Consider the following 274,674-nt stretch of genomic DNA (forward strand, 5'->3'; position numbering starts at 1 on the left):
ATAATGAGAGGTTTAAAGAGTTGTATTGTCCAATAGGGACAAAACGGAAGTCAAAAATATGAGGCATGTATGGAATTTTTAACTTTCTAGTTGCCACACCAAAAAAGTAAGAAGAAATAGGTGGAATTAACTTTAATAGTATATCTTATTCAATCCAAATAACCAAAACACCGTAATCGACATGTAGCAAATACAAAACTTTTTTAATGAGATATTTTACTTTTTCACACTAACTCTTCAAAATCCAGTGCATTTTAGTCCTACAGCACATCTCAGGTCAGATGAGCTACATTTCAAAGACTCAGTAAGAGCCACACGTGGCTACTGGTAAGCATATTGGACAGAGCAGCTCTAGTTGACTAATTACAACTGATAATAATAATTATATAAACTGTTGTGATTCTTTTTATTACCCTGGTTACCAGGAAACCCAAGGCTAAATTTGGTGCTCAATTACAGAGATTTTCTCATCCAGAGTGCCTCTAACATTTATTTCTCTTCCTTCTAAACGGATTTGAAACTCTTTGTTTTGTGTGTCCTTTTAGGGGAATAATTTAATATTAATACAACCATAAGGATAATTGCCTTCTATTGTTAATAATAATAATAATTTATCAATCACTCACCGTGGACCAGGCAGGGGGCCATATGATTTACATGTGTCACACAGCAAGGCAATGCTACAGCTGAGACCAGAGCTGAGGTCTGATTCTAAAGCCCTCATTCTCCACCATTTAACTCTTATGATGCTCACAGTAATGACCACGGCACTTTGCGCCACGAACCGTGCATATACTCCATCTTCTAATCCTCAGAAGAAACTTGTGGGGCAGTTATGTTGTTCCCATTGTACAGGTGAGAATCGAGGCTCAGCAGTCCGGTTCACTAGTTGAGGTACAGCTAATAAATACCAGAGCCAGCATATAAACTCAGGTTCTAAGTCCATTTACTTTCTAAATGTTCTCTGCTTCAATTATGTAAAGCCACAATGTTTAAGGGATCAAGTCCCTTTCGGAGCTCAACACATCACAAAGTTATTCATGCAATAGCTATATTTTGAGCTCATTTCATGAGCCAGTCACTGTCTCCCTCCCTGACCCCAATGCTGGGCATTCACAAATGGAAGATCTCTAACCTTACAGAGTTTGTCATGGAAGAGATGCAAAGTGAAGAAAACTGTCACAATTGAAAATTCTCTGGTGGATTCTGCATGGCAAGTGCTAAGCAAATATTTGCAAATAAACACATCTAGCTAAGGCTAAATGAGTAAAATAATAAATTAGTAAAAATAGTTCAAAGCACTTAGAGTGGACGCATGACTGTGTCACCGCTGACTGCCACCCACCCAGTTCTCCTAAAATGCCCTGGATGTCCTCCAGAGTCTTTATGCGTGTTCCCACAAGCTGTCCAAAAGGCAAAATGCCCACGAGAGGAGATAGCCCACACCCTGTCTCAGCATAAACTGATACCCAGCGCCACCAGCTAAATTGCTTTGGTGGCTGGTAGGGTTCAAGGGACGAGAACTCACAGTTGCTTTCTTTAACATCTGGCAGGGGCTTGTAAGTGCAGTTCATCAAGTCTGACACATACAGGCCGTCAGCAAACACACCAGCAAAAGGTACTCTTGTCTTGTTTGGTGCTGTCATTTTCACTTTCTCCCCAGCATCTGGGCTTGACACAGACTTTGCTAGGAAATTAACGTATGAGACTCGTTGCCATTTAAAATCATTATACTTTCCCCCGGGCAGCATCTTTTAGCCCAGGTTCTTAATGCGCTCTTCCATGACCACACAAGCAGGAACGCAGAGCAATGATTTACTAAAGATCATTGCTCAGGAACCAGTGGGGTGCTGTTGGTACTCCAATGCCCTAGTCCCCATTCTGAGATTATATCTAATTCTATAAATATCACTGTTTTAAGCCTACCCTTTAAATGACATCTTATTTTTCATGCTATTGTGTCAAGTATCCCTCCAAAGCCACTAATTTTGAAGGCATTCCTTCCCATGAGATATTGGCATGAGTGAGTCATGGTTTTCATCGGACCGTTATATGTTTTCTGTTCGCCTAAGTAGAAACAGTTGCTATTCAGGCCATTTGGGCTGCAAGGAACAGAAGCCAGCTCTAATTAACTCAGGAAAATGGGACTTATCATAAGGACGCAAGAGACATGGAAATGGAAGCTGAGATGGCAGGCAGGCCTGTGGGCTGACGCAAGTCTTCTCACAGGCTTCGCTGCCTCCTGCACTCCCGTGGCTGGTCTTGCCTGGCCAGCTTCCTCTGAGCCGGGATGTGAAGGTGTGGGAGGTGTTTCCAGGTTTTGTTTCTTGATATGAGTCCTAGTAGATCGGTTCACTCTGTGAAAATGAATCGAACTGTGCTCTTATGATCTGTGCGGTGTTATGTATGCATGTTTTTTTTCAACAAACAATTTTACATAAAGAACACTGTGTAGCTTCAGTACTGCTAGGCGGGCTGGAGAACCAGGCTGGGAACAAAGTCTGCTGCAGAACTGGTTGGCCCAGCATGGCTGGTAGGACTCTACTGCTTGACAGTAGACCCCCTGAAGCTTGCAGGACCCTTCCACTAGTCCCTGCGCCTCCCCCCATCACCCCCCAACACACCGCTGTCCCCTGGGAAGACTCCCCGCCACCTCGCCTCCTGATCCTAAGGTTGCCATGGGTGCATCTGATGAATGTAGCAGAGGACACAGTCTTGGGGCCATTGTCTGGAATTTTCAACTCCTGTAGTGAGAAACCACACAGAGACTCAAAGAGCAGGAAAGAGTCAGACACTGGATGGGTAACGAGAAGGCAAGTGTCTTCTACCACATGTGCGCAGGATTTCATTCTGGTGCAGACACTGATTCAGATGACTCCGGGAAACTTCAGCCCTGGTGCCAGATGTGTGGAACGACTTATAAAAGATGTTTTAGGAGATGTTTTGGTGCTAGAGAAGGTCCACAGACAGGTCACCAGGTAGGGGGTCTCTGAGCACAGAAGCAGGGGTGTCCTGGAATCAGGTTGTAGAGAGAACCCTATTGGCCCAGTTGGAGGGTCTGTTAATAGCCTTTTTTAAAAATAAACTTTTATTTCTTTTAGAATAGCTTTAAGCTTACAGAACGGTTGCGAAGATAGTACAGTGAGTTCCCATAACCGCCACACCCAGGTTCCCCTCTAAGGAACATCTTCCCTTGTATGTGACATTTGTCCCAAGTAATGAATCAACACCGATGCATTTCATTAACTAAAGCCCACACTTTATTTGGATTTCTGAATGCCCTTTTTCTGTTCCAGAGTCCCATCCTGGACACCATATTACATTTAGTCATCACATCTTCTTAGGTACCTCTTGGCTGGAATAACTCCTCAGACTTAATTGTTTTTGTTTCGTTTTAAAAAATATTGGTACTGACGTATAGTTGGTACACAGTATTTTGTATTTCAGGTGTACAGCATAGTGAGTCACAGTTTTTAAAGGTTATAAGATTTTCCTTGTTCTTGATGACAGTTTTGAGGAGTAGTGATCAGGTATTTTGCAGAAAGTCCAAAACTGGGTTTTGTCTGATGGTTTTCTCATGGTTAGACGAAGGTTATGGGTTTTGCGGAAGACAACCACAGAGGTGAACAGGACAGCAAGGGTCCTTATCACTGTCGACGTTGGCCTTGATCACTGGCTGACTGGGGCTTGTCAGGTTTCTCCACTGGGAAGTTTCTCCTCCCGCCTTCCATCCATAGATGTGGGATGGAAGCCCACATCTAAGGTGAGGGGTGTTACGCTCCCCCACTTGAGTTGGGGGTGTGTGTATCTAGCTAAGTTATTTGGAATTCTTGAGCAAGGAAAATTGATCATTTTTTTTATCATCTTCTAGCAGGTAGAAAGTTTTGTATCACAAATAACCAACCAATAACAAAGTTTTGATTTTTTAAAAATTAGTTATGTAGCTGGTATTTATTTTAAAAATAGCCCATGAATCCAGAGAAGACCAGAGTTGACTGTTCTCCTGTGGTACTTTGAATCCGGATCTTACAATGCTAAACTCAGACATAGCTCTACAACTGTTCATTAGATGTCAAGGGAGGGAAAACATGTATTTAGCAAATACTGAAGACAGGTTTCAATTATATCAACATCTTAGATGTTTCACACATTTTGATGGTTGGCTTTTATGGAAAGTTTTTAGTTTGTAGACTTTTAATTGTGGCAAGATGAACACAATCCTTACCAGATTTAACACTGCTAGGGAGAAATGAATGTAAGAGACAACTCTGCGGGGTGGGGTGGGGGTGGGGGTTAGGCTACTGTTTTTAAATGTATAGGCTTGTAGTGTACGTATCTTCCCAGCCTCCAGTCTATTTGATACCTGCGCTTTTTGCTGTGCTACAAAAAATAAACAAACAAACAAAAATGCTATGCAGGGGCCACTGTCATTACAAAATTCTGTTATTATTTTTACATATTGTGAAATTGCATGCAAAAGGTTACTAACTTATCTATTTCTGAATAAATTTCAGTTTTTTTTTTACTTGAAACTATGCTCTTCTTGAAATATATTCAAACCAGATTCAATCATATCATAAACATATCGTATCTGGATTTTTCTCTGCAATGTTCCTGAGTAATGAGAACAAGCATTTTAAACCTGGGGAGCATAGCTCTGCAGACCCCGACTGAGGGACAGGGGCCTAGGGTCTGAGGATAGGAGGTTCAGAGGTGGGAAACGGGGAAGCAAAGCTACAGTTATGAAGATTTTAACCTATAAATCTGAGGGCCAAGGAAATAGGAACTAAAATTGCAGTCAAGGGAATGGACTAAAAACCAAGCTTCAGTACGGATCAAGCCACCAGGGCCCAAGCCTCAGACAGTGGATGTGCACGGAAGCTTCTTTCTTTTCTAGGCTTCACGTGAGCTCCCGGTGGCCCTGAACTTGACTGTGATGCCCGGTGAGACAAATACCCTATTCTTGGGTTAAAAACTTGACTTTTACTCTTTCAATCTCTAACCCCTCGCCATTGCAGGCAACTACGGATAACAGAAGGCATCCCCTGGACACAACAGAATAAGCATGAATTCTCGGAGTCTAGTTGGCATCCTAGACATGAGAGAATTCTTAAGAAAGATTGAAAAGAAGGTTAATACAGTCTTCTGGCCGTTTTCCAGTCCCGAAATTGTAAAACCAACACAGCTGAATTTGAAAACAAGAGCTCCCATTCTTTCACACACTACGATCTCTGGACACTAACCTTTGATATTTCGGACTTGGCTGGAAATTACTGAATTGTGAGGCCTACTCACGTTACTTGGAACAAGAACGTGTTTTGGAAATAATGTTTGCAAATACCTTTAGGGTAGCACATGGAGTTGTCAGGCTATTAAGATGTGCTTATTGTGCATTTAATGAGTGGCAGTTTGACATGAGTCTGACTCCACTGGTTTCAAAAGAGGCTTCGTGGTATTCTCACTCTGGAAAAACAGACTCCTAGTACTCAATTACAATAGTGAAGGAAGTCGGGAGATGGTGGTAGCTGAATGGGTATTTGGAAACTATTAGGTAGGTTAAAGGGCATGTTTAAGCGTAAGCTTTCATATACCTGAGTGTCCCAGTAAACGTCTGAATCTGGACTGTTAGAAGTAACAGCATCTCTAGGTCCACACAAGGATTTAACAGACATGTATGACTGGCTCTCACACACGTGACGCTATCATATGCACAACTGGCTATTAGAATTTGAAATAGGTTTTGAACACAAACAAGGCCTAGATGATGGGTAATGCGGAAGTCAACTTTATATTGCCCAGTAAACCTCAAATGTCACCTCGGCTAGTTTTCTTGGCAGAAGCATTGTAAGAGGTCTAGCCCTTATAGACCCTTCAGGCCCACTGTCACCACCTGACTCCATGGGACAATGAAGCACCCTCATGGGAAGGGGGAGGGTGGCAAAGCCTTTTGGTTCAAGAAGTACAACATGGATCAAGGTATATTTTCTGATCTAAAGTAATATGAGCACTTGGAGAATAGGGCTATCAAAAGTCCCTCCCTCTTCCTCATTCTAAGTCAGCAGAGACTTGAAGACTTTCACACGCATTATCAGTTCAGTGACATTGTTTTCCTAGGCTGTCTACTGTCTCAAACTCCAGTGGTTCATCCACACCCAATGGGAAAATGTAGCAGCTGGAAGCACTGAAAAGCTGAAGCACAGAAACTGGATGTGATTTACGGCTTGAGCAAATTGTATCGTAAAACAGCTGTACATCTTAATGAACTGATGACAGGTCATGGCTTTAGGATATGTCTTCCTGAACTGGTTAGCATCACGATCCTAGGTCGATGGAAACTACAGCTGTACAATCCATTTGGCAAACTGGGTAGCTACGAGCCAAGCCTCATGCTGGTAGGATAGGAAGGTGTCGTAAGCAGGGAACACCAAGCAGAGGAGGATGAAGACTCTGTTTCGAGAATATAAGACCGGAAGTTAATGAAATGGAAGATAAATGTTTAAATCACAAGACATTTGGGGTATTAATAACTGATATGAATAAGTGGTAATGCATCCAGGAAAGGGTTTCCAGGATGGCAACGGGATAAGAAACTAAGTTAGATGGGACTTCCCTGGTGGTTCAGTGGTTAAGACTCTGCGCTTCCAATGCAGGGTGCACGGGTTGGATGCCTGGTCAGGGAACTAAGATCCCTCATGCCTTGTGGCACGGCCAAAAAAAAAAAAAAAGAAGAAAAAGAAAAGAAAGAAACTAAGAGAAAAAATGATCAAAAGAGTGAGGCTTCTTCTGAAAACCAGAAGACTCTGAGTGCACAGGGAGTGTGCATATTGGGGGGAGTGGGATGTGACTGCTGTTTTCAACTATTTGAAGGCGTATGTGGAAAAGTCTTACTCTGCGTTCCTGAGGCCAACGCTAGATAGAATCTATGGCAGATGGAGGGGTACTCCTGAAACATTCCATTTGCTTCCCATCTTCTCCAACCCCTGCAGTTAGGTAGGACCATGTGACTAGCTCTGGCCAATGGGGTTTGGAGGGAAGTGACAGGTATCCCTTCTGGACAAGGCAGAGAAGAAATGTGGGCTGTTTATCACAGCAGCACAGCCTATCATGTCCTCACAGATATAGGAATTACATGGCAGCAGGTTTTGAGACCAAATGAAGCTTAAACTATTAGAACTGTTTAACGGGTTCTTTACTAATTATGTTGCCTTGTTCTACAAGTGTTCAATGAGAGGCTGAATTTGGAACATGGAGTAGAAATTCTTGACCTGGGTGAGTAGATTTGATTACTTCTGGGGAAAAAAAAAAAAGGCAGGTTAGGGCCTTACCTTTAACTATACATAAAAATAAATAACTTTAAAATTTAGAAATCTTGAAACTATATACATATATATTACTTTCAAAATTGCAAAGAATTTTCTAAATGTAATGTTAAAATTTATAACTCATATAATGTCATTATAAAACCAAAGTGCAAACAGCTGGGAAAAATATTTACCCCAGTTATGGCAAAATATCAATATCCTTACTGCATGCGTGGCTTTACCAAGTAACTAAGAAAAGTACATGATTCCAACAGATACATTGACAAGAGACAGGTGCAAAAGCTACATGAAGCCATAGTAATCTCATGAAAAAAAAACGCAAACATCACCGACAAGCCATTTTTACTCTATTGTCAAAAAAACTGAAAACAACTGATACACAGTATTGGTGAAGCCCACAGTAAAATAAGCACTCCTCTTTCACAAAGCTGGTAGAAGCAAACGTTGCTACAGTCTTTCTGGATGGACATTTATAATAAATATTCACTTCTGACTGGGTTGTATTGGGTCGGCCTAAAAGTTCGTTTGGGTTTTTCCGTAAGATGTTACGGAACGAACTGTATGGCCACCCCAATAATTCCAGTTCTAGGAGTTTATATAGAAGAATCAAAAGCTGTACAGCATGATGTATATATAAGCATTATTTATGATACTGAAAAATTGATACAAACATCCAACAGTCAGAGGATAGTAAATAAATTATAGCACATCCATGACATGAAATACTATGGGGTCATTAAAAGCCACACGTGGAAATTATATTTAATGACATGGAAAATGGTTCATGAAGTAATGTCAAGTGAAGAAGGCATATACTGTACTACATAGATATATTTTGTACGTATTTTGTACGTATCTGTCTGTCTGTCTATCTACACATTTGACCTAGCGGCACCACCTGACAGAGGGGATCTCACCCTCCACTTTTTTCCCCGGCTTCCTGGACCGAATCTCTCTCCACTCCCCTCCCTGTGGGTCACATCTTCCCAGCCTCCTTTGCTGGTTCCTTGGCATCCCCTAAATGGCAAATGTTGCAGTGCTACAGGTCTCTGACCTTGGATGCTTCCTGGTTTACACCCACTTTCCAGATGATTCCATCTACTTGCACAGGTTTAAACAGCGTCTCTGCGTTGATGTATCTGCATTCACATCTCCAGCTCAGACAGGTCCTGGTCTCCTATCAGACTCATGCCTGTCAACGTGCCTACAGGACATCTTCTCTTGGATGTTTAATAAACTTCACATACCCAAAATTGAACCCCTAATTTCAACTGCATCCTTAAAAAAAAATCAGACACAGCTAAGCCAACACAAGCTTGCTCTACCTGTAATCTCTCCCTTTTGGGGACATGGCAGACCCATTCTTCCAGAGGTTTGAGCCAAAAGATTGGAGTTCATTGTTAACGCCTCTATTTCCCTCAAACCCCACTTCCAATCTTTTCACAAAATCTTCCAGGTCTACCTGCAAGATAATATCCATCATCGAACTCCTTCTCAGCACCTCCACTGGTACAACTCTGGTCTCAGCTGCCAGCACCTCCCAGCTGGATCTGTTGCAACATCTGCTCTCCCTGGCTCCCCTTGTGTCCTTTCAACGCAACCCAGCAGCACAAGGATCACTCTTCTCCTCAAAACCCTCAAGCCTTCCCATCTCACTTGGAGCACAAATCAGAGTCCTACAATGGCCTGACCTCTGCCCACTCTCTCTGACCATCTCGCCCACACTCTCCCACCTGCTCACCGAGCTCCAGCCACTCTGGCCTCCTTGTCATGCTTCGAGTAGCCAAACATGGTCCTGCCTCAGGGCCTTTGCCCTTGCTGCTCCCTCATTGCAACACTCTCCAGGTATCTGCAAGGCCTGCTCCGGTCTCTGTCCAAATGTAACCTTCTCGGTGAGGTTTTACCTGATTTCCTGATATTGCATAGCAACATCCGATGCCTCTCACCTAGCTTCATGTTCCTGTGCAGCAAAAATCTCTACCTGGCACATTGCACATTTACCTGCCCTTTGTTTACTGTCTTTTTTCCTCCACTGGAATGTATGCTCCATGAGATTAGAGACATTGCTGTATTCCCAGTGCCTAGAACAGTGCCTGGCATATAAGGAGCAGTCCAATAATTGTTGCATACATTTTAAAAAGGCAACAAATGGTATAAAGAACCCTTACCTGGAGTTCAGGCCACCTTGTAGCCACAAACAAGTCATGTGGAATTTGGTACTGAGAATGAGGGTAGCTGCCCTGCCTATTCCATGGGCCCACTGCGAAGCACCAATAAACATGCAAGACACTAAGACATCAAAGGCGCGAGGCTGGAAGTATAAAGTCAACAGCAGGAGGCGTGTGCTTTGTCCTGGGAAAGGGACAAATGGATTCCTTTCCTCATTTTTCATTCTTAAGAGCAGTACGGTTGCACAGCTCTCCTGCTGTGCGTTGCTCCAGTCTCCAAAGGGGCCCTGACGGGATGCAGTGGGCCACGGGTTTCCAGCAGGAAATCCCCTTGTTTGGTGGCTTCCTTAGAAGTCTTAAGTCATTGGGACAGCGGAGGCAATACAGCGGAGGCAATCTCCAGAATGGTTCCAAATAATGACAGAAAGCTCACGATTATTCCCTTTGTGTAGTAAACATCCCTGTGGGTCAGGCAGTTTACATGCATTATGTCAAATCCTTACAACAATGCACGTGCTCCTGAGGCCAGATCTGAGCACAAAAGCTCAGGCTAAGCCTTAAGCCCTGCTCCCACCCCGCCTTTTTAAATTTTTTATTTTATATCGGAGTATAGTTAATTAGCAATGCTGTGTTACTCTCAGGTGTACAGCAAAGTGATTCAGTTATTTCGGAGTATAGTTAATTAACAGTGCTGTGTTAATCTCAGGTGTACAGCAAAGTGATTCAGTTATACATGTATCTATTCTTTTTCAAATTCTTCTCCCATTTAGGTTATTACAGAATAGTGAGCAGAGTTCCCTGTGCGACACAGTAGGTCCTTGTCGGTTATGTATTTTAAATAGAGCAGTGGGTGCATGTCAATCCCAAACTCCCAATCTATCCCTCCCCCCATCCTTCCTCCCAGTAACCATAATTTCATTCTCTAAGTCTGTGAGCCTGTTTCTGTTTTGTAAATAAGTTCATTTGTATCATTTATTTTTAGATTCCATGTATGAGCAATATCATATGATATTTGTCTTTGTCTGACTTACTTCACTAAGTGTGATAATCTGAGGTCCATCCATGTTGCTGCAAATGGCATTATTGCATTCTTTTTAGAGGCTGAGTAATATTCCATTGTGTATATGGACCGCATCTTCAGTCCTGCTCCCTTCTGACCACCTTCTGTGCCTCCCTACGCTTAGTCCTTGTCATCACGATTCCTTACGTTATAATGTCCTTGTCAGCTAGTTACAAACAAGTTTAAAAATATAGACTTTGATAGACTTTACCCTTACTCTATAGGCTTAAACTCTATAGAAAAGAAAAATTTGACTTTGTTTAGATTACACCTGAGAAACACCCAATTATTCATTCACTCATTGATTCAACACGTTTTCAGAGCCCCTACTGTGTGCGAGCACCACACCAGGCACTGGGGATACAGCAGCTAACAAAACAGAAAACAATTCTGCCTTCACTCAGCTACCTTCTATGATGAAGACAACAGCATAATAAACAAGCACATATAGGGAACGTCAGAAGGTGGTAAGGGCGGAACCAGAACCGGGAAGGGGGATGAGATGTGCAGGGTGGGAGTCAAGACCACGGTCTTCAATTGAGTGGTGTCCCTCGGCCTCACTGAGGTCTGAGTGGAGGAAGATCTTGAAGGAGAGAGGGCGGCGGCCACATGGTGTGTCTGGCAGGAGATTCCAGGTGTGGGGACCAGGCAGCACGGAGTCCCGGGGGAGGAGCGTGCTTGGCGTATTTAGAAAGGTGAGTGGGACGGTAGGGACTTGGGGTTCTACTCGGAGAGCAACGGAGGTGTTGGATTGTTCTGAACGCAGACGTTAAGTTTTAAAACATATTTACATTTTAAAAGGATCGCCCTGACTTCTGTTTTGGGAACTAGGGTGGAACTGAGGGGCCAGTTAGATCATGACAATAGCCCAGATGGAGAAAGAGCTTCGCTAGGATCGGGGCAGAAGCAGTTATTCCGATGTAATAACAAATAGAATTAGCAAACAGGTAAGTTAGGAAACTGCTCTCTATAAAGCAGACTTTTCAATGCAAACAAAAGCATGGTAAGTTCCTTTAACTTACCATGTAGGTTTCAATTCACAGAAACTTAACCTGTGCACGTCATTCAGCGCACATTTTTATGTAAGCAAGGGAGACCCATCGTTGTCTTAAGAAGGTTATTGCTAAGGGGTGGGTGCGAGTGGGTGGAGGACGGATGGACTGAGAGTTTGGGGTTAGCAGATGTAAACTATTGGATAGAGAATGGATAAACAAGGTCCTACTGTATAGCACAGGGAACTAGATTCAATATCCTGATAAATTATAATGGAAAATAATGTATATATACGTATAAGTGAATAACTTTGCTGTCCACCTGAAGCTAATGCAACATCGTAAATCAACTACACTTCAAGAAAATAAATTTCTGAAAAAAGGTTATTATCAATCAGTGTAAAACAAACGGGTTTCTCATCCTTGCCTAAAACCCAGCAAGAGTAATGCAAACTTTCTTTTCTAGTTAAATTTTCAACAGGGAAATGTCCCTAGGAAGTCACAATAAACAGAACTGTGGGAAAACATGTCAAAGGTTCCTGCCAGAGTTAAACACATGCACCCCCGAGGAAAGGAGCTAGTGTCTGTTGAATGTCTCAGAAGTTCAAGGAATTTGCCTTCAAAGTTCTTTCGGACAAAGACGCCTCTGAGCTCACATTCTTTTCTACGGGGTATAATGATGCTTTACAAGAAGGGGAGCCCATTTAGAAGCAGAATAAATGCAGGGCTTCTTGGGGACAGAGAGACATTGGCGACAAAAGAGAGTTTGCAGCACACAGGGAGCTGCTCTGGGGAGAGGCGGGCACGCGCGGAGCGCACCGCAGACGGGCACGTCTCGTTTAACCTATTACTCATCCTGAACAACCCTTGGGACCATCAGACCTTAGGACAGTGGCGATGCCACGTGGAAATACGCAGCATATATCACGCGAGCTGATTTCTCTTTAATTTAGTAAGTCCGTATCATCAACCAAGTTGGAACACAGTGGATGTGTTAATGGCAAGAGTCTGGGCTTTCTGTTCTCCTGAGGCTTTTTTCTGCTCAATAAAGTATTTGAGGTATTACCACTATTTTTCTCTTTCTGGTCAGTCGTATAAAATGTCCTCCTTTCTTGTAAAACATCAGGATTGGCAGGACCTCAGCGATCAGACCTGTCCCTATTCCTAGCTATACTCGTGGAGAAGCGATACCCAGGAGGGCGTAAGCCCCTTGCCCAATATCACAGATCTGGCAAAGGGTGGGGCAGGGACTGGGAGCCAGGTTCACTGGTGTGACAGCTCCAGCTCTTCAGCCAATAACTTCAGCAGGGCTGTTGTTCAAAACAAAACAGAACCAAAAGAAGAGAGAAAAATCCACAGAGAAAACTAACTGAAAATGTATGGCTGACTCTTAATTATGATCTGAAAACTGCATTCACCCCTTTAATATATATGTATTGATGCCTACAACGTGGCAGGCAGGCTGCTAACGTGGGAGTGAATCATGAAGAAGGCAACCACAATCCCTGTTCCCAGGAGCTTTGCAGTTGAGTGAGGAAGACAGACGATGAAACATGCAATTAAAATGAAGAGCAGCGGTGACCCTGTAGGGGAAGCACGGTGCACTACAAGAGTAAGACAGAGACGTTTTTAAAAATAAATTTATTTATTTATTTATTTACTTATTTTATTTGTTTTTGGCTGCGTTGGGTCTTTGTTGCTGCACGCGGGCTTTCTCTAGTTGCGGCGAGCGGGGGCTACTCTTCGTTGCGGTGCGCGGGCTTCTCATTGCAGTGGCTTCTCTTGTTGCAGAGCACGGGCTCTAGGCGCGTGGGCTTCAGTAGTTGTGGCTCATGGGCTCTAGAGAGCAGGCTCAGTAGCTGTGGCGCACGGGCTTAGTTGCTCCGCAGTAGGTGGGATCTTCCCAGACCAGGGTTCGAACCCGTGTCCCCTGCATTGGCAGGCGGATTCTTAACCACTGCGCCACCAGGGAAGCCCAAGATAGAGAAATTTCAATAGCGTGTGTGAACTAACGCAGCACTGTAAATCATCTATACTTTAATAAAATTTTTTAAGAAGTTAAATCTAAATAGTCTGTGTGGGGTGAACTGTAAGGTGATGGATGGTAACTAGACTTTGGTGGTGATCACTGTGTAGTGTACACAGATGTCAAATTATAATGTTGTACACCTGAAACTTACATAATAAAAATGTGTGTGTGTGCATGTAAGAGAGAGAGAGAGGTGCATTGTGTGTGTGTGTGAAAGAGAGAGAGAGAGGTGCATTGTGTGTGTGTGTGGAAAAGAGAGAGAGGTGTATTGTGTGTGAAAGAGAGAGAGAGGTGCATGGTGTGTGTGTGTGAGAGGTGCAGTATGTGTGTGTGTGAGAGAGAGAGAGGTGCAGTGTGTGTGTGTGTGTGTGTGAGAGAGAGGTGCATTGTGTGTGTGTGTGAAAAAGAGAGAGAGGTGTATTGTGTGTGTGAGAGAGAGGTGCAGTGTGTGTGCGTGTGTGAGAGAGAGAGAGAGGTGCAGTGTGTGTGTGTGTGTGAGAGAGAGAGAGAGGTGCAGTGTGTGTGCGTGTGTGAGAGAGAGAGGTGCAGTGTGTGTGTGTGTGTGTGAGAGAGAGAGGTGCAGTGTGTGTGCGTGTGTGAGAGAGAGAGGTGCAGTGTGTGTGTGTGTGAGAGAGAGAGAGAGGTGCAGTGTGTGTGAGAGAGAGAGAGGTGCAGTGTGTGTGTGTGTGAGAGAGAGAGAGAGAGGTGCAGTGTGTGTGAGAGAGAGAGAGGTGCAGTGTGTGTGTGTGTGAGAGAGAGAGAGGTGCAGTGTGTGTGTGTGTGAGAGAGAGAGAGAGAGGTGCAGTGTGTGTGAGAGAGAGAGGTGCAGTGTGTGTGTGTGTGAGAGAGAGAGGTGCAGTGTGTGTGCGTGTGTGAGAGAGAGAGGTGCATTGCGTGTGTGTGTGAGAGAGAGAGGTGCAGTGTGTGTGTGTGTGAGAGAGAGAGAGAGGTGCAGTGTGTGTGTGTGTGAAAAAGAGAGAGAGGTATATTGTGTGTGTGTGAAAGAGAGGGAGAGGTGCATAGTGTGTGTTTGTGTGAGGGGCAATGTGTGTGTGCATGTGCGTGTGTGAGAGGTGCAGTGTGTGTGTGTGAGAGGGGCAGTGTGTGAGTGTGCGCGTGTGCGCACATGCGTGTGCGTGTGTGCGTGCGTGTTGGCGTGGCAGGGGGAGGGGAGCCTCGCCGCGAGCGGGCCCCACTCTCCCGTCCGTCTTGCTGTCCTGCGCCGCATCTGCCCACCGGCCCGAGCGAGGATGCTGCCGCCACCCTTGACCCCTCTTGCTCCTGACCCCTCTCACCCGTCCGCCATCACTTTCTGGCCGTCTGATGCTTGTAATTCCCGAGGCTGTCTCCCCTCTCCATTCTTAACACCGGCCCGTTCATCTCGGCCCGACTACTGGCCGAGTCTCGCAACTCTCCTCCCGGGATTCAGTCTTGCTTTCTTCAATTCTCTTCCTCTGCAGATGGATCTGCCTAAAGTGCAACTCTGCCCACGTGAGCCCTCTGCTTAAAAACCCGTCATGGCTCCCCACTGGCTAAGCATAAAGTCCGAGTTTATTAACACAGCCCCGAAGCCTCCCTGAGTCGGCCCAGTCTCTACTTCTCCAACGTCCTCCCTTGCCTCCAGCTGTCCCTCACTGCATACGCCAACCGTTCATACTTCCCATGAGGGCAGCAGGCTCTTTAAGGCATCTGTGTTGTCACTCATGTGTCTCTGCTGCGACTGCCACCCCCTGCCACACGCCCTCCCCCCTTGCTGAGGGTCCTCCTCTCTGACTCCATTCAGGTATCCGACCTCAGGGAAGCTTCCCTGGTGCCCCTCCCGTCACCCCGCGAGCTACCTGCTGCTTCTCCGTGTTCACCTGGTACCCTGGGCACATCCTAAAAGTCACATGTCCCACGTTAAATTATAATCATGTGTCTATGGCTGTTTCCCTCCCCAGCATCTGACAAGGATGGCCTCGCTCAGCTGTGCAAGCTTAGCACCTTGCACAGGCCTGATCCACGGCAAGACGTCAATGCATGTTTGTTTAATGAAAGAATGGTGATTGCAGATCTTACATGTGGCTAATTCTCAACCCAGCAATCAAAAGTTATTATATGTGGAAGTGAAATGACGGGGCTTTGCTTTTCCCTGAAAACGAATAACTGATTCAAGCTTCCTGAAGATTACTGATTTTGGCAAGACAGGTAATAATAATATCTAAACTTGTCTGTATTTTCAAAATACAATGGTCCACACTGTTTTGTTGCCAAAGAAATATAAAATCATTATATACTCTGGTGAATTATTTTAAGTGTTACAAAATACCACAACACTAGTCCTGAGTCATAGCCTAACTTGTTTCTAGAATAGTCTGAGGAGGAGGAGACCAGCACCTGGGCAGGGTTCCGTGGGTGGCACGGCCTGGTGATGTCACCATTCAAAATAGCAGATTACCAAAATGGCATGCGTTTACCTTCAAATACCTATGCTTTCTCCTAAAAGACGGACCTATCTTCAAAATTAGTTACTATTCTGTAAACACTGATGGGAAATTTAAGGAGGTCTTTGGAAGAAGAGAAGCCTCAGTAGGTGTTGGGAGGGAAAAGAGAGGTTAGCCAGATTTTATAAATGATTACCAAAGACAGCAAACTACCTATGCATAATCTAGAATGTTTATAAATGAAAATTGACTGTACTTCTCTAACTACATAGAATCTGAACTCTGAACTTCAAATTACAAACTACACAATCACTATGACAGAGTTTGTAGCCTTTTTTTTGGTGGGGGGGGGGGACAAGGAAAGCATTTTGTCATGAAAACCACCAGCCCATCCCTACCAATGCAAACATATACCCCCCTTTTCTTAATATAGCACACACGCTTTAGTTTTAGCACAGCGAGTGTTTGCAGGATTTTTTTTTCCAGTTGTGTTTATTTATAATATGGGTGTGGAGTAAAATATCACATCACAACACCTTATATACTTCCACGCAAGCCATCCTTTTCTGCCCAGAGCTATTTCTACAGTCCTCCTCAACCTCAAATTTAAAAAGTGTATCCTGTCAAATTGTGATAAATTGTTACCTGCATGGCAAAGAACTTGCTAACTAGAAGTAACTTCAGTCTTCTCAAAGTACATCCTTTAAGTAACAAATTGAATCTACACTTTGTACTTCTGTAACCTTGAAAAAAAAAACGGTGAGGAGGGGGCTCAGCTAAACAGCTGGATTATCCCCAAGAAGGCTTGAACACCTTTTTTTTTTTTTTTTGCGGTACGCGGGCCTCTCACTGCCGTGGCCTCTCCCGTTGCGGAGCACAGGCTCCGGACGCGCAGGCTCAGCGGCCATGGCTCACGGGCCCAGCCGCTCCGCGGCATGTGGGATCTTCCCGGACCGGGGCACAAACCCGTGTCCCCTGCATCGGCAGGCGGACTCCCAACCACCGCGCCACCAGGGAAGCCCCTCAAAAAACATTTTAAAATGAAATTTTGCTCTTAACTTAAAAAAAATGAAACGGTATAGTTTGGTGCAGAACTCATCTAAAATTAGGTCTTTGGTGAAAAATCTTTCTGCCCATAACACTAAGGCTGTGTGTTTATGTGTTTGTGTGCACTTGCCTGTGTGTGGTACTTCATGGTCGGAAAATGGTAACTTGGGCTCAAACATTTTTTTTAAAATTTAAAAAGAGGCCTTTGGTAAATTTCTTCAACAAACCCTAAAATATAAATGTTTGTTGGAATGCTTTTAAGAAATTGTACGCATAGTAAATAATCAGTTTTTTAATAAATGCAAAACTTCAAAAAGTATACAAAATATAATCAAGCAAAATGAATCTGACCTTTCATATCTAGAATAAAAGCAGTTAAAGATGTTTTGTGAAACCTTAATATGTGTTCTTTTTCAATTACTGCTTATCTTGTGCTCTTTTGAATCTAACTGATTTCTAGATCTTCCCTTGCTGTTTTGTTTCCACCTACCTAGGATTTTGCTGTGTGGTGAGATGGTCCTTTTGTTTTAAGGAAAGGGGGTAAAAACCCAGGTAAATATATGTGTTGTAGTAACAGTACGTGAGATGAGTGAGTGAAGAGATATTTTCAGTATAATTTTAGCTATAATGAGCTTATCTGTTAGTTACTTGGCCAAGATCATTAAATTACAAAAATAAATATTTTATGTTATTTTGTTAGTATATTTCTTTCAAACAAAATACACAAATAACTAAGGGGCAAAGATGGAGGGCTTATGGACATGCCATTGTAGGTATAATGACAGCATAATTAGAAACTTTACTTATATTCCTAACGAATAGAATAGACCGTGATTGACCCATAAGTGTGCCTTTCCAGTTTACTTAGTCCTATATCTGTGAATCAACATCCTTCCTGAAATTAAGGAAATTAAATTAACTTAATAATAATGTAATTGGCCAGAAGACCATCATTAGAAGCAACTGTAAAAGTATCTCTTAAGGGCTTCCCTGGTGGCACAGTGGTTGAGGGTCCACCTGCCGATGCAGGGGACACGGGTTTGAGCCCCCGTCTGGGAGGATCCCACGTGCCGCGGAGCGACTGGGCCCGTGAGCCATGGCCGCTGAGCCTGCGCGTCCGGAGCCTGTGCTCCGCAACGGGAGAGGCCGCAACAGTGAGAGGCCCGCGTACCACACACACACAAAAAAAGTGTATCTCTTAGATTTAACTCATCATTTTCACAATCCGGCAAACAAAATTAAATCTGTACTTATTTATCCCATAACTATTAGGCAATAACTATCCTACACATTAAGGTAAAAAAGTGGGAATAATATGAAATTTTAAGATGTCTAGATTCCTAAGAAGAATGTAAATGAAGCTTTGAGGTAGTTCTAACATGTGACATAGATTCCTCTCTCTTATTGACTAGAAAAAAAAATTGGTGATGAAAGGGGAAGTGGTTTTGTTAAAGACATGAACAAAAAATTAAAATATCCTGTTATTTGATCTATAACATTCATATATTAGAAATACTGATAAATATTGTCACCTTCCCCCTGGATATTGGTATGTTGACCCAGGTATAAGAAATCTTTGATCTGTTGGTTTTACAGAGTAAGACATGGTTTGAACATAGACCAGTCAAAATTCTTCCTTTGCTTTGGGAAATTCATTTGTGAGACATCTGATAGATTACATATAGTTTTAATAGTTGCTCAAATGCATACTTAAGGTCACAGAAAATTCTGACATTCCCAACATATTGATAGTTATATTGACCCAAACAGGCAAAGTGGTCAATAGCAAATAGTTTATGGCAGTAATGCCTCCAATCTCTTTAATCAGGAGTATAGAAGCAGTTCTCCAGTGGTATTTTCTATGTATCTTCAGAGAATTTGCTGCCCTCAATTCTCTTACTGAAATGGGGGGAAGCCAAATCATTGTCAATTGTATTCTAAAGTCTCTTTTATTTATGACCAAAACCTTCCCTTTAATAACACGGTGCGGGGCGGGGTGGGGGGGAGACGTGTTAAAATAGAGGTTGTAAAACCAAAATCTACAAAGAAACAGAAGCCTGTATTGAGCACACATAAGAAGAAAATCTTGACAGAACTACTGTTAAAAAGCCACATGGAAAAGTAGCCCAGTGAAGACAATAGCAGTGTAAATGATATCTCAATAAACAATCCACAAGAGGAACAGCTCAAGCTATGATGATAAAAGAATGATAGAACAAACAAGCAAGGGTGTTAGGCGAGCAGAACAAAGCGATCGCTCATAAATGGCTTCCAGGAAAGCAAACGGGAGATTTTATAAAGAAACAGGAAAAGGGAAAATAAACTGGTATAATTTGCTGCACCTTCTAATTCTAATGAAAATGTCTTTCAGTTTTGCTGCAGAGAAGAGGCATAACAGAAGGAGAGTTGGAAGCTGAGGATATAAATTACAACTGGGAAAAAAGGATTTCGTAAGGATGGGGTAGCCTCTGGGTCCACTCCTCAGAAATCCTCTTTTAATTGGCTGGGGGCAAAGTGATGCTTACTAATACAACATGACAAATAAGTAGAGATGGATTAGATCGCGAAACCAAACGAAGGAGCAAAGGGAAAGAAAAGTGAGGGTCGACACCTACCCAGCGAACTAACTGTTTTCAGGTTGATGTCATTTTTCAACTTCAGGAGCTGATTATAAAGCAGTGAGCTCAATGGCTACAAGCTTGGTCCATTTCAGCGATACAATTTCATGGCTTTTCTAATAGAATTGCTACCAAAATCCTTGGTGGCAGGTTTCAGACATTCAACCCAGAGTACCCTGATTCTCTCAGTCATGAGACCCACTGCTCAGCCCAGCTTCGCTCATACCCGCAACACCCAGCTCCAACGATGGCCCTTAAGGAGCTCTGGTTGGGTTCCCGTTCCTCTGCCTAAAAGACGATTTCTTCCATCCTCATGCCCTCAATCCACCATCTCTACCGTTCTTCCTTGACCAGATTTCAGCAAGAGAGCTGGAATCTAGCAACGGCTCTGTAAGTCTCGCCCGACCACCCTACCCTCCACCAATTCCGGGTTCAATACCTCCTGGGGACGCCTGTAACCCCCATGCTCCCCCATCATGGGCTTTATCACAGAGGCGTGTAACTGCCTCTGTCTCCGTCTGTATCCCTCACTTACCTGTAAGCTTGGGGTGGGCAATGACCATGCTTGCCTATTTACCATTTCTGTTTCATCCCAAGGCCCAAGACATTGGTACACCATCCATACACATCTGTTGCATGATTACATGAAAACATAACCAATATTTTATTGCCTTGCATTAAAATCTTTACTTTTCTAATGACTTTTGATTTCTAATGTAAAGTACTGGGTTGGTCAAAAAGTTCGTTCGGTTTTAAGTAAAAACAAGGGACACATTTTTTCGTTTTCACCAAGAGCTTCATTGAACAATGTATTCATTAGCTGAATGAACTTTTTGGCCAGCCCAATAGTTATAATGTAAATATAAATATGGCTTTCAAAAGGCAAAATTTCCCAAGATTAATTAATTTTTTTTTTTAGTTGGAAGTTGGCATGTTTACGTATTCCAACGTAATCAATTCTTTCCTTACGTGACTGAACCAAGGAAGAGAGCTGTCCTAACCAGTGAAGCCCCAGAGGGGTCAAGGAAGAGCTCCTATGGCTTTCTTGGGTGACGTCCCATGGGAAGACACCAAAGGTACAGAGACGGTTTGGGAGCTGGGAGATAGGTCTTGACATCCCTCTAGTGGGGTGACACCTTCTAGTGAGGCGTCTAGATGAAGGTACAGATTTCAGCCTATCGGCCAGTGTTCCTTATACAAAACGATTTTTGTATTTTCTTGAAAGGGGGAGAAAATGTGAAAGGTGAAGAAAAGTATGAAAGAGACTCATACCTAATGTGGGTTTTTTTCTGTTTTTTCTTTCTTACTATCAGATAACTATGCATAAAAGTAATAGTTGGTTCTCCCTTGCCTCCATGATTTTCATGTGTGTGTGTGTGTGTGTGTGTGTGTGTGTGTGTGTGTTGGCTGGGAAGACAATTAAAATCTTTTGTTTACAATTTAAAAAAAACACAACAACCCAGAACCTCTACTATTAAGGATTCTGCGTTCTTTCTTATTGACGATTATTTCAGATCCAGGGCGAAGCTGGTGCCTAGGTAGATTTCAGGAGAACGTTTCCCTAAGGGGTGATAGGTAGAAACCATTCACTAATTCTGATTATTCAGTTTATTCATGATGATGGCATTAAGAATTAGGCTGCTAAACGCCTTACTGAGGATTTAGAAGGCAACAGGTGATTGCTCAGAAGAAGTCAGGGCAAGCTATTCATGATGAGCAATGGGCAGTAGCAGAGGGAGAACAGATTTTGGGATCAGATAAAACTGTAACCTAGACTAGCTCCTTCGTCTCTCTGAGATTCATTCTACTCATCTCTAAAATTGTGGTAATATTTTAGCGGGCGTTGTGAGCTCTAGAGATATGGCATGAACATACAGCGTGCTTGGCAGCCACACAATAAATGGTAGCCATTATTTCCAATTTCAGTCTGAGGATTTAGCAGGTAGACCAGAAGCCTGCTACAGGTACAATACATATCTGTTTCCCAATAAGTCATTTCACAAAGGTGCTCATGCTGGCCTTATGCAAAAACAGAAACATGAAGTGAAATTACAGCATGTTAAGTTTCTGTATCTGAAAATTCTGGATGGATAGATCACTTTCCACTCTAAGACTGGTTTCTAGGGGCATGTCACAAGGCCCCGGCATTGGCTCAGCTCTACTCAGTGCTTTTATCAGTGACTCGGAAGTGGAACAACATTGGAAGGTATAGGTAATAGTTTTACAAACCAGTCAGAATATAAAAGTTTGCAACAGACTATTAAGAAGAAATCTAGCAGATATAATGTCAAGGGCTTCCCTGGTGGTGCAGTGGTTAAGAATCCGCCTGCCAATGCAGAGAACACGGGTTCGAGCCCTGGTCCGGGAAGATCCCACATGCCACAGAGCAACTAAGCCCATGTGCCACAACTACTGAGCCTGCAGCCTGCAACTACTGAAGCCCGTGTGTCTAGCCCGTGCTCCACAACAAGAGAAGCCACTGCAATGAGAAGCCCACCTGCCGCAACTACAGAAAGCCACCGCGTGGCGACAAAGACCCAACGCCGCCAAAAATAAAAAAAAAAAAAGAAAGAATGTCAAGTCTCTGCTAATCAGGAAAATCAAATTTAAATAATAATAAGAAAAAGTACATGTGTGTGTATATTAAGAAACACAACAATCAAATATAACATGTGATCATTGATTGGCTCTAAAAATTAGGAACAACTGTAGAAATCATTTTGAGGACAATTATGGACATCAGAATATAGATAGGGTATTAAGTAACAGGGAATTACTTTTAGTTTTCAAAAGTATGTTGGAAGGGTATTATGGTTATATAAAAGAATATCCTTATTTTCTGGGGTAAAATGTCAAAATATGTGTGTGTATATATATATGTACATAAAATACGTACACACATATAAATTGTTCATATATATATATATATACACACACACACATACATTACAACATTTCAGTGTTATATATTGCTAACAATTTTAAAGTAAAATAATATTCACATATGTGTGTGTATAACGAAGACAACGAAAAATTCTCAGAACTGAAGGACATGGCTTTGTATGTTGAAATGGCCCACTCGAAACACAAACCCATGTGAATGGACATTTTAACAAAGTATTCAAATACTGGGGATAAAGAAAATATTCTACAAATTACCAGAGAGAAAACACAGGCTACATGGGAAGCATAAAGAATGAGAATGATATCAAATATCTCAACAGCAACACTGGGAACTAGAAAACAATTCTGGGGAAAGATGAACGTTTTACCCAGACAAATTGTCAATTAGGTGCAAAAGTAGAGTTAAGACATTTTCAGACGGGGAAGATATTAAAAGATTTATTTGCGTCAACTGATTTTCAATGAGGGAGCCAAGTCCATTCAATTAGGAAGAACAGTCTCTTCAACAAATGGTGCTGGGGCAGGTGGATATCCACACGCAGAAAGATGAAGTTGGACTCCTACCTCACCCAATACATGAAAATTAACTCGAAATGTACGAACAAGCTAAATAGAAGCCCTAAAGCCATAAACCTTTTAGAAGACAACATAAGGGTAAATCTTCATGACCTTGAATTTGACAAAGAATTCTTAGATATGACACTAAAAGCACAAGCAACATAAGAAAAATAGATAAATTGGACTTATTCAACATTAAAAACTGTTGTGCATCAAAGGACATAATCAACAGTAAAAAGCAACCCACAGAATGAGAGAAAATATTTGCAAATCGTATCTCTGATAGAGGTCTAGGATCCAGAATATATAAAGAGCTTTTACGTCTCAACAACAGGAAGACAGCCTAATTTTTAAAATGGGCACAGAATCTGAATAGACATTTCTCCAAAGAAGATACACAAATGACTCACAAGTACAGGAAATGATGCTCTACATCATTAGTCATGAAAGAAATGCAGATCAAAACTGCAATGAAATACTACTTCACACCCATTAAGATATCTATACTTTAATAAAATGGAAAATAACAAGTGTGAGTAAGGATATGGAGAAACTGGAACTATTGTTCATTGCTGGTAGGAATATAAAATGGCTCAACGGCCACAGAAAACAGTTGTCAGTTCCTCAAAATGTTAAATATAGAATTACCATGTCTTGGGCTTCCCTGGTGGCACAGTGGTTAAGAATCCACCTGCCAATGCAGAGGACACGGGTTCGAGCCCTGCTCCAGGAAGATCCCACATGCCGCGGAGCAACTAAGCCCGTGCGCCACAACTACTGAGCCTGTGCTGTAGAGCCCGTGAGCCACAACTACTGAGCCCGAGTGCCACAACTACTGAAGCCTGTGTGCCTAGAGCCTGGGTTCCACAACAAGAGAAGCCACCGCAATGAGAAGCCCATGCGCCGCAATGAAGAGTAGCCCCCGCTCGCTGCAACTAGAGAAAGCCCGCACGTAGCAACGAAGACCCAATGCAGCCAGAAAATAAAAATAAATTAATTAATTAAAAAAAAAAAAGAATTACCACATGCCTCAGCAATTCCACTCTTAGATATGTTCCCTAAAGAATTGACAACAGGTACTCAAATACTTGTACACAAATGTTCATAGCAGCACTGTTAACAACAGTCAAAATATGGAAGCAACCCAAGTGTTCATCAGTGGATAAATGAATAAACATTGTGGCCTATACACACAATGGAATATTATTCAGTCATAAAAAGGAATGAAGTATTGATATAGGCTACTACATGGTTGAACCTGGCAAACTTTGTGCTGAGTGGTTGCCCCAGGCTGGAGGAGGGGAAAATGGGAAGTAACTGCTAAATAGGTATGGTATTTAATTTGGGAGCAATGAAAATGTCTTGCAACTAGATAGAGGGCGTGGTTATACAACATTAGGAATGTACTAAATGATTACGAACTGCTCACTTTAAGATGATTAATTTTGTTATGTGAATTTAACCTCATTTTTTAAAAAGTTCCATGTATCTTTTCTAAGGATGATACCAGAAGATTTGCTCCAGCAAAATGAGGAAGTAATACAGTTTTTAAAAAGAGGAAGATGTGGGACTCAAGAAACAGAGGATCAAATATCAAAGAGGCAGAGGGACCTGCTGGATGACAGCAGATGGAGATCACAGGACAACTGTGCAGCAGGCCTGTCGCCCATCCACCCAGCCCAGGTTGGAGCAGGGTAGAAGGTTCCAGAGGAGAGACTGCTAAGAAAATTGCTAGACTGCCTAATGGATTTGGACATACATAAAAGATCTGCAAAACTGGTAGAGAATTTGGAGTGGAGTTTGTGGAAGTAGATAAAATGCTTTCAAAATTGGCAATTATTAATTCTAGGGGAAAATGTAAAAGTATGCTACATGACTCAGTTATAAATAGCATTTCACAGTCATTAAAAATATGAGCATTGAATATTTACATAACTAAAGGAAAAGGATGTGTGTGTGCGTGTGTGTGTGTGTGTGTGTGTGTGTGTGATGTGATGTGATGTTGACAGGTGCACTAAAGAGAATTAAATCCTAATATTCCAGAGTGGGAAGGCAATAGATAATGATTAAAACTGAATAAAATCAAGAAGTACCAGGACCAGAATGTTGTTTAGAGATTTGAAGGTAAATAAAAATAGAATCGGGCTTCCCTGGTGGCGCAGTGGTTGAGAGTCCACCTGCCGATGCAGGGGTTCGTGCCCCGGTCCGGGAAGATCCCACATGCCGCAGAGCGGCTGGGCCCGCGAGCCATGGCCGCTGAGCCTGCGCGTCCGGAGCCTGTGCTCCGCAACGGGAGAGGCCACAGCAGTGAGAGGCCCGCGAACCGCAGAATCAGTTTAAGGAGTTCAGAGTGGCGGCCTCTGGGGAGGGAAGCGCAGGCACTTCACAGAACTTTTTGACTCTCTGAACTACGCGCAGGTTGATTTAAAAAGCTAAATTAAGTCAAAAGAATTTTAGAATGCCAAAATCGACGGGAGGGGTACTTACTAAGTTATGATAGTGCTGTGCGGGCTTGGGTTATGGGCTGGGGAGAATAGAGAGGATTTCATCTTTTTTTTTTTTTTTAAGAATAATGTTAAAATGATGAAATGTTCAGTTGTTAATTCCAAGTTGTGGGAAAGTTGGTAAATTGCTTCAGTATTTGTTCAATCTGCCTTTTTCCATATAGTTCCATTTCTTAAATGAACACAATATGATGAACTGTATGGTCAGTTACACAGGTGAGGAGGGGAGAGCCAGCTTCAGGGCAGTTTACACGCAGGATAGATGAGCTGCTAGTTTAAAATGAAGGGTCTTTTAACAAATGACTGTTTGCAGAATTAATAGGAATAAGGCATCCCGATCAAGGAATGCATAATAATGGACCCACAGGGCTCTGTCTTAGTTCTCTGGACCACACCTAGAGGGTACGGTAGGGTCCTTTCTAAGTGGCTCTGTCTTAGTTCTCTGAACCACACCTAGAGGGTACAGTAGGGTCCTTCCTAAAGTGTCACATTTTCTTGGGATGCTGCTGGGGGACACGGGAAGTCCTACAGCACCAGCGATGCTGGGTCTGGGAACATGGGTGCTGGCTGCAGAAATGTGGAGGACCGTCACCTAGAAGAGGGAGTGAGTGATGACCAGCCCAGCACAAGAGTCACTGAAATCATTTGTTGATCGCCTTTAGGAGTAGGGTGCTGTGACTGATTAAGTATCCACTTTCCTAAATCCGGTTTTGTATACTTGTTTTCTACTTTTGTAGGAAAGACGAACTACCAGTAATCAATTCAAAAGAGCAATTTCCAAGGTCCGACCTCCAGGGAATTCAGTTCTGGTCTTCTCCACTTATCAGCACTTTAACTGACTATGACAATCGCTGACAACAACTTAATGCTGGTCCAGCAGCATAAATTGTTACTTTCAGTTTTTTGTTTATGTAAGCACAAAAGCATACACTGTTTTTGTTCTTGTTGCTTATTTCACAGATCTATATAATCTACTATTTTAAGTTAAAGGAGGTCTTAGTGATGGGCAGTAAAAATATAAACTCAGTACAATGTATAATACACCTTTTTCTTACAAAGGTAGCTATCTACTTACACACACATACACATATATGTCATATGGGTCAAACTACTAAATGGAATAGAATTTTTAGAAACTGGAATTTTTTTGATTATTAAGCACATTAGCTAGTTTTAGAGTACTAATTTTACTGTACTCATATTAATTTATCGAAGCCTAAACTTCAGAAGAGTGGAGGATAAATGCCAAACTGATCTAAACAAAAAGGTTTCTGCTTTATTCCTTATTCTGCAAATAAGGAAAGAGAGAACTGAAGAGAAAAATAGGAAGTCATTCCCCCCCCACCCACCCATGACTATGAAGCAACCCACAGTTCTGAAAATCATCTCTGAAAATCACCTTCTGAAAAGGTCATCTCACCTGTAGTTCTACATAACATGAAGCATACACAGAGCACATGAATACTCCTAGTTAAGAACATATAAATCCCCTTTTTACCTAGGATCAATATACCCTACAATAAGCTACTTCTTGTCTTTTAAATGAGTCAATAAAAAAAATAAATTGTTTTGCATGGCTTTCTAGGAACACAGCTACGGCATAAAACAAGGTAAATCTGTAGAAGGAAGATGACAAAGCCACACTGGGCATGTTAAGGGGGCTCCGAACTTCTCTGCTCAGAAATACAGGTATTAGACGCTCTTCGACCATCTCTTCTTAACCTAGCCTGTCCCAGTCTCTTCACATGCCCTCAGCAAAAAGATGTTAAAACAGGGAAACGCAGGGGCCTGCCCTCCTCCGAAACATCTCCTACCCCGGCCAGTTTCGAAATTCCAGGTTCAGTGTCTGGAGCACCAGGGTTATGCATCACCACTCGTGGAAAGTGAAAATTCCACCCCTCCTCTTCCACACAGATTGTCAACCGCGCCACCCCCAAACTCCAGGACCGGGCGGGCCACGCGCCAGAAAACCGCAGCCCAGCATCGAGGCGAAGAGGTTCCCTACCTTTGCTCCCCGCCTGCGCATCCTTCCCCCGGACGGGTCCTGGCTCCCGCCGCCCGGGCCCTGGCCGCGAGGCCGCCGCCGCCCGGTGACTTTGCCGGAATGCAGGCAGCTGCCGCCTTGGCCAGCATCTCCAGTTTTCCTATCCGAGGCAGAAATCATCCACGGGAATTGGCCACGTGCCCTCACCAGCTCCCGCCCCTGCCTTGGAATTCTTCTCTCCCTTGCAGCCCGAGCCTGCAGCCTCGGAAGAGAATGAACCCATCTGCTGGTGGAGTCACTGAGGATAAAAACCTGCGACAGGTTTGGTGACCTGGGGATTCCCTCCTGGGGGCGCAGGCGCTCAACCTCCGCGGCAGAAAAGGCTGGGGTCTGCTGCCCCCTGCCGGCCGCTATCGGTATCCGCTTCTATTTAACTGGCTCCTAAGTTCTCCGCCAAGCCTAGCGCTTCAAAGGCATGGCTGAAAATAAAGGTTGTTTGCGCTTCTGCGGGTTAGTGAAGTCTTAACTGCGTCAGAGCTATTGCTTTGAGGCGCTGGGATCGCCCAAGGCGAGGCAGTTTCAGCGTTGCTGGAAACTCCAAGCTCTTGCATGAAGCCCACTTTCCACATTAAGCATGTAACATAATCTACTTTATCTCCTACAGTTTGCCCATCTCTACAAAGGAGCAAGCCTCTGCAGAATGAGGCTTCTTTGTGAAAAGTTTTCTTAGGAGAAGAAAGCGGTGGATGTCCTGATTCTTTGCCTGTTGTTGACTGCATGGAAAGCTGATGCCCTTAAAGGCGTTTATGGATGAACAATCAATAAAGAGAGAGACCAAAAAGGGGAGGTTTCACTCAATTTCATCTACTTGAGCACCAACACACCCTCTGCAGGTTTGGGGACATACAATGGGCAATACAATGTCCTGGTGTTTAACCTCTGCTTGGTGACGTTCATCCTAAAAACAGAAAGCGAGCAGAACTCTGCACAATTCAGCGGCAAGCTCGATGCAAGACACTGAAATGTGCAAACCCAGGCAGAGAGCCCCTGGACAGCGGTCCAAGGATGAGCATCCCGCTCGTGCCCGTCCAGGCAGCACACTTCAGGCTCTGGACTCTGGTTTGAATTTTGCTCTTTCTACCAGTGCTTGCCCTTGCCTCATTGTTGGGGCTTCCAGGGTGATAACAGTTTTGCAATTGCAGTAGGTGCTCACTAAATACTCATTCTGAGTGCTGCAGTTGATGACTATGGCAATGATAGGAAGCTGAAGGGCCTGACCCTGGCATTGGATGCCCCGTCAATCCCTGCCCCATCCGGCCTCATAATTGTGTGACGCTTGGCCAGTTGTGGAACCTCTCCTCCTTTCTCACATCAGTAAAATGTGAATGATGATAACAGTAGCTCCCCCTTAGGGTCATGAGGAGGAGTACGTAAAGTCCTAAGGACAGGGCCTCATACGCAGCCATTTCCAATCAAGTGTAGCTGATATTTTTGTTGTTGTCGCTATTCCTTCTCCCCAGAAGAAATCTGCAAGGCAGTAGTTAAAAGCCGTCACTTGGGACTCAGATACTTGGGATCTTTTCCATTGGCATAACTTTGGGCAGGCGAGTCCCAATTTCCTGATATATAAGATGGTAATCATAATGGAGACAAAGCTGCTGGTTATATAGCATGATACGGAGTTTTACTGTATTTCACTCATCATGCTGTTTGTGCCCGGCACAGAGTGGACAAGCCTGCAAAATATGGTAGTTGGAAGTCAAAAACTGCCCCTGAGCTAATAATGTCTTTACCTTATTTCACTTTTCCACTCATTTGCTTATCAGCAGGTTCTTAGTGAACCTCCCGCCCACGTCTGAACCCTGTGATTCCTTCCGACGAAGGTGTGCAGTCGGCAGCTCTTTGTTTCAGGCAGAGTGTCTCTCCTGCAGTGTCCGACAAGCAGTAATTTCCAAAGAAGGGTCCCCCAGGACTTTCCATGGGATTCCTGCTAATTTTGGCCTGGGTAGGTGGAAAGGCATCTTGAGGAACTAAATGCAGTAACCCTTTAGCTTCCATAGTTATTCAGATGGTGGAACTTGGTTTTGTAAAGTAGGTCAAATAAGACTGAACAATGTTTATAATAATCCATCACTCCTTGGGCGACGGGGGAGGATTCTGAAAGGAACTGAGGTAGAGAACCCGGCAGGAGGCTTGCAGTGAGGTATAGCTTGGCTAACCCTTGCCTATGTAGCCTTTTAGAACTCTATCCATCCAACTCATTGAACTGGAATCTCAACTTAGCAGATATCTTTCTCCCTTTGGCCACTCTCAGGGGACTCAGGAAACCAGGTGGGAATGATTCAGAAGAGGGTTTTGTAAAATCCAGGGGATTACTTTCTGCTGCCATAGAAGTCAAATGACCCTAGAAAAGGAAAACCTCCTCTTCTCCACAAATGGCAGCCTTTTCTTTCTCAAGGAGCCTGGAGCTCCCTGAGTCTGTGGTACACTCTGCCTTCAGTGGCACGTCATGCTCTTTAAGTTAAAATCCACAAAATTAATTGCATATTTAATAAGCAATCAACCCTCTCCCCGCAGCCCCCAGTCATCTGGCCCCAATCTGATTTTCCACTTTTTAAAAATAAATTTATTTTTGGCTGCATTGGGTCTTCGTTGCTGCATGAGGGCTTTCTCTAGTTGTGGCGAGCAGGGGCTACTCTTCCTTGCGGTGTCTTCTCTTGTTGCGGAGCACGGGCTCTAGGTGTGCGGGCTTCAGTAGTTGTGGCTCACGGGCTTCACTAGTTGTGGCACACTGGCTCAGTAGTTGTGGCTCACGGGCTCTAGAGCGCAGGCTCAGTAGTTGTGGTGCACAAGCTTAGCTGCTCTGTGGCATGTGGGATCTTCCCAGACCAGGGCTTGAACCCTTGTCCTCTGCATTGGTAGGTGGATTCTTAACCACTGCGCCACCAGGGAAGCCCCTAATTTTCCACTTTTCTCTCTCCTCCCCCAAAGCTCCTCACTTTGCTTCTTTTTTTTTTTCATTTATTTATTTTATTTATTTATTTTTGGCTGCACTGGGTCTTTGTTGCTGCACGCGGGCTTTCTCTAGTTGTGGTGAGTGGGGGCTACTCTTTGTTGAGGTGCGTAGGCTTCTCATTGCGGTGGCTTCTCTTGTTGCGGAGCATGGGCTCTAGGCGCGTGGGCTTCAGTAGTTGTGGCTCGCGGGCTCTAGAGTGCAGGCTCAGTAGTTGTGGCCCATGGGCTTAGCTGCTCCACGGCATGTGGGATCTTCCCGGACCAGGGCTCGAACCCGTGTCCCCTGCATTGGCAGGCGGATTCTTAACCACTGAGCCACCAGGGAAGCCCCTCCTCACCTGCTTCTTTTGGTCCAGTCAGGGGTTGCAAACTCAGATGTCTCCAAGTGCCAGGCAGGTGAACTGAATTCTTGGTGACAAAGCCAAATATGATATTCTTAAAACACAGTCATTAGCAAACGGAATCACTGTCACTCAGCACTGTGACTTCTGCCAAGCATACAAAGCCAAGTTCACTGTCCCTCTCTCCTCTGAGCTCCCGCCACTCTCTCCACTCGGATTTAGCCAGAGCAGCCCAGGCATTCAATACATAGCCAGGTGGGGCCAGTGTCCCTCCAACCATCAGAGACAGGCGATGTTTCCAGGAGGGGTGAAGGTGCTGGAAGCCAAATAATTGGCCTGTGCACTGGGATTGGGCGCCCACGAGAACTTGATCAAACCAGGTCCCAGCTCATCCTCCTGAGAGGCTGGAGGGGCCGCCAGGCTCCAGGGTCCAGACCGCACCTCTGGGCAGCCAGCCCCTGGTGTTCCGTCCCATCCCTCTGTGAATCTGCTCGGGTGCTGGTTCTAGACTGCCCTACTTCCTCCGTCTCCAGTATCCCAACCCGCCCCCGGCCATGCTCTGAAGATGAACACACCTTCTGCTCTGGGGAGGAAACAGACCCTGAAGGAAACTCCCTCGGCTTCCTGCCTGGGGGACAGCAAGCTTCCCGCTGCTGGATCAGGGCTCTCCTCCCTCTGGCGCTTGCCTCCGGGCCCCTCCCCCGCCGCCCCTGCCATCTATCAGCAGGTGCTTTGCAGCTGTGCCCTCTCTTCTCCCTCCATGCTGCTGACCCCCTTGCTGCTACGGTCAAGGAACATTTTCAGTCTTTATCTTTGTACAGTGACGTTTTGGTTGAGTAGAAAGGGAGCTCAGACAGGCTGATGAACAGAGTTCAGGTGTCCCCCAACGGATGCTCTGTCTGGGTTGGACACTGCTACGAAGTTGGGAGAACCCTCCACCTCCCCTCACTGACCTGGGTACAGAGGATGCTGACACTCTAATGCCTGTCGAAGCACGGGGATATAAAGGGGTGAACGACTTGTGGGAAACCACCCAGACTTCCTGAGACAAAACGTACAGTTAAGGGGAAAAGGCCCTTACACACAGAGGTCTACCCAACACCATGACGTCAGGTGGGACGGACTACTGGTTTGAGACAGAATATGGGGCTAATTCGAGAAATCCATTCCGACCCTGACGCCACTGTGCAAAAAGCACACTTCTGTATGCTTTGTGGAAGAAGGATTGCGTGACTATGACAATTCAAGATTGCAACAGTTTGGACCCCCAAGCAACTTCGTGTTGTTATAGCCCTGATTGAACATAATGGGGAGGATATGCTCCCACTTAACAAAAGCTGCCCTTTCTGAGTACAAGGACAGATTGGAGCTTATTGGGTGAGGGGGCCACCCAGAGTAAACAAGTCCCTTTACCTAGCAAAGACACAGTGATGTCGGAGAGTTCTGACACCACTAGCAGAGGTGGTGGAGGAAGACGAATCTCTGGCTTGACCTTCAGCAGAAGCTGACGTGCTTGAAGCTGCTTGGGCAAACTCCAAGGATTTGATCTGTGCTAAGGTAGGAGAAGGAAGAGGTTTTTAGGGAAGCACTGTTGAGAAGCTATAGAAAAGGCTGAATTAGGGAACACATGTGAATAGATCGAGATACAGAGAAATGACTAAAGCTTAAGTGGCAGGGCTCCACCCTTCCACGGGCCCCGTGGCAGACGGTGTTTTCCACGATGGCAGCAACAGGACCGCCCATCACACATGATCTTCCCACAGTGTGAGGTCACACTCCTCCCACTGAAAGGTGGGGTCTATGTGTCCTCCCTGGAGGTCTGAGCAAGCCTGTGATTATGGTGGGGGTGATGCTTGTGACTTTCCAGGCTTGGTCATAAAGGAGATAGGAACCCAGCTGCTACACTTCCAGAAAGCCCAGGATCCACGAAGAGGCCACAGGTGCTCTAGCCCACATGCGACCTGAGGTCCCAGCGACAGGCAGTATCCACCCTGAGACACGTGAGTGAGGAACCCTTCGAGATGATCCCAGACCCAGTCACCATCTGAACTCGACCTCCCAGGGACCCCGAGTGAGAGAGCCGCCTGGCTGAGCCCAGTCAACCTCCAGAATCTTGTGAGATGATGAAATGATTATTCTTATTTTAAGTCACCGTGTTCTGCGGTGATTCATTCCACAGCAAGAGACACTTCAACAGCCCTTCTGAGGCTCTGGAAGGGTCTTAGTGAAACAGAGCAGGACCCTATGGTCTATGCCCCCCATGTGCTCCGCCTGCCTTTTGTCTGTGGGAAAACTTTAGCCAAAGAATAAGTTTAATCAGAGGAATGAGAAAATGCAGAAACAAAGGAAAACAGTCAAAGGAGACCAAATAATAATAGTTTAGTCATTGAGCAGAGTCAAGGACCTCAGTTCCTCCTCAAGGGCTACAGATAATATTCTGAGCCACATCCTGTGAGCTGTCTTGTAGATACTGAAACCCACCAGGTGGAAGAAGTTAACTACATGATGACCAGACTGTAGCTGTGACATAAGCTGCCACAGTTCCGAAAACTGGCCTCAAGGAAATGGGAACAAACCGACCCTGGAACTGAAGATTAACTGTACTTAAAACAATCAAGATGACGCTGATCAGACCACCTGATGATTCATTTCAAGATGACGTCAGAGCTACTGTGCTGTTTCTGCAGGTGGCCCCCTCCTTCTGCCTATAAAAGCTCTTGCCCACCAATTGTCGGTGGGGGGCTGGGGTGAGGGCGGCAGAGTTGGCCTTTGGACAGGCACCTGCCCTTCCCCCTGGTTGCAAGCATCCAAAACAAAGCAGACTTTCCTTTCCACTAACCTGGCCTCCTTACTGGCTCTGGAGCGGCCAGCAGCCAGACGCCACTTTCGGGTACACTAGCAATGTATTCATGTGGTCGTATGCTTTTGTAAAATTTGCAAAATAAAATATTTTAGACAAAATTGGCTAAAACCTCTGTTTCTTTCCACACTGACCTTCCCTCCATCTCTTTAGGTTAAACGGCACTGGAGTGGGCGTGGGCATTTTGGGGATTCAGCTAAAGGTGAATTGAGTTTGGGTTCGGTGGGATGCATTTATGGGGCATGGATTCATTCCCGTGTGAGTTACTGCTGGCCGTCCCAGTGCAAAATGGCTTCCAGAACATTCCTAATATCCACCGTGCTGACTGACCTGACAGGAATGGGCAGGACCATGGACTGAATCAGGATAATGTGATGCGATATGTGGATGTGAAATGTACCAAGCTAGAAGAGAGTCTTGGGAAGTATTCCAAATCTTACAGCTCATACATAATAGTAGTTTGATGGAAGCTTCCCTAAGTTTGACAACAGTCCTTACAAGCTGTCTTTCATGATCAATAATAAGATATGAAGCTGAAAGTTTTTAAATCTACCAATGAGAAAATGGTAGAGAAAGAATGAATTATTTTTCTCTTCTCACATAGAACATGACGTTACAAAATCATTGTTATGTGGAGATTCAATCAAAAAACACACAGCCAGATATGTTGGGGCAAAAGTATTACAGAGGTGGGTCAGGAATTTGTTGAATAAAATATGCTCTTTTCCTGGGTTTCATATATATTTGGTGGGAGTGGTGGGCAGAGTAGACTTTGTGAGGAGCCTGGGCCATTGAGATTTGGCTGAGCAAGGTGTTGTGACCTCATTTGTTCTCACCTGCTGGGACACACAGGTACATCTCACTTGAATTCTCAGAAGCATTTGGGCACTGCTGACCACTCCCACCTTCAAAAAAAGTCTCACTTTCCTTGGCTTCTTTGAACTCCTACTGGCAGTCCCCTCCAGCTAACTGTTCGTCACCTCAAAAGACTTCCCTTGAACACTCCCTCACATGCTATGCAAAAATAAACTCAAAATGGCTTAAAGACTTAAATAGAAGACATGACACCATAAAACTCCTAGAGGAGAAAATTGGCAAAACTTTCTCCGACATAAGTCGTAGCAATGTTTTCTTAGGTCAGTCTTCCAAGGCAAAAGAAATAAACTCAAAATAAACAAATGGGACCTAATTAAACCTAAACCTAATTAAATGTAAAAGCGTTTGCATAGCAAAGGAAACCATAAGCAAAATGAAAAGACAACCTACAGACTGGGAGAAAATATTTGCAAACGATGCGACTGACAAGGGCTTAATTTCCAAAATATACAAGCAGCTTATAAAACTCAATAACAAAAAAACAACCAACCCAATCAAAAATGGGCAGAAGACCTAAATAGACAAAGACCTAAATAGACCAAATAAGACACACAGATGGCCAATAGGCACATGAAAAGATGCTCAACATAGATAATTATTAGGGGAATGCAAATCAAAACTACAATGAGAGGGCGAGACCTTCAAGATGGCAGAGGAGTAAGACGTGGAGATCACCTTCCTCTCCCCAAATACATCAGAAATACATCTACATGTGGAACAACTCCTACAGAACACCTACTGAACGCTGGCAGAAAACCTTAGACTTCCCGAAAGCCGTGGGGCTGACAGGGTCTTGGTGCTCCAGCCAGGTGTCAGGCCTGTGCCTCTGAAGTGGGAGAGCCAAGTTAGGACATCGGTCCACCAGAGACCTCCCGGCTCCACATAATATCAAATGGCAAAAGCTCTCCCAGAGATCTCCATCTCAACGCTAAGACCCAGCTCCACTCAACGACCAGCAAGCTACAGTGCTGGACACCCTATGCCAAACAACTAGCAAGACAGGAACACAACCCCACCCATTAGCAGAGGGGCTGCCTAAAATCATAATAAGGTCACAGACACCCCAAAATCCACCACTGGACATGGTCCAGCCCACCAGAAAGACAAGATCCAGCCTCATCCACCAGAACACAGGCACCAGTCCCCTCCACCAGGAAGCCTACACAACCCACTGAACCAACCTTAGCCACTGGGGGCAGACACCAAAAACAACGGGAACTACGAACCTGCAGCCTGCAAAAAGGAGACCTCAAACACAGTAAGATAAGCAAAATAAGATGACAGAGAAACACACAGCAGATGAAGGAGCAAGGTAAAAACCCACCAGACCAAACAAATGCAGAGGAAATAGGCAGCCTACCTGAAAAAGAATTCAGAGTAATGATAGTAAAGATGATCCAAAATCTTGGAAATAGAATGGAGAAAATACAAGAAACGTTTAACAAGGACCTAGAAGAACTAAAGAGCAAACAAACAATGATGAACAACACAATAAATGAAATTTTAAATCTCTAGAAGGAATCAATAGCAGAATAACTGAGAAGAAGGACACATAAGTGACCTGGAAGATAAAATACTGGAAATAACTACTGCAGAGCAGAATAAAGGAAAAAGAATGAAAAGAATTGAGGACAGTCTCAGAGACCTCTGGGACAACATTAAACTCACCAACATTTGAATTATAGGGGTCCCAGAAGAAGAAGAGAAAAAGAAAAGGACTGAGAAAATATTAGAAGTGATTGTAGTTGAAAATGTCCCTAATATGGGAAAGGAAATAGTCAATCAAGTCCAGGAAGCACAGAGAGTTCCATACAGGATAAATCTAAGGAGAAACATGACAAGACACATATTAATCAAACTATCAAAAATTAAGTACAAAGAAAAAATATTAAAAGCAGCAAGGGAAAAACAACAAATAACATACAAAGGAATCCCCATAATGTTAACAGCTGATCTTTCAGCAGAAACTCTGCAAGCCAGAAGAGAATAACAGGACATATTTAAAGTGATGAAAGGGAAAAACCTACAACCAAGAGTACTCTACCCAGCAAGGATCTGATTCAAATTCGACAGAGAAATGAAAACCTTTATAGACAAGCAAAAGCTAAGAGAATTCAGCACCACCAAACCAGTTTTACAACAAATGCTAAAGGAACTTCTCTAGGCAGGAAACACAAGAGAAGGAAAAGACCTACAATAACAAACCCAGAACAATTAAGAAAATGGTAATAGGAACATACATATCGATAACTATCTTAAGTGTAAATGGATTAAATGCTCCAACCAAAAGACACAGACTGGCTGAATGGATACAAAAACACGACCCGTATATATGCTGTCTACAAGAGACCCACTTCAGATCTAGGGACACATACAGACAGAAAGTGAGGGGATGGAAAAAGATATTCCATGCAAATGGAAGTCAAAAGAAAGCTGGAGTAGCAATTCTCATATCAGACAAAATAGACTTTAAAATAAAGACTGTTACAAGAGACAAAGAAGGACGCTACATAATGATCAAGGGATCAATCCAAGGAGAAGATATAACAATTGTAAATATTTATACACCCAACACAAGAGCACCTCAATACATAAGGCGAATGCTAACAGCCATAAAAGGGAATCGACAGTAACAGAATAATAGTAGGGAACTTTAACATCCCACTTTCACCAACGGACAGATCATTCAAAATGAAAATAAATAAGGAAACGCAAGCTTTAAATGATACATTAAACAAGATGGACTTAATTGATGTTTATAGGACATTCCATGCAAAAACAACAGAATACACTTTCTTCTCAAGTGTTCATGGAACATTCTCCAGGAGAGATCATATCTTGGGTCACAAATCAAGCCTTGGTGAATTTAAGAAAATTGAAATCATATCAAGTATCTTTTTGGACCACAGGCTATGAGACTAGATATCAATTACAGGAAAAAATCTGTAAAAAATACAAACACATGGAGGTAAACAATACACTACTTAATAACCAAGAGATCACTGAAGAAATCAAAGAGGAAATCAAAAAATACCTAGAAACAAATGACAATGAAAACACAATGACCCAAAACCTATGGGATGCAGCAAAAGCAGTTCTAACAGGGAAGTTTATAGCAATACAATCCTACCTCAAGAAACAAGAAACATCTCAAATAAACAACCTAACCTTACACCTAAAGCAATTAGAGAAAGAAGAACAAAAAACCCCCAAAGTTAGCAGAAGGAAAGAAATTATAAAGATCAGATCAGAAATAAATGAAAAAGAAATGAAGGAAAGGATAGCAAAGATCAATAAAACTGAAAGCTGGTTCTTTGAGAAGATAAACAAAATTGATAAACCATTAGCCAGACATATCAAGAAAAAAAGGGAGAAGACTCAAATCAATAGAATTAGAAATGAAAAAGGAGAAGTAACAACTGACACTGCAGAAATACACAGGATCATGAGAGATTACTACAGCAACTATATGCCAATAAAACGGACAACCTGGAAGAAATGGACAAATTCTTAGAAAAGCACATTGAGTTACTTGTAGTGAGGTGGATGGACCTAGAGTCTGTCATACAGAGTGAAGTAAGTCAGAAAGAGAAAAACAAATACCCTATGCTAATACATATATATGGAATCTAAAAATAAAAAAAATTGAAGAACCTAGGGGCAGGACAGGAATAAAGACACAGATGTGGAGAATGGACTTGAGGACACGGGGAAGGGGAAGGGTAAGCTGGGAGGAAGTGAGAGAGTGGCATGGACATATATACACTACCAAATGTAAAACAGATAGCTAGTGGGAAGCAGCCACATAGCACAGGGAGATCAGCTCGGTGCTTTGTGATGACCCAGAGGGGTGGGAGGGAGACGCAAGAGGGAGGAGATATGGGGATATATGTATATGTATAGCTGATTCACTTTGTTATAAAGCAGAAACTAACACACCCTTGTAAAGCAATTATACTCCAATGAAGATGTTAAAAAAAAACTACAATGAGGTGTCACCTCACACCGGTCAGAATGGCCATCATCAAAAAGTCTACAAACAATAAATCCTGGAGAGGGTGTGGAGAAAAGGGAACCCTCGTACACTGTTGGCGAGAATGTAAATTGGTAAAGCCACTATGGAGAACAGTATGGAGTTTCCTTAAAAAACTAAAGATAGATCCACCAATCCCAGTCTTGGGCATATATCCAGAGAAAACTATACTTCGAAAAGATACATGCATCCCAGTGTTCACTGCAGCAGTATTTACAATAGCCAAGATGTGGAAGCAACCTAAACGTCCATTGACTAAGGAATGGATAAAGAAGATGTAATATATGTGTGTGTGTGTGTATATATATATATAATATTTTATATCTATATATAAAAGGCATAAAAAATGATGAAATAATGCCATCTGCAGCAACATGGATGGGCCTAGAGATTTATCATACTAAGTGAAGTAAGTCAGAATAAGAAAGACAAATATCATATGATACCACTTGCATGTGGAATCTAAAATATGATACAAATGAACTTATTTACAAAATAGAAACAGACTCACACACAGAAAACAAACTTATGGTTACCAAAGGGGAAAGGGGGAGAGGAATAAATTAGGAGTTTAGGACTAACAGATAAACACTACTATATATAAAACAGATAAACAACAAGGTCATACTGTATAGCACAGGGAACTATATTCAATATTTTGTGGGACTTCCCTGGCGGTCCAGTGGTTAAGACTGCGCTTCCAATGCAGGGGCCGTGAGTTCAATCCCTGGTCGGGGAGCTAAGATCTCACATGCTGTGCGGCAAGGCCAAAAAAATAAAATAAATTTTAAAAAACCTTAAAAAAAAGTCTTGTAATAAATTATAATGGAAAAGAATATGAAGAATATATATATATATTATATATATAATTGAATCACTTTGCTGTACACCAGAAACTAACACAACACTGAGAGAAAAGAAGAAGAAAAAAAGACTTCCCTTGTTCCATCTCAGGTCTTCTTTTCTCCTCTCAGGGTGACCTCATCCACGTCCCTTGTTTCAGCGTTATGTACCTGATTCTACATCTCCAGCCCAAACCTCTTCCCTGGGCCCTAGACCAGGAATCGGCAAGCATTTCCTGCAAAAAGCCAGGTAGTAAATATTTTATGGGCTTGCTGGCCAACATACAACCTCAGTCACATCTACTCAACTGCTCATTTTCATGCACATGCAGCCGTAGCCAGCAGTAAATGAACAGGCCAGGCTGTGTGCCAATATAAGTTTATTTACAAAACCAGGAGGCTGCCTGATGGGCTACAGTTTGCCAACGCCTGCTCTAGACCCAAATATCCAATTGCCTTCTGGGCACCTGGGGACTTTCACAAGTTCCCAAACATAACATGTCTCCAAGCAAACTCATCTTACTCTTTCCTCCTCAATGAAGATACCGCTCTCTATCATATACCCAAGACATAAATGCCGGCCCCAGCCTTGATTTCACTCACCAGATTCAGTCACAAAATCCTGTCAACTCTCCTTTCTAACCATCTCCCTAATCCAGTCCTGTTTTCTGTCCCCATTGCCTCCTTTCAGACACCTCTCATCTCTCACCTCCTTCCTCCAGGCTTCTTATGATCCCCTCACCACACTTCAGGCAGAAGGATGAGGCCACTCTTCCATTTTAAAACCCTTCAAGGGTCCCTGCCGTTCTCGCCGCAGTGTCGATGGGATTCGGTCTCTTCTCCATCATTTCCGATTTCAGCCTGAACGACTTTCAGTCGCCTGGATGGAACCCTCGCCTCTGCGATTTCGCACATTCATTCTTTCTGCTCAGAACACACTTCTCCTGCTTCTCACCCCTCCTGCCTGTCACCTAGGGTCGATGTCACTTCCCCGGGAAGCGTGGCCTCACTTCCCCGGGAAGCGTGGCCTCACTCCTCCAGCCGAGGGCGTGTCCCTCCGCTCCGGGACGGCCTGGCCGGGCTGCCTCACAGGCCGACTGGCGGACGCGCACCGCCCCCACCCGGTCACGTGGGAAACTCGCGGAGGGCGGGGAGTCTCCTCTCGTCCGCTCGGCGCTCAGCGCAGCGCTAGACGCGCTGAAGGCACGGAAGAGGCGTCTACTGAAGGATGGTGCCCAGGCTAGTGCGCACCTTCCTTGAAACTCTGCCCGTCCCTCGCCCCGCCAACCCCATGCTTCCCTCGGGGACCTTCGGCCGCCTCCGCCGCCGGAGGCGGGTCTGGCAGCGGATAAACAGGCGACGAGGAAGGGGTCGTTTCTTGGGGTCCAGGTGTGATGCGGCGGCCTCTGTTGGCCGGTGTCTTACCTGCGTGCAGAGGTGGTGGGTCTCCCCGAGCACCCGGGAGGCACGGGCAGGCCTGGGCTCCTCCAGCCTCTGGATTTCAGGTCGACGTGTAGGAGCGGCTGGTAAGCCGGTGGCGTCAATCAAGCCTGAAGAACTGCCCGGGCTGGGGAGGGGGGCGTGGAGGCGGGGGAGAGGGCCTCTCCCGTCCCACTCACACTACTCGTGAGCTCCCAGAAATCAGCCAGAGGTTGGCTTAGGCTCCCCGATCTAGAAATTCTGTAACTTTGGACTCTCCCTGGGCAAGTTTCTGAGCGGAAAGAAGAAAGGTACACCACCTTCACATGAATGAGAACACGGTTCCTAGATGATACGCCCTAATAAACTCACACAGCGAAAGCAATCTGCAAATTGGCATTGAGGGCAAAGATAAACTTGCTATGAACCTTTGCAATGATGAAGGCTTACTTTGAGCCCTTAATAGATGAATTAATTTTGTGCTGTTTTTTTTTTGAAATGACATGGTCTTTGCGGGGAAGATTCAGAGACGTTCATGATAAAGAAATGACTTGCTGTAGAGTAGAAATTAACAACATTGTAAATTAACTATATTTCAATAAAGTAAATTTTTTTTAAATTTTTAAAAAGAAACGAGCTGCCTTAGAATGACAGTTCCCAGATGGCAGAGCCTGGGCTGAGAAGAGCTAGGGCTGCAGGAAGGTGGAAAGTCAGTGGGGGAAAGGTGACAGGTGCCGACATCAGGCCAGCAACGCGAGGTCCACGCAATCTCACCTGGGAAGATGTCACATGGCCACAGTTTCCACCTCACCTGCAGGGTGGGTGCAAGTGAGACCAAAGGGGCTTCTACCCCACTCCCCTGGTGAGCTTGGCCTTACCTTGTGTTCAAGGTGCTTGCAAGGAATTCACCACTTCAATGCCAGGAGAGGAGGAAGTAGCTAATTCTTCCCTTCCTGTGGGAACCTGAGTCCTGAGTGGATCTTGGTTGCAGGCCCCATGCTGGGAAGAGCCTCTCGCTTATTTTGGTGTCCTTATCCCCTCCCCCCGCCCCCACAAACACCCACTACAAGTGCAGCAGCAGACTCCACGCATCTCAGGTGCAAAAGTTTCCTGCAGTTCCTTTAGGAGGAGGCTGGGGGAAGGTAGAGATTGTGAGTTGTACCTTTTCTCTAATCCCAGAAGAATCTAACACCTACTATTTGGTCAATAAATATTTAATGAATTGAACTCAAGGAGAATACACATCTCAGAATTTATTCAACCTGCTAACACTATACCGAGATGATCTTTTTCTTTATCTCTTTCCTCAGCTTCTGCCATTCTTTCAAATAGAAAATGACTTATATTGAATTAATTGTCTTTACAGCCTTGGGCAAAACCACTGTGTTCTCGTGATGCTGATGTATTGAGAAGGTGGTGAAGAATACACAGTCAGAAGGCCATTGGAGGGCAACCTCATTCACAAAATAACATTTGTAGGGGCTTCCCTGGTGGCGCAGTGGTTAAGAATCCGCCTGCCAATGCAGGGGACATGGATTCGATCTTCCCCTGGTCTGGGAAGATCCCACATGCCGTGGAACAGCTAAGCCCGTGCGCCACAACTAGTGAACCTGCGCTCTAGAGCCGCGAGCCACAACTCCTGAGCCCGCATGCTGCAACTACTGAAGCCCGCGTTCCTAGAGCCTGTACTCCGCAACAAGAGAAGCCACTGCAATGAGAAGCCCACGCACCACAAGGAAGAGTAGCCCCGCCTGGCTGCAGCTAGAGAAAGCCTGCACGCAGCGACAAAGACCCAATGCGGCCAAAAATAAACAAAATAACATTTGTAGAACCAAATATATTCTAGAAGCTTCCAAGAGGAAAGGGGGCAAAATGCATACCACTACCATCCATATCAAAAAAACAAAACAAAACAGGAAAAGGACGTTTATGCAGACGTAGCATTTCTGATAGCATTGTTCCTGAGGTGCCTTATCCATGCGGCGGTACTGAAGTATTTTAAGTGGAAGTAAACGTGTAGTGGCAACATCATGTATTACCTGTTTTCTCCCCCAAAGTATTTTCTGAAACACACCAACATAATTCCCCTAAGAGACATTTCAGATACGTTAAGACAAAAAGTCTTCCCGAGACTGATTTCTCAACTTGCTTCCACCTTGTGTCCCATTGAATAAACTGGGCCACTAGGTGAGAGGGAGGAGAGAAAGCTGGGACATCGTGGAAAAACAGGAAATGTGCCAGGTCCTCCCAGCCCCTCATGATGGTGCTACCATCTTGTTCTCCAGCACATTCTGTTCTTGTGAATTCTGCACACAGTACTTCAACCCCAGGCAATTCTGCAGGAGGGTCCATCCAAGACGATTGGTGCCCACCTCTATGTTTAGCTGGTTAATTTATAGAAAGGAATTTCATAGCATGGAGAGAGGAGTGTTTTGAGTTCTTCTTTCACAATTAAAATAGAGCCAATTCCTGAATATTATTGAACACTCATGTAAGAGTTTTAAAGCATGTACTACCTGGTCATTCTAGCCTTAAGCCAGGGCAAAGTACAGAATCAACACTTAAAATCAAGACATTCTTTAAACTTAATTTTCCCACTCTTGCTTTATTTCATGAGGATGAGACTATAATGCACTGTGAATTCATTGGGGGAAAAGATCGACATTTTATAACATCATCTAGAATCATGGAAACCATATGAGTCCATTGGACATAAAGTTTGATAATAATGAAATATTGTAACTTACGTAGTGATTTCTACACTGGTACAATGTGGAGATGTTAATAGTGATGCTCTAGCTTAAGTCTGTAATCTGAGGCCAAATAGATTTTGTCCAATGGCTTCATCCCTTGTGAGCTAAGTGACCTTGGGAAAGTTAAACCTTCTCAGCCTGAGTCACCTCATCTGAAGTGGGGATGATAATAATATTGCCTGTTTGGAAGGTTGGATGAAACTATGCAGAAGGTCTGGCATAGGAAAGTCCTCAGCAAATGTTAGCTATTGTTGTAATTTTTTTTTCACCCAAAAGAAAGAGAGTGAAATAAGAGGGAAGGAAAGAAGAGTAAGTGGGAACGATGATGGGCTGGGGGCAAGGAGGGAAGCAGGAGGCAGTGTGGGGCAGCCGAGGGGGCGGGCAGCCTCCACCGCTTCCCAGCATCTATTGCAGACTCCGCTCTCAAACATTTTGTAAGATCCTCCTGTCAAGGTAATGTTTGAACACTTCAGAGCACAGTGGCAATGGGCCTCCAAGAGAATAATTAACTCGTGTGATTATCTTGTTTGTGGTGCATTTCCTCTCATGTAAGTCAATAACATCTTGGGATTGGGACACACTGTTTTCCGGACACTGCTGGTCAGTTCCAAAATGGTACATATGGAGGTGGTCCTTCTACTTCTTTTATTTCTGAAATCAGGTAAGACATGGAGATTTTTTCCACTTTAATCAATATATTTTTTCCTAGCAATGTATTAAAAATAGATCCATGATGGTTTCATGTGCAACTTGTTGAATTTAGCTTTTGACTCGTGAGATTCCCAGGTCACGATCTAAGAATGAGGAAATCTTCAAGAAATGTTTTGTTTCCCTCATGGGAATACTGGAGACAAGTGGGCAGAGAAAATGATGCATGACGTTCTCAGTCTAAAAGATGGAGCCCACGTGATGGTTATTTTAGTTAGAAAAAAAAATAGCCCAGATAGCTAACAACCCCAAAAGTTGTTAGTCTCTTTGCCTGGTTCTTAGTTTGGTTAACGTAGACCATTTTTGTTAAGGTGTCGTATTTTTCTGACTTTCAAATGTAAACAATGAAATATCTCTGACCATATTCTTTGACCAGTCTGTGGTTGTGTTGACCTGTTCTCTGTTTGTTATGACTTAAGGAAGGCTTTCCATACATATAAGTTTGCTTCTTATGCCTGGAGAAATCACAGGCATCGATCTGCAGGATGATGTCCGTACAATAATTCAACAAATCTCCACTGAGTACCTGAGGTAGGCCGGGCACATTTTTATTCATACATGCATATGTGTGTGTCCTTTACTAAGTCCAGCTTATTTAGCTGATACCATAGGTATTGTAGTAGATTTATACCCATTTTATAGATGAGGAAATCTGTCCTTAGGAAAATCACGTTATTTGCCTATTGACCAAACTCCCAGAAACCAGGACTTTAGCCTGGCCTTTCTGAGAAGGAATCTGATGCGTCTTCCCACTTTTTCAACTTTGCTTAAACTTTTGTTAAAATATTCTAAGCATGTCTTTGTAGTTCTTTTTTTTTTGACAGCTTTATTGAGATATAATTCACATACTATACAATTCATCCATTTAAAGCATGCAGTCCAAAGGTTTTCAGTATTCAGAGTTATGCACCTATCACAGTACCTTTTAGAACATTTCTATTACCCCCGCAAATAAACTCCACACCGCTTAGCTGTCACCTCCAACCCCTCTTCTCCCCCCTCCCTAACCTCCATCCCCGCCCAGCCCCTGGCGATCACTAATCTACTTTCTGCCTCTGATTTGCCTGTTTTGGACATTTCGTTTTCTTTTTTTTTTTTTTTTTAACATCTTTATTGGAGTATAATTGCTTTACAGTGGTGTGTTCGTTTCTGCTTTATAACAAAGTGAATCAGTTATACATATACATATGTTCCCATATCTCCTCCCTCCTGCATCTCCCTCCCTCCCACCCTCCCTATCTCACCCCTCCAGGTGGTCACAAAGCACCGAGCTCATCTCCCTGTGCTATGCGGCTGCCTCCCACTAGCTATCTATCTTACGCTTGGTAGTGTATATATGTCCACTGGACATTTCTTATAAGCGGAATCATACATTATGTTAGTTGTTCTTCATATAAACAATGTATAGATACTTGATATTCAATTTATAAGCAGCCAGATAAAATTTTACGAGCTGTACTTTAAATCAGAGTCGAATGCATTTGAATTTAGTGGCGCCATCTAAAGAAATATCAAAGAAGAAACAGCAGAAAGTTGCATAAAGAGGTCTTCATGGGAAATGTTTGTGGGGAGTGGCGCAGGGGTGCACACTCTATTTTATTATTTTTTATTTTTTTGGGCACACTCTATTTTAGTCTATGGGAAGCGGGACCTGGAACTCTGGATACAGTGGGACACACCCAAATGTTAGAACAGACTTCTCTGCGGCAGGATTAACATACGTCTTCACCAACCTAGGGGAAAAAAGACTTGCATAAGCTCTTTTTGAAAGGAAGGCATTTACTCTGTCTTTCCGTGGAGGTGTTCATCTTTCCAGTGCACTGAAATGACCAGGGGGAGGAACAGAGATCTCCTTTTGCAGCTGTTCTCAGTGACAGGTGGGAACGCAGTTTGCATTTCACAAACCGCAAAGCCTTTTCTTTCAAACGCACAAGCACGGGTGTACATATACACACTACCATGATTTTAAACAAATACAAACCCACATTATTAATAAAATATACTTGTTTTGGTACCAGTATACATCTACATTCAGCATAGAATATAAAAATACTTTTGTTACTAAAACAATTTGTCTAATATTTCTTGGTCAATAAATAAAGTGTATTACACCACATTGTCACATGTTCCCTGGAATTAAAGAAAGAAATTATTGGGGGAAAACTTTTCAAAGTAAAAAGAATAAAATTTATTCTCTTTTGGGATACTTCTTTGGTGTATCAGCTCCTAAGGTGGGTCTCAGCAGCTATATGCTATGGAACATACTAACATAACATAATTAAAGGGTGATAAAAATGGAAATTTTCTTGTTTTGATATCATTTACACCCCGGCCTGCTCTACTTTCTAAGAACTCTTCAAAAGATCTAATTTCAGTCTTTATAGGATATACTTTATAGAGTTCTTGTGTTTGTTTTTAAAGTCACATCCTGATCTATAGAATTTACCAAAGCACAACTCTTCCTGGAAATGAGAGCACCAATTGAGAGAAAAATACAGGATGACGACCTGGGTATGGGTCTAAAATATCTATTTCTCTATAATCTCTTGACACATGTATCAAGTGCTTTTTTGGTGTATTAAACAACATCAGTCAACTTCCTATTTAAGGATGGAACCATCCATCCTTCCAGTTTGGAGAATCTCAGGTCGAGGAAGGAAAAGCAGAGGCAGGGAGAGGGTGGGCTCTGCAAACAGCTTTGTCTTAATCTAGGAAAGTGCATCACACCCTTGTGGCGTGTGTGTTTTCAGGTGTTAAGGGATGGCCCTTCTGAGAATGAGGATGTGACCCTTTATGACCCTTCCTACTAGATAATTTTCATCAGTACCCAAACATGCTCTAGAATGTCTCATCTTCAAAAACTCCTGAGAGGACCTAGAGCTGATCACACTAAGTAAGTCAGACAAATATCCTATGGTATACCTTATATGTGGAATCTAAAAAAATGATACAAATGAACTTATTTACAAAACAGAAATAGACTTAAAGACATAGAAAACAAACTTCTGGTTACCAAAGGGGAAAGAGGGGGGAGGGATAAATTAGGAGGTTGGGAGTAACAAATACACACTACTATATATAAAATAGATAACCAACAAGGACCTACTGTATAGCACAGGGAACTCTACTCAATATCTTGTAATAACCTATAATGGAAGAGAATCTAAAAAAGAATATATATGTATAATTGAATCACTTTGCTCTACACCTGAAAGTAACACAACATTGTACATCAACTATATTTCAATAAAAATTTTTTAAAAACTTCTGAGATTTCATATGGCCTCTAGGAAATGCTCCTTTCACAGCCAGATTTCTGCAAAGACTTGTCTTCCCTGCTGTTCCCACCGCCTCTCTTGATCACTCTTCAACACGCTCACCCTGGCTTTGATCTCCACCCCTCCCCTCAAAGTGGTCAAAGTTGCCAGGTTGCCTAATCCCATTTAGGCAAACTTTAGGAAACTTGGCTGTCTCCATGAAATTAACCTCTTTTAGCCCCTCACCCTATGAAAACGGCTGGTGTTCCATCCCAAAAGGGTAGAGGCTGAGTCTCCAGGCTTGGAGTAGAGCTGCCACAGCTGTCTCAGGCGCCACGTGTCTCAGGGGTACTCTTTGTAGCCTCGCGGTGGGAACATGGCTGAGGCACCCCTGGCCACCCTCTGCAGTAGCAAGGGGGCAGAGCGACCTTCAAACAGACTCTTTGCCTCAGATTTTATGTCCGAGGAAAATCAAGGCCATTGTTTGTCCCAGGCTCTGCTGTTGTTTCCTCAGAAATGCCAGAAAGCTGTCATCATCTTGGCAAAAATGATTTCTCTTTAATAAATAGTGAGGTGTCACTCTAGTAAGTCCAGTATAAAAATGACCATGTATGGTGGTCAAGATTTAGTCCAGCTCTTATTTATTCTCGACATCATCAACTCACCAAAGTTTTTGTATCTTGTGGCGGAGCCATTCAGAGTGTGCTTGTCCCATCAGTTTAAGCGACAGTGCCACAACTAAAGTTTGCACTGTAGGAAATCGAATAGTGGCCTCCAGTTTCTACTTATACCCAAGGATGGACAAATCAACATCAAAAGTTGCCCTTGGTTGTCTCTTACTGTTCCATCATGATATGCAATTACTAGCAAACAGATCAAATTTTTTCTTATTTAACGTTTCATACCCATTAACGTAGTAACACGGAAGTTGATAAATAGTTCCAATCTATTAACCTAACAATCCAGTTGACCTTTTAACGTAGTGCCATCTATTCATGGAACTGTTTTCCTAATTAAACATTTTTATTCACAGCCGCCCATTCTGCTTCCAATGGAGCAGCCAGTTTTACTTCGTTGATGGAAAGTGAATAGTTTACAAATTCATGAGAATTAAACAATGGTGTTGATGCATTTACCAGTTGTGCCACTTTTATCTTCCAATTGTAGGTCTCGGAGACCCCCTGGATGACTATGTAAATACCCAGGGAGCTTCCCTGTTTAGTCTGACGCGGAAGCAGCTGGTGACAGGAAGCATAGACGAATGTGCAACAAACTGTGAGGAGGAAAGAGATTTCATTTGCAGGTATTTTCTTGGTCACTGCGCCTACGCAGAAATCCTGCTGCTTGAGACGCTATTATGTTGATCACGAGAAATTTGCTCAGGGATTTATCAGCGAAAATAGGATTTAAGAGGAAAGAGGAATTTCATGGGATTGGAGTTTGGAATCTGTATTTGCTCTCTGTATCTGAAACCATACGGTTTCTTGTTAATTAGTGACCCCTTTAGAAAAATGCCCCCAAAGGAAGTTATTTATTTTTACACATGACATCTGCAGCTATTGTTCTGAGCTCTAGTTTCTAACATTATCGTCGATAAATATTTATTGAGGATCATGTGACTAGAAGTGTCCTAGACCCTAAGGAGCCGCAAAGCATTGATACAGTGATCGGTACATGGGGAGATATATATATATATATATATATATATATATATATATATATCAGTATATATGATAGATTTTTGTGGATACAAAAGCCAGTGCTTGCCCTTTTGAATTTATGGTGTAGTCACAGAAACTGGATAAAATATAAAAATTTTAAAAAAAAACAGCCAATGCGAGACATTGATAAGTGACGTAATCAATACGTGCTCTCTGAAGATTCAGAGGAAACAACAATCCTAAGAGTTGAGATGACCAGGGAAGGCCTGGGGAGGAGGTGGGAACTGAGCTGGGCTTTGAAGGGTGAGATCTTGGTAAATACTGACCATGCGGGAGGGATTCTAGGCAGAGGGCAGCGCGGCTGGGCACCTGTGAGAGGGACGATGAAAGGACCAAGTCAGCTGAAGCAAAGGTTCACACAGGAGATGGGGCAGGAAAGGAAGCCATGGACGGCTTTGATGCCAGACTCAGCATCCATGCAGGACTGAGGTACAGTGCAGGGAGGTGTGAGGGGAAGGGAGTAGAATGCAGAGACGGGGTCAAGGGGAAGTTACAGGAGTCCACGTGGGCCCTCTCAGGAGTGGGTTTAAAGCACTCTGTTGCTTCTTTCCAGCACAAAGCAAATATTCTGGTACTTCATTAAGAAAACTAGTGAAGAAAGAATAAAGCAGTTGAAACAGAGGGGGGGAAAAGCGCGAAAATTTGCAGGGGGAGAAGGTAAAGGTAGAAGAAAACAAGAGTAGCTACCATGTTGCTGCATCCTTTGACGATACTTCCTCGGTACAGTGCCAGGTTGAATTGGAAGTAACAAATTCTGAGCTCCTTGATTCACCAAGAGAGTTATCGTTAGTCTCTTCCTTATGAATAAACCTTTGCTTTCCTTAAATAAAGGAAAAGAGTTGTGTTTTCTGGTTCTCTTCTGCAGGGCATTCCAGTATCACAGTAAAGAACAACAATGTGTGATAATGGCTGAAAACAGCAAGTTTTCCCCAGTCCTTAGGATGAGGGATGTCGTTTTATTTGAGAAGAGAAGTATGTACAACGTTTTCTTCCTTCTCCCCATTCCCCTCCCCCTTCCCTCCCCCAGCCCGTTTAATGTCTGTAATTTATCAGACCAGCGAATGGAGGCGCTATGGTGTAGTGAAATTGAATTTGGAGTCAGAAGATTTGGCCACTAACCCATTACGTCAACCTGTATATATGACTTTACCTTTTAAGTTTCATTTCTCTTGGTTTAAAAACGAAGGGATTGGATTTACAAAATCACTTCCACCTCTATGACCCTGAAAATAAGATACTGAAGATTTTATTTTATTTTTAAGGAGAAGAGGGAGAGTCTACAAGTTTCTTATGATCTTGGTGTTTTGTTCTGCAGGGACCACAGTCCTTGGTCTGAAACCTGGAGAAATAGCAAAACTGAGGTGTTTTCAATCTGCAGTAACATTTAAATAGAGAAAATATCCTTATTTTCACTCTTACATGTTCCACTTTTTTTCAGGCATGGTCTGTATTTCCCTTAGACTTTGAAAATGTGCAGAAGTTGCAGTTCCTTTTCCATAGTTTCCTTGAAAACTCTAGATCTTTCGTTGTCTAGGATCACGGGTGGCCTAGATTCCTACGGAAGTTGCATGTCTTCTGAGATGTGTAAAAGTTCATTAAGTCTGTACGAAGATTTAAGTGACTAATGATGCTTTCAAAACTATTTCCTATTCTCTGTTGCTGGCGAGGTAGTAAGACTATTTTGATAACAATTTTGCTTTCCAAATATTCTGTATCAGAGGTGTTGAACTCAACCAGAAACATCCTATCTCACTGATTCTTGACAATGGCTTACAACATTCTAGTTTCCCCACAAAACTCTAAATAAGATTTTGAGAAGTGTTTTTTTAGGTTAGGATTCTATCTACACATTGGTTCATCTTCTTAGGTTTAATTACCTGTGCGTCTGCTATACACACTTCCAGCCCACTGTTTAGCTCTAATCCTTGAGTCTAAAGTGCAGATTCAATCTGAAGTTTATCCGTTGACGTTACTAGTTCTTACAATCCCACTGTTCGTCAGATTTTTAAAAAGGCTGGTGGGATACTCTCTGCAAAATGCTAACATTTAAACATGCCCTTTGTAAATTGTTAACCAGAGGATCATGGGGGTGACCTCTAGGCTTAGTTTGGATAGTTGAAGAGTTGCCTGTTTTCAAGGTGATGGAAAGGAGCAAAAGGTTATATAAACTCTGGCGGGTACATACAAATAAAAGAGAGGTCAAAAGTCAGTCATTTTTTGGTGCTTGTTTCTTTACTGTGGAATATTGACCCACTGTTAAATTACCTGCCAGGGTTTTTCTGGGAATGGTCAGTGTCAAATTAGTTACATCTCTACTTTTGCCACCATGGCCACTGCTGCCCCTTGGGTCTGAGCCGCCATCATCACTGGCTGTACCACCGCAGCGGCTGATCTGTAACTTCCCTGCTTCAAACCTTTAGTGCCCTAGAAGACAGTCGAAATACCCACCAATTGCTGCAGGGCCCTGTATTATTTAAGCCTACCTCATGTGCGGGGCTTACATCTGCCCCCGCTCCAGCAGGGCAAGCACACACCTCTTCACCCTGGACCCTCCTCTGTTCTTCCAGCTCCTTCTCATCTCCCAGATTTCAGCTCAAGCATCACCTCCTTTGAAAAGTCTCCCCTGACCCTTGGCCTCCAAAGTACCTTGAGTTTACCTTTTTGATAAGTGTAATATATCTACTATAATAATATATCTCAATGAAGATATAGCTGTCATCTTTATATAGAGCGTTGGGTTTAAAGCAGTAGCTGCTGTAGGTGTGTTAGAAGTCCTTTCCCCAGATAATTGATTGATTAATTTAAAAACTTGGCTAAAGTGGGGAATCGTAAAAGATGACACAAATATACCTTAAATATTTTATATTTTCACCGAAAACAGAAGCTTACATTGGCACCTTTTGATGTAAAGCAGAGGCTTTTTTTCTTTGAACCTGGGGCCACCAACAGGAGTTATCTGGTACATTTCTTGCATAAACCACACTCTAGTGACTTGTCTACGATAAGTAGTGTCCTTCTCTTCAAACTCATATCAACTATATGAATGGATTGCTCTCAGTGGATATGATGACAATTTTTAAAACTATTCAACTCGAGTCCTGCTACCTGCAGGACAGGCCAATAAATCAAGAGATGATTTGCTGGGACAAGGAATAGAGACTTTATTCAGAAAGGCAGCCAACCAAGAAGATGGTGGACTAGTGTCCCAAAGAACCATCTTCCCTGATTAGAATTCAAGCTTCTTTTATACTAAAAGGGGAGGTTGGGCTGAGGTTGGTTGCTGCAGACTTCTTGGTGTAGGAATCCTTTGCTCTTGCAGCTGGCCACATAAGTCCTGTCACAATGTTCCTATAAACCTCCAACGAGATAAGTGTTATTCTCTGTTCTGCAACCTTTGGTCTCTATATGAATGGGAAAGTGTTCTACCTTTAGAGGTCAGAGCCTTGAGAATGGGCTATCCTATGTATTTCAGGTTATAGGCAACATTCTTAACTTGTAGCAAAAGCAACAGAATACAAAAGTGAAAGACACAGATCCAATATGGAATCAGATTTGTTCTTCCCTACTACACCACGGGTTCCATTTCTCTTTTTTTTGCCTGTTCCATCCGCACTACTCTTTCCTGCTGAGAGTTTGTAATGGAACAAGAGGCAACAAAGCATCGTGCAGAGATGCGTGTTGACCTTATTCCAGCCTTACAGATTTGTTGCAGGGATTATGATGAATAAATGTAAGGAAGCTGGCACTGAGCCCTGCACTTGGCACGTACTCAATCAACAATAGCTATTGTTTGGGATTGACATATGTACACTCACATGTATAAAATAGATAACTAATAAGAACCTGCTGTATAAAAAGATAAATAAAATAAAATTCAAAAAAAAATACTATTCAACTCTTTCAAATCCTTGAAACCATTCAACTTAATTTTTTTAAAAAGCTCCATTTTTCCCCCCATTCATTTCTCAGTTTAGATCATCTGTAATCAAATAGAGCTGTATAAAAAGTTTTGGAAATAAAAGCAACTGATTCTTGGTAAGCATATAACCAAACTGGTAGGAACACAGTGGGTGGGCACACCCGAAAGTGGCCTGCCAGCCGCAGATGCCCACCCTGCCACAAGTGGGCCACAGGTGGGCACCTGGCAGCGTGTTTAAAGGCAGGATGGGGCCCACTGGGCAACCGGTGCATTGGTTAAGTGGAGGCTGGTTGCGAGCATCTTCTGTAAACATTGAAAGTAGACCACAGTCATATCACCTGTTTGACACTTTTTTCATATTTAAAATACTACTGGGACCTTCCAAAAGTAGAAGTGGCTTGGATCTCTTTCAACCTCTGAAAACCTGCTGCCCACCTTGTGAAGAAGCCCCCATCCCCTTTCCCATCCACTTTCTCATGATGCTATTTATTTTCTCTGTTACATGTGTCACCACAAGGTTGTCTATTTCACAATCTGTGTTCTTGATGACTTTCTGTAACCGGCCCCCATGACTCCACTGGAATGTAAGCTCCACGAGGGCAGGGCCTGTGCGGTTCCTACTCTTGGTGTTTCCAGCATCCCCAGCACCCAGCATCTGCCCGGCACAGGGAGGGGCGGTAGTTTTGAGTAAAGGAAGCAATGCCCCACGTGGCTTAGTTAACTGTAACTCTTAGATGTAAAAGACTGTCTTTTTAGATAGCGGGCAATGGCGTCCTTTCTCTCAATGTGTTCAAGTACTGCAGGGCTTCTTCATGATTCTTCTTGTTGTGAAAGGGTTTGACCACTGTTTGGACTTCCTTCCAGTGTACCTTTCAGAGTGCAAGACTGGAACTGGGAAGAATTACAGGGGGACCATGGCCAAAACAAAGAGTGGTGTCGCCTGTCAAAAATGGAGTGACAATTCTCCACACGTACCCAAGTAAGACTTTCTCTTTCGTCTCCGTGTTCACCTCTTATACTCAGAGTGATTCCATTATTTCTGACTCAAACCAGATCATGTGACTAGCAGGTATGGGGAGAAACTTCTTGATGCTGGGGCAGAACCATTCGATTATTTATGGAATAAAAGCAGACAATGGCTGCTTTCCATTCATTCTTGCATATATGCTTTTCTGGAAGACTGAGAACAATACAAAAGAACTATAAAACCATGAATTCTAGGCTGAATCTGAGAAAAGACCAAAGATGACTATGCTTAGAAGTGAATTAGTCTAAATCAAATATACCATGTGTTCACCTCAACATTGTGAAAAACAGATTATCTTGCAACTTGCCTATTATTTATTTTAGTGTCATCCTTTTGGGGCTTTGCCCAATATGGTATTAGGTGGATTAAGTTCTCATTAACAATGCTTATCAAGTGGGAATTTAGTGTCTATGACCCTTCCCCCTCACCTACCCAAACAAATTGCCTTTATGCATCCCTATGAGATGGGCAGGTCTCATATTTCCAGCACATTAAGGCTTATTGAGGTTAAAATGATTAAACCAAATGGCCAAATCATGGAATGTCAAGGGCCTTAGAGATAATATAGGCCGTCTTTACCCCAGCAGATGAGGAAACTGAGATCCTGGGAGGACCAAATCTACCAAACACAGGTACATAGAAGAACCAGAAACAAGAGCTACCATTTCAGATTTCAAGTCTTAGGTTTTTGGGTTTTTTTGTTTGTTTTTTTTTTAATTTTCGGCTGCATCGGGTCTTAGTCAAGGCACGCGGGATCCTTGTTGAGGCATGCGGGATCTTTCGTTGAGGTGCACGGGCTTCTCTCTGGTTGTGGCATGTGGGTTTTTTCTCTTCTCTAGTTGTGGCGGGCAGGCTCCAGGGCTCTGTAGTTGTGGCGCACAGGCTTATTTGCCCCACAGCATGTGGGATCTTAGTTCCCTAACCAGGGATCGAACCTGCATCCACTGCATTGCAAGGCAGATTCTTTACCACTGGATCACCAGGGGAGTCCCAAGTCACAGGTTTTTAATCTAATTTCTTAGGTTTTTAATCTAATTTCTTATCGCTATATAGCAACTCATCTCTGAAAATGAGCTTCACTCCATCCTCCCAGTCTCCCATTAATTCTGGATGCATCTCAGAGAGGATGTAGAATTTGGCATCAGACAGATCTGACTTTAAACCCTTGAGATACTACTTACGAACTGCTCAAGCTTAGGCAAGATTTGATTTGTTTCACATGGCTCTGCCTCAGTTTTCTCATCTGTAAAATGGGGATAATAACACCTTCCTGAGAGGGATTTTTATTAAGACTACATTAGAGAATGCATAGAGAAATTTTAGTGTAATACCTCGTGCAGAGTTCACACAGATAAAAGGGTGTTAACTTCTATTACTTTTACAGAGAGAAGGGCAACTGACAAAAGCAGGTGTTGGGAATGCATCGTGAATTTGGCAGGCTTTTGAGGGCTTTGTATTTCTGCTGTGCATAAAGACACTTTGGCTCTACTTCCAGGACTTGGCTGTCCACATAGTAATAATAGTAATATTAGCTACTCTACTGAAGCAGGCTATCAGCAGAGATACTGAGAACTGGGTGACACGAACGCTCTAGCACATAGCCGAAATGCATTTGGATGACACCACCTCGCATCACAGACGGGAAAGAGAGGGTGTCTTATCCTGCCTTGCTGATGACATGCTGATCTTAAAAATATAGTCAAAGTGGTTCTTTTTCATCCTCCACAGCTTTTCACCTGAAAAGTATCCTTTAGCGGGATTGGATGAGAACTACTGCAGGAACCCAGACAATGATAAGAAGGGACCTTGGTGTTACACCACAGATCCAGGCACGAGATTTGACTACTGCGACATTCCTCAATGTGAAGGTCAGGGATGGCTCTAGAAAATGCTTTCCTATCTGCCCTTCGTCTGTGGAGTAATTTGCTGTAAATCAATCTTCTACAGGGATATTAATAATCAATCAGTGCTGTGTTTGACAGAATCAAGTAACACATGACCTCTTGGAAAGGCCCAATTTTGCACATTTTCCGTGATTGATCTAAATTATTTTTATTAAAATGTACTTCAACAGGGACTAATATAAAACTAGATATAAACTCTAGATGCAAACTTCTTATGCTTAAAGCTCTGACACAGTATAAAGCCAAAAACATATTTGCAATTAAATCATTAAAATAAAATCACAAAATCAATACAATTCAAATACACAATATTAATTTAACACGGTAGACTTTGTTGTTTCATTGAAACCAAGCAATGAACCAGTTTTTAAGTCAGGATTCTATCGTTTTAATGGACCAATCAATTTAATAGTGCACCTCAAAAGTCAATGCTAAAGATTTAAAACATCCTATTGAAAAATCTTCGTTTCACATTTCCTGCTCTATTTATTGGTGCAATGGGGGAATGAACAAGGGTGAGATATGTGTAACCACATGGATAGTGTATGTACCACGTGAAGCCTCACTTCCCCATCACTTTTTCTATTTCAACCATGGGGATCCTTTACCTGTACACTCTGTTATGCGGTCATTTGGCCCTTCACTGACATGAGAGCATCATTTTTGCATCAAGTCTGCTTCTGTTTTCCTTATTACCCCATTGTTCCCACGTGAGGTCATGAACACGAGCAGGAACCCTAGCACTAAAATCCTGAGAGGGTGCTGGCTTATTTGGCAGTTATCCACACGACCAGAATAATTTCATAGAAATTTTTAAAGACCGCTATTGGAATGGGGACCCCAAATATCAAAAAATTCTAGTAGAGAACTTACAGACTCCTGAGATTATGTTCAACCTCTCCCCCACCCCCTTCCCACCCACCAAGGACCACACATCCCACTTTGAAGACATGGCATCATGGAGTTTCTGGATTTGGTCAAGACTGTAATAGTTGAGAAGGTATTAACCAAAATATACTAATTTTCCCATTTGAAAAAGAGAATGACGTTATAGATTGTATTAGAAAGTTAAGCCTTTATTGCCAGTTTTGTTGCCAAGTGATTGTGGGAAAAGTACCTCGAACAAGCGGCAAAGGTATTAGACATGTCTAGTGGAATTCTAGTTTTTACTCCGTTTCGCTTCGTCCATTTCAGTTTCTTTCTTCCTTTCCTTCTTGTCCGTTCTGCCCAGATGAATGTATGCATTGCAGTGGAGAACATTACGAGGGCAAAATTTCCAAGACCGTGTCTGGACTTGACTGCCAGGCGTGGGACTCTCAGAGCCCCCATGCTCATGGATACATTCCTGCCAAGTAAGTCTCACCGGGGGTGGAATTAGATGTTTATGACTCTGCAGCGTTATGGGTAATTTAATGTTATTTAGGTATTTTAGCATTCCTCAAAAAGTGAACATACCTGATGTTTTTGAATTTCAAAGTTTGAATCTTCCCACATGACTGCAAATGAAGGATACATTCTTACTACTCAAAATGTGGTCCATGGTAGAGTGATATCATCTGAGAGTTTGTTAGAAATGCAGAATCTCAGACCCACTGAATCTGAATTTGCCTTATAACCAGATTCCCGGCTACTTCGTAGGCGCATTAAAATTTAAGAGGGGCTTCCCTGGTAGCGCAGTGGTTGAGAGTCCGCCTGCCAATGCAGGGGACGTGGGTACGTGCCCCGGTCCGGGAACATCCCACATGCCGCGGAGCGGCTGGGCCCGTGAGCCATGGTCGCTGAGCCTGCGCGTCCGGAGCCTGTGCTCTGCAATGGGAGAGGCCACAACAGTGAGAGGCCCGCGTACCGCAAAAAAAAAAAAATTTAAGAAAAACAGATACATCTCACTTGTGTATTTTCCAAATATTTCCCTCTTCTCTTTCTTCCTTTCCTTTTCCTTCATAGTGATGAGATTCAAGGCTTCCTAGCCTATGATCTGTGGATGGGCTTTAGGGCTTTGTGAACCCCTCAACATTTTATGTGTATTTATATCAGTACATTTTTCTGGGGTTGAGGATTCCTAACTTTCACTAGCTTCTCAAAGGGGATCATGAATCTATAATAGAAATAAGAGTCTCTGATCTAGAAAATAATGATTAGTTCTACAGTACAATGTTCTACATCTTCTAATTAATTGTACTTAATTGTACGCATTAATTGTACTTAAAACACCTCCCTCTCTGTAGCTGCTTCGGTCTTTCTCTTCTTTCCAGGACTACTATAGGATTATAACGGGGCTTATAAAAACTTATAGGCAAAGAGACTAAGTCACATATTTCAGTGTAGAAAACAGCTCCACTGAATTTCTGTACCTTCTATTCCAAATAGCTATCTTAAAACACAGCTGTTTGCATTTTCCTTTCCCTATTGTATTCCAAAGAAGAAATACAGTAAAGCCTCAAGGCTCAGAATTGGGTAAATTTACTTTCAGGAAAGCAATCTTGCAAGAGGATTGCTTAAGCCACTGCTGGTTGCTCTGTCCATCCTGACTAAGCATTTGCGGTCTCAGGAAGGGACGTGAAATGAGCCCAGAGGGGCACGAGGCGTGGCGTGCAACTCGCAGCCTCAGTCACTGGGTCCCTGTGGTTGAGGGGACTCTCTGGCCTGCACACGGGAGCATAGCTTATCCGCCTCAGTTTCTATAAGCTTAAAGGCTAGCAGGACCAGAACTGGGTAGATCAGGAGGACAATTCCCTTAAACTATGAAGACACCAACTTCTCAGCTGTACTGTTTACTAGATGACTATCTCTAGCCAGTAAGTACTTTGTGTTTTAAAAATTGCTATTATTTGCAGCTGAATAATTGGAGTTGGCTTACGTCGGTTTTACAGATGGCCAAAATGATAAAGTTGATCCCATTCTATGACTTTTGCACATGTAAACTGTTAGAAAAACAATCCTTAGAATACTCGGCTAATCTTTCTTATGAGATTGTCATCACATTGAGGATAACCTTCACCCAGTCACCTCCTTGGCTGCCTCGCTGTGCCTAGCACACAGCAGGTGCTCAATATTTGCTCATTTGAAATGATTCTCATCCGTGGATGTAAATGTTCAGTGCTGTTAAAATCTTTCTTGCACGTTCAGATTTCCAAACAAGAATCTGAAGATGAATTACTGTCGTAACCCTGATGGGGAGCCCCGCCCATGGTGTTTCACCACCCATCCCAGCAAACGCTGGGAATTCTGTGACATCCCGAGATGTAGTAAGTATGCTCATACCCAGTCCTCAGGGATCTTCACCTGTCCCTCTCTTGGTAACAAGAGTGCCATGCCTGAAAATTGCCCTATAAATTCCGTGGGATGTGATTACTCTTTTAGAACAATTTATTGGTTACTATAGGTAATTGATCAGAGTATCTAGTTACTATGGGGTTTTTTTGGTCCCGTAACATAGACTTCTGCCTTTTTTGAGTACAGATGAATGTAGACTTTTGGGAGCCATCTCTGACCCTTATGGTTCTCTAGCGCTAAAGGCAAATCAGACCCATGCCTTCTGGTACATGGATTTCATTATCAACCAGAGTTCTTTTTAATTGTAAGCACAGAGGTGTCTCTGGATGTCCAGCTTTTCAGTATGTTCAGCTTGGGAGGGAGCAACAGGAGAAGAGAGGTCGGGAGAGAAGATGAAATGGTAGACCTCGCAGGAATGAGTTGGAGAAAACAATTTTATAATATTTTCCTTCTATGAGAATTTGAAGCAAGGCACTGAACAAGGGCACCTGAGACCGTTAAGAAGGACTTAGCAGGTCGTGAGGGCCGGCTTCCTGTTCTTCGCTCTGAAGGTCACCCTTTGGGACGCTGAGGTGCCTCGGTACCCTCCTTCCTGACGAGCAGCAGTTTCTCTTTCTGTCATCTTCTTTTTTTTCTTGAGACTTTTTTTTTTTAATTGAAGTATAGTTGATTTACAATATTGTGTTAGTTTTGGGTGTACAGCAAAGTGATTTGGTTATATATATATATATATATATATATATATATATATATATATATACACATATATATATATTCTTTTTCACCCGATTCTTTTCCATTATAGTTTATTACAAGATATTGAATATAGTTCCATGTGCTATACAGTAAGTTTTTATTTACCTGTTTTATCTATGGCAGTGTGTCTTAAGAATTTCTCGACTTCTCACTGCATACCCTTTTCCTTGGAGACACTACATTCTTTCTTCCCACGGACTCTGTCTGCTGTTTGGCTTTGTGGAATATTGGGGGTCATCCAGTTATGTTTACTTAATGAATACTTTATTTTTCATAAAGGAAGTTGGATTGTTGGTACACATGCAGATTTGGGGTGGGATGTGACACATGTTGATCCTTACCTTGTGTGATGAGCTGAGAATATAGAGAAAACAGAATATAGAAAGCAGCATCTATTCCAAGGGTCTTGAACCTGGAGGAGTTCCTCATGAGATGGTCTTGGAAACATCGATTCTACCACATCAACTTCTTCTGAAAAATGATAAAAAATTGTCACATGCCAATATCTGGGAGGATGAGTGGAAAAGAAGACAGGCTGACGCTCCCTGCATCCATCCATTCCCCCATAATATCCATCTGTGAATCCTTTGCTTAAAAAACATTCATTTGTCATGTATTTTTCCCATTTAAGCAACACCGCCACCATCTTCTGGGCCAACATATCAGTGTCTGAAGGGAAGAGGCGAAAACTATAGAGGGACAGTGGCTGTCACCGTATCTGGGCACACCTGTCAACGCTGGGGTGAGCAGACACCCCACAAGCACAACAGGACCCCAGAAAACTTTCCCTGCAGGTAAGTCTGCTCCAGTCTCTTCCCGGGCAGCTGGATGGAAAGTGAAATCCCATTGACTTTGCCTTGGAATCAGTGACAATAGAAACCTAGGCCTACAGCATTTGGGAATGAAAACTGTCCAAGTCACATGCAAGGGAAGTGAAATTTAGCGCTGATTCTCCTAGAACACTGGCTCTCAAAATGTGGTTTCCCAGGCCAGCGGCACCAGCATTATCAGGAAATTTGTTAGAAACGCAAATTCTCCGACCCTATCGTAGATCTACTAAATCAGTAACCTCGGAGTGGGTTTCAGCAACATTTTGACGTTTGTACTAAACGTACAGTAAGGCTTGAGAACATTTAAATTCCAGGCCTATGCTATACGCTTTTGGAGGCAAAGCAGTGTAGAAAATACCCATTGTGTTTCCAGCATAGAGCACAGTGCCCAAAGCCATGGGAAAAGACCTATTTTGCTCCATTAGACATAGCCCAGGAATATATCTCAATCATTCACCCAAGAGAAGCATCTGTGCCATAATTCTCTGGAATCCTGCTTTGCTTAAGTTCCCACCCATTATCCAGTTTGTATAATTCTAGAGAATTAGCTGGATACATAGCCAGCATCACTATTAACAAGCATGTGTGCACTTTGTTATATCTTTAGCCTTTTTGGAAAACAAACTCACAGTCGCTTCTTTTTCAGAAATTTGGAAGAAAACTATTGTCGTAACCCTGATGGAGAAACAGGTCCATGGTGCTATACAACCAACAGTGAAGTGAGGTGGGAATACTGCACGATACCATCCTGTGAGCCCTCTCCATTATCCACGGAACGTTTGGATGCCCCAGGTAAGCAAGGGCCATGAGAGCTTACTGAGAGCTCCAATGCACTCTGTATTTTTCTACTCCAGTAGTAGCACAATATGCAGTAGCTCTGTTTACGGTTTTATTGTGTTGTGGTCAGAGAACACGCCTTATGATTTCATTTATTTTCAACGTGTTGAGGCTTGTTTTGTGGTTCAGAATGAGGTCCTCTTGGTGACTGTTTCACATGCAGAATCTGGCTTCTGCTATTGTTGGGTAGAGTGTTCTACAAAAGCCAATTAGGTCAAGTTGGTTAGTATTGTGTAGCTCTTCTGAATCCTTACTAATTTTCTGTCTCCTGTTCTATTGCTTACTGAGAAATGAATGGTGACGTTTCCAGCACAAGCTGTTCGTTTCAGTTTTGTGTTTGCTTTATATATTCTGGAGCTCTTTGTCAGGCACAGACACACTTAGGATTGTTGTCTTTTTGAAGAAATGACCCCTTTATCATTATGTAATATCTCTCCTTATCTCTAGAAATAGTCCTTGTTCTAAAGTCTACTTTTGCTGAAATGAATACAGCCATAAGAGCTCTATTTTTACTAGCATTTGGATGATATATCTTTTTTTTTTTTTTTTTTTTTTTTTTTTTTTTTGCGGTACGCAGGCCTCTCACTGTTGTGGCCTCTCCCGTTGCGGAGCACAGGCTCCAGACACGCAGGCTCAGCAGCCATGGCTCATGGGCCCAGCTGCTCCGTGGCATGTGGGATCTTCCTGGACCGGGGCACGAACCCGCGTCCCCTGAATCGGCAGGTGGACTCTCAACCACTGCGCCACCAGGGAAGCCTGATATAACTTTTTTTTTCCTCAGTCTTTTAATTGAGATGTTTAGACTGTTTGCATTTAATGTAATTGTTAACCTGGTTGGATTTAAATCTGCCATCAAATTAGTTATTTCTACTTGTCCTATGTGAATTTTGTTCCTTTTTTCATCTTTCTCTGCCTTTGCATTAATTGAGTATTTTGTATTGCCTCATTACCACTGATTTTAGTATTTTTTAATGTTTACAATATACATCATTAACTTATCATATTCCACCTACGAATAATATTATTTTACTTGATGTATAATGTAAGAACCTTACAACATTGTACTATTTCCTCCCTCCCGAAATATTGTGCTATTGTTCTCAAAGAGTTTACTTCTATTATGTTAGAAATCTCACAATAAATTGATACTATTTTTGCCCTGATCAGTCATGTTTTAAAGCAATTATAAATTTAAAAAATCTTTTATATTTACTTTCATTTATTTATTTCTACCATTTCTGCTGTGCTTCGTTTCTTTTTGTTTCCATCTGATGTCGTGTTCTTCCTGTAAAAAACTTAACCTTTACCATTTCTTGTAATACAAGTCTGTTGATGATGAAGTCTTTCAGCATTTGTACGTCAGAAAGAGTCTTTATATTGCCTTCAACTTAAAAAAATAATTTTTGTTGGGTATAGAATTCTGGGTGGACAATTGTTTTCCCCTTTTACCACTTTAAAGATGTTACTCTATTATCTTCTGTTCTGAGTAGTTTCTGATGGAAATCTTATCTGTGTTCCTCTGTATCTAATATTTCTTTTTTCTCTGGTTGCCTTTAAGCCTTTCTCTCATCTTCAGTTTTCAGCAGTTGATTACGGTGTATCTAAGTCAGTCTGTTTGTTTTTTTACTTATTTATTTATGGTATTTATCCTGCTTGAAGTTCTCTGAGCTTCTGGTGTTTGCTGATTGTTGGTTTTCATTAGTTTTGTAAAATTCTCAGCCATTACTGCTCAAATATTTCTTTTCCCTGCTCTCTCTCTCTCTCTCTCTCTGTTTTCCTGTTTGGGACTTCAATCACCCAAATATTAGACCATTTCATATTGCCTCATACCTCTTATATGCTTGTTCTACTTTTTTCCCCCACTGTTTTTTTCTCTTTCTCTTTGTATGTCAGTTTAATATTTATCAATCTATTTTCAAGTTCACTGATACTTTCCTCAGTTGTGTTTAATCTCTTGATCAGTCCATTGAAGGAATTTTTCATCTCTGATAACATGGTTTTTATTTCTAGTGTTTGCATTTTCTTCTTCTTTTTTTTTTTTTAAAAAAAGAGTTTCCACCTCTGCTGAAATTCTTCACCTATCCATGCATATTGTAGTATGGTACTACAAGATCCTTCAACATATTAATCACAGTTACCTTATAATCTCAATCAGATAGTCTCCACACCTCTGTCTGGCTCTGAGTCATCACTGAGTCTGGCACTGTTGATTGTTTATCACTCAACAGTGGCTTAATTTTTCCTTTTTTTTTGGTGTGTCTTGTAATTTTTAATCAAATGCTGGATATATATGTAGAGGAACAATAACTCTTGAAGCAAATATTATTTACACTTTGAAATGGGCACCCTTCTTCTTTTATCAGTATGTTATGTGGATAATTGAATTGATACAATTAACAGATAAAAGGAATTTGAGTTTCCTTGTTGCTGCTTTTACCTTAAGTGAACCACAGGTTTCGAATCCCTGCAGTGATGGGGTGCAATCACTTTGTGCTTGGAGTAGGGTCTGGGGTGCTGAAGAGTCTTCTCAGTATTCCTAATCCCTTCTCAATTGTTAGCAATCACTGCATGCCTGCACCACAGACGTGGGTCATGCCACACTTCTAACCTGACCCTTGTGATAGACTACTGTTTCTTGTTACTCACTGCTAAGATTTTGGTGGAGGTAAGCGTTCTCTATCTTCCTGGTTTACCCTCAGCCTTAGATAGACTCTGTGCACCTGGGCTTTGAAGGTAACGTTTTTCAGTATTCTTGCCCCTTCTTCCCATGGAGCTAAACTCTAACTTGTATGTGGGGTGAGTCTTGGGTGGAAGAGTAGCAGACTTCTGTTTTGTGTTGGTGAAGTATCCTGGCACAAGAGAATTTTCTGCCCCTCCTCCAGGGTAATAGGATTTTCGTCCTACACCTCCCCGAGAGGCAGTGGATCTTTGCCTTGGTCCTGGGTGCAGGACCATTTCCTGCCCCACTCCCCAGCAGCTTGAGGTTTTGGCTTTGTATAAGCAAAGAGTCTTGGGGAATGCACAAGGTTTTCATGTCTTCCTCACTGTCACCCTGTCGTCACCGGCAGCCTACACCAATGAATGTGTCTCTTTCTGGAGACCTGCCCAGTTGTTCTCATGATCTCCCAATGGAGATCCATAGAAGAGAGCCTGCACACAAGTGCAATGTCCAGTTATAAGCACTCTGCCCTGCTTATTTTTTGAGTTTTAAATTAAATATTTACCAAAAAGTTAGGTCCTTAAAGTTTTAGAATGTTATGGATCTATTGTTTTCTTTGCATGTCCATCTGCCTGCCAATATGTAAAAAGAGAAGAGTGTTAATTCCCAGAGATGACTATTCTGTTTGTTTAATAAATTATTTCACATATTTCTCTGTTCTAGTCATTATTTACTGATTTCTTCTATTTCAATTTCAGCACCACCTGAACAAACTCCTGTAGCCCAGGACTGCTACCAGGGTAATGGGCAGAGTTATCGAGGGACATCATCCACTACTATCACAGGAAGGAAATGTCAATCTTGGTCATCAATGTTTCCACACCGGCACCAGAAGACCCCAGGAAACTACCCAAATGCGTACGTCTTTGATTTTTAACCATTAGAGGAGCAACAGCCAACTTAAATTCCTGTTAAAAGGGCCATGCTTTAAACAAACGTCTTAGGACCAAATTTCCTTTGGCTCCAGACTATGAGACAAAATATCTCAGGCAGCTTTTGCTTTTGAGCAAAATTTCTGAAAGAAGAGAAGCTAGAGGCTGGCTATCTTTCCTGAATAGTTTTGCAGAAGCAGGGTGGGAGATATAGAGGGGCTGAGGTCATAGTAGTAAAAAGCTGAGAAGAACAAATGATCAAGAGCTTAGAAATAGCATCATTCCACAGCACCTGCTAAAGATCAGTGTCGTCTTTCAACTATGGAATTTTATCATTTCATCCTCCAACTCCTGAAGGGGTTTTGTGTTTGTCATTGAGTAATAAATATAAATACTTATCACCACCGGGTGATAAATATAAGTATTTTTCACCTGACCTGTATAGATACATTGGGTCCTGAGCACTCGTGGTCTAAAGGGATATGAGTTACCAGAACATTAGGAGCAAAAGCAAGGAGGCAGATTAGAGTCAGAAAGTATACAGATACTGAGAGGCAAAATGGACATACAGATGGACGAAAGCTAGGTCTGGTCAGACCAGATTTTCTGCGATAAATGGCTGTAAAACATACGGAAAAACTGTTTTCACATGATGGACAACAGGCAGCACAGGACAGACTTTTCAGAAAAGAAAATAAATTAGAATAAATTTACAAGTACCCGGGTTTTCTTCCTGGAGATACTTCCCGGACTGCAGTTAGAGGAGGTGGAACCAAAGCAGACCACAACAGTCTTGCTAAACTGAGGACACAGAGATTGGAGTTGGGGATTAGTGAGGCAGCTTGGATTTAGTAGGCTGGGTAATCATGAGGAAGGATCCGTGCAGAGAAAGAGCTCCAGAAATATGTATAGAGTTCTCCTGAAGTCTCTGGCTGAATATAAAACTGCAAACGCACAGGGAGAGATTCCACAATGTTAGTGGGACGAAGAACAACTACCAGGGAACAGGGAGATAAACGGAGATTACAGAACTCACACAGCACTAGGAGATTCTGTGTTTGCAGAGTTGAGATTCTTACTAGCCAGAGAGGAGAGACTTCATGGGACACCTTGGGCATTCAGTAAGGAATCCAGAAAAGTCACACTTTAGGGGTAGGATTAGTGTATTCCTGGAATAAAGGTTACTCTAGAAAAACACCCTAGCAAAGCTTTAAAGCAATCCTAAAATGAACAAAATGATCTCCAAGTAAATTAACTGTCCGCCAGAAGAAAAGTCAACACTCTTGAGAGGAAAATAACAAAATCAAGCCACTCAGTAATGTGGTATCTACAACGTCTGGCAGAAATTTAAAAATTACTAGACATGCAAAGATCTTTAAATGTGATCCATAATGAGTAGAAAAATCAGTCAATACAGACTCAGAAATGATAGAAATGATGGAACTGGCAGACAAAAAATTCTGAAAGATATTATAATTGTGTTTAAGGATTTAAAGAAAAATAAGAACATGAAAGAATCAAATGGATAAGCTAAAGAGAAAGGAAACTGTAAAAGAGGCAAATGGAAAAGACAGAACTAAATATATATATATATTTAAGAACTAAATATATATATTTAAATATATATCTTAAATGAAAAATTCACTGGATGTCTTTACCATCAGGTAGACAATACAGAAGACATTACTGTTACAATGACATGACATGACATGACATGACATGACATTACAGTAGACATTACTGTTCTAATTTTCTTACAGTATGCATGATGCTGTATCATACTAATACACGTTTGAATGTGGTAAGTTAGAGAGGGATATTGTAAATCCTAGAGTAACCACTGAAAATGAAAACTCAGAGGAATAGATAATAATAAGGATATTCAATTAATCCAAAAGGAAGAAGAAAAGGAGAGAAAAAGAGTAAAGAAGGCATGGTAGAAACAGAACATAAATAGAATGATGTTAGACTTAAACCCAGCCCTATCAATAAGTATATTAAATATAAAAAGGATAAAACAATGCAATTAGAAGGCAGAGACTGTCAAGTTGAATAAAACCAAAGCCCAGTTATGGTCTCTTTACAATACATGGTCTTTAAATATAAAGACATAAATAAGTTAAAAATCAAAATATGGAAAATTAATACCATAAAAACACTACCATACGACCCAGCAATCCCACTACTGGGCATATACCCTGAGAAAACCATAATTCAAAAAGAGTCATGTACCAAAATGTTCATTGCAGCTCTATTTACAATAGCCAGGAGATAGAAGCAACCTAAGTGTCCATCATCAGATGAATGGATAAAGAAGATGTGTCACATATATACAATGGAATATTACTCAGCCGTAAAAAGAAATGAAATTGAGTTATTTGTAGTGAGGTGGATGGAGCTAGAGTCTGTCATACGAGTGAAGTAAGTCAGAAAGAGAAAAACAAATACCGTATGCTAACACATGACAAAGTGAGAGAGTGGCATGGACATATATACACAACCAAATGTAAAATAGATAGCTAGTGGGAAGCAGCCGCATAGCACAGGGAGATCAGCTCGGTGCTTTGTGACCACCTAGAGGTGGGGGATAGGGAGGGTGGGAGGGAGGGAGACGCAAGAGGGAAGAGATATGGGAACATACGTATATGTATAACTGATTCACTTTGTTATAAAGCAGAAACTAACATATCATTGTAAAGCAATTATACTCCAATAAAGATGTAAAAAAAAAACACTAATCAAAAGAAAGCTAGAATGGTTTTTAACATCAGACAGACAAGATTAATTTAGGATAAGAAATATACCAGAGATAAAAAGGCCATTTTTGAAGTAAAAAGCGTTAACCATGCTAAATGTGTTAACCCTAATAACAGAGGTTCAGATGTATGAAGCAAAAACTGACAGAACTAAAGAGAGAAGTAGATGCGTCCACAACTACAGTTGGAGATTTTCTCACTTCTCTCTTGTATAGTTAAAACTTCTCCCAAAACAATACAGTAGGACAAGTAGATGAAAGATTCAGAGAAGATACAGAAGTTTTGGAGGAAAATATGAACCAATACAACATATGCCCAACTTTAGAATACACATGCAAGTGCACATGGAACATTCGCCAAGGTATATCATATGCTCGGCCTTGAAATAAGTCCCAATAAATTTAAAAGGATTAAAATAATATACAGGTGTCTTCTGAGCCAACAGAATTAAATGAGATATAAATAATGAAAAGTTTAGGAAATTCTCAAATATTTGGAAATTAACAAACACATTTCTAAATAACCCATGAGTCAAAAAAGAAATCACAGAGGAATTCAGGAAGTGGTACTGGCAATGCCAGGAAGTGATACTGGCAAAAAGATATACAAATGGAAAAAGGGAAAGTCTGGAAACAGACCCGCAACATGTATGGTCAGTTGATTTTCAATATACCTGGCGAAGCAATTCAATAGGAAAAGGAAAATTTCCCCCAAATTGTTCTGGAACAACTGAGTGTCCATAAAGGAAAAAAACCCAAAACCTTGACTCCCACCTGCCATGTCAAATTCACTTGAGGAAACTCTTAGACCTGAAAGTAAAGGTTAAAACTAAAGCTGAAATTTAAAGCTTCTGGAAAAAAACATGAGATTATTTTCAAGCCTTGGGGAAGGCAGACCATTTTTGGATAGGATCCAGAAAGCATTATAAAATATTATAATTTGGACTTTAATAAAATGAAAACTTTGCTCATCAAAAGTCATTGTTAAGAAAATAGACAAGGGCTTCCCTGGTGGCTCAGTGGTTGAGAGTCCGCCTGCCGATGCGGGGGACACAGGTTCGTGCCCGGGTCCGGGAAGATCCCACATGCCGCGGAGCGGCTGGGCCCGTGAGCCATGGCTGCTGAGCCTGTGCATCCGGAGCCTGTGCTCCGCATTGGGAGAGGCCACGACAGTGAGAAGCCCACATACCGCAAAAAAAAAAAAAAAAAAAAAAAGAAAGAAAACAGACAAGTCAGGGACTGGGAGAAAAATAATCTCAATCCATATATCTAACAAACGGCTTGTATCTAGAATGTGTAAAGATCCCTTCCACCCACTAGTAAGAAGACAAACAACCTAATAAAAAGGGGCAAAAGACTTTAATAGACATTCCACAGGGAAAGATATACAAATGGTCAATAAGCACCTGAAAAAATGTTCAACATTTTAGCCATTACAGAAATAAGAATTATAACCACAAAATAAGAAGTGTGCCCAGGCTGCGGAGCAGCTGCTGCCCTCACACATGTTGGTAGGGATGTAAAATGGACCGACCACTCTGGACACCAGTCCAACATTTTCTTATAAAGTTAAACGTGCATCTTCCTACAAACCTGCGATTCTATTTGTGAATACTCACCCAAGCGAAACGAAACATAAGCCCCCAAAAAGATCTACCAGGAAGTTCTTAGCAGCTTCAGTCATAAAATTGCCCCAAACTGGAAAGCACTTCAGTGGCCATCAATAAGAACATGAACAATTGGTGGGATATTCATGCCATGGAATACTATTCAGAAATAAAAAGGAACAAGCTACTGATACTCTCAAAGAGCACGGATAAAGCTTATAAACACTATCCTAAGGAGAGAAGCCACGTAAAAGGTACATACTTGTATGAGCCCATTCATAGGAAGTTCCAGAGAAGGCAAAACTACTTTATGGTGAAAGAAATCAATAGTATTTGCGTCTGGGGGGCAGCTGAGATTGATTGAGCAGTGACCCAAGGGAGGTTTCTGGGGCTGATGGAAATGTTCTCTATCGCACTAGGAGTGTGGGTTATACAGGTATGTGTGTTCATCAAAACTCGTCAAACTACCTTAAAAAAAAAAAGGGCAGTCACAAAGCACCGAGCTGATCTCCCTGTGCTATGCGGCTGCTTCCCACTAGCTGTCTACCTTACGTTTGGTAGTGTATATATGTCCATGCCACTCTCTCACTTTGTCCCAGCTTACCCTTCCCCCTCCCCATATCCTCAAGTCCATTCTCTAGTAGGTCTGTGTCTTTATTGCTGTCTTACCCCTAGGTTCTTCATGACATTTTTTTTTCTTAAATTCCATATATATGTGTTAGCATACGGTATTTGTCTTTCTCTTTCTGACTTACTTCACTCTGTATGACAGACTCGGTGCTTTGTGACCGCCTGGAGGGGTGGGATAGGGAGGGTGGGAAGGAGGGAGACGCAAGAGGGAAGAGATATGGGAACATATGTATATGTATAACTGATTCACTTTGTTATAAAGCAGAAACTAACACACCATTGTAAAGCAATTATACCCCAATAAAGATGTAAAAAAAAAAGAGCAGGAGTCTGTTTCACATAACAAGATTTTAACACATCCAGGGCTCAGAAACCTGCTAACGGGCTTCCTCAATTTGTGGGCCTGGGCTTGAGACTGTCACTTGTCTATAGTACCCACAGACACAGAGTCGCTGGATTCCCATAATACGTTTCAAACTATCTCACAAGCCTCAGGCCATGGGTCGAAGCTGCAAAGGGGTGTCCAAGGCTGAGGCTTCTGAGAGGCTGGGGCGAAGTTCTGGCCCTGGGGATCCAAGTTGCCCAGTGAGCCCCAGGCTGCTCGTCTGCTCTGTCCTTATCCAATTGTTTCTGATTCAGCTCCCACAGACCCTGTGGTCTATCCAGACGTCTCCCTTCATCCCTTTGATCCCACTGTCCTTTAGTCACGCCCCCTCCCCTCAGTCCCCGAGTGGCTCCAGCTAGAGGGGTCTGGGGTTCCTCCCCGTATGCCCCAGAATGCATCCTCTGGAAACCTCATCCTGCCTGGGAGCTAGTTTTCCAGGAAGGCTTCCACAAGCCTTCCAATCCCCAAACCCACTTGATCTACCTATGATATTTACAGTAATATGACTGTCATGAGTTTTTGTTACATCGTAAAATACAGTATGAGTAAATAGAATAAGAGAGCGGGCCTGGGAATATCAGTATCATCTTGTATGTCTTTTCTGCCTTGGATAAATATGTTTTGGTTCCAACTTACGTAGCCCTATGTACTCACATAGAGAGAGAAAGCCAGAGATATAGATATATTTGTATGTGCCTTTAAAAACCTCTAAAATACATGCTTCAAAATCCATACTGGTTATCCCTGGGGAATGTATCTGACATTCCCAGGGAAAGGAAGATATTCTGATACTTTCTCTTATAAATTTATATATGATCTGTTTTTATATGGAGCATATATTACTTTTGATTTCTTTTTAAACAAATTTATTTATTTTTGGCTGCATTGGTTCTTCACTGCTGCGGGCGGGCTTTCTCTAGTGCATCGAGCAGGGGCTACTGTTCCTTGTGGTGCACGGACTTCTCACTGCGGTGGCTTCTCTTGTTGCAGAGCACGGGCTCTAGGCGTGTGGGCTTCAGTAGTTGTGGTGTGTGGGCTCATAAGTTGTGGCTCGTGGGCTCAGTAGTTGTGGCTCACAGGCTCTAGAGCACAGGCTCAGTAGTTGTGGCGCATGGGCTTAGTTGCTCCACGGCATGTGGGATCTTCCCGGACCAGGGCTCGAACCCGTGTCCCCTGCATTGGCAGGCGGATTCTTAACCGCTGCACCACCAGGGAAGTCCCTTGATTTTTTTAAAATAAAAACTATAACCTATTTTTAAAAACTTACCCACTTTGGAAGAAGTTGAGGACCATCTGTGCTTGTGACATCATAATAATAATTGGTACCTTTGGTATCTTAATGGAAATATTTCAGTCACTTTGCTGTAACAAAATTCAGAGGGTGCTGGGGTGCCCCTGAAGATTCGCTCACCTCTCATGACCTATACTGTTGTGGAATTTACAGTGGCTTGACCATGAACTACTGCAGAAATCCAGATGCTGATAAAAGCCCTTGGTGTTATACCACTGATCCGAGCGTCAGATGGGAGTTCTGTAACCTGAAGAAATGCTCAGGAACACAAGAGCAGGTCACAGAATCTCCAACTGCTGCCCAGGCTCCAAGTATACAGGACCCTTCTGAAGCAGGTAAGAAGTCTGTGGCCAGACATCTATATGGTTGGGTATAAGAGATGGAATATGGGTATATGGTCGGGATGATAAGAGATGGAAAATCTTTGGGATGCAGAGGCGTCATTGTTACAGGGAGCTGCAGCGCTGGCTGAGTCTGCGATATGGAAGGAAGCCTCAGTGTATCACCTGGGGGAGCCAGAGCTGCTCTTGCTGGCATGATGGGGTAGGGCGTTTCTTTAGGATTTGAAAACTAGTTGGTTGTGAGGGATGGATACAATTTTGAGCCTGGGTGGACTGACAGGTTGATGATGGTGGCCGAGATGGGACATTCTAGAAAAGCAAGTCTCTGCCTTTTGCATGGAGGGATAGAAATGGCTGATTTGGTTTTGAATGTACAGAGTTAGGAGGGCTAGGAGGACCGTCAAAGATCATCTCCAACAAACACCTGGCGAAGCGGACATGTAGCTCCAAGGGTTTCGGGGCCTGAGCATAAGAATGTCGTTGTCATCTGAGGTGGGAGACATGAAAATAACACAGTCCTCTCTGTTTCCCTGGCCCTTCGCCCACGTGTCGCTCTAAGTGCTTAGCCCCTGGTCCTGTGGTTGTCAGGTGGCAGGAAGTGCTCTGTACCGCTGCAGGGTAAGGAAACAGAGGGGGCTGATTCTCCCCCTGCCCCGGAATGAAAACTCAGGGGTCCCATGGCTTGTCTGACCACTTTCAGATAATCCAAAATCAGACAGAAATGATTAAATGAGAACTTGGTTTCAAGTTGAGACCCCCTCTCCTTCCGGAGGTGGACTTGCCTCCTCCAGGATGCTGGAGAAACCTCACCTACTGCTCCCTACTGTACACCTGTACAGCTGCTGTACACACAGGGCCAGCTCATCTCTCCCCACTCTTTCTTGGTGAGACTCTGAGTGCCATGCTCCAGCTGGGGATCCCCCCTGATAAGACCTCGCATGGCCTCACGTGATGCCCCACACTTGGTACATGAGTAACTCACACACCCTGGCCCTGGAAAACACTGGAGGCTGCCTAGCCCAGCCCTGCTCCTTGACTGGGAAGCCAGCTGGCCCAGCTTTTGCTTTGTGGATTTTCCAAGTGGCCATCAGAGCAATGGGCACTTGGTCCCCATATGTAACACACATCAATTTCTCTGAGGGGTTCTGCTGAATTCCCCAACCGCAAGGCTTGAGGTGAGGGATGAGTTTGGGGAAGGGGCCTCTAGTCATCTCCTTATTACCTCTTTCATCCCAGAAGGTGGGAACTCACAGCACAGCTCTGGCCAAAATAATATTTTTTATAAAATCCTTTTCAATCCGCACTGTTTCTCTCCATCCTTGTTGAGGTGTTCAGGAATCATCTAACAGTTCACGGTGGCATCTGTGTTACCACTCAGCTTGTTATAAAATTGATTGTCTTAGTGTCCTGGCCGACCTTCCCATTCTAACATCTCGGCTTGTAATTATTTCTGAGCCAATAGCGTTTCTGGTAACTTGTCAAATTCCGCAGAGCTCACTGAAGTCTTCGGCACTCCTGTGTTCTGAAGGATGTGACCACAGGCCGTCCTGAGAGAAACCTAGCACTGCTGCGTTTGTTCCTTGTCACCTGGCTCTGTGTAATGACAGGAGACCACCATTCTCTCTCCCCTACAGACTGCATGTTCGGCACTGGTAAAGGATACCGGGGCAAGAAGGCGACCACGGTGGCCGGTGTCCCCTGTCAGGAGTGGGCTGCCCAGGAGCCCCACAAACACAACATTTTCACTCCAGAGACAAACCCACGGGCAGGTTTGGAAAAAAATGTAAGCCGCTTCGATTTGGACTCGAGTTTGCCTTTTGTTGACGAGTCTTTGCAGACTGAATTGACCCTCTGTTACAGAAAGTCAGCCTGACGCAGGTTCAGTGCGAGAGATTTCAGGGGACCAAGCGTAGGATCTAACCAGCCTCCACGTGGGAGGGAGGGTTAGCACGGGCAAGCCAACCTCCCTGCTTTTATCACTTCCATGTGTGACATTTCCTGTCTGCTTTTGTTACTGGTTTATGGTTTCCAATGATCAAAGATGACCTTCATGACATTGTAGTTGGATTTTTCTAGAAAAAAACTGGATGCATAATTAGGACTCCACTAGGATTTCCCCTAGTCCCACACATTCTCTGGGGTGGTTTCCTCTGGGGTATAGGTGTGTAGAGGGAAGGAAAAGGAAGACACAGTCTTTCCACAGCTGACCCACAGAGGGTGCCCAGGCCAGGGGAATAAGCAATTCTGAAGCCACAGCAAACAGGCACCATCAAGCAGAAGATTGACATGAACAAGGTACAGGACGAGTCATCCACGTCTACAGTCCCCTACTGTCGGGTCCCTACGGTCCCCACGGACACAGGCTGCTGAGCGGGGAGGCCCCTTTATACAGTCTCTACCTCAAGACGCCTCAGGGTCTTCACCCCTTCCCCAGGGGAGTGGCCTCTAGCCTGGAGCTCCTTTTGAACAAGGAGAAGTGACGGATGGCATTCTGTGAGTCAGAGGCTTGACACGCATCCTGAAGTGGTAGCTTTGCCTGCCTCCCCCCCAAAGGAGCACTAACCCTTCAACTTCTCAGGACAGCAGTGAAACCAGTGTCTGCGCCTCATGTGACATTCTCTGCCCTCTCCCGCCCGGGTGTGCGCCACCCCCTATATGCCAGCCTCACGTGACACTCTCTGCCCTCTCCCACCCTGGTGTGCGCCACCCCCTATATGCCAGCCTCACGTGACACTCTCTGCCCTCTCCCGCCCCGGTGTGCGCCACCCCCTATATGCCAGCCTCATGTGACACTCTCTGCCCTCTCCCGCCCCGGTGTGCGCCACCCCCTATATGCCAGCCTCACGTGACACTCTCTGCCCTCTCCCGCCCCGGTGTGCGCCACCCTCTATATGCCAGCCTCACGTGACACTCTCTGCCCTCTCCCGCCCCGGTGTGCGCCACCCTCTATATGCCAGCCTCACGTGACACTCTCTGCCCTCTCCCGCCCCGGTGTGCGCCACCCCCTATATGCCAGCCTCTTTTTCCAGTACTGCCGCAATCCTGATGGTGATGTCAACGGTCCCTGGTGCTACACGACAAATCCAAGAAAACTTTTTGACTACTGTGATGTCCCTCATTGTGGTAAGCTTCTTTCTTTTTCGGAAGGAAATGACTTCTAAATAAATGCAGCATCACCTGGTCTTAGATCTGCAAGACAAGAGTTTGGGCTGAGCGCTTCTGGGCAAGAGAGGGTCCCCTCTCCTTGGGAGCCCTCTTTTCATCCTGGGCCTCTTGAATCTGTCCTACTCGTGGCCCCCTTTGTTAGGCACCGCCCCCTCCTCTGACTCCGTAAACAAAATAAATGCAAAATTCTCCAAAAGAGCAACTTCAGAGGTGATCTAATCAGCCTCCAGACAGTTCCACTGAACTCTCCAGTGTCTGGGGTGGGAGGCATGAAACACAAACTTAGAGTCACCCAGATAGGAAACGCTCTCTTTCAGCAGCTGAGAAGAAAGAAAGTACAAACAGCAGGAAACTGCTAAACATACAACATACATTGTAAACCTATAAACTGTCATCCTAAGAATTCAATGAACAGTAACACAGCTCTTTACAAAGCCCCAGTTTTCTTTATCCTAAGATGACTATGCACTAGCCACGCATTAATCAGACAACTTAGAGGAAGCTTGCTGGGTTCTTTCCTCATTTCTCTGAGACTTTTCTAGGGAGTGAGAAGCTTGGTTCAGCGAAAGGGGAGTTGAAGTTAGTTCTGAAAAATTTGGGGTAACAAATCCATACATAGGGAACAAATCCATAGATAGGACTTTTCTAGGGAGTGAGAAGCTTGGATCAGGGAAAGGGGAGTTGACGTTAGTTCTGAAAAGTCTGGGGTAACAAATCCATAGATAGATAGATAGATAGGGGTAACAAATCCATAGACAGGTCTGGAGAACAATGTAAACCACTTTGATTTGGACCCTACCTTACTTTCCGCTGACCCATCTTTGCAAACACCATCTGTCCTGGTTCCCGCTAATCAGTCTGGACTTCTCCTTTGCACCGTTTGATTGCATCTGCTTGTGTCTGCCACGTGCGGGGACAGGCTGGAGCAGAGAAGTTGCTGCTGCAGCCACTTAAGTCCACGTCCGGAGATGGTTTGGGAGGCAGTTTGGGGAAGGGGTTGAGAGCTCCGGAGCCACACTGTCGGGCTTTGATTTGGGGCCACTGCTGGGTAGAGCAGGGGAGGAGGGAGAGGTCAGGGTGACAGGAAAGATTCTACTTGGTTGCTGTCCTTGTGCTCTCTGGACTTGGGGAATTTATAGCTGACTCGTTCTCCAGTGTGTGTTTGCTGTGCACAAGCTCTCTTGGTGGCCCTCCATCTGAGAGCCCCTGGTGGGGTTAGCGCCTCCCTTTCCACTCCTCCCTGCCACCCTGAAGCTTTCTGGTACCCCACTGCCTCTTACCGCGTGGCCTCGCTATCCTGGACAGGCTGCCTATGTGGCACGATTGCCTTTAACTTGTATAGCTTGACAGTCCCACCCCGGCCTCTACAGCTGTGCCTGGGATTCATGCACCTCTGATTCCCCCTGAAGGGAAGTACAGTAACGTCCCAGGTGCAGCCCTCAGTCACCACCGGACGCTATCAGCTTCTCAGGTGTGACGCAGGCCTGGGTATCCTTCCTCAGGAAATATGTCTCAAGATCAGACCACGTGGTCTGATAACGTGCCCACATCATGAGGAAGCGGGGACCTCACAGTCCGCTGGAACAGCCCTCTCTCCATCCTTTCTTCTTTCTTCCATCTTAAGAACCTGATTCTTTTCCATCCTTGACTTGGGTAAGAGTACCAGCATTGTAGAAGAGGCTATTTGCCTTGAAGTCTGCAGATGGAGGTTTACCTTACACATCCCCGGGCATCCTTGGGGCCTCTGTTGAATCTTCCAGTGCAACATCTTTTTACGTACCCACCATCAGAAGGTAAAGATTACACACCTCAGCTGTTTCCTTCTTTCTAGTGCTTAGAGCAATGCCTAGTACATGCCAGGCACTACGTATACATATTTGAATACATATTTGCTGAATGAGTAAATTCAGCAAATATGTATTCAAATAAATGAACGAAATCTCAAATCACAGTTCCTCCAACATGTCAGGTCGGTGCTTAAAAGGGTCACTATCCCAGGTTAAGGGTACTTTCTGTGTGTGCTTGGATGGCTTTCGATAAGTTTATTCAGATTTTACAGAATATGAAATCTCTTTGAAGCATGACTTTGTTTTTTTAGGTTATTTTCATTTTCTCTGTTTTTTGTCTTTTTTTTTTTTTTTTTTTTTTTTTGCTGTACGCGGGCCTCTCACTGCTGTGGCCTCTCCCGTTGCGGAGCACAGGCTCCGGACGCGCAGGCTCAGTGGCCATGGCTCACGGGCCTAACCGCTCCGCGGCATGTGGGATCTTCCCGGACCGGGGCACGAACCCGTGTCCCCTGCATCGGCAGGCGGACTCTCAACCACTGCGCCACCAGGGAAGCCCCTTTTTTCTCTGTTTTTTAAAAAAGATTTTTATTGCTTATTCCTGGGAGATTTTGGATTTCCTTTATGTAAGTGAGAAATTTCCTAACAGCAATTTTCCTTAAAATTTCCAAACTTTACATTGTCTGTAATTCACATGGAAAACATCTTTAAAATGAAAAAGTAACACTGATTAACTTTTTAGGCTACACGTAAGCTTCTTTAAGCAACTCACCTGAAAAATGTGTGTAAATATTCCGTGTTATGAAAACAATGGCACCATGCAAATTGCACATAATAGCATAAGTAAAACAATTTGAAATCAGAAATATATTCTATTCAGCCCAGTATTCTGCTTCTCAATTTTATCAAGGGATTGTATTGTTTTTCTCTTTAATATTAACCTCAAAAATTGAAAGATGTGGGCTTCCCTGGTGGCGCAGTGGTTGAGAGTCCGCCTGCCGATGCAGGGGACGCGGGTTCGTGCCCCGGTCCGGGAAGAACCCATGTGCCGCGGAGCGGCTGGGCCCGTGAGCCATGGCCGCTGAGCCTGCGCGTCCGGAGCCTGTGCTCCGCAACGGGAGAGGCCACAGCAGTGAGAGGCCCGCGTATTGCAAATAAATAAATAAAATGAAAATAAATTTGAAAGATGCCCATTTTAAACATAATTTTATTTATTTATATTCGTTTATTTTAAATTGTAAATTTTTGTTAATTGGTTTTAACAACTCATTTCAATTCCACCAACACTAACAGTACAAATAGTAAGTAATTAAAAATAAATAGAACTTCAGTTTTGTTTCAAATACTAAGACCAGGGTACCACAATATCTGTAGTTATTCTTTTCTTAGTCCATTTCTGTAAGTCTATTCTGTGTAAGACACAGTAAGAGAAATTAAGGTCAGTGTTAGAGAGTAGGATTTCATTATATTGCATGCTTCTTTAAAAAAAAAAAAACAACTTCTGTATATAGATTCTCAGAATAGGCCAAGACAATTGGAAAGGTATTTGGAAAATTCAGATTCCAGATTCACTAGAGGATAGAATCTCTTGGTTGATTAAGAGCAAAAAATTTCTCCTTGTAATGTCATTATCAAGATGATTTATGCTTCTGTTTTTGAAGATCTTAAAGGACTCCAGACAGTGGAGAAGCCCTTTATGAATACCTTGTGTAGCCCCTGAACTGTTCTAGACATTAGTAAGTGACACCAACCAGAGATGGAGCATTAACCCTAATCTCCAGGAACCCTGCAAGCCAGGTGGAGAGAGAAAGCAGGTGGGAGAGTGAATAGAGAGGAAGGCAAGCGAACGGAAGTCATCCCCATGGCATTGGGTTAGTCTTGGGAGGCTCCCTGGAAGAGTCATCCTGAAACTGGCTGAGAGAAGCCATTATTTCAGTTTAGGACTGTTATCCTTGCTACACACACAGACACGCACACATGCGTGCACACACAAACACACGCACACATACGTGCACACACAGAGATTCACATTTTAAAAATACTCTTAGTGCCTTTCAATGGGGATGACAGTTATGGTTTTCAGTAAACTTTACATGGTTCAGATGATGATGGTGACGATGGTTCACTCTCTAGATATTCACATCAAGTCAGAAAAACAATTTGTGTCAGTCAAGCTCCTCTCCAAAAAGCTCTCATTCTAATGCCTAACTCTTCCAAATTTATTTAATCACTTCCTTAAGAAAGCAGTAAAAAAAAAAAAAAGTACTTGTATTTTCTTGAAAGGAGAAGGAAATGCTGTTGTCCCCTACCACTCTTGAAACTTAGAAAAAATATTCCAAAAGTTGTTTATGATTTTACTATTTAGTTTGGGCTTTGGGATGTCAAAAATTCAGTGCTTCAGCCATGAGCCATGAATTTATCATGAGTTGCTCTCTCACGTCTTCAAATGCAAATTTTTCCCACTTTGTGCCACAGCTTCCTCTTCATTTGATTGTGGAAAGCCCCAGATAGAGCCGAAGAAGTGTCCCGGAAGGGTTGTAGGTGGGTGCGTGTCCACCCCACACTCCTGGCCCTGGCAAGTCAGCCTTCGAAAAAGGTAACACCATTTCCAAAAACAGTGTATTCCATCCTCCTGTGTACTCCTTGCAAAACCTTTCTACATTCACACTAAATCCACATACCCTCAGTATCAGTACCTGCCTCTAAGTTCTGCAAAGGGGTAAGGAAAACTACAAAAAATATTTTCTATGTTTTTTAGTTGAGGTATAGATGCTGTACAATATGTTACAGTTGTACAATATAGTGATTCACCATTTTTAAAGGTTATACTCCATTTATAGTTATTATAAAATATTGGTTATATTCCCCGTGTAGTATGATATATTCTTGTAGCTTATTTTATACCTAACAGTTTGAACCTCTCACTCCCCCTCCCTATATAGCCCCTCCTCCCTTCCCTCTCCCCACTGGTAACCACTAGTTTGTTCTCTATATCTGTGAGTCTGCTTCTTTTTTTGTTATATTCTTTTCTATGTTCTTCAGTTTGAAAACAGTCAGAATTAGAACTTTTTTTTTTTTTGATCTGGGCAGCTATCATCAAAATTGATAAATGTAGCAATTTACACTAAGTTCCAATATTGCTGAAAAAGTATGGAAGATGCCTTGAGGGTTTAGATAGATACCCACTGTTACTTTGTCAAATGAAGAGAAAGGGATATTTTTAGAAATGGGACACCTGGAGGGGGAGGGTAAAGATTAAATTATCTATAATATATCACAGATACAGAGTCTCTCTTTTTTTTTCTTTCTTTCTTTCCTTCCTTCCACAGTTTTGTGAACTACTGAATTTAATCAAAGGGTGCTCACCTATTTGCAAAACGCACCTTGTTCAGTGAAGGGTAGCTCAGGATCGCCGTAATTTAAGAGTGATCAGTCCCCATCCTACATGACCCAGAAGGTTCAGGTTATCTTTCAGTGGCGCTCGCCTTTAATAAGCCCATTTGGTCTCATTCGAAGCACACACGGGAAACAGGCTGATCTGCTTTTGATGTTGCACCAGAGCGCATGTGCCCAATCGCTGTGCTCAGTGGTCTTCCTTCCTTCCGCTTGTGAGATGCTATCGATGAATGAAAACAGTCTATTTCATTCCCTGGTTGAGTTGGCTTTTCTTTTATTTGTCTTATCATTTAGTAACTGCTTGAGATACAGAGCCTTCACCTTTCACGTATCTCATATTCCCTCTTTCCCAAGATGTGCTGTGGTCTATTTCCAGATTGATAATCGCCTTGCTGGTCATTCACTTACTATTTGTGTCCCTTTCATTATGATGGGCTTTGGAGCGGCTCACACAAATTTTATGAGCAACCCCGTGCCTAAGCAGTCCTATAAAGTAAATGATTTAGGGGACGTTCCCCCCAGAGCGAACTTTCTCAGCTAAGATTAGCAGATGCCCGTGAATCACGGCTACTCAGGATCCCATTTAGTTCCCTGAAGAATGACTCATCGGGTCTTGCATAGATCTTGTCAAAAAGAAGGGACAGGGCTTCCCTGGTGGCGCAGTGGTTGAGAGTCTGCCTGCCAACGCAGGGGACAAGGGTTCGAGCCCTGTTCTGGGAGGATCCCGCATGCCGCGGAGCAACTAGGTCCGTGAGCCACAATTAATGAGCCTGTGCATCTGGAGCCTGTGCTCCGCGGCGGGAGAGGCCACGATAGTGAGAGGCCCGCGCAGCGTGATGAGGAGTGGCCCCCACTTGCCGCAACTAGAGAAAGCCCTTGCACAGAAACGAAGACCCAACACAGACATAAATAAATAAATAAATAAATAAATAAATAAATAAATAAAAGAAGGGACAGGGAGCTGGAGTCCAGGGTCAAAGGGTCAAAGCCATGGGCGTGGACCCCCTGTTGGAGTCGCGTGGCTTTGCTGGGCCTCGCCTGCGCACCAGCCACCTTCCAGAGTGGTGTAGTGACCTCCTGAGAACCCACCACAGGAGCACAGCTCAAAGCTCCCACCATCCCGATGACGGGCTGGTCACCTTGTCCTTTGGGAACGTCAGCAATATCACAACAGAGTGAGCACCACTTCCGGGCTTTCTGAGGAATAAATCATCAGGTTTGAACTAAAATCCTGGCACGTTTTCCTTCTAGATTTCCTTCTAGAAGCCACTTCTGTGGAGGCACTTTAATATCCCCAGAGTGGGTGTTGACTGCTGCCCACTGCCTGGACAGGTATGTTTAGGGGACCCCTGACACAAAGACTCACTCGTCTTAAAGACTTCCGCCTCCCCCTCTCTCCTTTCCTTCACCTTTTCTCCTCCCCTCTCCCCTTCCCTGTCCCCTCCCCTTCCTTCCCTCCTTCCTTTCATGGCAGTGACACTGGGGACCAGGGAGTGGATGAGAAGGGCCTGAGGCAGAATTGCCAGGGCCATTGGACGAGAGAGGAGGAGGTGTTTCTAGAGAGAAACGAAGCAGACAGACCCCTATCTGCCCTGCGCCAACTTCAGTGTTGGTGTCATTCTTCCTCTGTGGTCAGGCCGAAAGCAGCCCCGAGAACATTCCTTAACAGCCAGGTTCAGGTAAACCGTGAACTTGTTTCTTGCCACTCGGAGGTCTCTGATGGTAGGTAGCCCAGTGGGGAGAAGACGCAGTGCTGTGGCTCAGAAGGGCACCCGATGAAGGGCTGGCCCAGATTTTGTTCCTAACGTTGCTGTCTTCTCTAGCTACTCAGCGCCGGCATCATACAAGGTCATCCTGGGCGCACACCAAGAGACCGCCGTTGAAGACAGTGTCCAGGAAATACAAGTGGCCAAGCTGTTCCCGGAGCCCACTCGGGCCGACATGGCCTTGCTCAAGCTGAGCAGGTACTGGCTCGCCCGTGACTCTCACCCTGTGAGCAGTGAGAACATCTGCTCATCGCTGGGTTTGTGAGCCGTAACAGAGTTGTGTGTGGGCAGCCCCGTCTAGGACCCCAAAGGCACGGGGCTTTGGGGCAGGCATTGACCTTCAAGTGAGAAAACCTGGGCTCAGCCCCGCCTGCTCTTACTAGCCGTGGTCATGACAAAGGCACCAGGACACAGCTTCCTCTTGCGGAAAAAGAGCGAGTTGAAACATGAGGTACAGGTTACCCCTCAAACTCTCTCACTTAATGTTCCCCAGTCAGCTAATATACATTCATAATCAGAGAATTATTCAATTATTCCAGGCTGACACTCTCTTTTCAGTGTAATAATATATTTGGGGAAATCCCATGGGATTATGTATATTTCGATGCACTTCATAAAAGGCGATGTAAACACACACACACACTCACAATTCACAAGTGCAGATTCTCCTTCTTCCTATCTCTGGATTTATGTTTCCTGTTGAAATGGGGTTTTAGTAAGTCTGACAAAATGATAAATTTGTTAACGTCATTTAAAGTGAGCAGTATTTGGAAACAGGTCACAAGGGAGGCAGCTAAATAAACAGACTGCTATTTTGAGAAGAGGCACATTTGGGACAGCCAGCAAGGCACGCAGAGCCCATCGGCCATGCACGATGGGCTCCAGACGACAGCGGGACGACGGTGACGGTGACGAGGATGTGGCCAGCCCAGGGGTCAAGAGTCTGAGTGGGGCTCGCTGGGTCTGGACAGAAAACACTTCACAAGTTTTCTGGGTCAGTAAACTGAGTGACTCCCTGGGGTATTTGGACGCTCTGGAAAGGAAAGAAAGGGCCTTCTTCGCTTAGCCTAAAAAAGGAGCTGATTCGCTTTTCTCCATGGTCCCCTGGGGCCATCAGGAACGCTCTGATCCTTGAGCAAGTCATTTAGTGAACGTGGGTTCTGGATGTGTTCTCCGATAGACTGATACGCTTGGGCTTTTTCGGGTACCCACCCCCAGGCCCCCCAAACCCCAAGAGTCTCAGGCATTGGCGTTCCGCCAGGGGAACCTATACCGTGATGACTGTGGCCCCCGCTCCACGTGAGACGCCAATCTGTTCTGGTAGCTCTGACAGCGTGTGTCTGCTTCGAAGTTGAAGGCCATGATGGTTCTTAATCAGAATCAGGCATTTCTCATCTTCAGTGGGTTTTCCTCCTGAACTTACTAAAATAGAATCGAGTCTAAAAATCAAAGTTCTAATATTTGATTCTCTGGAACTCTAACGTGAAAGTTTTTGGCAAACAACACTACTTTGCTTATGCAAGGTACTTACTTCTAATCCTCTTTGACTTGGTATCTTGCATTATATTGGATTCTTCCAGCCATGGTGTTGTAACATTCATGGGTGAGGAAACTGAGGACCCCGAAGATAGAGCAGCTTCTGCTCCTAGTGGCACAAGGCCCTTGCTATTATTAAAGCCCTGTGATTGTATTTCAGCCGAATGGTCCACCTGCTGACTGAAGCCCTCTTAACTTCATCTAGAAGTGTGCACCTGGTATAAAATTCCCATAGTGCGAGAATAGACCTTAAAAGTCATTGTCATCTCTGTTCCCACCTCTAGTTTCTTGTCCACAACTGGTGCCTTTAAAACAAAATGTTCTATTTTTTTTTTTTTTTTTGACTCATAAGATACTACAGGCAAATGTGGGGATGAAAAGTTGTTTTCTACATTGCGCTGTGTCAGTGAAGCAAGGAAGAAATACCAGCTCAGAGCGTTCTGGGGCTCTGGGGCAGGTGGGGTCTTGTGACCAACAGATGAATGGCAGAAGTCTCCCAGCAGGGCAGTCAAATGTAACTTTTGATGTTTTCCTTTCAGCCCTGCCATCATCACCGAAAAGGTAATCCCAGCTTGTCTGCCATCCCCGAATTATGTGGTCGCGGACCGGACAGTATGTTACATCACTGGCTGGGGAGAAACCCAAGGTAAGATAAATTCTGTGACTCACATGATGAACTTGTTCTGACCTGCAACCTACATTGGAAAATGAGCATGTGTACCAATTTCTATCAGTGAGTGAGGTCCACTCCCTTCCTGACTTTGTCTGGACATCTGCCTCCGTCTCTATAATCAGTCATCAAGGGACATGGATGAGGGGAAGGGTAGTGTTTCCTTGAGACTCTGACCCCAAAAATCCAAGGTTAATATTGTGTCCCCAGGTAAGTAGGGTTTTGACACAAGCTACAAATTAAGGGTGTTAGATTGTCGTTCATGTGAATTAAGCGCACAGAGTTCCCAAACATGGTGCAAATCAACAACAAAAATTATAGTTAAACTAGTCTCCCCAAATACCCACTTGCCTGGCTCTGTGTGGAGACGTTGTTGGGGGTAGGGCAGACTGACAGCAGGGAAAAGAAAGAAAGGTCCCAATTCTAGGATGGTATTTGGTATTGGTTGACGGGGTGAGGATGAGAGAGGAAACGTTTCTGCAGGATCCTGGCTCAGCAGCCGGTACTATATTTTGGGAATCCCGTCTTCTCTTTGCAGTATGCCCTGCATTATATTATAATAAAAATTATTATTATACTCTTCAGACTCGGGCCTAGGAACATTATAAGAATGTCCTAGATCTCTGCCTCACTTTCTCAGAAGCATTGGTCGGAGCACCAGAGTGGGAGTCAGGAACCCTGGAAAGTAGTTCTGGTTCTGCCACCAGCTGGGCGAACGGGACAAGTCACCTTACCTCTTTGTACCATTTGGCATCTAAGCCCTCATCCATAAAATCCGTGTTTTCAAATTACGTTCTACATGTTAGCCTTGGTTTCCTCATCTGTGCCACCCTATGAGGTCACTGTGAGGATTGAGATAGTGCATAGGGAGAGCTCAGTGCTTTGGAGATGGTATTTCAGCAGCTCCTGTGCCTATTAAACGACCACCACTGCCATCACCACCATCATCACCACCACCATCACCATGGACACCGTCATCACCACCACCGTCCTCACCATCACCCTCACCATCTCAGGATCATCATCATCACCATCGCCGTCATGGTCGGCCCTCAACCCTCCCCGTCATCACCACTGTCACTGTCGTCAATAAGTACCACATAACCTGTGTGTAGCTGAGCCCTGATGGAACCCAGGCCTGCCAGACCCCCGCAAGCCCATTCACTGTTTCTTGTCTCACCCAGCACCCACACTTTTCTAACTATCACCCTGCACTGGGTTCCCCTGTCTCTCCAGGCCTCGTCTGAATGTCTAACTGGAGAAAATGATTCTCAATGTATTCATTGGATCAGGAGTCACAAAACATGAGTCAGGTCTGTTTACCGATTTTCTATGTGTCAGTAATGACATCAGATCAATCAGCCTCTCCGTGTGAGGTCAGAATTCTCCCCTTTAGTCTCCAGACTTGCCCTGACTTCCGTATTCCAAAGCAAGGTAAGAGTTGATGTCGAGGGGGTCATTCATGTCAGCCCCTCATCAGCAATCGCTGGGTATTTTCGGGGACCTGCTTCGACGTCCCCACCACCCCATCAGGTCCCTAGGTCACCCTCAGCCTCAGGCCCTCAGAAACGCCATCTCTCCTGTGGCCACACGATGGCAGCACCTCTGCACAGACCACGAAGGCGTCTGGTCAACTAGCAGTGGATTTGTCCCTAGCCTCGGGATGCCTGTCTTGCTCAGAAAGCAGATGTAAGAGCAGGACACTCAGTTAAATTAATTTTCAGCAAAAATTTTTGAGAAGGCCGCACCCTCTGCATATCCACCCAATTCAGAAAATGCATCCGCTACCCAATGCTTCTGTGGTCAGGACTTTCGTCCTCAGTGGCTCTGCCTGCCCAGGGCTGGGACTCGCCTCTTCTTTCCAGATGGTGGTTCTCTTAGGTGCTCCCGTCAACTCCAGCGTAAGTTTTCTGAACTCAAGACAATTTTCCGATTTTATTAAAAGTCTTTGGAGAAGAAGCAGTACCTTATTTCTTGGCTGTTTCACGCTGGCAACGCAAAGATTTTGCAAAACTCATGAAAGCTGGGCTTGCAAAATTGGAAAACTGGATTATTTGTGAAAATGCTGAGACGTACCTGGGTGTGTCCATCTGGAAAACATCATCACTTCTTGTGATTGTGCACGGGTTCTATTTCCATTTGCCAAAGTAAGAAAAAGCAGTTTTTCTCACGAAGAAAGAAGTACAGTGAGGAAAACAAGCACATCAAAGAATCTTTACTGGCCCTAATCGGAAAAGAAATGTAAATTAGGAAATAAATTAAGACAATGTCCACCCATCACATTAGCAAGCATTTGAAAATTATTAGACCCCACACGCTCAGAAGGTTGTTGTGCGCTGCTTTTTTTCTAGTGACAGTTTACACTGTCACACCTGTTTAGAAAATATTTGGCAAAGATATTGGGAACCATAAATATGTCTATATAATCCCTCAGAACTTAGACTTAAGAAAATACTAAGGAATATGAATAACCTGTAGGAACAAAGAAGTGACACGTTGAGAGCAGCTGTTGTAGCCAATGAACGTGGTGGTGAAGAGTTTGGGCCATGATGTTGCAGACCCAAGTTCAAATCCCAGCTCCACCGTACTTGCTGGGTGATCCTGGGCAAACTACACACCCTTCCTAAGCCTCAGTTTCCTTAACTGTACAATAGGAACGACAAAAGTGCCTCGGTGATCGGACTGTTTTAAGGATTAAGTGAGCTACACCACATAATGAGCTTGTGCCTGAAAAAGTTAATTGTCAGTAAATGACAGTTGTTCTTTTTTTTAAATATTGTGGTAAAATATACGTAACGTAAAATTTACTTTTTGAACTATTTTGAAGAGTACAAGTCTGTGGCATTTAGCACCTGCACAACGTTGTGCAACCGTCCCCACTGTTTACAGAACACTTGCCTCACCCCAAAAGGAAATCCCGAACCCATTCATCAGTCACTCCCAACTAAAATATGAATTATACAGACTGTAGGTTTATGAAAGTCTTTATGATATAACTTTGTGTGGGAAAAATGTGCACTATGATATAAGTAGTAAAAGAAGCGTATAAAAATCCTAGAAGGGAATATATGAAAATAGCAGCACTACTATTTCTCAATCTCCCTTTATACATTAAAAGTAAATTTCTTTATAGTTTAAAAAAAAAAGAAACCAAAACATAACAACACAAACCAACCTCAAAATCCCATAAAGAAGCCCAGGTTAATTAAGTCTAGGTCTTGGGAACATGAAATCTTATATAATGTTTATACTTTCAAGGGTCAAAAAGAAAAAAGAAAGAGTTCTAGTACCGGGAACTGACTTCTTGTTTTATCCAACCTCACGATGAACATGAGATCCATCATTGCTGCTCTGTTGTTCTGGAAGCTTCCTTGCGGACACGTTTTCGATCCAGTCACCACGCGTTTCATCTTTTTAAACACAGGCACTTACGGCGCTGGCTTGCTCAAGGAAGCCCGGCTGCCTGTGATTGAGAACAAGGTGTGCAATCGCTATGAGTATCTGAATGGGAGAGTCAAACCCACCGAGCTGTGCGCGGGGCATCTGACTGGAGGTGCTGACAGCTGCCAGGTAACAAAAGACTAAAGACATCAAAGTTCATCTTGTGTTGGCCTGTTTTGGCCCCTTAGACATTTCAGCCCCAAAGCAGCAAATTCGAGAAGGATTTGTCAGTCGAAGGCCACAGTCTAAATGTTGCCCAGAAACCTTTTAAGTGTGTCTCTGAAGGCTGATTCAGGTCATCTAGGGTGATTTCTTCGGCCTTGAGTTCCACACTGGTTGTAAGGGAATAGTTAGGCACCATCACGGCAACAGCCCCTACGCCTCTGGGAGGGGGATCTTGGGTGGGACTCGGGACGTGGCCTTTCTAGTAGGAAAGGGAGGTTGGTATAAGACAAAGACCCTCCCACACCTCCTTTAAGATTGTTCCTGGGGTTACCCTCCCTAAGAGAAACCCCAAGGCTTGAAGGGATGAATACAGTTTTCACAAGGGATTTCTTTTCCCCCCGGGAAACACTAAATGGTACGGTTTCGTTAAACGTACATTGCCTAGTACTGAAGCACAGCAGATGTTCCAATAATATGTTACTAAGTTCCTTTCTGGTTGGAAAGGGATGTTCAAATACTGGGAACAACTTACATTTGGGTAATAGAAGGATGACATCCCATACTAAAAGGATGGAAGCTTAATCCTCTCATGGTTTTTTCCCTTCCTCTGTGTAGGGTGACAGTGGAGGGCCTCTGGTTTGCTTTGAGAAGGACAAATACATTTTACAAGGAGTCACTTCGTGGGGTCTTGGCTGTGCACGCCCCAATAAGCCTGGTGTGTATGTTCGTGTTTCAAAGTTTGTCACTTGGATTGAAGAAACAATGAGAAAGAATTAATTAGATGGGAGGCAGAGTGAAGCATCAGCAGATCTGAAGCTGGAACCTGGGTAGGGAATTCAGCGTACTCAAAACTAATTGACGGTAATCAAACTAAGTTTGACACTGTACTTAGCTACCAGCTACTCCCAACCGCAACATTTGTTTGTATTGCTGTGGATAACTTGTTCCTATCCATGGACTGCTGGATTCTGTAATAATGAGGCAATACAGCTATGACATTTGTTGAAAATAAACTCTGTACTTCCTTTGACTTAATTTTTTGATTTTCACTGTTTTCATGCTCTTCGTTCATCCTACCAATTGTAAATGGTGTAACTCTTACAGACCTGAGTGATTTCGTTCCCTCTCATAAGGAAGAGAGGAACGAGAAGCCTGTAAGATGAATAGAGAAGCCCTAGTAAGTCACCTATATATTTACCTTGTCACACATCTTTAACGTCTTTATTTTTGGCACTGGGATGAATGTTTTCAAAGCTGCAGCATATATGGGGAATCATGAGCGCAAATTCTGTTCTTGGGAATGAAATCTGTTACTGACAACTTGACTCTAGCCCAGCACAGGAGACCCTGGGCAGACAGCTGTATTCTGAGAAGTAAACCGGGCAATGGAAGTGTCGTAACACAAGACCAGCTAAGAGTCTGAATGGTATTCTGGGTCACATATGAGTCTAGGAATGGTGCCAAGAGCCTGGAAAGGAGCAACGAACATATACTGAAGGTGGACTATTTAATTTCCATCAGTAATTGGCTGCCTGGATATGTAGTATACTTTGTCACATGGGAAGAGTGTTTTACAGTGACTCACGTTCAGAAAGAAGAGAAAGGATGCCAATTGATTTTTCTTGACAATTTACATTTTTTTTATTGTTATCAGAACCCAAATGTCAACTCAAAATACAATTCCAAGGTGATAGTATCAAGAAGCAACAGTCATCTCACAGCAAAGAGAAAAATGCAAAAGAAACAAAAATGCAAGGGTGTATGAATAAAGGGTAAGTGCAGCATTACACCCTTAAAGAACTGTGTTTATTTCATTGAAAAATAAAGTATTCATATTCAATTCTGATGTGCTTTAAGGATTAAAAACTTATTTTACAATTAGCACGTACACCGTACATATCGTCACACGTTCACATAGAAATTTTTTCCTCACTGGCAAGGTTTCCCTTTGGCTCCCATTTTACCTGTCCACCCAAAATAATTCATTAAACAATTCTGCATAAGATACATACTGAACCTGAAAATATAACAAATGTGACATAGAAAGCAGGACATCATAAAGACAGCATATTTGTATTTAAACTCCACATTTCAAAAAGTCTCAGTAACAAAAAAGAACGATCCAATCCCTTATTAGTACCTGTAAAGTCATGTACAATATAAACTTCTGCTCATTCTTTTAAGCATGGATATAACTGACCTTTCTTTCAAACTAAAATGTAAGCTTCTTCCCAAGACAAGGCAAAAGTGTCAAGATTGAATGAGATTTGTCCATAGTTTTCACTCTTGACCACGGGCATCATCATAGAGCTGAACTCACACATATAAGATAAATATCCCTGTATGATTAAAATCTGAAGACCCATGAAGTCATAGTCCATGGGTTTCACCAGTAAAACACTGAATATGTGGCTCTAGGTGTCCACTAAAGGAGGACCGCAGTTACCCTGAATCATCTCAGGACCAATCTGATTTTACAAATAATAGAGCCAAATCCTTGAATTGTCCAGCAGATTTGTTCTTATTTCTGGAACAAGGCCTAAAAGTGCCTGCAACCCTAGATGCTCCAGGAGCTTAAGGGGCTTAAGGTGAGAAGAGAAAGCAAAGGCTCAGAGCCAGGTGGCCCGAGGTCCTTAGATTCAGTCTCCGCATTAACAAGATTCCCACATCTTCATCTTCCCTGGAATCATCAGAACCCTCAGTTCAGAGCCTCCATGTCTTGATCAGATTTGATGAGCCCATTTCTGTACACTTGCCCCAGATCCTTGGTTTGCACATCTTGCATTCCTGATGGAACCGTCATTGAGAACTGGGTGGGGCTTCTCTTGTCTCTCTGTAACCCAGTGGGTCAGAGACACTGCCCCAGCGTGAGGAAAAACCTCAGGAGGAGCTGTGCACACAACGGGCTCTTGGCTAAACCGGTCACATATTACATGTTCCCAGAAACTTTGACAGCACGATGAGTCTTGATTCATCCGACATTGTATAAAAATACTCTGGATAGTCTGAATGTCTATGTAAAGTATTAAAAACACTTGGAGCTGCACAGCTGAAGTGGACACACACACGTCTCTGCAAGGCACGTCGGCTCCTTGGGGGGGACCAGCCTGAATAGCTCTTTCCTTGCATCTCTGGCAGGGGGCTCAAAGGTGAGAGCTCAAAACTTGAGTTTTCTTTTTTCTGCCACATTTATAGGAATGTGGACTAACAAAACAAAGGAGAAAAGAGAAAGTCCTTATAAAAGATTACACAACTAGTGAGAAGGAAGTCTTTTTGTTATTACTCAATTTCATAGTTGGTTTTGATCGAATACACTCATGCGTAACTGCTCATAAAAACCCAACTCAAAGGGAACAAAATTAACTGTCTCCAAGTCATTTTTGGCCTGCCCTCAATCCCTAGGCAGGGGTTAATTAGCATTATAGCACATATAAATTCTTTATGAATTTCTACTCTGTAACAGATGGTTTGGAAATGAGCTGCTGATGTGAACAAAAGAAAGCAGAAATGAGAAAATGACTAAGTGCTGTTGTAGAAGGGAAAATGCTAACAGGTTTCCGTAACTTGGGGCTAAGTAGTTTTTGTTCCTGAGTAAGTGATTATAGAATGCAATCAATGTGCTTAACTTGTAAAACCATAGATCAGACTTTTATTAGACGTTTTTTCAAGGGTAGGGACCAGGCATAATTAATTAATTTACCCAATTTTTTAATTATGAAAATTTACAAACAGAAAAAAATTCATGTAAGTTGAATTTTTGTTGGTCGAATTCTTCCTGTGTATGTACTGCTTGTATATTAATTTTCCCTGCACACCATTGAGATGGCCTTCTCACCTCCAAAACTCCATCTCTTCCAATTGTTTAATTCTATTTTTAATATGATTGAATTGGCAAAAGAGTCTTGATCTCAAATCACTCCCTCTTCCTCCACTTTTTCCTGATGAGTTTGAAAATCTGACTTCTGACTGGTTTGGGGATCAAGAATGAGTCTATCACGCTCACTATAAATGAGCAGCAGCAAATGGAGTCGAGTCAAAAAGAAGAATGCAGTGCCTGTCACTGGAGGGTCTGCACAGAGGGCATTCATAAAAGAGGGCAGCAGATGTGCAGGAAAAGAACTCTGCACCACTGAGTTAGACGTCTTAAAACTCCAATGACACATTCCCAGGCTTGTGCCACCAACAGTCAGCACTGAACTTCTTACTTTTGACCCTATAATCCCGGCCGGGATGCTCTCCTGCGTACTCCAGCCCTGAACAGATCCTGCAGGGCACATCAGCCCATGAGAAGTTGCCCTTAAAGTTTGGATATCTTATTTGAAGATAATCCTATTTCCTTTCTCACCATTTCCCCTGCTTTATCTAACCTTAAATAGTCTTCTTTCCTTTGGTCTGTTAGCATGACTGCAATTGGAGTGACAGGGTTGGACACCGCCCACCCTGATCTGGCCCCCATACGCTCATACAAACCAAATAATTGTCTGTGATGACACAGCTAGCAGCATGTTTATCCTTTCTGGATGATGCAGGTCTTTCCATGATGTAACACTCAAGAGGACAGTTTTGATACCTTTTATAAATTTCTTTTTTTAAAAAATATTTATTTATTTATTTATGGCTGCGTTGGGTCTTAGTTGCAGCACTCGGGATCTTTCATTGTGGCACGCGGGCTTCTCTCTAGTTGTGGCATGGGGGCTCAGTAGTTATGGCGTGTGGGCTTAGTTTCCTCGCGGCACGTGAGATCTTAGTTCCCCAACCAGGGATCGAGCACGAGTCCCCTGCATTGGAAGGCAGATTCATAACTACTGGACCACCCACCAGGGAAGTCCCCCCTTTTATAAATTTCTTAACTTAATTTTGGTTTATAAAATGGCAATGTCTTAAAGAGAATCTCCCACCACACCTCAGACTTCACGTAGCATTGTTTTACGCTAAAACATAGGTAGAGCTTTGGTTGAGGAATAAGCCATTACCTATCAGTTTACTTACAAACAAGCACAGAATCTGATTGGGTTACTTCATGGGACGAATGTCCACCTGTGCTCTGATTGGCCAGTCCTGTTAGAAGTCAGCTGGTGGTTTGGTTTTGAGTACACTGATAAGCCTTTCTTAGGAAAGTTCTGAGATGATTCGTCAATCTTATTTTTCAAAATAGCATCAAGAAATAGGACTATGAAATCACTGTATAGGTTTTAAAGGTCTGGTTGAAATACTTCTGAGCGATGGTTGCCTATCTCTGGGGAGGGGGATGGGACCTCATTAAAAGAGGATATGAAGAGAGAAATTTCCAATACTACCAGGGGATTCTTGCTATTAAAATACTCATAATCAAGTAGGATACAGCATAAGATAATAAAACTACCCAAAACAACAGTCACACCTGTACACTGCACAATATCAATCCCAGTACTAGCATGTAGAAGTTGTGAAGTCTCTCTGAGCATAGATTTCCTAGTATACAAAAAAGTAACGATAAGAACTTGTATTGCACACAATCACTTTGAGTATTAAAGGAAATGACATATATGAAACCATTGATCACGTATATAAGGACCTAAAAAATGTCGGTTTCTATTCTCTTCCCAGTCTGTCAAGTGAAGAATAAAACTGCCATGAGGTTACTAACATTTCAGTCTTGTCATAAATACTTTTGATACACTTTTTAAAAATTTAGAGATCCATACTCTTAATTTCTAGGTCACTGTTTAGAAGAAGATGGATTTTTATTTTTAAAATTAGCTGTTAGGAGCTTCTCTGGTGGTGCAGTGGTTAAGAATTCGCCTGCCAATGCAGGGGACACAGGTTCGATCCCTGGTCCAGGAACTAAGATCCCACATGCCGTGGAGCAACTAAACCTGTGCACCACAACTACCGAGCCTGCGCTCTAGAGCCCGCGAGCCACAACTACTGAGCCTGCGTGCCCACAGCCTGTGCTCCGCAAAAAGAGAAGCCACCACAATGAGAACCCCGCGCACCACAACGAAGAGCAGCCCCGCTCACTACAACTAGAGAAAGCCCGTGCCCAGCAATGAAGACCCAATGCAACCAAAAATAAATTTAAAATAAATAAATAAAATTAGCTGTTAAATTATTTTTTTTTAATTCACAAATGAGGACTTCCCTGGCAGTTCAGTGGTTAAGACTCCACACTTCCAATGCAGGGGACACAGGTTCGATCCCTTGTCAGGGAGCTAAGATCCCACATGCCACGCGGTGCAGCCAGAAAATTTTAAAAATTTAAAAAAATAAAATTCACAAATGATACAAGACCATGAGTTGTAATTAAAAAAATAAAAAATCGAACAATTCAGAAGTCTATGGGGTATAAAAGTAATGTCCTCCCTTCCACATCCCCACTTCCCAAACGATTTCTATCCCCAGAGGGTATATTTTATCATTTTAGATCTTTTCCTATGCATTCTCATATTCATATTCTCTCTTCCTATCTTTTTATTATGGAAGATTTCAGAGGAGATTAGAATATGTGTACTGTGGATTTTTCGTGATATAACAAAAACATATTTCATATTCATATGTTGGTTGGATATTAACTTTCCCTGTACACCATTTAGACACCCTTTTCCCAAATTCAGTCTCTTTCTCACTGTCCTTCTCCTATCTTCTTTCTATCTATGTATCACTTATCATTCATCTATCTGTCTATCGATTGAGCTATCATTCTTCTATCATCATCTGACTAGCATTTATTTTCCCATCTAGTTATAGAGAGGGATTACTCTTGGTTTTATTTTATTTTATTTATTTTTGCGGTACGCGGGCCTCTCACTGCTGTGGCCTCTCCCGTTGCGGAGCACAGGCTCCGGACGCGCAGACTCAGCGGCCGTGGCTCACGGGCCCAGCCGCTCCGCGGCATGTGGGATCCTCCCGGACCGGGGCACGAACCCGTGTCCCCTGCATCGGCAGGCGGACTCTCAACCACTGCGCCACCAGGGAAGCCCCTTGGTTTTATTTTTTAATAAATACTATAACACATTGTTCTGTGACTTTTCACTTTGTAATCCATCTTGAAAATCCTCCATGTCTTTCCATATAGCTATATCTCAATTATTTTATAGATATATTATCATTTTCACCATCGGTTGCCTATCGATGCACATTTAAATTATTTCTACTTTGTCCAATCATCAGTCTCTTTCCTTTAGATTCCTTCTGAGTTTTAACACCTCATTTGGAAATGCTTCCCTCTTCATAACCACATTTAAAAAATAAAACATATTCTTTTACAGATTTGCTTTACATTAACCTTTTAAATCTACTTTGAACTTTTTGCTTAAGATGTAAGATGGGGATTTAATATTATATTCCCCCCGGATGTTCGATTTTCTTGGCACCGCCCTCCCCAGTGGGCTTGAAATGCTGCTTTTAATTAGGATGTGCTGCATTTTGTACTGCACCTGCCGAGTTCTTCTACATCATCCACTGTTTCTGGCAGGGCAATGCCCTTGGTTTCAGGCAGAAGCATCACAAGAGCACCGCAGACAGATGCCAGGATACCTGTGGAACAGGAGAAAGGCGTTACGGTACCGGGAACGCACAGCCCCCCCTCACGGCCCCCTGCTCAGTCTGGAAGCCGCTGTGCTCGCTACCTGGACTCACCCTGCCCCGCAGCAGCCCTCTGGTCACCCTGCCCAGCGTTCCTCTGTCATGATTTCACAGGTTCTCAGCCTTCCTCAAACTCTAGACGGTTCCATCGCTCCTGTGCTCTTGGCATCCATCCATTCATTCACTCGTTTCACAATTTACTGAGGACCTACCAAGTGCCAAACACTCCGAGAAGCCCTCACCTCCTACTTCACAGGGAACATAGAAGCCACCAGTGAGGAGTCCCTCAGCCTCCTTTCACGGCACCCTGCCCCTCCCCTTCCTGCTTCCATCATGTGACACCCAAGACTTGTGCCCACATCTGCCCGAGAGCATCTCCTGGCGTCTTTGTGGGCTCCGCGCTGTAGTGATTCATCTCCCTCCAGTACCTTTAACCCATCAGTGGTCGCCTTGAAACATATTCAAATCTCTCCTCTTTAAAGAGCCTTCTATCAACCTCACCATCCTCCCTTCTTCCGTTCTTTAGAACCACAGTTCTTGAAACACCATCCTCTCCTATTTTCTACACATCTTCATATCCCAGCGCTGTGCTGGTAAATGTCTAACAGCCAGCTCTCCAGAAAATAGAGTCCTGATGTGCAGCAGCATTTCCCTGTTTCCGTGGTGTAAATACACCCATCGTGGATGCGAGCGATTCGAACCAGCAGTGTGACGTCGCGAGTGAGGCTCTGGGGAGATGGGCGGCAGCATCTCCACCATGGACTACGGTGGGCGCACCAGCCTCGGGGACAGATGCAGTAGAACTCAATGAATTAGGAACCGATGAGGTGTGCGTATTTATTACCTCTGTTTTTAATCTATTTTATATATTCCATTTTTAATGATGGATGTGTTTAAACTGGCTCAAAAATTCTTGAAAACTTGACAGTTGACCTTGGCGGACCAGAGTCACCTCCCACCTCCACCTGCCCTAATCCGGCTCTGCTCCATGTCCCCTCTGGCTTTGCTCCAGCCAGGTCGCCAGTTGCTGCCACCACCAGGTGCAGTGGCCCTGCTTCTCGTCTTTGCTGCCTGGTCCCGTGGCAGCTCTGACGGCTGGTGACCTCACCCGCTGTCCCCTGGCTTCCCTGCCCCACGCTCCCGGTTTCCCTCCTGCCCCTCTTGCATCCCTTCTCATCTCCTGGCTGGTTCCTCTCCCTCTGCTTATGCTGGATGCTCTGTCGTTCCTCAGGGCTCCGTCCTGGGCCCCCTTCTTTCCTCTCACTCTGTCCTGTTCCCTGTAGACGGGGTTTCGGTCACTCCCATGGTTTCAGTGGTTATCTACATCCAGATGGCTTCCAAACCTTCATCACAGGGCCACACTTTGCTCCCGACTCAGCTCATCAAACCTACTGGCCTCTCACCATTTCAACTTGGATTTCTCAGACGCACCTCATGCTACAAACAGCCCAAACAGTATCCCTCCGCGTCCTCCTGCAGACGGGCACCTCTGACATTCACTAAACTAGGGCTGGCCCCGCCACCTACGGTGCTGCCAGCCCGGAGGCCGGCTGCCAGCTCCCTGGTCCCTCTGGCCCTCGTCCCTTCAATCACCCCCTTTTGCCAATTCAACCTCCAATATGTTTTTGTGGATCCTTCCACTCCTCAACATTCTCAGTGCCATCACCCTAGACCCAGTCCTTAGGAAATCTCTTACCTGATTACACCAACGTTCTTTGAATCATCTCACCAATAGCATTGTCCCCCTCTAACTCACAGGCATACCTGCCATCAGAGTCATGTCTCTAAAATGCAAACCTGACACTGTTAACCCCGGCTTGAAACTCTGCTCTTTGGATAAAGAGCAGACCCTTTGCACGTCAGAGAAGACCCTCCATGGTCCGGCCCAGCTCACCTCCCCAGCTTCATCTCTCTTCAGGCCCCAACTTACACACTGCACTCTGTCCTTTAACTTCCTCTTACTCTAGGCCTTCCCGCTGCCTAGAGCACCAGCCTACATCCCTCACATGCATAATTCCTATTCAACCTCCACGCGGCCCCCTTGCTCCCTGACTCCACGGGGCTGGTGCTCCCTGTGATGTGCTCTCATGGCGCCCTTATTTATCACACTCCCCTGTGACTGTTTGGAAAGGCGGCTCCCTCCCCAGCCAGACTCTGCGAAGCAAGGGCCTGCCCTGCGGCACCAGCGCCCAGCTCCGCCAGCCGGGCTCACAGGCAAGCCCCGAACCTCGACGGCCTGGGCTGTCAGGCAGCTCTGTCCTGGTTGCACAGTGGCCTCTCTTTGCTTTTTCATGCTGGCCCAGAATCAATGCTGAGCTTGTTTATCAGATCCCGTGAAAGAGTCTGAAATGATCTTTTACGGAATCACTGGTGTCAGTCGATTAGAAGCCGACTTTATGGTCCCTAGCACAGCTGAAGGACTCCTGCATTCCTCCGGATGTATGCCCTCACGGATGCAATATTTTCATTGGAGCTTAAACTGCAGAGCAATGGGTAAAAAACCTCTACCGGGAGTAAGGAAGTGGAGGTGGAGGAAAGGTAGGTGAGCAAGGGGCAGCCGGCATCCTCTCTTGCTGAGGAGGGTATGAGATCTGGGCAGAAACAGCACTGGAGATGCACTGGACTGAATTACCCTAAGGGCCCCCCTATGCTATGGTTCTATCCCTTCATGAGTTTCATGAAGATTGAAGGTCGGAAGGAGGGTATGAACTTGAGGGGCATCGAAGAGGTTATGGTACGTGTCTACAAGGGCTTCTGTGTCTCTGATCTTTCGGCATGGCGTGCTTAGCATAAAGCACATGCAGATACAACACTGAGAGGCGTGGAGCACTTAACAATACAATTCGTTTAGGCTTGTTTTTAAACATACAGAAGGTCCTATTATTTGGTCCTATTTGGAAAATTACTGGTTATGTTCCACAATATTATAAAAAAGTTTCATAATATTTGATTTTAACTCAGAACCTCAACGAAGAAAGCTAAACTGAACACTTTTTTATAGCAACCCTTAATGTAAAGTAAATTTAAATGGTTTAGGGTCCACATTTCATGGTGGCTCCTCAAAACGGAAACAGCTGTTATAAAAAGAACAAATGGTTAAAATTGATATCCAGCCTGATGATCATTTTAGGTTCTATTAACGTGAAAATGTGGATGAGAGCATTTAAGAATAGGATATAAAGGGAGAACTTACCAAAGATGATAAGAGGTAGTTCTAGCCAAACGGCCGCTAAGCGGAAGAGCAGAAACGGGGCTATGATCCCCCCAAAGTCACATAAACCCGAACAGAGTGAAACTCCAAAGTTTCTGCAGAACAAAAAAATTGTTTTAAACAAAAAGTATTTGAATAAGTTCAAGATACGTAACATTTTCTGGTGTCTAAGTAACAGAGGAATTGTAACCATATTTCCCACTTCTCTGGCTTTTAACTTTGAAACTTTCTCCTCTCTCATACCCTAAGCGCATCATTTCCAACCTGCACCAGTTCACATCTGGCTAAAAGCTCAGTCACAGTGAGGCTAGCTGGGGGCGGGGGCGGGTCTACAGTATTGGTGGAGATCAATCTTCCATCAGCGGCTCACTCCCCAGCCTGCTCTGTGGCGCTTATGTGTCTCCCTGGCACCCCAGACTGGCAGTAAGGTGTGCTCAGGTATATTCCCCCAAGAAAGGAGGCCCATCTGCACTAGCTATGCACATTGTTTCATCTTGTCCTTCAACAACCGGCTGTGGAGTGTGGTCAGAACAGAGGCTGTAGCCTTTACACAGAGCGCTGCTGATGAAGGAAGATGTAACCCATGACGCAAGCACGCTACCCAGATTTTCTGATTTCAGGTCTAGTGCCTTTCCACAAACCCCCAACTGTGTATGAAGATATTGATGATAATAATGCAAAAAGAAGCTACAACTCAAAGCTTAGCTTTTCCATGGGCTGAATCCAGCCCAGGCTAATAGGTCACCAAGCTAAGAAAACTATTTCATAGTTTTTAAGTCAACTTCAAACATGCGGCTGCAGAATTACTTAGGAGAAACCACGATACAGATGTTGGAATTACCGTAATGTTGTTGGGTACAATTCTGAATTTACCAAATAAACAATTTCAAAGGCCATGGTTATGCCTAATCTTCCCAGGGTAGCAACAATGGTCCTCAACCAGGGTATTCCTGCAAAAACAGAAAATTTGGAAGGGTCTGCTTTCAATACAATTTTACAAAACAACAAAGGGCATTTGCTTAGTGTTCTCCCGGCCGTAAATCTGCTAATTTTAAGTGCAAACGATAGATACCTCCTAATATTGTAGCCCAAATTCAACAACAACAGCAACTGGGAGGACAGCTAGTATTTAGTGCACCAGCTGCCTTCCTGAGCAGGGTTGGGTTACGGAAATACAAGTCAAGGCGTTTGTTGAGAAGCCACTACCTTGAGAACAACGTTCCAAGCAGTGCTTTCCTAGAGGGCCTGAGCACACTGGCCTTCTGTCTGGAAGGTAGTCTCTGCCTGTGCCCTTGAAAACCATCACAGCAGTCTGACGCCCATTTGTCCTCTTTCTGTTCATACCCCTTAGTGATGACACACAGAATCACTGTTCCCAACAGACCAGGAAAAATCTGGACCTGAAACTGACTTTGGTTTCTAAAGCGCAGCACGGCTTCGAGAACTGAGGTCTCCGGGAGGAGACATCTCTGCCGTGCGTCATCACCAGGGCGTATGTCTTTCCTCATTTCCCTCATCCCAGGTCTTTCTACTTTGCCTATGAAATCATCCAGAAGGAGCCAGATTCTTTAATACTGATTTGTTCATTCATTTAAAAATGAACTGTTTTAGGGCTGCTTTGGTTACATGAGGAAACACTCCTTTCCTCCATAGTAACTAGTGGGAAATGCCAAATGTTCTCTACTAAATATTTTCTTTCTTTTGTGCTTTAAGGGAAGAAGGCATAAACCATTTTTGCTCTAAAAAGTCAGGGCTCTAAATTTCTGAAAAGTTGTACAGTTGATGCCATCCTTTTTTTTTAAATTGAAGTATAGTTGGTTTACAATGTTGTGTTAGTTTCTTCAGTTATACATATATATACATTCTTTTTCATATTCTTTTCCATTATGGTTTATCACAGGATGTTGAATGTAGTTCCCTGTGCTATACAGTAGGACCTTGTTGTTTATCCATCGTCTATATAATAGTTTGCATCTGCTAACCCCCAAATCCCACTCCATCCCTCCCCCTCCAACATAAGTCTGTTCTCTATGTCTGTGAGTGTGTTTCTGTCTCGTAGATAAGTTTGTTTGTGTTGTATTTTAGATTATACATATAAGTGATATCATATGGTATTTGTCTTTCTCTGTCTAACTTACTTCACTTAGTAGGATAATCTCTAGGTCCATCCATGTTGCTGAAAATGGCCTTACTTCATTCTTTTTTATGGCTGAGTAATATTCCATCGTATGCATATACCACATCTTCTTTATCTATTCATCTGTTGATGGACATGTAGATTGTTTCCACATCTTGACTACTGTGAATAGTGCTGCTATGAACATAGGGGTGCATGTATCTTTTTGAACAAAAGTTTTGTCTGAATATATACCTAGGAGTGGGACTGCAGGATCATACGGTAACAGGAACCTCATACTGTTTTCCATAGTGGCTGCATCAACTTACATTCCCACCAATAGTGTAGGAGGCTTCCCTTTTCTCCACACCTCCTCCAGCATTTGTTATTTGTAGACGTTTTAATGATGGCCTTTCTGACGGGTGTGAGGCGTTATCTCATTGCATCAATAGTTTTGATTTTATGCCATCCTTTCTTAGTAGACTTGGGTGAGGACATATGACCGCGTGAACAGCAGCTTATCTACTCTCCAAAGCAAAGCCAAGGGCGTTCAGCATATGCCTGACTTCCATCTTTGAAAAGGAAACCTTCTCCCTTTATACTCATATTTATTTATGCTTGCTCAGCACTAAATGGTCCTCTTGTCTTTTAGAATTATCACGCTTTCCTGAATATATAATTTTTTAGTAGAAAAGTAGGCATGAATGAGGAGGACGGGAGAAAGGATGAAGCTCAGTAGATTTACGTGTTTTTTTTTTTTTTTTTTGCTGCACCACACAGCATGCAAGATCTTAGTTCCCTAACCAGGGATCGAACCCGTGCCCCTTGCAGTGGAAACGAGGAGCCCTAACCACTGGACCGCCAGGGAATTCCCCTTCTGTGTGTTCTCTTTAGAGAATATTCAACCAATAAAAAAGCTAAAACTCATTAAATAAAACAGTTGCCTAGGAGGGCAAGCAAAGAAAAAGAGGGTTCCAGAATCCAGATCGTTGCTGGGAGGCTCCAGTTTGCTATATGTTGATTGCAAACTGGCCGGGGACGTCCTGGTGTCCTTGATGTTTTTCCCAGCTGAGGACACCTGCAGTACTCCCATTAACGTCACACCAGGGACTGAACAACAGCAGAGTCGTGCTGATGCACTGGGCCCGCCATCTGCTCTGGCCCAGTTGTAAACAAGTGTTTTATTTAGCCTTTACTTTTTCATTAAGGCCAGGGAGGGGGACTAGGAAATGCATTCCACCCCCTCCTTCAGCGAGCAGGTGGTGCGGTGCCAGATGCTGGGGAACGTAAGTGGCAACTGGCGCTCAGATTCCCTGGGTCCCGGCCTGACCAGGCAACCTCTCGCTGCTCTCAGGCTGCTGAGAAGAACGCTGTTGGCTCCCGTGGAAAGAATTTGATTACCCAGGTTAGGTTCTTAAGCTATAGTTTTTTCTACTGAATCACGACAGCTCTACAAGTGAGTCCCACTGACAACTTCCGTGACAATTTAAGTTTATAACTGACTGCGGAAAAACAAACACAAACAAAAACCAAGAAACCAAATTAAAACACACACACACACACACACCCTCCCCCCCCCATGAGAAATGTATGTGGTTAGCTCCATGAGTACAGATAAATAGCTAGTGAATTCAGTAAAACGTTAAGAAAATGCTGTCAGGTTTTCTCAAGGCCCTCAACTCTTTCTAAGAAGTAAAGGCCAGTATCTAACTGCACGGGGACAGAGATTTTGTTGAAATGTGTAACAAAAGAGAAGTCCCAAAGGCACTGCACTGCTCATTTTAACTAAAGGGTAAAATGAAAACAGTTCATAGGAGGTGGAAGTTATGTATGACTATTACGTATGCACATAAAAACTTCTGATTATCCCTGGAATATGCTAAGTTCACCCTGGAGCGGCAACAGACATCTTTCCGGTAGCAATGGCAGAAAACAACAAGTTAAGAATGAGGATTGAAACTGAAACTACCTCCCATGAACTCCTGAGAACACAGAGAAAGAAAGTCCCTCTGATGGGGATTTGGTCAAGCTGGTAGAGATTACTGAGAATAATACCTCAATTTTTGAAGAAAGGATGCAGGATTTTAAACCAACACAATTTTACATCTCCTCTGAATGCACCATCTGCTCTGAGTTCTGAAATAAAATGTAGTGAAAATTCCTAGTAAGTAAGATAAACAGACTTACTTTTTACTTAAAGAGAAAAGTCCAAGACAACTTTTTCATTTCAAAAAGACCCAAACTGCCGAGTGTGTAGCCATCTTGAATAAAGTCAAATTAAAGATGGCAGGTGAGTATGGATTTCGAAAGCTCTTTATTTTTCAGGCTTTAATTAGAGTTAAAAAACTGGGGTCAGAAACAGTGAGTCTTAGATGAGGATACAGCCTGAAAGCCTTTCTTTTCCAGAAGTTCATTCTTCAGACCATGAAAAGTCATGCTTAGTGGATGGAAAGTTGGTTAAACCGTTTTCTCTGAGATAAGTTTAGAGCTGATTCCCCTAGAAGGCTACTCAGTATTCTCTTCAGGGGCAGTCATCCTGGTGATGATGTCAAGAAAGGCTGAGAGGAAAAGTCTTTCTAATGTTAATTCAACAGCCCAAGTAACCAAGTCCCAAAGTTCCCGTAAGTGGAAGTAAGGATGTCAACTCAAGCAAGAAACCTCTGCTAATATTTGGTATTCACACACAGCATTAGGGATTTTTTTTTTCAGTGTTCTTTTTTTTTTTTTTAACATCTTTATTGGGGTATAATTGCTTTACAATGGTGTGTTAGTTTCTGCTTTATAACAAAGTGAATCAGTTATACATATACATATGTTCCCATATCTCTTCCCTCTTGCGTCTCCCAGCATTAGGGATTTGAACTTATTCTTAGCAGTCAATTATGACCAGCGTGTGACTATAAAAGCGGCCGAATCTGCAGAATATACAAATAAAAATGTATCCAGAATAAGAGCAATTCATTTTCAATGTTGCTAAGAACAATTCTAAGGCTTAAATTGGGAAATTCTGTCTACAAAATAAAACTGATCGGACCAAACAGAAAAATCTATTCTTTGCCTTATATTTTCTAATATATGAGAGTGTTCTCTATAAAATAGCTTGATTCTCACCCCCTTAGTTACTTCAATATTGGTTTGGACATATGATCTTCAATGATTTCTGGGATCATGCTGAATGCAACACACATTAAAGTCATCCCAGTCAGTCTAAGGCCAGAGAAGATCTTCTGGGGAAAGTTACGTAATGGAAAGATGGGCCACACTTCAGTCATTAATCTTTCTCTCCACTTTCCTAACTTCATATGCAGTGAATACGTAATTAATATTTGATTCCTGTTCCAGATGCAATGAGAACAGATGACGTTGTCTTAGGGAACTACATTTAAAAATTAAACCTAAAACGAAAAAGTGCCAAAGTAAAACAGAAAGAACAGTGAAGTCTCCAATGTTCCTGATCTGTCACCTTCTACTAAATTGTGCATAATTCCCGAGGACAGAAATTATGTCTGTCTTGTTCACTGCACTACCTCTATTCTTAGTTTACTGGCAGAAATTAATAGACACTAAATAGATGCGCATTGGCCAATAGCTTCCCCAGCTCTTATAATGTGTTAACTCAATGTGGTAGGTTAAATAGTGTTCCCCAAAACCAGAACCTCAGAATGTGACCTTATTTCAAAATAGGGTCTTTGCAGATATAATGGTTAAGTTAAGGCACAGAGATGCAGAGAAGGTCATGTGAAGATGGAGGCGGAGATTGGAATGATGTCAAGGAATGCCAAGGATGGCTGGCAACCACCAGAAGCTAGGAAGAGGCAGGGAAGGATCCTCACCTAGAGCCTTCAGAGAGAGCATGGCCTGGCCCACACCTGGATTTCAGACTCCCAGGCTCCAGGTGTGTGAGAGAATAAACTTCTGTGTTGCGAGCCACCCAGTTTGTGGCACTTTGTTACAGCAGCGCTAGGAAACTAATACGCTCAAGAAAAATGAGATAAATGTAAACAGTCAGTTGTTTATCATCAACCATTCCAGTATGACAGGACTTCACATCTTTTTTCCACCCTTCTCTTCTGAAGATGGGCATTTCTGTAATTTTATTTAAATAGGTAGGGTCTATCTGATGTTTTGGGATTTCATAAATCCTTATTTAATTAATAAACTCATCTGTAAATGTCTGTTTCGACTTCCACAGTTTTATCAGTTCTTCCCTGATCCGCAGAGGATCCGCAAAGGAAAAGGCAGCTTCTCTTGTGCTGACACAAAGAACTAACAGGGACTCCAGCTCTGCCAGCCACCTCCCACCCCACACCTCCTGAAATGCTGAAATAATAGATCTGCTCTAAAACACGCGTTCCCTGGGAGTTTGAAAGGCTTCCTCTGTCCAGTGCCTGCTGTGTTCTGAGGCAGAGATAACCGGCTTTCCATTAACAGTGTATTTGGAGTCACTGACAACCTCTGTACCATACACCGGTCATCAAACGCCCCCCTCCCCATTTAACTCTGAAACATCTCTGAAATCACTGTCTCCCATTCAGGCCCGACTGCCACGACCTTGATTCCTGCTCTCAGCCTCTCTCCTCCTCATTGCCATTGTCCAAACTGCAACAGCCACTTGGAGGCCACCTGTCCTCCACCTGAAGCTCACAAGACCACGCCCAAGCTCTTGGCTCGGCCTTGGCTGTGAGGCCGTCTCCACTGGTGACAGATGATCCCTCAGCCTCCTTGCCAGGATATTCCTGTGATAACAAAGAACGTTTGGTTCCCGAACCATCAAAGGTGGTGCGTACTTCTGAGAACCATGCTTTCCTTTGCAAAATCACTCCTAGCCTTCCCCTCTGTCGGGCACATTTCTCTTCCTTCTTCATACGTGCCTAGTTTTCACCTCTGGGAAGCTTCTCCTGACTAGCCCCATGGATTCATCACTTCTTGCACCTTTTTTCTCCTATTTCTAAATCTTGTAAATCATTCTATTAGTTCATTTATCACAGTTTGCTGTGAGAGCATTGAAGTGTCTATATTCCTCACTAGGTTGTCAACCTTTTGAAGTCAAGACGTGTTTTCCTTCCCTTTGCAACCTCAGTGTTTCACATGGGATTGGCCACGTGGAAGAAATGTGAAACAGGGTCAATGATATCACAAAATTAAGTTGGATAAAGGTGATCAAAAATAAACGACATGAATTCCACTCCTGGGTCTATATCCAAGAAAAAACCAAAAACACTAATTTGAAAGGATACATGTACCCCTATGTCCACAGCAGTATTTTTACAATAGCCAAGAAGCAACCTAACTGTCCATCAACAGATAAATGGATAAAGATGTGGTATATATATATATATATATATATATATACACACACACACACACACACACATACAATGGAATACTACTCAGCCATAAAAAAGAATGAAATTTTGCCATTTGCAGCAACATGCATGGACTTGGAGGGCATTATACTAAATGAAATATGATATCACTTATCTGTGGAATCTAAAAAATACAAAAAACTAGTGAACATGACAAAAAAGAGGCAGACTCACAGATATAGAGAACAAACTAGTGGGTTACCACTGGGGAGAGGAAGCGGGGAGGGGCAACATGGGGTAGGGGATTAAGAGGTACAAACTATTAGGTATAAAGTAATCTACAAGGATATATTGTACAACACGGGGAATATAGCCAGTATTTTATAATAACTATAGATGGAGTATAACCTTTAAAAATTATGAATCGCTATATTGTACACCTGAAACTTATAGTATTGTACATCAACTATACTTCAATTAAAATTTTTTAAAAAGTAGACTACATCACTCCAAGCTAGATTTCTCACATCTATTTCATCCATAAAAGAACTGAGAAATGGAGAAAACAGAAAAATCTATAGAACCAATCTTTTATACTCAAAGTAGTTAGGCTGGTTAGGCAGAAAACAGAGTGACATCACTAGAGCACGACTGGCACTACGATCTTGATGCTATGGTCCATTTTCTAAAGACAAGTTCTCCATTCTTGATTATTTTAAGATTTTTTTCAAGTTCTTGGCTGCCAAACAGACTTAGGGGACAATTACCTTCTGGTAAGAACGCAGTGACAAGACATGCCACTCCTGCCACTATATTGCTTGCCGCAAAGGGTAGGCGCCGACCAAAACGCTCAATGGTTAGTAAGATCAAGAGGGCTCCTGGCAGTTCCACAACTCCCGAGATGAAAAAGTCGATATAGAGGTTGCCTCCTGTAATTCCCAGGCGCATGACAAGTCCTTGATAAACCACTGCACTTGTGAACCTGGAGCAACATTGAAAGACAAGGGAGAACAAGTAAGAGATAACTTCAACCTGATCTGAAGGACGGGATGCATTGTAAATTTGACACAAGGTTTTGAATCCATCACAAGTCAAACTTACCAAGCAAACATAAGTATAAGTGTGCACTTCCTCATTTGGGGAGTTCTCACCAGATCTAAAAAGGATGGATTACTAACTTCCTCATCTGTAACAGTGATCTATATAAGATAGAAGCAGATTTCAGTAGCAATATACAGCAAGAGACATCTGCATATTATAGATTTGTCATTGACCAGATTCAAAGCTACCAGATGATCTTACTGAACAGACCAGGGTCTTTCGTTATTACATCTTAAAACCTGAGAATAAGAAGTTTGATTCTCTAGCCTTTGTAAGAGGTCAAATTCACCAAGATGTACTTGCTGCATTGAGAATCTATTCTTACGGTAATACCAGCAGTACCATGTGCTCTGAGTAAACAAGGATGAAAGGTGTGTTCTAAAGTACAATACACTTGTGCATTTATTAAATTGGAGAAAATAAGCATAAGACTGGTGAGAGCAGTTCCAAACAAGTTCCTTTATCCATTAAATCCTCAAACCTTAAGTTGCCAAATAAGCTAGAATAACGGTAAGTTCCCGAACAAGCGTGGCACCAAAGGTATCTTTTTGCTTCTGTCCATTTACTGGAATCCGGCATCTTTTTGATCCAGGAAAATTCAGCTCGGCTCTATTTGGCCATCCAAGAAGTTGGTCTTTTCTTTAATTCGATTAAACCAATATTGCTGTTTGCCTCCTATGTATAAGGCACTGTAAGGGAAACAAAGCTGGACATACCCACTGCTTCTAGTCCTGTGTGCCAAAGGGATCATAACTCAGTCCCCTTGAAGTGACCACTGCTTCACGTTTCCATGCACTTGCATATTCTGTTACTTCTGCTTGAAGAGTCCTTATACCTCCCCAGTCCTGATGTCCCTGCCACTGGGAGGTCTTGGGAACTGTCGATCCCCAGTGTGTGCCTCTACTTACCAGACTTCTATCATAGCCCATACGCAACTGCATGCCTTTACGGGTCTACTTATTTTTCTCCCTGCATGAGCTCTGGAGGTCTTGGAGGGCACCAAGCAAAGTGCTTGGTGTTCAGCCAGTGTTTGGGTGATGACTGAATGTTGCGACAGGAAGTCAAATGCCATGGCCACGTCTGTTCCCTCAGACTATAGCCCTCGGTCTTTGTCCTTCTGTTAAGTGAGAACCCTGGCTAGCAAAAACAGGACCCTCACTGTCTGTTTACTCAACTCCAGATCCGGTCCAGAATGACTGAAAATCTAGGCAACTTTTCCCCAAGACTTTGAGTCAAAAGTCCCTCTACCAGCAGTCATAGGAATTTGACTTAAATTCACGCGGAGAGTACAATACCTTGTCAATCACCTGTTCTAAACATTACGCTCAACAGGTCAACCAAAGCTGCATATCTGCTGCCTATGCTTGCCCCAAGGAAAGGCACACACACAGAAAAAGACTGAAAAATGGATGTCTTTAGATCACTTTCTTTTCCTAAGTCTTTCCAGTACTGTATTTCTTCTATACCAAGACACACACTCTTCACAGCTGAAAAATCTCAAAATTAGGACGTGTCCTACAACTCGGCTGATAAGAAAGCAATGTGCCCAGTTTCAATAGCATGGTTTTTCTTACTGAGTGTTGCATAAAATGATGATGTGTCTCAAAATTAATAGTATCTAGGGATCAATGAAGCAATATTAGTAGTTACCATAGCAACGCCAGTAGAAAACTGCTAACTGATTCCACCATCCATTCTTTTCATCTCCCTTTTGATAACAGAACCCATGGAATTTTAGTTGGGGGCATGGCAGCCTAGCTAAAGTCATATCTTCTAGCCTCTCTTTCAACCACGGGTGGCCCAGTGACTAAGATCTCAGCAATGAGGTGGGAGCAGAAGCCACGTGTACAAGCTCTGTGCCCCATCCTTTAAAAAGGAAATGGCTTGCTCTTCATTCACTGTCTTCCCTTCCTGAAGGATGGAAGAAGACAATGCTGGTGAAATGGCTTTGATTATACAACCTATTGCAGGCGAAGATGGAGAAACAAGATAAATGGAACCTGGGTCCTAGAGGACCTCATGGAACAGAGCTGCCTTAAGCGCCGAGCTACTCAACGCTGGGTGGGCATGTTAAAGAAAAAGAAACTTTTCTCTCTTTTGTCACTGTATTTTTGCGGTGTTTCAGCAGCAAGTCGACCTGTACTGTCACTAATACAATTCTTATTAAAATGTTCCCTGAGCTAATCCTCGAAATTCTGAGACCCCTACCTTCACCTTTGCTGCTCCAAAAATAAAGCAGAAATACCGTAAGTGAAAGAACTTAGTCTATCACAATACAGTTGGCTCTTCACACCCACAGGTTTTGCATCTGTGGATTCAACCAACCGTGGGACCTGTGACTGGTTGAATGAGTGGATGCAGAACATGTGGACACAGAGCATCAACTGAGACCCATTCTATGCAAGGGCCTTGAGCATCCGAGGATTTTGGTATCTGCAGAGGGTTGTGGAACCAATATTCCACAGATACCAAGGGATGACTGTATATTATTACATGGTAGGTCATCAAAATGTTTTTCACAATTAGTTTCTATATATTGCCCACATTAAAATGGCTAACTTCTATGGAGTGTGCAATATTTCTTAGATTCTGGGCTAAGTACTTGACATGAATTATTTCATTTAATTCTCATCAAGACTCTCTAAAGTTAGTACTTTTATTGATCCTATTTTATAGACAAGAAAAACAAGGCTTAAGACACTAAGGATTCATTAGAAGGAAGGTGGCTAAGCTAGGATTTGAAATCGAGGAAGTTGATGGAGAGCCTCTGTTCTTAATCCTCTCACTGCATTGCTGACTGTATAAAAAGCTTTTTATTCCAGAAAATCTCTTTGTAGTTGACGGTGACTTCTGTATAATTTTAAAGAAGGATATTATGCATTTGACCAAGTATTTAATCTTTAGTTAAAACACTGTTTTATGGAAAAGTTGGCCTTGATTAAAATAATTTAGATTTTGAGGACCTTTAAATTCAAGATTAAAACCACTCATCATATGAGAGCCATTTTCCTCCATGAATGTATCACTTATTCCAGTGATTCTCATCTTTTCACTTAGGGTTTTTCCACAACTTAGACCTGGGTCATGTTCATCTCAGACTGTTCTCTTCTCTCCAGGGAGAGCCGACAGCTCTGCTCACGTACACACATGTACATCACTGTTCACTCAGAGCACACAGATAGGGACGATCCTTTCTTTTCAAAAGCAATATTCAAAACAATTTATTATGGACTCTCTTTTATTTCCTCTTCAATCTTATTTTCTGCCTATAGCCATGACTCGTATGTCTTAGATAAGACTGAACAAATTACTTTCATTCTGGTCCATCCAACGTCAACATCCCAGAGTTTAAGGGAACTCAAACTTCACATATTTCAAGATCTCTAGTCAATTCAGATAGATAATTTGACACTTAAATACCTTTGTAGATTTTTCAGCTCTTCATGGTTCTTAACTCTTTCTAACTCATAAAATAAATATCTCTTGCTCTGTAGATGTCACTTTTTCCTGAGCAGGTCTCCAGGCTAGTTAAGTTACTACATGACCACAGAATTATGACATGTTAAATTTTGACAAGACCATAGAGCTCTGATGGTCTAACCCAGCAAACTTTTTCTGCAAAGGGCCAGATAGTAAGTACTTTTGGTTGTGTGAGCTATCAGGCCTCTGCTGCAACTACTTAACCGTGCCACTGCTCTGTGAAAGCAGCCATAAGTGGATATATAAATGGATGGCTGTGGCTGGATTCCAATAAAATTTTATTTACAGAACAGGCAGCAAGCCAGGTCTGGCCTGCAGGCGGCAGACTGCCAACCTCTGAACTAGAGGGTTAGTGCTGGGCGAACTTATACAGGTACTGTTATTTCCATTACAGGGAAGAAGAAGTTTAGGCACAGGAAAGCTAAGTAGTTAACCCAACAAAGACAGACAAGGAGTAGTTGAACCAGGAAGTTGCTACCTGAGTCTGTACTGCTCACCATTATGCTGTACTGTGTCTGCAGAGTATAATATTTATTTTATTGCTTAAAAGTATGCTTGTATCATATCATTAATGGTTCTCAGAGATAGTGGGATTAAGGTGGTTTTTACTTTCTTCTTTTGGGCTATAAATATTCTCTTAAAATTAAGATTTGGGGCTTCCCTGGTGGCGCAGTGGTTGAGAATCTGCCTGCTAATGCAGGGGAGACGGATTCGAGCCTTGGTCTGGGAGGATCCCACATGCCGCGGAGCAACTAGCCCCGTGAGCCATGACTACTGAGCCTGCGCGTCTGGAGCCTGTGCTCCGCAACAAGAGAGGCCGCGATAGTGAGAGGCCCGCGCACCACAATGAAGAGTGGCCCCCGCTTGCCACAACTAGAGAAAGCCCTCGCACAGAAACGAAGACCCAACACAGCAAAAATTAATTAAGTAATTAATAAACTCCTACCCCCAACATCTTAAAAAAAAAAAGAAAGAAAGGATATCCTAAGTACACTCAGCAAAAGTTAACCGTTGAATCTGGGTAATAGGGGTATAGAAAATATTTCATTATTAAAAAAAATTAAAATTTAAACCTACATTACTTTTGCAGCAAGAAAAGATAACTCACTTTTAAAGCAATGGATTTAAATTAGACATTATGCACCTTTTTTTGTCGTTGACTCAGTATCACTCTCCCTTTCTTTTTCTTAGTAGAACCCCCCCACTACACCATCCCCCCCACACACACACATACTTCATCAATTCGTGTTGTCAGGGAAGCTGACTCTGTGTCCAATTGTAGGCGGATGTCTGATCATCTGAGGGTAATTCTATCCTTTATGTCAGTGACTGGGCACATGACCCATTCTGAACCAATGAGGGATAGACATGTGATCGAATTTGAACCAATGAGAAAAAGGGCTTCTGGGAAAGTCCTTCATTGCCTTTAAGACAGAGGCATCCGAGGAATCTTCTCTCTCTCCCCTCAGGGAATTAATGAGGAAAGAGTGGGCTCAAATAGATCTTAGCAGCCATCCTACCCCCAGGAGAGAAGCCGAGTGGAGGGTGGAGGAGGGGAGGAAACCATGGCTCAGTGTGGAGACCAAGGTCTAAACAACCCTGGACGCTGTTCTATCTCAAGAATCCCAGATCCAGGAGCCTGGAGCTGTGCTCACTGTCTAAGCCCATGTAGGTTGGTTTTCTGTTACTTGTTGTCAAAAGCAGAATTATCTGGAGAATTCAGTCCAGAACAATGCTTTTGCATAACAACTGAATACTTTAGGCAAAATAATTTTGCATTAAAGAATGAAAATCATTGTTTCACTACTCAAATTTACTCCATAAAAATATTTAGTATTAGTCTTCATTTCAAACTTTTAACATTTATTAGAATCAAGCAGTCACATGATCTCTGCTTTTCCTAAGCACAAGTTCAATGCCTAGTATATATCCTACACCAACAGAATATGAAGTGTTGATAGCAACTGAAGGTAATCGAGACCATAAAACCAATTTTCCCCATTCAGTAAATGAAAGGATTAATAGTGCTTCCAAGCAAGTATTTTGCCAGTTTAAGAACAAATCCAGCTGGTCTTTGATTTACTAACACGCTCTCTACAGTGACGCAGATATTCTGAAAGATGACCCACTTTCTGGGTGTCCAAAGACCTTGAGAGACTACAAGCCGTATCTTGGATGGAATTCATCCAGGAAAGTCTTGGCAACTCCTGTGTAGTAACTGTTGCAGCTCTATTCTTTTACAACAACTTCTAGCTCTATATTTTTAAATTAAATCATGCTTATTTTCTATTGCCAAAGCGTTACCAGATTTTGCATAGCCTGAGTCAGATACAAAAGAATAGAAATGCTATGTCAGGTTATTATAGATAGATAGATTTTTAAATTTGCTTTACTGAAATATAATTTATGTCCAGTAGACTTCAGCAATTTTAAGTTACATTTCAATGAATTTTGGCAAATGTGTGGAGTCATATAACCACCGCTGCCGTCATGATGTGGAATATCTCCATCGCCCCCAAAAGTTTCCTCCTGTCTCTTTGCAGTCAATTCCCTGCCCCCAGCTTTGGCCCCTGGCAAACCCTCATCTCCGTTTTGTCATTACAGTTTGCCTTTCTAGAATTTCATATAAATGGAACCATGCACAATGTTATCTTTCGTATCTAGCTTGGCATTGTATTTTGTCACACATTTATCCATCTAAGTGGTGTCTGCCTGCTTTCATTAGGAGCAAAGGAAGATGGGAAATGCTCCTGGCAACATCTGTCTGTTTGGAGTCTTGTTACCTAGTAATGACACTCGTTGAAAAAGGGGTGGCTCACAGGTAAACTGTACATGCTGGTGCCCCGACACTCATTTACTGAACTAATGGCTATTTGCTCTATTTGACTCTTAAGTGTCTTTTAATTCTGCCAAGACTTTTGTTTTACATCAACAATGATGTTAAAAGCATACTTTAGTCATCTTTTTTTGATTAGTTCAGCTCTATTTACAATTCTTTCTGGTGCCTTTCTGAAACACTTTTTGAAGTTGACATTTTAATTTAAATTGCCAAGAAAGAGAAAGACATTGTAAATAACAATGTTATAAATATGGTGTTCAGAGCTCTCCTGACATGGGATTGGTTTCTGGTCAACAAACAAACTTCTTGTTACCCAAGGGGAAAGGCAGGGAGGGATAAATTAGGAGATTGGGATTAACATATATACACTACTATGTATATAAAATAGATAACCAACAAGGACCTACTGTACAGCACAGGGAACTATACTCAATATTTTGTAATAACTTATAAGAGCAAAGAATCTGAAAACAAAAAAGGTACATGTGTATGTAAAACTGAATCACTTTGCTGTACACCTGAAACTAACACGACATTGTACAGCAACTATATTTCAATACAAAATAATTTTTTTAAAAAAGAGAGAGACGACCAGCCAGGGTCTAGCTAGAGCTGTTGTATTTTAGTCGGAACATTTTCTTACCCACGCATTATTTAAACTCTCATCAGTAGCATATGAATAGCACATACACCTCACCTCAACTTACATAGCAGAGGGTGAAAGATTTCCACAGTCCTCAGTAACAGCAAACTGCCTGTCAATGCCACCAACGTGAAACTGTCACAACCCCAAACTCTCATCCTCCAATGAACTTTTGTTCAAAATGCCCCTCCCCAATTTCTTCCCAGAACCTAATTAAAGCTAACCTTCCCTTTGTCTCCTCAGACTGGGCTAAGGATTGCCATAGTTTGCGTGTCCCAAAATGTAATTCCTCTGCTATTCCCGAGTAAATTCATTTTTGCTAAATAACAATGACCGTTAATTTTGTTTAAGGTCAGCAATACATACGCCTGGCACACAGTGAGTGCTCAGAAATGGAGGCGGTTGACACTAATATTATTTTTACAACATTTCAGAGATATTTTACTTCCAGACGATAATTCACTTGGCACTTTCAAGAATCTTTTCAGTTAGTAAACTGTACCTTATACTACAATGCACTAAGTGGGGAGATTCTTTTCAAGGTACTCCTACATGAATCCCCTTGTAAAGACAACTGTCATTGTGCCTTTTTTAAAAAAAGGAATGGATTTCTTTTTTATTAGATTTTCTTAAGTTTACCAGGTATATTAAATGTTCACCTGGCACTGTTGATCTCCCAGGCCTTAGACAGGGTAATTTCTCACAAATGTGAACACAAGTAAATGACGCTTGGAGAACCCTGTTGCTCAAAGTGTGGTCCATGAGTCCACAGTGTGGTCACCAGGGAGCTTGTTAAAGATGCCCTACCTCAGATCAGAATCTGCATATTAACAACCTTCCTGGAGACTCGGGTGAGAAGCCCAGATGGTCCACGAAGTCCTGCCTCACCTGCTGACTCCTAGCATTTATTCTTCTTGGCCAAGACAGAACACGAGTCCCCCGTGTTTAGGTGGAAGAACCCAGCTGATCAGTAGGGTCTGGCGCCGGCAGGGGAGGGAACAGCATCAGGTGGCTGCATTTCCAGCTTGCAGTTTCACCTGCTTGATCTCAGTGGGTGGATTTTTCAACAGTTGTCATATTTCACAAGGAAAGGCGAAGTCACTGATGAGAAGGGGAATTCATCTCTTCTTGAACCTAACACTGACTTAGTAAGTGTTGTCACAAATTCCCAACATGCTTTGTTCTCTAGAACCTTTTACCCTCTAAGAAGTCTGTGTGAACAAAATATTACTTGAGGATTCGGCGTTCACTGATTTGAAGGACCAGGAGTTGTGCTCAAAGTTCAACCACCTATATAGGTCGTTTCTAGAAGCATCAGGAGCTGGAGAGCTTGGGTGAGGCCAGGGGGAAGTGCACGGTGACTGCTGTGGTACACCAATCCCCGCCGCCGCCGCTGCCTCACGGACACCCCCATCAGTCAGATGAAGGCCAGAACCAGAAGGTCCAGGAGTAAATGTTTAACGTCATAGAACACTGGCCGGCTTCTAGGTGGCAATAATGCTGCCTGGCAAACATAAAAGAGAATCTGCGAAATTACCCACAGTGGCTTGAAAAATCTTAAAAACCTCATTATACTTTAAAACAAGTGTAGATAAAGTATTCACCATACAGAGTTCATATGGTAAAGCAAAGCTCATAATCAAAATGATAATCAGTATTCGACGCTTATTAAAATAGTTAAAACCAAATTCCAGACACTTAGACCAGCGCTGTCCAATAAAACTGTAGGGTCATCTACGTCAGTTTAAATTTTCTAGTAGCAACATTAAAAAGGTAAAAAGAGGCAAAATTAATTTTAAGACTATGTTGCATTTGATCCAATCTATCCCCAGTACAATCATTTCAACATGTAATCAATGTGCAATTACTGATGAGATAGTTGATGTGTTTACATCACACTAAATCTTTGAAATCCACGGTGCAGCTCTCACATCACACCTCCGTGTAGACCAGCCACGTTTCAGGGCTCCACTGCCACATGTGGCTGGTGGTCCCTGTATTGGACTTTGGGCTCAGCCAGCTCTTTCGTGAGGATGCTCTGCTGAGGAGATACTTATTCCGAGAGATTGCGTCTGGCCCGGGAGGGAGTCCCCCTCCCATCCCACGACTGGGCTCGCTCCCTGGAACAGCAAAAGTGCATCTTTCTAGAATTCCCCAGGGATCCAAAGTGCAGCCTTAACATCAGCAAAGGTTGATGGCTTGCAGCTGTGGGTCACATGGTGGAACACTGCTTCATTTCTTAAAAACAAATCTGCGAGGATTTGGGGGAGGAGAGGTGTTAAAGCACATGACAGAGAGAGGGAAAAACAGATGGCATTCTCAGTTCTAAGACTCTAATCCTAAAGACTCAGAACTTGGCAGGGGTCGGACACCAAAATTTGATGTGAGTGGATGGGATTAAACATGTCATTGAACTCCCCAGTGGCACCAATAAATGTCACTGATTGCTGCTGAAACAGAAAAGTTCTAAATATCAAATGATAAAGGATGTCCAAAAAAATAATCAAGGGGATATGATGTACAGTCTGATGACTATAGCTAATTATACCGTACTGCATATTTGAAAGTTGCTACGTGACCAAATCTTCAAAGTTCTCATCACAAGAAAAAAATGTATTAAGCATGTATGGTAATGGATCTTAACTAGACTCACTGCGGTGATCACTTTGCAATACACCAAACACCAAATTATTATGTTGTACACCTATAACTAATATTATGTCATTTTATCTCAACAAAAAACTCCAAGAATTATAAATTTAAAAGAAGAATGTCCAGTGTCTTAAACCATAGGAACATGTCTAGATACACAAATTTTTAGTTCTAAATAGGTAAATTGAGTATCTGTAAGTAACTAGTTAGCCAAGGATTTTTCTAGAGAGGAGAAAGCTAGTGTGAAATAAAACAAACCATCTGCTGTGTCACAAATAAAATCCAAACCACATCTCCACCCATCCGCATTCTTATCATTTCTTTTCCTAGCTTTTCCAGGGCTTCAGGTGTTTGCAGGATTCCAGCCAAAGTGCAACTTCGCCCAGTACGATTCTTGGCAGGTGTCTTTCTGCCTGGGCCTGGAGCATGAGGCACTACCACCCTGTCTCTGGGTTGCCAGCCCTTTCCACGCAGGCCAACGACAGCCAGGCCAACCCAGGGCGACATCAGCTCCATCGCACAAGTGCTCCCAGCCGTGGTGACAGGGCGCGTCCAGGATGGTATTCTCAGAGCGCCCTCGGGTTGGGTCAGCTGCCTCCTGCATTCCTGTGGGTCTTCTTCTCCGGGACTGGCTCCCTCTCCTGTTTGCCTTCGTCCAGCTCTTACCAGCCTCTCAGCAAGCCGGCAGTGGTCCTGGCGTCCTCTCTGGTGTTCGCCATCAGCTAGGTTCACGGGCATCTTTTCAGGGTGTTTTCTCTAAATCCCTGTGCTGAGCTGGCCCTGCCTGCTGGCTGTGACTGAGGAGAGGCCTGGCTGCCCTTCCTTGTCCTCTATTTAACATGTGCTCCTAGAGTTGTGGTGCCTTGGGTACCATCTTCTTTCTGCTCTCACAATGCCCCGAAGTCGTGGCTTCTCTGAGAAATGGGTCATCATAGTTCCTGTTTTTCAGTAAGAACTTTTGAAATTGTGTTTACACTTTGACCAAAGTATTTTTTTTAACCAGTTGTGAAGGCGAAAGTTACTTTGTAGTAATCATTTGCATTCAAAAGCATGTATCTTCCTAAGTCAGTGTTTCTCAAACTGAATTCTGTATTCTTAATTTTGTTTTTCTTTTAAAAGAGATCTATGGTGGTGCTCATCTCACGAGCGCTGTTTGCCAAAAATGTTTTTGTTTCCTCTCCTCCCTCCCCAGCCCATCACAGGGACGTGATAGGATTGCAGTGCTTGGTCCTGCGTGATTGAGTGGGGCCCCCTCCCCAGATGTGCCAAGGAGTTGTGAGCATTTAATTGCTGAAGCAAGACCCTCTAGAACTCCCCCTTTTCTGCGATGGTCCAGGCAGTGGCTGCTAGGACAGCCTGGATTAAAGAGTGAGGACTCTGTGACAAGGAGAGGAGGCCCCAGTGAATCCACGTGGCACAGACAGGAGTTAATCTTCTGTGGGTTTTATTTATTTTTAAAATTTTATTTACTTATTTATTTTTTTGGCTGCGTCGGGCTTCACTGCTACCCCGGCTTTCTCTAGTTGTGGCCAGCGGGGGGCTACTCTTCGTTGCAGTGCGCAAGCTTCTCATTGCGGTGGCTTCTCTTGTTGCAGGGCACAGGCTCCAGGCACGTGGGCTCAGTAGTTGTGGCACATGGGCTCAGTAGACCTGGCTCATGGGCTCTAGAGCGCAGGCTCAGTAGTTGTGGTGCCCGGGGTTAGTTGCACCGTGGCACGTGGGATCTTCCCGGACCAGGGCTTGAACCTGTGTCCCCTGCATTGGCAGGCGGATTCTTAACCACTGCGCCTCCAGGGAAGTCCCTCTTTTGTGGTTTTAATCTACAGAGATCTGGGGAGTGTTTGTTACATGCACACCTGGCTTATCCTGAATGATAAAGAGTCCATAGATTTCTCAAGTTTACAAAAAAGCCCTCTGGTCTATACCCTCTTCTTCATAGGAATTTATTATGCTAAGTATTATATTTCTATTTTGAAGTAATTAAACTAAGACTTCAACTTAAATTGGGGGAAATTGCAATTTTCATGAAATTTTGTTTGCTTCTTATAAATAATAAGTCTTTTTGATAAAATCCACCTTTAAAACTCCTAAAAAGGAATGAGGATTATTTCTACTGCTTTTTCAATCAACAGGCACTAATTAGTTTATCACTGAAATAAATCATAAAACTAACACAGAAGCAGAGGGAGCCCTGGGTAGACCTGCTGTCACATTGAAAGCTTGTGACTAAGAGCTTACGCCACTGCCCAGGGAATGGAACAGTTAACAAGTCCCATTTGAGCCCCCAAGTACACTTAATGAAGGTGTTGGTGGGTCTGAAAATCATGATCTCGTTCTACACTGATGAAGTATGTTCATACGCTGTCACCTCCTTTTGAGAGGTATGCAGAGCAGGCATCATTCTCCCAGAGACAATCCTCATTTTTTAAAGAAATACTTGAGTATCTTGGGGGGACATTATATCCCTTCTGCTTTTGCATGACTGATGTTCCGGCTTTGAAGAGTATTTCTCCTTCATTTCAGTGATGGGCAGTTAGATAGCGAAGTCCAGAATCAGAAAGTGTGTTTTAGAGGATAAGTATTGATATTTGGGCATTTGCTAACAAACGTGTGTTTATCTTTTAAGGCCAAGAGTGTGAACATGATTGTCTGCTGGTTGTATATGAATCTGAGGTCTAAGTGATCTGGTTCATTATCTGGTTCACGTATCTCCAGCCACATGGAGCTTCACAGGTGTGGGACATTCATTGATAACGCTGGCAAGGCGCCTGCATCTTAGCCCCGATCTGAAGCCCAGGAGCACATAGATAAGTTACGAGTTGTTGGGTTCCTTAAAAATAGTAGACAGGTTTTAGGCTGTAAACTAATTTAGACTCAGAAATGGGAACTTAATAAATGATGCTTCGCTTATTAGCTGGTGCTCAGAAAACCAGCTCAGTACTGAGACCAATAAAGGTGGATCCTTGCTTCACAGAGGCATTGAGGGAGCAGGGCAGGTGGATTCAGGCCTGAATGTGACGGAGCCATAAGCTAATAGGAGAACGTCTGTGGCCTTTGGGTACAGAAGATTTCTTAAACAAAACCCAGAAAACAATCAATAGGTGAAAACACACTGATCTGACTGTATCAAATCAATTAAGGATTTAGAATTTTTGGTCAATGAAACAAAAAATAGGCAAAGTTAATGGGTAGCTAAAACATTGAGGGAAGCATACTCGCAATGTCTAAAACCAACAACAGGGTAAAGTTTAGAATATAAAAGGCAATCCTATAAATAGAAGGGGACAAATCCAATCCAATAAGTCCAACAAATCCAGAAAATTCCATACACGTGGGCAAGGATATGGCAAGGCAATCCACAGAGGAGAAACACAAATAACAAAGCAATACGCACGAAGATGTGCTGAGCCTCACTGGTAACCAGAGACGTGCAACCTAAAACACTCAGGAGGCTGGCCAAATTAGAAAATTGGAAAGTACCAAACGTGTACATGGGCAAACAGGACACTCAATGGGTGTACACAGAAAGCAATGCGGCATTATTTAGGGCACTAAACTTGCATGCATCCCAGGACCCGGTTGTTCCACTTCTAGGCATTATACTCCACGGGAAACCTCTCAAATGTCCAAAGGGACATGTATGAGAAAAGGGAACCCTCCTACACTGTTGGTGGGAATGTAAATTGATACAGCCACCATGGAGAACAGTATGGAGGTTCCTCAAAAACTAAAAATAGAGTTGCCATAAGATCCAGCAATCCCACTCCTGGGTATATGTTCAAAGAAAACTCTAATTCAAAAAGATACATGCACCCCAATGTTCATAACAGCACTATTTACAATAGCCAAGACACGGAAGCAACCTAAATGTCCATCGACAGACGAATGGATAAAGAAGATGTGGTACATATATGCAATGGAATATTGCTCAGCTGAAAAAAAGAATGAAATAATGCCATTTGCAGCAACATGGATGAACCTAGAGATGATCATACTAAGTGAAGTAAGTCAGACAGAGAAAGACAAATACCATATGCTATCATTATATGTGGAATCTAAAATATGACACAAACAAACTTATCTACGAAACAGAAACAGACTCACAGACATAGAGAACAGAACTGTGGTTGCCAAGGGGCAGGGGTTAGGAGGGATGGGTTAGGAGTTTGGAACTAGCAGATGCAAACTATTATATAGAGAATGGATAAACAAAGGGGACATGTATGGAAACATTTATCAGGATGACTGGAGGCAGCCCAGGTTTGGAGGACGGAGATGTCAAATACAGCAGAAGGTACTGACGAAAACCACGCAGCACTCACGTGTGGGCAACACAGGGAGACCTTTAAAACATTGCTCCATGAAAAGGTAAGAAATGAGACGAGATCTAGAGCAGCACAACGCCATTTATGTCACCTAAACCCACACATACCACAAGCTCTGGTTTATAAGGGCACATCAATATCAAAGGGCATACCTCAAGCACATTCAATTGGGGACCTGTTGAGGGCAGAGTGGGGAGAGTGGAGGAAGGGAAAATCAAATCGACCAAACAGGAGAGGGGCCTGCACAGCCCAACGATGGCTGTACCACGCGCAGAGAGACAGGCTTAACTCAACTCTGCGCTCAAAGAAAAATGACGGTCACCCAAACCACCTGCTACAGAGCTACTTAGAGGTCAGCTTGGAACTTCCTCTGCTTTCAGTGCTTCCAGGCTTGCCAACTATTCAAATTTTGCCTTACTTCTGCACCTCAGAAAGCCCTTAGTTTCATGTTTATGTACGTGCATTGGGGAAAGCTGAGAAATTTTCCAAAGAAAGTCAAGTCCAGCTGAACAGCTAAAAGAGCAGTTGACACGCACCCCAATATATATCGTAGTCCTTGGTGAGTTCTAGAATTTGCAAGCTTCTCCCTTCTCTATTTCTTGATTTACAAAATATTTTTCTGCATACAGTTACTTATTGTTCATTGGCATGTACTTTATTGTTCAGGCAGAACTACAGAGAGGGATGAGATGCTTTTAAGTGCAAGCCACGAGTGGGTGGTACACACCATGCCTGGAATTCTGACCCTGGAGGTTTTTGATAGTGAAGCCTGTTCAGTCTCATGGCTTCACTCTGGACCACAGTGACGTGTATTAATGTTATACTGCATTCACTCTCTACTCTAACTTTGAAATGTGACTTGCTTTATTATATTCCAAGAAACACATAGGTGAGTTTCCAGCCTTAACAGATGTACTAACTGAGACCCAATTAGAATACCCTTCTGTAGACAATGCCATCAAAATTAAAACACACTGATACGGTTTCCAAACTCTACACTTGAGATTTAAGCTGTTCTTCAGCTTTAAATGAGAGGAAAAATTTACATTTAGTTGTATTAAACTTATCTATATGATGAAACTGAGTATATTTGAATAGGTAAGGAACTATCAGAGGGGGGACCTGAAAACAGCTCAAAACAAAAGAAAGAAGACCAACCATAGAGAATTAGAGAAAATGTAAGGCACCTTGAATGCCTGTTGGGAGGCATTTTTGAAAGTGACTATTGCACAGAGGTTGTTTAAAACTAGATGTTTTGAACCCAGTGCTCTGTAACTATTTGCTGAATAAATGGGTGAACAAATGAAGATGAATTCCTGCTACGGTGTGTGTCCGTTTGTGGGACAACCTCATGTCAATTACATTTAAATGGTTTTTCTAAATATGTGGTGACCAAATAAAATATTCCCTGATTCAGTGTGCCAGGTGAAAAATATTTTCAGTGCAGTAACTAATAATCAACTTGAACTTTACAGGCCGGTTGTTTTTAGACAACCAAGTGTACCACATAGTTTACAGAACTGTGGGAAGGACACTACATGGCATGGAGCCCATGTTTCACTCACTTGCCATCCAATCTGTCCCCTGCTAATTTTAGATCAGCCTGTATAAATACAGCATGTTAACGGTTATGAATTGCAGAGTGAATACTTGAATTGTCTTCGGTAAGATTTGTCCGCGTCAGGTTTCAAAGAGAAGTATTTAAGCCTGGAGACTCCACTAGTGATCAACACATGCGGCAAGTACTTAATCTCTATCGTTCTTGGGGCCATAGAAATAATCGTGCTGAGTATTCATTCAGTAAGCCTTCCTCAGTCTTCCTCAAGATCTAAACTGTTAGTGGTGTGTTGGCTCTGAAACCTAAACAAGAAAGAAAACAAGGACCCACCTTTGAGACACAGTAAGATAATTGTACACCAAGTTGCTCAACTCTCGCTACTTCAGAGGAAGAACTTGTCCTTAAGGTCAGTGAAAGAGCAGAATATAATGAACTTGAGTTTATTTTATTGAATTTAAAAAAACTGAACAAATCTCGGAAGTTGTCGAGAATTCTGTTTATCAGGACTCTGTGGGGTCCTTCAGCTTCTTCTGAGAACGTCATTTAACTTGAACTCTGAGAGCTCAGGGAACAGCTGTCCAGCTGATGGAAACTAACCCTGTTGGTGCTTACTGATCATTGACTCTTGTCCTAATTGAGTATGAGAACTTCTGGCACATGATAGGAATTGTGCTTTTAATTCTGTTCATTGAGACGACAACATAACACAGATTTGCTATGAACTTAACGCCTTTCAGTTCCTTAGTCATTATTCATCACAACGGCATCTACCTTCATCTGCAATAATAGTGTATATGTATCCAAGATGTATTCATTGATTCTACAGATAAGACTTGGCTGCAAATGGTTTGTGGACTTTGGCAGTAACCTGATGGTCCCCAAGGATCAGTGGCCCCCCCGGGACAGACTACCACATGATTCTTCCATCGACTCTGGGGCTGAGGTCACAGGTGCTGCGAGGCAGGAGTGTGTTAGCCAGAACGTTCCTCTTTGGTCCCCCTCCATGCCCATTCCTAGGGATGGTAACAAAGATCTACTTTTCTAGCATAAGAGTGTCCTTGGTTCAGGCCATTTCCCCCAGCGTTCCCTAAGTCCTTTTCCTGGGAAGGATATAAGGACTTCTTCACTCTAAAGCTTCCCTTATTCAGCCACCTTAAGAAAGGTACATTCACTATTTGAAGAAGGAAGGCTTCCTCTCCATCAGGTCCCCTTTCTGTACATTAAATTATACTTCCCTCCAATAGTGCCAGATTCAAAGAAAAATGAAAACAGCACAGACCCACATTATTTGTTCTAAACCAAGAAATCTAGCCATCCTTGGATTGCATAGGCTTGGTCCCGTTCATATCTGCACCCACGTGAAGAAGTGTTGCTATTGCAACACAACCTGGCTGTTCTTCATCCAGCCATCTGTTAGATGGATCTTAATTTTTATTTTTTCCAGGGAAGGGAAGATTTAGCCCTTGAAAATCTAGCACCTGATACCTTTATACCATCTACCTGGGGGGAATCTCTAGGGATGGAAGCGAATAGATCCCAGTGTGTTTTCTCTGTTACTATTTACAATTTTCTCATGTTTATCTACATCAAAGGAGCATGTCTGCATACTCCAACAATCAACCTAGCCCTGGAGAATTTTTTTTTTTTTTTTTTGCAGTACGCGGGCCTCTCACTGTTGTGGCCTCTCCCGTTGCAGAGCACAGGCTCCGGACGCGCAGGCTCAGCGGCCATGGCTCACGGGCCCAGCCGCTCCGCGGCAATGTGGGATCTTCCCGGACCGGGGCACAAAACCGTGTCCCCTGCATTGGCAGGCGGACTCTCAGCCACTGCGCCACCAGGGAAGCCCAGCCCTGGAGAATTTAAATGATTTCACCCAGGCTGCATCTCTTTTCTTAGGATTATTTCTTGAAAAAAGGCAGTTTTCCTAATGGACTGGAGATCTAGCAAGCAGCACTGTCATAGCAACAGCAGCTCTGGATTAGGAATAATGCCCGGGAAATCCTGCCAGGGAGTTGGATGTGCAGGGTTCTGGAAGTTGCACCCATCATGGCCTCCACAGCAAGGAACACTTTCCCAAAGAGCTAGTATTTTCTCATTTATTCACAGTAGGGAAGCACAGCAATTTGGATTTGCAGAGACTGCTTTTGCCAAAAACACAAGCGTGGGCCAAGTGGCACAGGAACAAAACACTGGAAAAGGCTGCTATCTTCCTCTCTCACACGATAGAATATGAAGATTTCAAAGATGGTGTTAGAGGGCCATTCTCTTGGCAAGTGTTCAAAAGGCAAGAGCAAAAGCAAACTCACTTTTTATTCTATTAGAGAGACCCAGAATTAAAATAACTGAAGTAGGCAATTTCACAATTCTCGCAAAAAAGAGCAATCAATATTAACAGAATAAAATAAGCCTGTGTGGCTTATTCATTTTGTTTTATATTTTAATTAGTTTTCTTCGTAATGCCACCGGGGCCTGGGCTAGGCCAGAAAAAGGCAAATGCTTCTCTGCATCACCACAGGGGTGCTGGGGCTCAAACAGGAGGGCTGTTGTTCTGAAGGGCAAGGATCAGCCTTTGAGATGGAAAAAGGGAGGAGTCCATTGTTCCCAGATTCTGTAACTAATGAATGAGGAGTTGACATGGCTCTAAATGTCACTATATAGAGCTTGGAACTCTTCCCCTTGTGTCATAATCCAACATCATTTTGCCTAGGTGTTTGCTGGAATCTCAGCTTTAGGGAGAGTAGGCCAGGTGAATGGAGGTGCTTTGGCTCTGTGTCTGGACCAAGAATGTACACCAAGAGAGGCCAGTGGGGGGAGGGGACACCTGGGCCTCCTGTGGGCCAGCATTGCTGTCCCGTGTGGGCCCCACCTGGAGGACGGGTTCTCAGCAGCCACAGTCTCCAGAAAGATCAGGCAGCAGTTATCAGAAGGGGCAACATCTAACTCTATGACAACAGATGAGTAAAGACATCAGCAGTGGGACCCCACTTTTGACAGAAAGAACAGGCAGAAAGTAAGCAGGGGCCCAGGGCCCCAGTCGAACAACTAGGGTTCAAGTCCAGATTAAGAACTATAGTAGAAACAGGGGACTGAGCAAGTTGTATACATGAAATATGTACCGCTTTCTGCAAGTCAATCATACATCAATAAAGTGTGTGTTTTTTTCAAAGGAATATCACTTCATGTTAGACCTTCAAATAAAGGCTGTAAAAGTTTTGTGTGTTTTTTTTGTGTGTGTGTTTTTTTTTTAAAGAATTAGGGATTGAGGAAGAAAGAGGAAGCCTGGCAGCCACCTGGGGGCCCCGGCAGCTTGCATCTGACATCGGGAAATCCCAGGTCCCATCCTCTAGTCAGGCCAGGCAGCCCACTGTCTTCTCATAGGGATCAGGGTCCCAGTGGGCTGGGAGGGGCTTTTGAAGCCAGAAAATGTACATCTTTGGTATCCTTCTCTAAGCATAGCTGGGAAGGGGAGGACTGACCTAGTCACGCCCATGTGCCTGAGACTTTCTTTAGATTTAGCTTTGCGACTTCAGTATCCTAGAAATCCTCCCGGTCCTGGGCAAACAAGGACAACTGGTCACCCTACTGGTCACCATCTGAGTCCATTAGTTGTCCTGGGTTCTGTAGATCCAATTACTTGTTAGAAAGATGTCATCAGACACCAGGACTGACTGGTATCACTGTATCTACATATATATTTATTTATGTTTATGTAACAATGATGCTGAGTGCTTTTCTTTCACAGTTCTGATGTATACTTCTCAAGTCTTAAGACCGTGGCAAGAGCATATAGCCCAGTTATTTCAGGAGGGACTCTGGAAGGTCAATTTCAGGGAAGGGGAGAGAAGGCCTGTCTCCCAGGGTTCCTCACTCAAAATGCTGCTCTTTGAGGAGCTGCCCTGAATATCTGCCTTGCCCTCTCCACGGCTGTAATCTCCTTCTTTAAGGGATAAGACACTTGGATTTCTAGCTCAGTTAAAGCCATATGATGCTCTGGACCACTCTCCCTCAAGATTTGTACAGGTGAAATGAGAGCCCGCTGACCTGGAAGATTTTAGGCCAAATTTCCTTTAGTGGAAGAGACTTACTATTTAATCACCCAGCTTGGGAAAGGAACTCGCTCTGGATTCAACAGTCCTTCACTGCTGTTTTTATGGCTTTTTAAACGGTAGCATAAACATTTTTCCCTATTCATGCAATATTGTCTTATTTTCACAAAGTTAAAGACATGGGAACTAATTAGAATTGAAATATAGCCCATTTATAGAACCCAGGCTATTTCCAAAAATGGATTTCACTAGAGTACTATTAAATTATTTCTCAGCTCCAAAGATCCATTTTATGTTTAGCATATGAAGCGCCCTGACTTTTTTTATGCATTCAAGAATATTCTAAATTAAAGCTAAGGTGGCGGCATATTACAGTAATCATTTTAACACGTCATGTGAAGGATGACGGCTTTGCTGGTAGAACAGGAATCATTTATTCTGTGTGAAGTCGAAGAATGAAGATTTGCTTCTGTTAAGGGCAAGTAATGTACAAGCTTCCAGAGACTTTTTTTCCCACTGTCTTTTACTATTTTCTAGACTCACACCTTTCCCACTCTTGACACGGTCACTGCTTGGGCCTAAATTACTTTCTCTGGATCTTTTGAAATGAATTCTATGGGAGAGTTTTTAAGTTTCAAGTCTGAGATAATAATTAAACACGAAAACTAACAAAGACAGCACAACTGGACGAAAATACCACACAACTCACATGGGCTTCATGACAGCCAGAATCATGGTGTGGTTTCTCTTTCGGAAGAACAAAAATTATGTTTATAAAAATCCCCTTTGGAAAGCAAATGTCAGAAACAGACATTCCCAAAGCTGGAAAGTCCCTCTCTGGAGCAATACTGATGCTTCTGTGACGGTTCATTAAAATATAGGAAACACGGCAGCTGTTAAGAGTTGGAAGTCTCTCTGGTAACTAAGGTAACCTAAAAATTAGCCTGACACTTTTTAATGAGGTTTTAATATATTCAATCTTGGAACTATATCAGAGTGGGATCATTTATAGTGATGATGTTCCCTTTGCGATCAGAAAGCTCAAGTCTCAGTTCCTGATGTCACCCAAACACGTCACCATGGGAACTGCCCATGAGTGTGTTTATGCATGAATGACTATCAGTGTAACATCTACTACTGACATTTCAATAAACTGTGATTAGCTCTGAACAATGAACTATATAAGCATATCATACAAGTAAGGAAATTGCAATCAAGCCTTATAGGTTTTTGAGTCAACAGAGCATAACAATATCGCCAACAAATACGGACACATTCAGTTGGGTAGTATCAGAGCCTCTTTGTTGACTGGAGTTGTAGCCTACTATTTTCCAGGAGCATATCCCACACGAAGACAAGAGGGGGAGAGAGACATCTTTCAAATCCTTTTTGAAAAGAATGAAACCCAAACGGCTGCCAGAGCTGCTACCTATGTGGCTGTAGAGTCCAGGTCAGTAAGTGGCGATGGCTATTTAATCAGGACACCAGTTGGCTTTTGATAAATAGTGCTCTGCAACAAGCACAGTGGCATAAAATAAGCGTTCATTGAGCTCACACATTTGTGGGCTGGCTGGGAGACTGCTGACCTAGGTCTGGGGAGACTTTGCTAGAGCAGCTTTCCTCCAAATGTCTCTTAGCCTTCTATGTGGCCAGTAGGAGAACCTGGAGCTATTCTTCTCACAGTGCTGGCTGAAGCCCAGAGATCAAGCCCAAGCACGTTTCATGACTCTACTGCATCACATCTGGTCACCTACCGTTGGCCAAAGCAACCCGAACGGCCAAGCCCGAAGTCGAAGGGCAGGCCGTACACTTCAGTCATCACGAGACCAGAGCAGGTTACACTGCTCTGCCCCGCATCAGCGGAGCCAGGAAGTATCTTCATGCATTGGAAACGAGGGGGAAGATGTGACTATTTCAAACAATAATCTAATCTACCACAATCCAGTGTCATCTAGATAGCAAAAAATGTGTTGGATCACCAAACCCTACTTTGGCACCTGAACCAGTACTATTACTATCAGCTACATTAGTTAGCTTTGGCTGCAAAAACAAACACCCTCAAATCTCTGTAGCTTACTGAGACACATTTAGCAGACTGTAGTTTACAGGGGAAACAATGATTTCTTGGCCACATTCCACATCTCAGCTGTAGGTCAGCTGCTATAGCTCTGTTCCGAGCTGTAGCTCTTCTCATTCTGGACCCACGCTGAAGGAGCAGCTCCAGTTTGGGATGTGCTGTTCTTGTAGCAGAAGGAAAGAGCAAAAGAGCTGTCAGAAACTCATGATGCCTTTACAGTCTCTGCTCTGAACTGGTACCCCACCACCGCTTCTGCTTCTCGGGCCTAAAATAGAGCAGCACCTCTGGTGTCAGCAATGGAACAGGCTGGTGTTGGGAGGTAGCTGAGGCTATTGTGATGAGAGGAGGGTAGACCTGCCAGATCTCCTAGGGCCGCTTTGCTACCAAGCAGATTCTTTCTAATTCATTCTAGCTTCACTGCAGCCTAGGATGTGCACCCCTAGGATGAGGTGGGAATTGGAGAGGTCTTGGGGGACGAGGTCATTTACATGGTAATAACTTCTTCCAAAAGTCAGGATTTACCAAAGAGAGGTTCCGCGAAAAGTGTAAGGAGAGCGTTGGGCAACCAGCCTTGGGCATGGGTGCCTTGCTGTTATTATATCCAGAGAGCAGGGATACCAGCTAAGGCAATGGAGGGTTTCTGAAGGTGTGAGGTGACTGTGGAACCGTAAGGTTTCCTGGTGGTCCTACTGTTGACATGGGCAATAGTTCCTTGAGTTGCCAAAAGAGGAGTAATTGATAGCATTACCCCCAAAACCATAATAGGATCCTGCCTTGGTGCTGGTGCTGGAGCTCAAGTCAAATGCCTGCACTACCCACCAGTATTTCTGAGCATTGAAAGAGGGATTTCGCACATTACCATGCTTCGTGGAAACATTAATATCTCTGAAATAGAAAACTATGGTTTGGCCTATAATTTGACTGAATTCAGCTATTAGCAAGGTGTTTTAAACGTCGTTACGTTTTAAAATTCTTTCTCTTTTTAAAGACAATACTTTGCCTTTCTACTTAGGTTGTACAATTTTTAAAGGCTGGAGATGGACAGGGTCAGTTTGAAGACATTTATTTCAAAACTTGAAGCCCCCATTGAGAAGCAGGTGATTACAAGCATGAGACTGGAACTTACAAGACAAGCCTGGAAAATCTTGTCGTGCTAATGAGCAAGGAAGCATTCAGAAACTACCAGAGGTGTGGCAGAGGGACTCAGGAACCAGCAAAGATGAGCCTCGTCTGTCCAAAGACGGGGGCAATTTGAGCATCAATAGGATAATAACAATAACTGCAGAAGACTGAAACATACACAGTATGTATAAATCCAGGAGGTCATAATGAGGCTTAAAAAACCCACAGCCCACAATGCATTGATCACTTCGAGAATTCAGGCAACCAATTTGCTAATTTGAAAAGAAAGAATTATGCCTATATCCTGCCTTTCCTATAGGAACTGTATGTGAGAGTCATCTCAGTTGATGGGATAAGTTAGTCTTTATGTAAGTATTCCAGTAACACATGAAGAAATAATGGCAAAATGGGAATATTGTCAATCTGCAATCTCTGATGAATGAATAAATCCAGGCAATGATTATCAGTGGCAGCTAACATCACAAAAGAATAGAGAGGCACAGAGATACTAGGTGTCTCTTAATGGAAATGTACAAAGCCACTTATGAAGTAGTCTTGCCCAAAATGACAAACCTGAACTTGCTTAACTCTAGATCTAACTACCAATTTAGTTATATTTAGCTGTATTCCATCACAGGGAATACAAGACAGAGGGTCACGTTAAAGGATCCGAAGAGATGTAATCAGTGAAATTTAGACTTCAGAAAACTCAACAGAGAGAAAACTCCGTAGCATTCTCCACCGAAGTTGCTAGAAAAAGTTGCTAGAAAAAGAAAACCTATAGATTAAAAAAAGACTGAAGAGGCTCATCAACCTATCACAACACCTATCACTAGGATCGTACGCCCACAGTGGTAGCTAGGATCCTAGAGCAACTGAAGTCCTGGAGAAATCGAAGTCTGATCAAACCTGACTTTCAAATGGAGATCATCTAACTGCTAAAAACTAGAGTTCAAGTGTCTTGGAAGCCATCGGATCCATAGTTCCCGATCATTTACAGTCACAACGATGTAGAGCATTTAAGTACTTCCCTGCTGAAACGATCTCTATCCTGCTCGTGAATTCGAAGCGGGTCAGTGGGTGTCGGACTGGACACTCATAGGATGTGGAATAGCAGCTATTTGGGGAATCATCCTCTGGCGTCTCAGCAACACTCATGGTAACACACAATGTGCATGGTTAATGCAACATCTTCCTTCATAAGCCATCAGCACACACTATGTTCTCTACACTCTTAAAACCTTGATTTAGATCTTACACATGCTTAGCTCTGGGACTACCTGCAACGTCTTCAGGATACTGATGAACGAATAGCAAAAATACTCATTTGGCCATTAAAACTGAGTACAAAGTATCATTCATTTGAACCAGCTGTGCAGACCAATGGCTCGTGTGACCAGAGCAAGCTGAGAGGGCAGTGGGATGTTATTTTCCCTAGAAGCACAGCTCAAATGTTCTCAGTCAAAGAATGACAAGGATCAACTAGTCTTCATGGTTGGAACAGATCACGTTTTATCTTTACCATATATTTTATGACCTGTAAACCTCAAGGTAAATCGTTAATCTACTTCCAACAGTGACAATTGGTCAGTTGAAACCTTTGTATACACAGAGCCTACTGCTTGTTGCTTAATGTAAGAGTGAAAGAAGAAGGTAGAAATCCGAAGATAACCGACCAGGTTCTGGGGAGCTAGGAAGCTGGGGAGTTGACAACACAACCCACAAACCCATTTTTATCAGAACGTTTCTAGCAAGACAAACTGAATGCTACAAAAGAAAACAATGTTAGCAATATTAATATTAAACATTTAAAAATTCTTCTTATGGACTTCCCTGGTGTTGCGGTGGTTAAGAATCGGCCTGCCAATGCAGGGGACACAGGTTCGATCCCTGGTCTGGGAAGATCCCACATGTTGTGGAGCAACTAAGCCCATGCGCCACAACTACTGAGCCTGTGCTCTAGAGCCTGCGAGCCACAACTACTGAGCCCACATGCCACAACTACTGAAGCCTGCGTGCCTAGAGCGCGTGCTCTACAACAAGAGACGCCACTGCAATGAGAAGCCCGGGCACTGCAACAAAGAGTAGCCCTGCTCGCCGCAACTAGAGAAGCCCGCGCACAGCAACGAAGACCCAACTCAGCCAAAAATAAATAAATTTAATAAATTTAAAAAAATTATTCTTAAATATTCCTTTTATAATAATCCTCTGTTATTCTGCATTCCCTTAGTCTTTGCAGCTAAAGCAAAAATCGTATCTTTTTTATATGTTATTCTCTAATTATTCAGGCGTTGCTTCAAATACATGCATATGTCTTTGGCTGCATATCAAATCTTTGAAAAGACAAGAATGAGCTTTTAATACACAGCCCCCTTTTCTCTTAATGCAGTGACACAGAGGCACCCAAAAAGCCTTTGCTGGAGGAAGGAAGGAAAGAAGGGAGGAAGGGAGGGAGGGAGGGCAGATTATTCAGCCTGTCTAAGTCTAAAGGTTGAATTATTACATTACTGCCCAAGCTCTGGTCGGCAGAGATAATACTTCCAAGACTAAATTTAAAGACAAATCTTTAGACTTAAATTGAATGTCAAGAAAAGATTTATAGGTTGTCCAATTAAGATGAATGAATGAATGATTAATTACTATGGGGCCTATAGTAGGTGATTCAAGTATAGTAATTCAAGTAACTTGGTGCAACTATTAAAATATGGACTAAATGACCAATTCACCTCAATTATAATGCTATTACAACTTTGCAATTATTTCTTCTTTAATACACCATATGATTCTTCCCAAGGTTTTTTTAAAGTCAAACTAAAAATGATTAGTCATATATTTGATAATATGTGCATAAGTGACATTAATTCACCCACTTTAACAATACTTGTTACTAGTAATACGTAAGATTACCTCCGAGTAATTTGGCGAGAGATACTTCCCATTGCATTTCGCAATGCTCCTCAGAATTTTTAATGCTTTATCTCCTTTCTTCCGAGTAATCAGCCAACGGGGAGATTCAGGAACCACCCTGGTGAGAAGAAGTCTTTTTTGAGTTATGCCTGCGTATCTCAAAACTTAAAAGTTTATGACTTGAATTTCTCTGTTGAAATGGATCTTGCGATCAGATACATGTTTCGGAGATTCTGAGAGCTTAGAACTGGCTCTCTGAAACATAGATTATCTTTGTAAGTTTATAACGGACGGGAAAAAATGCTCACTTGATAACTGAATTATTGCTCATGATAAAAATAATCAATATTACATTGCTCTTGCAAGAAGACTGTTTTAGAATATACAGTCCTCAACTACAAAGATGAAAAACACTGGGATTTAATGAACATTTAGGAAAAGGTTAAGAACCCAATTTACATAAACTGGTTTGCTCATCTATTAAAATTAGATTAGAGGATGATTAAAATATGTTCATTCTAACAGGAGTCAAATGCATACACCGGTAGCTTTCCGATAACTTAATTTTCTGATGCTCTTAACATTTTCTTATTCCCCTGAGAATTCCTGAGTCACATTAGTTTGCTTAATAAAACACACAGACAAGCAAATCTTGTTCACTGCATTTAAACTGCGTGTTGAAATACTGGCAGATACGGTCTGTTGCCTTGTAGTTTTCATAAAAAGATTACAAAATAATAAAACATAATTCATACTCTATTTTAAAGGTGTTTTTCAATTTTATGAATTTAATAATAACTATTAGTCAAAAACCAATAAATAATCTCTAGAAATTCGCAAGGCCCACAGCCATTCTGGAGATGTTAGAAAATCTCGCCTTCGTTTTCATGTTGGTTTGGAAGCACAAATTCTACATTTCTGCGGAATAAGAATAGATTTGATAATGACCAAAACCACATTACCAGTAATAAAGGAGGAAGAGAAAGTTGGGCAGCGTGATGGCCAGCTGGATTCCTTGCCAATTGGGGATGAAGTAGGCGATTCCAGGGAGAATGATGATTCCAAGGGTGAAGAACATTTGAATCACTATTCCCACAATCCTCCTTTGTTTTGAACCTACTATTTCTGTCACTGAAGGAAAACAAACAGAGAGGTTAGGGAAGCTCAAGACCAGCTCCAAAACAAACGGACAAACAAACAAACAAACAGACGTTACACCTGTGACGTCCATCCATCAGCGGCGCTAGAATACTATACAGGACTCTCAAAGATCCCGAAGCTTCCTTAGGCACTGCCCTGATGGGGATGTGCTTCCCAGACAGCTCAGGTCCCTTCCTCTCCCCCTCTGCTCTGCGTTATCAACAAGCATATGCCATCCTCCTACGCACCCAGCCCAGCACCCTTCCGGGTATTCAAAGAACATATGTGTTGGTTTTAGGAAAGCTTAGACGATGACTATTTTGAAAAGTAATTGTAAGTATCAAAACATAAATACAATAAAGTGGCTAGATTTTATCAGTCTTTAAAGATTTGCATATTACAGTCTCTTTAGGTGATTCATCATGGACATTAGATTCTACAGATAAATTTTTCACTATCACAAGAGAGTTTCTATCAAGTGATAATTCTCTCCACAGGGGTGGACCTTTCATTTGTGTGATATTTCTTTGAAAATCACATGAGGAATTTTACTGTTGGCATCCTTTCCTCCCCTCCCCTCCTGCTGATCTGTTTCTATCTGTCTCTAATTCCATTCTGATCATCCTGGCGTATGTTACCTTATTGCTGCCCTAAGATCACAACCAGGAAAACTCACCTAGACTGGGGTCTCCTTAAAAACGCTTCATAGTCCAAAGTTATCCCTTCTGCTCCAGCCATCAAACCGTCAGCCCCCCAGCTCTCTCTCTCCTTCCTCACCCACAAAAAGATCTTCAAAGGGTCCCCAAAGCGGGCACCCCAAAGAGGGGCTGTCCAGCAGTAACAGAAGTGAGTGGAAGCCCACAGATCTGGGGTGATAATCAAAGAGGAGGCTTCGTATTTCCCTGGTCACAAATCCACCACGACTTTGAGTGGGTGCCCACCCAAGACACTACTGGAAAGGTAGCAGCCAGGACCTTCCCCAGTAATAGGAGCAAAGAGAAGTTTTTCTTTCCTCACACTCAGACGTCCAACTTTCTAGGTATGGAAGATAGCAAAGGGTTACAAACGAACTTCTCCTTTTCAGGCCATATCTCCTGCACGGCAGAAAGTTCTCCACTTGTGCGGAAGGAATAGAATTAAAGAAATAATATTTGAGAGCACAGCAATGTTATCTCAAACTGTATCACAGAAATACATGGAAAATGTTTTAAAAATGTTTCAAGGGGGAATTCCCTGGTGGTCCAGTGGTTAGGACTCTGTGCTTTCACTGCTGAACGCCTGGATTCAATCCCTGGTCAGGGAACTAAGATCCCACAATCCACATGGCAATAGCCAAAAAAAAAAAAAAAGTTTCAAGGAACTACTGAAGTTTTTCTAAAGATTAGTCTCTAAGAAAACAAAGCAAGAAACCATGTGATAACCGTATGGCCGTGCCAGAAAGTGGTTCACCCCAGTATTTGGTGAGAGTCCATACTTGGTTCCCAAAACAAGATGGAACTTTAATTTCTAAAGAGTCAGCATCTTGCCCCTGCATCCTCCTGTTTGCAGAAATAACGTGGCAGCAGTGAAGCCTCGCCATACTTGCTGGAGGAAGGCTGACCAGCGGGACTTCTCACCCACCTAACCCTGGTTCTCGAACAGACAAGGAGGCGTAGCCAGCTCTTACCAATCACGTAGCAAGTCATCCACGTTCCCTTTCCAAACACGCCTTGTAGGAAGCGGAAGACCACAAACACAGGGAAATTGGGTGCAAATGCCACCACAACACCAGCAATGCCAACACCGAAACAGGATATTAAGTAAATGACTATTCGGCCGTACCTTTTGGAGGAAGAGAAAGGATGAGATTACCTTAAACGTTTTCTTCAACACAATGAGAAGACTCTCACTGCAAGTGTTGTTAAAGTAGGTTTAAGTACAGAATTTGTGTCCTTTATAGGTTCATTATTACCATGTCAAGGATCGCTGAAAATGCTACTCTTTGTTTTATAGCAAAGCCAGGGCAAATGAAAACATATGCCTCTGAAATGACATTACAAAATTTAAAGCATGGAATGCTTCCTTTGGGATTGCAGTTTCCAAAGAGATGACCCTCTCCATTACAACGTTTTTTTCCCATACAGTCACTCCAGTGGCACAGCTTGGACACTTCCTAGCATTTCTGTGGGTGGGGTCAGAGGAGAAAGGGACAGAAAGAAGCCAAAATGGTCATGACAGCCAGGAGGCCTGGCCTTCTGGCTCAAGTCATGCAACTTTGGGTGAATTCCTTAAATAATTCAAGATGCAGGTTTTGTTTGTTTGCTTGTGGGTTTTTTTCTTTTATCTTTTCTACAGTGAGGTTGTAGAGACCAAACTGAGATGCTAATGTGAAAGCTCTTTACAAACTATCAAGTTCACAATAAATGTGATTTGTTCTTAAGTTTTGTGTTTTACTTTCACCATTTACGTAGCCATTATTAAAGCGCTTAGGCAAAAGACACAGGTCACCGCGGGCAATATTCTGAGAGTCTGATGCTAAGTGGTTCAGTATAGCTGTGCTAGATTATTGGCTGGTGAAGCCCTGTCATCAACGACCTTTGAGAGATTTGATTCAAAGACATTTTCCCATAGAAATTTCCATCAAATTCACACAGCATCTTGCTTCAGAGTCTCCAGAGACACAAGTCGTCTCGGTTTACCTAGGTTTTAAAATTCACTCTCTGCCCTTCCCACTCTCCTCTCACAGATATAGGACCTACTAAATTGCTTCTTGTCCTTTCCTTCAAGAACATAAGAGATTGAAGGAGCTGAAAGATGGTCAGCCCCGAGGTGAGGCAGCATTATTCACAGCTCTGTCTTCCTCCCCAAAGTACCGGGTCACATCTGAGGACAGATGCTCAGCCCCTCCTGGAACACAGGTAGGAAAAGCCCCCTCCTTTAGTCAAGTTACTTTAGTTTGAAGATACGTTGATTGGCTGTGAAAGAGAAACATGCCGAAGAAGCAAAACCTAATGCTTAAATTAGGAAGAGTAACAACAAAATGAAAGAAATACATATTGAAAATCTGTAACTCAATTCCAAACGGCAGCCAGTTAGGAAAGAGAGGGTTGTGTGCGGAAGATTAAGGAAGGAAAAATGAATTGAAAAGGCTGTAAGGAGAAACAGTAGGAAAGACACAGATAAAAGACAGGGAGAGAGCACCAGACACAGAGGATTAAGGAGGATGTCACATGCCGAGGAGGGCTGGGGGACAACACACGAAAAAGACGACAGAGGAAGGGACAGGAACCAAAGGTGCTACCCATTTTGAAGTCCTGGTCTGGTCAAGTGCAGACCACCAACTGCCTACAGGATTGGGGGCATTTTGTCTTGAATTCTCCAATTAACTGCCGTTCTCAGCTCTGCAAGAGACACTCCCAGCCCTGCCCACTGCGAGCAGGGTCACGCTGACCCACTGATGCTGGGCTGGAGTGCTGGGAGCAACAGTGAGCCAGACATGGGGGACACGGAGAACTGTTAAATCACTGCAAGTCTGTTCATACCGAGAACTGGCATAAAGGAACAGTTAAACAGGAGTACAACAACCTACATCAATAATGTCTGAAACGGGGATATCTGAAGAGCGAGCACGACTGTCTTGAATATATACACTCACTTTGTGTCTGCCACTAACTGGTGTATTTGTGTATTTATGGATCTTCAAGAATAGATCAAATTCTTTTCATGGTTTTTGGAAAACTTTTTTTTTTGCAGAGTTTTTAATTTGTAGAATAAATACAAAAATTTGTTTTAATTAAATGAAACAGATTTGTAAGGGAGCGACCTTATGACTAAATTCATCAAACCGCGATCAGCGAGTCAAGCCGCGATCAGCGAGTTACCGAAGCCCATGGAATCACCTCCACGGCATCCAGCCAGCCAGCCGTGGGCCCCGCCATGAAGTCACGGCCTTGCGGCTCTGTGTTTCCTCTCAGATGCATTCACACCCCAGGGGAGCAGCCCCAACCTTTTGTACAGTTCAAGGGGTGAGGAGACGAAGCTTACAAAGGAAGGAATTAGCGCAGCCTCACAGGTATGAAGGTCCCAAGTGGAGGAATTCAGATTTTTTTCCAAAATTAGCAAGAATAGTTTTCTAATAGTCAACATGAAACATCTTCCTCTCCATAGGTACACATCATTTTCTAGATGTAAACTGGCTGCCACACCCATGCCTACCTGTCTGCTGCATAGCCCAAGGTGAATGCCCCGGCCAGGAAGCCCAGGTTTAGGATGGCTTGTGTGAGGTCCAGCATCCATGCATTGCCACACACGAGGTCAAACTGGGAAAACAAAGAAAACACATGGGAGACAGAGACGTGTGGCAATGCTTACCCTCAAGACACCCGATCATCTGTCCAGACCAGTGATCCTTAAACATTTTTGCTCATATGCTCCTTAAATAAAAATTTTAAGTGTATCGCAGATATTTTTACAGTGATATATAAACGTCTTCTTCATCAGTTTCGCTATCTGCCATGGATGTAATTTTCAGTACACGACAAAGGCTGACATTTTTCAATCGTTCTTTCAACTGTGCCTGATAGAGTACTATAGCCACGTGACGCCTACCACCATCCGGTGAAAACAAGTTCTTCAACAGCCTAAAATTTGACACTAATCTGTTTTCTCTTTGAATTCTTGTTTTCATTCCCACATACATGTATCCTAATATTTTTTGTAGAAAATGTGTTTTGTGTTCATGTATATTATGTTAATGGACAGGTAAATAAATACTTCTGCATGTAATAAATTATGTACATAAATTGACGTTTAATTAACATTTTTTTCTGTGACAATGTTTCTAACTATTAGAATCCTTTCTGATTGGGTTATAACAGTTACTTTTAGAACACAATTGACAAAAACATAACATATGATGAATCTTGAAAAAGAATTATTACTCAGGAGTAAAATTTTGTTGGAAATGCACTGCCCCTTTTCTAGAAGAATGTTAAAAAAGCCCGGGGTTTTCCACTTAGTTCATGTAATCTGTGGTTGAAGATTTTTTATTACTAGAATGAGTTAGGGCTCAACATCAATTCTATTCCTGTTTTTCATTTTTATAAAGTTATGTGCCAAGAAAACTTGTCTGTATAAATAAATTAATGGGAATGGAGAGAGTTTTGTTACAGTATTGTTACTCAATTCTTTTGCTTCCTTCTCAATGCCAAGATTTACAGAGTAATCTATCATCAAAATTATTTTTAACTTTTCTATTAACCAACATGCCATTTAAGACTCCTACAGTCTTGCTGTCAGGAAAGAAATGGAAACCACCAGACTTACAAAAAGTTGTTTAATCAAATCATTAGGGTCATTTACTTTCTTACCAATATTCCAAACTGTCCCACTGTTTGGTGCCCCACAGGTTTTAAAACCCCAGGTCAATACATCATAGGAAGATGGAAGAGAGGTAGGAGTCCTTCCGCAAAGGGGGAGAAGGATGTTAGGAAAAGGCCTGTATCCTCATCATGTCCATATCCTCAGACAGATCCATTTTGGACATATGTGCGTTGAGGCTCTGAAAACTGATTCCCTTCAGTGTAGCCAGGCCCTCTACCTTGTGATTTTCTCTGCACACCTCCAAATGGTATGCTTGCCTCAGTGTGAAGACCACTGCTCTAGACTGTAGCACGATGAGAAAATTAATGCTGTTGGAATAGGAATTGTGAGTGGTCTTATAGATACCGATTCAGAAGCAAACTGTAATAATATTTATTTATAGAACCTGACTTGTCTTGATTCTACAGCTAATGACCTGTCGACTAACACAGCTGGAAAAAGAAAACTGGGGTCAGTAGTAGCTGGCTCACTTCATAGACTTACCGAAAAGATTTATGGAGATTAAAGAAGTAAGAATATACACATATATGCATAGTAGGAGTAACTTAAAAGAGATTTATTGTCAATGTAGGTACTGGTTTTCCAAAGCAGAACAATTTCATTTTAAGTAAGCTTGCAGATGATTATTTTATCTGAAATAATTTCCCATTAGAATTAAACATATAAAGGATGCAATTAAAGTATATAAAATCTCAGAGGTCAAACAGGTGATTTAACCGCCAGAGAAAGTATTTTGACACAGAAAAATGTCAGCCAGTGTCAAATATAACCTCTCAAATCCTCCAGCTGAGCTTCAGATAACTTGGTTAACTAAAGATAGAGGAATGCTTTTCATAGATGACACAGCAAGGCCCAGCAAGAGCTATCCTTTTATGAACATACTTAGCTGCTTTCGAATTGCGTGAATTAAAATACCCCGAAATACTCTTTAAACACAAAGATATTCTCTAATATAAAACCAGTGATCTTGGATTTCCCTGGTGGCACAGCAGTTAAGAATCCGCCTGCCAATGCAGGGAACACGGGTTCGATCCCTGGTCCGGGAAGATACCACATGCCGTGGAGCAACTAAGCCCGTGCGCCACAACTACTGAGCCTGTGCTCTAGAGCCTGCGAGCCACAACTACTGAAGCCCACACGCCTAGGGGCCATGTTCTGCCACAAGAGAAGCCACCGCAATGAGAAGCTCGCGCACCGCAACAAGGAGTAGCCCCCGCTCTCCGCAACTAGAGAAAGCCCGTGCGCAGCAACAAAGACACAATGTAGCCAAAAATAAATAAATAAAAAAGAAATAAATTTATTTTAAAAAAAGTGATCTTTTTCACTCTCCCATAAAAGAAATTGTCAAAAAGGATTTTTTTGTATTTTGTATCACAACAAAATTAATTTAAAATAAATGTTTAGGGCTTCCCTGGTGGCGCAGTGGTTGAGAGTCCACCTGCCGATGCAGGGGACACGGGTTCGTGCCCTGGTCCGGGAAGATCCCACATGCCGCGGAGCAGCTGGGCCCGTGAGCCATGGCCGCTGAGCCTGTGCGTCCAGAGCCTGTGCTCCACAACGGGAGAGGCCACAACAGTGAGAGGCCCGCGTACCGCAAATAAATAAATAAATAGAATAAAGTAAAATAAAATAAAATAAATGTTTAAGTGGTTAAAGTGCTATCATAACTTAGTTTCTAAAGCACTATGATACCATCCAGACCACATATTGTCAGTCCGCTATACTTTGTTTTGCATCTCAGATGCTGGAGGAGTGGAAACTACAATTCTCAGAATCCTTGCCAGCAGGGGTTCTGTTTAGGTTCTGCCAGTAGGGGGCGCTGGTGCAAGATCAGAAGGCAGGTTGTGGGGATTCTGCTTCTGGCTGTGGCAGCAGCACTGGCTCCAACTGTAGCAGTGACAACAGTCAGTGCTTTTAACCACTCCCCGGCTACACAGGGGCAAATGCTGTGGAGCAGGGCAGGGGTTCTGCAGGAGCTGTCCTTCCTTGCTTTTCTAGCCTTTCCAAAACAGCTCAAACCCAAATCCTTTTATTCAATCCCTTCCCGCTTGAAATACCTAGCCTAGTTTCTCTTTTTATGACTGGGAGCCTGCCATTTTTCAAAAGCACAAAAGAAATTAATATAAACAAATTACATAACTTTAAAAGAAATGCACACACACACACATTTAGGTTCCCAGTAGGGAACAGACACTGCAGTCACAAGGATGGAAGGGCTTGGTTCTGACTCTTGCACGTACAGTCAGGAGTCAGACCCCTGCCTCCTGGGGCCGGTGCTTCCTAATCGGCTCTGAGCTCGCTGCCTGCTGCCAAAACAGCTCTGGGTCTGAGATATGTTTTTGTGTCTAGAGAGAGGTTGGCATGTACCAAAGCCAATGAACGTCATAGGCTGAAGACTTTTTCCTGAAATAAAGTACTAAAAGCTGTTTGTAGTTACCAGGGAGACCTAAAACCCATTTCTTGTCAAATTTAACTAAGTTTGAATCAAAGACACAAGCATTTACGTCTGTCCTAAGGCAATCTTCCAAGAACAAGGGAAGCATCTCCTTTTTTTTTCCTAAGTGTACAAGTTATTTTTAAATGCTCATAAATCCAGGTGTACCCATCCTGTTAATTTTCTTTTAAAGTCACTTTTATTTAAATTTCAAGTCATTTTTACACAAAGAGAGTTACTCCCCTTCGCATGAGCAGAAATCCAATCTGATAAAAGATTCAAACAACTGTTCATGGAATGCTGGAAGGGATCACATTGCTTCATTTCGCAGAAAGCACAACTCTAGCCTAATTAGATACTTTCGAAGAGCTTCCAACCAAGTGATTTTTTTAGCTTTTCCTAGTCATTAAAATCCAAACAGACACTATGTTAACTTGGGTTGTCGTGATAAAATGCTGGAGCAGGTCATCATCAGATCTATGCTCAAGTTTTGATTTCTAAATTATCCTTAGAACCAGAGTAACAGAATATCTTCCAAATACAAAGGCCAAAGGTAGGAAATAAGGTAAAAATAATGCAGGGATGCAAGAGACTTAGGACCTCAGGAGGGGGGCTTGCCCGCTCCTGAAACCACAGGGAATGACCCCTGATGACCGGCAGCTGGCTTTTCCATAGATGTCTCGTTTAGCCTTCTTGAACAAATTCTCACGTGAGAGATTCTAAGTTTAGAGGAACATCACGGTATTTGACTCCAGTGTGCCTTTGGTTTGACCACTGGGTGTAGGGTGCCTCTGGCTACACTTAGCACCGGCCAGACAATCACACATTGACCCCCATGGATGGATTCCATTTCTAATCAACAAGCCGCCACCACAGAGCCTAATAATGGTTAAAAATAGTGTAATCATAAAGAAAATCATTTGGGTTGGGTCTCCATGAGGGGGAAGGATGTCATTATTAATTCTAGTTTCAATGAAAATTTCTTTAACATGATCCGATAGCATTAGCTGGGTATCTTAATACCAAAATGTTAATGCTTTTCTGATCTGTATGAAGCATCATGATGAGCTGCAGGTATGAAAACTAACCATCAGGTATTTACAGCTTCCAGTGGTGGGCCTGGCATCATGCAGACGAGGCTGGGAGCAGTACCAGGGATGAGCAGGCTTTGCTTCTGCCTCTGTGAGGAGCTTATTATACGGCTTAGAAAGCCAGGATCAATTCATGGGCAGCAAATGCAGAGGAATTGACATCTGAATGGAATGGGATTGACTCTAAATGCGTGAGGGCCTCAGGGAAAGAAAGGACTGCTGGGACCCAGAGCCGTCAGATTCGTGAAGAAGGTGGGACCTAAACAGATCCTTCAACAATGAGTTGCATTTAGAAGGGAAAAAAAGGGAAAAGAAGGGTACTGAGCAGGGCGATGGGCAGCCGACGCTCAAGGACAGAAGCGTGCGGGCCAATGAGGTTCAGATCTGCCTGCAGCAGTGGAGGTGCCAGGCTCAGGTTTGAAGCTGAAGAAGCACCTGTGTCTGTGCCCCCAGCGGGGAAGGGGGCGCAGGTCCCGCAGGGACAGAGTTTCTTATTCAGGACACCAGAGGCATCGAGAGAGCTCACAACAGGGAGGAGGAAGTTCTAAAAGCTAGAGGAAGAGTCTGGAAGGTTGCAAATGGAGAGGTCCAGAGCAGAAGCCCTGGTGCCGGGACAGAACGAGATTCCAAGGAGATGATAGCAAGACTCAGAGACGAGACAGGAAACCCAAGAGTCTGCAACCATCACCTAGAACAGGTGATTTCACAGGCATAAAGAGGCACCACTGTGTGATGCAAGGTTTATAGAGCATCACCTGTCATATCAGCTGCTCTCCAAGGTGGATAATAAAAATAATGCCTCATCATTTATTAACTAAAGACCTTCGTGACTCACCCTCAAATCAACGTTCAAGCTGTTTTATTTCTTTGTAGTGAAGACAAGCAATTACTCATCTGAAAATGTTTACGATTTCTCTAAATAACTGAGACTATGTGAAGATGAGAGGAAGATGACAGGCTCTGAATCTGGACAGATCTAAGGGCAGAGAGGAACCGCGGCTCTGGAGTCAGCCCAGGTGTCGATCTAACACTCCTAGCTTTGTGTCCCTTGGTGATTTTCTTAGTGTCTTTAACCCTCTGTGTCCCTATCTATAAAATGGGGGTAAGAACTGGACTGATGCTGTCACTCAGGTAATATATGTAAAGTACTTAGCCCAATGCCCGAGATATTAAATACCCAATAAACGTTCCCAATTGCATTATGATTACTGATCTAATGTTGATGATAATAAATAGCATAATGAATGGTTTTATTATTTTTTTAATAAATGTATTATTTATTTATTTTTGGCTGCATTGGGTCTTCATTGCTGTGCACGGGCTTTCTCTAGTTGTGGCAAGCGGGGACTACTCTTTGCTGCAGTGCATGGGCTTCTCATTGTGGTGGCTTCTCTTGTTGCGGAGCATGGGCTCTAGGTACGCGGGCTCAGTAGTTGTGGCACTCGGGCTCAGCAGTTGTGGCTCGCAGGCTCTAGGGTGCAGGCTCAGCAGTTGTGGCACACAGGCTTAGTTGCTCCACCGCATGTGGGATCTTCCCAGACCAAGGATCCAACCCATGTCCCCTGCATTGGCAGGCGGATTCTCAACCACTGCACCACCAGGGAAGTCCCAATGAGTGGTTTTAAAATGTGGTTTTCAACACTGACTGCTCGTTAAAATGACTTGGAGTAAGTGAAAACAAGCCTAAGCTCCGCTCCAGACCAATTAAATCAGAACCTAGTCTAACAAGAAGGTGAGTTTGAAAACCACTCCTATGGAGCTTATCAGTGATTTACATGCCTGCTGGCGGGTAGTTAATTTTTGCACATTGTACTGGGTTGAATAGTGTCCTCCCCACCCCTCCCCCAATTTATGTCTATCTGGAACCTCAGAAGATGATCTTATTCGGAAATAGCGTTTTTGCAGATATAATTAGTTAAGATGAGGTCACACTGGATCAGGGTGGGCCCTAATCCAATGACTGGTGTCCTTATAAGAAGAGGAAGCAGAGGCACAGACACACACCTGGGGGGGACACCATGGGAAGACATAGGCAGAGATTGGAATGATGCATCTACAAGCTAAGGACCACCAAGGGTGGCCTGTGTGTTTGCTTGCTAGGGCTGCCATGATGCAGTGTGGCTTAAGCAACAGAAATTTATTTCCTCACAGTTCTGGAGGCTCGAAGTCTGAGATCAAGGTGTCAACAGAGTTGGTTTCTTTTGAGGCCTCTCTCCTTAGCTTGAAGACACTGTTTTCTCCCTCTGTCTTTACCTGGTCTTCCTCTGTGTGTATCTATGTCCTAATCTCCTTCTAACAAGGTCATTAGCCACTTGGATTAGGGACCACCTGAACAACCTCATTCCAACTTAATTTCCCCTTTAAAGAATCTGAAAAAGAGTGGATATATGTATATGTATTACTGAATCACTTTGCTGTACACCTGAAAATAACACAACATTGTAAGTCAACTATACTCCAATATAAAATAAAAATTAGGGGCTTCCCTGGTGGTGCAGTGGTTGAGAGTCTGCCTGCCGATGCAGGGGACATGGGTTCATGCCCCGGTCCGGGAAGATCCCACATGCCGCAGAGCGGCTGGGCCCACGAGCCATGGCCACTGAGCCTGCGCGTCTGGAGCCTGTGCTCCACAACAGGAGAGGCCACAACAGTGAGAGGCCCGCGTACCGTAAAAATAAATAAATAAATAAATAAAATAAAAATTAAATTAAAAAAAATAAGGCTTAGGGAAGCCACTGAAGGATTAAAAAAAAAAGACTCTATCTCCAAAGACAATCACGTTCTGAGGTGCATATGAATTTGGGGGGGTTATATCTTAGCCCATAACAGCAGTCAACCCTGGAAGTTACCAGAGAGGTATGGAGCGGATTCTCCCCTAGAGCCTTCGGAGGGAGCAGGCCTTGCTGACACCTTGCTGGATTTTTGTGTTTTCTAATGCAGGTCCCATATCTTTACTATTAAGACATAGTGGGCTTTGCTGTTATTCTCTCTTTTTACCTTTGGTCTTTTGTAAATAACTGCAAGCAGGTAACATCTTTATTTTAATGATATTTATTCTGGTTGCAGATAATTGCTATTGGTTTCTTAAGCTATATCTCAAAATAACATACCCACATTTTCTGATAAAGCTGATTTCTAAGAAAATAAGAATAATGAATAAGGAGGTTTCCAGTCCTCAAAGGGAAAAATGGCTAAATTCAGAAGGACAGTGTAGAGAAACAACTAAATGGGGGATTAAGCTCATAATGAAATGCATCTCTATGAGCATTTTACTAGAAAATGTTTTACTAGGAAAAAAGTAGAGATTTAGAAATACATAGGAGTTTGGTAAATCATTCTGTTCATAATATTAAATGACTTAACACAGTGGTTCTCAAACGCGTGGGCCAGCAGCACAGCATCATCCGGGAACTTGTGAGAAATGCAGGTTCTTGGGATCCACCTGCAACCCACTGAATCAGAAACTCTGGGGTGGGACCCAGAAACCCGTGTTTGAACAAATCCTCCAGGGGATTCTGCTGCATGCTCGAGTCTGAGAACCACAGAATCTAACATGTTACTTACATTAGTAATTTTTCAAATTGGACACTGCTGTGGACCCCACTTCACTCCCCCTATCCCCCTCCCCACCTGCAGGTTCTCCTCCTGGTAGAGACTGAATACCTAAGTTTTGTTTCTAGGTCTGTTTTCTAGGGAATATAAGCTGGAAAAAAAGATATAGGACCACTTCATAAGATTTTGTTAGAATAAGTAAAACGACTTAAAGAGATACCCTAAACATAAAGGATTTCACTTGAAGAATGCAGTTAAGAATAAAGCCACAACGCCCCATTGCGCCTTCTTCCGCCTGCATTCTCTTCTCTCTTTTCCTTTTTCCACAGCCCAGCCCACCCAGATGGAGGGGAAAGCAGAGGCTTCAGAAACAAAGCAAAGAGGGATTAGAAAATAGACAGTGAGATAAAGGGGCTGGACAAAGAGGAAGGCACCGGGAGGTGAAACCAACATGGTAACTGAGACGGATGCCCTGCAGGGCTGCTCTTCCCCACGAGACGGTGCAGCAGCTGCCTTGTATGCTGGAGACTCTCACGACGCCACGGGTGGGGCTGTGTGTACCACCAAACGGCACAGTTGGTCATGGGTGGGCCGTGTCTATCTAAAGGGGTTGGGTTCAAAGCTGAGGAAACCACGACCTGCTCAGGCAATAAGACTTAAGAAATCCACATTGGCTTCCAACTGCCAAGGGCCACAGAGATCCACATATTTATGAATTCCTCTCTCTCCCGATTTCCAGATAAAAGGGCCCAACCAATACAATCCTAAAAATTGCAAACCACAGACAGAAACTAGAGACATGTCCTGCCCAGAGACCTAAAGCTTCGGGAGTTTCATCAGAAAGCAAAGGGGGTCTGAGTCCAGCCAGGTGGGCACCACCTGCTGCCACAGAACCTGTCTAAGGGAAGCAAGCCTGTCGGGGAGCTGAGCAAAGACACTCAAGCCTTGTCCCCTCCCCTCTCTATGCCCCTCACTCACAGCTCCTGGGCTGGAGCCAAGCCTTGAGGAAGTGGGAGGGTTCTGGGCATCCAGCTGGTGCAGGAGCCTGCGGTGTGGGCTGCCGGCAACCGGCTGGGAGGGCTGGGCCTGAGTTGCACGCATGTCCAGAGGGGGTTTGCGGGACAGATACTCCAGGGTCAGCTGCTGAATGGCTGGAAGCAGAGGCGGTTCCTTCCTTGCCCAGCTGTCTTGTGCAGCCATGTCAACCCCCCACGAGGAGAAGCTGCTAGAACTCTCTGAGCCCATGGAGGTCTCCTCTTGATCCCATGCAAACCAGAGAAGAATCACAGTCAGTGGGAACCGGCAGAACTGAACAGACACCGCGTACCCCTTACCAGGCTCCGAGTTGGCCACGTGCCCATCTGCAGACCCAAGCAGAGGAAAGCGCCCAGGCTGGGGCAAGGCTCTGAAAGTCAACCGAGAACCATCTGAATGTTCAGAGCAAATGGTTCTCCGTGATAAGTGGCTGCAAGAAACAGGATCACTAAGAACCCTAATTCAGAGTTTCGGTGAGACGCCAGGGGCCATCACATTGATAAAGTAAGAGCGGTTCGTCGGGGGAAAAGGAGCAATCTGCAAAAAGGAATTGCTGGAGATTAAAAGCGTAACTGCTGAAATTAAAAACAAACGGAGGCAGTGAGTAGCACTGAGCAACGCTGGGGACGAGCGAGTTAGTGACTTCGAACATCCGTTTGAAGAAGTTTTCCAGGAACCTGAGAAAAAAGGCAGAGGAGACACCTGAGAGAAAAGAAGAGAAGCACAGAGCAGTCCAAGGTGCTAACGCTGGTTTTTCCATAAATGGGAACCCATAAGGGGGGAGGAGAAGTTATGATAAGGTGCAGAGAGAAATTCTGTGAGTGGAAGGAAGATTTGAGCCCAGTGACCGGCAGGAGAGGTCCCACTGCATTGTAAATACCTGCACTTCAATCCCCATACCCACCCTCGCTTCAGAGACCCCTGAGTGTGTGTAGGGGGCCTGGAGATGAAAGATGTGTTTCCTCTGTACTCAGCACCACAGGCACCTGAGCTTCCTCCCTCTGTCCCTGCCCTTGTCCCATCGCACACCCTCCTGCCCCCAGCTTGGGATTCAGCTTTCTCTGGGGTAGTTAAGTCAGGCATTGGTCTATATTTATTGATATGGAAAGAGACCTACACTTTAGTAGATTTAAAAATCAGGTTCCAGGGCTTCCCTGGTGGCGCAGTGGTTGAGAGTCCGCCTGCCGATGCAGGGGACACGGGTTCATGCCCCGGTCCAGGAAGATCCCACATGCCACGGAGCTGCTACGCCCGTGAGCCATGGCTGCTGAGCCTGTGCGTCCGGAGCCTGTGCTCCGCAACAGGAGAGGCCACAACAGTGAGAGGCCCGCGTACCGCAAAAAAAAAAAAAAAGAAAAATTTAATCAGGGAAGTGAGAAAATGAGGAAACAAAGGAAGGCAGTCAAGCGAGACAAAATAATAATAGTTTGGCCATAAAACAAAATCAAGGGCTACAGTTCCTCCTCAAGGGCTATAGATAATATCCTGAGCCATATCCTTGAGTTGTTTTGCAGATACTAAAGCCTCCACCAGGTGGAAGAAGTTAACTATATACTGACAACCAGCACGTAGACCCCAGACCAGTTGGAAACAGAAGGTTGATGATGATGATTCCAGAAATACCACCGTTACCTCACCACCAACCAATTGGAAGAACGTTCATGAGCTGATCACGCACCCTGCAACCCTCTCCCTCACCTTGCCTTTAAAGACCCTTCTCTGAAAGCCATCAGGGGGCTTCCCTGGTGGCGCAGTGGTTGAGAGTCCGCCTGCCGATCCAGGGGACACGGGTTCGTGCCCCGGTCCGGGAAGATCCCACATGCCGCGGAGCAGCTGGGCCCGTGAGCCATGGCCGCTGAGCCTGCGCGTCCGGAGCCTGTGCTCCGCAATGGGAGAGGCCACAACAGTCAGAGGCCCACGTACCGCAAAAAAAAGAAAAAAAAAATCTCTGTGCCAGAGAATATTCAATGGAGAAAAACAGTCTCTTCAGCAAGTGGTGTTGGGAAAGTTGGAGAGCCGCATGTAAATCAATGAAGCTAGAACACACCCTTCACACCATACACAAAAATAAACTCAAAATGGCTTAAAGACTTGAATATAAGACAAGACACCATAGAACTCCTAGAAGAGAACACAGGCAAAACATTCTCTGACATAAATCACACCAATGTTTTTCTTAGGTCAGTCTCCCAAGGCAATAGAAATAAAAGCAAAAATAAACAAACGGGACCTAACCAAACTTAAAAGCTTTTGCACAGCAAAGGAAACCATAAACAAAATGGAAAGACATCCTGTGGACTGGGAGAAAATATTTGCAAATGATGTGACTGACAAGGGATTAATTTCCAAAATGTGCAATCAGTTCCTACAATTCAATAACAAAAAAGCAAACAACTCAATTGAAAAATGGGCAGAAGATCTAAATAGACATTTCCCCAAAGAATACATACAGATGGCCAATAGGCACATGAAAAGATGCTCAGTATCAGTAATTATTAGAGAAATGCAAACCAACACTACAATGAGGTACCACCTCACACAGGTCAGAATGGCCATCATTAAAGAGTCTACAAATAACAAATGCTGGAGAGGGAGTGCTGAAAAGGGAACCCTCCTACACTGTTGGTGGGAATGTAAATTGGTGCAGCCACTATGGAGAACAGTATGGAGTTTCCTCAAAAAACTAAAAATACAGTTTCCATATGATCCTGCAATTCCACTCCTGGGCATATATCAAGACAAAACTATAATTTGAAAAGATACATGCACCCCAATGTTCATAGCAGCACTATTCACAATAGCCAAGACATGGAGACAACCTAAATGTCCATCAAATGGGTAAAGAGGATGTGGTGTATATATACAATGGGATATTACTCAGCCATAAAAAAAGAATGAAATAACACCATTTGCAGCAACATGGATGGACCTAGAGATTATCATACTAAGTGAAGTAAATCAGACAGAGAAAGACAAATACCACATGATATCTCTTAGATGTGGAATCTAAAATACGACACAAACGAACATATCTATGAAACAAAAACATGCTCACAGATATAGAGAACAGACTTGTGGTTGCCAAGGGGGTGGGGGGTAGTGGAGGGAAGGACTGGGAGTTCAGGGTCAGCAGATGTAAACTATTATATAAAGGATAGATAAACAACAAGGTCCTACTGTAGAGCACAGGGAACTATATTCAGTATCCTGCGATAAACCATAATGGAGAAGAATATATATATGTATAACTGAATCACTTTGTGTACAGTAGAAATTAACACCACTTTGTAAATCAATTATACTTCAATAAAATTTAAGTCTTTGTGCCCAAACTAAGCTTTCTCAGGAGCCTCTGCAGATGGCCTCTTCCTCCGTTTGTGTTCACTTCGTTTATTTTTTGTTCTCTCGGTGGTTTGTATTTGAGAGCCGGAATAAGTGGGATTTGACAATAGAATTATATTCATAACATTTCCAATTGTTTAGAATCAGGAAAAGAGGCTTGAGAAAACAATCTCAGCAGAGTCTGGGCAAGGATTTTTGGTTAGAGCACTTCAAGGAAGTCTGGGACAATGGGATTATTGACTAAACCCCACCTGGAGAACACTGCTTTGCAAGTGTTTCCCCATTGTGACTGCTGAGTTTATAATTATAATATTTGACCCAAAGCACAGAACAAACTTTGTAATCTATATTACTCTGAACACTATTTCTAGCACACACACACACACAGCAGTGTATTTCCCAAAGTCCTTAAGATGCCCGGAACTGCCCTTGTCCAGGTGTTGGGGGTGTTAGAAGGAAGGCTTGAAAGGCATCTCAGCTCCTTTCCCAGGACTGAGATGCACTTTGACTCTGTTAGTTCCAGGGCACAATTAACGTATCATCCAGGATTGCCACTCTAGTTCCTCATGGGACCCAAGACCACATTACCATTAGTTGTTCAAGGTCCCACACTGAAAATCTTTGCTTCTTACTACATTTTAAAAACAAGTTGTTTTTCCCTATGATTACTTGGAGCTATTGAAACAAACAAAAAAAATGTAGATGGACTTCATGAAGACCCTGTTTTAAGGCTCCTTAAAGCAGATGTCAGGGCGGGTAGTGCCTTGAACACGCATTAACCAAATAAGCAGGACACAGCAATACAGCAGCTCAGCAGCCTGGCCATTTGAGTCCACACATCCAGGTGTTCAGGTGAATAAATATAGAGATGATGGACACAGCAATACAGCAGCTCAGCAGCCTGGCCATTTGAGTCCACACATCCAGGTGTTCAGGTGAATAAATATAGAGACACAACAATACAGCAGCTCAGCAGCCTGGCCATTTGAGTCCACACATCCAGGTGTTCAGGTGAATAAATATAGAGACACAACAATACAGCAGCTCAGCAGCCTGGCCATTTGAGTCCACACATCCAGGTGTCCAGGTGAATAAATATAGAGATGATGTATCATCATAGGTACTCTGGCAGGCTTCACATCTGGAATCTAGTGGCTGAAACTTATTTTTACTGACCCCTAATATTTATTGAGTACCCTAGAGTCAAGCTTTCAATTAGTCATATACACCATCTCATTTAATCCTCCCAGCAACACTGTGAGGTAGACATGATTATTACCCTCATTTTACAGATGAGGAAACTGAGATTAGGAAGATGAGGAAAGCAGTTGGAGGTTACATGCTCATCAGCAGGTGGGGAGGAGGCTGACCTGAAACGTCTAACTCCTGAGTCCACCCCCTGTGACACCCCATATGCCCCGACCTGCCACCCTTGCAGCCTCATACAAAGAAATGCAGTTTTTAAAAGTTGCTGGGGGCTTCCCTGGTGGCACAGTGGTTGAGAGTCTGCCTGCCGATGCAGGGGATGCGGGTTCGTGCCCCGGTCTGGGAAGATCCCACGTGCCACGGAGCGGCTGGGCCCGTGAGCCTGCGTGTCTGGAGCCTGTGCTCCGCAAAGGGAGAGGCCACAACAGTGAGAGGCCCGCGTACCGCAAAAAAAAAAAAAAAAAAAAAAAAAGTTGCTGGAATATACGTTCTTCATTTAAGCAGGTGCAAGAGATCATTCTTTAACTACTTTTACTTGGATAGATGTATATACTGCAGCAAATATCCAAAACTCTCTTGTTCTGAGTTTTTTTTTAAACCCTTGGCATTTTTCTTTAAACAAATGTTTAATAATTACTTAGACTTCATTAAGCGCTCTCTTTTCAGTAGGTGAGCTACTACTTCCATCATATTTTTGCCAACTGAATATTGCCTCATGCTTGCAGTAAAATTTTCTGCTACCGGTCTAACGTTAAAAAGATGTTGGTATCACACCATACTTTTGCTTTCTCTTCAAGCATTGCTCTAGCAGTTTTATATTGCTCTTAGAACCAATTGCTTGGCGGGGGGCAGGGTGGGGGGAGTACAAGCTCTTGGGTACAAGAGGTATGTATGCATCTTGGTCCTAAAATTATGTTTGTTTTGCAAAGGAAGGAAGGTTCTAGAGTAGAGTGTCACCTTGACTGTTTATGTCTTTTTATTGGCCCAGAGTAGGTTGAACGGCAGGAAAACAGATCATTGCTAAGACTGCACTGCTTAGGTCGAAATGACAGGGCATTTCCGAAGGGCGGTGGTGCCGACTGGCTGCACTCGTGTGGACCTGGCTGTTTGTGAGACCCCGCTTCAAGCCACATCAAAGGTCCAGGTCTGGTCTGATAAGTTTCTGGAGAGAGACGCTGCCACCAAGGTGTAAGGTGACCACGTGGTCTTTCTCACAGTGCTGTCCACCAACCCACCTGGGGAAGCGTTAGGTGCCGGACTTCCAAAGCGAGCCACTCAGAAAATAACGTGCACCCACTTGGTCTGTCCCTCCCGGTGTCCCTGGGAGGCAGAGGTGCTCCAGCCACTGTCACTGCAGTGCTTACAAGTGAAGCTGGACACGAGACAGACATTCATTTATTTTAATTACTTAATTCTTAAACCAGAGGTAGGCACCCATCCTAGAAAAGGCCTGAACGGCCTTGCCGCTGCCAAGTCTTTTTCTCTTTCTTGTGTCTCTTCTCGATCCACATCTGCTCCAAACTGGACACTGCAGCCCTCACCGACGAGCCCCACGGTCCCGGGATGGTGTAAGTCCCGGGAAACACCCCTGTCAGAGGCCGGCGTCCTCTCGCTAAACTGGGGGGCTTTGGGTGACTTTGGGTAAGCCAGGGGAGAGTCCTCTGTCCTGCCAGATATGGCCACACTGAAGGCACGTCTGGATCTTGTACTCTGCCCAGCCTGAGAGCAGCAAAAGCAGCTAAGCAAAGTGAAAACACTTGTCCAGGAGGCTCCCGGTGCCAGGCATGTTGTCGTGCCGTGAGAAGGCAGCAGGGCTAGGCTCCGGTTTGCTCGAAGCTCTCAGCTGAGCACCGGTGATGCAGTATGTGAAACAGAATACAAGGTGGAATGTGTTGAAATCTCACAAGAGAAACACAGAATGCTACGCAAGCACAAAGCAGAGAGAGATGCAGTCCAGCTGGGAAGTACATGCCAGGAAAGGCTTTTGGAGGAGGCAGTGTTGGAGCCGGGCCGTGAAGATCTGGTTGTGTTTTGACACACAGAGATGAAGTGGAAGCCAAGGGAACAGGGTCACCAACGAGATACAGGATTACGCATGGGGCAGGATTGCAGTACGAAACTAGATCACAGAAAAACTGGACCATGAGTCTTTTTTTTTTTTTTTTTTTTTGCGGTACACGGGCCTCTCACTGTTGTGGCCTCTCCCGTTGCAGAGCACAGGCTCCGGACGCGCAGGCTCAGCGGCCATGGCTCACGGGCCCAGCCGCTCCGCGGCATGTGGGATCCTCCCGGACCGGGTCACGAACCCGTGTCCTCTGCATCGGCAGGCAGACCCTCAACCACTGCGCCACCAGGGAAGCCCTGGACCATGAGTCTTAATAGCAATGGGCATGTTGATAGCTCTATACGGTTTCTAAAGCATTTTATTATTAAGTATTCTATTTGATTCATACAAAATATGAACTTAAGATTCTTATCAGGTTTTATTTTCATGAAGCTTCAAATGAGGGAATAAATGCGAATGTATTTTAAACACTGTAAAATGTGACGTGAAGATGTGAGTACTTACTATTAATGATTAGAACGTATTAGAGAGTATAGTATAACTAAGTCAAATGTACATGCTTTGATTAATTAATACCAGCTCCCTTCTAACCTAGCTTGATAAATAATAATGTAAGATGGGCTTCCCTGGTGGCGCAGTGGTTGAGTATCTGCCTGCCAATGCAGGGGACACGGGTTCGAGCCCTGGTCTGGGAGGATCCCCCATGCCGCGGAGCAACTAGGCCCGTGAGCCACAACTACTGAGCCTGCGCATCTGGAGCCTGTGCTCCGCAACAAGAGAGGCCGCAATAGTGAGAGGCCCGCGCACCGCGATGAAGAGTGGCCCCTGCTTGCCACAACGAGAGAAAGCCCTCGCACAGAAATGAAGACCCAACACAGCCATAAATAAATAAAGCAAACTGTCAACAAGTAAAAATAAAATAAAAACACTATTATAAAAAAATAAATAAAATAATAATAATGTAAGAGCACTGACAACACCTGGTTCTGACGCTGCATCTCCACTGCTTTCTGTGATTAGTTTTTAGAAAGATAGGGTTACAAGGGGACATTCACATGGTTGCCCAGATATAGGACTAGAAAGCCTGAGCCTTCCTACCCAAGGCCACACATCATGGAGCAGAGACGAGCATTCCTGCTGTGCGTGCTCTGAACCCCTGCCCCGTGGAATCGGTGTAAAACCGAGTCACTTTGCTGTACAGCAGAGATCGGAACAACACTGTAAATCAACTGTACTTCAATAAAAAAAAAAAAGTGGTGGTTTTAAGTCACTAAGTTTTGGTGTAATTTCTTCTACAGCAATAGGAAGTGGAATTTCAACTTCATCTGCAATGGTTCCTTTCTTTTTAGAAAAAAATCAAAAGTAACTATGACAAAATGCTAACATTTGTTCATCTTGGGTGATGAGCGTGTGGATATCTGTTATGTTTTTCTTTGAAAAATTTTATATTTTTTAATTGAAACATTTACATGAGATACATTTGTGTTTCTAACATAAAACAGCATTGTTGAAATTTCCAGTAAATCTCTAAGTGCTTGTGTTAAAAAGAAGAGACAGAGGGAGTTCCCTGGTGGCCTAGTGGTTAGGATTCCGGGCTTTCACTGCCGTGGCCCAGGTTCAATACCTGGTCGGGGAACTAAGATCCTGAAAGTCATGCGGGCGTGGCCAAAAAAGAAAGAAAAAAGATAGAAAGCATTCCAAGAGACTTACATGGAAAGCTATTGTATTTTACTTTGTCCATTTAAGGATTCAACGATGGAGATGAGAATATCATATTGTGTTTTTTTGCAGATTGAAGGTTTGTGGCCACCCTGCATCAAGCAAATCTATCGGCGCCATTTTTCCAACAGCATAATTTTTTAAGTAAGGTATGTACATTTTAGGTTTTCTTAGACATAATGCTATCACACACTTAATAAACTACGGTGTAGTGTAAACATAACTTTTATACGCACTGGGGAACCAAAGAAATTGTGTGACTCGCTTTATTGCAATATTTGCTTTATCGCAGTAGTCGTAGGTGTGTACTTACAAATGAGTTTAAAATTTTCATAATACTCTGGAAAATGTTAGCATGCTACAGCAGCATTATTTACATGATTTTTTGAAACATTAATGGATTCTGACCTGACTGGGAAGGTTTAACAAGTAAACACAGGCATTCAGGGGTAGTTTATCAATACACTCTATCATGCTTTGAAGATTGTGTTGTTTACAGATGGAGTGTCACTGCAAAAGTAAAGAACAAAGGCAAAATGAAGTCATCACGATGAAAATCTCCTGAGAGCGCCCGCTTTCCACGTAGGCACTGGGTAACCATGGCAACAGTGGAGCTAATGAAATACGTGACAGTTAAGCTAAGTTACTTCAACATTTTACTAAATAGAGTATTTTCTGCAGAGCATCTCCAGATTTGGGATCCAGGGTTCCTGGAAGTGAGCAGGAACCAGCAGACGGGGGAACGCCCAGCAGCGCCCATCTGTTTAAATGTGCTTGGCTTCAGCACACATTGGACAGGGCTGCACAAGTGAAACGGGAGACGCATTGGGACGCACAAAATGAGCAGAACAGTGAAATGTGAACTGGTGACTCTGGCAGCAGGGTCACTAGGGAGTACGAATCACGCTCCTCCCTGGAGCACAGGTGGCAGGCACCCTGGGGTTCCACACCGGAGCAGGAGCGAGGGCCAGTGGGCAGCAGCCTGGGGTCTCCAGAGACCGTGGCGGGGTGGGAGAGGACCGCACCGGCCGAGGGGAGAGTGAAAGGTGAGAACGGGGAGGCCGTGAGACAAGATAACCCTTCGAAGAAACGTGCTTCTGAGGGCGAAATACGGGTCCTCAGCTGTGGGCAGACAACAGACATCGGGGAGGGGCTGTGTAGACCAGACACACTGGAGCGCGTTGCAAGGCGGGCAAAGATGCTCGTGGAGGGGACAGGGCGGGGCGCGGGGAGGTAGCACTGGCCTGAGAAGCGGGCAGGACCCAGCACAGGGGGAGACACACTGTCTGTGGGAAAGGATGCTGTGACTTCCAGCGTGATGTGTCGTCAGGAGGAAAGGCTGGGAACGGGTACGGGTGCCTTTCTTGTTTTGGCAGCAGGGCACGGAAGAAGCCTCTCATCCTGGGTCTTCGGTTGTCGGGAAGTGTAAAGGGAGGGGCTTTGCTGAGAGTGAGGGGCGAGGGGCAAGGGGCAAGGGGCAGTTCGTGGAGAACGACAGTAAGAGAGGCTGAGGACCCGGCAGGAAGGCCAGGCGGCGCTGAGGTCCCGCGGCCGGGAGGACGGAGCCCCGAGCCGCGGGGTGAGGGTCCCGCACGGCGCTCCGCAGCCCCGGCTGCAGAACGGGACCCGGAATCTAAGCGGGACGGGGCTGGAGAGGAGTTGGGGTCCAGGGCGGGGGGACGCAGGGGCCTGCGGAGGCTTGGGGCGGGGCCTGCGCACCTCGCTCACCTGGCGACCCAGTGCCTACGACCCACCTGGCACACACCAGCCACTCCGTAGCCACCGCCTCTCGAAGGCAGGGCTGGGCATCCCCGGTGATGGCCGTGGCTTTCCGGGGGACTGGTGGGCGGAGGACCGGGGCACCGGAGCCTCCGTGCGGCAGTGGAAGGTTCGATGCCATCCGAACATCAGGCAGGGACGTGAGATCGACGCCGGATCGAGGCACCTGAACGGTTTCATAGACAAGAGTCTTGCTTGCTCTCTGAATAGAAAGTTACGTGACCAAGATGATGTTTTCCTAAGACCCATTTAGAGCTGCGCAAGCTGGACCGGAAGGGGAAACACGGCTGTGAAAGAAACGCCGCCAAGGAGCAAGGAACTGAGTTTCTGCGAAGAACCAGACTTCACGGGAACTTGACTTAAGGACGGCCCTGTGCGAGGTAAGCCAATCATCATCACAATGGAAAAGTCAGTAGCGAAAGCGAACCTCCTTCTGGATCAGGGGCTCCTCGCAGTGGGACCCCGGCACCCCCAGCATCAGCAGCAACGGGGGGGGACCTGGAAATGCACATTCTCAGGCCCGACCCCAGACCTGATGATTCAGAAGCACTGCGGTGGGGTCCAGCAAGCTGTTTTCACAAGGCCTCCTGGTGACTCGACACTTTGAGAGCCACTGCTCTGGAGGCAGATGGCAGGGACGGGACACTGGTGTGGGGTGAGCTTGGCCTCAGGACAAAGCCAACTCTCACACTGTCCTGTCTTGGGCACATCACACAGGTGTTCCCAGCCTCAGAGATTCCGTCCTTTGGAAAATGGGAAAATAACACTTCCCTCATAGGCTCTTTTGATGCTGATGATAATATATTCCAAGCGCCTGGAACATACCTAACTACTATGTTTTTATGATCGAAAATAAATTCGGTAATCCAAATGGCCCCCAAGAGTACATAATCTCAGACAGACACATAAATTAATGGTTCATGGATCAAGTACATGTATCTTGTCACTTAGTAAAAAAAAAAAAATCACTAATAGAAAACAATATGAACTGGATAAGGCAAAATATAATGTGGTCACTAAGACATTTAAACAGACGCTCGCTATTAAAAGGGAGGTCCGATGAAACCTTAGTTCCTCTGCATGGAGCAATCGCCTTTTTGACGATTCGGGTCAAGGGAGGCAATTATAGGCTTCACGAATCCACTTCACCCGCTTCGCTTTCTGATCCTGCGCCGAGCGAAGGAAAGTCCTTCTGTCATCTTATGACAGTTTCCAGGCTGAGTGAGTTTGATGCCAGAGGCTTTTATTCTCCCCCAAGCCATCTTCTCTGAACAGGCCTCCTCTTTTCTGAGAGTCTTTTCATTCACATAAGCAACTAGTAAACAACTAGTAAAGCAACTTTGGGTAAGAGATCATCAATAAAGTTCTTTCACTAACTAGAAGCTTTCACAGCCTTTCTCTCTTGTGGGCCTTGCTGAGAAGGAATCTGGTGCCTCTTCCTTTGCTGAAAACCCACTGTCATTTGCATGCTTTCATTTCCAGGTTTGACTTGCTGAACAAAATAACTATAGCTCCTTTGAACACTCTGCATGCATTCTCCTCGTCAGTTTTTAATGTAGCACGACCATAAGTTAATTCAGCTTTATCGCTACTTTAGCACTGTCTTTGGCAAAAGAATATCTCGATTAGTTAAGAAAAAAGTGTAAGCGGCCGTAACGGCAAGCTCTCTCCTTCAAGATCTCTGTGTAGCAGTCCCTACTTTCAATCGTCAATTTGCCATGCAGAGGTTTTTAAGTATATGACTGAAATCATGTAATATGCACACATTGTTATCTCAGCCTCTTGTTTTAGCTTATAATTGCATCATAAACATTGCTACATTATTATCTGTCAATTCAGTTTTATCATCCCTGTCATATTGTATCAAATGGGTACATTCTGTTTATTTAACCATATTACACATCTGCGTTGTTCACAGCTCTTTATTATTATACATCTTGTGAAGCATTCCTTCCACCTGTGGAGTGCTCGGGATGACCCACTGTCCTGGTCTGCTGGGGTTTCTCCCAGGTTTAGCGTTGAAAGTCCTCAGTCACAGGGAACCCCCTCAATGCCAGGCAAGCTGGGACAGCTGGTCACCCTAAGAGACCAGCAAGCAGAAGACGAAAAGTGGTGGCTGGCATGCAGAGCACGGTACCATAAGGTGGAAACTCCGCAGATAAGGGGGGATGCAAGGCAGCCCCCTTGCAAGGGCACAGGGAGGGGGTGGGCATAGGGAGTCTGACATAAGGGTGAACCAAAAGTGGGGGCATGCAGATGTGTGGAAACAGGGAGGCAGAAAGCCACTGGGCGTGGCCCTGCTAAGGTTTCGGGACAGAGTCTGTGCAGGAGCTAATGATCTGTTGATCCCATGTCGCATTCTCCCTGCCCCCTCGGGTCTTCTAGGCGCCACCTGCCTCCTGAGCTGGCCCATGGGAGCTCTGATCACCTGATGCAGGCCCCTCCCAGCTGCTGGCCTCCTGCGCCTCTGGGCTCCGCCTCTGGGCTCCAGCTGAAAGCGTGAGGGAGTTAATGCCTGGGAGGGAACATCTGACCCCGAGGAGGCAGAACCCAGGGAACGTTCTTCCTCCCTTTTCCCTCCCCAGCTCTGTCCTCCACCCTCTACTCAGCTTCTCGGGGGTCAGTTGCACAGGGGCTTAGAGGATGCAGCGGTGAGGGGTCCACTCCCTTCTCCCCGACCTCACCTCCCTGCCCCCGCTTCTGCGCCCTGGCTGCCCTGAGACGTAAACTAGCACATACGCCCTGTCTCAGGCTCTGCTGTGTGGGGAACCCAGATGAAGACAGTTCCTCCCTGGAGAACCAAAGGACAGTGGGAAAAGGGCAAAGTAAAAAAGAAAGAGATGACGGATCAAAGCATCTCGTTTCAGGATGACTTGCAGAGTTATCTAGTCATGACTTCCAGAACCTAGTCCCCCAGAAGGTTCTGAACAGTATCTGCCCCCTCGTCTTCCTAACTAGGAAGATTATATGATCACTGAAGGCAAAAGTGATGCCTGAAATTCTCTATCTGAGATCACATAAAAGCATAATAAAAGCTATGGATTAACTAGAAGGCAATATTGGGGATGCACTACTGGACTTGATGACTGAATGATGACATTTTATAAAGGAGACTTTTGAGATGGAAACTGAGAGACATCTTCCATGTGACATGCTCAGGAAAGGCCTCCATCCACGCCTCAGTCAGTGGTCTGCATCCGGGGACACAGCATCCCCAGGTGAAATCGTCATGTCTACCGACCTTCAGCAGTGCTGCCTCTGATTCCCACAGGCGGACAGCTCTGGGGAGGTCTCAGGTCAGCTGTCACAAGAGGATAAAGAAATCTGCAGGCTCAGTACACATCAGATGCATTCAGTCTCTAAAGCGCAAATCTACGCATACGTTGACTTTCAAAGATGTTTGGTTGTGTACTGAAATTTAACACAAAGAAGCTGAACAAGCCTCAGGAAAAGACGCTCCCAACACCTTCCCAAGAAAATATCTTATATACAATCATAAGGGATGCTGACACTCCAACTTCTGAGTTTGAAAACATTTTTCTTAAGTTGGTTGTTTTGATTAAAATATAGAATTTTGGATCTGGAAGGGATCCTGGGGAATATTGATCCTGTATCTTTTCAAACATTATTTTAGAAGCAGAACTCTATTTCCCCTCTTAAAAACAAAACAGAAAAGAATTTTTTAAAAAAACAGAATCTTAACACCAAAATAAAACTGATAAAAGTAAGATTACTTTCCTGAAGGGGGCAGGCGTTGCAATGTCTAGGGTCACCAAAACAGTCTGAAATCCACTAACCTAGATCCTAACTACATTTCTAGGTTATAGGTCAATTCATTCAATAGGCCAGGGCCTGGGGTAATTTCTAAGGCATCTTACAAGACCCATTAAGTGTCTTGGGTGGAAAAATCCATTTCCTTCTTTTTACCCCTTTGTCTCTTCTGAACCTCAAGGGCAGAAGGTTGGGTTAATTATAATGTATTATAATCATGGGTTATAAAAGACCCGTATCTTATTTTATTTATTCTATTTTGTCCCTATTCCTATTCCCATCCCATCCCCACAAATGAACCATCCTGATGTGTCAAGGTATATCTTTTGTTTGCATTCTTGCAGAATCTACATATTTTTAATTTCATGTAAAAGGCACAACTTTCCTGATGCTTGTTCAGCCTCTTTTTGTTAAATTTCAGTATACAACAAAACACCTTTGAAAGTCAACGTATGCGTAGGTTTGTCTCCAACTCCTTGCTGCCCAAATAACGCTGCAGTGAACATACCTGCCTCCTGATAGATTTGAGATGTTACTTTGGGACTCATGCATGGGAGTGGAATTGCTGTGTCACAGTATATGTTTGTAGACACCTAATTTGTATCAGTAGTTTCAGATTGTTCTTGAGAACAGCTCCACCTGCCCTCCAGCAGTAGATCTGAAATCTACCAACAGTTGGTACCACTGGGGCTTTTTGGTTTCTAACCAGCCTAACAAGGGTAAAGTGCTATCTTGTTTGTATCTGCATTTCTCTGATGATGAGTGAATCTGCATGGGCTTCCTATGCTGAATGGCCTTTTGGGTTTCCTTTCATGAAAACTGTCTACATCCTTTGTCAATTTTGCTACAAGGCTTGCTATCTTCCCCTTGGTGATTTATGGAAGTCCCTTTCATATTCTAGAGCTATCAATTAATCTCTTGTTGGTTCAGACATCAAAAATATCTTTTCCAATTCTTCCATCCTGCAACGCCTGACTTGGGGCAAATCACTTAATCTCTCTGCACTTTCCTTTCCTTCTCTACAAAACGGGGATAACAGCCCACGCCTCACAGCGTGTGTGGCGATTAAATGAGTTCATTATGTTTTAAATAGTTTAAATAGTTAAAACATAAAACATTATGTTTAAATGTCATCCGGTAATTAAAAAGACAATCAGGTTTCTAAGCAGGAAAGTGTGTCAATAACTATCAGGTTACACGTAGTATATTATAGTATGGCTTTCTGTGCCTACTGGGTATTAAGCTACTTTCATGGATTACACTGTAGTGTCTATTCAGTGTCAAGAGAACTGGGTTGCTTAATGCATAGAACAACTAAGCCCAAATTTATCTCAACCCCAAACCGAATCTCAATATTCATAATTCCTGCCCCACCATCACTGCCCTGTGGTCATTTCATAGATTTCAGGGGCAGAGGGGAGTCTTTCGGTCTTTTCTCTAAGGCCAGATTCTCATGACAGGCCAAGCAAACTGTGACATGATATGGCCATTGCAAACTGCCCCAAAATGTGAAGCAAATTCGTGTAATTGACCCAACTAGAACATAGACGTGAGCCACATCGGTGGTTTTCTAACCACAGCATCTTTAGAGAAACTTTTGCTGTCCAGATTTACTGAAGGATTTCTTGTGCTTGTGAATAAAACATGCAATGGAGGGAGCTTCACGTTAGAATGATGTTTTAGTTCTTTTCACAATCTCTCAATCAAACTGGGGCTGGAGAGGAGGCAGTGGGCAGAACTGTCAGTCTGCCTCTGAGCAACCGTGGACCGTAACCCCGCCCAGATCCATAGGGGCCCGAGGTGGGTGAAGAAATGGAAGCTCGGGACTTCTTGCCAAAGCTTGTAGCTGTGAGAATCTATTCTGGGTCTTTTCTTAGTCTTTATTACTGGTCTCCAGATGTACCAGCTCTAGGGAGGTGATCCCTGCCATGTCCCTTGGGGCTAGAATCTCAGTGTTCTGCCCAACAAAAGCTTCTAGGGGTTTGCCCCTAATTCCCAGACCCAAGCTGCCTCTCTGAGTGGACTTCCACAATATCTGTAACCAACAACTGCAATATCACCAGTCATGTAGCACTTAGGTTGGGCAGACAACTGGATATGCACTTTGCATGCGTTACGTACATAAGCTTCCCATCAGCTCCACCAGCAGCGATTATTCCCCTTTGGTAAGAACCTGAGCTCGGAACAGTCTCAAACTAAGAAATCTGCCCGTGTTCACACGACTAGTAATCCTGTGTTCTTAGCCACTCACTCGCCTTACAGATAGGCCCAATGAACGAGTTATCTACAAGTTGATCATTTCTTCACAGTATTTTGTAACAGTCAAGGGTCATTCTCTAATTATCTATATAGTGGATAAAGACATAGGTAGTTTTATTTTGTTTTGTAATGTACTTGGTTTGATTTAAAATTCTTCTGGAAGTGCCCTATAGACATACACACTGGATAGGGGAGCGTAGCCATCTGACAGGGATGCTGGCTGGTGGACAAATGGAGGCCTTAGGTAAAGGTGTTATTACCATTATTACCAAGTAGCTGAGACACAGAAAGAGCAAGATTCTCTGTGGGAAAGGTTCTTGGAATGATTTCCTTTACACTACAGAAACTCTGAAATTGATCTCTTTATTTGATTTTTTTGAAGTCGATGCCAAGTTAATTTTAATTACTTTCCATTTAATTTTCTCCTCTGCCCTGGATACTTCATGCTGTCAATTGTCCACGTGACTTCCCTATGAGGGTTTGCTTTGAAACCCTCATCTGAGGGCAATGAAAGGGCACTCATTTCTCAATAAATGTCTCCAAAGCATTGCTCTTAAAGAATTATCCATATTAAAAGCCCACACTGTCTTCTCCACGGTCCTTGGATTCCCATAAATGTGCTACCATCAATCTTCAGAATAAGAGGTTCTGGTGCCTAGGCCCCTCTGTTTATGTCTGACAGGCATCAGCTTACAGCATCCCTCCCTGGGGGCAAGAGACACACATGTCGTCTTTCATCTTGTGCTGTCGGCAGCCGCACGACGCTTCCAGCTGGCAGAAGCCCGTGAAATCAGAGCCACCCTGTGCGTCCGAGGGGCATAAGCCACCTCTGGGAAAGGCATCTGAGACGTGACGCTATCGAGCAGAGAGGATGATGAGAGGGTGTTTGCTGTTCTCCAGGGGAAAGCCTTCATCACACATCTGGGAGTGGGTTCACCCGCTTCACATGAGCGCCATCCAGACAATGGACGCTCTGTCATTTCTCAGAAGGGGCGCAGTACCCCCAGCCCCCTGAGGAGGTGGGCTCCAGAGACTTCACAACACCAACGGCAAAAGTTTTCAAAGCCCTCAGAAGTCACCAATACCAAACTGTCTCACAGGTCCCCCTGTCCTAAGAATCAAGACAATGTTCTTTCCTCTGGGCAGCAGGGCCTGCGGCGGCCCTAGCTCCGTCCAACTAGGATGGCCTCACTTGGGTCTCTCACACTGGACACCGCTGTGCTGAAGGCATTTCATAGAAAATCACCATTTTACCAAAGCTGCCCCCGTGTTATACAAGCAGTAATAAAATTAACTTTTCACTGCATAAAAAATAAAATTGCATTCCAGGCAATGATATACAAATTTGTCTGACAAGTGAAACTCTCATGTCTGCATTATGAAGCCAAGAAAAATTAAACAATTATATTCCAACAACTGCTAAAATAGCTGACGTCCACCCAAGAGGAAAATGTCTCCCATCATTTGGGGGAGGAGAGCAAGACAGATGGTTTGCGATTTCCTGCACAGGAACCAGAATCACCGGTCAGGAGGCACGTGTCTCACTTCTCACCTTATTTGAAGCCTCCAAATTTCCTCCCTGAACTATTTTCTAAGAAACAAGAAAACACAGTCTCCCACACTTATTTGTAGATTTTATGACCAATCAATACAACACAAGTTAACAAGAAAACCCATAAAAGAAAGGTTATATACTCCCTAAACAGACACAGTCTTGTCGGAATTACTTTCAAATACTTAAATGTCTTGACACTTAAGTTAAATGTTAAGTTTAATGTTAAATTGTTAATAATCAGATAACTGAGGCCACAGCGGGTGAGTGTGGACAGGCTTGTGAGGCTCCGGTTTGCATTTCCTCATGAGTGTCTCAACTTTCTGGTCCCAGTGATGGCCATGAAAATGCAAATCCAGAGCCTCACCTGTCACTTGCTCATCTCTCCTGCTCTGGCCTATAACCCTCCAACAGGGAGGTCCCCTGTCTCAGAAGACTGGGTTTCACAGCAGAGTAATCACCTTCGTTTCTGAAGTCCAAGCTTGTCCCCATCCTGCCTCCCTCGGGTGGTTTCCACTGTGTAGGTGGCCCAGGGCGTGTCCCCTCCTCAGATTCCCCATGAAACTCTAGGGTCTACAGCAGATGTTACAGAGGGCAGGGACGGGCACCTGCTCTAGAATGTGGCCACACCCGTGCCATCACCCTCTCCTCTGTCCACACGGTTCACAGCACGCCCGCCAGGAAGTAAGGTGTCCTGGGGAAGAATCCATCCTGATTTCCGGAACTGAACACCTCCAGCTTTTAAGTTAGCTTCATCCCAAGCCACTTTCCCACTCTTGTATGGATATGGTAACCCCAAGTTCAGGGTCAGGAATTAAATACCTGAAAATGAACTTGGCTGCAGAATGATAGAGGTAGAGGAACGTTGGAAATCCACTGACACTTGACTACTCCACTCAGATAAGGAAACAGTGGTCCAGGGATGTTACCTGTCACCCCCAGTCCCTCACAGCGACCTGTGCCAGGGTTCCCACATCTCGGATCAGCACCCTTTCCACTACAACGTCTGCTTCACTGATTAATCGGAGACTAGGATCCAAGCTTTCGGAAAATATTCAACGGTAATCACCACACTCATTTTCTGACTTTCATTTTTAATTTCCCTGAACACAGTTTTTAAAGTTAAATTCTAAATCAGTCACACACTTTGAGGGACGTGCTTGGCTGGGCCCGTACTAGCCATACAATTTAAACGCAAGATTTTTTTCTTTTTAATCACATTTATTTATTCACCTTCGTATGAGCCCCTACACTGCATCCCTCCTGGTTTTCCTCTAGTGTTACACAAGCACCAGCCCTGAAGTTACTTTGCTTTATTACAAGCACAGAAAAGTCAGAGCACAGCAATCCTTAAAAAGCCATGTTACTGATCTCTCACCCACATAAAAAGGCATTAACTATCATTGGCCATGCTTGTGTCATTGCCATTCTAGAAAGCTACACCAAGAACCTTAAGGAACTTTGCTATTTCCTCACAGAATAGAAATAAACTTCCTTTCTTGGTTATAGTTTAAGAAAAAAAATGAGGAAAAATTGGAGAGGTTTTATTTTGTTTTGAAATGTAGGCAGTGTCTCCCCACCCCGCCCCCAATGGCCTTGGAGGGCTCAGTACTGCACCCTTGAACTGCTGCCAGCCAGGCGCCCATGTGCCCCTCGCTGACCTGTGCCCTGCACCTGTGCCCTGCTGCTCCCGGAGCCCAGCTCGGCTGATGACACAGACGCGGCCAAAAGTGCCAGGACAGCTGAGAAAGGCCTTTTCTGCACAATGGACGTCAGCACATAAAAATAATGGCCCCAAAGAGCCAGCCGTCCGGCTCCTTCCCTTTCACGTTCCAGGTCGCATCCCCCAATTAGGATCTGAGGACAACAGAGTCCCCGTGTAGACAGGGGTCGGGCGGTGGCGGCTGTCCCCCTGCTCCAGAGGCCTGGAGCCACTTTCTGCAGGGCCGTGCCCCCCCCCCCCCCCCCCCCAGTGATCTGTCAGAGCCCGTTGGTGTGAAGGGGAGGAAGAAAAGCCCTTGCTGGCTAAGTTAGGAAGAAGCAGCACTGTACAAGGTTATCAATAAAACAGACACCTAAGAATAAAACCTGTGAAATTTCTGTAACACCTTCATACTGAAAACTACAAAACCCTGTGAGAGAGACTGAATTACGCCTAAGAAAATGCCGCAACACATCACGTTCAAATTACATCAAATACACCATGTTCAAAAAATCAGAATTGTTAAAATGGCCATTTTCTCTAAATTAATATACAGAATTGATGCAAAAATAAAGCAGCACTGTTGAGGGGGAAAGAGCTTGTTAGAGTCTCCGAAGGTCAATTTCAGGGTTGGCTGAGCCAGTTATAAAAGGGGTCAAATATTTCACTCAATCCCTTTCCCGTTCACTCATTAATTTAATCATGGGATTTATTAAATGCCATGTGATTTCATCACAAAGATACACTGAACCGTCTCTGCCCCCAAGAAAGCTGCAGTCTAGGTCCTGGGTGACCCTGGACGTCCACTCCTCCGCGGCGTGGAGGCTATTTAGTCTCGGGCCTTGCAGGTTTGTTTTTCTCTCCATTTGGACTCAAGGCCTCTGTCGCAACCACGCTGTGCCTGATCATCGGTCAGGCCAAGAAGCATTCTAGTTTGATCCCCCCTTTGTATTTATTGGAGCAGGAGGTACTGGCGCAGCGCTGTACACCTGCACCTGGCATTTGTTCAATCCAGATGTCAGCCGGGACAGAAAGAATAACCCAGAACCCTGGAACCCACTGGGTCCCAATGATCAGTACACGTTTCACTCAGTGAATGTAGATTACAGCAAATGGAAGAAAGAAGGTCCAGACTTCTAAATACCATGTTTCACTATAAAGCTGCTTAGAATGAAGGTCTTCCAGAAGGCATCTGCACAATTTTCCACTTAACCAAGAAACGTTTCCCCTCTAAATGCACGAAATCATGTTGGTGTATTTGTGTTGGGGTTTACACTGAAAAAAAAAGAGAAAGAAAGCTGCAGTCTGATGAGGAAGGTAATAGGCTCAGCACACAGAGAGGGTGGCTGGGGGCTTCCCTGGTGGCGCAGTGGTTGGGAGTCCGCCTGCCAATGCAGGGGACGCAGGTTCGTGCCCCGGTCCGGGAAGATCCCAGATGCCGCGGAGCGGCTGGGCCCGTGAGCCATGGCCGCTGAGCCTGCGCGTCCAGAGCCTGTGCTCCGCAATGGGAGAGGCCACAACAGTAAGAGGCCCACGTACCACAAAAAAAAAGAAAAGAAAGGGTGGCTGGGCAGACGAAGGAAAGCAGACCCCCAGAGTCGGGACAGGGAAGGTATTTCTGGAATAGGTAACTCTTAGCTGCATCTTTAGGGAAAAAAAAATGGAACATCCTCAAGAAGAAAGAGGAAAGGTATTTGGAGAAGAGGAAACAGCACGCTCACTGCCCAGGGAGGACAGCCAGGCATGCCCTGGAAGGGCTGCAGCAGGGGTGCCTGCAGAGGAGAGGGGCCCGTAGGGGCCTCAGGCAAGGTCATGGTGACCTTGTGCATGGACCAAGGGGAGGACTATCTCGAAGGAACCAGCTTCCCTACCATTTCATCAGGTGCCTGCAGCCTCCAGGAAACACACCAAAATGTGTATTTGTCAGGGTAGGCTCACAGTAAGAGCTGTAACAACCCCCCCCCCCCAAAATCTCAGCAGTTTAACACAAGAAAGTTTATTCTTCATTAATTTCACATTCCCATGCAGAGGAGGTGGAGGGGAGGAAGATGGGGGTGCCCTCCCTGCAGGCTTCAAGCCCCGATCTTCCAGCTAAGAGCTTTGCTGTCTTTGGGGTCTTCAGGACTCTCTGCCGCAGATGAGGGAAGGAAGCAAGCAGGGAGATTGCGAGGAGAAACGTTATTCTGGCTCCAGGTGTGTTGCTTCTCCCAACATCACTGACCAGAACACATCACAGGACCGCCCCCCACCAGCTGCAAGGGACATTGGGAAACACAACCTAGCTGTGTGTCCCAGAGGACAAGTACAGGTGCACGTGTCTTTTTGAATTATGGTTTTCTCTGGGTATATGCCCAGTAGTGGGATTGCTGGATCATATGGTAATTCTATTTTTAGTTTTTTAAGGAACCTCCATACTGTTCTCCATAGTGGCTGTATCAATTTACATTCCCACCAACAGGGCAAGAAAGTTCCCTTTTCTCCACACCCTCTCCAGCATTTGTTGTTTGTAGATTTCCTGATGATGCCCCTTCTGACTGGTGTGAGGTGTACCTCATTGTAGTTTTGATTTGCATTTCTCTAATGATTAGTGATGTTGAGCAGCTTTTCATGTGCCTCTTGGCCATCTGTATGTCTTCTTTGGAGAAATGTCTGTTTAGATCTTCTGCCCATTTTTGGACTGGGTTTTTTTTTAATATTGAGCTGCATGAACTGTTTATATATTTTGGAGATTAATCCTTTGTCTGTTGATTCGTTTGCAAATATTTTCTCCCATTCTGAGGGCTGTCTTTTCATCTTAAAGAAAAATGTGGGACTCCTGTCTTGGGTAAAGGGACGAGGCTTCCGTCCCAAGGTCTGCAGGGTGTGTTTGGGGGAGGTGGTACTTGCTTCACCCACACATGGGCTGTTCCACTTGAGATGATCTTGCCACACTCCTCAGGTGTAGTCTAGGGACCGCCTGCAGGGGCTTTACACGCTTGTGAACAACAAAGATTCCTGAACCTCACCCTGATCTTTTGATTCCATGTCTGTGTGGGTGGGTCAAAGGAATACACATCAACCACTGCTCCAGAGGGCAGTCGATAAATGGCTACGAATAAATGATGCTGAAGATGAGAGAATGTGGGAATAGAACATCCTTTTCCTCATATATTCCTCTTGGAATCCTCCTTCTCCTCTGGGGCTGAGGCCAAGGTCAGTGCACACTCTGCTTTGATTCACCCCCAGTCAATCATAAGAAGGCATCCCTTCACCACACCTGTTACCACTCTCAGTACATTACTGTCTCCGGGCAAGTCTCTCTGCCAGAACTCATCAGACAATTTTATCTACCTTTGTATTACCAGCCTAGCCCAGTGCCTAGCATATAACAAATGCTAAAGAAATTTTAATTGATCTGTAGCTGATAATCTAATAAATCAGTTGCCAGAAAGAAGCAGGGGATGCTTTTTCATAGTCTCTTCCTTTTGGCTCTGGGGTTCATACACACATCACTGCATGGATCTGCCTGGTCATCCTGCTGCCAACACCAAGTAGCAGACACCTAGTGGGGTGACTGCTCACTCATTAAGGTCTTGCTTTCACTCCATTAAAAAAAATCTGTTAAACTATTAATACACTTTTGTCATCAGCAGAAAGGACTAGTTATTTTAAGGGACTCTTGTTGAAAAAATGAGATTTAGCATAAAACATAATTTTTGTTGAATTGTTGGTGTTTCAGAAAGTAAGGGGAAATCATACACCTCTAATAAAAACAAACAACAATGACAGATTCAGCAGTTGTAGATGCACCAGGAAGTCTGGAAGGAAGAAAATGATTCCAGATCCTGGGTGTCCAAGCTCAGAGAGAAGCAAGTGCAAATCCTCTCTGCAGGCAGCCAGGTTTCCCACAGAGACACTCAACCAGCTGGGAACTCACAACCAACATGTAACAAACAAGTGCCAAACACATAACAAACAACAAATAAGAGATTCAAAACACCAAGGGCTTCAGGCAGTGTAATTACCAGATATAAAATATAGAGTAATCATACGTAAAACCCTTAAAGAAACTGAAAAATGGAAACACAAGAATGAGCAAAAAATAAGAGACTACCAATAAATGACCAGAGATACCTGAAAGATAACAAATATAACTTTGATAAATGAAAAAGATAATTGCTGACATTAAAACTTCAATGAATGGATTAAACAGCAGACTTGATACTGCTGAATAGAAACATTGTGATCTGGAAGACAGGTCTGAGAAAATATCTTAACTATCATATAGATATTGAAATGAGAAATACGAGAGAGAGGTTAAGACTCATGAAGGACAGAAAAAGAAGGTCCAACTTATGTCCAAGTAGAATCTCAGAAGGAAAGAATAGAGAGCAGAAAATGAAAAGATAATGGCTGAGAATTTTCCAGAACCTACCAAAGAACTAAAATTCACAGTGGAAAGGAAATGCAACTGGTTCATTCAACAGCTATTTATTGAGTGCCTACTATATGTCAGACACCCTTTAGAGGTAATGCAAACCAAGCTGGATAAATAAAAGAAATACCCACGAAAAAAAAAAAAGAAGAAATACCCATCTAGACACAACCCAAGAGAAAAAGACAGTTAAACTGACAACAGATTTTTCAAAAGTAAAATGAGAGCTACAAGGCAGAACTAACATCTTCAAAGGGTTAAGGAAAAATAATTGGCAACATAGAACTATTTACCTACCACAACTATCTTTCAAGAATAATAGCGGGGACTTCCCTGGCAGTCCAGTGGTTAAGACTTCACCTTCCAATGAAGGGGAGGCAGGTTCAATCCCTGGTCAGGGAGCTAGGATCCCACATGCCTCGCGGCCAAAAAACCAAAACATAGAACAGAAGCACTATTGTAACAAATTCAATAAAGACTTAAAAAATGGTCTACATCAAAAGAAAATCTTAAAGAATAATGGTGAAATAAAGGCATTCCCATATAAACAAAAACTGAGAACATTTACCACCTAGAGATACACACTAAAGAAAAATGTTAAACATCTATATGAAAGGAAGGGGGGAAAAGAGAAAGGGTATGGAATAATGAGTAGATAAAGTGTAAGTATAAACCCAAGCATACACGATTTACACAAAACCCATAAATTAACAGTAAAGGAACAGACCTAGAATATTGGCTATTAATGCCTCTAATACAGGAGAAGTAACTGAATGAAAGTGTTTTAGATCTTAAATTGTTTAGGAGGAGGTTGGAGTATTAAATTTAGGTTTTTTTAAGTAAACTTAGCAAAATTTCAGGAGTAACCACTAAAAGAATTGAAATAAAGAATCTAAATTCCACAACAAGGACCTACTATATAGCACAGGGAACTATATTCAATGTCTTGTAATAATGTATAATGGAAAAGAATCTGAAAAAATATATATATAATGAATCACTTTGCTGTACCCCTGAAACTAGCACAACATTGTAAATCAACTATACTTCCAAAAAAAAAAAAAAAGGTAGAAAAGCTGGGGAAAAAAATGTAAATTCCAAACAAATAAAGGAAGGAGTAAATAGAATAAGAGAAACAAATTTAAAATCATTTTTTAAAGGAAGGGAAAAAACATAAAAAGAGCAAGACCAAGAAAAAAATGGTATAATAAGCCCCAATATACCAATTACCACAAGAAATGGTGAATAGGCTAAGCATAGTAGTTAAATGCAAAATCAAGTTATATGCACTTTATAAGAAACCCATCTAAATTATTAGAACATAGGAAGTTTGAAAGTAAAGGAAAACAAAAGGTATAGCAGGCAAATATTAACCAAAAGAAAGGTGGAGTAGCTAAATAATATTACACAAAGTAGACCTCGGGACAATATACATCATGGATTTTAGACAGAGTACCAACACTATAATAAAAGGTTCAATTCACTGTGTAGATTTTTAAAAATTCTAAATTTGTATGTACATGCATCCAATCTCATGTGTACAACTTTTAAAATCTGCTAGAAATATAGGGAGAAGATGACAAACCCCCCAACATAAGGGTAAATTTCAATACTCTCTATGCTTGCTAGACCAAGCAGATGGAAAGTTAATTAAAATACAGAATATTGTAACAACACAACTGACAAGCTTCAAATATTGGACATCTATCTATAAAACCCTACACCCAATAGCTAAAGACTGCACACTCTTCTCAAGCATGTACGGAATGTTTATAAAAATTGACCTCCTAGAAGGCCAAAAAGAAAGTTCCAATAAAATTCAAAGAATCAGTATCAGGGACTTCCCTGGTGGTACAGTGGATAAGAATCCACCTGCCAATGTAGGCGACACGTGTTCGATCCCTGGTCCGGGAAGATCCCACGTGCTGCAGATCAACTAAGCCTATGCACAACAACTATTGAGCCTGCGCTCTAGAGCCCGCGTGCCACAACTACTGAGCCCGTGTGCTGCAACTACTGAAGCCTGCACACCACAACTACTGAAGCCCGCGTACCTACAGTCTATGCTCCGCAACGAGAAGCCACTGCAATGAGAGGCCTGCACACCACAATGAAGAGTAGCCCCTGCTCTCCTCAACTAGAGAAAGCCTGCAAGCAGCAATGAAGACCCAACGCAGCCAAAAATAAAATTTAAAAAAAGAGAGAGACTTAAAAAGTAAATGGTAAAAATAAAAAGGTCAACAGAATACTTAGAAAATAAAGACAAATAATTATTAAAAAAAAAAGAATCAGTATCATTCAGACCACATTCTCTTACCACTCCAAGGTTAAATTAGAAGTCAACAATTAAAAGGTAAAAAATCAATGTATGTTTAAAAATTTTAAACAAATATCTAAATAAATCACGGGTCAAAGAGGAAATAATGGAGATTAAAAATACTGAGAATGGGGCTTCCCTGGTGGCGCAGTGGTTGAGAGTCCGCCTGCCGATGCAGGGGACACGGGATCGTGCCCTGGTCTGGGAAGATTCCACATGCCGCGGAGCGGCTGGGCCCGTGAGCCATGGCCGCTGAGCCTGCGCGTCCAGAGCCTGTGCTCCTCAATGGCAGAGGCCACAACAGTGAGAAGCCTGAATACCGCAAAAAAAAAAAAAAAAAATACCGAGAATGGAATAATAACTAAAACCTGCATTTCAAAACTTGCTGGGTGTAGTCAAAAAAAAAGTACACAGAAGGAAATCTATAGCTTTAAACATTTATACTACAAAAGAAGAAAGGCAGGAAAGAATTAGGCTAAGCAGCTAACTTAAATTGGAAAAAAAGCACACCCATAATAAATCAAAAAAAACAGAACAAATAATAAACAGGAAGATAAACAACAAGGTCCTACTGTATAGCACAGGGAACTATATTCAATAACCTGTGATAAACCATAATGGAAAAGAATATGAAAAAGAATGTATATATGTATAACTGAATCACTTTGCTGTACAACAGAAATTAACACAACATTGTAAATCAACTATACTTCAATAAAATGAACTAATTTTTTTTGAGCTATACTTCAAAAAATTAATGCAAACTAAAAAAAAAAGAGGACAAACTAATGAAATAGAAAATGAACAATACCATAGTTGGTCCTTTGAAGTAATAATAAAACAGATGTTCTCTTGGTGAGGTTGATTGAGCAAAAACCAGGGAAAGCACAAATAATATTAAAAATAAAAATAATATAAAAGTAAGATCTTTCTCAAGTGCTCAGAGCAAATCAGAGACTCAGCCCAGAACAAAACTTGGGCCTGGCTAAACTCCTTTCTCCAGTATTCATGGCAGTGTGTTTCCATGCTTAGCAAATAGTAGGGACCAGATGCTGATGACACTAATGTCTGGGGTTGGCCTCCTGTTGTGGGTTGGACATGCAGGAAGCAAAGCAGAGACATGAGAAGCAGTGGGACAGCCCCAGAGATCGAAGCAGGCTCCGCATTCTTCAATGGGTCAGCCACTTCCCTCAAATGGACTTTCATTTTTTGTGTGTGGGAGAAAAATTACCTAGAAAGGGCAATTCGGTCTATTTTTAATGGTGCTCTGAGGCCTGGTTCCTAGTGAGAGAGGAGCTTTTTTATCTCCCCATCCATGGTACACAAGCAAGTATTTCAAAGTCTTACCATTAATTTCAGAGTCTCACTCCCTGGGCAATGAATTGAAATATCTGGGTGGTAAGGGCTTGGACTTCTCTGCAGCACATCATGCCTTCTTCCGCCCAGTGTCTGACAACCACATAGGGCTGAGATTCAGACGTTAAAAAGTCTGTGCTGAGGTCATTAAATGTAGGTGAAAAAATCCACGGCATCACCTTTAGCAGGAGAAACCAGAGGGGGAGCTGGGCTGAAAGGGCCCTGACTTCGCGTTGGCTTCTGACTTAACTCCTTGGCGCTGTTTCTCTTTGTAAGACGAAAAAAGGGTGGATGAGGTTTAAGTGCCCATTCTGCAACACGCACACCAAGAGTACAGACTGCCTCTCGTCTGCAGCGGATCGTGTTCCGGACCGTGAAATGAAATAAAATGACACGCTGGCCAGAGGACCAGGATAGTAACTAAGCAAACAGGAAGGTTCAACTAGATTTCTTGCAGGTTCTAAAGCGTGAGTGATCTGGTATCATGCTGTGTGGACCTGTTTCAAGGACTGAGAGCACTGCCTGGAGGAAAGGAGACGGATTCACAAACAAGACCCCCGGATCTGAACCCACCTTGGCTACATAAAAGGTCTGGGACGCTAGTGGGTCCCTTCGCATCTCCTGCCTCAGGTTCCTATTCTAAAAGCCGGGACAATGCTGTCTCCCCAGCAATGGCGCAAGGATTAAATATAACAGCCATATGTTGCCATTCTGGAATCTGGTCTCCCCTTCCGCGTTCTGAAGTCTCCCAAGTCACCCCCTTTCCGTGACTCATATGTTAGGTCTCAAGTCTCTGAAAACACACTGAGATGGGTCACGCTGACAGCATATGAAAGAACAAACACTAATTGGATCATATGCAAAACCAAAGACAGTAACATATTAGCTGTGCAGAACTCTGCGAGGGAAGGAGTTGTTCTAGATGCTGAGCTTCCTGAACAGATGGAGGGTTTCCTCTCAAGAATTAAAACATTAAAACAACAAACCAGAAGAAGCAAGCAATTTAGAACAACAACAAAAAAATCTCTCTCCAATATACTTCCAAAACTTGTCAGAGGCCTTAAGGGAGCATTCGGAACAGCACTTTACTTTTCCTTGAAGATTTTTATCATTGTTCTGAGCACACTGAGAACAGCCATCCAGTGATGACACTGATGGCATTGGTCGGACTGTAAAGGGTTTAATCCAAGCCCTGATACTACAGATGAGAAAGCTAAGCCCAGAAGGGTTAAGCTATCCACCCAAGCCACACAGCTGGATGGAGACCGTGCCAGGACCAGGTCTCCGGGACTCCCACCTTCCACAGTGCCTGTTAGACCTTCATAAGACCCACTGTCCCTCCTTTGAAATAACCCTGGAATGCTTGAAACAACCCTGGAACCCCAGAATGCTTTTAAAGTACCTGTCTGGACACTAACTTAGAGATTTTTATGTCTCCCTCTCTGATGTCTATGGATCATGCTTGCTCATGGAAACCCCACTGGAGTGTGTGTTCATTTGATTCTTCATCTGAGATCTGTACGTCTTCAAAAATCAGGCGTCTACTCTCCGAGCAGCGTCTTCTGGTTTGCCTGGAAAGTAGCACTAAGCGGCCACCTAATGGATCCAACTCGAAGGAAGTACCAGTGATAACACCCTCTCCCACCCAAGCCCACACCTTATCCATTTCAAGAGTGAAACCCCTAACAACAAGACCACCACAGTTTATAAAGCAGTCCCGATCATGACCCACAAATTAGGTAGAAATTAAAGTACCCCAAACACACATACACATGGCCTTTCTGGGCTGCCATGGGGTTTGATCTCTAAAGCACTTAGCAGAGGACCACACCCAGTGTGCTAACACACAGAACATGCATAACCTCAAAGACCTACAATCCCAGCTTCAGAGAGACTAGGTCACCACCAGACCAAAGAACACCATTAACAGGCAGAAGAGGCACTGCGAACTCAGAAGCCAGTGTTCCCCCCATTATTCAAGTAGGTGCTTAAAAATTCTTTATGACAATAAATGAAAGACAAACATTTTTCTTTCCCAATTTGCCTGAGCACATTCAATCACTTGTTAGAAATTAAATTGATCCATGCTTGCAGCAAAGTTCAATAAAACTGCTCATCCCTTCCCTGCAAGCTCAGTGGAGGCAGTCCCTAAAGTCAGAACTCACCAAGATGAAGATGCAAACCGCCAGCCCAGCGCAGCGCAGAAACACTTCTGCCGCCAAAGGTGAGGGCACCTAACCCCCAAGGCACTGAGAGCTCAAACGTAGCCAAAAAACCGTGGGGACTGTCCCCACCCGACCCCTGCAGCTACCCCCCCCCCAATAAGTGGAGTGTCCACTATGTATGCCTTACAGCCTCTTCTGCTGCGCTCCTGTCACTTATTAGCAGGAAAAAAAAAAATTTTTTTTTAATTCAAAACCTCATCTTTCCCAACTTCTCTCAAATGTTGCTCTTTGCCCCAAAGCAGTTTTGCCAAAATCATGCTCCCGGGAAAGCCTCGACCTTTGTACTTTTGCATTTCAGATAATCATTTGGGCAACTACAGACAGTTGGCGCTGCCTTCAAACGCTGGTTTCTCCTTTCCTTCGACCCCTGGGGACCACGAGCTGGCGCGGACGTGCTCAGCGTCGCTCGCCCCAGACACTGAGGTTCTCTACCCGCGTCCATCCGTCATTTCCAACTATTGCGCACACACATCTCACAGTCAACGAGCATCGTACAGGATGCTTCGATCCCTGAGGAGATGTGTGCGAAGCATCTCAGCACTTGGCTTCCAGGGCGGTTTTCGTTCACACCTAAACCGAAGCACCACTCCGTTGCCTCACTAGCAGAGAGATATAAAGCAAAGGCACTGCCAGGGCAGTTACGACGCAGCACCACGCTTCCAAGCGCGGGATGAACCCGGTCGGTCCCCAGAGGTAACCGACAGCTCCCTGCCTCCGCGGACCTTCCCGGCGGCCGGCTTCACCGACTCCCGGCGTCCGCGGGGGCTCCGCGCGCCGTCCGCTCCCGGCCGGCTTTCGCCGGCGGGGCGGGAGCGCCCGGCGCGGACCCGGGCCCTTACCTCGCTGACGATGGTCGAGTGGGCCTGGGCGTACCGCCAGCCTCCCCGGCACGGCACGAGCGGCGCCGAGCGGTTGGGGAAGGCGGCGAGCGGGTCGGCGCAGCTGAGCGCGCCCGGGGCGGCGGCGCTGGCGTTGGCCGCCTCCAGGAGGTAGCGCTGGCAGCGGCCGTCGCCGCGGCGCTCGGAGGGCGCGGGGCCGAGGTGGGGGGGCGCCGTGCGGTTCCACTCCTCCTCGGGGCTCCAGCCGCAGCGCTCGGCCAGCGCGGCGGCGCTCGGCCCGCGGCACCAGTAGTGGTCGGGCCGGCTGCCCAGGAAGACCACGCCGACGAAGAGGAAGGCGAAGGTGACGCCCGTCAGGCACAGCAGCAGGAACACGCGCCGCTGGAAGCGCCCGAACTCGCCGGCCCGCTGCAGCGCCTCGTCGAAGGAGGGCATGGTGCGCGCCGCCCGCCCGCCCGACTCCCCGAGCGCGTCCTGTCGCCCGCCGCCCGGGCCTCCGAGTGACCCGCGGGCCGGCCGGCCGCCTCCTCCGCCCCGCCGCCTCCCCCGTGCACCCGCCTCACGCCCCTGGGCGCCGCGCCAGCGGCCGCCGCTCCTCCGGCCCCGGGGCCCCCGCCCGCCGCACCCGCTTCCGGTCCGGGGGCGCCCGCGGAGGCCCGGGCCGCGCTCCCCCGGGGCGCCGCCGCGGGGTCGGGGTGGGCGCGCGGCGGGGCGCGGGCGGCGCGGCCTGGCGGAGCGCCACCGCGCGCCGCGGACCCGGCCCGGGACTGCGAGTGACGCGCATAGCCTCCGGCCTGGCGCGGAGCTCCATTTGGTCCTTGCCAGCAGCCTGTTCTGCGGGCGGTCCCGGATCGGGCTCCAGAGAAGAAAGTTCCAGGGCCACCCAGCGACTCCCAGGCTCCTGGGACTCGGTCTCTAGGTGGTCCGGGGTGCCGCCTAGGGGACCGACGACGCGCGCGCCCCGGGTCCCGCGCCCGTGCCGGGGGAGCCCCCTTCCCCCCACACCCCGCCAGTTATCGTCCCTTGGGTGAGCAGAGCCGCCCGGCGCACCCCTGGGGCCGGGCAGCCGGATCCCAGAGCAGTGGACCGACTGCAGAGCTAGGACCACGCGGGATTAGATTTTGGCGACATCTCAGAGAGCGTCCAACTTTTTCAAAAGAGCAGCTGGGCAACCCACAGGGGTGTGAGGCGTCTTGTTCAGAGTCCTGGAGTTCTGAGTGAGAACGGACCTCAGCCCCTTACAGGTTTCTTTAGCCAAGGCTTTCGCTCTTGGCCCTGAAATCGCCCAGAAAGGGTGTTTGTTGGTTGGTTTCAATCGTTGTTTTTAGCTCCCTTATTCGCTCCCAGAGATCCGCAGAGCTGTGTGCGATCTGGCGACCTGGCCTCTGCTCTGCGTCCAGGCTGCTGTGTCCATGTCCACACTCGGATGCCCTCCCCGGGCCGGGTTAAAAGCCCCTTCGCGGCTGCAGCCTTCAGCTATGCTGTTCACCCTGCACTCCTAACAGCGCCCTCCCTGCCCTGGCCCAGCCTCCCCCCTCAAGACGTATCTTCTGAGAATTTCTCCAGCTCTTCTGCCCAGAACCCCACCCCAGCCGTCTGAAAAGCGTTCTACCCTCAGCTCACTTTTCTCAGAGAGTAGAGAGGCCGGTAGAGCGCAGGCTGACTTTTCCTCCTTCCAGAGCAAGGACCGGAGCCAGGCTGCCTCCGTTCACCAGCTGTGACCTTGGGTACCTTACCGGGCCAGCCCAGTCTTCTCATCTGTCAAATGAGACTGATACCTTCCTGGGGTCGCTGTGAGGATTGAATGAATTATTACACATAAAGTGCCTGCCGACGCACAGTCTGCCCTTTCACATGTTAGCTCTTATTACTGTCGTTCTTATTTGCTGCTGAGTTAATACTGCCTTCCGTGCAGGGATGTCCTAAGGATCCTGGGTACTAGGAAGGATAAAACACCTGGTGGCAGGTGGGCACACATGAGGGGCTCACTGAATGAGAGTTCTCACTGTTCTATCGTCCTTGTCCCCAGCTACTGAAGCTCATCTGTCACCTGGTTAGCAGCGACTTCTGTGTGTACAGAAGCTCCAGGGTGTAGTCCATATTATTGACTGCCCCCTGGGACCCCAGACTCAATCTGTCCTCCTCCCACCCAGCTCCTCCTCTGCCCTCTCTTTTGGGGTAACCATGGTCCCACCCCAAGACTCAGATTCTCAATATCATCTCAACACCCAGCACTCCTCAGGCCTTTACTCAAAGGTGCCCTCAGCTCACCCCTCCTGGCCATCTCCCCACCACCCCTGCCCCAGTACACACCTACACACACACAGGCAAGCCCCCAGCTCCCTTCCCTGTTTTATCTGTCTGCAAAGTGCTTATCACCCTCTAACATATGCGTATTTTTATCCCTTTGTTTACTAAATTTACTTATTTTTCTTACTTTTGCCCCCGCCTCCACTAAGAAGGCAGGTTTCACGAGGACAGAAAGTTTTGTTCTGTTCATTTCTATATTGCCACCACCTAGTACGTGCTCCATAAATATTGGTGGGACAACTGGATGCTTCCTGACACCTCCCCCCTCCCCTGCCCCCCACAGGCACGGCCTCCTCTCCTCGTCCACCAACTTTGTTAACCAACTTTGTTCGCAGTGACCCTAGGGGCTCCTCACCTGCGGCCGCTGTCCTTGCAGCCAGGCTGCACTGTTGTCTTCCCACGGAGCAGCTCGGAGGTGCTGCCTTCAAGGGCTTGCCTTGGTTTCCAAATAAAATACTCATTTCTCACGCTCCCTTTCAAGATCCCAACCTATGTCCCTCACCAAGTTGTCCCCCCATGTGACAGCCAAACACCACGTCTTGCTAATTCTCAAATCCTTCTTTAACTTTCCTAAATCTGTGCCTGTCCACACAAAGAAGTTTCCTCTTCCTGGCATTTCACTCTCCTGCCCTCGCAGCCACTGCCCAGCAAGGCCTGGGCCGAAAGTCCGCATCCCCTCCGCCGAGCCCTCCCCGACCGCCGAAACGGCCTTCTTCCCCAAGTCATGTCTGCCGTCCTTGTCTGTGCTCCTAACACATCTAAGAACCTTCTTAAGGAATTTTACTACATTTTTCTTTGTATTGCAGTTGTCAGGCTATTTTAACTTTAATTCCTTTTTTTTTTTTTTTTAAATGAAGTAATCTGAGCATTTGGACAAGTAGACCTAGAGCAGTTGCTAAGGTCATGGAATTTGGAGCCAGACCTGCTATGTTCAAATCCCCTTCTACTCTTTATGGTGAGTGACTTGGGCAAGTTATTTAGCCTTTTCTGTAAAACTGAGTAGCAATGACACCTTTTCATTTTTTATGCAAATCGCTTAAAACAGTACTTGAAACATGATAAGTGCTATATGTAAGTTGACTATTAATAAAGAGAGTTGTACAAAAATACCACCCTTCCCCAGAATTAGCAAGTGTCATTTATCGTGCTTTAGGTACATTGTTATAAAGAACTAACACTCCTAGACACAGCTGAAGTCTCCTTCGTATGCCTTCAGGTCCTGTCCCCTGTCCCCTCCCTTCCTCCCAGGGCAGCTACCAGACCCTTTCTTCAGGAGGTGGGCCTGGGGAAAAGGCCACACAGGCTCAGGAAGAGGGCTCAGGACCATTGATCAGGGAAACCTGGGATCTCAGATCCCAGCGTGTTGGTGTGAGACAGGAGGATGGGAAGGGGGATGGGCTTCAGGTGGGTACAAGCCCTTGGCTCTAGGGGAGAGGAAGGCGAAAGTGTGGCCCCCTCTGATGAAGATTCAGGCCGTCTCTTGCCCAGGTATAGTTATCATGAAGCCGTTATTCATCTCCTCCATGTTTTAATCCTTTTTATACCTAGGTACTACACACAAACACTAGACAAGTGTCCCTTGCTCTTCAAAAGTTTGCCTTATGGGCTTCTCTGGTGGCGCAGTGGTTGAGAGTCCGCCTGCCGATGCGGGGGACACGGGTTCGTGCCCCATTCCGGGAAGATCCCACATGCCGCGGAGCGGCTGGGCCCGTGAGCCGTGGTCACTGAGCCTGCGCATCCGGAGCCTGTGCTCCGCAATGGGAAAGGCCACAGCAGTGAGAGGCCCGCGTACACCAAAAAAACAAAAACAAAACAAACAAACAAAAAACAAAAGTTTGCCTTATGCCGCTTTACTTTTATGAAAGACCTACATTAGCACCTGTTTTTCCTAACCGTAAGAAATCAAAGAGGATTTTCACTTTTATGATAAAAGATGAAAATCGAAAACAGCGTTCACCTCTTGTTTTGCGGCAAGTCCTTATAGAAGCAGTGCTCGCCCCTGCCAAGCTCCTTCCCCAGAAACTATATGCAGCACCTCAGCTTCAAGCCGGCATAGCTTTGAACTATCTCTGAGCATCTGTGCTTCATTGCAATTTATTTTTCTGCATCTGTTAGCAAGGTGTGTCCTAAGGTAACTGCTTCTTCGCTCTTTGCCATTTTGGCTTAGGAAAGTTTTCGTAAGAAAAGCTCTACTTTCAGACAGCGAGGGAAACCTCTGCAGTACTTGGGGTGCTTTGAAGTTTGCACAAGTGGTACGATACTCTATTTTTCTGTCACTTTTCTTTTTTACTCCACATTTTATATATATATATATTTTTTTAATGAATTTATTTATTTTTGGCTACGTTGGGTCTTTGTTGCAGTGCGTGGGCTTCTCATTGCGGTGGCTTCTCTTGTTGCAGAGCACGGGCTCTAGGCACGCGGGCTTCAGTAGCTGTAGCATGTGGGCTCAGTAGCTGTGGCTCGCAGGCTCTAGAGCGTGGGCTCAGTAGTTGTGGCTCACAGGCTTAGTTGCTCTGCAACATGTGGGATCTTCCCAGACCAGGGCTCAAACCCATGTCCCCTGCATTGGCAGTTGGATTCTTAACCACTGCGCCACCAGGGAAGTCCCCACATTATATTTTTGAGACCTATTAGCCTTGATAAATATGGATCTAGCTCATTTCCTGTAACTGAGCACATTTGACATGTATTCATCTTTCAGATTCATCTCTTGCGAATCACCCTCTCATATCCTCTGCCTGTGTTCTCTTTGTTACTTGTTTTTTCTTACTGAAGTTTTGGGAAGTTATTTGTATATGTGTTTATTCTGTCCTTTGTCAGCTGTGTATGTTCTATCTCCTTAGTCTGTGGCTTGTCTTTTAACTGTATTTATGTTGTCTTGGTGACTACAAGAAGTTTGAATTCTGATAGTAAAATGTATCATTTTTCTTTATAGTTTCTGCTTTCTGCATCTTGCCAAAAAAGAAAAAAAAAATCCTGCACAAACAGGCTTCTGGGCTGTTCTACTGCTGTTCATTTGTCTCTCTCTGTGACAATACTTTACCATTAATCATGATAGTTCTATGATGATTCTTAGTATCTGGTAGGACAAGTCTCACCTCTTCTCTCCCCTCACCCTCCTCCTGTTCAGAGTTACCCTGGCAATTTGGGGACTTTTTTCTTCCATATAACTTTTATCTTATTATTAAGTTCCATATAAATTTGATCCGGATTTTTATGTAAAATTATGTATGCATTTTATTTTTCCCGTTACTCTGTAGATTTTGGGGAGAAAAGCCAAATCATGCTCATCTTTCTATCTTAAAACATTGACATCCATTCTATATCTGCACTATCCAGTAAGGTACCATTAGCCACATGTGGCTATTTAAATTTAAATTAATTAACATTAAGTGAAATGAAAGATTGTGTTTCTCCTGAGCCACGTTTCAAGTGCTCAATAACCACATGTGGCTGGTGGCTACCATATTGGACTATGTCCATTCAGAACATTTCCGTCACCACAGGAATTTCTGTTGGACAGAGCTGGTCCAGACATAGTGACCAATAAATGATTGTTGAATAAGAACAATAAAAGTCTACTGGCCCACAACGTTTAGCTTTTGTGAAGCATGCTGACTTTAACTCTTTTTGAAAAGGTAATTGCTTGGGTTTATTCATCTAAAATTTTATAGTTGGTATTTTTTTTCTCGCATTTAGGAACGGATATACCAGGTATCAGGGTTTATTCACCACATACTGAGTTACCAAAATACGTCATAATGACATTTGTGCTGTTTGTAAAGCACAAAAAAAGATTAGTTTCGTTGGGAATACTGTAATGAGTCTAGAAATAAAGCTTTTGAAAACAATCCACTGAGAGAAAATTTGGCAAGTGAATCGTGGCCTGTGCTCAGGTCTAAGGGGAAAAACTAGGAATCTTATTTTCTTTTTTGTTTTTTAACAAATGGGTAAGAGTATTTGAAACGCTCTCATTCTTACCTTATTAGGCACGGAGTAGCTATTTTTTACCTTAGTATGTGAACGTAGTAAAAAAAGCCACAGAGCACTTCCATTATTATATGGCAGAACGCTGGACCCTAACATTGATTTAGACGGACCAATGTTCGTTTGTTTCTCTGATCCATTCTCTCGTTACTTGATTACAATTTGGACTTCCTTAGAGGAAAGTGTCTGGTTTGGGGGACAAATATTACAGATACTATTATCCTTTGGAAATAGATGCTCCCTATACTTGAAGCATGTAGGATCTGAGACTTAAAGACATCTTTGGAGAAGATGGTAGCCATGAAGGAAGATGCTAAACAGCACTAAAATATTCCAGAGTTGAATTTTGACAAAGTAGAAAAACCTAGTCAAGCCTAAGAGGTTTGAGAGTTTGTATTCTACTCTCTGAACATATACAACAGCAAGTCCTTTGCCACTTTCCTTTCAATGCTTGTGCCATTACAACAAGTGCAAGGTGAAGCACATTGCCTCCCTGGAAAACCTTTTCATCACAAATGGTTTAGGGCAGGAATGGTAAATGGGTTTCTTCTTACGTCCCACTCCTGTCATCTGTCAGGAGCCATCTAGAGCATGTTGAGGGTAACTCTGAGGTGGAGTGGAAATTAGGCCATGGCTGATTAGGAATGTCAGGTAGAGGAAAGGGGACAGGAGTATGAGGGCAAAACAGTGGTCATCCTGCTACTGTCAGTGTAGCCTGGGAAGTCCCAAATAGACACAGTATTCCCCGTGGGTCTCCAAAACTCTTAAAACATCTATTACTTTGGGGATTTGTGAAAGTCTCGGTGAAGAGGCCACTAGGCTATTAATTGCTAAAATATTGCCCAGAAGTTTCTGGGGCTGGACCTCGTTCTGGATGACACTGTCTTTTAGTGAGGTACCTTCTGTAGTGTGATAGTGGTCCCCCTGGGCAAAGCATTCAAGAGCGATCCACTGTTTCTGACTCTTAGTACCATTGTACATAAATCACAGTAATGCCACCTTCAAATGGGAAAAAGCAGACTTAGGAGATTTGCAGGCGCCGATGAAAACTTGAGTGACCTCTCAATGAATCCAACTTAAACACTGAAGGATAACACATTCACTAAAAATAAGGTTTATGGACATAGTTACTGAAATGAGTGATACTCACAACATGTGTAAAAGAAACAGGTTTCAAACACTACGTGTGATATCAATGCCTCTCAACCCATTAGCGGTAAAGGAGGCATGTTTCTTTGTCTGTTTTGATCTATTGCAGATCAATATAGGGTCTTACTGGGCACGAATAGACTGCAGCTCACGACACGTACGACCCCAAGGTGAATTCAGCAGCATCGGAACTGGCCTCCATCCTATTCAGGGAGACCTGTACACCAGTCACACGCTTGGATGTCATGGCGATGCCAGGTCGGTATAAAAGTTTCTAAGTGCTTACTGCCAATTTCTGCACTTATCTAATTGCAGACGGGGGACAAGGATTCACAGACCGGCTCTAATAGTGCATTCTGTGCAATCCTGTTTTTTGTAAAATAATGTATGTCTCCATAAGAGTTCTTTATTGTACCCCAGGCACAAACAGATGCTGTGACACTGTAGGCAATGAATGATTTCCGGAGTCTGTCTATGCATGAAACGTGGTCTGGAGAGATGAGCCCCGGGTTAGCAGAGTAACACCAAGGGGCTTTGAGTCCTTAGCTGATTTCATGGCTTCAAGGCGTTCTGCTTGTAGATTACTTTCCTTTGGGAATTAATTTTTGTTTGTATTTTTCAAATTACAAATGTCTACTTTCCCAGTCTATACTGGAGTCAAAGAGTAGTTTCTAGTTCTGGTTGAGCCAATAATTTCTAAAAGTACAATGAAATTAAGATAATTTAGACCATTTCCTGGCTGTAAAATGCAATGAGTTCAAGTTCTCTTTTCCTTTAAATACAAAAATAAAAGGTATAAATTACAGTAATCCGGGTCAGTTTTCGTGCAGTTTGTATATATATGTATATATTAACACTGGTTTTCTAATGCAGGTTGTAGAGTGCTGGCAGACAGAATATTCGATGTTGTAAGATTTTAAAGCTATGTCTTAAACATGAAAAGGTGAAAGCTCTTGGAAAAACTCAAAATGAAAACTTTAAAAAATATGGCCCAAAGAAATAGTATAAGGAGGACAAGAATACCCACTAGGAAATTTTGATGTACATAGCGGTGTTAAATGGCTACTGGACAGGAGTCCATACAAATATTTCTGTCTTTTTATTGAATTAATTAATTTTTTCTATCTTTTTATTGAATTGATTGTGGTCTAGATGATTTTCCCATTTATCTTGAGTATCGCAATTGGAAGGCTATGTTTGAGACATGGCTATAAATAGGAGAAAAGGCCAGGCGGAAGAGAAGGCATTTGTAGATAAGAAACTAGTATGAGTAGCAAGATGGGGAGAGAATAATACATCTTTCTTTCATTTTCATAGTAAGATGTCTTAGACTGAAATCCAGAGTCTAAATTCTAATCCCAAATTTACAGTGAGATAAAAAGTATGTGGGACACATCTATTTTTCCTAAAAACAAAATAGAATGCTGTCTAATTAGTGTTCCTCGTTTCTGCCGGTTCAGATCCCCCCCACTGAGACCGGGGGTCTCTCTTCCGCATCACAGGGGAAACCCTGTCTGCCTTCTCAGTTCACAAGTGCCCAGGGTGACAACCACATCTAAGCCCCATAACTTGTTCTCCGGAAGTGGAGGCTCCCCACTTAAGCTAACCACACTGTCAGAGGCAGGCGGACCCGCACTGCATTCATACCATCTAACGCAACATGAGCTCTATTCCCACTCACACGTGACACTCAGGGGCTCTGTTAACATTCATGGGACAAGACTGTCATGCGCCTTACCTGTCATATCCCTTTTCCTCCTCAGAGCCCCACTAACAGTGTCCATCATCCTTTTACAGATGGGGAAACTGAGGCTTGGGATGGTCCAAATGTCACACAAGTTTAAGTTGTTTATGGGGAATTCAGACCATGTCTGCTCCTCAGGACCACCTGCAGGCCAGTGGTCCTCACCCTCCACAGTGATGCTGCCCTCAAATGTTCTTTTGTACTCTTTCCATAACTTTTAGGTGAATACAAGGTATTTTCCCCTTTTCACTTTAGCTCTAGGGTTTGGTTTTTGTTTTTGTTTTGTCTGTTCTTCATAAAACTATCTTATGCTTTCTATAACAATCTCTGTATGATACTTTTGACATGGGGGTCCCATAGGGGTTTTTTTTTTTTTCTATAGGGGTTTTTTTAGCTGAAAAAAATTTCAGAAGTCATGTAGTCTAATTTCCTTATTTTGCAATCAAATAATTAAGAACCAAAGAGATCAAGTAACTCATCTAAAATGAGGTCACTCAGTTTATAGCACCAGTAGGTCCAGGAGCCAGGCCCAAACACTTATCAAACAGTGACTCAGATTAATTTTTAAATTTATGTCATTTCATAAATTATTCTCTTGGCTACAAATATTGTATAGCCTAGAAATTTAAAATAAAATCTTTGCCTTTTAATATCAAAATTAAAGTGATTTGTATAAATATAAAACCTACTCAGTTTTCACTCAAATAACACCATCAGTTAAATATTTTATAGTAAAGAATGGAAGGGCTTCCCTGGTGGTGCAGTGGTTGAGAGTCTGCCTGCCGATGCGGGGGACGCAGGTTCGTGCCCCGGTCCGGGAGGATCCCACATGCCGCGGAGCGGCTGGGCCCGTGAGCCATGGCCGCTGAGCCTGTGCGTCCGGAGCCTGTGCTCCGCAACGGGAGAGGCCACAACGGTGAGAGGTCCACGTACCGCAAAAAAAAAAAAAAAAAGAATGGAAGATTTTGTTGCAAAAATTGAGCCTTTTTTAGCATTGTAACGTTGGAAAAATAATATGATCTAATAATTCCAAAGCACTATATTTGTTTAGGGAGAAAAAAAGATAACTGGTCAAATCTGATTAAGCTCTCTGAGTTAAGAGTATCTTGCCAATGTCGGTTTTCTGGTTTTGACAATATACCATGACTAAGTAAGAGATGATTATTAAAGCAACCGAGTGAAGGATACACAGAATCTGTACTATTTTTGCAACTTCTTGTGAGTCTTAAACTGTTTCGCAAAACAGTTATTTAAGAAATAAAAGTAATGCTATATTGCTATGACAACCAGTCCTGGAAAACTTGTCCCCAAAACCACCGTGACTTTGAGCTCTTCCTTTCAAGGGCATGACAGTTCCTGCCCTCCAAGTCCAGCCCCATCCCCCTGGCCCTGCTCCACCCTCAGTCTCACAGTTGCTCTGAGGCGGCTCTTGGAACCAGCTTCGCAACTCAGGGGGTTCAGAGAGTTTTATGGGTTGGCCTGAGAGTCGATGGGGAGGTGCTCCTGTGCTCCAGAGAACCAATTTATAAGTGTCCTCTCAGAGCCCCATCCACCTGTAAATTGGAGATCGTCTGTGTGCGGGCCGTCTTGAGTGTGACCTTGGGTTTAGCACGGAGGACAAGTTAACTGAAGCCATAAGCTATGGAATTCTTCTGCCTCGAAATAAACGTTTATCTTTAGATGGGCAAAAAAGAAGATTTGCTGAATGGTGATCAATCATTTTTCGCTAAAGTCTGATCAGAAGGCTGTGACCGAAAAGAAAGGATCTGTGTTTCTTCTGCTCTGTTACTGCTTTTATCATTGGTGTTCGTGATCTTCCTGCAAAATACGTGCTTTCTTTGCTTGATAAATACACATGGCCCCTTTGTGTGCACGCTCCATAACACACCTAAGGACACGCTGGAACAGTTTGTATGTGGTAAGTGGCTCTCCTGGACGCCACCAGTTTAAGCTCACAAATGCAGCCACTTCAAGATCCCTTTGTTCATCTCCGCAGCTCTGCCCCGGCTCTGCTCCTGCAGGAAGCCTTGTAACCCTTGCAGGCTTCTCACACCCAAGCTTCTCTGGGAATGCCCAGGACTGTCTTTTATGGGTGCCCCACATCCATTTGGACAGTTTCCTGCACCTCTCCTTCTTGTACCTTCCAGGAACATCTAAGATGATAGTGGGTGGGGCTCTCATGTGCACTGTGGAATCATATCTCATTCAAGGGTTAAGTTTTCAAGTCAGAGCACACAGAGAAGAGAGTATTTGGTCCAAAATCTTACTTGAAAGTCTTCTCAGTGGTCCAGAGCTATTACAGATCACGGTTTCTCTGGGCAGGGACCGGATGAAGTGATGGGCATGAACTGGAGCATCGTCTTGTTTGAAACTGTATGATGAGAATGGTGGTGTGTACAAGTGGGGGGCTTGCTAATGCCGGGGAAGAGTAGAGTCACCCTCACTGGGAACCTGTGTCTGTTGAGTGGGGGTCAAAGGGGCTGGATGTGGCTTCCCTTCATCCTCAGCCCTCAGGTTTCCGTTGCTCCACACCTTTGGGTCTGCATGTGTCTGACCCCCAAATGTAGTCAGGGTTCAGGCTCTTTACCATGGGTTTCTTGGGCTACAGTCACATCAGAAGACGTGCCTGGGCATTTGTCCTCAAATATTTTTTCTCTGCACCCAAAGCACAGAGACAAAGTATGGTGGTCAGTATTGGCCATTCAGTCCACACCTGAATCTCAGCTCCAGACCAGCCAGCCTCCCTGTTACCTGCTAACCCCAGTCTGCCCACGGAGGTCTTCCATGACCCTCCCGAGGTACGCCCTTCTTTCCATAGTCATATATCTTCATCAACCCCCTCACATCCATGCCAGTTCCTATTTTTATACTTAATCTTTCTCTCATCTCTGAAATGCGGTCCCTGTGACCATCTTCTGCTTCCACCACATCTAATACATACGTGTGCATTTATATCCGTATTCATATGTATACCCATGTCTTTGATGACCACAGAGCTAGCTATTGTAGCAAGGTGGCTAAGTGGTCTGCAAGCTGCCCTGGAATTGCCCCTCTGCCACCGATTTGCTGTGCGTCTTAGACACATCACTTACCCCTCAGTGTCCTCATTAGTAAAATGGGGATAAATAAGAGTATTAAACTCGCAGGACTCAATCAACGTTGACTATTTGCAAAATTCTTTCCATTTCCAGTTGCACTCAATCATGCCTCCCCTATGCCTCTTTCTTAAACTTTACTTGTTTCTCTTCACTCCTGAGTACTTATGCCCATATCAAATCACTCTGTGATCGGTAACACAGCACGTAGCAGGAGGTACTCCTTTCCAGTTGTGTCATACAAGTTATTTCTGTCTTCTTAACCTTGTCATTGATGACCAGGACTACATTGTGTATTTCTCTTTTATGTACTTCCCAGCGTAACACTGGGCATTTTTCTAGATCGTCTACAATATCTATCAACTCTCGGAGTCCTTTTAGGGAAACTCAGTGACTCATCTGGTTCTCAGTTTCAAATATTCATATATTCTGAACCTCTTTTTTCTTAATGCTTTGGTCTGATACCTTACCCCAAATACAAGTGGGAAAACTGATTTAGATGCTCTGTGGCTTCCAGAACCCATTCTTTCCTGTTCATCCAAGAGCAAGAAAGCTATGATCTCACATTATCAAAATGGGCCCAGGCGCCTGATGCAGTTGCTAATTATTGCTCCACTGACGTTTTCTGATGTGCTCTGATGTGCTTGTCATGAGCTGGTGATGCCAACACAACAAGTTTACAAAGGAAACTTGGCAGGGCAATGGGTGACTTATGCCTTCCTGCCCTCGCGGGTATTATATAGACACGATCTAAAAATCCTCAGGTCGTGATGTTGGCAGACATTTATTCTGTTTTATGCACCAGATACAGGGGAGACAAACCGATTTTTTTAAGTCTTTCCACTCGGCTGTCTTATGACTGAGAAATCTCCATTAGAGGACATCAAACAATGTTTTGCAGATGTGATGTCTGAAACTATTAGCATAATCCTCGTCCAGACATGAAATGATGCAAATACCCCAGAATCATAATTCTAAGTACGATTTTTCCAATGGCAAGTCCCTTCTCCAGAGTATTAATTAATCCAAATATTTAGGAAATTTGGCTTGGAAAAAATGTGAAGTTGAGCTTTTAAATACCAGCTCTGCAACAGGATTTGAGATTAGTATACATTATCCTTTCAGGAAAAGCAACTCTAATGGACGTGAGTGGCAGAAATTGTTGCAGATGCCACATGAATGAACTGCTGGGCGGTGTTCCCTGCTCACACTACCATCCCTTAAACTATCCAAAGTGCTGTTATAGAAAGAAATATCATTTCACTCTGTACAAGCTGAGCTATAGAAGTCAACTAGACAGATGGATTTTTTTTCATGAAGTATCTATTCACTTTTAAACAAGAAGTTTGGATTGTAGTCTAGGATCTATGTAGAGATACACCCTAAGTTTCTGTCTCTGAAATCTCAAATTTAAAACAATGAAATCTTCAGGTTTGAACCTCACCATCCAGGTCATGTTGGAAAACAGTGTTGCTTTCCCTTAAGGACCCTGGAGTGAAGCCTAAAAGGAAGCAAGACCTCACTGTACCTCACTTACGTTTCAATTAAGGAATCAAAAGGGTAACTTGGGTATATCTTATTTTTAATCCCCAGTTAGGTGGAACAGAAAGTTTTCTACAAAAAAGCAAAAACAAAACAAAAAAAGTAAACCTCATAAGATACATGGAATCTTTCAGATAGGCATAGAATTTCTTAACTGAGGAAAAATCATTACCCTCTAAAACATGTCATAAACTCAAGATACATTGCTTATTTGGGAAACAGACATCATTAAAACTGCCGTACGCCATTTTGTCGGCAAAAGATGGCATCAAAAGTCACCGCATAGGAATCAGGTAGGATTCCAGCGTCACGTGTTACTAGAAGAACCCCACTGTGAATAAATCGAAGGACTGCCACAGGCCAACTTTCAGAAATATTAAAGCTTCAAAGTGTGACTTGAAGAAAGAAAAGGTTCAGATAAGTTTGGGAAGGCTTGACAGCCAAATTGAACATTTTTTCTGTTCAACTTCTCAAAGCCCTTAAGCTACATGGTGCACCCCCAAAAGGAGAATGTGGTTTGCACTGTGTCCAAAACTTACTGTGACCTTGGAATCCTTCTCTCCCAGAACATCTTGAAGGACTGACATTTCCTGGTGCCGTACTCTGGGAAACAGGGAACACAGCAAATTGTTGTATGAGGTTTGTGACAATATCCTGTGGGTAAATGAGAGGAGTGGGGTGGCCTGAACAAGGATAATATGATTTGACGGCTTATGACTCGTTAGAGGACTGAATCCAAAAAGGGTAATGAGGAATCGGTTCCATGAAATTGCATTTAGCCCTGTCTTTTTCATTGCCATTCATTCATTCAATCAGTTCCTGCAATGGTGCCGGGGACTAGAAGTACAGAGATTAATAAAATACTATCCTTGCCTTTAAAGAGCTTACTGTCTAGGGAGAGACTATGAGAACACATCAGAGGTGCCAGACTGGAACACTGGAGACATCGGATCTGTCTGAGAGTCAGACAAGCCCTTGAGTTGGGTCTGAGACAAAGGAATAAGTGGCATTCCAGACGGAGGAGCATGAACTGCAAAGGTAAAGACAAAGAAGCCACATATCACAGTTGGAAGACTGCAAGACTTCTCCTACAGAAGGAAAAGTATTCCTTTGAAGATGAGGTTGCTTAATGAGGAAAGATGCTTCAAAGATATGAGACTAGAGGCAAGGTAGCCTTTCGGGAGACTCCCAGTGGTCCAGGGGAGAGAAGGTGGGCAGCTCCACTAAGAAGGGACAGTGGGGATGGAAGAGCCTGACGGACGTGAGGGATGTTGAGGATACAGCAGGACCGTACTGGGTGGGTGACAAGCGAAGGTAGAATCCATGGTGACCCACAGGTCCCTGACTGGGGCGACTGGGAGGCTGGATGGTGGTGCCTGTCAAGAGGATAAAAGAAGCAAACAATGGGAGGAAGGACAGAAGAAGCTGTTTTAGACAATATTGAACTTCAGGCACCCAAGGGACATCCAGATGGAGGCGTTTGATGGGCAATTTACTGGTTCTATGAGAAAGCCATCTGGGCAGTAGATAAGAGTTTTGGAAGTTGTTTGCCTGTAGCTTCCATTTCCTCTTTCATTAGAATTTAAGCATGCTTATGTCTTTCTACTCATCGAAGGAAAAGAAGGGAGGGAGATAGGAAGGAATGAAAGGAATAGAATAAAAGGAAAGAAAGGAAAGGAGGAAGAAGAAAGAAAGACACCTTCCTGCAACCGCACTTCTCCCCCGAGCGCTACCCACCCTGCTCAGAGAGCCCGTGTCCGCCCCCCTCCCTCTCCCTCCTCAACCTTTGCAGGGAGCTGGTACCCACCACTCCTCTAAGACTATCCGGACAAGATCACTACAGACCTCCTCTGGGCTAAATCCAACTGGTAAGGCAGTTCTTCTTTGACTTTCCCTCCTTATTGAAGCACTTTCTTCCCTTGGCTTCTGTGAGGCCCCAGCTCACTCTTCAGACCTCTTGGTGGGTTCTCTCCTTCTGACCACTGCCTCAAAGTGGGCATTCAACAAGGTTCTGCCCAAATCACTCTCTTCTTCTCATTCTACAGACTCTTCTTGGGCAACTACGAGAGTAGTTGTGGCTGCGGAAGCAAATGTACCCCAAGTGTATGCAGACCTCAAAGTTAATAGCCAAATGTACCCCCAGTATACACAATATATAATAGCAAATGTACCCCAAGAATATACAATATATGCCTCAAAGTTAATAGCAAATGTACCCCAAGAATATACAATATATGCCTCAAAGTTAATAGCAAATGTACCCCAAGAATATACAATATATGCCTCAAAGTTAATAGCAAATGTACCCCAAGTATATACAATATATGCCTCAAAGTTAATAGCAAATAGATCCCAAGTCTATATATGCCTCCAAGCTAATGGAGGCTTCCTTCTGTCATTCAAGGAGCAACCAGAGCCTTCTCACCTCATGGTCCCAAACTTGCCATTGCCTCCATTCTCAGTCCTCCCCACTTCCCTGCCTCTTTTTCCTGCCTCATTGTGGAAGGCAGAATTTCTTTTTAACTTCCTCATCTCTTACCTTTTTCAGTGGAATAGAAACTAGAATGTCCCAGACACTTTAACACACGTCATCTCATTTAATCTTCATGCCCATTTTTAATAGAGAAAACCAAGGCTGGGAGAGAGTTGACTCATACAAAGTACAGCAAGGATGGAATCCAGCTCGAAATCTGTCAGATTCTAAAGCTGATGGGGTTCTCACCTGGTCATGCTGCTTTTTTCTCTTTCAGGGAGATGAAGTTCAGACATGAAAAAATAGACCATCAGCAAGAGAACGAGCTGGGATTCAGACTCCGGTTTCTGAGCCTAATACCAGGATTCTAAGTCCTTTCTGTATTTGCCTGTTCCGTGTCTTTATCAGCCTTAGTGATGACTTTCCCAGGTCCCTGACTCTGTATTTGCAAATCAGTTAACAGTGGCCCAAGAGGCTTGGGCAGAACCCCGAGGAATGTCCGTGGGTCACTGTGGGCACCATCCACACTCCTTTTGGCTCCCATGTCTGTCATGGAAAAGGCCTTCCTTATTGCTCTAGATGGTAAATGGTGACTGCCTGAAATCGACATGGTCTAGATCATAGAAAATAGGATTCCCCCCCAAAAAAGTGTTGGATGACGGATCGCCCCTTGCATTTCTGAGCACAGGCTTCTCCAGTACCTAGTGAAAAGGCTCGCTAATTTCTGTCTGTGATAAGCAGAGCTACATAGCCCCCAAAGAATTAAAATTGCCTCCCAAATCCACCTTTGAAATGAATTCTAAATGGAGGTGGGAGAGAGGGAGAGAAAACTGGATGGAATTGACTCCTTTATCCTGACTCTTTTCTAAATAAATTTTAAAGCCCTCCCAAGTCCAAAATTATCCAGGATCTTCTGGGTGACCTGCAAGCCCATGAGTGCTGATAACACGCTCTGTTACTTGCCACAGATATTAGTGCTCATGGTACCTTCCACGTGAAATCAGGAGCAGCGGTACAACACCAGCATAGCTATTCCCGGAGAAGAAGCATCCCAGATGTGTTCAGTGCTGCTTTTGTCAATCTTTGAATTCCCCTGCTATTCCCTGTCTTCACAGATCTGTGACCCCAGCCCAGGCGTGGCACAGAGGCACCCTGGTGCTCAGAGTTGACTTCATGAAATGTGGGTGCTGGGACCTAAGTCCAACCAGGGCCTCCGTGACACTGCGACCTTCCAAGAACTCTGGAGCTCATTACAAGTTGTCCTTTCTGGGGCACCTGATACCCAGGGTAGGAGAAAGGGCCACAGGGGACCCGGCTTCATGGTTACCCTGCCTCCTCTGTCCTCCTTTTTCACTGCCCCCAACTTCTACCTTGAAATACACTGCAAAGGAGAGAGAAGGTGGATTATTGGATTATTTTATTTAAGAAATCAATTTAAAATAATACATACACATGAAAAAAAAAAAGATACAGACGGGAATGTGGAAAATCAACAATCTCCCTATGAACTGCCCACGTCCCTGGGGCCACTTCCCGGAGCTAACCGTTTAGTAATGATTTCATTCTCAGGACTTCCCAGAGCTGACTGTTCTCCATCTTTAGTCCTGCTGGATGTTACTTCCATTTCTCTCTCTCTTGTTTTTGGCCGTGCTGCTCACCTTGCAGGATCTCAGTTCCCCGACCAGGGATTGAACCCAGGCCGTGGCAGTGAAAGCGCAGAGTCTAACCACTAGGCCACCAGGAAACTCCCTCCATTTCTTGTTTAGCAACTCCTGATAGGGTCTAGTGACTCTTCTACAAAATGTAAGCATTCCTTTCCCATAATCCTCTACATATTTTATGACTACAGAACATTTTAAAAATGAAGTTATTAATGAAGTTATTAATCTTTCTTTCTTTTTTTTTTTTTGCGGTATGTGGGCCTCTCACTGTTGTGGCCTCTCCCGTTGCGGAGCACAGGCTCCGGACACGCAGGCTCAGCGGCCACGGCTCACGGGCCCAGCTGCTCCATGGCATGTGGGATCTTCCCAGACCGGGGCACGAACCCGTGTCCCCTGCATTGGCAGGCGGACTCTCAACCACTGCACCACCAGGGAAGCCCTTAATCTTTATTTCTTATTCTAGCAACCTTGGAAAGTGTCTCCTGACTCAACCATAGCAGAATACTGGCATCCCTCATCCCTCATCTTCCACCCTTTTCACCTCCCCCATCACAGGTGATAAGACCTCCGATGTAGACGATGAAACAGATCATTCCTAAGTCACCTGATAAATCTTGCGGACCCTCGGTGTCCCCCTCGCAAGTCCATTGTCAATCAAGTCTTCCTAGCATTGGCTGCCAGCATTCAAAATAGTGAGAATTCTGACATCATACTCCGTACCTTCAGTTACTGTTATTTCAATGTTCCATTGTTGCATTGGCCTGCTTTGAGGCAGTCACAAATAAAGACATCAGAAAGCTTTTTGCTGCCTCCTGACCAGAACTGAGAGTGACAGAAAAGGAAAGAGTGGAGAGTATAGGCTAAAACGTAGACTTAATTCCTGTAACTGCGTGTCTCCATTTCCTATAGCTACTGTGACACATGACCACAAATTGAAGGGCTCAAAGCAGCAGAAATTTATTCTCTGGTGGTTCTGGAGACCAGAAGTCCAAAACCAAGATGTGGGCAGGGCTGGGCTCTCTCCTGAGGCTACAGGGGAGGATCCGTTCCTCACCTCTTCCATCTTCGGGGGCTGCAGGCAGCCCTTGGCTGGTGGCAGCATCTCTCCAATCTCTGTCTCTGTCTTCTCGTGGCCGTGTCCTCTGCGCCCTGTGGTTCGCCTCTGTGCGTCCCTTATCAGGACACTTGTCGTCGGATTTAGGGATGACAACCCAGGATGATCTCATCTTGAGACACTTTCCTTAATTACATCTGCAAAGACCTTTTTTGCAAATAAGGTCACAATCACAACGTCCAGGGCTTAGGACATGTCTTTTGCGGGGGGCCACTGTTCAACCCACTACCCTGTACCTGGAAAAATACATGTTGATATAAAAATGAAGGACGAGTCCTTCCCGCCACCCCCACTTTGTGCTCTAAAAGTAGGCCAGGGAAGGTAGCCTTCCCCTGGCAAACTCAGGATCTCTTGCCCAAACCAGGGCTCAACTGAGTTGTTGTTCTTGATTTTTTGTGTTTAGAATTTTTTGAGGTTGGGGCTTGGAGGGAGGCTGCGGGCATGGGGAATTAGCCCTCGTGGAACTGTGCTTTGTATGACCTGGGGGAGATGCCTGGGGATGTTCAGGGATCGGAGGGAGGGCTGTTTAAAAGAAGCCCCTCCGCTCCACCTTGACACAGGTTTCTTCTGAGGGACGTTCGGGTGTTTTGCTTTTGTTGTTCAATGGAAAAAGCTGTCTTCCATCTTGGCACAGACTCTTAAAGGAGCCCACACTTGTGTTTTTGGCATGAGGGTGCAGACTGAATATTCTTGGCCTCACCAGCCTTTGGGAGCAAATGACATCACTTGGCATTTCTGCCTCAATGGTGAGGGCTTTGAGGCCATGCACCTTATCTGCTAAGTCAGGCCCCTGGTGCTGCCTGCCCCCCACCCCAGAGGCTTCCCCCCCCCCTCGGAAATGAGCCTGCGGACTGGCCCTGCTCTGGCTCACCGGGCGTTTCCCCATCACCCTTCTGCCGGCAGCCCCGTGAGTAGGTGTCTCCGCTCACCCTCTTGCTGCCCACTCTGCGCAGCTGGCCCTGGGGCTCTGGGCTGGAGGGAGGGTGAGGCCGGCCTCCGTGTCGCTGAGGGTTTTCTTGGGCCGTGAAGCTTCTGCTCAGAGACTCAGAGGCCTTCCAAGCAGAGGTCCTTCCGCCTTTGGGCTGCCCCTTCCTTCCCAGGGCTCCAAATCTCACGTTCATAGCAGAAGCACCATCCCTACCCCGGCATTGGTCTCCTCCTTTTGAAGCCACTAAAATACTCACTTTCTCACACTCCCCCTCTCGCACCCCCATAAACTCCACCAACACAAATCCAGTCCGGGCTCTGCTGACCCATCCAGCTCCAGGAGTGGGGATCGGAACGTCCGCACCCTGATTCCTGGCCACAGCTGGGAGCCTGGGTCTAATACCCAAATGACTCCCCTGAGCCTTTCTCTCTCTTTTTAAAAATGTTAAGCCTGAGATCATATCCTCTCTCTCCCTTTCCAGCCCCATGAAGATTAGCAAATTATTTTCTCTTGATAGCCTTTCCAGTTCCATGTGGGTCTGCATTTCTCATTTCTCACTGGGAATATAACTCCCAAAATATCCCGAGAGAGGTTGTTTTTATAGTATTGCCAACCTGCATGGGAGGAGGGTTAATTATAAATTCCACGATTGGAGATTCCTAGCCCCGTAAATTAGGACGACTTTGACCTTCAGTTAAGGATACCAGTTACTTTATCATTTATTGTGATTTAAAAAACCTCCTTAATGTGCACATACAGCCCACACCTACATGAAGAGGTCCCAAGGATAGACTGCAAGCCTTGACCTAAAGTTCTGTTTTTCCTTTTCTTTTTCCCTTTGTTTGATTTACAAGCAAGAGACCTGAACCAGATGGTAGAGAGGATGGCCTCTGGCCTTGGAGTGTGTTGGATTCCCGAGGTGGTGCTGATGTACCCCAGACGACAGTCATATTAGTTTTCTATTTCTGTAGTAATATGTACCACAAACAGAGTAACTTAAAACAAGACCCATCTATTAGGTCACAGGGTCCGTGGGTCAGAAATCTGGGCACAGTGCAGCTCAACTGGGTTCTCTGCTTAGGGTCTCACTGGAGTCGGCTGGCTTGGCCTCTTATCTGAAGAATCCACTTCTAGGCTCATTTGTGTTGTTGGACAAATTCAGTCCAATGAGGTTGTAGGACTAAGGTCCTTTCCTTGCTGGCTGTCAGCTGAGAGTCGTTCTCACCTGCTGGAGGCTGCCCACATTCGTGGGCTTGTGGCCCCCTCCATCTTCGAAGCCAGAAATAGAGCATTGAGTCCTTCTTCTGCTTGGAATATCTCTTTCCTTCCCCTTCTGCCTCTTCTTCTTCTAAAGGACTCATGTGATTACACTGGGCCCACCTGGTAATGCAGGATAATCTTATCTACAAGTCAAGTGATGCCTAACCGTAACTGCACCGGCAAAGTTCTTATCTAGATTACTGTCTGATTGAACAGCCAGGGGATGGGAAGCCTGGGGTATCTTTAGGATTCTGCTCACCAAAGCAACACTGAACCTGAAGACTTTTTAGATTCCTGGCACAGCGACCTTCCAGCTCTGTCTTAACCACACCAGCCGGGTCTGTTGGTTTGTTTAATTTGTTGTTTTTGATGGGTTACAAGCAATTAAAATTAAGTACACATCATAAAATTGTCGGCTACAAATCTCAGATTATTATTGGTGATAAGTAATGGAAACCAACTCAGAGATTATTGGTTCTAAGTAATAGATTATTTCATTTATAAAAACAGAAGTTCACTTAAATTAGCTGGAGTTGAAAGGAGACTTTATCAGAAGAAAGAGGAGTAGCTCATGGAGATCAAGGGCAGGTGAAACGCTGGGACCAAATGCAAAACTAGAACTGAACACTGTAAAGCCTGGAGCTGGAAAGGTGGCAGCAACCAAGGCATCTATTCATTCTGTCTCCCTTCCTGGAAGATGCAGAGTTTCTTGCGTGTCTGACCATTCTTCTCTCACTTTCTATAGACCTGGCTTGTTCCTTCCTTATCCGCACAGCAAATGTGTCTGCCTAAACTCTAAGGGCTACTAAACCCAGAAATCAAAGAAAGCTGGATGGCTCTAATTTCAGATTTGCAGAAAAGAGAATCTGTGAGTCATGAGTCAGGTATCCACGCCTGGTCCAGTTAGCTGTGGCCAAGCGGGCAGGGCACCGTGAGGATGTATGTAACCTCCAATTGGAGAGGGAAGATGGCAAGGTCAGTAACAAAAGCATTCTCCTGCCTGGATGTGCTCTTTGACCCCTGTCATCCTCTGGAGGAAGGTCAAGGTGTGTGCTTCTGCTTGGCCAAAGCACAGGAGTGGGGCGGGACAAGCCCAGTCCAGCACGCGTGTGGGTTGCCAAGAGTGTTCAGTCATTCCATACTTTGGCCCAGAGACAATTATAGAAATTCGGGATTGGATTCTCTACACCATGCACCATCCTCTGCACTTGCCCTGACTGCACAGACCACTCATGGAGAGAGAGATGCCTTAATTCTGGATTTGGGGGGACCCTCCCTCTTATACCATCTTCCCTCAGCCCCTCGGATCATTTTTTTTTTTTTGGAATTTTTGAATTTTATTTAATTTATTTTTTTATACAGCAGGTTCTTATTAGTTATCCATTTTATACATATTAGTGTATATATGTCAAAGCCCTTGTATCTTTAAGTCACTTCATTCTTTCCTGGTCCCCAAAGCCTCCCCTCCTTTTGTGTGGCCTCCAGCGTGGGTGGGCACTTGTTACTTCTCCATCACGCTCTGCTGCCGGAAAGGGGTCTGAGGTGCAGACCCCCGAGGCTGAGACACAGGAGAAAGCCCTCCCCCACAGTGGCTCCACCTCCAGGAGGGACATCTACAAACCAGTCAGATTCCCAGTGCTGTGGAGGTCAGCCTGCCGCCAGCACATCTCCTGTACTTTCACCAGGTGAAAAGATTGTCCATCTCCTTTCTGGCTTGGAGTTGCAAAAGGGCCCTTCTCTTATTTTAGATCTACAAGGTGCCAGGCTTCAGGAAGAAGAGAGAGAGGAAGGTAAACTCGTCTTTTCACGGGTATAATGATGAAACCCCACCCAAGCAGACGGGCAGGAAAGAACTTGGAAGGAAATGCTCTGTGAGCTGAGAGCTCAGAGACAGAGATGAGCAGTGGGCAAGGAGATGAGGGTGCTCCCCGGGGTTGCGGGGGGAAGCTGAGCAATGTCTCTCCCACTGGGAGGCACACAGGCTTGAAGGAGCTGAAAGGAGCTGGTGAGGCTGGACTCTGGAGCACGAGGGGAGATTTCTCGGTTCAGCACGAGACTGAAGAGGCAGTGGGGTGCAGGGACCACCTAGGGCTTTGTAGCCTTTGCCTCGAGGACAGTGGGAAACCATCAAATGCTTTTAACTGGGAGAGTAAGAGGATCCAATTTTCATTTGGAAAAGATGACAGCGGCTGCCAGGTACTGCATGGATTGGAGAGGGCCAATCACGAGAGGAGGAAAAACAATTAATTAGGAGGGTATTCCAGGAGTCCTGGTGAGACAGGTGTTCTAGCTGGATAGACTGAGAGATGGATATGGAAAAAATGGATGACCCCAGAGATATTTAGGAGGTTACAATCAACAGTAGCTGGTGATGGTAGGTAAGTGGGGGAAAGAGAGGAAGGCATAAAGATGGCTCCTGGGTTGCCGATTTGTTAAGCCCTGTATGACACATTCGGTCACAGCCCTAGAAGGAAGACGAACAAATGCTGAGGAACTGATCCACCGTAAAGGAGACCAGAGACGTGACAACTAAGGGAAGGGCATGGTCCTGGACCGATCCTGGACTGGAAAAAATAGCTATGAAGGACATTATCGGGACAATTGATGAGACACTGGAATACTGACTTTGGGTTAGATAATAGTATTGCATCAATGTTGAACTTTCAGATTTTGATAATTGCACTGTGGTTGTGTAAGAAAATATCCTTGTTATTAGGAAATACATGCAGAAGTATTTAAGGGATAGGAAGCACCACGTCGCCAACTTCCTTTCTGTGTGTGTGTGTGTGTGTGTGTGTGTGTGTGTATGGAGGGGGAGAGAAAATAGTGCAAAATATTAGTAGTTAGTAACTGTGAGAAATGGTACACAGACTTGTTTATTACTCTCGCAACTTTTCTATATGTCTGAAACCACATCAAAGTTTAAAAATCCACAAAATTATTAAAGTGTTGAGTGGAAGAAGTCCAGTTTTCAAGTTGGGGACTTGATAGGAATAGTGCAGTTTTACTGGGTGACATTTGGGCTCTCTGAGGAGAGGAAAAGTGCAGGGAGAAGCATCAGTGAGATTGTGGAGGTTGGAAGTTACAGGGGTGAATTTAGAAAACGGAGCGTATTTTAACTGAAGTAGAGAAATCAGAGGTGAAAAGAGATCAGCTCCAGAGCAAGAAGGGCTTGAATGCCAAGTTCTTGGTGGAAGATTTCTCCTGCAGGCCACCAGCATCTGATGAGCACGGTTCAGGTAGAACGGAGGAGGGCAGGGGTGGGGAGTCCAGTTAGGGGCCAGGGCAAGGGCACAGATGAAAGTAACGAAGGGCCGAGCAAAGGGGGCTCCGGGCATGGGAGAGGGCTCAGGTTTGAGTGATGTTAGGAGGTTAATACGGCAGAATGCAGAGCTGCCTGCATCTCTAAGGCAGGAGGAAATTCCACTGCAGCATCCGTCCTTCTGTCCCTCTTTTCATCGACTACATCAGTGATTTGTGCTTTCTTTTATTCTTCTTCATTAATCTAACCCAAGTTTTGTCCATTTGTATTAGATTCTTCAAAGAATTTGTTTTAGCTTGGTTGATCATCTCTATATTATATGCATGTTTTATATTTAATTAATATTAATATCTTTTAAGTTTATTGAAGAATTACACTTTTATATTAATCTATCAATAGCTCCCAATAAATGAGGTAAATGAATGAAAAATTAAAATTCACAGTGAGTTCTAACAACTGGAGTAATGACTGCATCCCCCAGCCTCCTCTGCAGAGATGTGCAGCCATGGACCCAGTTCCATCCACGGAGATGCTAGTAGATTGGGTAGAACCTTGGGAAGTCTCCTTGAAAGAGAGTTGATGTTGATGTGCCTTTCTTCCTTATTTTTCTTCTTCTTGCTGTCTGGAGTGCAGACATGGTGGCAGCAGCTGGGACAATGGAGTGACCATCTATGGTCAATTGATTTTTGTCAAGAGTGCCAACATGATTCAGTGAAGAAAAGAAGTCTTTCAGCAAATGGTGTGGGAACAACTGAATAGCCACGTGCAAAAACTAACTTTGGCTCCCTATTTCACACCATATACAAAATTTAACTCACGATGAAGCAAAGACCTAAACATGAGAGCTAGGCTATAAAACTCTCAGAAGAAACAAAGGTGTAAGTCTTAGTGACCTGACACGTGGATGACCCGGCATGGATGAACCTGTAAAACTTTATGTTACGTAACAGAAACCAGATACAAAACACCACACTTTGTAAGATTCCATTTATATGAAATGTCCGGAATAGGCACATTGGTAGAGGCAGAAAGTAAATTAGTGATTTCCAGGACCTGGAGGAAGAGGAAATTGGGAGGTACATGGTACCACTGTCTAATTCTGGAATTAGACAGTGGTAATGGTTGCACAATATTTTGAATATACTAAAACCCACTGAATTTCAGACTTTAAAATCATTGTGATGGTGAAATTTATCTTGAACTTATTAACTATATATATATTTGGAGGACCACTGACCCAGTTGACCCCACTGCATGAGTCCTGGTCATATTCTTTCCCATAAGGGCCCCAACTCTGGCATTACAACCTGCCTTGGTTGGCATTTAACCTTTGGAGCTTGACTACTCTGACCGCTAAGTTGGGGTCATCCTCAGCTTTATTTTCCTTCCTTCTGCCGGAAAGGAGAGCATCTTTGTATGCTACCAAGGAGGCCTTCACTTGCTTGATCATCAATCTCAGGCTCTATTTTTCTCTTAAGCACCTGATATATCACATCAGCTTTATCACATCGCATCTCTTGGCCCTGTTAGGCCATCCCGGTTCACCACCAGAGAAAGTTTAAGCCATTAGGCTACTGCCTTGCACCAGGGGCTACCTCCACCTGTCACCAGTGATGGGGTCCTCGTCACCAGCCAGTCAAGTGTGTGTGATGGCTCCCAAACTCCATATTTTCACCTGCTTTCTCAGCCCAGTCTTGCTACCAAGTGCTGTGGATTGGGTTCCCCAGAGAAGTCTCTGAGGTGGACTCAAGCATGCACAGTGCTTGGTCAGGACGTGGCCTTGAGAGCAAAGCTTTGGGAAGGGAGGAGAAAGGAGAATGGGGCAGGGGGAGAAGTTGACCTGTGCTGTAGGTGCAACAATAGCCCCAGAAAACCCCACAGAGACCCCACAGGCCCCCTACAATGGTCCTTCAGGGTTGTCCTGAGTTGCCCAAGGAGGGGTGGGCAAGACGGTTCTCTGCACCTAGCATAACCCGTGAAGGGTCTGCCAGTGGAAGGCTGTCTGCCAAGGGCACTCCAGCAGCTGGGGCAACCAGTCTTTTTCTGAAGGGGGATCTAAGAGGCACAACTCAATGTCCATCAGTCTGAAAGACTGGCTTTTCAGCTCATCTCTTTTCACTATTCTTCTAATTGTTCCTATAGGGATTACAATACGAATCCTTAATTTATCACAATCTATGCAGAGTTAATGTGGTATCACTTCTCAGAAAATGTAAGGACCTTGTAACAATAGAGTTCTACTCCTCACCATACTTAGTTTTGCTTTGTCATACATATTACATCTGCATACTTTATAAACCCCCAATACGGTGTTACACAGAACTGTGTCGTTTAAAGAAATTAAGAGAATAAAAAATATGTAATCTTTTATATTTGCCCACATATTTACTACTCTTGGTCCTCTTTTTTTTTTTTTTTTCCTTGTAGGTCTAATTTTCCATTTGGAGTCAATTCTCTTCCACTTGAGGAACATTTTTGTTTCTTATAATGTGGATCTGCTGGTAATTGATTCTCCCAATTTTCAGACATCTGAAAAGGTCTTTCCCTTCATTTTTGAAGGATATTTTTGCTGGGCATAGAATTCTGGGTTTCCTCAATTTAAATTTTTTTAAAATAAATAAACAAGACCTGGGCTGGCAGGCATTCTCTTTCTGTACGTTAAAGATGTTACTCCACTGCATTCTCACCTATTTATTTATTTATTTTCTGATATGAAGTCAGTTATTATTCTTCTTGTTGCTTCTCTATAGTCATTGTGGCTTTTTTGTTTTTGTTTTCCTGTTCCCAAATTTTCTCTTTATCTTTGATTTTCAGCAGTTGGATTATGACATGCCAAGGTGTGTGTTTCTTTGTATTTGTCTTACATATGTTTTCTGAACTATTTGGATCTATAAGGTTATGGTTTTTCATCAAATTTGGGAAGTCTTATATCATTATTTTTTTAAGTAATATTTTTGGCCATATTTTCCTCTTTTTATTTCTTCTGGGACTCCAGTTACACCTTTTTAGATTGCTTGATCTTGTCTTACCAGTCGATATCTTTTCATTCTGTTTCTCTTTGTTTTTCAGAATTTATCATTTTTATTAGTCAATCGGCAAGTTCACTGATCTTTTATTTTGTCCTACGTAATCTGTTTTGGCTCACTGTGAAGGTCAAATAAGAAGGCAGATGTGATGGTGTTTGGTATAGCGGAGGTACTTTCCAGGCATGAGGAATGACTGCTCTTTTTAAGCTTTCCTGTTTTAAAGGCAGCGCTTCCTTTAGCAGCATGTGACGTGCGGAAGGATCGCCTGTCTGCGGAGCCCTGGAAAGATGCTCCTGTGTCCTGTCTTGTAGAAGCTGAACAGACCCAGCCTGGGGGCCTGGTGGAGATGCCCTGCCTGACACCCCTGCCTTTGCCCCTCTCCGCTCCACAGGAACACACAGAGCAGGCAAGCCCCGCCGAGGAGAGTCCAGCCTTCCCCACACCTCTCTCCTTAACCCTCGGCCAACCCCGTTAGAAAGTGAACAGAGCATGTTGCTATTTCAGGAAGTTTTAGAGTTCTTCCACAGATATCAATATGCTTTGCCAACAATTTTAAATTCCAGGGGTGGGGGGAGGTCAGGGGGGATGAACTGGGAGATTGGGATTGACATATATACACTAACATGTATAAAATAGATAACTAATAAGAACCTGCTGTATAGCACAGGGAACTCCACTTCGCTGTACTGTAGAAACTAACACAGCATTGTAAAACAACTATACCCCAATAAAAAAATAAAAATTTAAATTAAAAAACTAGATAAACAACAAGGACTGCTGTATAGCAGAGGGAACTATACTCAATATCTTGTAATAACCTATAATGGAAAATAATCTGAAAAAGAAGATATATATGTATGTGTGTACATAAATGAATCATTTTGCTGTATGCCTGAAACTAACACAACACTGTAAATCAACTAAACTTCAATAAAGAGTTGTTTGTTTGGGAAAAAAAATTTTTAAATTATCCCCGATTTAACGTCTTCCTTTTCCCCTAAAACTCGAACACTGGGTGTGCCTCTTGCTGGGTGTTCAGCCAGAAGACACAAACAAGCCAACTATCAAGAGAAGGAAGGATTTATTACTTGCAGCAAGTAAGGAGAACACGGGGGAGCCTCCCCAAAGTAGTGGGAAAGACAGCAAGACGGGGGAAATTTTAAGGGAAGGGCAAATGCATATTCATGAGGGGACTTGAGGAGGAGAATTCAGCATAGAATTGGGACCTAGGTCGACAGAGTCCAGGCTCTGGTTGATTGAAGTCACGAAGGTCCACACCCTCACCCTTTAGATTCCAGTTGATCTGGTAGGTGAGTGCTTGACAGGGTGGGGGGGGGGGTGTTGAATTCTGCAAAATAGCTCAAGACAGTGCTGCAGGCTAATCTTTACCATTAATACAGAACTGGAAGTTACAACTGATTTATTATCTTTGCTGTTGTTACTTCTCTTGCCTGATAAGAGTCATTGGTTCCTTTGTTCGCTTAAGATCATTATGACTGAGACCTGTTCAAGGGCAAGGATTGTGGCCTGCCTTAGACCACAAAGTGGCCTAGACGTAGAATGGCTTCTCCTATGTCAAAAAGCTTTATCTGATTCTTTTCCTCTGGGGATCCCCTACCTTATCTGCTTATATTTCTACAACAAACATTTATATAGAAAAGTTCCAATCAGATATGTATCCCTTCCCCACAGTTATTAATGATAGTCCCACAATTATTCAGCCTGACCACGTTAATGCCATCCTTCAACCTTGGTGGTCAGCACATGGCTTCAGAGTTTCATTGTGGGCATACGTGTCCAGCTGCCTATTAGTCACCAAGCTGAATCAGTCATATGTGGGTCTCTGTGGCTTCAGTTGACTCACCTGTTAACTGAGGAGACAGACTGTAGGGTAGGGGGTCCCCAGAGAAAGAGAACCAGTCGTTGTTATAAAGCAGAAACTAACACACCATTGTAAAGCAATTATACTCCAATAAAGATGTCAAAAAAAAAAAAAAAAAAAAAGAGAACCAGGCGTGGCTTTCTTGACATAAGAGAAGCCATTTTTGGCCTAAGCCATTTGGGGATCTCAGCTTGGCCACGGTGCCTGCCCTTGAACAGGTCTCACTAATCAGTGATCTTAAGGGAAGTTAAGGAAGTGCAGAAACAAAGGAAAGCAGTCAAGAAACAATTGTTCAGTGATAAAAGAGTCCTAGTTCCTTCTCAAGGGAAATACATGACAATCGGATACAGTTTTTGAGCTCTGCACCCAGGAGGATAGAATGACAGTGTTGACCCTTGTGACTTCAATCAACTAAAGCTAGGACTCCATCGACCTTGGCTCCAATTCTATGCTGAATTCTGCTCTGCTCAAGCCCCTTCATGAATATGCTTGTACCCTTAGCTTAAAAATTCCCCAATTTTGCTGTTCGGGGAGACCCTGCTTTGGGGAAGATCCCTGGGGTTCTCCTTACTTGCTGCAAGTATCAATAATAAACCCTTCCGTCTCCCAACCTTTTGGCTCGACACCCACCAAGAGGTGAGCCCAGTTTTTGGGGAACAAGACTAAATCCATGAAGACTTCATGTTTCTGTAATTCTACAATTCTAATCCTAAATGTTCTAGACCTTAGAGTATATTTCAGAATTTAAATCTAGCAAGAAAGTATAACACAAAGGTCTCCTGCTACCACCACCCCCAACCCCAAAGCTCCCCCTGCAAATAAGAGCAAGACATGTTACCCGAAAAACTGGTTTGCCTCTTGGTGGGTGTCGAGCTGAAACCCAGCAGGACCCTGTGGGGCTCCTGGGCACGGAAGCCAGAAGCCTTTCTGTCCCCTGTTTCTTGACTCCAGCCTCCATGACCTTCCCTGTGTTCCAAAGGGCAGATTCAAACAGTCCCTAACCTGGGAAGGGAAAGGATGCAAAGACAAGGGAGGGGCAGCTAAGAAACAATAGTGCAGCCTTGGGGCAGAGTCCTGGTTTCGCCTCAAGGGATACACATAACAATGTCTTTAAGCTCTTTAAAATGTCAGCATTCTTCATACCAGAGAAAGACCACCTGAGGCTACATTAAAGTAACCAGAGAAGCTCATCAAGAAGATTACCTGGGACTTCCCTGGTGGCGCAGCGGTTGAGAGTCCGCCTGCCCATGCAGGGGACACGGCTTCGTGCCCCCGTCTGGGAAGATCCCACATGCCGCGGAGTGGCTGCGCCCGTGGGCCACAGCTACTGAGCCTGCGCGTCAGGAGCCTGTGCTCTGCAATGGGAGAGGCCACAACAGTGAGAGGCCCGCGTACCGTAAAAAAAAAAAGATTACCTGAGGGACTTCCCTGGTGGTGCAGTGCAGTGGTTAAGAATCTACCTGCCAATGCAGAGGACACGGGTTCGAGCCCTGTTCCAGGAAGATCTCACATGCCGTGGAGCAACTAAGCCCGTGTGCCACAACTACTGAGCCCATGCTCTAGAGCTTGTGAGCCACAACTACTGAGCCCACACGCCACAACTACTAAAGCCCACGCACCTAGAGCCCATGCTCCGCAACAAGAGAAGCCCCCACAATGAGAAGCCCACGCACCGCACCGAAGAGCTGTCCCCGCTCACCGCAACTAGAGAAAGCCCGTGCACAGCAATGAAGACCCAACACAGCCAAAAGTAAATAAATAAAATACAATTTTTAAAAACTCTATAAAAAAGATTACCTGAGACCAGATTAGAGGAGTGCAAGCCCTGCACACACCCTAATCCTATCAGCCATCCCACCCTTGAACCGTTGCTGTAAAACTCCTCATCAAATCCTCCCCAGTTGGGACACATAGTTTTTCGAGGGCAGGAGCCAGCTGTGTCCCCCTTTGCCTGGCAAAGCAATAAAGCTATTCTTTTCTACTTCACCCAAAACTCTGTCTCTGAGACTTGATTCGGCACCGGTGCACAGAGGCTGAGCTTTCGGCATCAGAGCCAAGACACAACCAAGCTACAGAGCAGGAGAAGGAAGGATTTGTTACTTGCAACAACTAAGGGAAACACCGGATCTTTCCCAAAGCAGTGCTTCTCTGAACAGCAAAACTGGGGGAGCTTTAAGCTAAGGGTATACGCATATCCCTGAAGGAGCTTGGGTGGCTGACCAAGTCCAGGCTTCAGTTGATTGAAGTCATGAGTGTCAGAAAAGGTCAACATCGTCATCCACTAGGTTCCAATGGATCTGGTGGTTGAGTGCTTCCGGCTAATCTGTATCATTGAAACAGAACTGGGAGCCTTTACAACTGATAACGTTATCTTTGCTATTGTTACTTCTCTTGCCCGATGACAGTCGTACATTTCTTCATTCTTTTGTTCCCTCAAGATCAATGATAACTGAGACCTGTTCAAGGACAAGCATTGTGGCCATGCTTAGACCAAAAATGTCTTCTCTTATGTCAAGAAAGCCATGCTTGGTTCTCTTTCTCCAGAGACTCCGTACCCTATCTGCTTACACACAAATCATTTTATTTTCATAGATCTTGCTAAAGTGATCTGTTTACTGAAGAACCCGTGGAAGTTAACATATGTTGTGATTCTAGATTCTATCTCCCAGGGCTCAGTCTCTCTGTCTGTAAAATGGGTCAGTTAAATCGCGGTGCAGGTACATGACAACTTTTGCTGATTTGCGTCAAAATGGGGAGGGGATATGAGAACAATGCTATTCGATTCTTTTTTTTTTTTCTTTTTTCTTTTTTTTTGGCAGTACGCGGGCCTCTCACTGTTGTGGCCTCTCCCGTTGCGGAGCACAGGCTCTGGACGCGCAGGCTCAGCGGCCATGGCTCACGGGCCCAGCTGCTCCGCGGCATGTGAGATCTTCCTGGACCAGGGCATGAACCCGTGTCCCCTGCATGGGCAGGCAGACTCTCAACCACTGCACCACCAGGGAAGCCCTATTCAATTCTTTTAAAGCTACCTTTTTTCTATGTCTAAATTCTGAGATGATTCCAACAATTTCTGGTAGCCATATCTTCCTTTTTTAAATCAGACTAATAGGAGATAATTTTGTTCTTGTTTGTTTGGTTTGTTTTTTGCTTTTGAGTATCTTGCTAGCTACACTATGTCAATCATCATAGTTCTGAAATTTATTTTCTTGGTCCATGAAGTACAACCAACTGGAACTGATAGACAAGCAGATTTCTTGTTCAAGTCCACAGTTCTTGTTTCCAAAAAGTCTGCATGTATCTATTTTAGCAAGTAAAGCATTTTTACCATGACCTTCGCTTCTTAGTCTTTCTCTTGTCACCCAAACCCCAGCACCCACTCTTCATCCCACCCACCACTCCTCCAAGGCACCATATAAGCTAATCCCTGCCTGGAACATTCCCTCCTGTTCCGGGTCAGGCTCCTCCTTTCCCTCTAAATTCAGGACCTGCCTACTTCACAAACATTTCCTGAATTGTTCCACCCTGTTCCAGTCACTGTAATCTAAGTGATTACAGCCTGATAGCATGAACACAGAGAAATGATTCCAATGCATATTACACAGCATAGACTGTTGAACATGTGTTTCTCTTTTTCTCATCAGCAAAGCCTCTGTCCACCTAATACCCTGTAACTACCTCCCCAAAGTTAATAAATCAGAGCATTTAGGACTGGAAGAAGTCTTGGCAGCTAAGTGACTTGCCCAAGGTCACAAAGCTGGTTCCAGGAAGAACAGCCTCCTGCCTCTTCCTGTCAGGGTCGGTGACATTGACTACACCCCCATCCCATCAGGAATTCCTGGGAGAACCTCCACTGGCTTTAATATCAACTTAACGCTTACCGGCTGATTTCAGAATCTAACCAGGAGACACTTGGCACTCAGATAAAGAGCTCTCTTAGAGACTGGCTACAGCAGTTTCCTAGAAATCGCTGTGCCCAGAATTAATCATATCTCTCTGAACTAGCCATTTCCAAGGCATGGTCTTGGCTAGGACCTTGAAATCACCACCCTCCTGACTCCATAGCTGTTAATGGTCTGCCTTATAGATAGGACTTTGATGTCTAGTAATTTCAGAAGCACATTAATCCATGTCAGCACGCTTGTTTTGAACCACAGTGCCTCAGGTGCACACACTTCTCACTGTAAACATCTTATCCCTTTATATGCTCTGACTTCCACCACCAAACATGGATTTTATTTTAGTTACTTCAATTTGAGATAAAGTGCAACTCTGTTTAGACTGTAAAATACATCAAAATTGGTCTTTAGAGATTAACTTTTTTTAAACATCTTTATTGGAGTATAATTGTTTTACAGTAGTGTGTCAGTTTCTGCTTTATAACAAACTGAATCAGCTATACATATACATATACATATATCCCCATACCTCCTCCCTCTTGCGTTTCTCTCCCACCCTCCCTATCCCACCCCTCTAGGTGGTCACAAAGCACCGAGCTGATCCAATAGAGATTAGCTTTAATGATGAATTTAGTAACTCTTTCAAAGAAAAGACCTCAAAAGTGCCAGTGTGACTCTGTCTCTGCAGGGTGAGTGGGTCTCAGCTGTCCTCATCCATCGCTGGCTGGGGGTGGGGTGGTGGGGGTGGTGGTCAGCAGCTGGTCAGATGCTGGATACCCGGCCACTGCCCTCACAGCACAGGGAAGGGGCTAGAACCCACAGGACCCCGGCAGTGAGTTTGCTCATGACCCCTCCTTCCTCCAGTGACTAGTCCGCACTCTGTGCAATTCCACCAGCGGCGTTTATCACATGTTGCAGCTGCACCTGAGAGCTCCCTGAGCCAACTGCTTAAGCTAAACCCTTAGGAGCCCATGAGACATGGGGGTTACTCAGCTGGCCAACATGTAGTCACCCTCCGCCTTGATGGGAAGAGAAAGCATGAAGAAGATCTCCTCCCCTCTTCCCATGGCTGCCATATTGCTCACCCCACCCCCTTGACGGGAAAGCTGGACACTGGATGACTTTGCAAATAACTGAAAATAGGAGGATTTTGCTTGTGCATCTAGATTCCCAGCGGAGCCCCAGGATGGTGGGAAGAATTTTCAGGGAATGAGGCCTCTGTGATGTGTAAAGACAATGGAACAAAGCTACTCCTCCTCTCTGTGCCCACCCGGCTAAGCCCCACCTGTGTACAGCACACCTGACCCCTAGGGAGCTGCTCTCTAGCAGGGGGAGCGGGGAACCCCAAACCCACTTCCCAGGCTAAGATCAATTGCTGGGGCACGCGGTAAGTTTCCGGCGCTCAGTGCTGCCGGGATTTGACACACACGAGGCGTCAGGCGCTAGGCACCTGGCTGTTCCCAGGGCAAGAGGTAAGTGTGGCTGCAGCAGCCAGGGACCACTGCACACACCAGGCGTTTGAAAGGTGGCTTTTGCTCAGGAGAAGGGCGAGGGTGGTGCCGGAGGGAAGGCACGAGGCTGGAAGGAGCCGGGCCGGCGGAGGGAGCTACTGGAGCAGGTGGGGTCCCTGCATCCCCGGTGGAGAGTGTGCACTCTGACTGCCCATACGGGCCACGCTCCCTGTCACCTGTTTCCTTTGTGGGACACGCCCTGCCTTTCCTTTGCCCGGCTGGGATCTACCTGATCTCCGAGACCAGGGTCATATGTCACCCCTCTGGGAAGCCCTTGCCTCCCTCCCTGCGCACCCCCACGTCTGAGCTGCCCCTGCCTATGTCCCCAGGGCTCTCGGCATACGCAATGACAAGGACTGGCTTGCTGGTCGACCTCCCTACTAGGTCGTGAGCGCTGTCGGGCGGCACCCCGGGGGCAGCAGAGAGTCAGCATTCAAGTCCGCTGAACATGGAGCCCGATGAGGAGGGAGGAGGGGCTGAATTATGAAAGCTGAGGGGACGGGGTTCGTTCCGCCCCCTTATGGGGACCTACAAGGATTGAAAGGGAGTTTCTTGACTGGTATGGTTACTCGAGAAGAATACACCTGCATTCCCTGTGTTCATCTGAAACCCGCCAGGGCTCCAGGGCTACCAAGGATGTCAGATGCCTCTCAGCACCTCGGGTTCCTCGTGTCAAGAAACAGTTTCTCAGAGATTGTCACAGGGTTGCTGGACATTGTTAAAATCTTTACCTTTGACCCAGCAATCCCACCCCTGGGACCCTGTCCCATAGCAATAAGCATAAAACCCAGTCCACAGGCACACACAAGGACGCTTATTGCAGCTTTGTTTGTGGCGGTAAAACACCGAAACAAAGGGACGCCAACGAGGGGCACGTGGGCTGTTATGACGCACCCGTGCCATGCAAGGGGGAACGCCCACCTCCACGAAGTGACATGAAGTGATTGCCCGGGATCCTGCCCACTGAGGGTCGCAGGCATGGCCCTCCCTTCCCTTGCCCTTCTCTTCCTTTCCAGAAGAACTCATCCACTTCGTGTGTGCAGGGCAGGCAGCCACACCCGGGCTGCTGGGGCCAGTCAGGGTGAGAGGGCAGCCTGCAGGACAAGTCAGATTCTGAGCAGGGCATGGAGGGGGAAGCCTAGAGGGACGCTGGCCCAGGGGGAGGGTCAGGGCCTGGGTGAGCGAGGAGAGCATCTGCTTAGAGGGGATGCCCGGCGAGGGGTATCAGAGGCCCAGCAGAGAGGAGGGTCCTATGGGGGCCTGGGCTGGGGCTCAGAGCCCTGGCAGGGTGAGGCAAGAATTCCAGGAGGGCTGAGGGGGATTCTGCCTGGGGGAACAGCCCAGATGCCTCATTGTCAGGGGTGGGAGGTACAGGTAAGGACAACTCGGAACTTGGATAAACTCTTTGGGGTTAAATGGGAAGGGGAGGTACCAGTGTGAATTCATGGTTGTCAATATACATAATAAGTAAAGATTCAGATGTGTGTATGTATAGATGCATGTGTACACATATATACATATGTGTGTGAATATATATACATAGGTGTAGTTATATATGTGTGTGCGTATGTGTGTATAGATATGAGTGTGTGCATATGTCTGTATAATCTGTAACTCTGTTGACTGGAAGCAGCCACCTCCTGCCCTTGCCATCCCCCCATAGCAATGAGTGCATCTAATGCCCGAATCTTGGCTTTTAAATATCATTCTCTGCAAAAGGAAGAGAAGCTCCTTAGAGAAATGGCCCATTCCAGTGCCGGGGCAGGGAAAGCACAGGTGAGCCTGTAACATCGGGTAACAGAAAGCAAGAAAGTGTTCAAATAAAGAGGGGGACATGTCCAAAGGACACAGACGTGGACATCAGAGTCAATCATGAGAGTTAAAAAATGATAACCCATTACATACAAAAGGAATCTATGAGTCCGTCTAATATAAATAAATGAGTGAACTGAAAGTTGAAGAACAAGATGCTTGCATAGTGTCAACTATTTATTAACTACAAGGAGAAAAAGAGTGACTGTGCTAAAACAGATACTGGCAGCACCACTTAACCAGCCATCAAACTGTGCCATCAGCAATGATGAGTAGAGCCTGAGCACCACCGATAGGCTCCCGCGGGAAGAGCCCATCATTTCTGTACCATTCCTGCCAAAGACGACAAGGAAGCACACTCCGAAGTGTTCAGAGCCGAGGGCCCATCATGTTGGCAACTTTGTCTCAAATGGATCAAAGCTTCAGAAAAAAAAAATGAACAGATATTTTGTATCGTACTTGCAACTTTTCCATAAGTTTTAAGGAGCAATGCAAAGCAAGACGTTGAAAACCCGTGAGATATGATCCTAATCGTGTAGAGCCATGACAGCCCCTCACCTCTGTACGTGCGTGTGTCTCTCTTTGACTACACGAGTACAGAGAGAAATAAGAACTCCCACGAAGTACGTTGTACACAGTGACCTTGGGTGGAGCCAGGAGCAGAGAGAGGGAGTCAAGCATAAGGAGAATAAGGAAAAGACTAACTTAAAAATTATAAAAAACTTTCAGTCATTCACTTAATGTAAAATAACATGTGTATTGATCTGCTGGGCGGCCAAAGCAAAATTCCACAGACTGTGTGGCTTAAACCACAGACTTATTTTCTCACAATTCTGGGGGTCAGAAGTCCAAGGTCAAGGTGTGGGCAGGGTGGGTTTCCCTCTGAGGCCTCTCCTGGACTTGCAGACGGCCGCCTTCTCGCTGGGTCCTCCCTCACATGGTCTTCCCTAGATGTGCACGCATGCGCGTCCCTGGACTCTCTTTAAGTGTCCAAATTTCCTCTTCTGAGAACACCAGTCACACTGGATTAGGGACCACGCTAACAGCCTCATTTTAACTTCATTGCTTTTTTAAAGGCTCCATCTCCAAGTACTGTCACATCCTGAGGTACTAAGGGTTAGCAATTTGGGAGGGACTCGATCCAGCCCATGTCAGTGTGAACATATATGTGTGCACACATGTGTATATGTATGTGTACGTGTGTATACGTTTGTGGACGTATATGTAAAAGCCTAGACTGATCATCCTGTGTGTTCCCAGTCGCAGCAAACATCCACTGTGACTTGTTCTGAATTTCTTGTTGAGAACATCTGGTGACCCTTGCTCTTTAAAAAAATATTTTTATAGGGTTGTGTGTTTCCTGAGTTTTCTTAATTCCAGTCAAAAGCAATTCTGTTGCTTCATTTTAGGTTAACCCAGTCTTGGGAAATGACATGGGTTCGGGTAATCCTCTCTGATAACAGGATGTTTATGAAATGCTACACAGAGTCCTCTTCCCTTTGGGGTCAAATGATTAGAGATCAAACTGTCTTTTCACGACAGTTCCACTTCTCATGGAGTATATACGTTTGTCCCTATCATTTCTTTGTCTCATATACTGTTCTGTGGCTTCATCAAGACATTTCATCTCCCCACCCGCAGTGGGGAAGTTCCCCACTTCCTTTTCTTTCCCTTACACTTTTTGGTTTCAGCTAATTCAGTCTATGCAATTGGAATTGTCTTCTCTCATAACGAAGTCCCACATACCCATATTGAATGAACAGTCCAACACCACCTCAAGAAAGAAAAGACACACCATCTCCAAAGCCTGGTTTCGAAAAAGAACAACCTGCATTTTCTTTGGAACATCCATTGCGCATTTGGTGCTGTGGCTTCTCAATTCCCGTGTTGTCAGGCCTACAGAGATGTGGGAAGTGCTTTGCTTGCTCTAGAAATACCTCAAATAAACCTTCAGGTCTCTTCTTTTTCTTTTTTCCAATCAATCTAGATGGGCTGTCAAACCACGAAGTGGACAGAAATAAGCTCCCCTTCATAGTCTGCTAGATGGAGCGAGCTGTACCAGTCATACGTGGTGTCTTTCCTCAAATCAGACACTGGGGTTGCAGGGACATAGAACAGCAGGCACCGCTGGATTCTGGGAGTTCAGCCCCTGTGGAGGGCGCAGAGCGTGCTGACCTTGGGCTAGTGCCACTCCGCTGTTCACTTGCTACTGACCTCACCTGTCTGCCTTCTCACCTGTGTCATGGGCAAGGGCACTCCTCTTCTGTATTCACTGGACAGCCTGTTAGGTTCTAGGTCACATATGACTGGGCTCCGTAATGACAGAGCCCCGTGTACATGGAAGGCAAGAGGCAGCGTGTGTGTAGCAGAGATGAGGGGTTGGCTGGGAGGTGGGAGATCTGGGTGACATGTCTTCCTCGGAAGCTCCCTCTGAACCTCAGATTACTCACTGGGAAAATGGGGGTTCACGAGCCAACCTCACAGCTGTCTGCTCCACAGTTGGACCATCCAGGGGCATTCAGACAGCATTTTCCCAGAACACTTTATTATCCTGTTTCAGGGAGTAATAAGGCCATCTGCCTAGGGTTGCTGCTGTCTGGGGTGGGATGACGGGAGCAGAGCCCACCGTGCCTGGGAGGTTCGGAGCCCAGCTTTCGGAGCCCACGGATGCTCCCAGGGGCTCATTCAAGCCCCAGCCCCGCTGCACCTGAATGGCCGGCGCTGGGCTGCCGGCTCCTCTCTGTTTCGCATCAGGTAGGTGAGTACTCTGCAGACACCACCAGGTGGAGTCAACGACTCAGTCTCCCTCAGGGAGCGGATCTTCGGGACCTCTGCCCCTAAACTGAGTGCAATCTCCCTGCAAAGCGTGATTGTCTCGTTCAGCACACTCCAGAAAGTGGGGGGCAGGGAGTCCCGTCCCACTGGCCCATCAGCCCAGATCAAGTTTGCAAAGCTGTGGTCGCCAGCATGAATTGTCTTCACCGGCTCACAGTGGACAGTGCACGTGCTATGAATTTCTTCAATGTTCTTCTCATGCTAGGGATTCGCTCTCTCAATCATCCAAACTTTTACTGAAATCTACCCTACACTCAGCTCAGTGCTGGGGACTGTGCTCCCACAGACAAATAAGACACCGTCCTTGTCCTTAGAGAGTCCATGTTCTAGTGAGAGGCGAGCACACAGAAGGCATGGGTATCCAATAAATACTTGATTGATGTGCAGATAGAAGAGCACAGCCCACACTTTGCATGCCCCTCCCTGTTAATGTGGAATACTGACCTATTCATTAAAAAAACTTTTAGAGGCTACAGAGTGTAGCTATGGAATAATCCAGTCCAACGGACCTAAATGGGGAGCCAATCCTTGACCTTGATCCCTTGAAGCCAGGTTTCTGATCCTCTATGAGACAAGTCACTAAAGTTTTAAAACTTGTAGGTAGAAGGGCTGAATACTGGTTGTGACCCAGTATTTTGGGTTGTGACCCAGTATTTTGGGTTGTGACCCAGTATTTTGGGTTGTGACCCAAAATCACATTTTGGGTTCTTTTTTCTCATTGGAAAATACTTTCTTTCCCCTCTGCTCGACAAGTGAAGCCGGTAATGGCACAGATGACCATATGCCTATATATCTTTCTGCAACACCTGTGTGCCTGATGCCTATGTAACAAACCCATCACCAGGACACCAACTTCACCTTGGAGGGCTGAGGGCTTGCGTTGCTACCCAAAAAGGAAACAGAAAGGCACCTGGTGAGAGTCTATGTCTCAGGGTTCCTACTGGCTCTGCCCCTTTCAGCTACCCCAGAAACCACCTCTTCCAGCAAGTCTTCCTGGGTCTCCTTACATAACCCGGCAGGGCCTCTTGGATTGCACGCACATAGTTTGTATGTGCCATGAGCGTTCAAAATCATATGGGTGGTAAGAGCAGAGATTCCAGCCTTGGTGTTCTGATATATCCCATTGGTTTTTGCCTCTTTATAACTTCACGATATATATAAGGGCCCCTGTACTCATTACAATATACCCCCTTCAAACTATTCTATGTGCTTCGTATCCAGCGTGGTGCTTGACTCTTGTGGGTGAAAATAGCAAAGACTGTCTTGGACATGGGGGTCTCTCCCTCCTTGCTACCCACACTTAGGTGATGCTCTCCCTGATGCTGAGACCAGGTCTTCAGCAGCCTTTGTAACTCAAAGTCTTGGGCACGCAACAAACTCCCTCTGTATTTGTTGACTAAATTCATGAATGTTTTCTATGAAGCTGGAGATTTGGTCCCCATCCCCTTTGAAGTGAGCTTTGGAGGTGATGCTGCAAAAATGGGTGGTCCTCAGCTGTCTAGGGAACTTGGCTGCACATGAACTTGGCGTCAAGCTCATTTCTCCCCCCGGGGAATTGCTCTCAGAGGGCTTTCCAGCCACAACAGAAGCAGAGATGGCAGGAGGCAGGGCAGGATTATTCCAGACTGGTGACAAATGATGAGAAAGGTCTGTGTTGTCTCTGATTTCAGGGTTGCATCAGCCTCTGATGGAGGGCTGGCTCCCTCCAGGGGATTTAGATAATGGCCCATCTTCCAAGGCAAATAAGTGGTGTGTGTTTGCAGAGCTCCTTAAAGCATTTTTTGGTGGCTTTAAGCATGCAAGTTCCCACCAGGGTCTATCTCCGTGGAGCTGCCCTGAGTTCCAAGCATCCCTGCGTCTCCCCAGATACACAAGACTCTAAAGCAGTGAGCTTCCACTTGGAGGTTCACAGTTTGTTTGCATTGGCCATTCACACTTCCGGAGATGCAGCCAGTGCATGCCTCTTCCCATGACTTGCTGTGTGCTTAGAAACCAGCTTAGAAAGACAGCCTGGGGGAGTGGGTGGAACGTTCTTTTCTGCCTCTGCTATGATATAAAATGTGCCATTTTGAAACAAAACGGAACGATGCTGATACCACTTATGGGGAAAATGACAGGTAATGAAAGTGTAAAATTAGCAGAATACTGAAATTGATGACTGCTCATTATAACATGGTAACAAATGTTTCTTTCCCCTCTCCAACAGCATCTAACATTACAACAGTGACATAGCAGAGACTGTTTTATTCTCTGTACATGAAAGAATTAGATTTGTTACACCTAAAGTTCTGCTCATCTCTAAGGAATTCTAGAATTTTATAGCAAAATACATTAGATAGTGAGGATATCCTAAAAGTGTGGGATTAGTATTCTTTCCTCCCCAACTCAGCATTTCATAGCGCTTCCTGGTATTCATTAAACAGAATCATAATCAAGAGAATATTAAGAGTTTCAAGTGAAACTCTTTCTATTGATTTAAATACAAACCAACTGAAAACTACAGGAAACATTTAAAAGAGACCAATGGAAAGTGTAGAGACATCAATATCTTTTCTATCAACTAGCAAAACTCAGTTATAAAGTCCGGTGTTCCCATCACAACGTCAGTAACAACAAAAACAAATAACTTGGGGAAAAACTTATTAAAAATGCACAGGGAATATATGTCTATCTCAGTAAATATGTAAATATTTACATATTTACTGAGTGACATAATTGAGTTGCATAAATTGAGAGAGAAAATATTTCTGGATGGTAAGATTGAAGAGATTAAAGTACTGTAAAACTGGCAGTTCTTCTCCCAAAGAATTGAGACGTTCTATTTGATCTCAAAGGAAATTTTAATGGTGGTTGTTTATTTTTTTTTGGAACTTGAAAAAGTTAACATAAAGTTTATCTGGAACATGGACTGAATAAATAAGAACAGTCAGTGAATAAGAATAGTGTAGCTCTTATCTACAGAAGACCCTTTCTATGATTTAGAGTAGGCTTATAGAAGTATAAACAGAAAAAATAAACAGAAGAGAGCTAAGAACCCATCAACAGCTCTTAGTACACATAAGAACTCTATATTTTATGAAAGTGGCATCACAAATCAATGGTGATGGACAGTTTTTAAAGTAATGGTGCTGGCAAAATTTCTTGACATTTTGGAAAAAATAATGTTGGCTTCTTACTCACATCCCTAATAAATTCCATATGAATTAAATGATAATACAGGGAAGATAACCCCATAAAAATCACATATTTTAAAACTTTATACCCTCTCAGTAATGAGAGTCAAGGCATAAAAGCAATGGAAGAAGTAAAAGAAAAAAATCTATTTGAGTTTTGAGCACCTTTGTAGGTTAAAAGTCCTTAAAATAAAAAGGCCAAAAATAAACTGGGAAAAAATTGTTGGCACAAGTTTCCACCTTCCTAAAATGCACTGGCTTTGCCTTGGCTCTCCATTCCAAGAGAGAACAGGCTATTTCTGTGTTGGTGTGTGCTGTACTGTTCTTATTTCTGCTTTCAAGACCTCTGTGCCCATCCATCAGAGACATGGGAACACCTCGTGTGGAAATTCCACTGTTTACTTTCTGAACATCTATGTAAAATAGCTAAATACTTCTATGCTTAAGAAACTCATCATGGTAAGTGTATTCTTATAAGTGTATTACTTTAGATTTAGATTTTAAAACTAGAAATGTGACATTGTCCCTTTAAGAAAGTTTGGTTCATAAAATTCTCAGGAGGCAAAAACTGGATTTTGAAGGAGTGAACTTCACCAAACTTCAAGTGGATACTTGATGGGAGCAAAGGACTTCATTGGGAAGGGGATATGACTCCCTTGATAGGACAAGAGGTCCCTGAACGCACATCAGTGACAGGAAGATAAGTGAGGGCAGGATTCTCCAACTTCGTCAGTACCTGGCAGATATGACTTACCTAGCAAACAACATCCATGGATTATTCATCTGTTTAGCTCCAATATAAAACCAGGATTAATTTTACTTACAGCAAATATTTATTGCATGTATGCAATATAAAATCATAGCCACACGCATACATGCTTGTTAGAAGGAAATAAAATCTAGTTAATTTGTAACTTCAGCTTCTGATCAAGACGGAGTAAGAGATTTACCCTTCTGCCTGAAACAATCATTAAAAACCAAGTAAAACACATCAAACCACCATTTTCAAGGTACTGGACATCAGGCAGTGAAGAATAGTAATCCTAAGAGATGGGAAATAGGCCATGTGAGCCCTCTGATGACCCCACCTTCCTGCCATGAGAGAGTTTTCAGACCATGGTGCAGGAACAGGGAATCCAGGTGGTGCCCAGTGGACTTCCTTAGTCAACAGAGCTCTATTAAATCAACAGAGCTGAGAGTATGGGAGAACAGGGTGCCTAGAGTTTGCAGAATAAAATACTAGAAGGAAAGTCGCATGGAGAGAGAATTCCTGAGGTCTATGGAAGGTCCTCTCAAGAATGCAGCAGAGTACTGCTAGGCACATGCACATGAGGAAACTGTGAGGCTGGGTAAAGACCTGTCTGAAAGGATGAGTGAGAAGGGTGCCTGCTACTCACACAGGGCGAGAAAGAGTGCCTGTCCCCACAACAAGACAGGAAAGCATCATAATTAATGGGTCATTTTGTAGGACACTCAAAGTCATATTTTTTCAGTAACGTGGAATAATTAGCCTGAGACTAAATGCTGCTCCGTTTCAACTAAATTCTTAAAGCAAGACCCGAAAGGATGAAACTTTTTCCAAGTGAGTTAACTGCATCCCAAAACAAAGCTCAAGAATACTTAGATATGGAAAAATATTCAGCACCAAACAAAGTAAAATTCACCAAGCATGCAAAGAAACAGGACAATATCTATGAGGAGAAAAATCAACCAATCACAACCAACCCAGAACTGATTAAATGTTAGAATTAGCAAACAAGGACATAAAACAGTTATTATACCTGTACAATTGTATTTTAGATGTTCAAGAAATATTATAACTGTATAACTGTATTCTAGATGTCCAAATCAAACATTTAGAGACAAAACTACAATTATTAGATAGAAATATATGGGATGTGATTAATAACAGATTAGACATTGTAGAATAAAAGATAGTGACTTTGAAAGCAGAGTGATAAAAGCTATCCAAAATAAAATACAAAAAAAAACCCTCACAAAACCTTAAAAAGATGACAAAGTCATCAGCAAAATATAGGACGACTTCAAATGACCGAATATATGTATATTTAGAGTCTTGCAAGAAAAGTATAAAGGGGGACACCAGAAAAACTATTTTAAAGAAATAATGAATGATATTTTTCCAAATTTGGTGAAGAGTATAAACCCATAGATCCAAAATGCTTGATCGAATATGCCTGAGCACAAAACATGAAAAAGATCACACTGGGTTACTTCATAATCAAATTTCACAAGCCACTGATAAAGAAAAAATCAGAAAAGCAGCTGGAGAAAAAAGACATGGTGTATAGAGAGAGGAGCAAAGATAAGGATGACAGCAGATTTCTTTTTAGAAACAGTGCAAGCAAGAAGATAGTGGAGCAACATCTTCAAAGTACAGGCACATCTAGGAGATATTGCAGATTCTGTTCCAGACCATCACAATAAAGCAAATCACACTAATTTTTCAGTTTCCTGGTGCATATAAATGTTATGTTTACACTACATTGTAATCTATTAAGTGTGCAATAGCAATAGTCTAAAAGAACAATGTACATACCTTAATTAAAAAATACTTTATTGCTAAAAAATGCTGTCATCTAAGGCTTCAGCAAGTTGTAATCTTTTTTGAATAGTAACATTAAAGATCACTGATCACAGATGACTCTAACAAATATAATAATAATGAAAATATTTAAAATATTGTGAGAATTACAAAAATATGACACACAGACATGAAGTGAGCAAAAGCTGTTGGAAAAATGGTGCCAATAGACTTGCTTGACTTAGGGTTGCCACAAACCTTCTATTTGTAGAAAACAAAAAAACAAAAACAAAACAACAACAACAAAAAAACCCCTGCAGTATCTGCAAAGTACAATAAAGCAATAAAACGAGATATGCCTGGACTGAAAGAGAAAAAAAAAAACCTCAAGCTAAAATTCTATTTCCCAAAAAATGCCTTTCCAAAATGAAGGCAAAATTAAAACAAAAATTCTAAGTTGAAAAATTCACCTTCAGAGCCACATTATGAGAAATTTTAATGAAATCTCTTCAGGCAAAAGGAAAGTGAAAGCAAATGGAAATACAGATTCACACCAGTGTCTTTTCAAGCTTGGCACTGTTGACATTTGGAGCTGGATAATTCTTTGTTGTGGGGAAGCTTTCCTGTGCACTGTAGGATGTTTGTCAACATCCCTGGCCTCTACCCTCTAGATGCTTAATAGTAGCCTCCCTCAGTGTTGATAACCAAAAAATGTGTCCAGACATTGCCAAATGTCCCAAGAGGCAAAAATTACACCCAGTAGAGAAAGGAATAAAGGAATATAATAATAATATTACATTGGTAAATATGTAAAACTGTTATCTTATTATTTAAGTCTGTGTAAAATATTATTGACATTTTAAGCAAAAGTAATTTATCTTTAACTTTTAAAATAAACTTTTTAACTTTTAAAACTTTTAAACAAACAAACAAAAAAATTGTTGATTTTACAAGATGTGGAGTTTAAGTAAAAATGTGTATTAACAATAGCATGAAAGCAAGGGGTTCTAATATTGTACATGCTTATGCTATATGGAAGTCATATAATAACACTTGACATATGTATACTATAAACCCTAAAGCAACCATAAAATAGCAAAGCAAAAAGTTTTAGCTAATAAGTCAACAAAAGAGACTAAATGGAATAACAACAAGCAATTAATTCAAGAGAAGGGAGAACACAGGAAAAAGGGAATAAAAAACAGATGGGATAAATAGCAAGGTGACAGACTTAAATCTAGTCATATAAATTATCACATTAAATGTAAATTATCTAAAGATCTCAGTTAAAAGGCACAGATTGTCAGGGTGCATAAATAAAGCAAAATCCAATTAAATGCTGCTTATAAGAAACACACCCTATATATAAAGAAAAAAATTGGTTAAAAGGAAAAGTATGGGTGATTTGCTAACCCTAGTCAAAAAAAAAGCTGGAGTGGATATTAATATCAAACAAAGTAAATTATAGAGCATATATATTACCAGAGGTAAAAGGGTAATTTCAATAAGATAAAGAGTTAACTTATCAAGAGAATGATCCTAAAAGTTTATGTACCTAACAATAGAACTTCAAAAAAATAAAAATGAAGAAAAAGGATAGATGTGGAAGGAGAAATACACAAATCTACAATAATAGTAGAGATTTAAGTAGTACTTTCTCAATAATTGAACAAGTAAACAGAAACAAAATGATATTATTTAGACACTATAACCTTTCATTATGAACATTATCAACCAAACTGACCTAATTGTCATTTTTAGAACACTCTGCCCAACAATAGCAGACTACACATTCCTGTGTATACAAAGTGTATACAAAGCATTTACCAAGATAGTCACATTCTGTGCCATAAAATACGTCTTGATAAATTTAAAAGAATTCAAGTCAAAGTATTTTCTCTGATCACAATGAAATTAAATTAGAAATCAATAACAAAAAGATCACTGGAAAATACCCAAATATTTGGAAATTAAATAATACATTTCTAAATATTCCATAATTCAATGAAGAAGAAACTGAAAGGAAAGTTAGGAATTATTTTGAACTGAATGAAAATGAAAGCATAATAGTCCAAATTCTGTAGAGTGACATTAAAACTGTATTTCTAGGAAAATTTGTAGCACTGAACACCTATATTTAAAAGGACATAAGGTCTCAAATCAATGACCTCAGATCGCATCTTAAGAAACCAGAAAAAGAAGAGCAAATTAAACCCAAAGTAAGCAGAAAATAGAAAATAATTTAAAAATCAGGGCAAAATCAATGAAATAGAAAACAGTAAAAGAATAGAGAAAACTAATGAAACCAAAAGCTGGTTCTCAGAGAAAATTAATAAAACTGATAAACATCTATCCAGACTGATTGGGCAAAAAGAAAAGAAAAAACACAAAGTCCAATATCAGCAGTGAGAGAGGTGACAGCACTACAGAGTCAACAGGTATTAAAAAGATAATAAAAGACTACAGTATTATGAACAACTTCATGCTTATAAATTCTGCAACTTAGATGAAATGGACAAATTCTTTGAAAGACATATAAAACCAAAACTCACTCAAGAAGAAATAAATAACCTGAATAGCCTTATATCTGTTTTTAAAATTGAATTTGTAGTTAAAACTGTCTCAATACAATTTCCAGGTCCAGGTGTTTTCACTGATGCATTCTACCAAATATTTAAGAAAGAAATAATGAAAACTGTACACAAGTTTTTCCAGAAATTCAAAAAGGAATACTTGTCAATCTATCCTATGAGACCAGCATTACCCTAATACCAAAAACATACAATGATATCACAAGAAAACTATAGATCAATATCCCACATGAATATAGATGCAAAAATTCAAAACAAAATTTTAATAAACAAAATTTGACCACCTAGCAGAAAAGATAACATATCATGACTAAGGGGAATTCATTCAAGGAATTTTTGCTTGGTTTAATATTCAAAAATCAATCAATGTAATTTACCATGTTAACAAACTAAAATTGAAAAATCTTATGATCATCTCAATAGAGGCAGAAAATCATTTAACAAAATCCAACATCCATTTGTGATTTTAAAAAAAACTCTTAGCAAATTAAGAATAGAAGGGAACTTTCTTAATCTGATAATGAGGGTCTATGAATAACCTGCGGTTATATCATAATTAATTGTGAAACACTAATTGCTTTACTCCTAAGATTAGTAACAAAACAAGATGTCTCCTCTATCCACTTCTATTCAGAATTGTACTGGAGATTCTATCCAGCTCAATCAAGCAAGAAAAAGAAATAAAAAACTACCAGACTGGAAAAGAAAAAGTAAACTGTTTTTATTTGCAGATGATTTGGTTGTCTATGATAGAATCTACAATTTTTTAAAACAAAACCTACTAAATTGGACTTCCCTGGTGGTACAGTGGTTAAGAATCCACCTTCCAGGGCTTCCCTGGTGGCGCAGTGGTTAAGAATCCACCTGCCAATGCAGGGGACATGGTTTCGAGCCCTGGTCCTGGAAGATCCCACATGCCCGCGGAGCAACTAAGCCCGTGCGCTACAACTACTGAGCCTGCGCTCTAGAGTCTGTGAGCCACAACTACTGAGCCCACGTGCCACAACTACTGAGCCCGTGTGCCACAACTATTGAAGCCCGCACGCCTAGAGCCCCTGCTCCACAACAAGAGAAGCCACCGCAATGAGAAGCCTGTGCACCGCAACGAAGAGTAGCCCCTGCTCACCGCAACTAGAGAAAGCCCTCGAGCAGCAACGAAAACCCAACGGAGCCAAAAATAAATAAATTAAAAAAAAAAAAAAGAATCTGCCTCTCAGTGCAGGGACACAGATTCGAGCCCTGGTCCGGGAAGATCCCACATGTCATGGAGCAACTCAGGCTGTGTACCACAACTACTGAGCCCGCATGCCACAAATACTGAAGCCAGTGCGCCTAGAGCCCATGCTCTGCAGCAAGAGAAGCAACTGCAATGAGGAAAGCCCTTGCACAGCAACGAAGACCCAACAGAGCCAAAAATAAATAAATAAATTTTTAAAAATAATTGAAGATATATACACAAACACAGAAATAAACCATTAAAAATAGCTACTAAAACTAATAACGGATTTCATCATTGTTGCAAGACACAGGATAAATATGCAAAATATGTTTATATACTAGCACCAATCAACAATTAAATTTTTTTTTGGTCTTTATACATATCCTTTAATGCATCTGTGCAAGAGTTTTTCTAGGTGAGATACAACAATTAAAATTAAACATCTTTTAAAATAGCACCAACAATAAGAAATATTTAGAGAAAAATTTGACAAAAGATATGCAAGACCTCTATATTGAGAGCTTGCAAAAGAATGATGAGAAAAATTAAAGAAGACCTAAGAGAGAGAGATGCCCTTTTCGTACATTGGAAGACAATATTGTTAAAATTTTAACTTGTGCTAAATTGATCCTCAGATTCAACACAATCTCTATCAAAATTCCAGACGGCTTTTCTGTAGAATTTCACAAGCGAATTCTAGCACTCATATGGAAATGCCGAGGACCTAGAATAGGCGAAGAACTTTGAAAACGAACAAAGTTGGAGAACTAACACTACTTGATTTCAAGATCATTATACAGAATTCCCTGGAGGTCCAGTGGTTAGGACTCCACGCTTTCACTGCCGAGGGCCCGGGGTTCAGTCCCTGGTCAGGGAACTAGGATCCCACAAGCCGTGTGGCATGGCCAAAAAAAAAAAAATTTTTTTATTATAAAGCTACACTAATCAAGGCAATGTGGTATTGGCATAGAGATAGCCAAATAGATCAATGGAAGAGTCCAGTGTCCAGAAATAGACCCATACACGTATGGACTACAGATTGTGACAAAGGTGGAAAGGCATTTCAGTAGAGAAAGCAGAGACTTTTCAACAAATGATGTTGGAGCAATAGGATATATCCATTTGCCAAGAAATTAACTTTGACACATACCTCACATTGGATGTAAAAATTAACTCAAAAAGAATCATGGATTCAGTCTACACATTATCACACAGTAGATATATGACCAAAACCTAAAATTACAAAATTTGTAGAAGAAATCATCAGAGAAAATCTTTGTGATCTTGGGTAGGGCAAATATTTCTTAGATATGACATCAAAATCACCATCTATAAAAGAAAAAATTGATAAGTTGGACTTTATCAAAAATAAAAATTTCTGCTCTTTAAAAGATATTATTAAGAGAATGAGACCTGGAGAACATATTTGCAAATCATAGCTGATTAAGAACTTGCATCCAGAATGTGAAAAGAACTCCCAAAACTGAACAATAAGAAAACAAGTGATAAAAGATGGGCAAAATATTTGACCAGACACTTCGCAAAAGGAGGTAGATGGATAGCTGATAAGCAAATAAAAAGGTACAAGATTAATGTACACTTCTGTCGGTTTTCCAGCTGAAGCAAGGTCCTGCAGGGGGCGCTGGAGAGCAGAAAGCGGGTCAGTGAGGAAAGTAGGGGATAGTGTGCGCGAGTGTGCGGTAAGGTGGGGAGACCCGAAGGTCTTATTCTAGAGCAAGAAGTAGAGCCGTGGAGGAGGAATGGTATCCCTTTGTTTGCCGGGTCGGAAATAGATTGTAAAGGGCCCTGGGGAAGTAGTGAAACCAGGTAGAGGAGCCTCGCCACAATCCCGGTGAGAAAGCACGGTGGCTTGGGCCAGGGCGGTGGCAGGGAAGGTGGTGAGAAGTGTCAGCTTCTGCTCATTTTGCCAGCTGGAGCTAATGGGTTACCTGTGTGTGCAAAAGAAATAGGAGTGAAGACTGACGTTAAGGTTTCTTGGCCTGAACAACAGGAATAAAGGACTTGCCAGGAGTCTTAGCTTGCAAGCTTGCTTCAAAATTCCTTTCAAAACGTTGACAATGTGAGCCCGTTTTAAAAAGGCTGTTAATAGAGATATTTCAAGCTTAAAACTAAAATGACTTCACTTGCTACTTGATTAGTTGTCTGTTTGAAAATTGGTAGCAGCCAAAGAAATATAAGATTAAAAAATTTGCTAGAGAAAAAAATTGAAAATGAAACGCTCCTTTCTGGTTAATAACAGAGGGGTGGGTGGGAGAGACAGAGTCCGGTTTTAGCTGCAACTAAAATGGATCCAGTCTGGGCAAAAAGAGTGTTTTTCGGGGAGGAAACTTTAAGAAGTTCTGCATTATATAATTTAATATTCATTCAGTTGTGGCTTCTGCCACCCTGTAAATTGGTAAGCAGAGCTGCGGAGAAAAATAAGGTGGACCATCTCTGGGTCCTGACATGGGCAGCAAAGAGAAGGAGCATGGGGGTGAGAGCAGCCACCTTCGAGGGGGAAGATGCCTAAGAAGCAGAGAGCTTGGCCAGGTGCTACAGAGCTGCTGATGCCCAGTAGGCAGAGGCTGGGGCAGGGGGCTCTTTAAGGTGTGGAAGAAAAGGAGGTGCAGGAGCGAACTCCCTGCCTGTCAAGGATTCGTAGGACATGAGCTTTACTGTCCACCTGCCCCTCCCTGACCCCCAGCTACTGAGCTACTTACCCAGACTTATAAACCTGTCAGAGTCTGAATGGACTCCTCATCTTTATTTATTTTTTTAACATCTTTATTGGAGTATAATTGCTTTACAATGTCGTGTTAGTTTCTGCTTTAAAACAAAGTGAATCAGCTATACGTATACATATATCCCCATATCCCCCCCCTCTTGCGTCTCCCTCCAACCCTCCCTATCCCACCCCTCTAGGTGGTCACAAAGCACCAACCTGATCTCACTGTGCTATGCAGCAGCTTCCCACTAGCTATCTATTTTACATCTGGTAGTGTATATATGTCACTGCTAATTTCTCACTTCGTCCCAGCTTACCCTTCCCCCTCCCGGTGTCCTCAAGTCCATTCTCTATGTCTGCGTCTTTATTCCTGTCCTGCCCCTAGGTTCATGAGAACCATTTTTTTTTTAGATTCCATATAAATGCATTAGCATACGGTATTTGATTTTCTCTTTCTGACTGACTTTACTCTGTATGACAGACTCTAGCTCCATCCACCTCACTACAAATAACTCAATTTCATTTCATTTTATGGCTGAGTAATATTCCATTGTATATATGTGCCACATCTTCTTTATCCATTCATCTGTCGATGGACACTTAGGTTGCTTCCATGTCCTGGCTATTGTAAACAGTGCTGCAATGAACATTGTGGTATATGTCTGTTTTTGAATTATGGTTTTCTCAGGGTATATGCCCAGTAGTCGGATTGCTGGGTCATATGGTAGCTCTATTTTCAGTTTTTTTAAGGAACCTCCATACTGTTCTCCACAGTGGCTGTATCAATTTACATTCCCACCAACAGTGCAAGAGGGTTCCCTTTTCTCCACACCCTCTCCAGCATTTATTGTTTGTAGATTTTTTGATGATGGCCATTATGACCAGTGTGAGGTAATACCTCATTGTGGTTTTGATTTGCATTTCTTTAATGATTAATGACGTTGAGTATCCTTTCATATGTTTGTTGACAATTTGTATATCTTCTTTGGAGAAAAGTCTATTTAGGTCTTCCACCCATTTTTGGATTGGGTTGTTTGATTTTTTTTTTTTTTTTTTTTCTTTGTGGTACGCGGGCCTCTCACTGCTGTGGCCTCTCCCGTTGCGGAGCACAGGCTCCGGACGCGCAGGCTCAGCGGCCATGGCTCACGGGCCCAGCCGCCCCGCGGCATGTGGGATCTTCCCGGACCGGGGCACGAACCCGCGTCCCCTGCATCGGCAGGCGGACTCCCAACCACTGCGCCACCAGGGAAGCCCTTTTTTGATATTGAGCTGCATGAGCTGCTTGTATATTTTGGAGATTAATTTTTTGTCAATTGCTTCATTGGCAAATATTGTCTCCCATTCTGAGGGTTGTCTTTTTGTCTTGTTTATGGTTTCCTTTGCTGTGGGAGAGCTTTTAAGTTTCATTAGGTCCCATTTTTTTGTTTGTTTGTTTTTAATTTTTAAATTTATTTTTTGGCTGCATTGGGTCTTTGTTGCTGCACGCAGGCTTTCTCTAGTTGTGGCGAGCAGGAGCTACTCTTTGCTGCGGTGCGTGGCCTTCTCATTGAGGTAGCTTCTCTTGTTGCGGAGCACAGGCTCTCGGTGCATGGGCTTCAGTAGTTGCGGCATGTGGGCTCAGTAGTTGTGGCTCGTGGGCTCTAGAGCGCAGGCTTGCTAGTTGTGGCGCACGGGCTTAGTTGCTCCATGGCATGTGGGATCTTTCCGGACCAGGGCTTCACCCCCTGTCCCCTGCAGTGGCAAGTGGATTCTTAACCACTGCGTCACCAGGGAAGTCCCCCATTTGTTTATTTTTGTTTTTATTTCCATTTCTCTAGGAAGTGGGTCAAAAAGGCTCTTGCTGTGATTTATGTCAGAGAGTGTTCTGCCTGTGTTGTCCTCTAAGAGTTTTATAATATCTGGTCTTACACTTAGGTCTTTAATCCATTTTGAGTTTATTTTAGTGTATGGTGTTAGGGAGTGTTCTAATTTCATTCTTTTACATGTAGCTGTCCACTTTTCCCAGCACCACTTATTGAAGAGGCTGTCTTTTCTCCATTGTATACACTTGCCTCCTTTATCAAAGATAAGGTGACCGTTGTGCATGGGTTTACCTCTGGGCTTTCTATCCTGTTCCAGTGATCTGTATTTCTGTTTTTGTGCCAGTACCATACTGTCTTGATTACTGTAGCTTTGTAGTGTAGTCTGAAGTCTAGGAGCCTGATTCCTCCGGCTCCATTTTTCTTTCTCAAGATTGCTCTGGTTATTCGGAGTCTTTGTGTTTCCATACAAATTGTAAAATTTTTTGTTCTAGTTCTGTGAAAAATGCCATTGGTAATTTGATAGGGATTGCATTGAATCTGTAGATTGCTTTGGGTAGTAGAGTCATTTTCACAATGTTGATTCTTGTAATCCAAGAACATGGTATATCTCTCCATCTGTTTGTATCATCTTTAATTTCTTACATCAGTGTCTTATAGTTTTCTGCATACAGGTCTCTTGTTTCCTTAGGTAGGTTTATTCCTAGGTATTTTATTCTTTTTGTTGCAATGGTAAAGGGGAGTGTTTCCTTAATTTCTCTTTCATATTTTTCATCGTTAGTGTATAGGAATGCAAGAGACTTCTATGCATTAATTTTGTATCCTGCTACTTTACCAAATTCATTGATTAGCTATAGTAGTTTTCTGGTGGCATCTTTAGGATTCTCTATGTATAGTATCATGTCATCTGCAAACAGTGACAGTTTTACTTCTTCTTTTCTGATTTGGATTCCTGTTATTTCTTTTTCTTCACTGATTGCCATGGCTAAAATTTCAAAAACTATGTTGAATAATAGTGGTGAGAGTGGGCAACCTTGTATTGTTCCTGATCTTAGAGGAAACGGTTTCAGTTTTTCACCATTGAGAACAATGTTGGCTGTGGGTTTGTCATATATGGCCTTTATTATGTTGAGGTAGGTTCCCTCTACGCCTACTTTCTGGAGGGTTTTTATCATAAATAGTTGTTGAATTTTGTTGAAAGCTTTTTCTGCATCTGTTGAGATGATCAAATTGTTTTAATCCTTCAGTTTGTTAATATGGTGTATCACATTGATTAATTTGCATATATTAAAGAATCCTTGCATTCCTGGGATAAACCCCACTTGATAATGGTGTATGATCCTTTTAATGTGCTGTTGGATTCTGTTTGCTAGTATTTTGTTGAGGATTTTTACATCTATGTTCATCAGTGATATTGGCCTGTAGTTTTCTTTTTTTGTGACATCTTTGGTTTTGGTATCAGGGTGATGGTAGCCTCATAGAATGAGTGTGGGTGTGTTCCTCCCTCTGCTATACTTTGGAAGAGTTTGAGAAGGATAGGTGTTAGCTCTTCTCTAAATGTTTGATAGAATTTGCCTGAGAAGCCATCTTGTTCTGGGCTTTTGATTGTTGGAAGATTTTTAATCACAGTTTCAATTTCAGTGCTTGTGATTGGTCTGTTCATATTTTCTGTTCCTTCCTGGTTCAGTCTGGGAAGGTTGTACTTTTCTAAGAATTTGTCCATTTCTTTCAGGTTGTCCATTTTATTGGCATAGAGTTGCTTGTAGTTATCGCTCATGATCTTTTGTATTTCTGCAGTGTCAGTTGTTACTTCTCCTTTTGCATTTCTAACTCTGTTGATTTGAGTCTTCTCCCTTTTTTTCTTAATGAGTCTGGCTAATGGTTTATCGATTTTGTTTATCCTCTCAAAGAACCAGCTTTTACTTTTGTTGATCTTTGCTACTGTTTCATTCATTTTTTTTCATTTATTTCTGATTTGATCTTTTTTCTAATCAATTATTTTAATTTTTTTTGGCTGCGTTGGGTTTTCGTTGCTATGCGCAGGCTTTCTCTAGTTGGGGTGAGCGGGGGCTACTCTTCGTTGTGGTGCGTGGGCTTCTTATTGTCATGGCTTCTCATTGTGGATCATTGGCTCTAGGTGCGCAGGGTTCAATAGTTGTGGCATGTGAGCTCAGTAGTTGTGGCATGTGGGCTCTAGAGCTCAGGCTCAGTAGTTGTGGCATATGGGCTTAGTTGCTCTGTGGCATGTGGTATCTTCCTGGGCCAGGGCACGAAACTGTGTCCCTTGCATTGGCAGGCAGATTCTTAACCACTGCACCACCAAGGAAGCCCTGATTTGATCTTTATGATTTCTTCTGGATGTTCCCACCCAGACAGGAGGGGGTTAAAGCAGCAGCTGATTAGGGCTCTCTTGCTCACTCAGGCCAGGGAGAGGGAGGGCTACAGTAGTCATAATTGGAATGTGGGGCGAGCCTGCAGCGGCAGAGGCTGGCTTGACATTGCAACAGCCTGAGGCACACCATGTGTTCTCCCTGGGAAGCTGTCCCTGGATCTCGGGACCCTGGCAGTGGCGGGCTGCACAGGCTCCTGGGGAGGTGTGGGTAGTGACCTGTGCTTGCACACAGGATTCTTGCTTGCAGTGGCGGCAGCGTTAGCATTTCATGCCCATCTCTGTGATCTGATATGATAGCCGTGGTTCACGCCCATCTCTGGAGCTCATTTAGGCGGTGCTCTGAATCCCCCCTCCTTGAGCATCCTGAAACAGTGGTCTCTTGCCTCTTCAGCAGCTCCAGACATTTTCCCGGACTCCCTCCCAGCTAGCTGTGGTGCACTAGCCCCCTCAGGCTGTGTTCACACAGCCAACCCCAGTCCTCTCCCTGGGATCCGACCTCCGAAGCCGGAGCCTCAGCTCCCAGCCCCCACCCGCCCCGGCAGGAGAGCAGACAAGCCTCTCGGGCTTGTGAGTGCTGGTCAGCACCGATCCTCTGCGTGGGAATCCCTCCACTTTGCCCTCTGTACCCCTGTTGCTGCGCTCTCCTCCGTGGCTCTGAAGCTTCCCTCTCTGCCACCCGCAGTCTCCGCCCACGAAGGGGCTTCCTAGTGTGTGGAAACATTTCCTCCTTCCCAGCTCCCTCCCAGAGGCGCAGGTCCTGTCCCTATTCTTTTGTCTCTGTTTTTTCTTTTGCCCTGCCCAGGTACTTGGGGGTTTTCTTGCCTTTTGGGATGTCTGAGTTCTTCTGCCAGCATTCAGTAGGTGTTCTGTAGGAGTTGTTCCACAAGTAGATGTAATTTTTTTTAATTTATTTATTTAATTTATTTTATTTTTGACTGCATTGGGTCTTTGTTGCTGCGAGCGGGCTTTCTCTAGTTGTGGAGAGCGGGGGCTACTCTTCGTTGTGGTGCATGGACCTCTCATTGCAGTGGCTTCTCTTGTTGCGGAGCATGGGCTCTAGGTGCACGGGCTTCAGTAGTTGCGGCACGCAGGCTCAGAAGTTGTGGCATGCGGGCTTAGTTGATCCATGGCATGTGGAATCTTCCCAGACCAGGGCTCAAAACCATGTCCCCTGCACTGGCAGGTGGATTCTTAACCACTGCACCACTAGGGAAGCCCCAATATGTACATGTATTTTTGATGTATTTGTGGGGAGGAAGGTGATCTCCACATCTTACTCTTCTGCCATCTTGAAGGACCCTGACTCGTGATCTTTAGACCCTCCTTGGTCAGTGCTCGTTCTGCTATCCCATGCTGCCACGTCCAGCATAGTGCTGTGCACGAAAAGGGACCAGGAGATAGTCCTTGCCTACTTGGACTTAATCACAGAAAGATTCAGTTCACAATGCAGAAGATGTAGTAATTCAGGGGAAAGAGATCAGTGGTATGTAGGGCCTCCACGCGCCCTGACCATGAAGCACTGACCCGATTATTTTCCACCCCCAGTTTTCAATCTGACTGTGGATATCTCTGGCTCCTGCACAAAAGCCAACTCAAAATTCATCACCTGGTACCATGAGGACGTCTCCCAGTACGGAAACATATTTCCTCTTACCAACTGGCAGAGTGGCAGTGTAAGCAAGTAGAGGTGCTGAGCTCTCGGGTGGCGTCAGCAGCATTCCTGAGCCATCTCCCAGAGCTGTGGGCATTTCAACAACGAGCAAGAAGCAGCACCTGCTGTGGCTGCTGGCACTGGCTGTCGGCAAGGATTTTCCCCATCAGATGCTCAGCAGTGCCGAGGGAGACTTGTGAATGTCGTCACTGGCACACTGACATAAATTGGAGTTGAGCTTGAATTTCACTGGCCGTTTTCTGGCTCGGGTGGTCTTTTCCAACCACAAGCTGCTAGACTTCAAAGACAACAGCTCTGCAGAGTCAGAATCCAAGCCAGGCCTGCCAGTGACCCCAAGCAACCTGTAATTAAGGGAGCATCTCACCAGCCAGGAAGGGCTGAGTCGTGGTGGTACAGTCCCCAAGGAAGAACATTCTGGGGCCTGCTGTCTCACTTATTTGTCAACATGGTGAATAAGAGGCTAAAAAATGGGACCACAGGGTTTCAAACTGGATTATCTGGTTTTTTCCTTAGGTATCTGAATGTACTGACCAGAAGAAAAGGTAACATCCAGGTAAAACTGGATGTTTTCAAGAAGTGAACTTTAACTTTGCATATATTACAACCAATTATCAGATGGACAAAAGCTGTGTAAGGATTTGCTTGCCGTTTGGCAAGCATATGGTCGTCCAATCACCAGCACCATGGAAAATGATCAGACACGCAATCCTCTGGGCTTGGCTCAAGGCATTTATTTTTTCACAGGTGAAGGAGATGGAGAGAGAAATAGGTACTTTCTTAAAAAGAGAATGTGAGCTTGGAAGGAACATGTTGGTTACTTAGAATCAGCTCAATGAGTATCATTGAAATTTCCCCAAAATCTTGGTTCTTAAGTGCATTGGGGACGACTCGAAGAGTACAAGCTTGCCAAGCTGGAGTCAGTAGAAGCTACATTATTTTGAGGGTCTGAGCCCAGGCCTCTCTTGCAAGCAGGACTGAGCAGTCAACTAATACTAGCCTGGAGGTTTTACTGCAGTTTCTGTGAAAGAGCCCGAGAAGAGGCAGCAGGATACCAGGGATGCTATTGCAGGGACTGTCTCTAACTAGCTGTGTAGCGTAGCATCATTTTCTCTCAGGGCCCCCACTTCTCATCTCTAAAGGAAAGGGTGTGGACAGTAGTTCTCATCTGGGGACATTTAGCAACGTCGGGGACATTTGGCCATGACTTGGAGTGGGAGGGGTGCTACTGGCATCTAGGGAGTAGGGACCAGTGATGCTGCTATGTGAGAAACCTGGTTTCCATTAGATCGGACTGGATTTCCAACAAGGCGATATGTAGCTCAAACATCTTATGGGTCTATAAATAGTTCACTGTATTTCTTCCATTCCAGATCCCTTGTTTTTAAGTTGTCCCAGATTATTTATCTTCAATATAAGTAATAATTTTCATATGTTACCAAAAATATGCAGATAAGTAGCACTTTTTTAATGCTTAAAAAAAGCAACAATAGAATAAAGGCTCCCAAGTCATTGGGAACAGCCTCCTAATCAATAGTTACAATGGCAGTTGACAATGATTCCACATCTTTCCAGGGTATCGTCTATGTCCCAGCAGTAAAATTAATCTTTTGAGCAGCTACCTTAATAGCTGTTTGGATGCTGTTTGCTGAATAGATGATTCATCAAATAATGTCTCTGGTGTTGAAAGAAACGTGAAGCTTGGGAAAGTCCTAAACTGTGGGAACCAGCGAGGCAAGGACTTCAGCGTATGACGGTCATTGTTGGGCCCACGCACAGATTTTTAAAATAAAATAAAGCCAAAAACCTTTTCCCTACAAAATCATTTTTTCCAATAGAGCCTTTGTTTAGAAGGACACGCACTTCTTCACAGACTCCCAACCTTTCCTAAAGCCTGAGTCAGATGCACCCTCCTTGGTGTTTCTATAGAATCCCATGCAGCATTGAAATTCTTGTATTTTATTATAAATGTTTCATCTGTCTCTCTGGCCCTCTGGACTCTAGGTTCCCTGAAGAAAAGGCCTGTGCCTTGCTCATTTGTCATCCCCATCACCTAGCTACAGGAGGTATACAGTAGACACATCATAAATATTAGTTGACACTGGCCAACATGGCAGACTTAGTAGATCTCCTCCATGATGCTCCTACACAGGGATATGCTGGATAGCACCATTGCCGGTTAGAGAGCCAAGCTCCAAAGCAAGAAAGGGATCGCCCTAGAGGCTAGAGTCATAGAAGGAACTCAGAATCAGAGAGGTGGTCCTTGAGATTCAGCATGAGTTGAGTCCACGGAATGCCATAAACCCCTTGGTGCTGGGGTTTAATGCTAAGGAAGAACAGAAGTCATGGATACAAGCCCTGGAGGTGATGAGCAGCTGAAACTGAGCTCCCCAATAAAGCTAAGGGTTGGAGAAAATTCACTCCCAGAAACACAAAAATAAGGAAATCTAAAAAATATTTTTAAATGAGTAGATTTTTACAGTTTTAAAGGTTTTAAAAGTATGGAAAGGAAGTATTTGATTGTGTGGTGCAAGAATACAGAATTACGTTAAAAAAAAAAAAACCAAGGAGATTGAAAAGCCAGCACATAGAAATTCAGCCATTTAAATAAAATGCCTCAGACAAATTAAACTGCAGGGTAAGCACAGCAGAAGAGAAATACATCTGGGAACATAACAGAGACCTCAACACAGAGAAATAAAGAGATGGAAAATGTAGGCAAAAGTTAAAAGAAATGGAGGAAAGAATGAAAAACTCCAGCTTACTTATGAAGAGTCCACTTGACAGACAGCCGAGAGAATGGAGCAGAAATATATTTGAAGGAAAACTAGAGAATCTTCTTGAATAAGAACTCCTACGAGACTTCTCCCCTCACGTTGGTGGAGCTGTTGTTCTCTGACCAGGTAGGTCTGCCTGCTGATGGCGTTACTACAGTCTCAGAGACCTAGCCTAGGAGATTCTGGAAGAGAGTGGCCTACAGGGCAAATTCTCCCTGCTCCGAGACCACACCCCCAAACGTGATGTCATGTCTTATCATTCTGCGGGACTGTTCCCATCATGCTGTTATGTCTCCGACCAAGCACCCATGTAGCATTAAAAGGTGTGGTTTGCTTTCTTTGCAGAGAGTAGTTAAAGCTTCTTCAGACACATGACTAGCTTGTGAGAGACGGAACAGATACACAGTAGTGGCCGGACTGTATAAAGACAGAACTTCTTCAGCCGTCAGTTCGGGGAGCCAAATAACAGCCTGCAGCAGCTGAACCAAAACAACCAGAACTTGATTAATAACCGATGGCATCTCTGTTTAGGACCCACGACAGAAAATGAAATCTGCAGCCCTAACCCATCACACGGTGCCCTGCTTCTGGTCAGCTGCCTCCAGCTTCCCCGTGCCCGCAGCCTCCATCAGGGCATGCCCGGAGCTGTGCCTTTCTCCACTAAGAAGGCTTCCCACTCCTCTGCCTGCCCTTGGGTCTCTGCCAAAATGCAAGGGGCTGACTCCCTTGGTACAGCTAGCTCTGAATAGAGAGCCTTTTTTTTTGTCCTCAATTGCATGGTTTTTGTTCATTTCCACACTTGTTTATTTTAGCTTTTAGCACAGATGAATTTTTTCCTCTAAAAATGAATTATTTCACCCTCTAAAATTCATATGAAGAAAAGAGGTAAATTCTTCAATTTAATTCTTGGTTATACACGATTTTCTTCACGCTGTGTTCCTTTCCTGCGTGCTCTGGGTAAATAAATATGGCTTGTAGGTCCCCCAGTTTACTTCCAGTCCTATGAAAACCACGACCTTAAGCTGTCTGTTCTTTCTATTCCTGAATCAAAGGAACCTAAATTCTGAGACTCGATCTTGAGGAAATCTCAAATATAAACGACACTTTGATCACTTGCCATCATCTTTCATTTCAACCAGAAGTCGACAAGCCTTTCCTTCATCTTCTACTTGAAGTTGTCTTTCTTGGGAAGATGAAGAATTTCTAGAGGAATTAATTCTGTTGGAGATGTACTTGATAACTTTTCTCTTAATAAATGAGGGTCGTAACCCAAAGAGATGAAAAGGACATAGATAGTAGTTGATCCAGGAACCATATACCTCACACAGCCCAGCTTGGCTCTACCTGTATTAATGTGCAAGGTTGAGAGAAAGAGGGGAGAGTTTATACGTGTTTACGCTGTGGTGGTAGATCTGTAGCATACTAAGTGTTATGAGGGTCTTTGTGCATGACACAGAAGACTTTGGAGTTACAACTAGCAAATCACTAAGTCCTTAAATTATGATGTTTAAAGGATCCCTAGAGACTTAGTCTGTTCCCTTCTATTTATGGATGGGGAAATTTAAGTGGTGTCAGCCTTACCCCTCCAATATAGAATTTCTCATCGTCATTTCACCTGACAAATTTAGAGTGTATTAAAGATTGATGCCTAGATTATTTCATGAGATTAAAAAAATCATTATGAACCAATAGATTTTTAAAATACACATGTGTTTCAATGCATTGCAGTTACGATTCTTGTTGGTGCCCCAATTGTCATGTTGTAGGTCAAAGGGAGCATCTTTACGGGGTTCCTTTGCCCTTTCGGCATGACCAGTACTCTCTTATTTTCCGGCCTGACAGGATGTCCCAGCTCATCATGTTGATTTACTCCCCCGATCTGGAATCAGCAGTTTTTCCAAGGAGATGCCCCTCCCTTTTATCTGCTGCACCCCTGCTCTGAGCTGAAGTGACAAGAAAGTTAAGACGTCCTGGGCCTGTCCTCTCTAACCAGAGTTCTTTGAACCTCAGGCACAACAAAGCTTACGGCTTTGCTGTGAATTAAAAGCTCTGTTTCTGACACTTTTTTTTAAAAAGTCAGCTTGGGATTAATTGACATCAGCATTATTTATTCCCTTCGACTCTGGCGCACATACCTGTGTGGAAATCCCCACCTCGTAAGCATACGAGAGGATGACAGGCAGTGTTACCCTCAGTGCTCTGGATAAGTGGTCTTAAGAAATAATAACTCGGGGGCTTCCCTAGTGGCACAATGGTTGGGAATCCACCTGCCAATGCAGGGGACACAGGTTCAATCCCTGGTCCGGGAAGATCCCACATGCCGCAGAGCAACTAAGCCTGTGCGCCACAACTACTGAGCCTGTGCTCTAGAGCCTGCGAGCCACAACTACTGAAGCCCGTGCACCTAGAGCCCGCGCTCAGCAACAAGAGAGGCCACAGCAATGAGAAGCCTGCACACCACAACAGAGTATCTCCCGCTCGCTGCAACTAGAGAAAGCCCGCGCACAGCAACAAAGACCCAATGCAACTGAAAAAAAAAGAAAAAAAACAAATAATAAGTCAGTTGAGGAGGAAATTGATCACTAATCCAAACTTCAAAAAAAAAAAAAAGCTGAGAATTATGGAAATGAAAATTCTTAGAGATTTTTCTCTTCTCGCTCTCCAGTGGCACCCATGTAACATTAAAAGGTGTGCCTTCTAGCCAGACCAGGTTCACTATCCCTTTGAAGAAAGCAGTCCAATCAAGTTGACTCGCTCCTGGGTCTTGGTTAAATGCCCATGAAAGTTCGATTGTATTGGGTTGACCAAAAGGTTTGTTTGTTTGTTTCCATAAGATGGGTCTAGTAGCACTCGGTTGTCTTTAAGTTCATTCAAAACAATTTTGTTAGATAGTATGTGACAGCTGTCATATCAGCGTGCATTTAAAAAAAGACATCAAAACCGGTGAATTTTTGTATAGCCATTTTAATATTGAAGATGGAAGAAAAAAAGCAACATTTTGGGCATATTATGCTTTGTTATTTCAAGAAAGGTAGAAATGCAACCAAAACACAAAAAAAGATTTGTGCAGTGTACGGAGAAGGTGCTGTGACTGATCAAATGTGTCAAAAGTGATTTGTGAAGTTTTGTGCAGGAGATTTCTCGCTGGACGATGCTCCACAGTTCGGTAGACCAGTTGATCACAATCAAATCGAGACATTAATTGAGAACAATCAATGTTATACCACAAGGGATATAGCCGACAGACTCAAAATACCCAAATGAAGAGCTGAAAATCATCTGCACCAGCTTGGTTATGTTCATTGCTTTGATGTTTGGGTTCCACATAAATTAAGCAAAAAAAACCTTCTTGACCATATTTCTGCATGCGATTCAATGTAATGAAAAGGCTCTGTTTTTAAAACAAATTGTGACGGACGATGAAAAGCAGATACTGTACAATAGTGTGGAATGGAAGAGATGCTGGGGCGAGTGAAATGAACCACCACCAGCCACGCCAAAGGCCGGTCTTCATCCAAAGAAGGTGAAGTTGTATATATGGTGGGATTAGGAGTCCTCTATTATGAGCTCCTTCCGGAAAACCAAGCAATTAATTCCAACAAGCACGGCTCCCAGTTAGACCAACTGAAAGCAGGACTCGAAGAAAAGTGTCCAGAATGAGTCAACAGAAAACGCATAATCTTCCATAAGGATAACACAAGACCACATGTTTCTTTGACGACCAGGCAAAGACTGTTACAGCTTGGCTGGGGACTTCTGATTTATCCACCATTTTCACCAAACAGGATTTGGTGAAATCCTGGATTGGATGGATGGATTTTCCTGGATGGAAATCCAGGATTTTCCTGGATGGAAATCCTTAGGATTTCCGTTTATTTAGGTCTTTACAAAATCCTCTTAATGGAAAAAATTTCAATTCCCTGGAAGACTATAAAAGGCACCTGGAACAGTTCTTTGCTCAAAAAGATAAAAAGTGTTAGGAAGATGGGATTATGAAGTTGCCTGAAAAATGGCTGAAGGTAGTGGAACAAAAGGGTGAATACATTGTTCAATAAAGTTCTTGGTGAAAATGAAAAATGTGCCTTTTATTTTTACTGAAAAACTGAAGGCACTTTTTGGCCAACCCAATATTTGGACATTAATACGGAGTTTGCTTTGGCAAACAAAACCACCTAAAAGTCGAGCTACCAGATTAGAGAGCTCGGGGCCTGTCCGAGGTGCAGGCTCACCCCGACTCAGAAACCAAAGGCCAAAACCAAATTCTCTGCACTATTTACATAGGAAATAGCAGTCTTTAAAGACAAGTGGTGTCTGTGAAGAAGGAAACTGTAGTTGTTAACTGCCTGAGTGTTTTAGACATTACTTTTCCCTGAAGCTCTTCAAATGAAACCTGCAAAGTCAGCCAGGCTGCCTCGTGGTTTGGTATCAGGCACGTGTCTTGTATTTTAACATGCAGCGTTCAGGCCTTTTGGGGCCCCCAGAGCTGCCGAGAGCTGAGCTAAGAGGAGAGAGAAGGTGCTACAGGAAGGAGGGACCCCCAAAACCTCAGTCACCCCCCTCGTTCCTGCCCCTTCTAAGAAGCCACCTTGATGTCATGGCCAGTCTAACTCCACCTTCCTGGCTTAAAGGGAATAAGAACAGGACCACCATTTTGTGGGGAAAGCAGAACCAATAAGGATAAACAAGATAAGAGATTTCATCGATGAAGGAAGCCCAGGGAGAGCCGATCAGCCCTTCCTCCGCGGGATGGTAACTGCAGCACGTTGACGGAGGAGCTGCCTGTCTGCTGGTGTCGGCCCACCCCGGCTTGAGAGGGTAGCATCCAGCTCTCCAGCACCCAGGGGAACCCCACCTGGAGTGGTGCTCTGGGACCCGGACTCTGCAAGTTAAGGGGAAACCAGAGCACACATCAGGATCGTCCCTGGTGGTGAGGAGAATAGAACACCTGTCACCTGCGGAGCGGGGGATGTTTACTCTGGAAAGAGAAGATTCTGAGGTCAAAGAAAGCCATCTTCCAATACAAGAATTTCTGTGTAAGAAGGTTTTAACCTAACCTATCTGACCCCAAAAGAAAGAATAATGTCCAAGTGCGTGGAAGATTCTGGAAGCCGACTCCTGATGCGTGATGAGGAAGATCTTTCCAGCAATCGGTAATGCCTAACAGTGGAGTGGGCTCACCTGCACAGGACGTGTGTGTGAAACCATGTGGGACAGATGTTTCTGAGATATCAAAGTGTCAGTTCTGATGTCCTCTGAGGTCCCTCTATCCAGAGGTTCTACAAGTTCATGATTCTGGGTCAAAGCAGATCTCCTGCCGCTGTGGCCAATATACGCAGGTGGGCAGCAGGGCACTGAGGAGGACCGAGGCCAGTGCAGGATGGGGCAGGGAGAGCGAGGAGGGAGAAGGCGGAAGGGAGGGGGGTAAGGAATGTCTTGTGGGTGAGGCTGGCGGCAGGGAGCCACGGCACTGGGGGTCCTGAGCGTTCCCGCTTGTCAGCTCTCTGACTCGAGTATAGTCAACAGCTTACAAGTTAGGAGCCAGCCCAGTCTCACGGATGCTCTAGGGCAAGGCTGGGCGCACTCTGGTTGTGTGGACTCTCCCTTCCTGATCCGCCCGGTCTGCTGCCATTACCCCTGTGACTTGCCTGGAGAACACACAGCCCTCCCCACCTTGAGACAACCTGCTTCCAGTCATCCTGGTCTCAGGTGGGCTCCAGCTTTCCTACGTACGGGGCGCCACTGACCGGAGGCCACATCGTACTTTTTCTCTAAGTCATGTGTCTACCGCCTAAACGCTAGCTTGTTCCTGGGTGGGACTCACAGTTCTAGCTGCCCACCTGTCCTCCGGTGGGGAGAGCTCAGAAGTCAGCCTGGGCACAACTGGCCTTCCTTGGTGCTTCCAGAACATAGCATCTGGGGACAATATTTATTTACATTACAAAAGAATCTGATAAAAGATTGAGAAATACTTCCAACGCTCATTACAATGAATCATCCGATTATATGGATGAAGTGATCGTTCAGCATTGGATCAGATTAGCCTCTCGCCACACTCCTGAGTGTGTAAGCGGCCCCACAAAGGAAGTGGTCGGTGCACAGGAGACCAGACTCAGGTTGTAAGCCTGGAGGTTCCCCTCCGCTCCATCCCCTCCCTCTCTGGGGTTTTTCACTCACCGCCTGTGCGGCTTTGCTGTAGGGTCTGTCACCTCAGGAGGATGGGTTTTATTGTGGCCGTGCTGTGGGCTTTGCTCCTGTGCTGGTATTTCAATGCAAAAGTGTCAAATGACCAGGCAACCGATTGCCGTAAGTGATCTGAGGTCTTGCCTTCTCCTTATCTGATCATTTACTGTAAGTAATTCACAGTGAGTTTCAACATCACTTCTCCCTGGCAAACGACACTCTTCTTGCCCCTCACCTGGTGCTCTCTTGCTGATGGCATTGAAGATCTGGTGTCTTGAAGTGGACCGTTTCAACGAGTCAAATCCAGGGTGCAGGTGTTTATACAATTTCCTAGTAAGGGGCAGTGAGGACCACCTGGGTCCCTGGAATAGGTGTTTTAGGACCTGGGTCACTTTTTAACTCGCCTCGTCCCACATCACTTCTGGCCAATGCCAGAAGGCAGGGGAGGTTTGGGGACACCCCTGCCTCAGGTCTGACTCATCCTTAGCTGGCTGGCTGACACTGAGGAAGTCCCTAAACCACTCTGACCCTCAAGTGTCCTCTTCTGTAAATAGGGGCACTCACACCTGCCCCATAGGGATGGTATCTGGATTACAGGAGAGACACGGCTCCTCCAAGGCTCCCTGGAGCAGAATACACGCTCAGCAGACGTGAGTCGCCTTCTTTCCTCCTTTCCTCCCTGTCACGGTCTCTGCCACCTGCCGGTCCTCCTCTGGTTCCCGCCATAGGCACCTGGGATCAGAGAAGAGGCTGGAGGTGGAGGTCAGGGAATAAGACCGAAGCCCCAGCTGGCCATGCTGGACTCCTGGAAGGAAACATAGACCGCCCCAGTCTCCCCGCGTCAGCCACAGCAATGCACAGACCTCTATTGTGTGATGGGGTGTCACCTCGGGCAGTCAGGAGTCTTGTTCTGGTAGTTCTGGAGGCAAGAACTAGGCCATTAGGTTGAGAGCACGTGGACAGGCATATAGAAGATGAATTTGTCCATCAACAGGGAATGTCGGGCAGTGAAGCTGGCAGCCTCCCAGGTCCAGTGGCTGTGCGTTGAGGATCCTGTCGAGGGATCCACACATTTGACAGAGGTGGGATGAGGTGAGACCTGGTCCTGCCGATTGTTTCCAACTGGGGAATAATGTCCAGGGTGCTCAGCAACCTTGTTCAGAGGACAAAATCACACTGCGGAATCGCAGACAGCAACTCTCAAGGCAGTGTCTCGTCTTACGGAGCTATGGGATTATTTTAAGAGACAATGTGATTTGAGGCTAACAAGAGACTGATAAAAAAGAAAAAACCTTAAGAAAAGAGGAACGAGACATCCATTAGGGTCACTGAAAAGCTTCAGCTTATCCCTGGGACTCTCGAGAGAGCAGGCTTTCGTTGGGACTTTTGATGGTATTTTGTTGGGACCACTGGTATTTCTGGCTTGCTGCTTCTCCAGCACCCAGTGTGGGTTGTGAGCAGGAAAACTGCCCACTGTGTCACTCTCTGGGCCCAGAGGTCCCCGCCCAGTCTTCCTTGTCTCCACTCTTCAGTGTGTCCTGGCAATTGTCTTATATGCAGCATGCTGGGGTTTTAGTTGTGCTCAGCGGGAAGAAAAAGGAGAAGGCCATCTATTCCATTTTCCTGGAAATGGAAGTTAAAGCTATGTTTTTCTTGCTTGATATCACCATATCTTTTTGCTAGTTGGCATTATTTATCTGTCCTTCATGTTATTAATGATTTTTCATCTTTATTTGAAAAATCTCTCTGCCTCTAGAGAGCTCCAGAGCAAAGAACCGGAACTCGTCTTCAGATTCAGGGAACCGGCCGTGGCCTCATCTCTCTGGAAATCCTTCCTGTTACCTGCTACCCAAGATGGCTGTGGGACGAGCCACAGCTTTCGGGGGCTGGCGTTTTTAGTCTGTGACAGTTTATTATCTCAGAAGCCGAGACCCCTGCTCACCACGGCCCACACTTGGCCTTGGCCAGTCCTGGTACAGTCTGCAATTTAATCCAGTTCTCATTTATTTTGTTTTGTTTTAGCCCACTGAATAGTCAGCAGGTAGAATTGCATGCATGACTCTGTGCCAGAAATACTCCCCCAGCTCCTGGTTCTATAGAATCTGAACCCATGAACTCAAACTGGGGCTGGGGGGCAGCAGGAGTCCCCCCACGCTGCTACCACCAAGCAGAGAACCTCCAGGAGCCTGATAGAGCCCAGAAGAGGTTGACAAGGTCCCCAGAGGCACCCTGGTTCTTGCTTTTTTAAGAAAACAAAGTTTGCAGCTGCAATGGGGAGGAAGACTTCTGTGGGTCACTACTTTTCAACCCATGCTGTTCTACCCACAGGAAAACAGACCCCAACGGAAAAAAAGAAGAAAACAGGATTAAATTTCTGGTATTTTAATATGCAGATATATCAGCAGGCCACCTTCCTGATGCGACAGCTGCCCACCGCAGTGAGGATCCTTTCCCCACCAGGAAAGATGTTTGCCTGTTTCCCTTGTGTTTGGACGCAGCCAATACCATCCTAAAGAGCCCCTCCACCCCTGACCACAGGCAGAAATGACTAAGACCAAAAAACAGCAGAATGAGACCACTCCTGCCTGTATTGCACTTGACCTACATGTGTGGAGAACATTTTATTCTTGCCTCACAAGCAGGTCAAGAGGTTCCAGGGTTCAAAGGCAAGAATGCCAAATTGTCATTCTTTAAAGAGCAGAATTATAAAATCCTGGAAAAATCAAAACAAACAGCCCCAGCACGTACCCCGCGTGCCCTGGCCGCTGTTTGTAGAAAAAGCACAACGATAGAATTTGCAAACCATCTTGAATCCAGACAAGAGCTCTGACCGGGAGACCACGATTCGCATCGTACTCAGCAAGCGAGGCCAACATTGTGTGCGTTTCCCCGCGACACCTTAGCTGAAAGGTTGGCTGTGTGAGTGAGATATGAATATATTCATTTCCTGGACACTCAGTTTACTACAGAAGATCAACAGGGCTGTGATACGTGAAAGTGCTCGGATTTCTCCCCGTGTGGTACAGAGGAAGGGTTGTTTGTGGCGCCAGCATGAGGTAGGGACCCCCTCACTGGAGGGATGTTACAATAAATACAGCATCTTGCCCTGTGACTTGCTCGGGGGATCTCGGCGTGGACGGGGAAGTGCATGGCTGGGAGTTGGTCTGACCAGTTAAGGTCTGGACCAAAGGCTGGTCACTTTCTAAAATAAACTCACCCTTTGACTTTTGGTCGGGGTTGTGCTGAGCTGGGCCCAACCTTGCTCAGTGGCGTCTGAGCAGCGCAGGAGACAGCACTGGGACTTCTCTCCCCAGAATAATGCCGACGATGGACGACATCCTAGAACACATAGGGGAATTCAACTTTTTCCAGAAACAGACATTTCTCTTCCTCGCTCTGCTCTCTGCCGCCTTCACCCCCATCTACGTGGGCATCGTCTTCCTGGCCTTCACCCCGGACCACCGCTGCCGGAGCCCCGGGGTGCCCGAGCTGAGCCGTCGATGCGGCTGGAGCCTGGCCGAGGAGCTCAACTACACGGTGCCGGGCCCCGGGCCCGAGGGCCAGGCCTTCCCCCGCCAGTGCCGCCGCTATGAGGTGGACTGGAACCAGAGCGCCCTCGGCTGCGTGGACCCGCTGGCCGGCCTGGCCGCCAACAGCAGCCTTCTGCCTCTGGGCCCCTGTCAGTACGGCTGGGTGTACGACACGCCCGGCTCCTCCATCGTGACCGAGGTAGGCGATCGTGGGACTTAGAAGGGATGGAGAAAGCAGAGAGTGCAGTTTTTCTTAAGGATGAACCCAGGGAGGGCCAGGTGTGCTCTTTGGACTCAAAGTATCTTATAAAAAATAAACAAACAAACAAATTAATTAATTAAATAAAATAAAATCCTAGTTTTCAAGAAAACATACAGCCTCTTATCTGTCTGGAGTTTGAGCAGGTGAGTTTAAGCTTCACATTCTGACAATAATGATTGTAGTGTATGCACGTCTCAGCGGTAAGAAGCAAGCAAAAACATCAGAATTCCTGGGAATTATGCCAGGACAGGGAACACTCTCAAGCCTCCTCTTTTTCTAGAGGCCCTGACTTCCCCTCCACCTGCCATGGTACAGATGGACACCCGACACCTCATGGAACTCACCTGAACGGGTGCCTTACTGTGATACAGTGTACTTTTCTCTCGATAGCTAATTGTTTTCTCTTCAATTTGCTCGAAGTATCCGTATCAAACCATCTGGGGTTGGAGCTTATGCTATGGTACTATTATTTTATTAAAAACTACACTTGGCATTAACATCTAATCATGAGGCCTCTTTTCAATAGATAGAAAGAAAAAATGGAGACTTGCTGTTTTAAAATGTTTTATCGGAATATAGTTGATCTACAATGTTGTGTGAGTTTCGGGTGTACAGCAAAGTGAATCAGTTATACATATACATAGATCCACTCTTTTTTACATTCATTCTTTTCCCATATAGGCCATTATTACAGGGTATTGAGTAGCGTTCCCTGTGCTATACAGTAGGTCCTTATTAGTTGTCTATTTTATGTATAGTAGTGAGACTTGCTTTTATTGGAGACAAAGCAAAATGGGGGGATAAAATTATTCTTCAAATACAAAGAGAGCCAGGTGCCTGGCTTAACTTAAAAGGACTGCTTGGATGACGTGAAGATATTTTGTACAGGCGTTAAGGTAGAAGAGCCATTTGAAGGATCTAAAATGGTCTGACAGTTACATGAAATGTGGAGGAGTGAAGATTTAACACCATAAAACTTTTTTTTTCCTTCTACACTGATTCTTTATTTCCAGCCTCCATTGGCTTAGCATGTCTGTGATTTTTGATTAAACAAAATCATTAAAAAGTAGAAATAATGTTTAACCAAGTATCTGGGCATCCTGTGATTCAGTCAAGTTGACCGATGAAATTAACCATCACAGGAAGCCACCTGCTTCTTAAGGCCTGGACCCAGAAAATGGCAAAGTATAACTTCCACCACGTTCTGTTGGTCAAGTACCATAAACTTTTAGGAGGCTTTTGCAGCGTGGTTCATCTCATTGTTCATACAGAGAGGGGAGACTGAGGCCCAGAGCAGAGAAAAATTTTGCCCAAGGCCACAAAGTGAGAGAGTTTGTCCTTAGCCCTAGAAAGGGGTTTTCTCCCGACCTCCAGGCCAGCACCTGTGGCTCCCCAGCATCACCTCCTGTTCCAAGTGAGGACAAAGGTAACAGCCATTAGCAAGATGCTAATTTAAAGAGACACTGAACAGCCTGGCTCCCTTAGGGCAATGCTTGTATGTGTCCACACACCTATTTAATAAAATTACAAAAAGAAATGGTTTGTGCATAAGTAATTACCCAATTTCAGCTCATTTAGCCAAAACAGAGTTCAGCCTGATGACATACTGCCAGATGGAATGCTAAACAGACTGCGGGACAAATCTTCGGGGTTGTGTAAAGAAAATTAACACAAGCAAGAAAAGAGTTGGTTTATTGTCATCCAGTCACATCGGTGCCATGCAAGGAATACCTCCTGAGTTCCCTGGGTTGAGCTGTGCCTAACAGAATTTTGTTTTCTTTCCCTCCCAACCCGGGACACCCCGGCCCCTCGCAGTTTAACCTAGTGTGTACCAACTCCTGGATGCTGGACCTGTTTCAGTCGGCTGTGAATGTAGGATTTTTTATCGGTTCTGTGGGTATCGGCTACATAGCAGACAGGTAGGTACAGTACAAAAGTGGTGGAATGTAAGCAGTCCAAGGAGAACGCTTGGGTTCACCTGCCCCTGCTTGAATACCCTCCATTCCCAGAGCACACAGGCCACACTTTCCTGAATTGTCGTGACGGTCTTAGATTTCCTTTACAGCTTTGATAAGCATGACCAATGTCTTTATTTTCTAATTCTCTTGGGTCATAGAGGGATGTTTCAACACTGGGCAGCAGTGTTTCCTTGTGGGCTATCCAGAAGCTTAGAGTTAGAAGGGAGAGTGATAGAGGATTTGATCCCTTTTGTAATCCCAATTCTTTCTTTGGCCTCATGCCATCCACCTGGTCATGCGTCTTCAGGGCCTCTGAGCTCTGTCCCGTCCTCCGCTTGCCTCTCCTGTGCTGGAACCAGGTAGACCTTCCCTTCTGTTCTTACCTGAGCCTGTGGCGTTGCAGGATTCCTGAACTGGGGCCCTGGGGCCAGATGTAATTATATGTATGGAACCTAAGATATAATTTGGTGAAAGGGAAACAGGGTCTCCACACTGGCTGAGGTAAATATCCACTTCCATACTGTCACGTCCCTGGAGAGAGATTAGGAGCGACCTCTCCACATGGAATGTACAGCAGGTGGTCCTCGTACATGGGTCCGTGTCTCCGGGAGCTAGTTTTCAGTGACTCATACTGATCGACCTGTTCCTATGTCTTTTATTTATCCACTATTTTGTAATCCCAGGTTCACTGTGCTGGAAGTTCCTCATAAGGTGCCTCTTTACTCTGTTTATGATCAATTAGACATTGTTAGGAGTCCCCCAAAAGGAAAGGAACAGAAAAGTTGGCTTTATACTTGATAAGCACCTTAGGTAATTTGGCCATCAGTGCTAATTATTTAATATTCCTAATATTGGCTGTTTATTGAGAATTTCCCATGTTTCAGGCACCGTGTGCCACATTTTGGACAGTATCCTCCTCTTTAACCATTAGTCACCTAGTGAGATAGTGCCATATAACTCTATAACAAATATACAATCTTTTATAATTTATTATACGCTGTAACTATATGTATTTAATTCTGAAATAAGTGGTAAAGTAAATACATGCTATGCTTGTTCCTTCCCCAGCTATATCTTTGATAAAGGTAAACCAAAGGCCGTGAGCTTAATATGAGATATAGACAGAACATTTTCTCTGATGATACTACAGTCTGGATTAAAACTTGCAAGTGTGTTAAAGATTAATAAGGATGGCTGACTCAATCACACCCTCAGGGGCGTCTGAACTGTCACAGCCGGGGCCCCCTGTGGCAGCAGGAGGGAGGGAAGGTGACAGTGAAGGTGCTGGGTCACGAGGCGGCCCCGTGCGTCACATCACTTCTGTAACTGTCTACTCAGCCTCCCTTCAAAGGCTCCTCCTGGGACGCTGTGTGGCAAAGAGGCTTGTGAGGTGCAGAGGAAGGCCGTTCGCTTTTACTTTTATTGCCACAGAACTGGCAATAAGGACGGTGGTTTGGAAATGACCCCTGAAGTCTTGAGAGGTGGCCTGACGAGGGTGGTCGGGAGTCCGCCCTGCCCCCTGCGTGTGGCGGTCTGGACCCCTGGCGCCCGGTTCCCTCTCCACTGGCTCTTCCAACGTAAGGAGCAGATTCTAACACTCAACTCGCCAGCACAGAAGTGAGCGAACGGGGACTGAGCTTCACAGCTGGTTAAATGAATGAGTTGATTATTCCCATCCCGCTCAGAGTAGGAGACCGGTTATCATCCTCTTCCTGACTTAAAATCCCCGGTCAATTATCCACCTTCTTAGATGACCTCATTATTTTGTTCCTATTGTTGAAATCTCCCATGTAAAGTTGACTACTCATTATTCTTCCCCCCAAAGCTGTGTACATCCCTCTATTTCTTTTTCTTAAACTGTCTGAAGTCTGGTTGGTTGCTGCCCGCTTCTCTTCGGTTTGTGTATGCAGGTAAGGGTGCGTAATAAGACAACCGCCCTACGGCTCCAAAAAGGACACTATCTATTGCACATTTAATGCCTATTACTGAATAATTGTCAGGTTTTATAGAATGGAACAAGAATCTCATGGAAACCCATCTGATGCTTCAGATTAAACCAACACTAAATAAAACAGATTGTCAGCTATGAGGAATTTAAAACATATTGTTACTGAGCCCAAGCTCACTCTGCTTGCCACTTGACAGGCCAATAAATCGGAGACAAAGTGCTGAGACAAGGAACACGACTTCATTCGGAAAGCCAGCAGACCGAGAAGATGGCAGGCTAGGGTCCCCAGAATAAGCATCTTATCGGGGTTTGGATGCCAGTTTCTTTTATAGAACAGAGAGGGGGAGGAGATGGGGAAGTAAAGTAAAAACACCATAAGTTTTGCAAATGTCCCCTGGAATGGCCAGCCTCAGGGAGGGGATGTGTTCATTTCTTCTTCCTTGCAGCCATCGGCAGGTGGACAGGGTCCGGATGTTTCCCTGAACAAAGGCACTTTGGTTTAACATTCAGGCAGAGGGGCGGGGTTCCCTGAGGCAGGCCATTATGTAGAGACAGTATCCTTTTAGTGGACAAAAACAGCAGAAAGCAAAGGTTAAAGTAGAAGAAACAGATCCAACATGTAGTCAGACCTGGTTCTCTCCTGTAACAATATGACCTAACAGCTGATGAAGGTGTCTTTTAGAAGAAAGCCAGGAGCACATTGTGAGCAGGTTATAATAAGAATACCGAGCCTTACACCAAGTCAACTTTCAGAAGGTCACCTTTGCAAGCAGAAGGAGGGAGAGACGGGGGATATATGCTAGAGATTTTGAAAGTAAACCTTCTGTAAGGTGTCTAATTTGTTTCATCATTCAAACCTCCTAAAGAATGATTTTCAGAATCACCTGACTCCAGAAAAGTAATCTCTCACCAATTCAAGGTTTTTTTACTCTAATGGTCAGTAATTTAGTGTCAGGCTTGTAAATGTTTAACAACTGACTCTCTGAAGGAAAAAGCCTCAGTTTGCAGGGTTTGTTGATCTCCATGTTGTCAAGGCTCCCACGGTGGTCCATTTCAAGCTACCGAAGTGAGGTCACTGAACACAGAGTTGGCTAGAAAGATGCACCATTCTATGGTATTTCCACCACACAACTGCAACAGATAGACATAAAAAACTTCCTGAGCACAGACAATGGTCAAACACAGTAAAATAGTTAGGAAGAGATAAGTTTTGCATATTTATTACACGTGCTTTTAACATAATTTACTTTATTGTAAGTGTGTACTTTCATTTTTAATAATGTCTGTGTTTAACAGTCAGCTCACAAATTTTCTGAAAGTCTATCAATCAGCTCGCAGGAGCCAGCACTGCACTGCCCAGATTTCACAGTGGAACAAGATCAAGGCAGAATCAAAGTCCCGGCGGGTCGCAGTCAAACTTACTCAACTCTGTGGAATCTTTCAAAACTAGCTCTCCCCTACCTACTATGCGCCAGTCACTTTACTGGGCATCCCTGTGTGTTACATTTCACTTAGGATCATAACAGCCTTTGAAAGGAGAGTTGATCATCCCATTTGCAGATGAGGAAACGGAGGCTCAGTGAAATGAAAGCAGTGCTTCCCAAATGGTAACGTCCATAGTAACCACCTGGGGGTTTTGTTAGAATTATGATTCTGATCCAGTGGGTCTGGAGTGGGCCTGAGAGTCTGCATTTCTAGCCACTCGACGGTGATGCTGTCAGCCCCAGACCTCAGTCTCAGTAGCAGGTGGCTAAAGGGCTTCTGAAGCCAGCAGTCCTGGAGTTCACCCCATTCTCTTTTATTTGCTCTTCGTCTTTCATTTAACCACTTAAGTGGTTCTGTTGTGGGAGAGTAGGAAGTGGGGGGAAGGTTCTCGAACCACTCTCCCAAATCTCCAAAATTTCTTCCAGCCCTGCCTCAGTGTGTTTTTTATTTAATTTAATTTAATTAATTAATTTATTTATTTTTGGCTGTGTTGGGTCTTTGTTGCTGCGCACAGGCTTTCTCTAGTTGGGGCAAGCGGGGGCTACTCTTGGTTGTGGTGCACGGGCTTCTCATTGCGGTGGCTTCTCTTGTTGCGGAGCACGGGCTCTAGGTGTGCGGGCTTCAGTAGTTGTGGCACACGGGCTCAGTAGTTGTGGCTTGCGGGCTCTAGAGCACAGGCTCAGTAGTTGTGATGCATGGGCTTAGTTGCTCCTCACGTGTGGGATCTTCCCGGACCAGGGTTCGAACCCGTGTCCCCTGCATTGGCAAGCGAATTCTTAACCACTGCGTCACCAGGGAAGTCCCTGCCTTATTGTTTTAATAGCATTGTGTCTTTATATGAACATGTCCCCTAGTGAAGCTGCTCTGCATTGGTAGATTTGATTCTCTGAAGGCTTCCACGCACTGAGTTTCAGATGGTGAATGTTCCCTCTCATCCACCATGGGATTTTGTCCATATACTGGAGCATGATTATGGTGCTTTGGGATTTGACTGAGTCAACTTTGGAAGTTGAAGAATTATCACTTCAGCACATACTTATAAATTCTTTGAGGATAAGGGGAGAGGTTCAGGAAGAAAGGCTAAAACATTGTGCTGATATGACTTTGGAAGGCTGTGGATAAAAGTCCAGGGGGTACATGTTTACAGTGGGGAACCACTGACTGAGAATTTTACAATGATGTGGTCAAAACAGGGTTTTAAGAAGTTTAGCAGTTTCCATTAATTACTAATGAGACTGCTTGATCTTTAAATTTCAGATTTAGAGCATTAATAATCCCAAGTAATTGTTAACAATGTTGGGGATTCTTTTCAAGTGGTCAGTTAGCATTGAAATGGTCACTAGAGCACAAATTGCCTAAAGGAAGAGCGGCAATTAACAAATGTCCAGCCGCATCAAACGTGCGCTGCTGATGACGTGGCAGCGCTACTGACCTGCAGTTTGAAGTGGATACACAAAAATGAAAGAAAACATCGCTTTGCATGAAGAATTTTTAAAATATCCACTAACAGCTAGTTAGGGCGTCTTTTAGAACAAAACCAAGAGGACATGATGAAATGTGGAAAAAAGAGACTGAACTTCAAGTCAGCTTTCTGAGAGGCAGCTTCGCAAAGGGAGGGAGGGAGGAGGGCTGGGTGCGAAGCTCTTTAGGTGTAATACCGCACTGAATCCCCTGGTCAGGCTGGGTCAGATACTCTTCTCCAGATGAAGAAACAGAAAGGCCGCGTAACTCGCCCGACATCCCAGTCAGCGGTAAGGCCAAGGTTAAACCCAGGTTCCCACGTTTCCGTCTACTCTGTGCACTGACACACTCTCCAGGTCCCTAAACCGATGGGACCCAAGTCTCAAATAAAATGTGCGGGAGCAATCCTGCTAAGGTATTCCATGGCAAAGGCCTATGGGATGGCAACAGGTGAGATGATGACAGCGCCACACAAAAGACCGTTGCCATGGAGACACACAAATACCATGCAGTCCAAAGGCAGTGTTGAAAATGGATGGGGAAATACATTGAACACGGAATTTTGTTTTTTCTAAAGCAAAAGCTCCTCAGTGGGCAGCTAGCTGAGACTGTTGGTGCAAAGGCCCAGCTCATGTGAAGACAGAAGCCCTAGACGGGCCCTTGGGGCATTCAGCGCTAGGTGGCCTGAAGAATCACCCCCTCCCCTCGTACCCTCCACAGTGCGGGGCTGAGAGGCGCTCCAGCCCAGGGTGAATGGGCCTCACTGGGCTTCAAGTTTATACATAGTGTCCTGGTGCAAAGTCCTGATGGAACTTACCTGAAGCCAGGGATTCTCTTGGTGGGTATCCGTCTGTACCTCCTGAATGTCCATCATTCAGAGATAACCTCCACTTTAGTTTAGAGTTCCATCACTTCGTGAATTTTCTACAACCCTCATGAATCTAATCTAATTCCATTCCCTCTGTTTGTTTTCTCCTTGCAGGTTTGGTCGTAAGCTCTGCCTCTTGATTACAATCCTCATAAATGCTTCATCTGGAGTTCTCATGGCTATTTCCCCAAACTATACATGGATGCTAATTTTTCGCTTGATCCAAGGACTGGTCAGCAAGGCAGGCTGGTTAATAGGGTACATCCTGAGTAAGAACGCTTGTGATTCTAGCTGTGGGGGACACTGCTGGCAAAACATAGTCAGTCACGTGAGGGTAGCTGCCCAGGGAAATGGACTCAGCTTCAAGACAATGTTGAAAGATTTTTTTTCTGTATCAAAAGAATTTCTGAAATCTTTTCAGTAAACTCATTCTGCATTCCTCCTAGAAAGAAAACAATGAAGCAGGAATGAGAGTAAACATCATGCCATCCAAACTCTTATATAACTCTTCAGGAATTTTTGTTTTCTGTGCCCTGGGGTGTACCGTAGAGAGGAAATCTAGCCCACCAGGCTTTACAGAGAGAAAATTCATTGATGAGAATATATTAGATTTATAAGGGGCTTTATTAATTTGGGTACATCCATTCTAGCAAACCACAGTTATCCTCGATGTATATGCAAGGAAACCAAGGATAGAAGTACTGTGGTCAATCCCGGTTCCTCAGCGAGCCATTTGTAGGACCAGGAATATCATTTACATCCTACTCATTAGGAACCAGGGTTATGCTTAAGCTCCATGGATTATAAGAGAATATTTGAATTATAACAGCAGAGCATCTGTAAATTAATATTAAGGAGAATTACCACCATAATTAGATCTTGGGAATTCACTCCATCGTTGCTTGCCCTTCTGCTACATTCAAATAGCAACCACACCAAGGGAAATGGACACTGAAATTAAAAGAATATTAATCAACTTTTCATTTCGCACAGGAGAACTAGAATATGTGTGCTTAAAATTTGACCCAGTAAAATTAATTTGGGGGATTCTATGAGATGAAGAGGAGATGGTGCCTAACACTCTCAGGTGCCTGTCATGGTCGTCACCTGATCTATGTCTGGGCAACAAAGGAGTTAATGTACGCAGTTATTCGATGAGAAATTTGGTTTCTCATACATGTGACATGGAGAAATTTGAATTTAAGTTTCATCCTCCCATTAATTTCTTCTCCAGTCCCTCTGCATGTCCTTAAGGTGCACCTGTCATTCACCCTCTTTCTACCTGCTACCCCAAGACCTCATCCATGACCCCAACCACTTTGAAAGACAGACATTTCTATTTATTAAGCATGTACATAATTTTGTCTGTCCTTTTTAAAATGCTTTTGGATAATTCACAGTGATTTATAGAAATAATTTTCGAGTGCACTTCTATTTGGTTTACAAATAGTTGAAGTCTTTCACATGATTACCAAACATTTAAAGCAAAACTCTGTGGTTCATGGAATATCTAGAATCTCAATTCTAGAATGTCTGTAATATAAAAATGACTATTTTGTAAATCCGTGTATCCCAGACTTCATACTCCTGCCATGCTGTAGTCATGGGATCGGATAAGGCTGTTTACTATACCACGTGCCGTGTTATGCTCATACACCAGCTCCTGGAAAATAAAAAGCCTGATTCATAGTGTTTTCCAATTTCTAAGTTGTAAATACTCCCACCATGATTGCTTTTAAGATACCAATGGGTTAAAAACCAGCTTGCAAAATTCCTGAAAATTTAAAAATCAGTTCTTGCAAGCCAGTACTAGCTGACTCCAGTCAGCTTGGAACCCCACCACCAGGTTTCCAAGCCATTTAAACACATTAACAGGATTGCCAAGGAAATGTTTAACTCATGTAAGAGGGCAAGTTATATTGAGCTATTCATTTACGTGAAAATCATCTATGCTCTAAAGTCAATGTTTACCCATGTAATATGGGATTATAAGATTTTACATTAATTAACACAACAGCAGTAATCATAACAAAATAGGTCCCAAAGACATTTAAAAGTTTTCAGAGAGCTGTATAGAAAATTCTAGAACTTGGACTACTTTTTGTGTTGGCATTCTAGTTTCCCCATAGTTAGACAGCCAACTCCCTGTTGTACTGACTTGCGTTGACCCTTTGGGTTGTCTCTGCAGTTACAGAATTTGTTGGGCTGAGCTACCGGAGAACAGTGGGGATTCTTTACCAAGTGGCCTTTACGGTTGGGCTCCTGGTGCTTGCTGGGGTGGCATACGTACTTCCGCACTGGAGGTGGCTGCAGTTCACAGTGACTCTGCCCAACTTCTGCTTCTTGCTCTATTACTGGTAAGTCCCTGTGGAACCAAGAGGAGATAGACTGAAATATTTTATCTAGCTAAAAAGATTGTCTTCCCCAATGCACACCATCCTTCGAATCTAAGATATCCTTCACTCTTCTGTTTCACAGGAAACCCAGGTCCGTGTTTCAGGGATAAAAATCATAAGCTTTAATCTGTCTTCCCCTCTGGAAATCAGATGTTCTTTCACTTTGAACTTAAGAGTTTTATGACTTGGATCTCACATTTTTCACTTTATTTTTGTGGTGTTTAAAGTAGCTTCCAGTAGCCATGATACCCTTTAAAGAGACTGACAATACTATTGTTCTGATTCTGCCCCTCCTCAGAAGAAACTTCAGGATAGAGAAGGAGAAGTATGGCACTTCTGTCACCACTTCCAATACCATGCCCAAAGCAGACATCCCCAATCAATCACAGCAGTCTTTATCCCAGATAAGGCCAACATGGAACCCCAGAGAGACCATACCAATCAATCAGAGTTACCAGGGCAAGTGAAATATGTTTGTCACCCCTGCCCAAGGGAAACATGGAACACAGTAAAAACAGAAGAAACTATCAGAAACTCCTAATGCAAGCTTACCTGAGATAAAAGCAAGAGGGATGCTAGATTATCAACCAAATCTCTCTCCTATGAAAAAACCCACCTATTTAGCTCCTGGACATATCTACCTGTTCTTCCCATAGCTGTCTTCTCTAAGAATTAAACATCTCAACCCTTCCCAGGAAGCCTATTTCTCCTCCAAAAGCCATTAAAACTCTGAGAGTGATCCTTAGTTTCATCCCTATATCCTTTCTACCCCCTTTATGTCTCTGAAACCATCCCTCTTTTCCCCTGTTCTCATTAGGAATCCATTATGTCTTGCCTGGATTTCTGGGTAGACTCATAACTGGTCTCTTTGGCATCAGCTTTCCCATCCTCTAATCCATGTTTCACGCCGCATTGTAAAACTCCAGGCCCACCCCGTTACTCTCCTGCTTAAACGTCTTTCAGTAGTTTGATTCCCTTCAGAATAAAGACCTAGTGCTTTAGCATGACACAGAAGGCCCACCTATTATCCACGTTCTGACTATTTCTGAAGCACTTCTTGCCACTTTCACTCAATAGAGTCAAATTTAATTTTCTTACAATTCTACAAGCTCCACAGAAGAGTAGAAAATAGGTATTTGGGGTGTTCTGTTTTCTTCAGATAAATATTCAGAAGTGGGATTTCTGGATCATACAGTAGTTCTAATTTTTTTAGGGAACCTCCATACTGTTCTCCGTAGTGGCCACACCCATTTACGTTCCCACCAATAGTGCACGAGGATTCCCTTTTCTCTACATCCTTGCCAACACTTATTTCTTGTCTTTTTGATAACAGCCATTCGGACAGGTGTGAGGTGATATCTTGTAGTTTTGATTTGCTTTTCCCTGATGATTAGTGATGTTGAGCATCTTTTCATGCGTTTGTTGGCCATCTGTATGTCTTCTTTGGAAAAATGTCTGTTCAGATACTCTGCCCATTTTTAAATTGAATTGCTTGGTTTTCTGCTATTGGATTGCATGAGTTCTTTATATATTTTGGATATTAACCCTCTATCAGATACATGGTTTGCAAATATTCTCTCCCATTCAGTAGGCTGCTTTTTCATTTTGTGGATGGTTCCCTTTGCTGTGTAGCCCCTGCACAGTTTTATTTCCTTTGTAGATCCAACCAAACCTCACTGTGTACGATCCCTCACAGAAATCTGCTATGACCCCTGGGGGTGGGTGTTCAGTAAGATTTTCCCTCCACTTAACAGCATTGATGACACTTTTTCTGTGCCCTAGGTGCGTACCTGAGTCTCCTAGGTGGTTGATCTCCCAGAACAAAGACGCTAAAGCCATGAAAATCATTAAGCACATAGCAAAGAAAAATGGAAAATCTCTGCCTACCTCTCTTCAGGTGAGCCAGCAGCTGAGGTATCAAATCAGGGAACAGTGAAAAGGAAGATTTGGGAAAACCGTGCATTGTCTCAACGGGGAGTGGCGGAAGCGGCCCACCCACCTTGTGCAACGGGACATTTCTGTTGTACTAGGATTTGTGGTTCCCTGGTAGAATATTTTAAGCAGATGGAAAACAAAACTAAAGGAAGCCAAAAGCCTTTTAAAAGTCAGATGAGGCGCTTCTATCTTGTTCATCTCTCGACCATGTTGCCCCTTAGGCCCCGGTACTTGAAGTCTTGTTTGCCTGTGTGTCCATCAACATCCTCAGGGAGGGAGGTTTTCCCCAGAGGGAAGATTCTTCAAACACAAATAATTTCTTAGAATTTTTAAAATTTTGGATAGAAGTTATCCCAAAATATTTTAAGCAACCCCTGCCTTCCTGAATAGAACAAATGACTGAAGTGTTCATTTTCTCTGCATTTAGTGTTTCGCCTTTAGCGGACCTTATCACCTTTAATTTAAACCTTTCCATCTGACAAGACTTGGAAAAGAGAATATCAAGCTTATTAGGAATTTATACTGAAATAAGAGTAAGTCATTTCTGATGAGGCTCTAAGATGAGTGACCTGTAAGAATTTGAGATTGACGTGGCATTTAGAGTGAGGATGTGGGGGCTCAGAGCTCTTTTTTCTTCATTTCCTCTCTGGTTTCTGGGTGTTTGGAATATGTATTTTTTCCCAAGAATGACAGGCATAGCACTGATTCTTGGATTTCAGATCCTCTCAGAAACTGGCCAGGGAATAAGGCACATGTGGGTCACTGTCTCGCTCAAGGTCAGAGTTCACGTGAGGGTGGTAAGTCTGGTCACTGCTGGTCTCCTGGAGACTTCTTCCCCTTCTTCCTGGGTCTTTCACACAACATCACGTGTTGCTCCAGGAAGGAGACAGAGGGGAGTGGGTCTCACAAAGTTCTGCTTCCTGAACCCTGGAGATGAAATGTCCCCTCCACCACCTACTGTGTCACCTAGAGTAGGGCTTCTCAATTCTGTGCACGGGATCACCTGGGGACCTTGTGAACATGCAGATTCAGGTTCCATCTGTCTGGGCTGGGGCCTGAGATCTTTCATTCTAACGAGCTCCTGGTGATTCCATTGCTGGACTGAGTGCCAGGGTCCCAGATCACTCTCCTGACCTTTGGGCCACACACCAGTCCAGGTGTGCAGAGAGGGCGTGTCAATGCCCTCAGCCCTCAGGGCCACTGGGCTGGGCCTTGATTTTACTCCACCCGCTTTGCCAGCAGTATCCCTTTATATACGTGCCTGAGTTACCTCACTTCTCTGTAGCCCAGCTTCCTCTTCTGTGAAATGGGGTGAAAAACGTAGACCTAACTTGTAGGGTAGTTGTAATGATTAAACAAGCTAATGTGCGTGGAGGGCTTAGCTAGTCCTGGGCACGTTAAAAGCACTCAGCAAGTGTAAGGCATTATGTTCCCTGGATGACCCTGGGACACCATCATGAAATATACAAAGCTGTTCCTATTTCTTCTATTCTTAGAGCCTCGGATCTGATGAGGAAGTTGGCGAGAAGTTGAATCCTTCATTTCTCGACTTGGTCAGAACCCCTCAGATAAGGAAACACACTTTGATCTTGATGTACAACTGGTAAAGATTATTTTTCACTTTAAAATCCCTCCAAATTCTTTTAATTTGAATCATCCACATAAAGGGAGGGACCAAGAGTACCTTCAAAACATAGCCTGGGGGCTTCCCTGGTGGCGCAGTGGTTGAGAGTCCGCCTGCCGATGCAGGGGACACGGGTTCGTGCCCCGGTCCGGGAAGATCCCACATGCCGCGGAGCGGCTGGGCCCGTGAGCCATGGCCGCTGAGCCTGCGCGTCCGGAGCCTGTGCTCCGCAACGGGAGAGGCCACAGCAGTGAGAGGCCCGCGTACCGCAAAAAAAAAAAACACAGCCTGGGTCTAGTTAGCATCAACAGTGGTTTGCAAGTAGTCTCATTTATAGGTGGTTTTCCTGAAATCATTTTTCTCAGGCGGATGTTGAAATCGGCTTACAGTCCCAACGCATAGATCACTACATTCTCAACCTTGGCTTTCCCTTAAGAATCACCTGGGAGATAGTAAAATGCCAAGGCCACACCCCTCCCCGACAAGGATATGGATTTAATTGGTCGAGGGAAGGGCCCAGGAACCAATACTTTCAAAATCCTCCAGGTGATTCTAATATATAGCCAAACTGAGAACTATTGGTATAGATTAATTTTTTTCAATTGAAGTATAATTGATTTACAATATCGTGTTAGTTTCAGGTGTACAGCACAGCAATTCAGATATATATATGTGTATATATGTACATGTATATATTCTTCTTCAGATTCTCTTCCCTTATAGGTTATTACAAAATATTGAGTACAGTTCCCTGTGCTATACAGTAGGTCCTTGTGGTATAGATTAATTGATGATGAGTGTACATCTCTCCTGATTGTACAAGACCTTTTATTTTTCTTTTCTACCTGGAGAAAATAAATGAGTAAACTTCCCAAACAAGAATAAACCACAGGAACAGATGAACCGGTTTGCAGGGCAGAAATAGAGACACAGATGTAGAGGACAAATGTATGGACACCAAGGGGGGAAAGTGGCAGGCGGTGGTGGTGGGATGAACTGGGAGATTGGGATTGACATATATACACTAATATGTATAAAGTGGATAACTCATAAGAACCTGCTGTATAAAAAAATAAAACAAAGTTCAAAAATTAAAAAAAAAACAAAACAAATAAACCACAGGAATAATCCACTGGCTCCACAATCCAATAGCAAGCCTGAGCGTCCTCACCGCCTGCAGGCTGCCCCAGAGCCCTGTGCCGTGGGCCCTGCAACAGCCTCCTTTGCTGCAGCAGGCTTCCCTCCACCGGGCGGCATCGCTGGGACGACTCACGTCAGCTAAAGGAAGCGTCACGGTCACTGACAAAAGCTAAGCTCATCAGGAATTAATCTAGCAACCTTCACAGTATTGCATGTAAAACGCATCAGGGAAATTTGGCTGCATTATCCTTTCTTTTTCTGAGTAATTGTGATTCTTGCTAATCATCCTCATATTTTCCATTACAGACAACGAACATTTTTAGCCAACAAAACTAGATCAAAATGTTGCTGTATCACGTCAGAAGATGTATCATCCAAAGTGGGCCTGTACCCATTTGGGAATTTGGTACCCATTTGGTCTCCTGGGTTCCTAATATTTGGATTAAGTAGTCAATCCCTGCGATTTCGACTGCATTAGAAGGCCACAAAGAGAAAAAAATAATTAACAACCACTAAGAGCTCGATACAGTTTACTAAATAAATCACTCTAGTAAGACATTTCTTCTTGCCTTTCAATTTGGTCAAGGAATGTTAGCCTAATTCTCCCCCTTTCCTGGTTCTGGGGTCACAGCCAGCCCCCGCAGTGGGTCAGATGGTGTTAAAGCAATGGAAGAGAGGGAAAAGCAATAATAAGAGGACAAAAACAGGTGACCTACGATCAACCTTTCAGGGACCTGCTCCTGGCGCCCGGCTTGACCTGAGCTCTCCTCTTTGCTCAGGTTCACGAGCTCTGTCCTCTACCAGGGTCTCATCATGTACATGGGCCTCGCCGGGAGCAACATCTACCTGGACTTCCTCTACTCTGCCCTGGTCGAATTCCCGGCCGCCCTTATCATCCTCGTCACGATTGACCGCGTGGGTCGCCGTCATCCATGGGCGGCATCAAATATGGTGGCAGGGGCAGCCTGTTTGGCCTCGGTTTTTATCCCTGAGGGTAAGTGTCAGGCCAAGCTGGGGTCTTGTCTTCCAAGGCCCTGAGAAGAGGGGGTATTACAGCCCTTTGAGAGAAAGACCCTGTCATTTAACATCCAAGTCAATTTGGAAAGAATGAACAAAATATCTGGGACCTTCCTGAGTGAACTCTTGTGGCAACTCTGCCTTTAAGAACAGTGGCACCCAGTGGTTGCCTGATGTAATATAATAACACCCAATGGTTCTTTGATGTAATATAACAAGAGAGGCTAGGAGGACCCATGCCACAGGCCATTGAGCTGGTCCAGAGCAGGGGTTAGAAGACCACAGAGAGAAAAATGCTATTTTGGGGGGGTGTATGCTATTTCTTTTGGGTGACTTCTATAGACTGAAGTTGGTGCAACTTTGGAAGCTGGTATAATTGTGTTGTCATTAATGACTGGGATCTAAAGTGAAGAGAGCATCAGAATTGTGTCTGAGGCTAAAACAAACAGACATGGGGACTTCTGCTGAATTGTCCTGAGTCTATAGAAGAACCGATTGTGCATTCTTGTCTCATTCTGGAGGGGGCACTTTCTCCTTGCAAACGCCCCTGGGGCACTGTTGGGAGACCAGGGAGTGAGCGCAGCATGTGTCAGCGGTGTGCTTTCCCCTTCAGATCTACGCTGGCTAAGAGTCACCGTCGTATGCTTGGGTAGAATGGGGATTACAATGGCCTATGAAATGGTCTGCCTGGTCAATGCGGAACTGTACCCCACATGCATCAGGTGAGCACATTTCCTTCAGCATGAAGAAAGCAGCTGGGACATTTGTTTACTGGTGAGAACGACCACAGGTGCCGGCAGAGGACACCGTACTTTTTTCTTCAATTTATTTTATTGAAGTACAGTTGATTTACAATGTTGTGTTAACTTCTGCTGTACAACAAAGTGATTCAGTCATTATATATATATATATATATATATATATATACACACACATTCTTTTTCATATTCTTTTCCTTTATGGTTTATCACAGGATATTGAATCTAGTTCCCTGTGTCCCTGTGCTATACAGTAGGACCTTGTTGTTTCTCCATCCTATATATACTAGCTTGCATCTGCTAATCCCAAACTCCCAATCCAGCCCTCTCCTGCCACCCCCTCCCCCTTGGCAACTACAAGTCTGTTCTCTATGTCTGCGAGTCTTTTTCTGTTTTGTAGATAAGTTGATTTGTGTCGTATTTTAGATTCCACGTATAAGTGATGTCATATGGTATTTATCTTCCTCTTTCTGACTTACTTAGTATGATCATCTCTAGGGAGGCAGCTTACCTTTCAAAATGCAGGGTAAGAGAGGTTGACACCATTTCAAGGCAGTATGCAGGTCACACCTCACACTTACAGGATAGGCTAAAACACAGAAACCATGTGATGAGAACAGAAGCTATTGGATTGCCAGAGACGGATGACCAAATGTCAACAGGAGGGAGAGTAGCCCAAGCAGGACCATAGAACAGAGCAGGAGAGACAGTGATGAAAGTAAAACATGAAAATTGTCCCCAACACTAATTAAAAATCTTCAAGAAAGTTCATATAAAACAAATACAACATGGGCTTCCCTGGTGGCGCAGCGGTTGAGAGTCCGCCTGCCTATGCAGGGGACACGGGTTCCTGCCCCGGTCCGGGAAGATCCCACATGCCGCGGAGCGGCTAGGCCCGTGAGCCATGGCCACTGAGCCTGCGCGACCGGAGCCGGGAGAGGCCACAACAGTGAGAGGCCCGCGTACCGCAAAAAAAAAAACAAACAAAAAAACAAGCACAAGAGAATATGAATGGAATTATGTACCCTGTATCATTTACGTGCATGGACAATAACAGGTACACTTTCAGTTCACACACACATTTTAATGATTTGGGGAGTATTTATCTGGGGGGTGGGGGTGGGAGATAACCACTGTCCTTTGATAAGTCAAAGGATGCATCCGTGTCCTGTGTTTCAGGAACCTTGGGGTCCTCGTCTGCTCTTCCATGTGTGACATCGGGGGCATCATCACGCCGTTCCTGGTCTACCGGCTCACCAGCATCTGGCATGAGCTTCCACTGGTGGTTTTCGGTAAGAAATCTCAGAGATGTCTTTGAATGAAAACCTATTTTTAAGGGGCCTCCATGTTTCTACCTCGAAACAAGTGCTATGTTTGCAAGTGACTACTAAGTATGACTAGTCATTGGTACTACCAGTAGTGTAGTAATACTAGTATTACTAATGGTATTAGCAGCTGCCAGCACCCAAGTCTGGGAGCCCACGAGGACTTATGCCCATAGAGGTGCAAAGTCAAGGGCGAGTGAGGTGGAGTTTCCCCTGAAGAAGACCCTTCTCTCCTCACTGATTTCCACCCCTTTGTCCAAGAGCTCACTCTTTCTGCCTCCTCTATGCCCGGATGTAGAAAAATACAAACGCTTTTACTTTGTTATCTCAAAAAAGGCAGTTAAAATTTTGCAAAGGGCAATTTCAAAACCCAGGGGAAACAAAGACCAAGAAAATGCATTAGAATAACAGGAACACCTGTGTGCGTGCTGGGCACCCCGGTCCTCAGATTCCTCGGCAATTAGATTTAAGGAGCATGGGCACAGCTCTTCCCTCTGACCCTGAAGGATGTACAGACACTGAGCCTGCCTCTCCCTGACCAGCCCACAGGAGAGAAGGGAAGGGACAAACCTAGTTATCAGCACATGCTGAACGCGAGTCTGCAGACCGTGAAAGGGGCTGGGAATCCTGGGCATTCCCATCGTCTTTCCCCACAGCGGTAGACGGAGGGACAGGTCCCCTCCTTCTGTGCGTCCACGCAGACACAGCTCCAGAGCCATACACGTTAACACTCACCTTGTCAGTGTTAGCCCCAAGGTCTTGGTGGACACATTTCAATCTTCTTTCAGACGCATTCTGAGTCTTTATTTATTTATTTACTTAATTTTGGCTGCGTTGGGTCTTCGTTGCTGCAGGCAGTCTTTCTCTAGTTGCGGTGAGCGGGGGCTACTCTTCGTTGCGGTGCGCGGGCTTCTCATTGCAGTGGCTTCTCTCGTTGCAGAGCACGGGCTCTAGGTGTGCGGGCTTCAGTAGTTGTGGCACGTGGGCTCAGTAGTTGTGGCTCATGGGCTCTAGAGCGCAGGCTCAGTAGTTGCGGCGCACAGGCTTAGTTGCTCTGTGGCATGTGGGATCTTCCCGGACCAGGGCTCGAACCCGTGTCCCCTGCATTGGCAGGGGGATTCTTAACCACTGCGCCACCAGGGAAGTCCCTGAGTCTTTCTTTTAATTTGACAGAAATGTGACACTTTTCCCCATGGGCATACAAGACTTAATCTGGGGAGAGGAAGGGAAAGCCCAGCTCGGGTGCACAGCAGGGGGATAGTGGACGGTTCTCCTCTTAGTGCCATGCGTTGTCACACACAAGTGTCTCTGCTCATTCCCTTCTTCTCAAGGGATTTGTGAAGGGGAATTTTTCTACTGCCATAGATCTGCCAGGAAAAGCTCCAAACCTTTGCTAGAAGTCACCCTTGAAAGAGACCCAGTGAATGTCTCCGCGTTCCAACTTAATAACAGGATGGCCCAGGTTGATAGAACACGAGCTCTTTATCCTGAGATGACCAGCGTGGCTGGCCCTGCTGGGAGGCACATGCCCCAGATTCTTTCCTCCCCCAGCTCTGGCCAAGGGACCTGACCCCAGAGCCCCCTTCCCATCTTGGGGAAGCTCCCTCACATGCTCTGGATCCTTCCTTCCATCCCAATCTTGCCCACTCCCTTAGGTGGGCAGTGAGTGATGCATGAGTCAGCGGGACATTTCTGGGTAGAAAATAGATACTTCATTAGTATCTATTTTGTTTCTCTTAGTACCATTTAACCAAAAAATTGCTAAGTCCAGACCCAGAGGATCCCCCCATACCCAGACCCTCCCTCGGACCTTGCCTTTCCGTCTAAAGATAAAGGATTTTAACTGCATTTCAACATTGAAGTAAACTCAAAGACAATCCTCAATTTTATTTTGTTGGTAGTTTCCTTCTCTCACCACCCTTTAATAGCTAGCAGGAAGCAAAACTAACAGTTTTACACATTTTCTTTCTCTTTTCACACAATAATGGTGTGCCAATTGTGCTCTTGAAATAGCCAGAAATGGTCATCTAGAAGCCTGAAAACCAACAAATAAACACATTGGAAAATCCTGGTTGAAAGAGCACTGGAAAAATTGATAAGTGATATCCTAGTTAATTAGGCCTATCTCTGCAAATATAAAGTACTAAATGGATGACAATTTGATTATCTAATATATTCTTCACAGTTCACTCACTTCAGAGAATCGAAGCCAGCTGAATATGTCTCTTGTTTGCATGAGTTACAACCAAGTGAATCTCTCAAGGTTTGGGGAGATCTTGAGAGGTTAACTATTTAGTTCATGCCATGTGCCAGGCACTCTTCTAAGCACTTAACAAATATGAATTCATTTCAGCCTCTAAACAAGCCTTTGTGGTGGAGATACCACCCCACTTTCTGTTGGGGAGTCTGGAGTATCAAGGAGATCATAGAACTTCCCAGGGCTCTGAGACCAGTACTCAGGGTGTCAGTACTAGACCCAGGTGCTCAGAGCTACAGCCGGTGCCCTGAACCACTACACACTGGAGGCCCATATTTCTGCCAGTTTTAAGCATGCAAAAAGTGGAGTCCAACAGGCATTTTTTGAAACCCCCCAGCTAGTGAAGAACCCACATCCTACTTCCTGCATTCAATGATGGAAAAATATAAAGATGTAACCGTAAATCCTAAAATCTTAATGGGAATTTAGAGAAACAAAAACACCAACATCTACAAAAAATTACAGCTGGAGACAAAGGAAAAAAGGAATAAGAGAAATTTATCCAATACCTGAATCAGAACAGAAAGGCCTAGCTATCTGAAAAAGACTATATATATATATATATATATATATATATATATATATATATATGAATCACTTTGCTGTACACCTGAAACTAACACAACATTGTACATCAACTATACTTCAATTAAAAAAAATAAAAAGCAAAAATAAATAAATAAAAATCCAATAAAAGGCCTGGCTATACTATTTAATGCTGTTATGAAATAATGCGGGATTCATTACTTTTATTTGCTAGTAATGATCCAAGTTTCTGACTCATTTTCATTACCGAGTGCTTTATATTGGCAGAGCTATATTCTTTCTTTTCTTAGCATCGGTTCTTTTTCAGAGTTATTTTCTGACTCCAAAGTATCTTAATATCATGGCAATTTCCTCTAGCCTAGAATAACCTTGACTCAAAATGTTAAGTATTTCATTTCCCTATAAGGAATTGTAATCCAGCAGAGTTTGGAATGGGCAAAATATTTATGATGGGGAATAGGGCAGTCAGAGATAGCAAAGGAATCTGTTAAGTATAGGAAATCAGCACAAAAAAACACACACTTTTTTTAAAGAAATAAGGAGAGCTTTAATTATAGAGCCAGCATGGTTCAGTTCTGAATGTGATTTGCGTCTGTTGGTTTTCAGCTGTCGTTGGCCTGGTTGCTGGAGGACTGGTGTTATTGCTTCCAGAGACCAAAGGGAAGACTTTGCCTGAGACCATTGAGGAAGCTGAAAACATGCAGAGGTAGGGAGCTGGGATTCCTAAATGAACTATTCGATACATGCTTTGGGAAAACTCTGGAGCCAGTTGTAAAGAAAGATGAGGTTGGATCTATACCTCACACCATATCCAGTGAGATCAATTCAAATGAAATCAAAGACCAGAATGCACCAAAAAAGAGACACTAAAAGAATGAAGACACTATGGGAGATACCTTTAGCCTTTCATAGTGAGGAAGGTCTTTAAAATTTGACCACAAATATCCAGGACCCATTACAAAAAGTTTGCCTTCATAAAAATTTAAACTTCTATGTTGAAGAACTACCATAAACTTCAAAAAAATAGCAAACTTAGAGAAAATATTCACTCCTTCATAAAGGGCTAATTTTCCGAATATATAAAGAGGTCTAACAAATCCGTAAGAGCAGCCCCTCAACAGAAAAAATGGGCAAAGGCCTTGAACAGACAATTTAGTGACAGAAAGAAAAAAAACAGTTCCAACATATATTAACCTATGCCAAATCTCTTTCCTAATAAGAGAAGCGCAAAGTAACACCGCAGTAATAGCCACTGAGATTGTTAAATATCAGACTGCTTGGCGGCATACAGGTGACCCTTGAACAATGCAGGGGTGAGGGGTGCCAACACCCTGTGCAGTCAAAATCCACATGAAACTTTCAACTCCCCCAAACCTTAACTGCTAATAACGTGCTGTTGACCAGAAGCTTATGGATAACGTAAATAGGTGATCAACACGTATTTTGTATGTTATATGTATTCCATACTGTATTCTTACAATAAAGTAAGCTAGAGAGAAGAAAATATTATGAAGAAAATCAAAAGGAAGAGAAAATACATTTACAGTACTAGACTGTATTTATCGATACTGTAAGCTTATATCACCTGTTTATAGACAAATTGTCAGTACCTACATTAACATTGTCTTATATGATACAAAACACTGTAGATGTTATACGTATTACTAACACTAGACATCAAAAATGAAAAGATAATGTAAAAAAGAAGTCCATATTTATTAACAGATGTAGTGACTCAAGCATTGAAAATGAAGAAGCAGCAATATGATTGCTTTATGGTCGCCTAGTGTAATTGATAATACAATTGCTTCATGGCAGCCTAGCCTATGCACTAATGAATGAACTGATATAAAATGTTTATGTCATACAGTATTACAGTCATATTCATAATACATTATTGGAAACATTGTTACATTTTTTTAAACACCACTTACCTGCGATGATAGGCTGATACACAGTTTCTCCAATACAAGCGAGAAAGGCGTATTGTACGATAATGTAATTCTTTGAAACCAAAATTATAACACAGAAAATGAACACTTTAATTTCATATTAAATATCACTCACCTTATGCCTATGTAAGGATAGACTAATGTCTACATATACTTTATTCATTCATGACATGCTTAACTTTGTCTTAATTTTTTCAATATTTCTAGGTTACATGGTTCATCTGAGAGCTTTTTCAAATCATCACAAAATACCAAAAAATTTTCCAATATATTTATTGAAAGTGGACCACATAAGCGGACCCGTGCAGTTCAAACTCGTGCTGTTCAAGGGTCAGCTGTACAATGTTGGGAAAGGATGTGGGGAAATAGGCAGTATCCTACATCGCGAGTAGGAGTCAGATTTAAAAGCTCTATGATGGGCAATATAAAAATAGTATCAAAATTACAAATGTGCTTGTCTTTTTACCTAGCAATTCCACGCTTCTAGGAATTTACATGTGCAAAATGGTGTATGTACAGGATTCTTCATTCAAGCAATATTTTTTATGTAATGAAACATTGGGAACTTTCAATGCCCATCGATTGGGAGACCGGTTAGATAAATTATGGTATGTTGTTCAATAAAATACTCCCTAGTCATCAAGAAGAATGAGGCAGCTTGATACACACTGATAAGGAAATTCTCCTACGGGTATTATTAATGAAAAAAAAGTAAAACACAGAAAAGTATAGAGTCTATCATTTGTGTACAAAGAGCAAAAAACATATATATACAATTTACTTGTATCTCTGGAAGAATATGCATAACATTGATTGTCTCTGGAATTGGGAGGCTATGAGATATCAGTAGGAGGGAGACTTTTCAGTGTATTAACTTTTTGTACTTTCTGAATACATATGAATCTATTTAAAAAGTAACCTTAAAAATCTAAATAAAGAGAATCACATATGACACATTCCCCATGAATTTGTTTATGTGATATGCTTAGATATTACTGTTTATTTTAACCATATTCCATTTTTGGCACCATGAACTGAACTGAATTGTATCCATGCTACAAACCCTTCACATTTCGCCTATTAAGCACTTGGGAAAGGTCACAGCAGAAGAATCACAGTGGTCTGAGGCTTTCCCTAGAACTTGGAAGAGGCTTTGAATCCAGCCAGATGTCATGCACTGGCAGCCCACAGGATACAAGGGTCTCAAGAGCTTCGCTTGGCCCCCATATTTTTTAAAGTGGGAAATCCACATAAACTGAATTTCCAGGGTCTGTTTTTTAAAAATCAGAGGATAGGGTAACACTGAACAGGCATTTCCTCCTGTTGACAATTTGCAGGAGCTGAGTGGTGACAGCTCAGCTTGTAGGAGGGCATGCTCGCTGGAGTCGGCCACAGACCCGCATTCCCTACATCCTGTGCCTAGGACACTTCTGTTTTCCGCCTGGCGAGTGTAGACATTTGAGTCTGAGATCCTTGACCGTGATCAACCAGCCTCCATAGACCCCATCTCAGTGCAGCTTGTCATGCACGTGAGTGCCTCCCCTCGAGGACAGAGACTCTACCCCATTTTCGGTCGTGTCCCTAGAGGTAAGCACAGAACCCGGCACACACAGAGCAGGTGCTCCCCAAATATGTGTGGCATAAATGGAGAGCTCCTTCTACAGCATCCCTAAGTGACGTTCCCCCAGGCTTTTCCCAGCCAGCTCCGGCGTCAGGAAGGCAGTAACATGTGATGGCGAGGAACAGGCCAGGTCTGATGCCGAAACCTGGCCTCTGTGCACCGACACCAAACTGAATCTCAGAGACAGAGTTTTGGGTGAAGTAGAAAAGAATAGCTTTATTGCAGGTGCCAAGCTAGGAGTCCAGGGCAGCTGGTGCTTAAAAGACCCGAACTCCCCGAAGGCTTTCAGGGAAAAGTTTATAAAGACAGGGTGAGGGAGGGGTTTTTATGGGGTGTGTGATCAGCTCATGGAATGGTATGTCATTCAATAAAAGATGCCAACCATTCCGATTGGTTGGATGGTGGTGAAATCGGGGGTCAGCATCATCAACCTTCTGGTTCCAACCGGTCTGTGGTCTACGTGCCTGTGGGCAGCATACAGTTAACTTCTTCCACCTGCTGGGGGTTTCAGTATCTGCAAAACAGCTCAAAGGACACAGCTCAGAATATTATCTATAGTCCTTAGGGAAGAAATAAATGTCCTTGACTTTGGTTACTGGCTAACGTATTATTATTTTTTCTTGCTTGACTGTGTTTCTCTCTGCATTTTCTCACTTGTCTGATTAAATTTATTCTTTGGCTAAAGTTCTTCTACAGACAAAAGGCAGGTAGAGGACATGGGTGGGAGTCTATTCTGGGAAGGCCTCATAGGGTCCTGCTGGGTTATAGGACATTTCCTATCGTGTGGCCTTAACTCCTCTAGGCCTCCATTTTTCTTCTGTAAATGGGGACAACTGTTCCTACTCGTTGGATTTTTGTAATGATTAAATGAGGTAATACATGCAAAGTGCCTGGCCCTTAGTAAATGTCCAGTAACCACCGGGAGTATTCATAGAAGTTTTCACAGCTGTTCTATAAAACAGGAAAATATGTACCCAGATGATTTATTGGAAGCCAAATTTTTAAATACATGCCGAATGGTTTTTGAGATACGGAAGTGCAGCTCAGTGATATACACTTACATCTGTACTTGAAAGAGCTTTCCATTTTCATCAGGCTGGTTCAGAATAGGCTAAAGAGATATTTTAAAAGATTACTCGTGTTGTTATTTTATATTCTCACTAATTATGTGATCTACAGATACTTCTGTGAAGATTTGCACTTTCCTATTTTCTGTATCACATATAACCCAGTTCACTTTTCAAAGATAGAAGACAGACCTGTAAGCCTCGGGGCTTCTTTGTGGGAAGATGGGGGACTGAGGCAGAGGTGGGCAGAGACTCCCCCTGCAGAGAAAGGTGAGGAGGGGCAGCCTGCAGCGGGCAGAGGCGGCCAGGAGGGGGCGCCCGACCGCAGTTGGCCCCTGGGGTCAGGCAGGCTCCTA

The 274,674-nt window shown here is 43.9% G+C and overlaps 3 protein-coding genes, 1 long non-coding RNA gene and 1 pseudogene across 6 annotated transcripts in view; 3 read left to right on the forward strand and 2 right to left on the reverse strand.

Annotated features, from left to right (window-relative positions):
- Positions 1-36,548: 36,548 nt before the first annotated feature.
- LOC137204363 (uncharacterized) lies at positions 36,549-40,616 on the reverse strand. Its single transcript, XR_010933576.1, has 3 exons — positions 40,286-40,616; positions 39,643-39,812; positions 36,549-38,488 (listed from the first exon to the last, which is right to left on the reverse strand). It is a non-coding gene; the product is annotated as an uncharacterized lncRNA (long non-coding RNA).
- Positions 40,617-44,271: 3,655 nt separating this feature from the next.
- PLG (plasminogen) lies at positions 44,272-90,343 on the forward strand. Its single transcript, XM_067701608.1, has 19 exons — positions 44,272-44,409; positions 48,881-49,016; positions 50,300-50,406; positions 54,218-54,332; positions 56,109-56,248; positions 57,516-57,636; positions 59,411-59,529; positions 60,945-61,107; positions 61,790-61,935; positions 65,398-65,557; positions 72,393-72,574; positions 74,215-74,363; positions 75,610-75,703; positions 80,005-80,125; positions 82,177-82,257; positions 82,749-82,889; positions 84,767-84,873; positions 88,322-88,467; positions 89,119-90,343. Exons 1-19 carry the CDS (start codon positions 44,361-44,363, stop codon positions 89,278-89,280), a joined length of 2,439 nt encoding a protein of 812 aa, XP_067557709.1. The 5' UTR covers positions 44,272-44,360; the 3' UTR covers positions 89,281-90,343.
- SLC22A3 (solute carrier family 22 member 3) lies at positions 90,293-179,092 on the reverse strand. 2 transcript variants are annotated; one of them, XM_067701610.1, is made up of 11 exons: positions 178,609-179,092; positions 138,784-138,887; positions 136,256-136,410; positions 134,412-134,580; positions 133,450-133,567; positions 107,801-107,898; positions 107,467-107,681; positions 100,119-100,227; positions 99,260-99,372; positions 95,919-96,018; positions 90,293-91,707 (listed from the first exon to the last, which is right to left on the reverse strand). In XM_067701610.1, exons 1-11 carry the CDS (start codon positions 179,041-179,043, stop codon positions 91,647-91,649), a joined length of 1,677 nt encoding a protein of 558 aa, XP_067557711.1. In that variant the 5' UTR covers positions 179,044-179,092; the 3' UTR covers positions 90,293-91,646. The 2 variants fall into 2 exon arrangements, with proteins under 2 accessions (XP_067557711.1, XP_067557710.1); XM_067701609.1 differs by having other exon boundaries at positions 90,293-91,737.
- LOC137205084 (cytochrome c oxidase subunit NDUFA4 pseudogene) lies at positions 164,053-168,710 on the forward strand (annotated as a pseudogene).
- Positions 179,093-248,464: 69,372 nt separating the features above from the next.
- The window catches only part of SLC22A2 (solute carrier family 22 member 2), a 31,181-nt gene continuing 4,971 nt past the window's right edge, over positions 248,465-274,674 (forward strand). The window contains exons 1-11 of one of the 2 annotated variants that reach the window (XM_067702917.1): positions 248,465-248,897; positions 250,776-250,879; positions 256,795-256,949; positions 258,869-259,037; positions 260,859-260,973; positions 262,508-262,614; positions 264,555-264,769; positions 265,406-265,514; positions 266,730-266,842; positions 270,285-270,384; positions 273,433-273,439. In XM_067702917.1, the coding sequence (XP_067559018.1) occupies positions 248,487-248,897; positions 250,776-250,879; positions 256,795-256,949; positions 258,869-259,037; positions 260,859-260,973; positions 262,508-262,614; positions 264,555-264,769; positions 265,406-265,514; positions 266,730-266,842; positions 270,285-270,384; positions 273,433-273,439 (1,605 nt within the window). In that variant the 5' untranslated portion in view covers positions 248,465-248,486. The remainder of the gene's footprint in view (positions 248,898-250,775; positions 250,880-256,794; positions 256,950-258,868; positions 259,038-260,858; positions 260,974-262,507; positions 262,615-264,554; positions 264,770-265,405; positions 265,515-266,729; positions 266,843-270,284; positions 270,385-273,432; positions 273,440-274,674) is intronic. The other variant, XM_067702918.1, reaches the window with a different exon arrangement.

This window comes from Pseudorca crassidens, chromosome 13 (assembly GCF_039906515.1).
Source record: "Pseudorca crassidens isolate mPseCra1 chromosome 13, mPseCra1.hap1, whole genome shotgun sequence".
In the NCBI taxonomy this organism is placed as follows: Eukaryota; Metazoa; Chordata; class Mammalia; order Artiodactyla; family Delphinidae; genus Pseudorca; species Pseudorca crassidens.

What these genes read in the sequence shown, in the direction of transcription:
- PLG (XM_067701608.1), top strand. Translation starts at nt 44,361, where the DNA reads ATGGTACATATGGAGGTGGTCCTTCTACTTCTTTTATTTCTGAAATCA. An exon ending in CTGTGATGTCCCTCATTGTG is followed by an intron (nt 75,704 to 80,004) that starts GTAAGCTTCTTT and finishes TTTGTGCCACAG; the next exon opens with CTTCCTCTTCATTTGATTGT. An exon ending in TGGCTGGGGAGAAACCCAAG is followed by an intron (nt 84,874 to 88,321) that starts GTAAGATAAATT and finishes TTTTAAACACAG; the next exon opens with GCACTTACGGCGCTGGCTTG.
- SLC22A3 (XM_067701609.1), bottom strand. Translation starts at nt 179,043, where the DNA reads ATGCCCTCCTTCGACGAGGCGCTGCAGCGGGCCGGCGAGTTCGGGCGC. An exon ending in GATGACTTGCTACGTGATTG is followed by an intron (nt 134,581 to 136,255) that starts GTAAGAGCTGGC and finishes GTTTTCCTTCAG; the next exon opens with TGACAGAAATAGTAGGTTCA. An exon ending in TCTCGCCAAATTACTCGGAG is followed by an intron (nt 107,899 to 133,449) that starts GTAATCTTACGT and finishes TATCTTATATAG; the next exon opens with ATCACTGTTACAGATGAGGA.